The sequence below is a fragment of the Cydia splendana genome, chromosome 10, assembly GCF_910591565.1.
Source record: "Cydia splendana chromosome 10, ilCydSple1.2, whole genome shotgun sequence".
Classification (NCBI taxonomy): Eukaryota; Metazoa; Arthropoda; class Insecta; order Lepidoptera; family Tortricidae; genus Cydia; species Cydia splendana.
The window spans coordinates 15432334-15667090 of record NC_085969.1 but is presented as its reverse complement, the minus strand read 5'-3'; the positions used below and the strand labels follow the sequence as shown (position 1 = coordinate 15667090).

The following is a 234757-nucleotide window of genomic DNA, read 5'->3' as shown; positions in this document are numbered from 1 at the left end:
TGAGATTAAAGGGGCCCACTGATTAACAGTCCGCCGGACGGTATCTGCCTGTCAGTTGTTCGGAATTGTCAAAATTTTGTTCTAACTACCAGGCCAATACCGTCCGGCGGACTGTTAATCAGTGGGCCCCTTAAAACTTATTACGAGGAAAGGGAACGGCCGCTTCTCCATACTCCAAACAGACTATTTCCTCATTTCCCTCTCTGGGTATTAAAAATATGTAAGTATTAACAATATTAACATTATGGAAATTATTTTTACATAATTTGATGTATATTAACCATCTATGCCCCAACGTTTGATTCTTTTTAGGTTTTTTGATTACCTATTGTAAAAATTAAGAGAGGAAAACAGTTTTCATACACATTTTTAAATGCTCCTAACTCTTATAATAATTAAAAATTAAAAAAAAACTAAACGTGGGGACATAGCTGTGTGGTTGATATATATATATATATATAATTATATATATATATATATATATATATATATATATATATATATATATATATAAGTTTTAGAAATTGTATCAAAATATTTTCAATAATGTTAATATCCAGAGAGGAATGAGGACTACGTTTGTAAGAAAAGGCGTCTTAAGGACATATTGTTTAGGTATGGTTGTTTATTTATTTGAAAGAATATATTGCATTTCGTTTGAACGCTAGCAGACACCCCTGTCTTCACTTATTCGTGTAATTCCATGACAACAATTATTGCTGAGGATAGGCCTTCACTTGCATTTTTCACAAAAACGCTTGCAAACAAACGACCTCTGTTTTTAAATAAAACAAAGATAATAAAGATAATATATTGTCTTGCATGGTAGGTTTTAATGAAAATTGTACTCTAACATTAGTATTTAAGTCCTGTTACTAACACTTGTATGGGTCTTGCCTGAAATAAATGATTATTTAATTTAATTTTAATTTAAATAGATTTTTTATATAGTGGATGCAGTTTTTATAATAATTTTAGTATAAATAAATAAGCTACTTAGTACTTGTTGTTTGTTGAGTTTGATGTAGTGTGACTACTTGTAAAAAACACAAATTTTAATATTTTCATAAGAGAGTAATTTAATTTGTTGTTAGAGAATTACCTTGAGTAAAATAACAATCATAGTTCAACAAAATATTATTTTCTGTACATTACCTAACAGTTTTTTTTATGTACCGATTTTGTTTTCTCATCCTGTATACCTATATTCCTTCTTGTATGCGCCGATAAAATTTAATATACCTACATGTACTCAAGAGCAATTAAAACAGGCTATATTAAGAAACTTTCCACACAAAATGATCCATTTTCATTGGGGCAGAGTGCACAATGATAATGAAGCTCATTCTTTATGCCCATTCCGATCACGTACGTCCCAAAATTCACACTTTTAATATAAAATTTAAAGCAGTTTTACGACAACTACGGCCCAGTATAATTCGTTTCATCGAAATTCAATTTAACTCTCCTTCTCTGGATAAGGCAACTCTGCAGGACTATAAATTTGACAAATTCAATAAAAGAAACTCAATTGTAATATAAAAGATGCGAATTGGATTGGATTCACCTGACCCAGCGTTAATATTCGCAGTGGAATAAGGACATATGACTATACAGTGTGTATTTTTAATACAAATTAAAACGAAGCGTAAGTTAGGTACAATGCTAAGAAACCTTTTTAAATGTTTTTAGGGGGTACACTACATAATTCCGAAATATTTTATGCCGAATTTTAGAAAATCGAATTTTATTATTCCGTTTTTTAAATGCTCGACCCATCAAAATTCCGACTGTCGTAATTACGAACGATGAAAATCACGAAAGTGTATATTTCCGAATAGCAGAAAAGACGATTATTTTTAATTCCGAACCACATAATTCCGAATATAAAAATTCCGATAGTGATAAACACCGAATTTAACATTTACGATTTTTGAAATCACGAATTCCGAAATGCTATTATTCCGAAAATTTGAATTCCGATTCCACGTGACTCCTATTTTAAATATCCCCATTTTTTAAATTCCAAATTTATCGATTCGTGCTCCGCATCTGCTCCGGCGCTACGGGCAAAGCAGCCCCTTCGCCCTTGCGTATCAAAGCGCTGGCACAATAAATGCTCGCCTCCGCAGCTTCGGCTTGCTGGTCGCCTTCGGCGACCAACAGTTTGTTTTCGTGAGGTCGCAGTTCTAACCTAACCTTACCCCCACTTTTCTGGCAACAGTTCGTTATCTTGGGGGTCACAGTTCTAACCTAATTTAACCCACCTTTCAGGCAACAGTTTGTTTTCGTGAGGTCGCAGTTCTAACTTTTTTTTATTTATCGCAGTTCATACCTAACCTAAGCCACTTTTCTGTCAACAGTTTTGTTGTTGGGTTCCGCATCTGCTCCGGCGCTACGGGCATAGCAGCCTTTTCACCCTTGCGTAGCAAAGCGCAGGCACTAAGGCGGGCGAGGGCTGCTTCCCCTCCGCGCCTCCGGCTTTTTACATACACTCTAGGGGTTAGACAGACAAGACCACGTGGATAGTGGGGTGCTCCGATTCGGATTTTGGTTAGTTAGACTTAAAAAAGTTAATTTAAGTCTTATTTTGAAAATCACGAATTTCATTATTCCGAGTTTACAAAAGATCGAATTTCTGAATACCGAATTACTTTATTTCCGATCGGTCAATGATTTTTCGGAATAGACAAATTCGGAAAGAATATTTTCGGATTTTTTCTAAATCGGAACTTTAAGCTTTCGTTCATATGAAAATCGGATTTTAAGTATTCGGAAATAACACAGTCGTGATTTTCTTCTTTCGTGGTTTTCAAAGTCGTAATTTCGATATTTCTGACATATAAAAAATCGGGATTATGAAATCGAGGTTATGAAAGTCGGAAAAACATATTTCGGGATATTTAGGTGTTCCCGTTTTTAGGGTTCCGTAACTCAAAAGGAAAAAACGGAACGTAGAGGTATCGAGTTGAAATTAAATTAAAACCATAAGTCTACCGTCACTTGAAGCTGTGAAAAAAATAACTTATAAGTTAACGTAAAAAAGATATGGCCGTTAATGCCGCAAAAAAATAAAAAGCTCGCTTAAAACTTATTATAGAAAATGTCTTTTTATCTATGTATGGAGTGAGCACGCTAATTAAGCTTACTTATTTATATCTCTATGATAAAAACAAAGTAAAGGCTTGCGCAAACCGGCGGAGCGCAACTCAGATCTCTTTAAAATTATCAATGTATTTTCTTCCCTATTTCAATTACCCTTCCCTATTGAGACCGACCTCGGAGTATTACGGAGGATTGTTACTCCGCGGCATCGAGGAGCACGTTGGAGGATACCGCGGCGGTAGGCGCCGGCATGCCGCGGCATCCCCCGGTATGCGCCGAGGCCTCCCGAGTGCGCCGGGGTAGCGCCGGGACGACGGGGGAGACCACGTGCATACCGTTATAATATGGAATCGAATCAAAAATACACGCTGTATGTGTATATTCTAGTTAAAGAGTAGCTATATATTTACTTAACGTTAAAATAATTGTACTCAATTAACTTAATGAAAAAACCAGCAGCATGGAATGTGCAAAATAAACGGAAATTGCAAAGTTTTTAGCTAAAATGTAAAATAAGTTTGAAACAGGTCACAGCAGTAGATGTGTAGGTACTTACTAATTATGTTTCACCTACCAAACCTCACATAGTAGTTAAAAAAAAAATGTGTAGTTTTTTACATAATATTAGGTACCTATATAATGTTAGGTTATCATTATCAAAATATTTCAATAGCCATCGATTTTGAGTTGTCACGTCTTAAAATATCGTCTTAATTAATTGATCCCGTAGGTAGATTGTAACAACATGTTACATGAAAATACCGTCATAATCATTTAATTACCATACCTCCGGGGATTATCCGGGGTTTTGCATGCGAGAATATTTTACACTAGCAAGAATAGATAAAAACTGCAAAAACAGAAACTATATTTACATTCCTAAGCACATTTGGAGCTTACTACATATTTTAAATTCTGTTTTACAAAGTTATAAAAACACGAGATAATTCCCGCACCCAAAACCCGGGTATGATCATTACCCTGCCTGTCGTCGTAGTAAAGTAAAAAGGAGACAGGAGCGAACCTGATAAATATTGATGTGAGCTATAACATCGGGCGGACGTTGTTATTAGAAACGGGTGGCCGGCAGGATTAGATCTACCTTCTAGTTGAGAATGATTCACTCTGGCATGGTACGTTGTGCACAGCGCTGATTGTGTAGCGGCACAGAATAAATAATAGTACTAGGTATAGAAGACTCACTCTCTAACAAAACGCGTCTGTTACGATCAGGACAGATATGGCCGCTAGGTTGCCACAGCGCCACGCGCGGCTTATGGCTAGCCACCAAAATTTGTGTGGAACGGACGTACTTTTAGCTACCTGTAGCAAAGCGACGAAATCGCGGAGTGAGCCACGCCTGGTAGCGGTTAGAGTTCTCCAATTTCAACCAAAGGTCTTGAGTTTAATATTTGCCACATGGTTTTCAAAAAAGAAAACGTGTTGAAATTAGTGAATTCTTCTAAATAAGGCTCAGTTTTCTCTCTGCTGCGAATGTGAGATTGCTTTGTTGTAGAATTTTAACCTGAGTCAATTATCTTTCTTACATCGCCAAAAGGTACCTAGGGTGTTTTAAAATCCAATAAACAAAACATAAGGATCAGTTACGTACAACAAAGGGGAAAATGATTCGAGTCACAAAAATTAATATAATAAATAGTTACACGAATATCTCGATAGGTACAACGATTCAGCTTTAGCACAAGAAGAAATAGGTAGTCTTAGAAGATGCCAATGCTATTGAAGCCGAGTTAAAGTTTCTGCTATTTCCAAAACTCACAAGCAACAAACCGTGACTATCTCTCAATAGTTCGATGCACAATATAGTTGATAGATTGCTTCAGTTCTGGCTCGGCAAGGTGGCTTTGAAAGCTGAAATAGTTTTGCTTGATTTTGTGTTAATATTATTAGATTGCTAAGGGAAACTGTCAATAGTATTATTGATAAAACAAAGCTATTTAAACCGGCTTGCATTGGTGAAAGTTGTTGAGTGTCTAAACTAGTGGATAGAAATAAATATACAAAAAACATAAAATCAATCCTCATTTATACGATGGGTACATTGTACAAAAATAAACAACATATAATACGAGATTTTTTTTTAATATTCGATATATTATTCATTATTTAACTACGCGCTCGGCTAAAATGCTTTAGAAAAAACGTAATGAATTCGTAAATACTTTACTACTTCCACTATATGGCTATTCGAATTAACACAAACGAAAATAACATCAGCTATCATTTCGTGTTCCTCTGTCTAAAGCACGCGATACTCGAATCAACCGTAAAAACTGAACTGTCCCAATTAAGTTCTAATGGCTATTCTTAATGCCAACATCACAATCATAATTAAATCGATCTATTACCTCAAACAGTCCTTTGTGAACTTAAATTAAACGTTTTCGAGAGGTTATGAATACCATAATCGTTCCGGGGAAAAAGTAAATTAGCATCAAAAAGGTCGCATCACACGGGCCATTTCGTTCTCGTTGTAGCTAACACTGTTTATGCGTGCAATAAAAACGCCCGGCACGTTTACGCTTTGTATTAATATGTATGAATTTGAGCGTTTTTAAGGTTTCGAACGGTATCGAATATTTATTGGATGGGCCAAGTTATTGGCAAAGGTTACATATATTGATCCTCTGGAGCTAAATTCGAATATTAAAAACCTCAACCATCCAACTTATTATCGATGGTTTTTTCCAAGATCCGTGATTACCACCAAACAACTAGAAATATCATCATATCAATTACACATGCCCATAAGCAATTATCTGCCCGATTTGAACTTTAAGATACGTCAAATATTGCGGCTGGATACGATATGGATTAGATATGTCAGTGCCGAAAGTGATGTTTGTGTTTGAAGAAACGTCACTTTTGACACTGACATATTATCTAATCCATATCGTATCTAGCCGTAATATTTGACGTAGGTGTCTTTTAAAGTTCGAATCGGGCCGTATGTCAAAAAAGTTTTTCCTATTCACATTACAATATTAAATTCTCCATTTATATTATCACAATGTTCATTAACTCTCACATTTTCGAGGCACCTGGATGTTAGCTATGCATCAAGTACCTACATATAAGTACACCTAAATAACTCAACTGTTTTAGCAAGTAATTCTGTGCTATTACTCAAATTAATACATTCCAGTTAGTCGCCATTATTACGGTCATAGCTATAAGCGTAGTCCCTACAGCCACCTTAGTTCCCCAGAATTCAACACATTGTATCACTATTCAGTCAAAAGTCATACACTCAACGTCTATAGACTTCTTTTATCATGCAGTGCATTCAATATTCAATCGAAACCCCCCTAAGCTAAGTGAATGGATCTTACAACAGAGAGCCACATAATTTAGGTCAAGGGTACGGTTTCGAGATTTCGTGAACTTCCTCATTTAGATACGGTTAATGAAAAAACATGAGCCTGCTAGAGAATCAAACTGATATTAGAATTGAACTGGCAACAAATAATCGCATGAAACCGATGACTTTCAGTAACCACAGTCTGTTTAAAATATGTATAAGCCAAAAGAATCCGTTTATGACAAGGAAAAACCCGCAACTATACACTTCTATCCTAGATCAGACCCGCCGTTACGAATCTAGGTTCAAAAATAATCTAGTTACAGTGTCAGGATCTACAATGAAATTACACAGCACAAGTCCACACGCCATGCCATGACAATTAAAATTTATAATAAATTGAGTGACACCTTAAAAGGAGAAAAGAACAATACAGTATTTTTTAAACAATTAAGAAAGAACTTAGTAGACAAATGTTACTATCATATAGAGGAGTATTTCAGGGACAAAGATGTTTAGTGCGCATAAGATTTGTATTTATTGTTATTTATTATTTATTGTAATTAGGATAATTTAGTTTTTAAGTTCTAGATAATAAGTTTTCTGCTATGCCCCACCCGGGTTTAATAATATGACGTGTATATTTTGTATACTTATGTTATTTAGCATGAATAAATGAAATGAAATGAAATGGAATAAAACAAGGACTACCAACAAAAGTTGACAGAATATGAAGCCCTCAATCGTTCGGCCTAGCGCGCCTCCATCCATACCTGACCTCGCAATCACATTAGTGCTAGTACTGGTCATAAATCCGACGCAATTACTTTCCGAATTACTTGGGCCTTATACTTATGCATGAGACGCACGAAGGGCCGATATCGTTCGTTGTTTATGGCCGTGATTACTCTCAGAAAAGTAATTAGGCCTTTATGGCCTTCAATAAGTTACCAATTCAGTTTTTTTATTATTGTGATTTGTAGAATTTGTTTTTAACTGTTGATATGGAACTCAGGTTTTGTTTGAATATATTCCCATTTTAGGGTATCCATAAAAAATATTAAACGCAAAACAACAAAAGCGTTAATTATTGATTATTATTACAAATTTAATGTCCATAGTCAAAGTCTCATTAAAACGCTGAAGCACTGGTGGTGGAAGCGCTGGTGGCCTAGAGGAAGCGCTGGTGGCCTAGAGGAAGCGCTGGTGGCCTAGCGGTCAGAGCGTGCGACTTGCAATCTGGAGGTCGCGGGTTCAAACCCCGGCTCGTACCAATGAGTTTTTCGGAACTTATGTACGAAATATCATTTCATATTTACCAGTCGCTTTTCGGTGAAGGAAAACATCGTGAGGAAACCGAACTAATCCCAAATAAGGCCTAGTTTACCCTCTGGGTTGGAAGGTCAGATGGCAGTCGCTTTCGTAAAAACTAGTGCCTACGTCAAATCATGGGATTAGTTGTCAAGCGGACCCCAGGCTCCCATGAGCCGTGGCAAAAATGCCGGGATAACGCGAGGAAGAAGAAGAAGAGTCAAAGTCTCATTAAACTCAGTTCATTTTCTGTAAAATCAATGAAAGTAAACAAAATGCACGCAAATGTCATAAATCATTATACTGAAAGCTTTAAAATTTTTGAAACTAGAATTCCTATAATTTCAACAAAATAAGAGTCCACGATTCTTACTAATAAAATTGCAACAAGAGACGTGGTACCTTAACTTCATTGACGAAGATTGTCTTATAAGATCCTCGAAAATGATCTAACAGCATTATTATTGAAAATAATATAGATCTCGGTACAGTGTTTCAATTCTGCATGGCTATTATCTATAAAAGAATGCAATTGCATATGCAAATGGAGGAACAAGAAAAAACCAACGTGCAAATATGTAGCGATTGTTTTATTTTACAATGGCTCTTTGATGATACGTGCAAGCACTACAAAAAACCAATAGGTAAGTAAAATGAATCATAACACGTTTTTACTAATGGGCAGTGAAAATGCACTTTGGAGCTTTTTTTCTTTTCCTGTCTAAATTAACAGGAAAGCTATTTAGATTTCTGCCTCTTTATTATTCAAACTAGCTATCTAGCTAGCTAGCTAGCTATTATGCGTCTGTCTTTGTGTTGTACGTTGTACGTTTATTCATATAAGTGACATTTTGTTTTTACTTGGGTTTTTTGTAGTTTTTAGATAAGTACAAAGTTTTATTGCTAATAATTACACAAGTTAACCTTTAATAAACTGTCAAAGAGTTACAACTTTTAATGAATACCGAAAAATATTGCAAATTTGCAGTTTAAGCTTTCGTAATTACACTTATTACTCATAATTTACATTTTTTAATATCCAATAGCTTAATCGGGGGTATAATAAACAGAGCCCGGAAAACCGCAATTACAATTTTACTTTTAACATAAAAAGTAATTCTTCCTCGATAAAGCAATTCAGGCAATTCAGCCCAACAATACGATAAAAGCCAAGTTATTTTATTCTAATTGCGATACCTGTTGGAATGGCTTATAGCCTCTCAATCGAAGATATTTCCACAGAATTGCCCTCGGGCCGTAATTAGGAAAACGACCATTACATAATCCCCAGGTAATATTACAGGCATAGTCATTAGCTAAGTAGGGAGATCGAATACTATGCGACTGGTAATGACGAGGAATAAAGAGTACCTTAGTATCAGATAAAATGAAAGGTTAATGCAGTTTGTTCTGTCACTTTCGTCCTGCTCGTAGCTCTGGAGTTAATAAAGTTTAAAGACAATTTCTGTACGTGTACGAGTATGTTTGTATAAGTAAAATACAATAGATGTATTATGCCAACAATAAAACAATCAACACCTGAAGACATCGAAACAACTGAAGACAAGAATTACTGAAACAATTGAAAACAATCGTTTCAGTAATTCTTGTCTTCAGTTGAATCGGTAGCGGGCAAGTAGAAGAAATCGATTACCACATGATAGAAACATTAGGTACCTACATACTCGTATATGGAATTCAGCAGTTCCATATCCATGCGCTAACAGCGCTAAGGCACTTCAGCTAAAATCTCAGTAGATTTCCAAGCGGTCGGAAAGGATGTCGTTATTCAGGACTCCAGCCATGCTTAGAAGCGGCATTCGAACGTTGCGGAATTTCAATTTGATCTCAGCTTGACTCGTACTTAGGTACCTATATACAGTCCGAGTCACTTGAATAGCCTCACCTGTAAATTAAATATAAATCCTGTTCTTTATTTATTACAGCCTGTTAAATTTTATCTATAAAGTTTATTAGATTAGTACTATAATATAAATTAAAGAATTTAAGTAATAATAATAAAAAATATTAATTACTAACTTAAGTGAACAAAAGGGTTAGTCACTTGAATAGCCTCAATAAATAAAACACATATAAATATGATTATAATTAATTTTTAATATGTTGTATATTTTCCATTACTCTTAATTACTTCAAAAATACGTTCAGGAATTGAATCATATAACGAGTGAATGTAATTTAGGTCCAAATTATTCCAAATTGTATTAATTTCTTGTACTAGATCTGTGCTACTATTGAACTGGCGTCCACTGGCGTATACCTGGCGAGATAAATAGCCCCAAATATTCTCCATAATATTAAGGTCTGGAGAGTTAGATGGCCAATCTAAAACTTTAATTTTATTTTTTTGTAACCAAGCTTTTGTCTCATGTGACGCATGTATAGGGGCATTGTCTTGTTGAAAAATCCAATTTTGTTTTTTAAAAATTACACGAATCTCTTTTTTCTTATCTTCTAGTAAATTGATATACAATTTAGAAGTTTGTTTTCCTTTAAGAATAGCAATTTTAATAGGGCCATGATAAGAAACCGCACCCCACACCATTACTGAACCACCCCCTGAATGACGACGTGACAACACTAGTTTTTCTTTTCTTAAATCGTGAAAATAGTATAAATATCCATCTGGACCTTCTAAATAAAATTTTTTTTCGTCACTGAAAACAACATTATGCCACTCATTTGTCCAGGACATATGCGTTTTAGCAAACGATAATCGGGCTTTTTGATGCTGATCACGCAGAAGAGGTTTCCTCTTGATTTTTGTTCTTTTAAGGTGTGATGATGACTTTATAATACGCCGTACCGTAGACAGTGATGCGCGGGTGTTTACTTCATTTGCTATTTGTCGCGCTGTCTTGGAAGAATTTGATGCTGCACGTAAAATAAGTCGACGTTCACGTGACGAAGTTGCCAGTTTTGTTCGACCTTTATAGTTATTTCCATAATTTTCTTTATTTTTCATATAATTATTGATTACTTTAGGGCTACGACCAATTTTTTTTGCAATTTGGCGGTTAGATAATTCTTGATCCAAATAAAATTTCACTTTTTCAATTTCAATACCAGTTAATTTTCGACGATAGGATATGAATAAAATAACACTTCAGAAATGATATATAAGTAATATACTCCGCTTATAAGAAGGATTGATAACGATAAACTGAAATAACCGTACGCGATTAATGTTCAAATGACACTGAGGCTAATCATGTGGAGCTAGGGTTGCCAGATGGTCGGGATTTGGCGGGATTCTCCCGATTTTTAACATGTGTTCCCGATTCCCGATAAAGTGAAAATTGTCCCGAAAAAGAGCTTCACGTTATAAAACAATAATTTCAAGTTCAAAGGCGAAAAAATGGTAAAATCGGTAAAAAGTAACGTAAAATACATGTGGCAAGGGCAAGCTAAGATATAAATTAGTTATATATATTTTGTTGATTATTGATACCTAATAAGTATAAGTATGATAATAATATAGGTAGATAATGACAAGATATTTTTTTTTGTTTGTTCAAGATCTCAAGGAATTTAATAGTATTTTTATATTAAAAACGTCTATGGGCAGTGCAGCTGACGTAGTGGCAATAACGTAAAATATCGTTGTTTTTAATACAATTACTTTAATTTGAATGTTTTTTTTTTCCCGACTTAAGTCCCAAAATCCCGAAAAAATTATATTTTTTCCCGATAACAGCGTCTTTCGATCTGGCAACCCTATGTGGAGCGGACGAACTGACGCATGTACACTGCGCGCGGTGTTTATGTACAGGTTCGTGCAAGTTGTGTCTTGTTTCTTAAGGCACTGCACGTGAGGTGAAAATTAGACAAATTATAATATAATAATCATGTATGTTAATATAAAAAAAAAAAATTTAGGGGTGAGGCTATTCAAGTGACTCGGACTGTATTATTATTGGAGCCAGCAAGATATTTTGAGACTCATTATAAATGTTGCGTACCTACCCGACATTCATATATTTCAATAGATCGCCAAGTATTCGTTACTAAGGTTACGTATTGATGTAACGTACATTAATCCTTCTTTGGCATACCCCGTGGCCCGCACCACATCTCCATCCGAGAGCGCGAACCGTCGTGCCATCCGCACCTCCGCGAAGCCAGTGTGTTACCATGCTGATTTCATATACTTACCTACAAATAAAGATTCTATAGTCAAAGTAAAAAACTGCAGCACCGGACGCCGCTCCGATGTGCCGAGCAGTACAATAACCGACAGGCGATCAGCAAGCGTGCACGCTCGTGAGGCTCGGAGCTTGTTTCCGTGGCCGAGGCAGTAGACTCGCATGTTGTATGCACGATGACTAGAATGCCACACCCGCGCCCGATAAACTTACTCCTCGCTCCTTAGGGAGCCTAGTTTTAGCCACAAAACCTACTCGTAGACTGGAGTGTGTAACTGTGTAAGCATGGAGCACCGTGCACCGTAGCGCAGTGGGTGTGCTTTATTGTAGGGAGTTTTATTAACTTAGCGAATTTGTCTTGGGGTTCTTCAAAGTGTGGCTGTTATTTTCATAATTATTTTATGGATTGTCAGGTTATAACATTGCAAGGTTACAAACATTTAAAGTTACAGGGAAAAATAAACAGGTAGACAGATTGACTTGGCGAAACTATAACATTTCCGTTTTTACTATTTTAGCTTCGGAACCCTAAAAATGTTACATTTATTCGAAACAAACTACCTATTTTTAAAAGGGCACAGGTCTACACTAACGCAAAATTAGATTTTATTTATGCTACTATGCCTGCGAGCGTGATCACAAACCAATTCATCCTTATAGCAATTATTATCTTTTCTACAGGTAGGTACCGTAAATTGACCCAACTATTTTCCAGTAAGTATACAACTTTACTATGGTCTACAAATGCAACGCATATAATGATATTGTTTCAATTATGTGTGCTCAAAAAATAGACACAGCCGTTGGCAGAATATGTGGCACTGGCAGACTTATGTAACATGCATTCTCACTAAGACGAAAATAACAACTTAAACAAGGATATGCAACTTAAAGCTACACAAATATTAGTGACTAAAAACAATCCGTTCTCGGGCGCCCTAAGGCGCAGATATCAGTTAACGAATTAAACTATTCCCTGAACAAACGTAGACAAAGTAAACACGCCTACCAGTTTCATTTAATTAGCGTTACCTGGCAACTGATTCAGCTTGAAATTCCTTTATGTGGCAGCAGGGGGACCTTTGACTGTGACATTACGAGCGACTCATTACGTATTAGGTACATTTGGGAACCGTGTACAGGAATTTATGGAGAAACACAAACGTTTCAGCTATGTTTAACTAAGTATAAATAGTTGTAGGCTACGACAATACAGTAAATCCTCATATACATATCATTATTTTAAAATTTAAAAACGCATGTGACATTATAACTAAATGTAGACGTGCACGTGCACATGTAATATAGAGATCCTTATAAGGAATGGCACATGCAAGTCTACGCACACGCAGCCGGTGTGCCCTAGCCTTCAAATTTCAAAAATATTTTATTACTTAGTCACAATTTATTTGTAATCTCGAATCAGCCTGCTGGAGTTTCAAAAATTCATTGGTTACCTTACCATCAGGCGGGCCGTGCGTTTGTAACTTTCATACAAAAAACATACATTGATATAACTATTACCTATTATGACAGTGCATCACACGCACGCAATAAAAGCTCTTTTATAAACATATACAGTGTGGAAAGATAAGTCGGGCCCTGAAGGAAAACTACCTTAAATCCTTAAACTGGCTCATTTTACTTAAAGGAGACATTCCTTTATTTTTAAAAAGAAACAAAACTGCATTCATGTATTTTCTAAAACTCGCTTGCCTCGCCCGTGACTCGAACCGACTAAAAATTCAAAAAAATAAAAACTCCCAATTTTATTCTACTAGTCGATACAGTTAATGTTAATAACATTTCTCCAGGAAACATTAGGTCTTACACTCGTCTGTCGTACAAAATATCCATAAAATCTAATATTTAGTACTCAAGATTTTTTTAGACAAGCCAAATTTAAGAAAAAAAAAATACTTGGAATGCAGTTTTGTTTCTTTTTAAAAATAAAGGAATGTCTCCTTTAAGTAAAATGAGCCAGCTTAGGATTTAAGGTAGTTTCCCTCCAGGGCCCGACTTATCTTTCCACACTGTATAGGTGATACACTCGTGTAAGTACCTGTCCATGACAGAATAATTATATTTGTAGCAGTGGTCTAAGAGCTAGTCATGAAAAAAGGTGTACAATATATTGACCAAAGAAACCACTGTTATTACTTTGCCGTAGGTACAATATTTTTTACTAGATCCGGGTACCTGGCAATTGTACATGAGTGGTAGTCAGAGAGTTGTGGACGTTGTGGTTGTCAGAGTGGTAAGATAATATAAAATAATATTTTATAGCGAAGGATTCTCTTGCTGCTTAATAAAAAGAGATATGTATCTTTATGCAGAACATTCAGGCTGTAACAAATATCTATCACCTTAATTTTCAAGGCAAACTGTAGAGATTTATTTCTTTCTCTTCATAGCTCAGATGACCTAGGATAAAATAAAGCGGTTTTGACTAAACATACGAGTATACTCGTACATAAGGAATTTGAGGGTCTGTTTTACCAACTTTCACCAATGAACAACAACTGCTTTGCGCGATCGAGTTATAAAATATAGAAAATTAACTAAACATTTCGATGCTCTAATAATGGTATGCGTATCTTTTTACGGAGCTGGCTCTCCGTCTACAACGTAAAATTTAAACGATTGATCAATTTCCCGATAACAGAAAGCGATATGTTACATGTCGAGTGATAAAATCAGTCAATTTTTATAATCGAAATCTGATGGGAGTTTCCTGTTGCAATGCGTGTGCCTGAATTTATGGAGTTATTTTTCATTTAAAACAAACATGACTGTATGTTATATTTGCCGAATGAGTTACGATTTCATTTCGGCACAGCAAACAGGCTGATATCTGTCGACGATAAAAAAAATTCAGTCGTAGTAGTTTATAAATAAACTCTAGGGTTATTTTTTGATTTCCGCCCTTGTAAACTTACAAATTAAATTAAAGTTAAATTATTTTACAATCTCTGTCAATTTTATCACTGGATTAAAATACATTATGATTGTTTTTTAGTATCTTTACGACATAAAGACTACTTACTGTTGGACTAAGTGGATACATAAAATTGTCCTATAATATTTATTTCTTATTTCTTTTTCTTATGATGACGTATTTTTACACTCTAACTGAAAAACTTGGGCAAAATATTTGCAGTCTAATTTGCGAAATAATTCAAAACTAACAAGAAAATGGCGTTATTGTGGCGTATGCAAATGCGGGCAATCTTATACCGAGCCGTCGCAGAAGTGCACTGTGGGGCCGCCGCGCTTTTACAACGGAGAATTTAAAATATTATGTAAGGTATTAGCTAGGTAGGGCAAACCTTGGTTAATCAGTGACCTGAAGTTATTCGGTGATGCGTAGTTTGAAATTGTGTAGGTATTAGTGGATTTACTTTTATTAAATACCTACCCCCTTATTCATAAACGTTTACTAAATTTGACAAGCCGATAATAATCGTTTGTCCCTTTCCGACGTATTGGTATGATGGAAAGGGACAAACGATTATTATCGGCTTGTCAACTTTAGTAAACGTTTATGAATAAGGGGGCTAATATATAAATACTTATTTACTAGATTCAATTTATAATACATAATGGAACTTTCATCATAACATATAGAGAAAAGGGTTCCAAGTTTCTTAGAGTAGCTAAGGTTTATTTATTTATTTGGTTTGCACTATACATATGCTAAGGTTCCATTCGGATAGCAACTGCAGCAGTGTTTCTGTTGCACCGTTGCTTTTGCTGATTTGCTTGATAAAATGAGCGTGAAGCAAGGAATCGAGAGAACTCAAATCTTAAAATATTTTCATCAACAAATCAAGCATTAGCATTAAAAAAAATACAGTTGACGGAACTCTTTTGGCGATTTATCCTCTCCTTTATGCTTGTAGCAAGTTAGATTTTTTTAGTATACCTACTTATAAGCATACTTATAGCGATTTTTTGTTTTATCTAAAAACCAAGCATTTGCATGTAAATAGTGCTATTTGGTGAAATGGAACTGCTCATGAAGACCGGAATGAAACTTCTCTACGACATAAGATGTTTCAAAGTCTTGACGCTAATTATAATTGTTATGAATTGTTGTTGTTGTTGTATGAGATGCACTACGGTTGTAAATAATGAAATGGCATTTCAAACACTTCCGTGAACTCCATTTTTTCTCTATTAAAGATTATTTACATTTAAGTTTCTAGTTAATATTTTAATAAATTATTTTGGCATGATTGCTTAAATATGAATAATTTCGCCTGTTTATTGCGGCAATGTTAGTATTCAATAAATAAACAATAATCTTTCATACGTGAAATAAATTCAAGTTTAAATTGATGTCCGTAAGCATTACTGCAGTTAACACACCACTGTGCAGGCGACAATCTCTGAGATTGCATTCGGATGTCTCGAGTTATACTCGTGCAAAATATTGCACTAGAATAGTTATTTGAATGCAAAAAGCAAGTGGAGCTTTGTCTTTGCGCCATATTTCTATCCCATAATATGCAATGTGCATCTTTGAAATGCATTAGGTTTTCTTTATTTTGACTGCATAATATTTAGTGTAGACTAACAACTCAAGAGCTGTCAATAACTACTTTCCAAGTGCCATTAAAATGTGTCACTTTGAAAGTTCATTCATTCTTTTAATAATTTTAAAAGAATGAATGAACTTTCAAAGTGACACATTCAGCCCAGTGGGTGGCTATTTCGCCAGTATCAAGGCCGTAGTAGTAAGGTAATATGATTGATATTGTACGGTTAGTACAAGACAGTGTACGGTGATTTAGCTCTTGTAAAGCGATAGCCGAATTTACAAGGAACACGTGGACAACCGGCCGTTGACTCCAAAATGATGGTTAAACGTGCTTCAAGATTAATTCTCCATTCACTGCACACTACACTACCACATTAGTTTACTGTATAATAGGCTATCGATATTACACTTTAAAAAATATTAATGAGCAAAAAACAAAGCAATTGATCACGACGCGTGACCATCAAGATGGCGCTCAAACCGGAAGCCCACTTTGAAAGTGTTGTTTTGAAACAGAATATAATGAAGATAGCCGCGTATACACAGCCTGCTATTAAAAACCTTGAAATTTGAAATAGGTATTTATGTATTCTTCTTTGTACCTAAATCTCCACTAAGGAATATAACAAATGACTATTCGATTATTTTTTTATATAATAACTGTTTTATTTCGTTCGCAGAGAAAAGTTCCAACTTCTCTAATATTCCTTAAGGCCAATATCTAAAAGGAAAAATTCTTTATACTCACCCTTTTCTACTTTCAGACAATTTCAAGAACATTTGTAATACATTCAGCTGCGCAGAAAAGTAACAAAGGGTACTCCACTCACTTTTGCAATCGCCACCGTAAGGTATACCCAATTCAGGTTCAGCAGTCATCGAGCCGTTGAACCCTTCCATTTCACTCCCCCTGGCTCCGTAATGTGTTTAGGGTTCCGTAGTTTTTCTATAACAGGACGTTCATGAATAGATCTAGAAAATCTGACCAAAACTAGAGGTTGACAATACTCTTACATTGAATTGACCAAACGTTGGTAATATGAAATCCTTAAAGTAAATTGGATGCGGTTTATTCAATTTGAAAGCGGGATTCCCAGCGGTGGTTCTAAATGTTCTAATACATGCTTTATCAAAATTGGTTAATTTATTTGGTTTTTTTCTGTAATTTAACAACGATGAAACGTTCACAGTTAAGTACGTATCTTGTACTTTATTGAAAAAAACAAACAATGAAATAAACAAACAATAAAACTTAAAAACCGACAGAAAAATTTGGCCCAGATCGCCGTCAACGGCCAAAGTGGCGATACTAATACGCTGGGCGAAATATGTGACCGTCTCGCTCTTGACCGCTTTAATCTCTCACTCTGGATTAAATTTGTTCGTCTAAAAAGTTTCAATATTGGGTATTCAGACGAACTGTTCGGTTTTGCTCTGACGTTTGACATGTAGCAATTATAGCGCTCGATTAGACAAGGCCACAAAGGTCATGATTTTTATAGATATCTGAATTAATTGTCACGTTTAAAGTATTTTACTTTAATTTTGTAATGTAGGTATTATAAACCCAATTTCGGCCATTTTGATGACTTGACTACTTATTGACAAACAACTAGATACTAAGAAACCCCCATGAGCCGTGGCAAAAATGCCGGGATAACGCGAGGAAGAAGAAGAACTAGATACTAAGAAAAGATTATCTACCAGCAGATTTATGGTCCAGAATTCAAGGTAGCATGTAGTATATATGTTTTAACAGTTATCCTGGTTCTATATTAGAAAAATTGGTATTACTAGTAATAAAGCTATACTTGAACGAATTGTCGAGCGTCGACCTTTCAGTAAATGGACGTCTTTCGAGGTCGACCGCCAATTCTCAGTCCCAGGTGTTAGCGCTGCAAAAATAAATTAATTTAGCCACGTCTGCAAGCCGCGGAGAGCTTCTTAAATTCGTTAAGACGTTTATAAGATCGAGAGGTTATTGATTTATCGGGACTTGAGACAAACGAATGGTATATTTGAGTGGTTTTAGAGGCCAAAAGAATGAGGATGCCACTGGAAAATGCTAAGAGGAATCTAGAGTTCATATTATACCAATTGAAAAGGTATTAATTAAAAAATAGAAAATTGAATTACTTAAGTATTAAGGTGGCCACTGACGAGCCTTCCAACAGTCCAAATAGCGTGGCTGCAATCCAAAATCGGACCGTGAATGTCAAAAACGTACAATATTTAATATTAGGATGCCGTCCATTTGGATGAATCCATTGTATCGGCATCCATTTGGGAGGCTCGTCAGTGGCCTGCTTTAGACAAATTATAAAAATGTTACCTATTCTATGAATAATAGGGGGTAAATAACTGGTTACTTACTTTGTATGAATTTTATACGAGGTTACAATTTTTCATTGCATTAAAGGTAGGTACGTGTATTTAATTAGAACACCTGTGAAAAGTTAATTAATGGATTCGATTCGGATTTTGAGTTGAATAATTAATGAAAGAAACAACTTTCTTAGTTCCGGTAATTATTTATTCTTACTGGAGATTATAAACACGAGATTGGAGAGAAAATAAGATAACGTTTAAGTTTTGTTTAAGCGTAACGTAGGCAAGTTAAAAACGTAGGTACAATAGCTACCTGTTTTTGACCTTAACTGATCAAAAACAGAAATAATTATTTAAAGCTCACAGTAAAATAAACACAAATAGTTAAATCATTAGAATATATGTATGTATTATAAGCCTTTTCATAAAACGTAGCAAATATTTGTTAAATTTTATCCCTTTCTAACAAAGACAAATGTCAAAATAACGGATAAGTATAAAGGATTATCAGGGCTTGTTAGATTTGACAAGCTTTTATGAATACCTAACTCCAATGATATTCAATAAGTTGATTACCTACGTGTATTAAAACTATAATCCATTACTATTGTAGTTAGAGTCGGACCAAAAATGTCTGCAGCGGATTTGATAGCCCACGCAGTGCAAGAGTTATTTATACGTCATAATTTCATAGAAGTTTGACGTTTATCATAACAGTTGCACTGCGTGGACTATCAAATCCGCTGCAGACTACTCTTGGTCTGACTCTAGCTCATAGCGGTTACTATGTAACCTATGAAAATACTTCTTTTTGGCCTTTATTTTTTTTTTTGCAGTCAGTTGACGTTTGTCAGAAACTAGCGATCCTCAAAACCACACACCGGTAAACCAAACCGTAACAAATTATTTACCAAAACCTTCCTCAAGAATCACTTTATTGACATGTGAAAACCGCATGAAAATCCGTTCAGTTTATCGCGAACATACACACAAACAGATAGATACGGCGCGGCGGGGGACTTTGTTTTACTTGTAAAATTATTAAACGAGCATACTACACATAATTTATTATGAAATGTCTATCTATCACTATCACGCAGGTACCGGCTTAATGTATACACCGCCATTACCATAGAGACTGAGAGACGTACCCTTTAGGCTGCCAAGTCAGCTCCTTTGTTGTCCCATTAACGTGTTCTACTCAAATTACCAACACTTAGAGCGCCGTACATACACCGAATGCAAATTTGAAGACATTTGCTCGCCACTTAGAGTGGTTGTACAGATCTTGTAGGAAATATATACCTATTCCTAAATTTTAAGTCGATATGATTTTACATTGTATACTTATATAAATTCGTGTAGATTGACATAGCATAATTTATACTGTAATTTATTATTATTAAATAAATGAAAAAAAAATACACAATGTCGTAGTAATTGTTTGTAGTGCAAATTGTATGCCATCGACAGTTAAAATAATGATAATTATTGTATCATATTTTTTCTCGTGTGTTCATTATATGCACGAATGTGAGCGAATATTAGCTACAAAGCAACTGTTATAAGTACAAAAGAAGCAGGAAAGAAGACTCAAACTATCCCTGAAGTAATACGGTAAATTATACTGAGATCGCCAACCCGCCTGCCAAGCGTAGCGATTATGGCATTTACCCCCCAGTATGATAAGCATAACCAAACCGCGGCCCCGAGTTTCCGGCGACTCCGTGCTCTGGCTATGGTAGCGGTCAGGGCACTGCCGGAGTCAGGGGTGCTAAGAGTCTCCGGCAAAGCTTCTGGGGGAGGCCTAAGTCCAACAGTGGACGTCTTTCGGCTGAGATGATGATGATGACATATATTAGTATAGGTATATATTAGTATATATAGTACCCATTTTTAGTATAGATTTATTAAAGTAGGTACCTAACCTACACTACAATTAAACAACTACAAGTGGCCAAAATCATCTTATCCATAAAATGAAATTCTGCTAGTTTTCGTTGAAATGAACAGGGAGCATTTTCTAAGAGAATCCAACGAAACATTTATAAAATTCTACTCAAGCGAATTCCATCCAATGCAGTTCATGCTCTCTAGGGAACCCTTAAGTCGCGGTCCTTTCACTCAGACCGTACAAGAAGCAACTGAAAACAAAATGCTACAGCTCGAGACTAAAAGGGTACAAATTTATGGGTAATAAGGGGGATTATACGACCTTTCTCGTCTGGTGAAGTTTATGCCCTAAGGCTATAGTGAACTTAGAGGATATAACCAACGGAGACGCCATGTCTAAAATTTTCGGTATACAAAATAGTCTGCCGTTTTTTGCGGGGGAGGGGCACATCAGATGTATAGGTACGTCATGTCAGATAAACGTCAGTCCATACATATGGTTGACATGTGGTTGACCATTGGCCGCCTATTTTTGAACGAGGGGAACGCCTGTTAATGGCGGCTCCATTGTTAATTACTCCGAGATAGTGAACGATTGAAAAATTCGATGACTCGAGCGGTTTCTTGTTGGATTGCGATAAGTTATATTTACGAGACGTGTTCGAATCCTGTCTGAGACACGTTTTTTTTTTTTTTTTTTTTAATTTTTACTTAGGTATAATTGTAGGGGCTTGAATAGAAGATTAGAGCTTATAAAATAATAAAGAATGCTGACAAACTTATTAGCTTTCCATAAATTGTTTATTATAAGGTGTGTACCTATAGTAATGGAGGTGCTGTAACAGAAATATCCACTTGTATATATTAATTCATGAAAATAAATTACAAATAGGACTCCACATAAGATTTTTAAAGGTGTACGAAGTACGAACGAGCACTGATAAGGCTAAATAGCCAAGATATCTCAGAGCTGGGATAAGGCCTGAAGCGAGAACCTTATTTAAACTAAACTAACTTAGCATTAACGTAACTATTTAGAACGTTATTTCTAGGCTGTTTTGCATTTCGCACCTGTATTTTAGATTCTTAGTTCAAAAGGAAGCTATGGCAAAAATTGTATGTAATACCTAAGTAAAACAGAAACCGGGCACCGAAGGTGAATATATGATTTCCTTAATAGTATTCCTACATTGTTACAGTAATGTATCATTTCAAGTGTAATTTGCAGAACAAAATTGGGTTCTTTTTAATAAATTAGTTAAAAGGAAATTCAAAGCAATACCCTGGGAATAATATAAGCCCTTTAAATATTGTTCAGTTGTAATATCACTTCTTTATGATAGGGAAATACAAAAATAAAATCAAAACTCACCAACATCTACATCCATTCCATTTATCAAAAAAGCAAACTTGGCACCGCAACTCAAGCGTTTGCTATCTCTTTATCCCATATTATTCAATCTATTAGTTAGAAATACAATCTTCTCACCTTAGATACACAGATAAAATTCCAATCAAACATAAAACCGTCGCATGAGCTTGTGAATAATATCTCCGCGTTCCCTTTTCAAACCATCAATATCAAACGCTTGACGGCTCGATTCGGGAAATGAATTAGAGATTAACTAGGTACCTTTACCCGTGGGACGTCACATATCTTTACTATATCGTATCTAGTTAATCTCTAATTCATTTGCCGAATCGCGCCGTGAAATTCGCAATCAATTCGCAATATCGGATTACATACAGCGATTTGAATTTAAATTTCGAACATCGCAAACGCGGGTGACTTTCGCAAGGCTTTTTAATTTTGGACCGTTCATTAGAAATTCAACTTTAGTAGTACAAAAATACGACTGACTTTTGAATTATTTTATAAGTTAAGATGGGATTCAGTAGAAGTTTTCTCGGAATGCGAATGGATTAAAAATCAACGGGGATAGTTTCGGGTAATTAATCTTGCGAGTTGTCCGAGCGGTGTCCGCTGTCAGGCGAGTCCGGGACTGTCCTGGCTGTGCCGTAAATCTTGGACGCTCGGGTCCTGTCCGGTATCGCACGAGTGCAAACAGTGAGCTTTTTTTAAAAGACTTTTATAAATTCTTGTTTTCTGATGTCCTTTACAAATGGCTGTCTCTGAAAGACAACCTTTTAAGCTAAACATACAAATGACCTATTTACATGCCTATTATATTATTTTATAATAAACAAGTGTTTTATAGTTATTAATTTATTACGATAGACTTTTGGGAAAACTGACAGCCGTATTCGAACAATGAGATACGTCAAATACTAGATATTGAAACGATTTCTTCAAACAAAAACGTCACTTTTGACACTTGTTTGACATAGACATATCCGATCCATATCGTTTCAATATCTAGTATTTGACGTATCTCATTGTTCGAATACGGCTGTGAGAGCAATTTCGTGATATGAGTTGAAACAGAATTTATATGTAAGTTTAACAACAAAACTGCAAAATGGATTTAAACTTTGCCATTAAACAACATTATCACAGATTACGGCAAAGCATAAACAATTTTATTATGTAACATTTTGAATATACATAATTATTGTGTGTATTGAATTCCACGCGGATTCCAGTGTATTATCCATTACCTACTCAATGTATTTTCCGATTTTATTTATTGCAATGCAGGTTTAAATTAATTTTGGTTGTAACATAAATCCTTTTTTCGATACTTTTGATCTTTTAAGTCAGTTTTCATTCGGTAGACATTAATAAATATAATGTTTTTAACTTTCTAGTACAGAAAAGGCTAATGGCATTACTCATGCATTCGAAAACGCCTATCAAAACTGCAGTGTCAGGGGTGCAAAACTGCTGACTTCGGCCTAACTCGGCTCCGCTCGGCTCAGCATTGCTTCGAGCAATTATTAGGGTTGACACAACTTGACGTCCCTTTGCACAGATAAGATAATGGCTTGAATTTTGACAACCCTAAATAGCCGAAAGGGATAGTGCCATACATTAGAAAGGGACAGCATGATTCGACCCTGAACCGCTGTCAAACATCGGTTTTGTAGGAAGTTTCCTTTCTGTACGGTAGTACTTTTATTTATTCTGTGGCAGTGTCTCCACGCTCGACCAAAAGGAATTCCTTCCGCACTACAGTGTCCAAGATTTACAGCGAACGCGGACTGTCCCGCTGATTCATTGCGCAGTTGCCACGTTTCTTTATGCCATTTTGCATAATTAAGTTTAAATACTCTTTTTAGGTCATCGTGCGAATGCTAGTTTTACGTGATATAAGTGAAATAAAATTGTTTTCGTGATTTAAAAATAAGACCGATATCCCTTCCTCACAGCAGAGCGGGAGAACGGCATACGACCAGACATGTTCAAAATGGTGTCTGCCACACGAAGGGCTACTAGAGTCTGTACGGAAAGAGAAGAGCCGTGGAATTGGAGCCCAATACACAGACTCTATCAATAATTTGCTTTATTTTATTTTAATTTTTTCTAGCTTTTTAGTTAGCAGTAGTTGCTCTTACATAGTACCTAGTTATTATTTGTGTCGCTTAACTTCAAACTCGGGTAAATCCATTCGACCCTCTCAGCAAATATCTACCCTATTACCTTTTGTTAATACCAAAATCGCATAATCTGACAGATGGATTTACCCGAGTTTGAAGTTAAGCGACTCATTTACTATAAACTATTTTCTCTAGTTCACCATTATTTCTGCTGTCATAACAAACAACTTGACAGTGTCACCTTCGGTTGACGTCACGGAATCGCCTGTCGATGCGGATAAGCAAACGAAAATATGGACAGCGGAAACTCGTTGGTTCATATTACTTCAAAGGATTGCTAGCTTGTAAGAATTTTTGAGGTCTTTAATTATTTCATTTGTAATTTTACTTCTTATAACAATTAAAGTGTTAAATTAAAAGACCCATACGCTCTGACCCTCATTTGTGATCCATTGACTTATCTTCATAAAAATCAGGATACACTATTGGTGGGTAGGTACGTCCCATGACACAGTTAGTAAAAAGTACACAGAGCATCCGCTCAGTGTACCTTTTACATGCCAATAAATTGTTGAAAGGGACTCTACGCGTTGGTTTCGGCTATACACACACGTTCCAAACATTATTAGTTCCAGTCTTCCAGTCGTCTGAAACATCATGTTTGGTTTGAGTACAGAAAATACTTGTTATTAACAAAAAAATATTATGACATTTCTGTTCAATGACGCTCAATCGTTTTCATAAACGGAACTATCCTGTTAAATTAATATTTGATATTATGAGGATGTTTTCCTACCTTTGTTTGTATTTGTCCGTGACGCATTTTGTTCCAGTGAAGGAAGTTGGTGACTCACCCTTATAAGCTCAGTTTTATTAGGGCCCATTGTGGTGAGACTGAGGGCACATTTATTATAAATTTCATCGAAGACATGGGTAACTATTAAATGATGACATTTTAATGACATAAAACTTAAATCCACGCTATATAATGCACAAATAACAATGGGCAGTTAAATATATAACTATTATGAATGAATGAATGAATGAATGAATGAATGTTTATTTGCTTCAAACAAGCGTATATATAGGCGTAGGTTATAGTTTCTTCCCGTGATTTCGTATGCGTGGAATGATGATGATGATGAATGATGATTGATAAAAACTATCGTCCTTTCTCAGGCTTTAAACTAATATCTCCATATACATGTTTACCACGTTTGTAGAAAGGTGTTGGTACCACGTTGGTAGCTTACCCGAACATTTTTATAAACTAATTTCGGGTAGTTTAGTGGTGTTTTATTAATATCTCCGTTGACATTTATTGGGACGTCAGTCTTTCCGTGACCACAGATGGTGCAACTCAGCTGAAACGTCGGAATTAAAGGTAAAAACAATGAAATTATATCGCGGTAGACCCGTTTGTGTTATTAAATATGTGTACAAAACGCGAGTGTTTAAAGTGTTATATTAAAAAATGGTGTTGTAGATTTTGGAGTTTGAAAACAGTAACCACCTTTAGCCTTATCAACAATGTCGTGCTTTGCATTAGGTACAAAGTTTAATTAAGCGGTAAACTGTTACTATGATAAACGCATTTGTCCCCAACGTTGACTTATGGTCCAAGTTCTAACCAGGGGCTAACTCAGTAATATATACTAATTACTTTTTAAAGCAAAAAAAAATTTGTGGTTGCTTACTTATGGAATGATGGCTTGACAACTTTACTTTTTTAGTGTTCCGTAACAAACTTACGAGCGGAACTTACGGAGCGGTGGTGGCCGAGTGGATATGACGTCCGACTTTCAATCCGGAGGTCGCGGGTTCAAATCCTGGCTCGTACCAATGAGTTTTTCGGAACTTATGTACGAAATATCATTTGATGTTTACCACTAGCTTTTCGGTGAAGGAAAACATCGTGAGGAAACCTGCATACATCTGCGAAGAAATTCAAAGGTGTATGTGAAGTCCCCAATCCGCATTGGGCTAGCGTGGGGACTATAGCCCAAGCCCTCTCGCGCATGAGAGGAGGCCTGTGCTCAGCAGTGGGACGTATATAGGCTGAAATGATGATGATGATGATGAACAAACTTACTCCAAGCAAAGAATGTGTGATCACTTCCTCGTCTGTACATTTGTCACAGACGTTTGTTTGTAGCCATTAATTAGTAGCAAATTGTTTGACGACCAATATTTTCAAACGTGATCATACAGCATCACTGCCCTCCTAAGCTAAAAAGCGGTATTTGCATATACGGCCTTTGAAAATACGGCCTTTTCGCTTAGGAAGGCAGATCAGCAACAGCTACTAACGAATGTCACGACACATCAGTGAGCGACGGATAAAGGGGTGATGGGTGATTATTCCTGAGAATCCGGGTAAGTATTTCATTTATTTATTGCATTCCATCCTATAACCATGGCTTTTTTGTTTATTTTTATAAATTCATACCATTGAAAGATCATCACCATCATTTGCTTGCCCTTTTCCCATTAACTTGGGGTCGGCGCAGCATCATTGTATTCCATAACTCTCAGTCTGTCGTTCGTCATCTCATCATTTACATGCTTTCTTTTGATAATCATCTCTCACACAGTCCATAAATATTCCGTCAATAGATAAATACGAAAAAGTATCTTCTTCATGATCTTCTTTTTATCTTAAGTAGTTTATCACTAATTTCGAATGCGTATGCGTAAAGTCATCTTGCGGTGAAAAGCAGACAAATTTGAACGTACGCACATTAGAATGATAATTGAATCATGTTATTTAGTTATCTTGCATTTCTCTCGTACATGTCCGTACATAATTAGCGCGGGCGAGACGCACGATAACTAACTAATATGATTGAAATATCATTCTAATGTCAGTGCACGTTTGAATTGGCCTGAAGGTTAAACGCTCCTCCCTTGGACAGCTTTTCTCGGCCGCTTCAGTTATAAATCCACCTCCACCTTGGGGTATAATTTACCCGGCACTTCGCTCAGCCAGGTTTGTGGCTGCAATAACTAAGTAACTAATTTTGGGACTTGGATCATGTTTCAATGTAGTCATAATCTTACATGTATATCTCTGCTTAAGTACGCCCTTAATGTTTGTTTGTAAGCAATTTACCTACTTGAGAGAGATTGTGAAATCACAATTTACATTGTTATTGTTACCTACTTAGTTATCAGCTTTACGTTTGGTACGAATTAACAATGTTTTACTAATAGACGTTAAAAGTGATTAATGAGATAGAATTACATACCATATCAAAAATTGTACCTACCTTACATGTAATTCTCACCTCATTAAGATTGACGTCATTGTCAGTGCCAGGATATTTTGAGTACCTATTTAGGCAGGTACACTATATAATAGAATAGTAGATACTATTGCTGTAGGTGCTGAAGGTTGGAACTAAACTTCATAAACTATCTAGTAAAAATTTTGAACCTGTTGGGACACCTAATACGGCACGATACTTACATTAAGACTATAATTGAAGGGAGAATAGAAAAAAGGAGAAACAGAGGAAGACCGGGACGCGCCTTTCTGGGCCCTATTTCACCAACGTGACAGGTCCGACAATTGTCGACATCACTGTCACTGACGTCACAGGCCTCCATAGGCTACGGTAACCGCTTACCATCAGACGGGCGGTGTGGTTGTTTGCCACCAACATGTTAATTAAAAAAAAACTTCACTATATTGCCAGTTAATAAGTATTTATTTTACGAAGCTAATGACAATTGTCACAAGAAATACGACAATTGTCACGAAATTCCGACACAGAACTCATTTGCTGTCAAGAATTACTGAAAGTTCTTTGAAATCTTGTGACAATTGTCATCATTGTCATCATAAACATCGCAAGAGAAATACCTGTTTTTTGCCAATATAATTCAATTCAATTCAATTCAATATCTTTAATGTCAAAAAACACATGTCAAAATATACAATAGGTACACAATAAAATTAAAAATACATAATCCACACAAATTAAAAAGGAATATATACAAATGTCAGAGTACATAATATATACAATGTCAAAAATAGTGGTATATACAAATGTCAATAAAACTACCAAAAAATAAAAAAATAAAAAATACAAATGTCAAAAAATATTACTAGACTCATTTTACATTAAATTTACAATAAAAATCTTTTACCGTGAAAAAAGCCTGGTCAATCAAAAAATCTTTCAACTTTTTAACAAATAGCTCATAAGAAGCCGCCTCTTTTATTTCACGGCTCAGGCTGAAATAAAAGAGCTTTGTAATAAAGCTTTTTTAAATAATACAATGATGGTGACAAACAGGAATACGGCCCGCCCGATGGTAAGTGATAACCGTAGCCCATGGATGCCTGTGACGTCAGCAACTATGAGACTTGTCGAATTGTCGCACCTGTCACGTTGGTGAAATAGGGGCCTGGAGCAACCTAGAGAATGTCAACGTAGTGACGTATCGGAAGCTCAAATTGGCAGGAACAAAATGACGATTATTCTACTGACAAGAGCCAGGCTCTTAAAATTAATGACGATGTCAAATAAGTAGTGTAATCCAAAACAAAAAATAATTTATTGACCCAAAAAAGAAAAACATAATAATAACAGCATAGGTACCTTCAGATCCACAGCGCAGGCTTCGTCATCATACAGATAGCTCATCCACCTCAGGTTTCGTAGTGTAATTTATAACTTTGCCAACAAGTTTGGTTTAACTGCAGGAAACCTAACATTTAGTAAAGACAGCCAGGGCCCCCCTAAATTCTTAGTGCCACACAAAGTACCTTGGGGCCCTAGGTCTCTAAGGCCGGGCCTGAAGACAGCTATGCAAATAACTTGTACAGATACTAGAAAATTAGATCATATTTGTTACATTTTTACTATACACTCAAGCCAAAGGTCAAGCGATGCATTACGAGTACAATGAGGCCGTTTGTGGAGTGACGAAGCTTTGTGAAACATTTCAGCTTCCGCGCGACAAGTTATTGAGTGCACCAGCCTGACAATGGGAGGCTTTCTCGCCCTTCAATCGGAGCGATGTGGGCTCGTGCGGCGCTGAAAATTGCCGGCTTACTGACATAGAAGCAAGCGGGTGAGATGAGAAAAACGTTTACTTGTTGATTACGTTCGGCGCGATTCGGAAAATGAATTAGAGATTCATTAGACATGAAATAGTAAAGATGTATGACGTTCCACAGCAAAAGGTACCAAATCCTGTGAAAATCTTTTTATGGACGCCATACTGTAATCACTACATATCACTCTGATATTAGATTGCACAGAAAAGTAACTGCCTCTGGAGAGTTAGAAATGATTTTTTTCTGGCAATAGTGAGGAAGATCGTATCGTTAATGCATCTGCTTTTATAGCCATTAAAACAATGTCTCGATAGATATACCTATAATAAGACACGCAAAGGCCAATGATCATAATAATAATTACAAAACAAGGTATACAAAAGTTTGTTATTAGCACCACTCTGCCGTCTTCGATTAGTTGGCAACTTGGCAGCCATATTTTGAGGCATGTCTTATTTTTTCTTATTCAAAATCGCCATTTCTTCACCACCCTGGCGTTTGCACCGTGCATAGTGGGCCCGGTGCCATTCAGCCGCGGGTGCCGCGAAAGTGCCATAATGCATATCTTGAGTGCCACGCTTTATGACGGTAAACTTCACTAGTTAAGATATTGCTCTGGTGAACAAGACATTTAAAGGCTTTGTAAAGTGTATTGTGTTTTTTTACTATTATAGTAGGTACGTAGAGAGATTTGATCACCTAAAAATATGAGAAACGCCCCTGGCCTGTGTAGACGTATCATACACAAATTGACGGTTTTTGATGTAGATTCTCAGGGTGCAGTCGTTGTTACTTATGATGCAAACGCAATTTAGACAAGGATATATAAAACTGTTCTAAGATATTACATTTATGAATTAGACTCATCATTACTATTTGCAGTCATGCAAACGCTACCTACCAGTTTTATACATATAGTCTTACCCTATACCCTTACATATGCCCTAAAATGCATTTTTATACATTTCTAATAACAGTAAATTGATAACAACCAAATATCTAAGACTTTACAGATGTTTACTCACACAATAGCGTCGCCAGCTATAAACAGCAATTGTTATTAGCAAGCAATGTGAGGCTTTATGCATAAACAATATCTAATACGCCAGGCTCTGGACCATTCCACGAGCGCATGAGACCCAATGTGCAAGATAGAACTTACAGCTTGTGGTGGAACAAGTTATAAGTGTAAGCGTTTGGCTATGAATCGAGTTCCTAATGGGGGCAGAAGTACCTATCGACCAAGATAATCACAGGACAAAATGTTATTCTTTTTTTTTCGAAATACACTCTACATAGACATGTGAATTGGACGATTTTCAAATGACGAGTATGTATACGCATCCATTGCATATATAAGACACCTAGACGTTCGACTGCTCGTCACTGTCCCAGTACATAATTGTCTTTAAACTTATGTCATTAGCAATAGAGGTAGCAGCAGGGCATCAATATCAACTGTTATATATTAGCATGTCGAGCACTAGGAGGTTTACCTTATAAAACCAAAACCACCTTCTTTGCAGACATTACTATATTGAATGCTAAAATCCTTTTTATAATAAATAGATACCTATCAGTAACGTAACGTGGTCAGATAAGATAAAATCTATACGACGCTTATACAAATATGTCGTATGCACTTCCAACACGCATAAAAACTATATATTATTATATTTGTGACATTAGGAAACAAATTTGTACTTGTTGGTACCTATTATTGTGCAAGGCAATGGGTAAAAATCAATTAAGATTTCGAATGCCATCTAAGATTGTTATGCGTAATATTAATTAAGGGTAACCGTCTACCTTAAATGGTTGACTTATCTCAACAACGTTAGGTACCATTGACTGGGGTTACTTTCAAATGCAGGGGCGACTTTAAAATTCTAGTTTTTCAGCCATAATATACTTAGGTATATTTATGCGAGATTTTTTACAGTAGGTGAATATTAATATATAGTAATCTAACTAGTTGCAGGAACATTTTCAGTAAATAATGAATAATGGTAATTCTATGGCCGTTTTAAATCTATCAAAGTAACCCCAGATTTTCCAAAGTCAGTGGTCTACGGTACTTAGGTACCAATAAACCTCTTTCGGTAGAAATTTAAGTTCCATGAAATATTTAGGTACCTATTTAGCTTGTAACTTGCACCACGCGCCATGTAAAACAATCGTAAATATTGAATGAGCTGCTTACTTTGGGATAGATGCAGCTGAGTCCAATAAGTTTGCACGGAACTGCAGCGTAGACTTGACCAGCGAGCCGTTATTACTCAGGTTAGTAGCTCAAGTATGCCATGAACTGCATTAAAGAACATTCACATCGTTAAGTACGGTTCTACATAAACGCTCATTAATACAGTACTTTATGCAACTGATACATAATGAGGTTTTAAAACGTGAGTGTGGTTTTATGAAAAGAGTTTCATAAAAAGATCGCACTTCAAGACTTAATTATTTACTTAATAATACTTTTTTATACAACGGTGGCATAAGTTGTATGTGTCGTATGCCTCCTTAACAAATCTAGCCACTTAATTAAAACCAAAATATTACTTTGCTAATCCGCGAAAAGATAACATGCTAGTCAATCAGTGCTAACCCGTTATACTTACTTGCGTATTTTTACATGCAATTAATATTCCCACCCTCCCACCGCAAAAATAAATACGCAAATAAATATAACAAACCACCACCAAAAGAATAAACCTCGACACGTGTTTCGCCTCTCTACGAGGCATCCTCAGGAGTTGTTGACGGTCTGACGCCCGGCAACGGAATGACCTGTCTAGAATGGTCGGCCATATTTATACCTTGACCACTATTGCCTTGGCCTTGAAGGAAATTAATGGGCATTAATTAATTATGGCTTGGCCTTTATTGCAATCGTTGTAAAGTGTATGTGGGGCAAACGGGCCGTAGTTTCACTACTAGGTATAAAGAGCATACTGCGTCATATAGACATAACCATCCAGATAAGTCCAATTTTGCAAAGCACTTATTAGATACAGGTCACACTTTATCTGAGAATCATTCTTTTGATATTTTACATGTTTGCGAAAAGGGATTGCGTTTGGGTGTTCTGGAACAACTGGAAATAATTAGGTACAACAATAGGGGCATGATTCTTAACGAACAATTGAATGTTGCGTCATCGCCGTTATTACGAATTTTTCCATCTCACTCACATTTGCACGGTAGGGGGAGTGGTCAAGGTATAAATATGGCCGACCATTCTAGACAGGTCATTCCGTTGCCGGGCGTCAGACCGTCAACAACTCCTGAGGTTGCCTCGTAGAGAGGCGAAACACGTGTCGAGGTTTATTCTTTTGGTTGTGGTTTGTTATATTTATTTGCGTATTTATTTTTGCGGTGGGAGGGTGGGAATATTAGTTGCATGTAAAAATACGCAAGTAAGTATAACGGGTTAGCACTGATTGACTAGCACGTTATCTTTTCGCGGATTAGCAAAGTAATATTTTGGTTTTAATTAGTATGGATTTCCGCAAAGTAACGCCTGATTCTATTCACTAAATCTAGCCACACCATGCCATCCAGCGAACCATGCGCTTATTTTGTATAAGAACGTTTTATATGTATAAGAAAGTGACAGCCCTATAACAAGCTGCATACAAACGACTTATTTTCTCTCAACAATGCATTAACTTTCCAGCTTCACAACACTCAAGATTGCTGCACAATTGGAGCTGACAGCACAACAGCTATAAACTTGCACAATGGAACGCAAGGTGGATTAATTAACGAATTTTAATATTTCAATTTCAATTAAGTAGGTACTTAATCCTATACCTTTCGCGTCGAATGATGGTCCATAGGTATGACAGTTCCTTCAAGACCCTTTTGTTTGGGTTTAATAAAAATAATAATTAAATATATTTAATATGTGTTTTATCGTATTGTTATTAATTAAATGTAACATTTTCAAATAACTGAAGGTGCCCTCAAAAAAATAACATTTTACATGACAGCTCCACATAAAAATTAAATGTCACAAGGACCATCATTCGACGCAGGATTTCTAATAATACAGTACAGACTTGTTTATGATGTTGGTCCAATTAATAATCCAAGTTTTTGACCTCGAGCGCCGAACGCAACTTAGTCAAAAATCGAATAAACCGCAATTTTTTTTAGATTTGGGCGGTTATAACCCTAAAGTACTAATTTTTGATAGTAACTTCCTAGGGCGTTTTTAAAGTAGACTAAATTTGCTACAATAAGACACTATAATTGTCTCTGTACATCTAATATTTTCCGAGATAAAGCCTTTCAAAATGTATACTTTTTCGAACTTGTCTTCGTAGGCTAAGTAAGTGCAGTCACTTTTGTCTCAGGCGATGCCGGTTGGCACAATTGTTTCTAAGGTCAATCAAAGCTGATTTGGCCCGGTAGCCACAAGATCGTACCACTCCCCCCCCCCCCCCCACAAACAGGGTTAGTTATTCGTTCTCAAATAAATGTCATGAGAAATGGGGCGACGAACGTCACTCATTTCATGAAGAACATTGACAGTTACAGCGGCTGCGTCTATAGAGTCTGTGCGGAAATAGAAGAGTCGTGGAATGTATGGGGCGCAATACATTCCACGACTCTTCTCTTTCCGAACAAACTCTAGGCCACAGCAGTAATGCCGCTACAGTTCCCGCCATCCGAATATTCCGAATGCAATCTTTACCTGTAGTCTGTATCTTTAGGTATTTAAAAAAGATTAAACAAAAAAGCCAGTTGAGGGTAGATGAAAACATTAGGTACATGATCAAATAATGTAGGTTAAAGTCAGGTCGTTCAGTGACATATCCAGGTATTTGGTTGGTTAATCAATAATAAATGTTATAACTACCCGAGAATATACAGATTATTTGTTTACTTTTATTTAAGTACCTAAAGATACAGAGTATAGGTACACTGCATCTGTTTTATTTACAAACGGATAGACTTGATAAATCTGTCGCTTCGCTCGCCACAAAAGGTCGCAATGTGAGAGTGTAAATCGCCGTAGTTTCTGGTAAATTTAAAAATGTGTTGCACCCATATTTTTCCACTCCAACCACTGTAAAGTTCAGCATACCGCCTTTAAAATGTCGAGCGCTTTGATACTGTGACGTAATAAACTTCAAAAGTTATGTCACCGTTAAACGTTTGGTTTTTAATTTTTATATGGCAAGATTGTAAATAAAATGATAATATTATGTGTTAAGATAGTGTTCGATATTTTCACCAGTTTATTGTAAGAAAACTTCTACATTTTCCCAAACAAGATTGTTAGTTACTTATTACTAGCTGTGCCCGCGGCTCCGCCCGCGTGGTATTCGGTTACTCAGTAGGTCACGTTTCCACAAATACTGAAATTAAATTGATATTATATTGAAAAAGATTTTAAGACCTTAAGAGCCAACGGGAGTGGTCATTTCTCCATACAAACATACTCCTCGTTTTCCTCCGTGGTTTTTGAAGCTAGAGCAATGAGTTTTTCAACACAGATTAATATTGTCAATATCTGTGTCGGACCGTTTTGCTTTTTTTGATATTTTTGTTTTTGAAGGCGCTAGAGCTCTTCAAAAATGGCCAAAATGGCCTAATTGACTATGCCGCAATGAGAGGCGTGGCATTCAAAACTGAAATCAATTAGCCAAAAAAGCAAAACGGTACGACACAGATAATTTCATAATCATTTAGATTTCCAAATTTGGTTACGATTGGTTAAGTTTTGGAGGAGGAAACAGAGGAGTACGAAACCTCGATTTTTGAGATTTTTACGCAGGATTTTTCGCCTTGTCCTTATCGCACTACTTTTAGGTGCCGCATCCGTTAGCGAGACGGGCATATTTACCTAAAATATTTAAAACTCAGCTCCTGTTTCGTCTTAACCAAAACATTGTTGTACCTAATTGACATAATAAGTGCCACAAATAGATATTATTCATATTAATGCTATTATCCTAAGTCAATCACAAACTAAAGGTACACCTACACTACTCATAAACAAAGATTTGTGTCTTTTCAAACGAATATTGAGATATCAACTATATAATTGGCTACATGTGACTTGTATCTATAAAATAATCACAAATACCGATAGATATATCGCAACGCCGCAAATCAGGGGGGCTTATTGGAAGGTGGTTTCCCTCGTGTTTGTCCTACACTTTAGGCACATGGATCCAATCATGGCCGAGGGTTTTAAAAGAGTGTCAATGACCCGAGGTAGCATCGAGTAAATCGGTTTATGGATTGTTTACATCTGTCTTAAGACTCTTAAGAAGGGAGTAGAAAACAATTTGGTAGAGGTAATAAATGTAATAATACGTTATATTATACATATTTCAGACATGTATTATATTCGATTTGATTTTGTATGGTAGGCGTCTGTTTACGGCGCATTTATTTGGCCGTTTTCTGCGCTTTTACCACCTAACCTAGCCTACCTAACCTAGTTCTTATAAAATCAAGAATATCAAAAAAAGCAAAACCTACTGACACAGATATTGGTAATTTCGAACTCACATAAAATATTATTCGTCTAGAGCTAAAGTTGTCGCCAAAAATGTCGAGAATGTTTGTATGGAAAAATGACCACAATGTATCCTCTTAATAAACTTGGCGGGCACAATAGTTTATGAATAAAGGCAGAAAATTAGTCCACTGCTAAAGCACCATCGCCAGTATTTTTTTTATTATTTGATTTTGCGAGAATTATACTTAGGTCTATATTTATTTTAACTTACTCTGTAGTATTAGTGTTCATTAAAATGTATCTTGAACAAAAAAGTTACTTAGAATTAAAACGATTGCCCTGAAATGTGTATAGGTATGGCATGTGTGGCTTATTTTGTTGCTATGGCAGGAGACATGTAGTAAAGTTTGTTAGAATAACCCACCATTTTCAGTAAAAAAAGCACAAAGGTATATTTTTGGTGAATTTATATGCCATAGAACCATGGATTACCCAGGAGAACGTAACTATAGGAGGTAACGGTAAGTTTATCATCTAGTCTTTTTTAACAAAATCCATTTTTTAAGCAATGCCTATATAAATGTAGCTCAAAGTATTGGCGTAATTATGAGTACGACTCGCTTACGTAACGTGAGCTATAATGCCGAATTTCTTTGTCAACTTACGTATTATAGTAAAAGTAGGTAATAAGGTTTTATGAGAACACAAGCGGCTTTAATATGATACTAATAATACACGATAAGAAGACAAGCCAAAAGAGTAGGTACCAGGTTTAGATATTCAAAAAAATGAGTGAAAATGTCGATTACGTAACGGAGGAATGCTCCTATATCGAGCGACAAGAAAAACTGAATTCCCAGGTAAACCATTTTACCTTAACCCAGAGTCCAGAGCTCAAACATACCGAGCCGTTTGTTACTCGGTTCTCGAATATATTGGAAAAGTTAACGAGTTGCGCCCTGCACTTGTATTGTTGAGCAAAACTCGAATCGCTAAAGTTAAATTGGAGATCACTATCCTGGATTTGAATCTACGACCCCTTTGTCTGTTCTCTTGTAAGTTGTGCCAGGTAAGTTCGTTTGGACAGTTTTATGGGGATAGTCTTGATAAACATCAAACGATTTCCCTGGAAAATGCACTGATACCTTTTCAATGTAACATGAAAGACATCTAAAATTAATGGGCTTTATGTATGATTTTACAGGCCAATTATCACAATCACGAAAATATAATTATTGAAATTTCTTGAGAAAAAACGGAGACATTTTCAGCTTTTATTCAGCCACTTAACCTTTAGGTACTAACCTAACCTAAGTAACAGGAGACAGTCTATTGAATAGAGAAACTACGAAACTGGAGGTCTTCGGTTTGAACCCCGGTAAGGCATTTTGTTTCTAATAAAATTATTTGTTCGTAAGTTATCACCTGAAAACCGTGTGAAAAACTAAACTTATTGATTTTACTGTTGATTGGGCTGGATTTGATTGATTCGTGTAAGATAATTTATTTAAAGTAATAAAAATATATCAAAAATGGTTTTAATTCACTATAATACCTATATACTATTATTTGTAGTTATTTGCTCATTAAAGTAAAAATATAATACTTCAATTTTTGTTTCGTTGTTAGTAAATAGCGGCAATATCGGTATGGAATCAAATCAGCTTTCTACCTGTAGAAAACAAAAGTCAATCCATTTGGGATCTCGAGACAATGTGGACAGGGTCCCTTGTGCTCGAGTCACTCATCTCTGTCACAGTAAAACGGGCGAAATCAGTACTGAGGTTTTATATATTTATTAAATATACTTTATCGGTATACCAAATTTTTTATATTTCCGATGATATTAAAAATGAATTAAAATTTATGATATACATATAGGTGAGCTTTTAGGTACCTAATAAAGGCATTAGACGGAGAATTAGATACAGTCAACGCCTTGCTCACTAGCAAAGAAATGTCCTTTGTCCTTTATTCATAGGGCACGATGACTGATATGTAAATACCTCGATGTGTTGATATAACATTTAGTGTAAGTGTATCTTCTATACATCCCGTCCAAGCGTATGCGATTTTTAATAAATTATTTAATAGAAGGAGATGGGTGGCATTTTAGTGAGCAACCTTTTGAACCTTTGTCACAATGATGGTGTCACTTGTGCTAGTCGTATAATATTGTTGCTAACGTTTTTATCAGTTACACAGTTACCAAAATAAACACTGTAGGTAGGTTTGTTATTCATTGCAAACTGAAAGTAAAGTTTTAAATTACAGTTGCAGTCAGAGAGCGCATCTAAAAGTTCGACTGAACATTTTTCCTAATGCTTACTCCATTTTAACTCCAGCGTGGAATCCCTGCGCTGTGGCCACAAGGAGCCGGCAAACATTCCTCCCGTTCCATTAACTAATTGTTAATTATCTTTCCCCTGTCTCCCCTCGAGGAACGATGACATCTTGATGGAGATGCCAAATTAATATTTTTTCCAAAGGAAGGGGAAGCTGGGGATGTACGGTTTTGCTCATTTTAAGTGCTCGTGATTAAGTTTTAATGACATTTTCGGTAATACTTTTCCTGTCTGTTAACAGCATCTGTTGCATCAACGTTGTTTATTTAATAATTATTTTAAACTTTACGAAAATGGCATAGGAAGGTACTTAAATTTTTATATACTTACCTAAATAATAAAAATAAAAGTTTCACGAATTACAAAATAAATATAAACGGCTTTTCCATTTGACATACTCTATAAAATATTTTGTCTAATTCTTCGCTTGATAATAATTAACTTGAGATATACTCATATTCCTAATTGTACAATGTACCTATGTACATTATTACAATGTATGTTTTTTATTTTGTATTAAGTAGCTGTGAAGATTTTAACGTGAAGTTTGAATTTTGTTCTCCTTACTGCAATTTATTTAAAATTGATATTTTTACTTCGAAATGATAAACCCATTGATAAGCCAGACGCCAAACATTATTTATTCGTCGCTAGACTCGCAAGCTTTGAACCCGGAAACAGACAAGATATAGAGCTACAGTAGGCCAAGTTTTAGTAAGATCACTCCGAAAAAGCTGACATATCATATTTGTTTGGAAAATGAAAGTAAAATTAACATCGAGGCAACGCTTTATTCACTTTTAATTTTAATAAAAAAAATAAAAAAAGAGACTGACCAGCTGAATGTATACCTTTCTTGAATTATTATAACTGAAGCACAGATTAATAAATAGTTACTACGTAACAGATACCTCATTCCCAAACAAAAGCAAAAATACCTACGCTATAATAGCCTACAGAACCTTAATAATAATACCTGCTGCTCAGGACAAGAAGAAATGTACCATAATTACGCGCACAAAGAGTCGAGACTGTGTTGCCCGCCGTTCGAGTCACGTGCCAACGCGTCATCGTAAGAATGCGCTAGGGTTGTAGCTACCTTACCTATGATGATTATTGTAATAAAACGAATGTTGCGAATCAAATATGTTTTAGTTTTAATATAATGATTTATAATTTTTTCACTTCTCGGAATTCTCTGTTATTAAAATTTTATAAGTAGTTGAAAATATCCTAAATAATAATAAAATAAATAATTTTAATAAATATTCAGGAGCAAAGCAACGGACAATTAACGGTTTTTAAAAGTTGTAATACGGTGCTACCAGGCCGATTAATTATTACGTCGTCAAAATTATTTAAAAATACTTTTTCTAGCCCTTCAATATAATTATTAAACTTTCAGGTGGGACCTTTAGCCCGCCATAAAAAGATGAATTTTTATTATAGGCTTTTTCCTTTGTTTTTTTGACTTTTTCACCCATCTACTTCACAATAATTACGTGGTTTCGGCATTTCGAAGCATAAGCGCGGGAAACGCGCGGTGCAATGCGGTGCGGCCGCTGAGGCGGGCGTTCGGCGGCCCTCTGTCGGTTGTATCGTCGACGATACGCCGAGCGGTAGGCATATAGCGCGTGGCCTTGAGCGTGTGACGGAGGCCTGACTGAAGCGCCAAAGGCAACACAGCCGTTTAATTATTCGTGTTAATCCATTGTGTTAGGAAGGGTCTAGATAGAACCAGCGGTCTCACACACACGCTTACAGCGGGCTTACAGTCCTAAATACTCGTAGGTATATTAATTTTGCATGACATTATAACTCACCTGTAACTTTTCATGTAGGTACACTATAGCACACACTTCACACTTTACATTCACACTACACAAACACTATATCCCGGATCACACAGTAACACACCCCAAAACAACGTGTATATTACCTGCCTGCAAGACTGCAAAGGCGTCGGTATTAGCATTCAGTGTTTTAAAATACTTATGGCGCTGAAGGTAAATATACCTTTTCACATGTGTACTTTGCATTTAGTCAATTCATATTCAAGAAAATTAAAGTGTAGCGAAACTGTTCTTCTGTAAGTATGCGTTCTCTACTCTACTACATTGGGGCGGCCCCATACATTACTGCGCTATATAGTTCGGAACTTCACAGATGGAGGTATGTGCGAAACTCTGGCCAGAATAACGATACGTGTCAGACATCGCTCGGAGCACATACTATGAGTGCCAGACAATACTGGACTTTATGTCTTAAAGTACGGATTTTAACCTCATGAACGGGGGTCAAAAGACTTAGGGGATTCTTCTATAAAGAACAAAATGTTGATACCTGTATGCTAAGACCTGAAACTTCAAAATATATTCATACAAACAAAATAATAACAGGTCGAGAACCCGATACTGTTTCATTGTTTACGTACCCGATTTTTAATAAAAAAAATAACAGGATTGTATTGGCAATGCTACTCTTCGGGCATGGAAAACATGATGCACCGATTCGTGCTCCTACGTACTTGGCCAAATTTTTACTTATACATTTTGCTACACATGATCTACAAAGATCTGATCTACTGGCGCTGGTGGCCTAGCGGTAAGAGCGTGCGACTTGCAATCCGGAGGTCGCGGGTTCAAACCCCGGCTCGTACCAATGAGTTTTTCGGAACTTATGTACGAAATATCATTTGATATATACTAGTCGCTTTTCGGTGAAGGAAAACATCGTGAGGAAACCGGACTAATCCCAATAAGGCCTAGTTTCTAGTGATGTACCGACTATTGATTTGGCCGACTAGCCGACTAGCCGACTAATCGGCGCTCGAATGGCCGATTAGTCGGCTAGTCGGCCAGATCATTGGTTTCGTATAAGTTCAGGTGAAAAACAATAGATTTGCTCCTATGATTGCGCAATATTCATCATAATTTAACACCCCAAAACAACGTGTATATTACCTGCCTGCAAGACTGCAAAGGCGTCGGTATTAGCATTCAGTGTTTTAAAATACTTATGGCGCTGAAGGTAAATATACCTTTTCACATGTGTACTTTGCACTTAGTCAATTCATATTCAAGAAAATTAAAGTGTAGCGAAACTGTTCTTCTGTAAGTATGCGTTCTCTACTCTACTACATTGGGGCGGCCCCATACATTACTGCGCTATATAGTTCGGAACTTCACAGATGGAGGTATGTGCGAAACTCTGGCCAGAATAACGATACGTGTCAGACATCGCTCGGAGCACATACTATGAGTGCCAGACAATACTGGACTTTATGTCTTAAAGTACGGATTTTAACCTCATGAACGGGGGTCAAAAAGACTTAGGGGATTCTTCTATAAAGAACAAAATGTTGATACCTGTATGCTAAGACCTGAAACTTCAAAATATATTCATACAAAACAAAATAATAACAGGTCGAGAACCCGATACTGTTTCATTGTTTACGTACCCGATTTTTAATAAAAAAAATAACAGGATTGTATTGGCAATGCTACTCTTCGGGCATGGAACACATGATGCACCGATTCGTGCTCCTACGTACTTGGCCAAATTTTTACTTATACATTTTGCTACACATGATCTACAAAGATCTGATCTACTGGCGCTGGTGGCCTAGCGGTAAGAGCGTGCGACTTGCAATCCGGAGGTCGCGGGTTCAAACCCCGGCTCGTACCAATGACTTTTTCGGAACTTATGTACGAAATATCATTTGATATATACTAGTCGCTTTTCGGTGAAGGAAAACATCGTGAGGAAACCGGACTAATCCCAATAAGGCCTAGTTTGTAGTTTCCCCTCTGGGTTGGAAGGTCAGATGGCAGTCGCTTTCGTAAAAACTAGTGACTACGTCAAATCATGGGATTAATTGTCAAGCGGACCCCAGGCTCCTATGTGAGCCGTGGCAAAATGCCGGGATAACGCGAGGAAGAAGAAGATCTACAAAGAAGGCAGATTTTTTTAATAACCAATAATGTTATGGAAGTGATCAGCAGCTAACTTATATAATTCGATATTTGCCGCAACATTTGTATCTCACGAGGACTGCGAATTTCGATCGTATTTATTCGTAGGTGCAGCACGTATTGGAGCGAAGGAAACTCACGGTGCTCACAGGCAAATGATAACAAATTTCATTACCTCATTTTGAAATCAAATGTAAGATAGAATTGGCTCTCCCTATTTTCCCCTACTCCCAAAAAAATACTGTCATATTCCAATAGCAAATTGTTTTGGCATAAACATGATAATAACTATCAAATCTTCGACGTATCAACGTGTGCGGTATTAAAATTTATACAATGATCTAGCAATATCCATAAACGGGGCCGTCGTACTATATTATCGAGTATAAGTAATAAATAAATAAATATTATAGAACAATTTTACACAGATCGACCTAGTCCCACAGTCAACTCAATAAGGCTTGTGTTGTGGGTACTAGACGACAATATAAATATGTAATATATACATATATATAAATACTTATATACATAGAAAACATCAATAACTAAGGAAAAATATTTGTTATGAACACACAAATAAATGCCCTTACCAGGATTCGAGCCCGGGACCTCATGCTTCGCAGGCAGGATCACTACTTACCGACTAGGCTAGTAGGCCGTTCAATATCGAATATTTCCCAGAATTTCCTTTGAACGGCTAAAACATTCTTCATGCCTCTTTCTTGATACGAGCAGGTAGAAAGTTTCATTCAGCTAAAAGCATTAGGACGTTAAACTACAGCGGGTCGTCGACCTCACTTAGACTTTTGGGCCCTTGGAGACTAATATAAATAGAAGGTTTCACAGTAGACTGAGTCCGGTTTATATTTTTGTTGATCTCAAGGAAAGTTTTCCCTTTGAACAACTACAAAAAGTACCAGTAAAATGAAACCCTGAGTCCTCAATAAATAATAAATAGTAAAAGACTCCTTAAGATTCGATTTATGATGTCAATTTGATATCGTACAATACGTTATACCTACCTCACTGGCACCTTTCAAATAAAGTTTAAAGTATGGATGGAAATCATTTTTCGAACGGTGTAGGTGTTAGTTTATTTAAATTGTATTGCGCAAATTACAACAATTTTACAAATTTCGATCGTAATGCCAAGTGAAATTCACAACCAGTCAACCATAAGGCTTAGACAATAAACATAGATGCGTATAAAGCAGAACTGAACATTACAACTACGCGCGTGAAGATAAAATTTGAATTTGCCTACCTTTAAAATGACGATAGGCTCTGTACAACTCACCGGAGCAATACTATAGACATTGCTCCGTAATCACCCCGTAATAGTTGCATATTATACATGACAGCAGTTGCCATGAAAAACAGAATGCCAAATTATTGTCCAGAAGAAATAAAGTTAACGAAACCTTAAGGAGATTTAATTTCATTTCGTAAGGCATAAGATGGCTGCAAAATCAAATTGTTTTTTTCTTACGAACAAAGCATGTTCATACTTAAAAACTTTATCAAATTTAGGTCAATTATTTGCACAGACTTAATACACCTACCTATTATCATACTCATCGAAGTCGTGACACATTCGAAGGTCGAACGACATTGCCCGTTAATAATATAAGGCGTATAATGCTACAAACATAAGGCGATTACGCCTTTATGCATAAAAAGTTATAACAACCGTCCGTCTGTAACCGCAACTGCAAAACTAATTAGCAATCAGCAAGTTCCCTGACCCTGCGATTTAGGACGGGACTTTTAAATTACTCGCCAAATGACTTTCGCGCTCTCCAAATCACCCAAACATTATTCTAAAGTTTTGAGTACTGAGTGGGCCTTTTGGGACCAAATGGCAGGAGATGACCAACATTTTTTGGCAGGAATCTTGTAATAGCAGCAATATGCCATTTGACTCTTGATATTAGCGTTGCATTATGCATAGATAACAGTAAAAACTAAGTTACATTTTAAAATAATATTGTAAATATTGTATAGAAATATACATATATTGCTCATTGTGGATATGAAGTGCAACCACTTCAACATAATATCATATAATGTGTCGCTCTCACACTAACATACCTCTTAAAATGTGACAGCTAAGATGACAGATGATAAAAGCGTGACCATTTTAGGCCCGTATGTTATGATCACTAGGTATTCACTTATAACATAATTTATTACTCGATAACTACACATAATCGAAAGGCGCTCTTATAATGGTTACAAGCATTTGAACGTAGCCTACATTTGGTACTTATAATTATTTGAAAAACCACCCCTGCGAGTCGTGAAGCTATTTTGACTTTATATTCAAACGACTTCAGTCACGAAAACAATTCCCATGCCGATCCAAATCTATAAACTGTTTACACAGAATATCTGACAGGGGCCGATAAATATTCCTGTTAACTGTCACTAGGTATATTATACGCGTATTACCATTGACGGTTGAAGTAGGTGGCAAAATAGCGTCATTGCCGTCATTGCCAGGTATTTTGGAACTAAAAGTTACTTATTTAAGACATTAATTTTTACATCTATTAGAAGTAAGTATCTATTAGAACAAATTAAATTTGGGCACTGGAGGCCTTGGTCACTTTTTATTAGTACATGACATTTATTTCAGTTTACATTTTACAACTGTTAACCCTTTAACCGCCAGAGTCTGATATATAAGACATTACATATCCAGCTCATTTTGCCACAGTCTGATAAATAAGACAAAGATTTGATTTGGTTTTTACAGCACATTTATAACTCCCGTAACTATGCCAACCTTACTCTGCGTGGTACAATTACTGTCAGTGGCGACACGAGCACGCTCGATCAAAAATTGCTGGCGGTTAAAAGGTTAATAAGTTTGTCAGATGGGCCATCATGAACTTTTAGGCGTAGAATTAATAGCGTTTCTTACAAAATACATAGCTACTCTCCAACCAGGTCTGGATGGAATTCACATCACCGGAAGGATTTGACAGTGACCGTTAGCGTTAGTGATAATGTGACATTCGGATGGCAATGTCAATTACCTAGATAAAATTAATGATGCTCGCCGCCGAATTACTGTCACGATTCGAACGTTCAATCCGTCTTTCACTTTATCTAGGCAATTGAAAGTGACAGCGTCCGCATCAAGACTGCAACAGTAACATCGCAACCTTAAAGGTGACAGTCCATTTCCAACCGCAGCTGCACTACTGTCAATTTTACTATGGAAATTGACAGTAACAGCGACGCGTTCAGTACCAGAAGTGCAGCTGCGGTCAGAAATGGAATGTTACCCTTAAGGTGACATTCGGATGGCAGCTGCAGCTACACTACTGTTGAGACAGTAAGTACTGCCACGGTCATGACGAAGGCACTGTCATTATTAATTCTATTAAAAAAATTTAACTTTCGTATCCGAATTACGGTCACCATACGAATGTAACCTGGCCGATTTTTGCGTGAGGCTCTAATATACATTATTCACTGCAATCCTGTATGGTGAATATATCTTTGAAGCCGACTGTACTATAACATTTTGTTTTGGTTTTAGTATATTGGAATATTGAAAATACACTAAAACATCGGCAGACTTGGAACTAACCAAATATCAATAACTAATAAAACCAACTTTGCATTCGTGACTCCTTACAGTTTCATGTCGACTACCCGATGGCACGATACGCTTTGCTGCCACATTATCATTGTCGTCGAAGTAAAAGTAGCCATCAGATATATCCAAATGGACTAGATGCTCATAAATATCTTAACACAACTTTATTGTTAAAGTATTAATTAATATTAAAGCAGACATAGGTGAATATGCGCTCTAAAGGGGCCCACTGATTAACAGTCCGCCGGACGGTATCGGCCTGTCAGTTAGAACAAAATTTTGACAGTTCCGAACAACTGACAGGCCGATACCGTCCAGCGGACTGTTAATCAGTGGGCCCCTTTAGAGCGCATGTTCACCTATGTCTGCTGAGCATTCCGTATATTAGGTAAGTGGTAAGTTACATAACGTGACCATATGTGGGGGAAACCTTAGTAAACTCAATCTTATTTTTCAAAACCTATCGAATTATGTTTATTTTACTTGAATTTTTGTGATAGGGACATAGTTTTCACTAGATAGACCCACTGGTTTTAAAATTCACAGCCAAAATTAACTTAACTCTACTTACTCTATCTAACACAAATGTCAAAGTGGCAGATAATAATAGGGCCAAACGATTATCAACGGCTTGTTAGAGTTGTCAGATGACAGACCAAAATTAATAAATGTCACCAACGCCAATGAACCTTTTGAACTGCGGCAAGTTTAAAGTTCATTAAACACTTATAATAATTACATAGTGTGACTAATCGCATTATGTACCTAAATGTTAAGTGGCGTACTTAACATACATAATGCGATTTGTTAACCCTTAAATTGGTAAAAAATGTGGATAGTCGTGAGTTCAAGCCCCCTCGGAGCTCAATAGTATAGAATAGAATGATTCTGTTTCAGTATAAAATGCAAATAGACTGTTAAAAGTAATGTGCCCCCGGTATTCCGTTGCCAATAATATGTATAATAACGAACTAAAAATAACCAAAATTCTTCGAATATAAATACAAGAAACTTGGTGATTCATTCCTAATCGTAAGAACGTTAAAATATTACATTACGATTCCTACTGAATTAAATAATCGCCTAACAGAATAGAGTGACCACGGCCTCCGTAATCCGCGGGACGGTGCCCACTAATGGTGGATTACCGCGGACAGTCCGCAATCAAACGGGGATGAGCGGACAACTTGGCAGTTCCCCCTTCTAATGTAGTGAAGGAAAATAATTGCGTTAAATAAAAATCTGTTTTATATTTCTATCCGGGATATGAGTAACATATATTATGTATATGGGTAAGAAGGTATTATAACGTCGGCTTAAGTCGCAAACCTCGTAACTCCATTTCAAGGAAATTAGTAATTGCTACCTTGGACAACAACACTTAAAGTCGTAAACCTCGTAACTCCCTCGGAGGAGTTCCGAGGTTTGCGACTTAAGCCGACGATATATAGCGCAGGTATTAGCACAATAATATTGAAGTGAAATTTTAAACTTTAGATACCTACCGTAAAAGTAAAACTACCCAACTAAATATGGTCCATAAGTTCAATATGTGATTAGGTATCAAAACCAATGTTATACAGGTTGGAAAAAATTTACGGGCCCTGGAAAGTGCCTTATAACCTTAAGTTAGCTCATTTTACTTAAAGGAAACATTAATTTATTTTTAAAAAGAAACAAAACTGCTTTCAAAACTTTTTTTAAATTCGCTTGTCACGCCCGGGATTCAAACCGACTAAAAATTCCCAAAAATAAACACTCGCTGTTTTATTCTACTAGTCGATACAGTTAATGTTAATGATGACAATTCTCCAGAGAAACATTAGGTCTCACTTATACACTCGTCTGTCGTACAAAATATCCATAAAACTAATATTTAGTACTCGAGAATATTTTTAGACAAGCGAAATAAAAAAAAAGTTTAAGCTCAGTTTTGTTTCTTTTTAAAAATAAAATAATGTTTCTCTTAAGTAAAATGAGCGAACTTAAGATTTTAAGGCACTTTCCCTCCAGGGCCCATTCAATTTTTCCATCCTGTATGTATATGGTTTTGCAAAAGTTTTTTCTTGCATTCATGACATTTTAGCTCAGAACTACGTCATTCAAATAGGAGATAGGTATACCGAAACGAAGATATTCGAGTTTGTTTTGAAACACAGTAGTGAAATTTTGAACTACAGTTGGGTGGTACGGTAGGTATTTAATTTATGACTACGAAATATTTATGGATAGTGCTTCGTATAATTTGTTAACTTATACATAAGATTGTAGATTACATTGGATAAGAATCTACTAAGTTAAACCTGTAAATCACTACAAAAACGCTACTCAAGTGGCTTAAATACGTTCCTAAATCTTTCAGAGCTGAATGAAGGTGTTTTTCTTTGCAGCCAGACTTATCCTCGGAAAATAAATGGATATTAAATGTAGTGCAGTTATATATGTTTGTGCATTTAGCTTCGGTAGCTTTCGGTGTACCTAATGCAGTTTGTGTCCTATTGTCTAAGAGAAAGATGGCTTGAATAATTAAACATCGTTCAACTTATTGTAAAATAAGATGTATAGAAATTACATTTGTAGCATTGGGTAGCATAAATAAAATTTTCTTATAAATTTAAGAAACATAAAAAGCGCAAAAAGTAAAGTACCTACCTAACAATAAGTGCGCACAAAGCATTTCGTTTTCGCATGTGTTGGTCAGTTTTTCACAACCGAAGAAGCAGTTTGTGGTGTTAATAATGCTCTCTCTCTCTCTCTCTCACTCTCTCCCCCTCCCTCCGTCTCTCTCTCTCTACTGCCAAGGAATCCTTTACATTATCATCGTTTGGTTATGGTTTAGTTTAGTTTTATATTACCTCTTTACGGCGCTTAATACTTTATCGTTCTGGACGCATTCGTTTCTGAACGAATGACTTGCACTCCGCCGTTGCGGACGGGTGAAGAAAGAATTTCAACCAATCGTGATGCAGCATTATTTTGTTTATTAAATTTGGGGGAAAACCACTAACAATAACTGATCGCGGTCATCGCGATCGCGGTATTATAAATGTGTTAATATTATGTTTATTCCTCTACTCTCCTGCAAAAACGGCTGAACTCATGTATAAATATACCTATACCTACATCCATACCTATGTAAAGTAGGTAGGTAAAATATACCTGTACCAGGATAGCCTGGTACAGGTAGAGACGCCCCGAATAGTGAATTTGGCCGAATACCGAATACCGAATGTTCGGCCCCTCGCTCGGCCGAATACCGAATATTCGGCGACGCAATATTCGGCATGATATTCGAATATTTTGAGTCACAATTAGTATATGAAAACTGTTCGCTAACTAAGCACAACGTTTGCGAAGATATATTTTTATGTTGAACAGAATTAATTAATGTAGTTAGAGTCAATCAAATCAGATCCATGTTAAAAATAAAATATTTTGTAAGCAACAAATGCTCAAAAACGTGTCTTCGTAATGAACTACTTTCCAAGACTTCATTTTAAATATTAAATATACCTAGTTTTTGGTTATTTTTTGTGATTTTTTTCTTTTTAGGCAGGTGCATTAGATATTCGGTATTCGGCCGAATAGTAGGCAACATTCGGCCGAATACCGAATATTCGGCAAAGTGGCCGAATAGGCCGAATACCGAATAGTTGCCGAATATTTGTTGCATCTCTACTTAGGACCTATTTTCCTGGAATTTCTCTATTAAGCCGTTACGAGTATGAAGCAGAGAGAATATATTTCTCACAATAATTTTCAACTTTTTTCAAAGTCAAATAGTTTAGTTTAGTTAATAGTTTTTAGGTAATTTCTGACACGCTTATGCTCATTAAAGGGTTAAGGATGTGCAAGCAATTTAATTCCACTAATAGGCGGACGAAGTCGCAGGCAGAGGCATAGTTTCATCCCGTATGCGACAACAAATTAAATTTTAAAGTACAGTGGAATAACGATGCAATCCAGTAATTAGGTGCAAATTCTAGATTTAAATATGCTAATTAGGAACTAACGATATATGCAGATACGTTAATTTTCAATCGGAAACCGATCAGGCACTATTATCCCCTGATTTAGAACTAAAGCGGCGCTAATCACATCAGTTATTCACAAAACGTACGTGTTAGGTACGTCTACTACTTTCCTCTATGAACCATTATATATTTAATCTTCGAGCTTGGAGTTTCAAACTTTCAACCACACACAACATAATGTTGTAGGTATATTATTTAATAGTATTATGTTGTGTATATACACAACGCAATAAATAAATGTATATTATGTTACCAAACCCGTTTTTAATAAAAACTCGTTTTCCCTAGTTAAAACTAGTTTTCCGGTGCGCCTACGCCTTGTTGAAAACGCATTTGATCACTAATTAAAACTAGTTTTCGCAAAGTGCATCAGTAAAAACTAGTTTTAAATAAGCAATATTATATCATTTATTCAATAAACGTCAATACATAAATATAAATAAATAAATCAATCATAACTTAAGACTAGCTTAAGCGTAGCTACTCCTATTGTCTATTGTTAAGTAAAACCGCTCGTGCCACGTGCCACAACCACCTGCATAAAAAATACGTATTTCGGTTACTGAGTGCCGGCGAGTCGAACGCTACAGAACCAGTCTAAAATGTGTCATCGAGATGCGTAACAAAGGCGCGTTATCGGAGAGCGCACCTACACTGGTTTTTTGAGCGTTGGACTAGCCCGCGCTCAGGTGCCAAATAAAATAATTAAGACCCTTTTTTGCAGGTAAGTAGCAAGTGCGGTTTTACTTAACAATAGACAATAGGATTAGCCGTCGGGCTCTATTAGAAACCTACAAACTATACCACGTTGAATGGCGATGGACAACCTTAAACCAAGTCCAAATCAAGTTTTAAATAGGAACTAGTTTTCGGTATCATTTACACACGTTTGTTGTATGGGAGCCCCACTTACATATTTATTTTATTCTGTTTAGTATTTGTTGTTATAACGGCAACAGAAATACCTACATCATCTGTGAAAAAAACAGACAGACAGACAGACGGACAGACGGACGGACAGCGAAGTCTTAGTAATAGGGTCCCGTTGGGTGCATTACATTTGTTATAATTACTTTTCATGTATTATAGTTTGATATATCGTTATTTAGAATAACGTAATAAATGGCATACTACCGTAATACCTAATTAACGGTATACATAATGTTATTGTTGGTATAATGGTCATAAGGTATATTTACTCTTCGTTTAATATACATTGCCATAATTATTACATACTCTAAAGCATATTATTTGTTATAACAAGAGACATTACATAATTATTTAGGTGGCATAATAGTTGCATGACATAAATGGGTTAGGTTAGGTTGGAACTGCGACTCCGCATAAACGAATAACTACCTAACAAAAGGAGGGTTAGGTTAGGTTAGAACTTTGACCCTCCGTAGAATAAAATACTCTAGGAAAAAAAGTGGTTTAGGTTAGGTTTGAACTGCGGCCCCGCAGAACGAAAACCGTGTAAAAATTGGTTAGGTTAGGTTAGAACTGCGACCTCCCTAGAATGAAATACCTAGCAAAAGCAGTAGGTCTGCGTACTAGTTATAAAAAATGTTATACAATATATGTATTTATACTTGATAAAATTGTATGAAGTATTACGTTATACAAAAAAAATATAACAAATGTCATTATAAAATATGTCTATATACTATTTGGAAATTATATTACATTAGGCATTATATCAATGACAGTTTAGATGAAATCACAATATAATAAAGGAAACGTATAATAAAAATTACATTATAACATACAATAATATATCAAGTGGCGTTATAACAAATGTATGATAGTTTTTTTATAATTATATTAAGCATTACACACCCGGTCCCGTTTTTACCCTTTGGGTACGGAACCCTAAAAATGAGTACCTAAATTAACACGTGACATTTGATTTCCGTTTGCAACGGCGGCGTTGTCGTTACGTACTGCTGTAGCGTTGCTGGTGCCGCGTTGCAGCAGCTGCAGAAAAAGGGGTTGGATATGGACCCATTGAAATTGCGTTTGTGTTTCCTTTTCGTTTTATTTTTATACATTTTCTATAATCCTATATAACTCGATTCGATTAATTTTCTCTAATACTAGTCTGCTTCTACTAGTTTTATTTACCAGTTTTTTCAGTAGAACTTCTGGAAACAGACCAATTAACGAGGAGAAAAACGACTTTATGATACACAATGACTTAATCAGAGCGCATTACGATACGGAAGACAAAAGACGTAATGTATGGTACAAAGTACAAGAGCTTTGCAGTTTTAAGAGCTCTTAAAAGAATAATAACTAGAAATGTATAACGACTTTCCGTCTAATCAAATGTTTCACGTTACTGTACCTACTTAAAGTCTACTAAAAATCGATTAACTTTTATAAGCTATAAAATTGTTTTATTCCTTAATTAAAATAAATTATTTCTCGACGCGTACTAGAGAGAACCGCATACGTACGGGTCATAAGGTTTACCTTAAGCCCCTGCTACACGGCAGCCGACAAGCCCCCAAACCGCGTGGCCTTGGTCTGTCCCGGACCGTGTAGACAGTTGTTACCAACAAAATTTCGTTTGACCTCCGGACGCCCTTGGCATGCGAGCGCGCGCCAGCGACCGCGGTCTGAGCGGTCGGTCCGGAACCGTGTAGCCGCCCGACGCCGACCGCACTAGGCCATTTCGCTTGGAGGACGCGCCGTGTGCGCTCGTGTGGTTAATAGACATGCCATGGGTACTCAGTAGCATTTCTAATAATTTATCAAATACTTTCCTCTTCATTCTCAGAAAGTTATATATGTCCCCGTAGCGTAGTCCAGCGAATTCATTAAGTTGAAATGACTCAACAAATGCCGTTTTTTGAGCCAGCTTTTCATTCATATACCCTTTTCTTTTTTTACAAACTTTTTAGTAACTTGCAATATACCTAATCGTAAGTATGTAAATATGTTTGTACGGGTCAAATCTTACAAGTTAAATTAGACCCACTTTCTAGTTTCCGATGGAGCTGAAAATTTGCATACATATATAAGTCGGGTGACAATGCATTATTATGGTACCATAGAGCTGATCTGATGATGGAGACAGGAGGTGGCCATAGGAACCCTGTGATAGAACAACGCGACCTAATTGTGTTTGGGGTTTTTAGAATTGTCTCGACGAGTATTAGTTGCCTCTGGAAAGAAAAGTACAGTCAGCGATAAAAGCTTGTACCAAAAATTGTTTTATTGCCATAAACTTATTTTTTTGTCATTGCACTAGTATGAGTAGGTAGGTTATGAAATTTGGCGCCGCGACCAATAAGTTTTGCTGCCCCAGAAGTGAAGGAAGAAAAACAAAATGCAATCCGCCAGGGGTGGCATACGCCGCCCTTAGGGCCATACGCCACTGAGTAGGTACTAATGCCACGCCAACTTTCTGAAAGGTTAGGGGCCATTTTGTGCGCTTGCAATACGTGTTGTCCGTCCGCGAGTTCTGAACACACTGTGGTTTGCCACCGTCTAGCCAGACAACTCAAACGGACCCACACACCAAGGACAGACCAAGGTCAGACGGTTAGTAGGCTTGTCGGCTGCCGTGTAGCAGGGGCTTTAGGTGTTTGAAACTTGTCCGCTTTCTCTCATCATTCAGACCCTCTGCAAGGCTCTCGGAGGCCCTAATAAAAAGCGACAGGCTAAAATGATTTATGGGATGGATAGATAAAGGCAACGCAAGTTACCCAGTTCCAACAGAGATAAGACAATAATTATAGATCTGTTACTCTGTCGCCTGGGGCGCTCTGGGCGGAGATTTTTTCCGACGGTAAAATCCTCCATAACGTGATCCAGTAAAAGATCATGTTTTACGAGGTTTAAAAGTCCTTGTTGTGTCGGTATAGGCGGTAAAATTTCTAGTTGTTAGTAACTTTTGGAAATTACTCAAACGGTAAATTTCCTCTTCTTTGCATACGATCAACAACTTGAGATCTTATAGGTTAAATTGTCTTTTTTATTAAACGTTTTATTAGGAATTTATAAAAGTGGCATTTGTTGTTAAGTTATTATTTTATTAATTATTTTACAGGTTCTTTCAAGTGGCAAAACAACAAAACATAACAATTGACAACTGACAAGAAGTGCCTTAAGTATGATATTTGCATAGATAAGAGGATTTTTCATAGGAATTTTGTAAGTAGTTATTTCTTTAAACAGATTCCTCTTAAACTGAAGCGTTACTCCCTTTTACCTACGCTAGGTATATATAGTTTATTTTACTCCAATTTAATGGGTTATTCGAGGCCACCCCGTATAATTGAGACAACGAGTTTATTTTGGAAACATTTTCGAATTTCAACCGACAAAATATCTTCTTCGTCCATTTCGATTGCATTAATAATTTCGAGGACATATTATTGAGTGTCGCCCTGTGGAATTAAGTGGGAGTAATTTATGCATCGGCACGCCCCGTGGGTCCTATTACGAGTCCATCGCCATTCGTATTTTATAGGTGAACCAGGATCTATTGAGGGTGCGCCATGTTACGGAAATTTGATGGTACTAATTTCTAGCAATGGCAACAATTTTAATAATAGACAACATCTACCCTCTATGATAGTTGTCAATATTGACAATGTAAACATTGCTTTGTCTAGTTTCGTGTGAATTATTATTAGACTGCAATAATCATGCCGAAAGTTTTAGATTTTACAGAGAAAAAGTTGTAAATAGTGTATATAGTTATTTATTGGAAAAATAACGTGCGGGAGAGAAATTTCTTCCATTAGAAAACATAACGAAATTACCACCTGAATTGACGGGTAAGTTTCAAACTTATGGACAAATGTCACTATAGTCAGGTCGTCACGATTTGGTTGATGTCTTGTAATAATTTGATTTGTGTATTAGGTGTATCGCATGCATCGGTATCACGGATTGCTAGCGAAGGGCGTAAGGGCGGAATTAAACGACCAAACCTAAAAAAAAGAAAACAAAAAAAGAAAATAGATTTGGATGATTTTGATTTATGTGTCATACGTCGTAAAATTCACGAATTTTATAGCGTAAAAACCGAAGAAATATCCAAACATCAAACTTCGCACTTATTAAAGTTGTCGGAATAAAACAAAAATCATCTGCCAATTTCCATTGTCCCCACTATACAAATTGTTGCTATATAAAATTCAAAACGAGCGCCCTCTTGACAATACTCCCAAAGTTCTGGTTTACCTATACTTTTGCAATGATAATTGAATACGGGCGGGGATGAGGCGTGTGAAAGGGCAGTGAGCTGTGAGAGTTACAAGCTTTGGCAAGAGTCACGTTTGACATTGCAGAGTTGTCAGGTGATAATAGGCTAGATGACAAACTTTTTTTTAATTTGACAAACACTTTGGTATCAGTCGATCCGGTTTCTTTTGAGGATCAAATATCTATATAGGACCGATTGCATTGGTTTTTGTTTTAATGAGACAAAGCCTATCAATTGCCGGTTAGATATGCTGTTGCTAATACGAGGTGTATTTCCCCATTTTATCAGCTTCAAATTTGCGCACAATCTCTCAAACGTAAGATGCGTTGTCGTTGGGAGACCTCAGTGACAACCTCATTTTGACATCACTTGCAGCGTATCTTGCTCGTGCCAATTAAGAATGAGCGAGACGTACTGCAAGTGGTGCCTATATGAGATAGAATATTCCTGCGATTGTCTGCGTGATCTGTTGTCAGGCGCAAGATGCTGATTCTCTAAGGCGGGGATACTTCCTCCTCCTTCCTTTCCTCACGAATCAAAATATATCCCAAACATATAGAAAATACAGCGCAAATTTGCTAGGTTTATATACAGACTTAAATATGGATACTACCCCTATATGTATGTATCCGTCACTATTTGTTTCGGAGAAGGAAGTTGCTGCTCATAGTACACTACTATCAGCTCCTAAATTATAGAGATGACAATCCGAGTGTGTTGGGGCAGATAGGACTGCACGTGGGGCGCTAGGTCGGGTAACCTCCACGAGGGTCTGGGCCATTCCAATTTCTGTTAATCCTTGCGGATTTGCAGTCAAGGGAATGGTTTATGGCTGGTGCGCCCTGGGGGCAACGGTAAGTGATCTCCTGCGTGGGATTGCTTACCGGTGCTGCCAATAACCCGACACCCGGGGTTTAGCCCGGGGGGAGGGTGTTCTTGGAGTGTCTCTGTGATCTCCTAGGCTATACCGGACAGGGCTACCCATACCGGGTAGGCGAAGAGTGAGGGACACTATCAAGAGCAGGACGGGTTTCCCCGCTTTCAGTGTAGAAACCGGGTGGACAGGCTCCGGCCACCGTCCCAAACTCGTTATCCCAAATGATAAGGTGTTGTTGTCATGTCTAGCAGCCTTTGATGGGACCGAGGGCCTTGCCTTGGTCGGCCGGGTCAAGAGGAGATAACCTCAATAAAAAACCACAATCCCTCGCATGGCGGTTCACCGTGCGGGGGTGCTCTCTTTAGAGCGGCTGGGGTGTGCATCAGCCATTAGTGGCCAACCTGTGACACCGCCCGACCTCACAGAGTATATAGGGCCACAGCTTGGGTACGGGGATCTCTGCCCCTGTGGAAATTTAGTCTCCCCTACTCGTGGGAATTGAATGGATAATCTAAATAAAAACAACACAAAAACAACAAATCTTGTAGATATGGTGGGTGCTTCTGGCGCCGAAAATGAGAGGGACGGCGTCGTTTCAGAACTTAACACGACGCCAGCACAGCTACGGCTGCGGGGCTGCCGAGTGTCGCTACGTCCAGACGAAGCGATGGACTTAAATGCAAATAGCAGAGATCGGAGCCCATACGAAAAAGGAGAGGGATCAGGGACCAAATCAAATATGGCTGACAGACAGAGGGAAATCAGAACTGAACGGTCAGAGAGGATGCGCCGACTGTCTGATGCGACGGACTCCGACGACCTTCCAGAAGTTATCTTTATAGATAAGGCTGGCGAGAAATCGGGGGAAAAACAGCTGGCCCAAAAACGGTACCATACTGGATCGGATGAGGATACGTGGCTGGGGACCTTGTCAAAAGTCAATACAGCACGTAGAGGCGGGAAAAACGGAAAGGGCAAGACTCGCGGAGCGTGCACGGGTATTTCCAAGGCCAAGCCCCTTGGGGCATACGTGGGAATCGCCAAGACCAAAACTTTGTTGAAAAGAAGGCTCGAAATGGATACTACTGAAAAAGATACCGGAAATGCGTCCCAATCTCGCGGGCCAGCCTCCTGCTGGATGAAGGACCAAACATCCGAACAGGTCATATCTGATGAGGAGCTGGAAATGGAGTACAGCCTGGTGCCGGAAGGCCCTCAGTCTCCGGCTGCTGACGGAGACGAGGCGGATGTGGCCCGCAAGGCAGCCAAGAGGGTGCTGGCAGAAATCAGCAAATGTATGAATTTAAAAGGAACAATCCGCGGCCGCATTAACAAGGCGTGCCGCGAGATAGTAACGGCCATGGATAACATGGACTCAAGAGAGGAAAATGAAGAGGTCCATGTCCTTCGGGCGAATAACAAAAGACTGAAGGAAGAGCTAGCTCATGCCACGACTGAGATGAAAGCGCTTAGAAAGGCCTTCTCCGAACGGAATAAGAAGGATACTCCAGCAGACAGTGCAAGGCCTAACCAGATTCTGGGGTCGGTAACGGATGCCTTGTCTGGGTTTAGGGAGGAGCTAGAGGCGAGTCTATTCAAGTCGATTGGGGATATGGTTAATGCCCGCTTAGACGACATAAAGAGCCGCCTCCCTCCGGCGCCGATCGTCCGCCCGCCACTGGCAGCGGACCGAAGAAAGGCATCTGAGGCTGCCGATGCGACGGTTTCTCCAACAGCCCCCGTGGTTGATTTGCCGGATGATCCCTGGACCCCGTTGCCTGCCCCTGCCCCTGTTCCTGCCGCAAGGCCCAGGAAAACGGCAGATAAATCTGTAGCATCGTCGGGGTCAACGCTAATGCCCCCTGCCAGAGCTGCACCAGGGACCAAATTTCCGCGGAAGAAACAAGCGGCTACCAAGCAGGTAGTACCCCGGGTGGCACCTCCCCTTCCTGCGGAAAGGTCGACAAAACCCACCCCCGCTCCCCGAGCGAAGAGGGTCCCTCAGACGGTGCCGCCCCCATCACCGACGACTGCTGCTCCGACGTGGACGGAAGTAGTAGGCCGTAAGGCAAAGAGGAAAGCTAAAAAACCAACAGCTGCAGCAGGCCAACCGGCTGTTAAACCAAAGCCGAAGCCACGTAAACTGGTGGCTCCATCAACGGCGGGCATAGTAGTGGCTCTCAAACCAGAATCTGAGGCTACATATGCGGGAATCCTAACCAAGGTGACGACCTCGTTTGGTCTAGCCGAGGTGGGGATAGACCACGTCAAAGTTAGAAAAACGGCCGATGGGGCGCGTATCATCGAGGTTTCTGGTACCGACAATGGCAGGGCGGCCGATATCCTGCGCGAGAAATTGGAGGGCCTTATTGGCGACGACGCGAGGGTGTACCGGCCAACTAAAATGGCTGGCTTGTGGATATCAGGACTCATGGAATCTGCAACCACGGAGGCAGTAGCCGAGGCAATAACAGCGAAGGGTGGTTGTAGACTTGACGAAGTGAAGGTCGGTGCAATCCGTACCGGATTGAATGGGGCAGGATCGACCCTCATTAAATGCCCGGTGACAGCCGCCAAAAAGATAGTAGAGGGAGGGCGTTTGCTTGTGGGGTGGTCGAGTGCACAAGTACAGATCCTAGATCCAGCACCGTTCCGCTGTTATAAGTGCATGGGGACGGGACACACTCGCGCTACTTGCCCCTCACAAATAGACAGAGGCAACACGTGCTTCCGGTGCAGCAAGCCGGGACATAAGGCGTCCGGCTGTACCGAGGCGCCATTCTGCGCGGTATGTCATCAGGCCAAAAAACCAGCCGGACACTACAAGGGAGGCCAAGCGTGCTGCCCCCCACCGACCAAGGGTAGACAAGACCCCATCCGGCCCCAGGGGCCCGATCAGAGATCCGCCCATGGGGCTGACGAGGGACAAGACATGGATGTGTAATGTTGCCACGCCCTTACGAACTCCTACAGACCAACTTGAACAACTGCGCCCGTGCCCAAGACCTGCTTATGCAGGTAATAGCAGAGTGGGGCATTGGCGCGGCTGTGGCAGCGGAACCATATTGTGTTCCTCCTCAGCCCAACTGGGTAGGAGCAACAGATCGGAAAGTGGCCATAATGGTACCGGCTATCGGGGACTATCCTCCCCTGATCGCCGTTCATAAAGGTCCAGGAATTGCGGCAGCCAAATGGGGAAATATTATAATAATCGACACTTATTTTTCCCCCAATAGGCCACTATGGCAATTCGAGGGTTACTTAGACGATCTGGGGGGGCTGATAAGGAGGTTAGCGCCAACCCCGGTACTCGTAATGGGAGATCTCAATGCTAAAAGCGCAGCCTGGGGTTCCCCTGTTACAGACGTGAGGGGCGAAACCCTTAGGGATTGGGTGCTAGCGATGGGGCTTGTGGTTTCAAACCAAGGTCACGCTTACACATGTGTGCGACACCAGGGAGGGTCCATTGTGGACGTCACTCTTGCAACCCCTGTTATCGCCAATCGAATTGAGGACTGGCGTGTACTAGAGAATGTGGAGACCCTCTCCGATCACGTCTACATCAGGATGAGGATTTCTCCATCTCCAGCGGCTCCACCACAGGGTCTACCGCATATAGCGGGTAGGCGTCGTCCCAATGGCCGCTTCCCTAGGTGGTCCTTGGCTAGCCTAGATAAAGAGATGATTGAGGAGGCTGCATTGATACAGGCTTGGTGCGCTCCCCCACGAGTAGACCTCGGGGTTGAAGAACGGGCAACCTGCTTCCGTACCTCGCTCACCACGGTGTGCGATGCTGGCATGTCGAGGGCAAAGAAACCAACTGGCAAAAAACAGGTCTACTGGTGGTCGGAGGAAATTGCGGCCCTCAGAGTAACCGCCAATGCTGCACGCCGTAAATTCATAAGGTGTAGGCGCCGACAACACACAGCGGCAGAGGAAGAGATACTCCGGGAGGCCCTAGTAGCTGCAAAAGGGGCATTGAGAACGGCCATAGCCAAACGGAAGGATGAGGCCCGAGAGGAATTCCTGAGAACCTTAGACAGGGACCCATGGGGGCGACCCTATAAAATTGTGAGGAACAAAATGAAACATGCTCCACCCATGGATTCCTTAGAGCCGGAACTACTAAGAAGAGTTGTTGAGGGCCTCTTCCCGGTGGCACCGGACTTTACGCCTCCCGTCATGGCTCTCCCAGTGGAACAACCGGAGGGCCTCCCGGATGTCCCTTTAATCTCGGACGTGGAAATCATGGGAGCAGTCTTCAGAATGAGAGCCGGCAAAAAGGCTCCTGGGCCGGATGGTGTGTCAGGGAGAGTCCTCTCCCTGGCATTGAAACACCTCGGAGTCAGACTTCGCGGGCTATTCGATGACTGCCTCAAAGAGGGAATTTTCCCTCGTTGCTGGAAGGAGGGTAGGCTGTGCCTGCTGCGAAAGGAGGGTCGTCCAGCTGACTCTCCTTCAGGATACCGCCCCATCGTCCTGCTAGATGAAACTGGGAAGATGCTGGAGCGCATCATAGCAAGGCGTATCACTAAGCATCTGGAGGACACGGGCCCAAACATTAGTGACCATCAATTTGGGTTCCGCGAGGGGCGGTCTACAATAGACGCAGTAGGCACGTTGAAGAAATTCAGCGATCTGGCAGCAGAGAAAAAGGAGGGAGCCATAGCAGTGTCTCTAGACATTGCCAATGCATTTGGCTCTCTCCCCTACGGAGTTATAAAAGAGGCGCTCCGGTACCACGGCGTCCCTCTCTATCTGAGGACGATCATAGAGCACTACCTTACTGATAGGGTTGTGCTCTATGAATCGGGAGGCGGACGCCTTGAAAGACGGATGGAATGTGGTGTTCCACAGGGGTCGGTTCTGGGGCCCCTGCTCTGGAACATCGGATTTGACTGGGCAATACGAGGAGAGCAGCTTCCCCGCATGGTCACCATTTGTTATGCCGATGACACAATGGTGGCCGTGAGGGGAAAACAGTTCCAGGAAACCTTGAGGAGAGCCGCTGTCGCAACCGAACTCACGGTGGGACGCATCAACCTCCTAGGGCTTGCCGTGTCCCTCAATAAGACCGACGCCGTGGTCTTCAAAAGAAGAGGCTGGAGACTGGGACCCAACGATGTGATCCCAGTAGGGGGTGAGGCGGTCCCCCTGAGGGCCCACATCAAATACTTGGGCCTAGTCTTGGACAGCAAGTGGGAGTTCGAGGAACATTTTACCAACCTGGTTCCTCGGCTCGTTGGTGCCGCCTCGGCGCTCAGCAGACTATTGCCCAATGTAGGAGGCCCCCAAGCTCCATTCCGACGCCTATATGCGAACGTCGTTCGCAGCATGGCACTATACGGGGCACCTATATGGGCCGGGAGGCTTAACAGCAAAACGAGGGCCCTCCTCCGAAGGCCGCAGAGAGTGATTGCGCAACGCATCATAAGAGGGTACAATACCATAGGGCACGCAGCCGCTTGCGCCCTCGCCGGCACCATACCGTGGGAGCTTGACGCCCGACTCCTGGCCGAGAGGTACAGCCAGCGGACGGAGTTACGCATCGCCGATGAGCGTCTGGCTCCCAGGGAGTTGGAGGCTCGGCTTGATGCTGAAAAGAAGAGAGCGAGGGATCGTTGGAAAAGCCAGCTGGAGGACGAGCCCTATGGTACGTATACCATAGCGGCGCTCCTCACATCTTTTGACAGCTGGCTAGACCGAAAAAGTGGTACCCTTACGTACAGACAAGTGCAGGTAATGACTGGACACGGCTGCTTCGGTCATTACCTGTACACAATAAGGAGGGAACCTTCGCCGGTTTGTCACCACTGCGGGTACGAAGACGACACTGCCTACCACACGATGGTGGGATGCCCAACCTGGGCTCCTGAGAGATGGGAGCTGGAAATGGCCCTAAACGTGGATGATCTCTCGCTGCACAATATAGTAGCAAAAATCCTAGTCAGCGAGAGATCCTGGGCGGCGTTCCACAACTTTTGCGAAAAAGTTATGCGAAAAAAAGAAGAAGCGGAGCGGGCGCGCGAGGCCAGAGCCGATGCGCATCCGCTACGGCAAAGACGGAGGGGAGTCAGGCGGCGGTAATTCGTCAATGCCTTGATTCCCCAGTAGAGCTGCGGGCTGGGGACCCGCAAATAAGGCTCTACGCGCTCGAGGAGGGGTTGTAGCGTTACACAATCCCTCCTCCTCTAATCTGAGGGTGCCCCCGGTGAACGGCCGGGGCGGCCGGGGGAGCATCGTGGTAGAATATTAGTGACCTCACGGTGCTCCCCTATAACGGCAGAGAGGGTAACGCCGCAGGGGTTTTAGTGGGTATTCTCCTCCCCTCCCTCTGATTAGCAGAGTCCCACATACCAACCCACGATGGGCCCCTCCAGCCCGGGGTGGATGCGTAAACGCATTTCCCCTGCGACAAAAAAAAAAACAAAAAAAAAACAAAAAAAAAAAAAAAGATAGGACTGCACGTCCCCATTCTAAAGCGCGGAGGTGGGGCTGCGGTGGAGCCGCGGCGACGCCCGCATCCGTTCGCGCGGAGCGTTGCGCGCACTCGACGGGGTGATAATGCTCCCACGCGCAGAGCACTTCTGCTGCTGAACAAACTGTACACGCAGGTTGCTGATGTAGATATTCCACGATAGTGTGGGTGTTTTCGTGAGACGTGTTAAACTGTATCTTGGCAATTGCAGAGCAATATAGATAGGCAATTAATTTAAACTTGATTTGATTTATATATTATTATGGTGACCTGGTATTATAATTTATATTTCACTTATAAAATAAAATAAATAATGTTTAGAAAATAAGGTTATATCTATAATTTGACACTCGTGAATTATGTCATTTAATAATATGGCTGTATATATTTTAGAAATAAGATTTGAATTATAGTTTGACATGAATGTATTAATATAATGTAGGTACTTAATTTAATTTTATGAAGTGATATTGTATCTAGTATGTAAGTGCTTTGGTTTAGAACTGTGAACTTGCATATATGGAAATAAATAAAATAAATAAATTGGCACCTGGAGCGCAATGAATATCTTGGAGTGCAATGAGTTTTAGTACAACAAATTTCTGCCTTCGCCCATTTAAACTGAACAAAAACTGTAACAGATTTAAAAACCGCCCCATGTCGGAATTCTCAACCGATTCTAGTGAAATTTTGTGAGCAAGTTCGATATTATTTCTTGACATACCTATCAGTTATTGTTTTTTTAATGTTGGATTTAGATTCGCAAGATCCATATTACACAAGTATTTCTCTCGTTGTCTCTCTAGTCAGCGCTGCGAGTGACCGCTAACGACGGCCGCCATTAGGGCGCGGAAGCGTTTTACCGGAATTAAAGTGCATTGCGGTGTATTGTTGCAGGATGAAAGGTCCCAGCGCAACTTTGCCGCACATTTGCATATAGGGATTATAAGGGCCCAAAAATATACATACATTGATAGATATGCCGTTACACATCAAAAGTTATTTATTTTACACGAGGGCAAAGCGTAGCGAGTCAGGATCAGAATCAGAAATTTATTGGTAAAAGCAATGGTATTTTACATGTCAGGTATAAAAATATATTATAACTAGGTATGTCACGTTATAAGAGTATGAATAATTTTAACACACAGTTAATTAGTGGCAAAAAGTCGAATCTTGAGCGTGACAATAGTTATTTTCAATGAATTGCAACATTGATAAAGGGGTTTGCATCACTATATTGCTATCACCAAAGACATATGTAACTTCGTATAAGACGAATAAAGTCTAAGGAAAAAACGTGCCTCGGAATTCAAGTGAAAGTCATTCTCGAATAGATGGCGCACACACCTTTAGCCTATCCTCGGCTAGATGGCGTGACGACACCGTTTCATATTTAACAATTTTAACACATAGATATCAGTGAATGAACATGGATCAAAATGATATAAAAATAATAAAATCATTTATCCATATATATACATTTTTTGATAACTTTATACGTTTTCATTTTGAGTTTTAGTCGTGTGTCGATAGATGGCAGTAAATTTACAGTGACTACAAAATTTACAATGACAGGACCCCTCTATACTATCTATTCTTTTTGCTATCACCTAGGCAGCAACCGACACGCTTGGTTGTACATACTACTTTTTAAGGTAGGTACCTACTTACTATTATTATTTCAACCTATGCCCATGGACTATGTATTCTCGTATGTGATATTTTTTTATTTTATTTTCCTAAAACAGCCTTCGGCAGTAAATTAATAATGGATAGGTTTCAGTTTTATAAGGCTGTGCCAACCTGATTTTTAAGATACTTCACACACAAAAATGTGGCCGTCGATTGTTCCGTATAAAAACATGAAAATTGTGGTAATAAAACTTAATTTCCATACGTTATTGAGATATGATTGTAATATTACGTCATCCCGACCGTATAAACATCGCTCAATATTCCGTTACAAAATCGAATTAAACGAAACGAGAAAATAGACTGATCCCGCCACAACATGGATATTAAAAGCTGCTGCTATTGCTAACGCTTAGCGAGCGAAGGTGACGCTGCAATACTGACAAATAGACAAGAAACGTCAAAAATTGTTGAAAGATCGCCTGTCGCGAACCACGTTCGACGTGTTGCCTCTCTGTCGCGCTTGTAAATTCATACGTACCTAAGTATAACAGGGCGGCAACACGTCGAACGTGGTTCGCCGTACCCCCCAGATGCTACGAAAAGTCACGTGACTATTTCCCACAAACAAGACATCCTCCAGACTGAGCATAGTATCTCTACCCCCTCTGCCACAATATACGGTAGTTTTACTCCATTTTCGAGTCGAAAGTGTCTTTGTGTGACGTCCGTGTCTTTGAACGGACCAATCACGGCACGGGACCTCGCTCACCTCGTCCCCCGCACCCCAGTATTTTTGGCAGCATCGATTTCATGAAATAATTGTTCTAAACTCCATCTAGAGGATTCCTAGTCTATGCTATTTCCATATATTGCTTAAGTTTATTTTTGTATTTGTAAGTTTCGATTGGCGTTTTCTATTGACAACGATTGTCGTCTTGGCGCAACATTCTGAAGCGCAACGCTCGGAAAGCGGTAGGAATGAACATCCCTGACGGCGCTCCGTAAACTCGTTTCGGCGTAATGGCCTGAAAATGAGACGCGATATTGCGATGTGTGGGGTGGAATAAAACTGTCCATAGTTGATGTGATGACGTGACATGAAGTGTTTTGTCTCTAGGGCTTGGACTTAGGTAGGTAGTTTGTTAGTCGCGTTGGCAGCTAAGCAGTAAAGATCCAGTGAATCCACAAGTGCGCACACATGTGGAACGTAATAAGACATAATTGCTTCCTAACCAGAGGTCGGGGGTTAAAACCCTGGGGTCATATAAATCAGGTGTTTAGGACTTTCGTACCCAGGAATTTGTTATTTCGTAGTTTACTAGTTGTTTTCCGTTGAAGGAATGAGGAAAACTATAGGTACATACATCTAAGATAAAACTTAAATGTTTATTTTATTCTTTAATCCTCATTGTATTAGCGTGGATACTATAGCTCAAACACTCCTGTGTATCTAAAGCATCGAAAACTTATTAGTTACTAAATATTGCTTGTTTAGGGTTCCGTACCCAAAAGGTAAAACGGGACCCTATTACTAAGACTTCGCTGTCCGTCCGTCCGTCCGTCCGTCCGTCCGTCCGTCCGTCCGTCTGTCGGCTGTATCTCACGAACCGTGATAGCTAGACAGTTGAAAGGATCATGCCGAATTTGGCCTACGATTCGATAAGCATGCTATATATACGATAAATGTAATCATATTTCTTACAATCTCATACATATATTAGATTCCAACGGACACTTCTTAGTAACGAAAATAAGTAAAAGAGTAATTAAACCAAATCAACACATCCCGCGCCATTACATAGAATCAATGACATTTTATAAATGGACGTCTACAGCTGTTGATGCTAATAATGCTCACTTATAATGTTCTTCAAAGAAAATCATTCATACCACTAACGACATACTTACTGTTTTAAGCACTAAGTATCTAAATTGCAAAAAGAACTGCGATACATTAAAAACTTTATTTTCCAATGACTTTAATTCTAACATGCCCAAATGACTTAGGTCAAAAATGAATAGCAAACGAATATGGAACGAATAGAGTCTCTATGGATAGTGTTTTCATATTAATTATTACAAATTTATTTAATGGTATTGTATGAAATCTAGAAGAGCACTAATTTACAATTAACTTTCACCGACTTTCACCATTGAACCCGTTTTTTTTCTTCTTTAAAATTGATTACTAGCTTATTTTATAAAACCTTAAATTATTATAACAATCCTGTGATTGTTACACTATACTCCCTTCTCCCTCTGGAACTGAAGTAAATATGTTTACTTAAGTGATTGGTTTTGCATTTAATGCTATAACAATTTTCACTATAAAACAGCTCTAGCATACTCTATTCCGGTTCGCATGTTATGTCTTATTAATTTATGGGAGTATTGGAAGTAGTATTAAATGTAGGATGTGTTATTTAAAAAAAATCTATTAACCTAATACCAACTCATTCGATTTTTGTTCCTTGACAGCCTTTAAACGCCCAATATCATGGATATGTTTACACTATTTACGGCACCTTATTTCCTTGTAATAAGGCATAATAATATTTAACATATCCGTACGATTATACCCATTACGGCAGAAATCCTAACCTCAAAATCGTAAATGAATTCCGCTTTTATAATGTTCTGTGAAGTGTCCGTGAATTTCTAATAACTATCGGGACTTCCATTTCATGTTTAGAGCCTGATAATATACCACCCATGTTTAGCGAGTGTGGGGCCAAACTTGTATGGGAGCGGAACATCATCCTTTTCACAGACGATGTATTTCTGTTGCCGCTATAACAACAAATACTAAAAACAGAATAAAATAAAGATTTAAATGGGGCTCCCATACAACAAACGTGATTTTTGATCAAAGTTAAGCAACGTCGGGCGTGGTCAGTACTTGGATGGGTGACCGTTTTTTTTTGCATTTTTTTCCGTTTTTTTTTTTCATTATGGTACGGAACCCTTCGTGCGCGAGTCCGACTCGCACTTGCCCGGTTTTTTTTTAAGTGAAAACAATAAAATGGTTATCCATTACTCGGCCGGTCTCAGGGTCGATAAACTTCGTAACTTTTTCCCGCAAAAATATACAGTGTTAATAATTACAAAACGAAAACTACTCTCTTAAATCAGTAACTTTATCTCCCAGCACAGAACATAATTAAAAGCAATGTTTCCCGTTTTTAAATCGCCCGTGGGAACCGCAAATGAGCATCTACTCAAAACTTTGGACATGACTCATCCCAGCGCCGACTGTTTGCTGCCGAATCTGGCGATGAAAATTATACGAATGCGGTAAATTAAACTACGAGTGTATATAAAAAAGCTATACTTAAGGCGCAAAATAATTATTATCTTTGGTTACCGCGATTATATCTCGTATAATGAATTTAAAATATATATTGAACGTTTCTTGACACCGTTGACCGTTTGGTAACAAGAAGTACGGGGATCATTAATTTAATTTCGACGGCCTTGTAAATAGAAAAGATAATCGTAAGACGAACCAGAATGGAGCCAGTTCTAAAATAAATTACCTATATATTAAACGTTTCGATCATATCAGGGTATGAGTAGGTATAGTATAACTCAAGTAGGTATGTGTTAGATTTATCTGAACCGTATTAATAAGCAAACGCCTCAAAGATGATGAATATTTAGTTCATACGTGAACTTACCAATTGAGCGATCTATTTAAGGAGAAGAAGAAATACATTTATTTAACATCTTAATTGAGTATAAAAAATAACACATACAACACAAATTACACAAACTAGACGCTAAACAGGATCCCCACTCAGCATGATGCCACGGCAAGCCATGACGCTGATTTTCAGTGGGTATTTGTGGATGAAACTGCCTCAAACAGATTTCATGGTGTACAGTAACCGATACCGTATCCAACTAGAATTCTATTCCTGGGCCGCTACTAATTGAGGCATGTCCGGCCATTTTGTTGCCGAACTAAAGTTCCCAGAGCCTTGTTAAGGTCTAACGAATTCGGAAATCGCGTCCGAATGCTAACGAGCTACAATTTGGGAATCGACCCCCTGATGCGGACTTAGCGTCAGTTTTCCGGAGGTTGATTAGATACTGGGAAAATAGATAAAGGGCCGATGACACTCGAATATGGCGCACGAGCACGAGCTTCTAGCAGCGGTCGGCAATCTTTTTTTGCGTATTTTTAGTAGCGTAGTTAACGATGAGTAAGTTGACGCGGGCCGCACTTTGTTAATATTTTTGACTTTATCAGACATTGTCGTTTCTCAATATTACATAGCCAGAGAGGCTCGCAGGCCGCAAGTGACAGTTTCACGAGCCGCATGCGGCCCGCGGGCCGCAGGTTTCCGACCGCCGCGAAAGTTGTTTTTATTTTTACTTGATTACGGAAAAGTTAAAAATAAAGTGTTATGTTTCATTGTCAAAATCTGAGGACTGACTAACGCGAAACACGAAAATCAATACTTCTTTATCCGTCTCCCTATCGCGCGAATATGTATATGCATGCAAGAGCGATAGAAAGGAAAGTATTTAGATTTTGACTAAGGCAACAAGACCCATATTATTAAAAATACCTTAGACCAAGAAAAAACTGCGACGATTTTGATAACATACGCAATGCAAGTGTTTTTTAAACGTCATAATTTCATATGAGTTTGACGTTTAAAATAACACTTGCACTGCGTAAAGTAATAAAATCGTTGCAGACTTATTTTGGTGAAACTCTAATTAAATTTGGTACTCATAAAAACGCATATGACATATGTAAATAAAAAACCAAGCACTATTTTTAGGCGATGGTGTGATTCCGTTCCGTTGCCCTGGAACCTTCAAAATACGCCTGCTACTAGTCAAATGCGGGCAGATTTGAATGTACCTACTTAGGTTCCTTTCAGATTCAGATCATTTTGGCCACCTGGTCTGCTCAGCCACATCTGCTACCAACTGTACCTATAAGTGATTGCCTTCTTATTTTATGTATTTTGGAACTTCAAATTGAGCTGGTAAAACAACGGGGAATAAAATGATATTTGGTTTGACATATTTAAACCCTTTTAACTAGGTACGCGTGAGGTGAACTAGGTATATGACATGCCACGAGGAAAAGCGCTACAAAATGTTTTATTCGCTACAACAGCGAGAAATATCTGCTCCGATCTATAACGAAATGGTTTAACTTTAACATATATTTTAGTAGTTTAGTTTTTGATACCCCGATAATTGTGTATACAAAGCTACTCTGCACAGATTTGATGAGTAAGCTATTGATATGGTGTGCCCTTACAGGGTCCATGTGAGATATTGTATAACTAAAACTATAAATAAATATATAGTTTTTCAGTCATCTTATAAAGTTATAATCTATACATATAATAAAGCTGAAGACGGTCGAAATGTACATGGAAGATATTTAAAAAAAAGTTGGCTGGGGATACTTAGAATCAATAACAGAACACGTTCCAAAAGTTTTTAGAATTTTTGTCTGTTTGTCTGTTTATCTGTTTGTCTGTTTATTTGAACGCGCATCACGTGAAAACGGCTGAACGGATTTTGATGAAAACTTTACTAATCTGTCGAGAAAATCCCCGGCCAGGTTATAGGCTATAAAAATTCAACCCCTAAAAGGGGGGGTAGCCACAACACTCGATTGACTTAAGTTTGCCCCTGAATCTTATGGCGCTACTTAGGACGGAGGGGCAAACTTTTTTCAAATATGTGCTACCACTATTGAGTACCCTGGTAAACTAACAGATGGCGCTGAGTTTAATACGTTGTGACGTGAATAAGCCACCGAGGAAAGTTTTGCCAAATTAACTCCAAGTTTAGAAGACACGGATATCAACAAAAATAATTGAATAATTATGTTGATTTAATAAATTAATAATATATCGAAAAATGTTCGCGCTCGCTTCGCTCGCGTTCTCAATTACTTTCTAAGATATGGCGACTGCAGCAGCATTACTCTGTTGCAACATTACTGCTGTAGCACTGTCAAATTTCGTGATAAAATGATGTGACTGATTTCCATACTAAAAGTAAAAATGTACAACTGTCCATCAAATTGCGTTTTTATAACGAAAATTTTTTTAATAACTTTCTAAGATATGGCGACTGCAGCAACATTACTCTGTTGCAACGTTGCTGCTGCAGCACTGTCAATTTTCGTGATAAAATGATGTGACTGATTTCCATACTAAAAGTAAAAATGTACAACTGTCTATCAAATTGCCTATTTAAGTATTTATATCGAAACTTTTTCGCGCTCGCTTCGCTCGCGTTTTCAATTACTTTCTAGGATATGGCGACTGCAGCAGCATTACTCTGTTGCAACGTTGCTGCTGCAGCACTGTCAATTTTCATGATAAAATGATGTGACTGATTTTCATACTAAAAGTAAAAATGTACAACGGTCTATCAAATCAAGTTTTTATATCGAAAGATTTTCGCGCTCGCTTCGCTCGCGTTTTCAATCACTTTCTAACATATTGCGACTGCAGCAACATTACTCTGTTGCAATGTTGCTGCTGCAGTACTGTCAATTTCCGTGATAAAATGATGTGACTGATTTCCATACTAAAAGTAAAAATGTACAACTCTGTCTATCAAATTGCGTTTATATATCGAAAAATTTTCGCGCTCGCTTTGCTCGCGTTTTCAATCCCTTTCTAAGATATGGCGACTGCAGCAGAATTACTCTGTTGCAACGTTACTGCCGCAGCACTGTCAATTTTCGTGATAAAATGATGTGACTGATTTCCAAACTAAAAGTAAAAATGTACAACTGCCTATCAAATTGCGTTTTTATATCAAAAATTTTCGCGCTCGCTTCGTTCGCGTTTTCAATAACTTTCTAAGGTATGGCGACTGCAGCAACATTACTCTGTTGCAATGTTGCTGCTGCAGCACTGTCAATTTTCGTGATAAAATGATGTGACTGATTTCCATACTAAAAGTAAAAATGTACAACTCTCTATCAAATTGCCTATTTAAGTATTTATATCGAAAAAATTTCGCGCTCGCTTCGCTCGCGTTTTCAATCACTTTCTAAGATATAGCGACTGCAGCAGCATTACTCTGTTGCAACGTTACGGCCGTAGCACTGTCTATTTTCGTGATAAAATGATGTCACTGATTTCCATACTAAAAGTGAAAATGTACAACGGTCTATCAAATTGCGTTTTTATATCGAAAAATTTTCGCGCTCGCTTCGCTCGCGTTTTCAATCACTTTCTAACATATGGCGACTGCAGCAACATTACTCTGTTGCAACGTTGCTGCTGCAGCACTGTCAATTTTCGTGATAAAATGATGTGACTGATTTCCATACTAAAAGTAAAAATGTACAACTGCCTATCAAATTACGTTTTTATATCAAACATTTTCGCGCTCGCTTCGTTCGCGTTTTCAATAACTTTCTAAGGTATGGCGACTGCAGCAACATTACTCTGTTGCAATGTTGCTGCTGCAGCACTGACAATTTTCGTGATAAAATGATGTGACTGATTTCCATACTAAAAGTAAAAATGTACAACTGCCTATCAAATTACGTTTTTATATCAAAAATTTTCGCGCTCGCTTCGTTCGCGTTTTCAATAACTTTCTAAGGTATGGCGACTGCAGCAACATTACTCTGTTGCAATGTTGCTGCTGCAGCACTGTCAATTTTCGTGATAAAATGATGTGACTGATTTCCATACTAAAGGTAAAAATGTACAACTGCCTATCAAATTACGTTTTTATATCAAAAATTGTCGCGCTCGCTTCGTTCGCGTTTTCAATAACTTTCTAAGGTATGGCGACTGCAGCAACATTACTCTGTTGCAATGTTGCTGCTGCAGCACTGTCAATTTTCGTGATAAAATGATGTGACTGATTTCCATACTAAAAGTAAAAATTTACAACTCTGTCTATCAAATTGCGTTTATATATCGAAAAATTTTCGCGCTCGCTTTGCTCGTGTTTTCAATCACTTTCTAAGCTATGGCGACTGCAGCAGTATTACTCTGTTGCAACGTTAATGCTGCAGCGCTGACAATTTTCGTGATAAAATGATGTGACTGATTTCCATACTAAAAGTAAAAATGTACAACTGTCTATAAAATTGCGTTTTTATATCGAAAAATTTTCGAGCTCACTTCGCTCGCGTTTTTCAACATTCTAAGATATGATAAAGGTGACATTCGGGTGGCGACTGCAGCAGCATTAGGTACTCTGTTGCAACGTTTTACTGCTGCGGCACTGTCAATTGTCGTGATAAAATGATGTGATTAATTTCTATTCTCAGCTGTAATGCGGCAATAAACGTCACTCAATTTACCAAAAAAATTCAATGTAATCTTGATGACCCTTGGGAGAGGGGGCACCATGGTCTAGACATCCTTAGGGCATTAAAATATCTTAATCCGGCACTGGTCGTTTGCGGAGTCAAACGGTTTGCGACTCGCATTTTATAAGCATTTTATAACCATGCATTCCCGAAACAAAACGAATCATTCCCGAAAGTCTCGCAACGCATTGAGGTTACAAGGGGCACGTGGTCTTCCTCAGGAGTCTGAAGAAGATCAGGGTGAGTGGCGGTCTAGCCAGGCAGGCCGCTTCGCTTTCGCTCGCGCGCGTATACCTTACGGCTTACTGTATCGTCCGATATAACTACACCTACTACTCTGTCGTTTAAATCACGTGTAAAATTTGAATAAGGGCGAAAAAACTATTGACTTTGGAGTGTAGTTTTATTTAGTGGTACCTAATTGTAAAATATTTTATCTGGACTACTAACAGTCTTCTAGCATATCCATCTGTCAACTTTACTTCAAGTTTCGCCTCCAGGGGAGAGGGAGAGAAATTAGGATTAGAAATTAGCCGCTTACTGACACAGACCGAATTCCGCGCGGGCGGAGCCGCGGGCACAGCTAGTGACTAATATATGAAACGTTTTATTTTCATTCATCAAATCCAGTGGAATAAAAAAAATATGCAAAACAAGCGTTTTGTTTCGATGGGTGCACATAATAGCTTACGTTACTTAACTGCAACGGGCGTTTTTCGACGAACAATTTGAACTTAACTATGCGTGGTTAACTTCCGCTTAAAAAAAAAAAAAAAAAAAAAAAGTATGCCATTATTTTCAAGTGCTTTAATAAAGGATAAATTAGTAACTATAGAGAACGAAGCCCAAGCCAAAAAGCCAAATAGGTACTTATATAAAATTCATCCCGAAAAAAAAACATAGAAGTTAATTCACTAAAATATACATTATTAAACAAAAGGTTAAAAACAAGTAAGTAAATAAAATATTAAGTGCAATTTCTTTTGGGCTAGATAAGACAGATTTATTGAAATTATTAAAAGGAATTGGATTTTTTTGGATATCATTCTGAATTCCATATCAGTCAGAGCAAGATAACATCATAATCGGGATCCTGGTTGTGCGAAAAAAAAAGGTTATAAATTATCCATAGCGAATTAATAAAATGAAATTGAGAAAATTCTTAATGATTTGTAAAACTGGACTTTCAACGCAGACAAAAAAGAGATAATATATGCGCTGCATTATACGAAATTACTCATAATTTACAAACCTATGTTACCTAATTATACACACACCTAAGTTCATAAAATGGCGTGGTAAGTAACAAACCTACATGTCATCTTAAGTGTAATCTTTAAGTTATAAATAATTAGTAAGTAAATATAAATCTACAAAAATAAATAAATTCAAAAACACCTCTCTTCCTGCACTGTATAGAAAAAAAATATTTTAATCAAACAGTAAATTTTAATTATCACCAGCCAATTGCACCGTTATAAAATTATCACCATTTCAGCCACCACAGGGTGCCACGCCAAAACCGGTATCCATGCATAACGACGTTGGGTTAATTTAACGGTAATCTGTTGCCTAATGCGATTTTGAGGTTATGACACGCCTGCGGCCACGGCGGCGCCGCCATATTGAATTACTTTATACGTCATCATGCGCAGTGCAAATTGCCACTGAAATTTGAAAATTAGCGAGAGTGGGTGGTAGGATTTTTTAAATTTACTTTTATTCCCGTTGGGTGTACAAGGAAATTCACTTACAAATATATGTAGGCTTGATAACGAAATTAAGTACACTCTTATTAACTATAGGAGAAATAACTCCTACCTATCTAAACTTATTTTGGAAAATTTATTCGCTGATATAATTACTTATGTCTAGTTACAACCCTTATAAAAAGACTTTTGAACGACGTTTTGTTGTCAAGAGAAGGTCTCTTTCTCTTAGAATAGTAAAAAATGAGACACTTAGGCCTGATTTAGACGGCGCGCGAACTCGCATGCGATTTTAGTTACATTGCGGACTGTTGGTTATGTCCAATTCAACCGACCGATCAAAACCCGCAATGTAATAAAACTCACATGCGAGTTCTCGCATCGTCTAAATGAGCCATTATTCTTGATAAAAGAAACAATTAAAAAAATTAAATAAAAATATTATTTACACAGGTATATATTAAAACTAAATTTTAAAAGCTATAATTAAAAAACTATTAATTCGGGACCTCTAGTTTTATAGGCAGATTGGTTATCAACTAGACTAGGAGACTGTTAAACTTATAACTTACTGATAAGGTTCTGCCCGGGATTTCTTCTGCGTAAAAGATGGTATTCCTGATAAAATCTATTCTTTGTCCTATACTCAAATTTCATCTCATTCGATTCAGTGGTCTATTCGTGAAGAGGTGACAGAGTAACTTTTGTATTTCAATAACATTAGCACTATTTATTCTTTAGTTAGGTAACTTTGTTTACCTGTGTCTATGGATGAATGTCTTATAAAAAAGTAATATAAAAAAAGTTGTTCGACACAAAGTTTTAATTTACCTGCCACTTTTGGGATAAAGCGGGTAAAGGTGAATCCATCGTTTAATACAATGTCAGCAGCACGCGGCCGATATTAACCGGACAGTTTTGAATATCCGCCACATCTGGTGCTGACGGGCCCTGCGTAGGCCAAAGGGGAAGAAAATAATTTATGCTATAAGCTCGATCATAATCATAACGAAAATTCCACTGATTTGACCATAGAAATACGGGTAGGTATTCCTAGCAAAATCTAAGCTGTCGCCTAGTAAATGACAGCTGCGTATTTACTTTTGAAGAGTTGAAAGAATTTTGCCAATATTTTGGTTCTTATTCTTATTGCATTATTTTAATAATTTAAAATAAAATTGTGGTATTATAATAATTTAAAATAAAATTGGGGTAGGTAGTTTATGATGTGACTGATAATATTATACACAATAGAGGTCAAATTAGATTCCTTTGCTTTTCAGAGATGTTCAAAATTGGAATGCCATTAAGAAATTAAATTCGGTGTTATTATCGTGCAATTAACATTTTCACAGATAAGAAATTTGTTCTAAGAAACCAGTAAATATCTTTTGCGGTTTTTGAACGCGTCATAGAGGGTTTATATATGTGTGTAGATAAACAGATTTATTTTACTCGAATGATCATGTTACCAGAGGCTAGTAAATAGAGAAGACGCCGCCATTGGCTTTAGCATGCGGGGCACGCGATGTTCTATAGAGATTGGGTTGGGTTGGGTTGGTGGGTAGAGATTTGGGTTGGGTTGGGTTGGATTGGGTGATTGGGTCTGGGTCTTGTAACACAGGGTTTCCTAGATCAGGACACAGGGACGTGATTTACCGTATGTCTATTTTTATACAATAAACTTTTTTCATTTTCATTTTTTTTCATTGTAGGTCTTTTATTTTTACTAAACTCTGCTGTAACTAATAAATCAATGCCCAACTAAAAGATTTAAGAACATTTTACGTTGCTTTAATTAAAAGATTTATTACAACACTATTAAATAAATATAAAACATTACTAATAAACTAATAAACTTAAAATAATTGCTTTAATCAATAAAATGAAACAAAGAAAAGCGTGGAAAAGAATTTCATAGTAAAGAACAAAAAAGCATTAAGCCTTTGAAGTTGTAACACTATTTTAGTCAGCTAGTCAGTAACGAAATTGGATTGAGTTTTCTTTTAGCTACTTATTGATACCTATTTTTAGGCTACGTATGACAGAAGGGACTTAACGAAAGTTGACCGAGGTAAGTCTACAACGATTTTGATAGAAGTTGTTTTTTTAAGTTTAAACTAACACTTGTACTGCGTTTGCTATATAAAAAGTTGCAGACTTATCTCGGTCTGACTCTACCAATGTTCATCCATCAGTCTGAGGTCGTACTCTGTCGGGAGTTATATCGATTCAATAATAACTCGAAAAGAAAAGAACACCGAAGTTAATTTGTTCTGAATACACTTGACATGGACAGGTCATTAGGGTAGGATTCTAGTAAATCCAGGATTGCTGAGATTTTTTGTACAAGATTGAGGACGGCAAGAAAATCATTTCTCTCAAAACAAACTGCTTACGTGATCTGCTCTTTCAACCAAACCAATTCTCTTCTATAAGATGTGTTCATTATTATTTTAAATGTTTACAATTTTGTAAGCTGGTTTTGAATCTTGGTATTTCAAAAATTGTACATGCCTAAAAACAATACATAACTTCTTCTTTTTCGACATAGTTTTGTTTTCCTCTTCAGCTACGGAGCTCGGTGCCATGCTATAAGACTTAAGCAGGGCAAGCCTTGAGGTAGGATTAATGATGAATATGTCAAAGACCAAGCTCATGACTAACAGCCGAAAAATGACAGTGGTAGTGGATGGAGAAGAAATGTCATATGTCCAAGAATACATTTACCTGGGCCAAATAGTCTCTTTCCAGGCACGACAGGACAAGGGGGTCGCAAGACGAACCGGAAGTGCCTGGAAGAGCTATTGGTCCATGAAGGAGCAAATGAAGGGAGATTTCCCTATATCTTTAAAACGAAGGCTCTTGGACATGTGCATTCTTCCCATCCTGACCTACGGAGCTCAGACTTGGTCTTTGACAAAAGCTCATAAATCCAACCTTAAGGTTTGTCAGCGCGCCATGGAGCGTAGTATTCTCGGCGTGAAGTTGACCGATCGCATCAAAAACACTGTACTACGCTCTAAAACTCAAATATCCGACGTAGCTGAAACAGCCGCCAAGCTGAAGTGGGACTGGGCGGGACACGTTTGCCGTATCGGATGACTTGTGGGCTAAAACAACAACCAATTGGGTCCCACAGCCAACCCGGGGTCGCGGCAAACCTCGACGGCGTTGGCGAGATGGCCTTGACGCCTTTGATAGGAACTGGTGGGAGACGGGTCAAAACCGGGATACGTGGAAAGGGAGGAGGGAGGCCTTTGCCCAGCAGTGGGACACTCTAGGCTCATATAAATAATAAATAAATAAACTTCTTCTTCATTTACTTAGTTAAAGGTACTGATATTGTATAGTGATAGCCGAGAATTTCCGTATTAAACCAGTACCGGAAAATCTTAATTGCCGTATGGTTTTCAAGCAAAAAAATAAATTGAAGAATAGCTTCAATTTATTTTTTCCTAGGTAACCAGTATCGGCTTTCACGTAAAGTAACACCAAAAACCATGATGAAAAATATGAACAAGTATAATAAAAAAGATATCAATTTACCGGAATAAAGGAGCGCGACCGGAAACTAAACGATGGCGAGAAAGGCGGTGACAGACCGTGGCGTGTCAGCAGATTCCGTCAGTAATCCAATATGGCGGCGGGCGCTGGACACGCAAGCGCTAGGTGCAAGCGACGAGATTAAGGCACATCAGCATCACACAAGAGCTGACTTTTTTCGAAAAATCTGAGCCACTTAATTAATTCAGACATTCGGTTCGATTCGGGAAATGAATTAGAGATTAACTAGATGCGATATAGTAAAGATATGTGACGTTCCACGGCAAAAGGTACCTTATGGCGGCTGGCGCCGCGATTCGGGAAATGAATTAGAGATTCACTAGATATGAAATAGTAAAGATATGTGACGTTCCACGGCAAAAGGTACCTTATAGCGGCTGGCGCTTATGTCGCATAGCGCCGCAATAATATTGGAGTGGCGTTAATTATAGCCAATCGCCATAAGTTACCTTTACCCGTGGGACGTCACATATCTTTACTATATCGTATCTAGTTAATCTCTAATTCATTTCCCGAATCGCGCCGATTGTCTATGGCATAAGTATAGTATAATCTCTATGCTGACTGAATATCTACCTGAATTTATTCAATGACATAGAGATTAGCCTCCGAATTTCTTAAGTTAATAAGCTTGTGTGTGATGTGCCTGAGGATACGTTGTACGTATTTGGCGGCCTAGCCAAGGTGACAATCGCTTGCGCTTCGCCATCGAATCGCTTAGTGTCTCTCTATCACTTTTCCATATAAGTATGACAGTGACAGTTGCGTTTTGTTCGCTACGGAGCGTTAGCGATTGGCATGTTGTCTAGGGGCCCTGATCCGCACGCCGCTCCGGTGTATGAGTGGGACAGCTATGCACTATATTGCAACATTCGGCTCGCACTGCGGGGCGGCGTGCGAACTCACATCCAATATGAGGCTTCACATTCACTTTTTCTTCTTACCGACAGATAAATTAGTATTTTCGTGTTTCCGAAGGTTAAGGAAACAAGGGCTGTAGCCGTAGCCTAGATGATCGTTTACCTATCGATAAACGCATCGAAAAGGAAAAATATATTGTGATGACAGATGGGAACGAAAAGTCACGTTTTATTTCGCTCATTCCAATAACTTGGGTCATCCCGTAAAAATAAAACCGAGTAATATTTTTCTATTCTGCCAAGCTTTCATTACTCGAATTGTAGTTGAATTATGAATTGGGTCCTTCAAATAATATTTGCCAGCAAAATGCTTTCATAATTAATTGAAGTGGCGCTTTTCTGAAAATGTATAAATGAACGCACATTTCAGGAATATTATTTAGTCAAACGTGAATCAGGCTTTGATGTTAGATAAGTCCATTAATATGAAAATTTCGTTTAAAACGGATCGTTTCCATTGAAATGACAAGGTCTTGGTTTGCTCGTGTTCGCGACCGTCAAATCTCATCACTATGTAATACATATTTAATGTAATATTAAGAGTGACATCACAATTTTATGTAAACACTAACGACCAGCCCCGGCTTCGCACGGGTTGACAAATTATACACCTAAACCTTCCTCAAGAATCACTCTATTGATAGGTGAAAACCGCATGAAAATTCGTCCAGTAGTTTTTGAGTTTGTCGCGAACATACAAACACACAGACAGACGCGGCGGGGGACTTTGTTTTATAAGGTGTAGTGATTATTAAGATTTTATGTGACTTCAAGCATGTGCGAGTTCTTCAGTGTCTTACAAAACGCATTCACTGCTAGCGCGAGCTACGCGCTACGCTTTTAGACGATTACGCGTGTATTCCGCTTTGTAGCAAAAAGCGCCAGAGAACCCGTCGCTGGCAGTTAATGTGTTAAGTACTCAATTACTACTAACAATTAAAAAAAAAAAACAAATTTTGACGTTCCTTAGGTTTTAGGTAAGATGTAATATTGTCATAAATCCAAACTTGCCATTTCTCTCCAACCGGACATCGCATTTAACTGTTAGAACATCACATGTCTCTCATTTTGTGACTGTTTTGTCAGTAGGTAAACGTTTTTTGTTCAGATTTCACACTCATTCAACTAAATATCAAACATGAATAAGTGAAATACATAATTTGCTTGTATAACATTTAAATGCTGAACAAGACCGAAACCATTAAATACCTGTGTGATTTTGACAGTAGTAATGGTAACTGCGTAGCGCATAATCATGAACAGTTGAAAACGCCATATGTAGTGCAAATATACAGTAATGTTGCAGTTACGTTTGAGAGCATTCGGCAAATTGGCTGGCAACGTGTTCACGCATTCGTTAGTGCAGAGGCTGCGTCACACGAGGTCACTGCGTTTTTCTAACGGTTGAGGCTTGTTTTAGCCTTCTTTTGACGTTCAGTACCTTACTGATGTAGCTCGCGCATAGTTTCTTACTTTTGTTAGTTTAAAAGCGCAAGATTCTATCCCGCTCACAATCCGGGTCTGAGTTGAACATCAAATGGTAAATATACTTAAACTTTTTAAGGCAAGACAAAATCAGATTTTATGCATATCATACAGTTATTTCATAATTTAATGCTTACAATTTGTGGTAAGTATGAATTTGGAATATTTTTTGGGTTATTTACCTATTTGTTGCCCACCTCAATACAAATTTATATATAACATACAGAAATAGATATTTTATTTCTATTTGTTATTGACCCATTCCATGACCTGAAACGAAAAACATTTGTTATTGTTTACGCTGCTTAAACGCTCACATTCGTGTTGAAAGGTCATAATGCAATTTTATTGCGTTTATTGGCACAGTGCTGTGAAACCTTTCAAATTCGTTTTGTACAGTAAATATTGATGTAGCTCATTGGGCAGCTGGCTACCATTATCAACATACGGTTGATATTTTTTTCGAATGTAAACCAAATTGTCGAGGTCTACGACCCTTTAAGCTTAAACTCAGAGAAGATTATTTGAGTATTTTGTTACACGACAAATCTCGCTTATTTTTACTAAGATAAACTTAAATGAACAAGTGTGTCGTTTATGTAAAAGTATTGTAAAATTACCCAAAAATTCCCAACTATGGTCTAAAACTAAGTCGGATAGAATACCTTTATTTAGGTGTAATTATTATTTGAATGGCAGCAATGCAAAGTACTATTCTACGCAAAATACTCTCGTAAAATGAAAGAATAAACTTTCTTTTAGTAGCCGAAAAAATTTGGTATTCTAATTAATTTCGTATTGAACCTGTGGACCATATTCAGTTGTAGTACCTATTGTTATATGTATCATATGTATCACTATTCGACAAACTATGCATTCTTGTGGTACACTTTACGGAAAAACTATCGCACTGTTAGGTTTGAAATTTAACATAGTAATTTAAATTCATGTCTAGATGTGTTATCAAACATAAAAATATCATTTTATAAACAAAAAAAAAAGGAATTACTCTTTGTATTACTACTAGCGCCATCTGTTAGAAAAATTATGAATTAAAATTCGTGCTAATGTACTATGTGCTAACAACGATGAATACAAAAGTGGATTAAAATTTTGGATTCTGACCCAATTTAGCAATTAAATTTCTGTGAACAATCAATCTTGCTGTATATTCACTGCGGAGGTCAATTTACTCGTATGTTCTGTGAACTTCTGTGATGCCGATGAACTGATCAGTCATGTTGTGTTAGCAAACTTAAATCGGGTATTTTCAATTCGAGAAACAGTTTTATTTAGTGTTACTATTGCTTGGAACTGCCAAAATTATAAAAAAGATACGCATATTAGGTAATACAAACTTCAGTGACTTAGGGCCGATACAGACAGACTACAACCCGACTGCAACTTGTATGGAAACTGCACGCCGACTGCACGCCAATTGCAACGTCGGCGTGCAGTTCAACAAAATGACCCAGAACCCTGGCAGTACCTAGTGGAACTCAGGTTTGGTGCAACATAGTCACACGCTGTTTTAGTAATTGGACACGTCTTGATGAGCACTTGAGATAGCAGTAGGTACCTAAGATAAAGCTGATGCTGAACCCTGGCTGTACCTAGCGGAACTCAGGTTTGGTGCAACATAGACACATGCTGGGTTGGATATCCGACTCGTCATGATGATCACTTGGTAGAGCAGTACCCAAGATAGCTGATGCTGAACCCTGGCAGTACCTAGTGGTGCTCGCGTTTAATACAACATAGGCACACGGTGTTTTGGTAATCAGACTCGTCTTGATGAGCACTTAGGAGAGTAGTACCCAAGATAGAACTGATGCTGAACCCTGGCTGTACCTAGTGGAATTTAGGTTTGGTGCAACATAGGCACACGTTGTTTTAGTCATTCGACACGTCTTGGTGGGCATTTGGGAGAGCAGTACCCAAGAAAGAGCTGATGCCAAACCCTGGCTGTACCTAGTAGAACTCAGGTTTGGTGCAACATAGATACACGCTGTTTTGGACATCCGACTCGTCAGACTGAGCACTTGGGAGAGCAGTACCCAAGATAGAGCTGATGCTGAACCCTGGCAGTACCTATTGGAACTCGGGTTTTGTGCAACATAGGCAAACGCTGTTTTGGTCATCCGACTCGTTTTTTTGAGCACTTGGGAGATACCCAAGATAGAGCTGTAGCTGAACCCTGGTAGTATTTAGTAGAACTCAGGTTTGTTGCAATATGAGCACACGGTGTTTTGGTCATTTCACTCGTCTTGATGAGCACTTAGGAGAGTATTACCCAAGAAAGAGCTGATGCTGAACCCTGGCAGTACCTAGTGGAGCTAGGGTTTGGTGCAACATAGACACACGCTGTTTTGGACATCCGACGCGTCATGATGATCACTTGGTAGGTAGTACCCAAGATAGCTGATGCTGAACCCTGGCGGAGCGAACCCTAGTGGAGCTCTGGTTTTATACAACATAGGCACACGCTGTTTTGGTCATCCGATTCGTCTTTTTGAGCACTTGGGAGATACTCAAGATAGAGCTGTAGCTGAACCCTGGCAGTATTTAGTGGAATTCACGTTTGTTGCAACATAGGCACACTCTGTTTTGGTCGTCTCTCTCGTCTTGATGAGCACTTAAGAGAGCAAATTATAGGTAGGCAGTAGGTGTCCAGATGGGATAGTTTTACGCTCAATTGTGTGATGTGGACGCATAAATAAATTCAAGGACATTGGCTCGCTGACCCAACATTATGTAGGAAAGCCAGTTGGCTTCCTTACAAAAAGTACTGGGCGACCGTGTAGGATCTATTAAGTGCTTATAAAATTGTACCTATATAACGTGTGGATGATATTGGCAATTTGATTTTGTCGTCTGAACACGTTTTTAATGGACAAAGTAAAAGCTGTAACAGATAGGCGTACCGGACAGCGACCGGGGCACGGTGGGCTGAAAATCGGCCTCCATAGAAATAGAAACCGAAGTCTTAAATTTGAACTTTTTTTATTGGAATAGCTTTTGTTAGGTTTTATTATGTCCCAAAATTAATCTTAGCTAATTTGGTTGGAAAAATAATTAATTATAATTTTTTTTCAAAATCTTTGTATGGCGCGTATCAGAAAAATCGAGTTTTCTCCGAAAATAAAAAGTTAACCGTAATATCCTGACAGATCATTTTAAAACCAATTATTCTTGATTTTTCCACATAATTAGAATTTTCCTACAAAACAAAAAACAAAATAAAATATCTTTATTTCAGAATATTAAAAAAATTCCATACAATATTGTTAGTATCATATCATTACAGCTACATGTTAGTAAGTACATTAAAATTAATCATTAACATTATAGGTACATATCATAGATGTAAGTAAATAAAAGGTCATTGGTACATATAGGTAAATAATTGACACAATGTTTTGACAATTGACAATGAGATCAAGATTTATAAATACATTAAAATTAATTGAAATCATTAATATATAATAAAATAAATAAGTAAAATAAAATTGACTAGAATTGAAAGGATGTCACAATATTGTTATTCAAATAAATAATGATTTCATGACAATCCTACGGGGTGCACTTTTTAAAAAAAAATCGACATATTTTTTTTATTTTTTTTTTATTTTAATACGGTTATACTCGTTATTTTGACAACAACAAATGAATTTGAGTTTGATCGAACCAATAACTTACTCGTAGTGAATTTTTGTTCTAAGCAAATGTATGGAGCGTACGAGTAAAACAATTTTTTTTTTTAATTAAAGGTATACCGTAATATCCTTGTACATAATTTAAGTACCAAATATTAAGGATATTTTGACATAACGCGAACTTTTCTACCGTATGCACTTATTTAATAAAAAATAAAAAACTTATTATTTTCATGCTGAAATAGCTTTTTCTCATTGTTTTAATCAAATAAATAATAAACATACAAGAGTTACAAGTAGAAAATTTCAAATAAAACCATTACATCCTTTACATTATTACCCTTGTATCCTCTTTATTACATTATCTTTGTACTTAATGAAACGGTATTTAACAAAGGACACATTGACAACTGATGAGTCTAAAATTAATGATCATTAATGAGGTCCGGTTACAATCGGTTACAATACTACCTTATATGAATTTGGACGGATCAATACCATGGAATGCCTTCTTCATATAGCATGTCGATTGGACTTTAAAGAATTTTATGCAACTGAAAAGAGGGGCCTTAAACAGAAGATGGAACTACGGAAGAAGATTATTCAAGAACTAAGTCTTTTAGTCGATGTAGTAAAACAAGGTTCTGGAACAACGAATGATGGAAACACAGCACGAAAATTTTTCGAAGATCCCGAAAAACAGCTAATATCACTGGACTGCACAAACAACTGATTCGGATATTTGCTGTAATTCTGCAAGCTGCCACATCAGGTGAAGTAATTGACACTGAAAAGTTTAAAACCTATTGCAGAGCTACAGCGGCCGTCTATATTGAATTTTACAGTTGGTATAAGATGCCCCCAACAGTGCATAAATTGCTGATCCATGGCACAGATATCATTGCACAAAATGATATTGTACCGATTGGTCATCTCTCTGAAGAAGCATCCGAGGCACGCAACAAAGACTTCAGAATGTTCAGAGAGCATCACTCACAAAAAAAAACGAGACAAGATTCGAACAGGGATGTTTATAATATGTTACTTTTGTCATCCGATCCTGTCCTTTCTTCAATGAGGCCAACAATAAGTGGAAAAAAACAGGCTTTCTTCCCTGAAACTTTAGTATTATTCATATGTCTGGAACCTCAAGAAGAAGAAGTGACAGATACCTCAAATGTACTTATTTCTGTTTTTATGTAAACCAATTATTGATAATGTTACTGATATTTATTTAATTAAGTAAATTCGTAGTATCTACTAATGATTGTAACCGGACCTCATTAACGATCATTAATTTTAGACTTATCCGTTGTCAATATGTCAAATTTGTTAAATATTGTTTCATTAAGTACAAAGATAATGTAATAAAGAGGATACAAGGGTAATAATGTAAAGGATATAATGGTTTTATTTTTAATTTTCTACTTGTAACTCTTGTATGTTTATTATTTATTTAATTAAAACAATGAGCAAAAGTTATTTCAGCATGAAAAAATAAGTTTTTTATTTTTTATTAAATAAGTGCATACGGTAGAAAAGTTCGCGTTGTGTCAAAATATCCTTAATAATTGGTACTTAAATCATCTGCAAGGATATTACGGTATACCTTTAATTTTAAAATCCGTTTTACTCGTACGCTCCATACATTTGCTTAGTACAAAAATTCACTACGCGTAAGTTATTGGTTCGATCAAACTCAAATTCATTTTTTGTAGTCAAAATTACGAGTATAACCGTAATAAAATAAAAATAAAAAATAAAAAAACTATATCGATTTAAAAAAAAAAGTGCACCTCGTAGGAAAATTCTAATTACGTGGAAAAATCAAGAATAATTGGTTTTAAAACCATCTGTCAGGATATTACGGTTAACTTTTTATTTTCGGAGATAACTCGATTTTTCTGATACGCGCCATACAAAGATTTGGAAAAAAAAGTATAATTAATTATTTTTCCAACCAAATTAGCTAAGATTAATTTTGGGACATAATAAAACCTAACAAAAGCTATTCCAATAAAAAAAAATTCAAATTTAAGACTTCGGTTTCTGTTTCTATGGAGGCCGATTTTCAGCCCACCGTGCGGGGTCCGGTTAGTATATTTCTTTCTTGCTCTCACTTATAGCTGCGTCCTTAACGAACTTATTACGTACCCACTCGATGGAACATGGAACAAGCCACGGATCAAAGTCGCGGTCCGGTACGTTTAGGTAGAAAACTCCGCGAGCCCTTACAAAGCTCTGCTTTTTGCTAGTATCGTAGTTAGGCGGTTCTATGGCAAAGTAAATTCATACAAATTCTTCACATAACTATACAAATGAAGGGTATTTTGTTTAAGTGAGATTGTTTATAAGTACAATCAGGATTATTACCATTGTTTCAGGGTTGTAACTGTAACTTACACTAGGCCAGATTAAGAAACTTCGCAACGTATATCGGAGGTAGCGCGAAAAGTGTCTTTGTTTCCAAAATTTGCTTGAAAATTAAAAATTTATATTAGTTAAATCTTTAAATTATGATATCATTGTAGGTGTGTATTTATATATACTTATGCCGATTTAAAGTAGACCATCACTACTATCAAGTTGTAATACTTAACCCTTTAAAGGTCATGATTAAAAAATACACGATCCTAGCCTTATCGCTTCCTAAAAACCGGCCAAGTGCGAGTCGGACTCGCACACGAAGGGTTCCGTACCATTATCTATAAAAAACGGTCACCCATCCAAGTACTGACCCCGCCCGAGTCGAGTCGACTCGGGGCGGCCCGACGTTGCTTAACTTCGGTCAAAAATCACGTTTGTTGTATGGGAGCCCCACTTAAATCTTTATTTTATTCTGTTTTTAGTATTTGTTGTTATAGCGGCAACAGAAATACATCATCTGTGAAAATTTTAACTGTCTAGCTATCACGGTTCGTGAGATACAGCCTGGTGACAGACGGACGGACGGACAGCGGAGTCTTAGTAATAGGGTCCCGTTTTACCCTTTGGGTACGGAACCCTAAAAATGATGTAAGTATAAGAAAAAAAATGGTATCACGTTATACATAGTGTGTAATATGAAGAGTTAAATGAGGTTGTTATATGTATAGTTTTCATATATAAAAACTGTTGGAGCACAATTTATCCACTGGGGAGCAAAGTAGGCACATTTTACGGGACCAACAAAAGGTGACTTTGCCCTATACATCGAAACTGCAAATCACGTTCGGTTATTTAAAAGGAAAACAAAAGAACATCTGGTAAGTGGGTCAGAACTGAGCGGAAGGTTGGCTGCCTCTCGAGACTGCCGACGTTAGATTTATTGCTGCCTAAACTTCGGAACAGATGCGGTGTCTGTGCAACGTGTTTCGGTTATGGAGTTAGAAACGTGGTCAGTAAAGGGTAAAGACACACATTGGTACTGGCAGCGGCTAAGTTATCCAGAGTTCCACATACATAGTTTATATCATGTTTATAGTGCGGTCCAAAAATACGTTGACAAATAATTATAAGGATTTTTTTGCCTAAACATTTTTAACAAAATGGCATTAAAATATAAATTACAATCATTTAACTAAAAAAACGAATTATCTTCGAATTATCCTTTTTTATCTTTACATAACAACAAAATACAGCAGTAAAAATTATTTCCAAACGTATTTATGGGCCACCCTGTAGTGTAAATGAATCTTGAATGAAGATACATTTGTCACAAATATATTTAATAAATTATTAGTTATAAGGAAATCGTTTGCGCGCAAGTCGTTAAACTGTATTTCACCCTGTACTTCCCCGTACCTACTCATTTAAGTATTAAAATGTTATAAACTATCTGCATACAAACATTCATATTTTTATAAAATTATGTAAAAGATAAGATGAATTTGATCAGTAATTGTCCAGACATTTTAAAATTGCGCACCCTGAAAAGGTCACCCATCCAAAAGGCTAAGTTTAGGTATGTATGTACTAAACTTTATTTTCCGCTTCCAAAAGAACGATTAAAACTGCCCAAATAAATATAAAACGCAAACCCTAAAACAGTGTTGGCCGAAAGTTAATGCGAATTGAAAATGTTGGCCATTAACCATTATAAATTGAACCTTACCGTAACGGACGATTACGGTTTAAGGTTCAATTTATACTGGTTAATGGCCAACATTTTCAATTCGCATTAACTTTAACGGTACGTAACGTAACGGACGATTACGGTTTAAGGTTCAATTTATAATGGTTAATAGCCAACATTTTCAATTCGCATTAACTTTCGGCCAACACTGCCCTAAAAGTATTAATTTATTTGCTATCTCCAGCAGCAGTTGCTTACTTAAATCATTAAGCAAAAAGGCAACAAATTTTGCTGTTTCAGCTGTAACTTTCATAACTTAAATAAGGAGCTAACTTGCATAAGGGGCTGTAGGATAACTTACAATTTACGGTCAAGAGTTAAGTGCTAAGTTACTCGGCCAGCAGAATCGATTACAGAGTTTTTAATTATGTTATGAAGTTTTGGCAGTTATCTATGTATAGTTTGGGCACCAGCCTTATGTTGATAAAGTGGTCTACTATTCGTGGAAATTGTGTTCTTTTTACGCTGTAAAATCTGATAATCGAATTATGTACATTATTGTTGTCTGGAATAAATCGAATTGTTTTTGTATTTCTGTTTTAACAATATTTTAGAAAGTAGAAACAGAAACACTACTTAGTATATACCTACATTATAAATTAATTCATTTCATACCTATACGCAAGAAAAGCTCTGGACGCCTTCTCAATCATCTCAATTTTATTTAAGTATTCCTTATTTGATGCAAGTTTCTTTTTGTTAATAATGTAGTACGTAGATTTTATTTTTCCGACGATAAGTGTACCTAGGTACTTTGTCCAGTTTTGCTCCATTTATAAAGCAAACATTAATCCATCTGATATCCAACTCGTTAAGATATTAAATCCTTCCATCTACCTTTATTGGAAAAACGATAAATTTTTATAGAGCATTGAATTATTAAGTGGTCGGCTGCATGCTCAGGTGACCTATTAAACTGATTTATCACTCTGAAACTTCTGTTTTATTTTAAAATTGGCTTTAAATAACGTGCTCGACAGTGTCCCATTAGTCCAATCTTAAATCATTGCAATATATGGGACAATCAGGGTCATAATGACACTGGTTTTGTATCACGACCATATTTTCAAACAAAACTTACTTTGATAAACTTAGAATAAATTTAAAAGTGGAAAAATTACTGTCTTGGGTGAGACTTAAACTCACGGCCTATGGATCGATACTCCAGCGCTCTGCCATCTGACTACTTACATCTCCTCTACATCTGATACTTTGTTAGTCAAATTTTTTTATTTATTTAGGTGGATTTCAAAGCCAAAATAGAGTCCGTCTAAGCTAATTTTGCAACGACTTGAACACAACAAATTAAGTGTCATATTTTCATAGAAAATTGACATTAATGATTAACATTACCATACCATACCAGATATACCAGAGTTAGCTTGTACCAACTCTACCCGACGCGAAGTGGTAGTGCTGACTGGGAAGGTAATGCCTGTATGATGTGTCTTTGTAGGAATACAATCCGCAAACTTATTTTCTCCATACACCTGTATACAAGTTTATATGCAGGAATACGCGGCAGATAAAACGAGCAAAGTAGTAGACGGGCTAAAACTTACACACAATAAAAGCCAGGTTGCCAAGCTACACTCTACTAGTAGATATGTGCGGCTACCAACCATACCTACACTAGTTTATCCACGGCAACATAAGGTGCCAAATAATTAAACACACAAGAGATTAGACAAGCCTCATACAGCAAGATTTAAAATTTTCACTTTCACAACTACGTATTTTACGCAATGAAGTCATCGAAAATGTACCTTGTTACGATAAAATATGGTTTATATTTAAAAAACATTCAGCATAAATTCTGAGTTTAATAAAATAAAAGCAGTTTTTGTAAATGCCGCGTTTGTAGAGGAAAAGGTAGCCACAATGTGGTGCGTTTTTGCCACATCGTGCTTTTTATTTTTATGGTTGGAATTTATGCCCTTTTCATATTACAGTTAAATGCGAGACCGTAATAAAACTGTATTATGAAACGGCAATGCAAATATGAGGATTTTTTTGAAATGACCTGTATATTATGTGTTATCTTTATGTTTTACACCCTTAGAATCTCAAGTAACCATTCAGCTTTGATGCCACAGCCTGTGGGATGTACGCTTGTTTCCTATCGACGTATTAAGGTGCTTTTTAGGGTTCCGTACCCAAAAGGTAAAACGGGACCCTATTACTAAGACTTCGCTGTCCGTCCGTCCGTCTGTCACCAGGCTGTATCTCATGAACCGTGATAGCTAGACAGTTGAAATTTTCACAGATGATGTATTTCTGTTGCCGCTATAACAACAAATACTAAAAACAGAATAAAATAAAGATTTAAATGGGGCTCCCATACAACAAACGTGATTTTTGACCAAAGTTAAGCAACGTCGGGCGTGGTCAGTACTTGGATGGGTGACCGTTTTTTTTTTTTGCATTTTTTCATTATGGTACGGAACCCTTCGTGCGCGAGTCCGACTCGCACTTGCCCGGTTATTCTACTAGTCGACTGTAATTCTTGAATTAAGATTTCTTATACCAAACTGCAATTGGGTATTTTTAATGTATGGGCTTCCAACTCAACTATACCATTGAATGACCCCGGGGTGACTTTCAAATGCAGGGGCGACTTTAAAATTATAGTTTTTAAGCCATAATATATATGTATGCGAGATTTTTTACAGTAGGAGAATATTAATATATAGTAATCTAACTAGTTACAGGAACATTTTCAGTAAATAATGAATAATGGTAATACTATGGCCGTTTTAAATCGATAGATTTTTAAGGGTTTTTTAAAGTAACCCCAAATTTTCCTAAGTCACCCCGGTCTACAATATTCATTTCGATACAGTTTAGTCAACTATAATGAAATTGACCAATCACAGCTGGCCGCGATCAAGAGGACGAAACAAAACCATTGCTCTACTTAATTATTTTAATTTGTATAGTAGTAACAATTGGTTCATAAGTCAGAAACGCGCATGTGACACCCTTAATATAGCAACATCCATAGACTACGAAAACCACTTAGTGTTGCTTGTTAGTCTCCATAGGCTACAGTGGCCAAAATCGCGAAAACAACTGTCTAAAAATTTAATTTAGCGCGGAGCAAGTACCAGGGCCTCATGAGTTACGAGAAGGTGTCGTTGACCAACGCGGCGGCCGAGGCGCGTACCAGTATGAAGGTATCGCGGCTGCTCGCGAATCTTAGCTGTATACTTTTGGTTTGGTTTGTTTGTATGATTCTACTAGTTTAAAGTATTATTTTTGTTGACTAGTAGAAAAAGTATTGTATACAATAGTGATATAATCAAGCTTTTCAATCTCGTACCTTACATAGGCAACTCAGCAAGCTTCGTTGCCTAAACACGGTACTCGACTGAAAAACTCTCTATTATATCACGATTGTATAAAATACTATTATTGCGGTACCTAACTTCAAAAGCGGAATAATTTTACAAATGACAGTACCTATATATCTGAAAGATAGATTTTTTTTTTATCTACTTAACAAGAAGCACTTTCTACTGTTACAACTGTAGGCAAGATGCCTAATGAACCTTATAAAAAAAACTGTTAGATTCTAGCTATCTTTCGAGTTTACCTCAGATAGACCAATTATATATTCTTCTTTTTCAATAATAATGATGTTTTATGCGACTCTTTTCCTCTAATACGTATTGCAAAGGATTTACTAATATAACACAATTTCAAGGTTAATTGTCCCGTTAATTGTGGTTTAATATGAAACCCCAAGGGCGTAAACTACATAACAAAATTCAAACGCGTCGCATAATGTGACCTCACAAAGGGCAATGTCTGCATTATTAATCGAACATTACCGCACGGGGCAGAGCCTCCATTCCAATTACCACAACCTCATTTTATTATTTAACTCACAACTTACAACGACTAGGAGTTGAATGTTAAATTCGGTGTTTCTCCCTATCGGAATTGTTATATTCGGAATTATGTGGTTCGGAATTTAAAAAATCGTCGGTTTTACTATTCGGAAATATAAAACTTCGTGATTTACATCGTTCGGTAATTACGACAATCGGAATTTTGATGGGTCGAGCATTTAAAAATCGGAATAATATAATTCGATATTTTAAAATTCAGATATAAAATTTTGTTATGGTTTTGCACTGGTTTTGATACGAAATAGACGATCGTCAATGCAGCATGTTTCGCATTTCACGCAACGCACTAAATGCTTTCACTGCATTGTTTGCCCTCCTAAGCCCAATATGCAATAGCGCTATCTTAAAAGAAAAATCATTGCATACTTTAGTTTCTATAGCTTATAGTTCCATTTTCAAAATCATTTGTTTTTGTTTTCAGTGCATTTCGCATGCACCAATCGGCGTAAGTGATCTTCAAGGTCGTATCAAATCCATAACAAGTTGTTAATTCTGAATCGTGCTCCAAGGCGTTAGTTATTTCTGAAAGTTATGGGGCGAAATACTTTGTCGCCTAGTGCAATAAAACTGTACAAAGTTACTGTTAGAGTCAGTCCATGAAAAGTCTGCAGCGGATTTGATAGCCCACGCAATGCACGTGTTATTTTAAACGTCAAACTTCTATGAAATTATGACGTATAAATGACACTTGCACTGCGTGGGCTATCAAATCCGCTGCAGACTTTTCTTGGTTCGACTCTAGTCAGTGAGAACATTGAACTAGTCATGTTGCGCCCGATAAAAAATTTGCAATGCAAAAGCATTATAATTTGTAGGTATATTAAGGTGGTATCGGCCCAGACATTTAAAGAGTATTATTAATTTATTATTGTGCACTGCGACTAGACATTAAGGCAAAGTTTTGCGAGCCTTAAATGTGCTCTCGTGGTTTGCGTGCCGAAAGATCCTCGGTAGATAAACAAATCATTGTCACCTTGTATTCGCATATCAAACCAATATTAACTATTACAAACGCAACTATAAGTAATACATTAGCAGTGAAACCGCTCCTCAAAATAGCTCATTACGTTATAAATCCTACATGTAGGGAGATAATGCGGTGTCGGCCCTACTCAAACAACCACACAGCCAGTAAACTAACGTAGATGTGGCATACGAATTGTGGAAAACAAACTATACCGGGGTTCTTAATCCTCCTAAATGATGGCTATACAAAACCCAGCCAAAAATGCTACCGTTTATCTATCTATCTATTTATAATACCTTTAAACGAGCAGTTCTTGTTTATTTATATACATATTTCGGGGATCTCGGAAACGGCTCTAACGATTTCGATGAAATTCGGGGGCAATAAATGAATCTAGCTAGGTCTTATCTCTAGGAAAACGCGCATTTATGAGTTTTTATATGTATTCCGAGCAAAGCTCGGTCTCCCAGATATTTGATGTATAAATACGTACCCACCCGGTAGTTCAACCTTTAAAGGACAAGAAACATGTGTATGGGCTTTAATTTGACATTTATTACTATTTTTAATTTTGGCTGAACAAACATGGGGGTTAAATCTGATCTTTCATTTGCTCCGTACTGAAAGCAACATCGTGTATATTTGCGAAGAAATTCAAATGTGTATGTGAAGTATGTACTACACGACCCGCACGGAGACAGGCTGCCCGTTAGTAGGCCAGTGACACCTAAATATGATGATGGTGATTTATTCGACCACTGGTGTCTATTTTAATTTGTTTCGTAAATATTGTATATAAAATATAATCCTAACTCACAATGCCGCTATACGGAGCATAATTAACTTTACTTAACTGTGTAGTACTCGTAGCACTTTCGTAGCACAGCTAAACTTTTATCAGGCCACGTCATCTGCGCAGATTATCTTATCCAACTTACAGTCCACTTGGATGTAATCGCATCTCATATCACCACTTGGCCGAGGACAGTTTATAGGGTTAACGATGGAACTTGTAGGTCGAAAGTTCGCAACAATGTCCGGAATGGCGTATGTCACTTGTTATATCTAGGATGTTATGACGTTTTATCAAAACGACAGAGTTCGCAACTACGCTCGAACTTTCCAACTATCTTGGAGGGCCCTCAGTGATCTTCCATTCTGGCTACTTGATGCGTTAGTAATTTTGTTATGAATACATTTGGTTAAGTAGCTTAGTTAAAATTTGGATGGACGCGTCGCGTCTGTGCCTTTGTCCAGATTAGGACTGTGATTACTAATTTAATTGTAGACTAGGAAACATAGGTTAACGAAACATACCTTAAAATTATTCCAGGACGCTAAAATTTACCGTTACCAGTAGGTAGGTAAGTAGGAATAAGGTAGTAACCTTATTTACCTACTCTACTTACAGCTATAAATCCTGGTTAAATAATGTCACAATAAAAAATACCTTAAGATATAACATTTTTGTCGAATGCCCTAAACGACACAAAACAAGATATTATCACAGTTTGTAAATATAAATTTACAACAAGAAACTCTTGCTGAATTAATAGAGGTATCGATATAAAGGAGTGCTCAAGGCAGGTACAAAAAGGGGCTGAAAGTAAAAGGTTTTGATCCTTTCATAAGCTGTGCAGTCACGTCTCGGAAGTGTCAATGTTTGCCGTCCATTACATCTTGATCCTTAACGAGCATTTGACGGATTAGGCCGCCATTTTTGTTTTTGGTTGGACCTCGAAATATTGTCACGTGCCGCCCGGTTGTAGATTTTATTATTTGGATTTGCTTCGGTTTAACTCTTTCTTACATGATACTTTTTAGGGTTCCGTACCCAAGGGGTAAAAAAGGGACCCTACTTCTAAGACGACCGGTTTGGTCTAGTGGATAGTGACCCTGTCTGCTAAGCCGATGGTCCTGGGTTCGAATCCCAGTAAGGGCATTTATTTGTGTGATGAACACTAATATTTGTTCCTGAGTCATGGTTGTTTTCTATGTATATAAGTATGTATTTATCTATACAAGTATGTATATCGTCGCCTAGTACCCATAGTACAAGCTTTGCTTAGTTTGGGGCTAGGTTTGATCTGTGTAAGATGTCCCCAATATTTATTTATTTATTATTATTTATTAAGACTCCATTTTCCGTCTGTCTGTATTCCATGAACCGTGATAGCTAGACAATTGAAATTTTCACAGATTATGTATTTCTGTTGCCGCTATAACAACAAATACTAAAAAGTACGGAACCCTTGGTGGGCGAGTCCGACTACGGTTTTTTGTTGTATTATTGTGACGATGACAATGTTCTTAGTCAAGTAATGTAAAGGTACAAAATCCTGCCACTGCCTAAACTTTAAACTAGTGTCGTGTCTAATAGACGCGACTTATGCTGAGCGGCATCCTATTTGGTGCAATTGTGATTGTGTACAAAATTCATGTATATTTTTTTATGCCATATAATTATTTTTCTATTCCATACTATTCCATTTCTATAAGATATATAAATAAATAAAATAAATAAATATTAGGGGACATCTTACACAGATCAAACCTAGCCCCAAACTAAGCAAAGCTTGTACTATGGGTACTAAGCGACGATATACATACTTGTATAGATAAATACATACTTATATACATAGAAAACAACCATGACTCAGGAACAAATATTAGTGTTCATCACACAAATAAATGCCCTTACTGGGATTCGAACCCAGGACCATCGGCTTAGCAGACAGGGTCACTATCCACTAGACCAGACCGGTCGTCTCGATGGACTTACGTTACATATTGCGTACAAGAACTCTAGACCCAAGATTAGCTTAGCTTCGTATTCGTCTGAAACGATTCGTCCTGTATTAAATTTGTACCTTTAGCTACTATAACAAGACAACTACACAATTTAAATTTTGAAGTAGAATCAAGGTTTTTTGTTGCCACCGACATCAATGAGCAAAAGAGTGAATATTTTGTGATGTCTGTAGTCTGTACTTATAATCGCGCAATCCCTTATTTTGCTTGATTGGATCCACTCGTCAGTCACATTCAGATCTAGCCAATCACGGGGCCTAATTTATTTGACAGTCCGCATGCACGGATTAATTGCAAGACATATCACATAATTGGTCCGCTGCCACACAACGGCATTGTAAACATAATTTGATTGGCAATTAGCTCTTTTGATCGTTGTCGGGGTCGCGCGGATTAACGTGGGATCGATGGGGATGACTTGTATGTTTGTTTGATGTTAATTAAAATTTTATTCTCAATTACGGATTTTATATTATTAGGACTTTCGATTGCTGGGGTGAAATCAGGGTTCTAAATGGTAGGTACCTTGTTTATCTTATATTTTTATTAATAAATATTATTTAAATGATTAGGTATAAACATATCGCTATGTCGTATGTCGTATTTCTACTTATACTGAATAGAACATGCCATTTGCCTTCACTATTATAGCAATAATTTTAGAGGTAATGGCATAATAAGAGCAATATCAGATACCGACTTGCTACAACATTTTGCAAAATTAATTTCACAATCATAATTTTGAGCACAGCGCAATTACAAACTGATTTTGCTTGCTGCGACATTAACGACCGACATCAAAATTACATATAATCGTTCCTGTTATACACAATTATTCTACTCGTAATAACTTTTATATAAAGGTCTGCGTATGTTCAAGCATATCAGTCATCAAATATGAAGTGCGCAATATTGCTTATATTAGTTTTCTTATTTGAAGCAAACGCTTTCACTGTGAACGCCCAAAGCTCATCGGACTACAATTCCCAAAATGATACCAATGAAGGGTCGACTTGCGGAGATAGTCAAACTGTTTTGATTGACATAACTCCAGGCCAAGAGTTTAATCCGGGATTGGTTATAATTCACGCAACAGCATCTCTAGAAGGAAGCAATGAAACGTTTGAGACATTTGATTCGGTGTTCAACGGTGATTGTCCCTCGGGGTACAGAAGGGCACTCGATGAGAGCTGTAAACGTGTTATATTTTGACTGTATAGTTTGGTGGTACGTCGTGACATTTTGAAAAATAATTGTCAGTAAAATAATAAAATTGTGGTAGTAAGTATGTGGTAACGACTGATTACGAAGTGACCATCTCCTGCGACGAAATTTAAAGGTCTCTGTGAAGACCCAATTCGTATTGAGTTTACATGGGAACTTTAGCCAAAACTCTCTTAGTGCTGAGTACAGTCAGCAGCAGGTTGCTAAGCGGGCCATGTGTTCAAAATGATCTTGACGCGACTTTATTGTTAAGAGAATAAGAGCGTGTCAAGGTAATTTTGAACACCTCGCCCGCTTAGCAACTTCTGCTGCTGACTGTACTATATAGGCTAGTAAATAGTGCTGTTGATGTGGCTTTGATTGATATACAGTCGAAATTAGATGAATCGGTGCGACTAAGGCTCAAAAATATCTCTACATGCCCTTTAACGTCTTGATAGTAGAGGCTTTGTTCAGGTATTTGTGCATACCTTGGCCGCTCCGATTTATCTGATGGCAACTGTGAATAAAAAATAGATATTTTCTTCGCAACACCACATGCTTGCACTTGCACTTCGCATCACCAGGATGAGCCTAGTGTTGGTAAAACCTCGAGACTTTTGATTCCTCTACTTTAAGACTAAGTACTCAGTTTTTCAGACTCTTGTTACGGTTACGACCAGACTATGCTCCTCGCGCTGCCGCGATGTTGCCCGCTCCGGCCACACACGATTAATCGCGACGCTCCCTACTTCATATTGCCGTTCCCTTGACTCGCGCCAAAAAACCGACAAAATAGGGAGCGGTCGCCTGGACGAGAAGCATGACGAGCGGCATGACGAGTAAAGAGGCCCACTGATTAACAGTCCGCCGGACGGTATCGGCCTGTCAGTTAGAACAAAATTTTGACAGTTCCGAACAACTGACATGCCGATACTGTCCGGCGGACTGTTAATCAGTGGGCCCCTCGTGGCCACACTACGTCTCTGCCTACTTCCCTCGCTACTTCCCATGCCACTCCTCGAGTATTGGCCGGGGTATTAAAACTAAACATGTTTTTATTTTTCAACTTATTAGAGACCCAAGTGTTTGTAAAGACTTGAATCCTTTTAGAGAATATTAATTTTTTTTTCTCCAAAAAAACTAAATGCAAAGTACTTAGGTAGTTATTTAAAATATCGTGTCGCCATATAAGAAAATACCTTGTAAATAAATATACCCGTAATGTTATGTCGTGTTGTGTATGAACAAAATAAATAGTTCATAACATATATTAGGTTATAACCTATGATATGAGGGTCTATTAAATTTAAACTTCCACCGTTAAACTTCATTATCACTTCGCTAGTTCCGACATGCCCGTCATGGCCGTAGTGTGATGGATTCCCCGTGGATCGTTTGTAAAATGGGGTTAAACCCGTTAAAGGTTAAACCCGTGTCACACACCTGCCTGTGGCCAAGATTAACGAATGTGTAAATTAATATAGCTGCATATAGCCGCAATTAATATTAGGCAGGTATCTAATTTAAGCTAATATTTTAGTCAGTTTTGACGCATGAGGCTTGTACAAGCAGTCTCGCAAAGTTTGCCGAGCCCTGTTTAAAATGTTCAGACATTCCGAGGTTTGCATTATGACTAGGACACCCACGACGCCGTCGTCAAAGGCATAAAAGGCCACTTTATCATTATTATGTAGATAATTCAAACACAATATTTAATTCTGCGCAAACAAAGCGAAAACTACGAGAATTTCCAATTCACTTCCACCAGACCAGATTCTAGAATTATTGGAACACGAAAAACAACAACAAAGGTTAGCTTCGATATTAAAAAAGTTTGAAGAATGTTTCGAATGATGGCCTCATAGCGGGACGGCTGAGTAAGTCGGGATGCAAGTGAATGCGCAAACTTGTGTTCTGTGTTCTGCCGGCTGCACAGTTGTTTAACGGAATGAAAAATCTTTCTCTCGTTGGTTGAATTTCAAGTTTTTGCCAGCAACTACAAATGGAAACAATAGCACGGCATCACTTGACGCTATGCAATGCAGCTCGCCAATCTAAAATAATACCGATCTACGTTTACATAATACATAAAAGACCAAGGGCAACATCGGGCAAGCGTTCTGCATAAAAACGGAAAGCAATTTACAGGGTACAGTGGCCACTTTTATCAAAATAAACAAGGTATAGTTGTAGTGGCAAATCATAGAGTTAACATCACCAGTCCGGCAAGGTTTATTGTTTGTGTGCGCAAAAGTAGAGATTTGCTGATGTGAACTCGGTTTCCCACGATAGAGGTTAAAATGACTCATGCTCATAGATTTCTTCTCCTCTAAAGGTCACATTTTCCCAACCGATTCTCGTCAAATTTTTGAGCAGGTTCAATAAGTATACCTACTAATGGAAATTTTACATCGATTCAGTTTCATGAAAATTCTAGTCAGATAGGAGATGCTTAAAAAGGGGTAAAACCGTACAATGTACATGAAACAACAACATTGCTCCCGTGCCTACACTTTTTCTTGTCTTTACTTTACTTGCTCAATTTTTAATGAAAGCGCTCGCACCTAACGCCCACTTTGCATTAATAACAAATTACCTACTATTTCCAGAAAGTTCGTTTTGTGCAAACTTTTCTCTAATTACCGAGTACTTTATAAAATGTCAACTCAACGTTCTCATTAGCATAAAATACCGTTTTAAAATTCTAACTTTAAATGGCTATAAATTAAGTTGAATCGATGAATCGAGTTAATCGCCTACAACTCGATCCCTGCCGCCTGTCTCGCGGAAACTTTGACAAACTTTGCCCTGCATTGGGCCACATACAAACTCAAAATACAACTCTAATCACCCTTATTTTAAATACGATAAACTCTATATTTCCCTAATTTGAAGATAAAGGTATATTTGACGGACAGTTTCAGATTGCAGTTGATAAACTAAAGCGCCACAGCAAATTATGTTTTATGCGTCGGTAACAAAAGTTATTCCAGCACCTGTTAGAATCAGTTGAGCTGTACTGATGGATTCAAATCATTTGCGTTATTGCTGCTAGTTCGATACAGTTGGAGTTTTATTCGTATTCAATTCTATGCTGGCATTCAGCAGTTCAAAGTTTTGAGTGTATAATTTTGAAGTTTTTATTACCTACGGTCTTCAGTGCTCTCGTTTCGTGGAAATAACACTTCATGTTCTTTCAGGGTTAATTTATCTGGGGGTGTATGGTGTACAGGTAAAATACCTACATATACATTTAATTTTTAAATTAGTGAATCACTCTGATTTGGCTGTGGATTCTATTTTATGTCATTGGCACTCTCACTATTTTTTGTGATATAGGAGGCAACGTCACGCGCAGGCGAATCGCCTAAAGCGGTATGTATGCTGGAAATATTCGCTGTATTGGGTAATGTCTTGGTAGCTCAGATGGCAGAGCACTGGGCTAGCGATCCAGTGTTCGTGGGTTCAAGTCCCACCAAGACAGTGAATTTCCCACTTTTAATTTGTTTTTCTAAATTGAATAGCATCGTTCGCAGCCGTTTCTGCTTGATAGAAAATTAATTTGGTATGTAAGCGATTACCGTCGCCCATAGAACACCCGCAACACCAAAGGGGTTGTAAGGACGACGCCGGCATTTAAGATGGGAATATGTTATATTTAATCAAAATTATAATCTTTACTCCGGCAAAGTAATTCATCATGTCATATTAAGTGCATCCCTTCAACTGAACTCTTTGCCTTAAACCACTCGACACGTTCGGTTCGACACGTCAAAGTATATGACGCCACGCCAGGACGGGTCCCTAAGGGCAATCCACATTGGAACATATTTTACCTTTTCTATAATAACATTCATAAAAGTATGCTCCGGCAAAAAATATAACTTTATTTTTGTGTACCTATGAAATATGGCGACCGGCACAGTATACTCGTATTCGATTCGACGGGCACGGCGGTGGACGAGGTTTCAAAATAGTCCTAATTAGTAATTTTGTTTAGGTATTATAGGCCCACCTACACTACCATTACACTATTCTATACCCACACAACAACAACAACACAACACATAACATGACACACACTACACATAAAATAACATTCACAGTACGTATGGTCCTAGTTTCCCGCACTAGTGCGTAAAATTGCACTTTTCGTGCGTATATCAAAAGTTTAAAGGGCCATATGTACTGTAAAACGTTGTACGATACACGTGCGAATAGGTAATTCGCAACTCGTGTCGATTTAAAACACTCCCTTCGGTCGTATTTTAATTTATTGCCACTCGTTTCAAATTTCCTCTTTTCCGCACTTGTATCGTAAATAACTATTATACCATTTTATACAGTAAGTACACATGGTGCTACTTTACCGCCCTAGAGCGAAAATTTAAAGGGCCATATTACTGTAAAATTTTGTACAATACACGTGCAAAAAGGTAATTCGCAACTCGTGTCGATTTAAAACATTCCCTTCGGTCGTGTTTCAATTTATCGCCACTCGTTGCTAATTTCCTACTTTTCGAACTTGTATCGTAATGTACTAAAACAGTAAGTCCCTTAGAAATAAAATAGACTATAACTCCCGCAACACCTGAGTGGAATAACACGCTTTGTGACCAAGTATGATGAAAACATAATAAATTAGGTACAGTCACCTGCAATAATGTCGTTTCTTTAAGATATTTTCGCGTTCATTTAGGAAGTTAAAATTGATACTACAATTAATTCTCCGTCGCAACAAAAACAAAACACTTTAGAGCAGCATCACTCAAACAGTTGAAGTGGAACCAAGTGGAGACACCTTTAAGTGTAGGGTGACCATCAATCTCGATCACTTCGAGGACGGGTCGAGACATATCCGGGTAACATCACAGAGTGTGGACCACTCTAATGACTTGCCGCGGTCTCGCACGCACTTTAAGTTTGATTTAGGTAATCTTGAGGGTCCTCAAGGGTCTTCACATGTCAAATTAGCCTTAAGAATTTCCTTTAAACATGGTCAACATTATTTGATATATGTACTCGTACATAAACGCGTTTGAATAAGCAAAATCCGTTTTTGTCACACATAATAAGGTTGAAAAACCAAATCTAAATAGTTACCTACTTTTAAAATTAGTTGATATGAAACGTACGTATCATACAAGTAATTTCAACAAATCTAATGTTTATATTTTTACGGGATAGCCACAAGCTTTAGCAATAAATTTTGTAGTAAAAGCATTTAGTATGACCTACATAATATTTTGCTCGAAAAAATTGTCTCAAGACGTGGAATCACCTGTATTTCATCAGCCTATAATATTATGATTACCGATTTAAGGGAAACTGAAACTTTTATAATTTGACATCAGATTTCGTGACACTCAGAACTGCGATGAAACAAAGTAGGTACCACAATTAAAACAATGTCGTTGAGCAAACGATAATGGGAAACCGATACGGAAATAAACATTATTTACTGAAAACTGCTGACGCGCGGTTCAAAGTAAACTTTTCGAGCCGATAATAACAATTATATTACGCACAAATAAAATTCCATTTGAATATTGAATGACAAAAGTTACTTTGTCACCGTACCGTGGAACGATAGATGTGTGTTGGGGATGGGATGGAAGAAGGTAATCCAAACTGCCAAAGACAAAAGTAAGCATACGATTCGAGCCCTTAGCCCTTTGAAAATTTGAAAGGTAACCGAATGAAGAAAAGACGAAATATTGTCAAAAGTAAAATACTAACTTATTGATTGCTCTAAACGTAACCGTACACGTAAAACGTATCGAAGAGTACAATACCTGTACTAGTTTATACAAATTCTTAACGTCCCGTTATTTGATTTTGACAATCGTTCCATAAGAGTAGCTGTTCTAAACTATACAGACGTACAGAATTTTTAAATTCTTTTCCTATAGATATCCAGAAGACCTTACCGATACAATTTAATTTCCGCGCAACTAAAACGCCATTCAGTCCCAGATTCCATCTTATCTTAAACTACTATCAATCAATCAGGGCCGGACGTGGAAGGGTTCAGAAAAACACCCTTATTTAAGGGTGAAATTATTGGGAAAACCGCACCTGACACCACTCGATACTGAATTATTAAAGGTAAGAAAATTATTGTTATAGGCCTAGCAATACGTAACTAAGTGGAAGGAATGATACCAATTTGGGATTTAGGTTTTATTGGGATATATTTTTAGAAGCCACTTGGCCTGCGAAGTAGTTTTATTATCTACTTAGAACAGTTACGTGTGGCTGCCTAAATCTCGATAAACTTGTCATAAAACATTGTTTGAAAACAAAAAAAAAAGTTGAAAAGGAACGGGGGCTTTAAATAATCTGTTATAAAAGGAAAAGGCCCTTCTCGTCCAGTTTGACACAGTAGACAATTATGTATTATGTAAACCTATTACATATTTTGCTTTAAAGGTAAAATTTAAGTACTTAATTTCTTATTACAATAGTTCTCGCATACTCATACGCATGCATTCGGATTCCAAATAATTCAAAATAATATTCGTACGTTGCCCATGTTTATTTCCGTCCACGAACGACGAGATTCCGAAATAGAAAAGTCAACTGCGCCCGCCCAACGCAGCCGCACGCGCCGGTGCGGAAACGTACTGTAATAACGACCGTACATGCCGTTTTTCGAAATAAGCATAGGTAAACAAAAGAACAACGATACGCGTCATAACTGAAACTTTTTCAAAATGGGAACCAGCCGGCACGTGGCGGCCATTTTGTTTTTTATCAGTGCTTGTTGGGCGTGTGATGACGACGATGTGGCGGCGTATAGAGTGACCGTTCGTACACTGTGGAGCGAGGAGACGTTTCCTAAGGACTATCCCGACAACTGGCCTAAGGCGCAATGGTCTCCCGTGTTTGGTAAGCAAACAAAGGGTTATTACGAAAATTAACGACTAAGTACAACATTTAATTTAATTTTATATAATTGTGTTATTCAATTTATTTATTGGGTAAGTTGACATTGTTTGTATGGTAATTTTATGTTGTATTATCTTGTGAGCGTTTTGGGGTCACCTGTAAGCCCGCAAGAGTTGAACACAAATAAAATAAAATAAATAAATAAACACACAGCTTAATATTATGCTACCAAGCATTTCATGATTGACGTACAATCATTTTAATTGACATACTGGTAAGTATTGATATATCCAATAAACTATCAACATCATCATTTGATTAATATTCCGAGCTCTGCTCGGAAAACATATAAAAACTCAAAAATGCGCGTTTTTCCAGAGATAAGACCTAGATCAATTTATCGCCCTCGTAAACCCCCGTATAGCAAATTTCACCGAAATCGTTAGAGCCGTTTCCGAGATCCCCGAAATAGCCTGTACCTTTTATTCTCGACGATCTAGGAGATATTATATACTTGACATGAATGCTTTCACTTCAGTGCAAAAAATAAATAAATTATTCCTCTAACCATGTGTTCATCTTCACAAATCCTATATTGTTGTAAATGAATTATCTAGCCCGGCGTGTATTGGGTCCGAGATTTTACAATTGCTCAACATACCCCGCTCTACCCTACTTTTATATAGCTGACACCGCTTATTGCGAATGTCCCAAATGTCTGCGTTGCTTTTCTGCTGATGCACATATGTAGGTAGTATGTGCGTCATTTATTACCCGTAGCTACTTATAAAAAAAACTTTTGTCACTGAAATGTGCGGAATTTCAGTACCAGCCTTTGCATTTGCCAATGATTGAAATTAACTTTTAAATCCAATAAAAAACAAGTTGATTGAGCCATTTGATCTATCGCAAAATAGATCTTAGATGAGCATTAAAAAACGTGCAATTCATGACAACCAATGTATTTTCGTCTTTTTCCTAAGAGCAAATTTACTCGGAAATAGCGGTAAAACCTTGTCCCAACCAATTACTGTAATAAAAACGTCTTTGTTTCGACAACAATAAATGGCTACTAAAGAAATTCTTCGAAAATAGCTGAAAGATCGCAGTCCGCAGATAAAATCCAATTGGCCCACGCCGTGTGCTGTATTTTCATTCAACGTAATTAATAAAACAATCCAATATGGTGACTGGGTGGTAAAAATACGAAGTTTCCTGTTAAGTACGCTTTACACTGGACACAGCGCAGAACATTTTATTGGCTGTATGCACAACACTGGCATCGAATGAAAAATGAATACATTAATTACTATTTAGATTAAATATAAAGAAGAAGAAACATACATAGGTATAATTTAAGCGTGTGGATCTCCATCGAATGTGAAGTCCGCATTACTGACATCACCGCAAAATTCTCATTTTGTTCATTTATAATGCTCAAACTGACAGTAGGTACGTCAAATGTGAATCATACTTTACAACGAAGGTACAAACTTGTTAAAACACCGAGCAAAAATAAAACTAAACTCGCAACATGTCACCATAAAGTAAAGTTGTTCGTTTGCCGGCATCGCTGCGACGACCGCAAAGGTAACTTTGTAACGTTTGCTTGAAGCAGTTAAGAGACATTTCGTGGCGTTAAGATAAGGCTGTATTTATTTGTTCCTACGTCTACAAAGCGCTATCTGATGACCTGATTACAAACTTAATGCGGAAAAACAGCAAGTCTCTTACTTTTGGGAAGTGTAAATACGTTTAAGTTTACTTCGAAAATAATACTTATACGATATAATGTATTATAAGAATCCATCTAAGTTAACTTTGCGCCGATTTGAATGGATCAAAGTGTGTGGAAGTGTCTAATAAACGTTATATTTTCATAGAAATTTGACTTCGGTTCCCTCGATACCCCGTCACCTGCTGACCACGAACGCTATAAAGGGTTCGAAACGTCAGGATGTATTATAAATCCATTATACGCGATAGGCCCCGTACATGTACTATAGGGGACAGCATAGGAGCCGTCAGATTTTTGGCGCGAGGCGTAAGTGTGTCGTTTATGCTTCCGATGTAGCCCACAAGATGGCAGAACCTACTATGCACAAGGAAACGTACCGACGACAACGGTAGATGGTAGCACTTACTTTGGCAATGTACATGTGCACATATATTTTTCTGATTCAGGCCACAAGATGGCAAACCCTCCAACGCGCACGGTCCCTATATGGTTAATCCGTTTCCATAGTTTTATTCCATAGAAATTTGACATTAATGATGACACTCTTTGTTATTACAAATCCGGTAGAGTTAGCTTCATCCGACTATAGAGTTACACACAGGTCTATTAGGTTTTCTTTAATTAAAAAACTCACATAATTTATTTCGCAAAGATATCACGAAAACGAGATATTGTGTATATAAAATTGTGTACTTTCTACGGATAAACAAAGATAAACGCCACAAGACAAAGGTATTTCATTAATAAACTCCATAAGAAAACCTAAAAAATATAAAACGTATTTTTAAGCCGAAACGATGCCGTCTCCATTATTTTATGAAAGGCGATATTGAATTATCTCCGGATATAAATCTCCAGCGCGGGCATTTGAAAGGCATTTTGTTCTTTTCGTGGCAAAAACGTCTTTTGTCTGTTTTCAATCAAAAAGAGGGATCCAGGGATGGCATGTTACTTTAAGGGCATTAAATTCCTTTTATGAAACATAAAATACTGGGTTCACACAGTTTATATCAGATTAGTCGATCAATGATTACATTTTCCTTATTTACAAAAAAACTACTATTTTATTCTGCGATTAAATAAGTTTGAGATTACTTATTTTGCTGAAAATTACAGAATCACTACACCTTATAAAACAAAGTCCTCCACCGCGTCTGTCTGTATGTGTGTTTGTTTGTATGTTTGCGATAAACTCAAAAACTACTGAACGGATTTTCATGCGGTTTTCACCTATCAGTAGAGTGATTCTTGGAGAAGGTTTAGGTGTAGAAATTGTTAACCCGTGCGAAGCCGGGGCGGGTCGCTAGGAGTAACATAAGTCTAGTTTACCTAAGCCTGTTTAGTTTATTTTATAATATTATTTTTACAACATCAAAAGTACTCGTTATTAAAAAAAGTACAGTATAATATACATAAGACATCTTTAATAGTAAGTATATATTATTTATTTTCATATTGACTTCCCCAAGACGACGAATTCTCAAATAGAACACAATAAAAAGTTAGTGACAGCCCTAACATGTAGACAGAACAAGATCAAATGGATTTGCCATAGGAAATAGTTATATGCTACACTCAAATATAATTTGTTTTGTGCGCCGACGTCATTTTTGTGTAAACACTCAGGGGTGGAGAGACTTGTAAGGATTTGGAAGGAATTTGGTATATTGTAAATAAATTACATTTCATAGGGGACTGCAGGGGTGTATGGAGCTTTTGGGGTTTTAACAAAATTATTAATGGCTTTTTGCTTTTAGAGTTGTCAACTTAACTCTTGGCTCTGTTAAAAAAGAAATGTCAGCTAGGGTTAGACTACGATAAGTCTGCAACGAATACGATAGCACACGCAGTGCAAGTGTTATTTTAAATGACGTTTATGAAATTATGACGTATGAATAACACTTGCACTGCGTGTGCTATCAAAATCGTTGTAGACTTATTTTGGACTCTCTAACTCTAAGTAGCTTTTTCATTCTGTATGCATGGTTTTATTAAAATAATTTTGTTATTGAAAGGCCAAATTAATATGTTTTTTATGATGGTGGTGGAGACATATTTAGAAACGTAATTGATATACATATTATGATATTTCCATTTAATTTTACTTTTTTCACGTTAATACAATATAAAATATAACACAAGCCTGAAAATACCTAACTACCTAGTTTTATTATCAGTTAGCAACTTATTATAAAATTATATTAAGACTGGCACTGGCAAATTACATTGCGACGGCCAAATTAATACTTTATGGAAATGAAAAGACATAGTTTACACAAACACAAGTGAATAAGCCCAAAATTGTTAATCTCGAAAGTTTAATAATATTATCGAGTTATTTTGTAGCAAAATTACAGACTTATTAAATTCCTCCGAGCCTTATTAATATTCTGTGGCATTCGTGTTTGTTAAGACTCGTAATATTAAAATTGAATTTTAATTCATGCATTAATATTAATATAATATATTAATATTATATTATAGGACATTCTTACACAGATTGACTAAGTCCCACAGTAAGCTCAAGAAGGCTTGTGTTGTGGGTACTCAGACAACGATATACATTATAATAGTGTGTGTGTGACACTTGAAACCCTTGATTGAATATAACTTGTAAGTGTACAGCATGCAACACAAAAAAAGAAGGGATTACAAATAACATTATTTTTATTTTATTTATTTTATATTGTCCATAAATCAATTATAAAGACTTAACAAGAAGTAAATGTGGCGCTCCATGCCTAAAGGTGGTCTAAAGGGTCCTTATGCTTCAAGTGCAATAAGGATATTTCCATCTGAAATTTCGATAGAAATTCTGATAAAAAGGTCCTTATTGCAGGTGAACCATAAGGACCCTTCTCTGATGGAAAGCCCCAAATGTAGTTATAAAATATCACTACACTACTTGTAAACATTAGCATGTATTTTTCATAACCTCCAATCTGTTCCTTACTGTACATTATTTATTTATTTAATCTTTATTGCACGGTAAGAAATATAGAGTTCAAATAGGCAAACTTAACGCTACACCACGCTACACGACATTATCTACCAGTCAACCTTAATTTTAGATTGTTTTAATTCAGGTTATACCCACTAAGCCCTAAGCGAACATCGCTCCATAATTAGGATAGAGCGGTCATAAAAGCCAAGTAATGACTTGATTTGCATATCTCCCGGCGCAATGGCCACAAGCTCGGTAAAAGCTAAGGTGAACTGGATAGCGCAGTTTACGAACTTGTCCTGCATTACAATAAATTACAAAAAAAGGATAAAAATTAGGGATGTACCGACTAGTCGGGAAAGCCGACTATCCGGCCTTATTTGTAGTCGGCGATTAGTCGGCGACTAGTCGGCAAAAATGGCCGATTAGTCGGCACTTTATAATTGATAGAAAACAGGGCGGAAAGAAATAAACAGCAAATATTTACCATAAGCTCACAAATTTTACCCAAGTTTTCTATTTAGGGTGCTTACCAAAAACTTTTGTTCGAATTATTGACCGGGTCACTTTCTTATGTCCAATTGTACGGTAGTCGTATGAAATATAGACTTAGGATTTTATTATTTATTTAATTGTTTAGCGTTACTATTTATAATATGATGAATAGCGCGACGAAAGAGGTAAAACTATTGTTTTTTAAGTGCATCTGAACTGAACTTAGACGAAACTAATGATCTGGGCGACTAGCCGACTAGTCGGCCGACTAATCGGCCATCCGAGCGCCGATTAGTCGGCTAGTCGACCAAATCAATAGTCGGTACATCACTAATAAAAATATATTCAAGGGGACATAACATATATTTGGTAATCATGTGCATAACCCTCGTAACTGTCATGACACATATTTAGGTAAATGTGAAAATGAATTAATATCCTAGAACATTACAAAGTTAATACATTTTTTAAAACAAAAGGTCGGTTGGTTTGTTTGTGAATAGCAAAACTTCCGTGAGACACAGACATATTAAATATAGCTGTGCCCGCGGCTCCGCCCGCGTGGAATTCGGTCTGTGTCAGTAAGCGGCTAATTTCTAATCCTAATTTCTCTCCCTCTCCCCTGGAGGCGGAACTTGAAAAAATTTTCGATATAAAAACGCAATTTGATAGACAGTTGTACATTTTTACTTTTAGTATGGAAATTAGTCACATCATTTATCACGAAAATTGACAGTGCTGCAGCAGTAACGTTGCAACAGAGTAATGCTGCTGCAGTCGCTATATATTAGAAAGTTATTAAAAACACGAGCGAAGCAAGCGCGAAAATTTTTCGATATTAAAACGCAATTTGATAGACAGTTGTACATTTTTACTTTTAGTATGGAAATCAGTCACATCATTTTATCCGGAAATTGACAGTGCTGCAGCAGTAACGTTGCAACAGAGTAATGCTGCTGCAGTCGCCATATATTAGAAAGTGTTAAAAAACGCGAGCGAAGCGAGCCCGAAAATTTTTCGATATTAAAACGCAATTTGATAGACAGCTGTACATTTTTACTTTTAGTATGGAAATCAGTCACATCATTTATCACGAAAATTGACAGTGCTGCAGCAGTAACGTTGCAACAGAGTAATGCTGCTGCAGTCGCTATATATTAGAAAGTGATTAAAAACGCGAGCGGAGCGAGCGCGAAAATTTTTCGATATTAAAACGCAATTTGATAGACAGCTGTACATTTTTACTTTTAGTATGGAAATCAGTCACATCATTTTATCTGGACATTGACAGTGCTGCAGCAGTAACGTTGCAACAGAGTAATGCTGCTGCAGTCGCCATATATTAGAAAGTGATTAAAAACACGAGCGAAGCGAGCGCAAAAATATTTCGATATAAAAACGCAATTTGATAGACAGTTGTACATTTTAACTTTTAGTATGGAAATCAGTCACATCATTTTATCACGAAAATTGACAGTGCTGCAGCAATAACGTTGCAACAGAGTAATGCTGCTGCAGTCGCTATATATTAGAAAGTGATTAAAAACGCGAGCGAAGCGAGCGCGAAATTTTTTCAGTATAAATAGGCAATTTGATAGACAGTTGTACATTTTTACTTTTAGTATGGAAATCAGTCACATCATTTTATCACGAAAATTGACAGTGCTGCAGCAGCAACGTTGCAACAGAGTAATGCTGCTGCAGTCGCCATATCTTAGAAAGTTATTGAAACGCGAGCGAAGCGAGCGCGAAAATTTTTCGATATAAAAACGCAATTTGATAGATAGTTGTACATTTTTACTTTTAGTATGGAAATCAGTCACATCATTTTATCACGAAAATTGACAGTGCTGCAGCAGTAACGTTGCAACAGAGTAATGCTGCTGCAGTCGCCATATCTTAGAAAGTTATTGAAAAAGCGAGCGAAGCGAGCGCGAAAATTTTTCGATATAAAAACGCAATTTGATAGACAGTTGTACATTTATTTAATTACACAAACGGGTCTACCGCGATATAATTTCATTGTTTTTACCTTTAATTCCGACGTTTCAGCTGAGTTGCACCAGCTGTGGTCACGGAAAGACTGACGTCCCAACAAATGTCAACGGAGATATTAATAAAACACCACTAAACTACCCGAAATTAGTTTATAAAAATGTTCGGGGTAGACAAAGAAATTGCAGCTACCCGTTAAAGTTTAATGTTTATTGTCCACGGCACGACACGCAACACTCACAGTATCCGTACACTGGTCCGAAGATATATCCGCTGGTTTCAACATTTGAATCACTGGTCCCCAAGTAGACGATAATTTGTACCCGTCCTCACGATTGAAATTTTTAGGGTGTTTTTTAATTTCAATCGCCTCTCTCACGATCCGCGGATAATAGTGTCGCTCGTTGGAGAGGACTTTGGGTTTATGTAGCTCAATCCAGTGATTCGTTCCTGTTGTCAGCAAGTGCTCAGCTATTGCGGATTTGTTTACATGGCGATTTTTAACAGCTGCTATGTGTTCCTTCACCCTCTCTTGAACGCTGCGCTTAGTTTGGCCAATGTACGCACTTCCACAACTGCATTCTATCTTGTAGACACCCGGATTCTGATACGGAATGACATCCTTTGGGCTGCGTAAAAGACTTGCTACTTTAGATAACGGCGTGTATACAGTCTTAATGGAGAATTTCTTCAGTACTGATCCAACTTTGTCCGTTATCCCTTTCACATACGGCAAAAAGGCTGGTTGCCTACTAACCTCCGGATGTCTTTCTTTTTTCCTAGTCGTGCGTGGGATTTTCTGCAAGTACCCATTTTTCTTTAGCACTTCCTGAACATGGGCTAACTCATTATCAATGTGTTCCGCGTCACATAAGTCTCGTGCTCTGTTAACCAGAGATGTGACCACGGATTGTAGATGCCTCGGATGATGGTGGGAAGATGCTTGTAGGTACCTGTCAGTGTGTGTGGGCTTCCTGTACACGGAGTGTGCCAGGGTTCCATCTGGTTTCACTTTTAACTTTACATCCAGAAAGGGTAAGGATCTATCGCACTCCATCTCAAATGTAAACTTTACCTTTGGGTGGATGGAGTTTAAATGGCCGACGAAATGCTCCACTGTGTCGGCGTTGCCCTTTAAAATGCAGAACACGTCATCTACATATCTCTTCCACATTGTAATTACAGACGGTCCGGAACGTAATGCCAACTCTTCAAAGTGTTCCATCCATATGTTGGCAATTACGGGGGCAACTGGACTGCCCATCGCCACTCCATCCACTTGCAGATAAAACTGCCCTTGGTAGAGGAAATAGTTTCCCTCTAGACAGTGCTCCAACAAAGTGACATACTCTTCTGGAAGTTCGTTATCTATAAGCTTCGTTTTGACAATGCCCAGACACTCTTTTAATGGAACATTGGTGAACAACGACTCCACATCGAAGCTCACCATTATCTCATCCGGTTCCAATTTCCTGGTCTTAACAATGTCAACAAAATGACGAGAGTCCTTTACGTAGGACGAAGTCTTCCCCACTAGCTTTTGCAGTACACCCGCAACATGTTTCGCTAAGTGGTATGAGGGCGAACCAATCTGACTAACAATCGGCCGTAAGGGTATGTTCGATTTGTGCACCTTCGGTAGTCCATACAATTTAGGTGGTTGGACAGCTTTTGGTCTGTGAAGATTGGTAAAATCGTCCTCAGTAAACAACTCCTCGTGATCTTTAATGAGCTTCCTCAGACGTGTGGTGACCCTAGCGGTAGGATTGTAGCTGACTGGTTTGTACACAGTCTTATCCGCAAGAAGCGCTTGAATCTTGCTGTCATAGTCTAGCCTATCCATAACCACAGTAGCATTACCCTTGTCGGCTTTTAAAACAAGTAAATCCTCGTTGTCCCGGAGGGTTCTTAACGCCTGACGCTCCGCTGTAGAAATGTTGCTTGAAGGCAGTCTGACCTTCCGTAGCAATACCGAAACATCTTGGCGCACAGTTTCCGCGTCATTAACCGGTAATTTATTACGGAATTTATTACTGTTATTAATCTGTCAAAGGAAACGCTAGATCAACCTACAATAAGTCTATTATCAAAAGGCATGAATTTTGCGCTAACTCCAAAACGGGTTCCGTACGAAAACATCATATGTAGCGTAGAGGAGGCGTTAATCCATGTAAAGTTTACATTTGAGATGGAGTGCGATAGATCCTTACCCTTTCTGGATGTAAAGTTAAGAGTGAAACCAGATGGAACCCTGGCACACTCCGTGTACAGGAAGCCCACACACACTGACAGGTACCTACAAGCATCTTCCCACCATCATCCGAGGCATCTACAATCCGTGGTCACATCTCTGGTTAACAGAGCACGAGACTTATGTGACGCGGAACACATTGATAATGAGTTAGCCCATGTTCAGGAAGTGCTAAAGAAAAATGGGTACTTGCAGAAAATCCCACGCACGACTAGGAAAAAAGAAAGACATCCGGAGGTTAGTAGGCAACCAGCCTTTTTGCCGTATGTGAAAGGGATAACGGACAAAGTTGGATCAGTACTGAAGAAATTCTCCATTAAGACTGTATACACGCCGTTATCTAAAGTAGCAAGTCTTTTACGCAGCCCAAAGGATGTCATTCCGTATCAGAATCCGGGTGTCTACAAGATAGAATGCAGTTGTGGAAGTGCGTACATTGGCCAAACTAAGCGCAGCGTTCAAGAGAGGGTGAAGGAACACATAGCAGCTGTTAAAAATCGCCATGTAAACAAATCCGCAATAGCTGAGCACTTGCTGACAACAGGAACGAATCACTGGATTGAGCTACATAAACCCAAAGTCCTCTCCAACGAGCGACACTATTATCCGCGGATCGTGAGAGAGGCGATTGAAATTAAAAAACACCCTAAAAATTTCAATCGTGAGGACGGGTACAAATTATCGTCTACTTGGGGACCAGTGATTCAAATGTTGAAACCAGCGGATATATCTTCGGACCAGTGTACGGATACTGTGAGTGTTGCGTGTCGTGCCGTGGACAATAAACATTAAACTTTAACGGGTAGCTGCAATTTCTTTGTCTACCCCGAACATTTTTATAAACTAATTTCGGGTAGTTTAGTGGTGTTTTATTAATATCTCCGTTGACATTTGTTGGGACGTCAGTCTTTCCGTGACCACAGCTGGTGCAACTCAGCTGAAACGTCGGAATTAAAGGTAAAAACAATGAAATTATATCGCGGTAGACCCGTTTGTGTAATTAAATATGTGTACAAAACGCGAGAGTTTAAAGAGTTGTACATTTTTACTTTTAGTATGGAAATCAGTCACATCATTTTATCCAGAAATTGACAGTGCTGCAGCAATAACGTTGCAACAGAGTAATGCTGCTGCAGTCGCCATATATCAGAAAGTTATTAAAAACGCGAGCGAAGCGAGCGCGAAAATATTTCGATATAAAAACGCAATTTGATAGACAGTTGTACATTTTTACTTTTAGTATGGAAATCAGTCACATCATTTTATCACGAAAATTGACAGTGTTACAGCAGTAACGTTGCAACAGAGTAATGCTGCTGCAGTCGCTATATATTAGAAAGTGATTAAAAACGCGAGCGAAGCGAGCGCGAAAATTTTTCGATATAAAAACGCAATTTGATAGACAGTTGAAAATTTTTCGATATATTATTAATTTATTAAATCAACATAATTATTCAATTATTTTTGTTGATATCTGTGTCTTCTAAACTTAGAGTTAATTTGGCAAAATCTTTCCTCGGTGGCTTATTTATGTCACAACGTATTAAATTCAGCTCCATCTGTTAGTTTACCAGGGTACTCAATAGTGGTAGCACATATTTGAAAAAAGTTTGCCCCTCCTTCCTAAGTAGCGTCATAAGATTTAGGGGCAAACTTAAGTCAATCGAGTGTTGTGGCTATAAAAATTCAATCCATAAAAGAGGGGGTCTTTTATGGATTGAATTTTTATAGCCTATAACCTGGCCGGGGATTTTCTCGACAGATTAGTAAAGTTTTCATCAAAATCCGTTCAGCCGTTTTCACGTGAGCGTTCAAATAAACAGACAAACAGATAAACAGATAAACAGACAAACAGACAAACAGACAAACAGACAAAAATTCTAAAAACTTTTGGAACGTGTTCTGTTATCGATTCTAAGTATCCCTAGCCAACTTTTTTTCAAATATCTTCCATGTACAGACTTTCGACCGTCTTCAGCTTTATTATATGTATAGATATTAAAAACGGGTCACTCACATATTTTAAGTCCGTCACCGTAAACGCAAGCTCTTGATGACACTCCTCGGTACGGAGTGAAACATGTCGAGCGTTTTTCGACTTAAATACGTAAGTGACCCGTTTTTAATATATTTAATATGTTTGTGAATAGCTTCACAAACCGACTTTGACACCGTTTTCAGGGGCTGATCGTTCAAATTCGATCGGTCCATATTGTCTTGAGTGTACGTGTTTAGTTGTTTATTTGTTGTTTGTTGTTATTTGACGACCGGTCTGGCCTAGTGGGTAGTGACCCTGCCTGTGAAGCCGATGGTCCTGGGTTCGAATCCCGGTAGAAGCATTTATTTGTGTGATAAACACTGATATTTTGTTCATGAGTCAGGGGTGTTTTCTATGTATTTAAGTATTTATAGATATAATGCATGTATCATATACATTAGAAGGCCGTTTTTTCAGGTTTTAGGTTAGGTTTCGTTCATGTCGTCTCGGATATGGGTGAATATGGTATCGATGCACTCAGTGTAATGCCCTGAACACAAATATATGAGATGACAAGTGCGAAAGTGGTGGGGGTAATTGCTATGACGTCAAAAAGTCGGCAGTACAAACTTTTTTAAATTTTCATTTACACATACCATGTGGGGTACCAAATGAAAGGGCTTTGTGAGTAAATCACAAATATATAACATACTGTAACATTTTCAATACTTGGTCTAACAAATTATTAGAAAACGTTCAAAAATTTCACAATCCTCTGTTGACTTTCTCTAAATTGAAAATAGCTGAATGGATTAGTCCAAAATACATACCAAGTGACTGTGAATATCCTCTATATAATGTTAAAAAAATAATTAACCAGATATATTAAAAAATAAGAAAAGTACATCAAGTTGAAAAAAAGTATAATTTTCTGTTACATTAAACTACAACTATTATTAAAACAAACAAAAAAACCCGACTGTTGACATATATTTTTGTAGTGGTCTTTTCACTAGCTTTCAGTTGGTACCCATATTGCTGCAGTAAGAAAAAAAAACGACAATTTTTCATTTACGGGCGTCATTTTCAAAATGTAAATGTAAATACAATATTTGGCACGCCCTACAGCCTAAACGGCTAGTCGGTTTTTGACATGTGAGGTATGGTTGAATTCGTCAGAATTGTGGTAGTGACACAGGCTAAATAAATTTTGAAAATGACGCCCGCAAATGAAAAATGGAGGGGGGAGGCTTTGTTTTTTTTATTACTACAGCAATATGGGTACCAAATGAAAGCTTGTGAAAAGACCACTACAAAAATATATGTCAACAGTCTAGTTTTTTTCTTAGTTTTAATAATAGGTGTAGTTTAATTTAACAGAAAATTATGCCTTTTTCAACTTGATGTACTTTTTTTATTTTTTGATATATCAGGTTATTTATTTTTTCAATTATATAGAGGATATTTACTAGAGCTGAGCGTTTTTTTCCGTAAGTGTTTTTAAAAACACTTTCTTGTGCTGTAACGAAATAACAGTTTGTGGCAGGAACGACAAACTGTTTTTATAAAAACGATGACAAAGAGGCGGCGACATACGATAACATAGTCGCGCATAACGGACGCAACTATCGCAAAGCAAAACGCAGGTCTAAAACTGTTTTATTCGTTTTCCGATGAGCAGGGACAGATATAGGTTATTGGCTAACGAAAGAGCGAGATAGAGATAAAAACGAAACGAAACGGATTGAGCTTTGTTCAGGTAGACGCTAGGCACGCTTTTTACCAGGCCATTATATTCAAAAACTTTAATGTTCGTTAGACAAATAAGCGCTTTATTTTCTAAGCATTAGGGTTTAAATTAAGGAATCTTATGCGTAAATTTAAAGCAAGTAGCGTCAATTGAACAACATTAAAAATGATTCACGACGCTTAACGAACACTCGCTAGCATCATGAATTGTGAGGCCATTTTATGTGTGACCTATCGATTTATCTTTATAAAGTACTGAAGTTAGGGGTCAAGTTATATTAGACATTAGTGAGACGATGCAAATTAGGTTTTTTTGAAATGTGAATTGCGTATTTTACGTTTTATTACTTCAATATGCGATTTCGTTTCGTTTCGTTCGACACACACAGGGAATCCAGTTATTTTAGAAACTGTTTTTGAAAACAGTTACGTGGTTAAAAAAAACTGTTACGTTTCGTTTCACGGAAAACTCGAAACGACCCAGCTCTAATATTTACAGACACTTGGTATGTATTTTGGACTAATCCATTCAGCCATTTTCAATGTATAGCAGTTCGAAGTCAACTGTGGATTGTGAAATTTTTGAACGTTTTCTAATAATTTGTTAGACCAAGTATTGAAAATGTTACAGTATGTTATATATTTGTGATCTACTCACAAAGCCCTTTCATTTGGTACCCGACATGGTATGTTGAAACGAAAACAAAAAAAAGTTTGTACTGCCGACTTTATGTCGTCACAGCAACTACCCCCACCACTTTCGCGCTTGTCATCTCATATATTTGGGTTCAGGGCATTACACTGAATGCATTGATACCATATTCACCCATATCCGAGACGACATGAGCGAAAATCGATTTCTAGAAGACTTTTCTTTCGTTGGCCGGGCCACTACATCGTTGTCTAAGTACCCACAACACAAGCCTTATTGAGCGTACTGTGGGACTTGGTCAATTTGTGTAATACTGTCCTATAATATTTATTTTATTTATTTGTAACTATGTACAGTGGCCATCAGTTACATAGGAGCGGCTAAGGCACTCTCAAATATCTGAACACGCCTCTATTGTCAAGGCGTTGAAATGCGTGTTCAGATATTTTTGAACATCTGGGCTGCTCCGATTATAGTAGTAGTAGTAATCAACTAATCACTTTATTGTACACAACACTAGTTTACAAAAATTAATTACAGTAATGGAAGTACAAAGGCGAAATTATCCCTATAATTATAATAGTTGAACGCATGAGATATCGTTATATCCTTCTCTTAATTTCCTTGTAATTGTCGATGTTCCAGGTCAATCCCACAGCGCTACCTACACGCTGTTCCGCGTTGGCGACACCGCCCGCCCGTCAGTCCGCCAGTTCGCCCAGTTCGGCAAACTGGACGCACTGGTCGAGGAAGGCGACGACGAGCCGCGAGTGTACGACCAGTTCTCGTCGCCGAGGATAGCGGCTGGCGTGGGCGAGACTGAGAATACGGTGTTTGTGGATGCTGAGCACAGTATGGTTAGTAGACCGGCAATTTGTCTGCTGCCTGCCGCGACCTGGGGGTCTAGCCAAGATAACGATCGTACATTGGCAAACGCCGAACAAAAAGTAGTAACATAGAGTCTGGCTAGCCAAAAATTGTTGACAGATATTTCGTTGTTGTATCACCAATTTGATATGATTAAAAAAAAAGCTAAAAGTCAATTTATGTCATTCATTCAAGCAATTTAGTCCGGAATTATTTTTAAAAGGAGGTGTTGCCGCATTGAATTGGCTATTAGAACATTCAATGCGTCACTCGAGATTGGTAGTGACAACTGGCCCGATTCGAACTTTAAGGTACTCAGATATTACGTCTAGATCTCATCTATTCTTCAGACAAAATCGATTACTTTTGACACTGACATATCTAATCCATATCGTATCTAGACGTAATATTTGACGTATCTTAAAGTTCGAATCGGGCCGAACGTTGCAGCAGTAACGATGCAATAGCAACTGTGCTGCAGGTCTCATCCAAATATCCTTTAGGAGAGCCGTTCCTAAGTAAATGGGACAAGAAAATGAAATAATACTGTGCCGTATTTTACAAGATGACAACAGTCGACAAACGCCAATCTAAACATAAAAATCCCGATAAGGGATGATAAATGCAACGTCTTTGGCAATTTCCATACAATATTTTGGCATTTTCTATAAACTGTTATGTTGTGCACTAAGGCTGCCTGTTAAATTGTTTGCGGGGGTTTATTTTAAATAATGTTGATAATGTCTATACTGAGTGAGGTTCGCAAACTATTATTTAAGCTCGTAAATAATTACGACAATGTGCGAAGTCGACGTGTAGCGTTGTATAACGAAAAACTGCAATGTTTACAACTCCTAAACAAATGTAAACAAATTAGGAGGTTGGTGCTAGGTCTTATTCACACTACATTTAATTTTTCGCCTTGTTACAGTGATATATGGTGAGAAAGTGTTAACATATGTGTTTATCGTTGACTGTACTTTACATAGTGGTAGAAATTATGTGAGCTGACTTTGAGTGCACGTCAACGTATATTTAACTTATATCCTTAGGTACCTTACCTGTGCACAGAAAATCAAAAATATTTTCTAGTATCAAAACTATAATTCCTACTACACAAAGTGTGACCAGCCCAAGATTTTTTTAATAGCCCGCCAAACATTTGTGTAATATTTCAGTAGCCAGACTCTAGTATACATTAGTATACATATATATTAGTAACATACGTTTAATTGTAATAGTCTACTTAGTAACGTATGAAACTTTAGGCCTAGTTTTAGTCATTTTTGTAAGACTTATTTGTAAAAGGCTGTTTCTTTTCTAAAAAAAGAAAAAAAAGAATGACATATCACTGCCAAAAAATACTGAAAGAATATCAGAGAGCACTGGGCGATCCAGTGGTCGTGGGGTCAAGTCCTACCTAAGACAGTGAATTTTTCCACTTTTAATTTGTTGCTAAGCAAACAAAAGAGCAAAACTCACTAATAGGGTATTATACTGTATTTAAAATAAATTATTTTACACCATGCATGAAATAAAGCACCAGATAATTATTAGAAAAACACAGATCGGAATTATTTTTGAACACAAGTTCTATTTGATCAATCGGATAGAAGTATAAAAAGTAGGTGAGTTGACCGTGACGTCACGATGTAATGTTTCATATAAATTCCATATTAGCAAATCGTTTTGACAGTTCTAAAAAAGTAACTGATATGACTAGTAGGAAAATACCCTATTACTATCACAAGTTAATAGCCACAGTGAACCATATCATTAATACCTAAATAAGCTTGATTTTTGTTTAATATTTTTTTAGTAATTAGTGAGTTTTGCTTGTCACCTGACGATAGATGCTATGTAAAGTCACGTGACTGTTTTCATACATTATTATAGCTGCGATTAGCGTTTTCTATCCTCGTAAGACCCAGGGCAATTTTGGCGCTTTTGAATTTGGAACTTTCTTTTTATGAGTTCAAAACTCGAAATTAATTTACAAGTACACGGGGACTTACGAGGCTATCAACGATTGTCAACTTGTACAGGCCCTATTAGTGGCCACTTTCCATGAGGCGACCGGATGCTTTTTTGCCACCCACGTGGGTATAAAAACTCAATTTGAAATAATTGGCTAATATTATAATATTAGGCTGATCTTGATACCGGAGCAAGTGAAAGATTGCAAAATTAAACCTCGGGCGTAGCGAAGTGGTTCGAAAAGATAAATTTTGAACGTTCCGAGGGTTTCAAGGCAGGATAAGCAAACTTAGCTACCGAAAACAGATATTTTACCACACTTAGATGAGAAAAATACTAATAGTATAACATTACAAATCAAATCGAAATGAACGCTATTAAATACCTATTTATCATTCAAAATCATCACTTAAAATCAATTCCACCAGCCAACATAAGGAAATAACTCAAAATTACCTATCATCAAATTAATTTGCCACTCTTGTAGATAAAATTAAACTTTCTCATTATTTTTTGAGCTTCTAAGAAATAGTGTAGTGAAAATTAATATGTATTTCATAATTTTTCAAATAATATATGTAAATGTAATGGAAAAGGCAAGAACAACAGCAGAAGACATGTTAGTTTTACACGTATGACGGGCTAGCCTGTATAATTACGTTTGTAATACAACGCCAAATAGATAAGAAGGGTTTCTCAAATGGCTATTAAGTATTATACAGGGTGTCCCATAAGTGACACGTCACAGTGACACTGGAGGTAGACCAGGCCAAGAGGACCCAAACCAACTTAACATGACCCCAGTAAAAGTGGCACGGTTTTCGAGTTATTGCCAAATTAAGGATTTTCATGAATATTGACCGTTTTTAACATTGTTACGTAGTGCCAGTGTGCACTCGGAAAGGTCTCGAAGTTAGTTTTTTTATGTGTACGGCATCATGAATAGTTAATTAAGATAGCAGAAGAATAACAGAATAGGTATTTTATCGATAAACAATGTAAAATGCAAAATGTCCTGGTTTAATCTTGAATTAAATTCACAGCGAAACATTAATTTCGAATTTGACCACCTGTCGTGAAAAAAAATTACTAGCAAAGTAATGAGCAAATAACGTCAAGCTATTGAGCATGTTATGCAGATTCAAAAATGGTATGACACATGTACCTTCCTGCAATAAAATAGGAATTTTTATCATCTTTCGAAAGCCTCATAAAAAATAAGTAGTGACGTGTCACTTATGGGATGTATTATACGTATAGTTAGTAAGCAATTCTGCAGAGTAAAGCCACTCCCGTCTACCTAACTTTAGGTAGGTACCTACGCATATTTATGATAGTCCCAAAATATCCACCTAACTAGATTCCTTTTCACATCTTGTACATTTGTAAAATCATGTATTTTAATTTTAACCCTTTTCCAGGTATAGTACGATTTATCGACCACGTACCTAGAATTTCAACTTTAGCATTCTGATTTAAGATTCAAATTAGATTGCACTTTCAGGAAATTTGACTTGTCTTCAAATGAATCATCAAAGCTGGATTAATTGGAATATATATTTGGATTTTTCGGGAAAACCTTGTAGATGCGGAAAAGGGTTAAGCATGTTATCCTAATTAACATCTTTGTAGCTTTGTACCTACATGGCGCTTAAGTCCTATATCTGTGCACACCAATGTTGATTAGACTTCGGCCTCACTTAGCCTTTCGTTCGAACCCTGACATGGGTGTACGTAGGTACCTACCTACGTAGTTTGACTCGCTTGTAATTTACATAAATAATTATGCCAACAAGTTTGAGGTCTCGTCCACTGGGATATGGAGATAGCGTGGCGTTTATTTACTGGGTCTCTGTGGTATAAAATATTGTGATTTTTATTGGTCCCGTAGGTACTTCCATTACTCATCAGTGGCATAATGTGAAGTAGTATTTAGTGTCGATTATTTTCCTAACTTTGAACTATGTTACTAGTGGATATGTTACCGCAAAAACCCGTTTTTAGTGAAAACGCGTTCTCCCTCGTTATTATAACTAGTTTACTGCATCGCCTTGGTGAAAACGCGTTTTCACTAGTTAAAACTATCACCGTGGGCACTCAGGACCGTCCACTCAGAGCTCAAGGAGCTGGGTTCGGAGAAATACCTGAACTCATTGCACCCCCTAAGCATGTGCGTAACTAATTAAGTATTTATCAAATACGTAGGTTTAACACTTACCTTGAACTCCTGAGACAACTCGACATGGAATAACTTTTTCATATAACTCATATACCATTAATTTATATTTACTCGTATACATATCAAAAGCACGTAACTCCTCAACATTTGGTACATTGAACTTACAAGCTTTTTGGGCCGTATAGTATATCGTAGCCATCAGATATATCGGAACGGCCAAAGTGCTCACAAATATCACACACGCCTTTATTGTCAAGATGTTAGAGTGCGTGTTCAGATATTTTTGACTTTTGAGCACCTCGGCCGCTCCGACATATCTGATGGCGATTGTAAGATTGTTTAGCACATCGTGATATTTTAGAAGTTTCTAGTTAGGTCAGGTTCGTTGAGTAAAACACTTGTCGTTGCGTGCAGCTCCATAGTTAGGATTCCAAACATTTACAATCACTCACTAATGAAATAAACACAACAACGCGGACTTATGATATTATAACAAACTCACTGGAAAAATATTTTCACGGACACTGACACACTAATAATACTCGTCGACTGACACTGACATGACAATGATGAATAAATAAAATAGTTTACTTATAACCCCTAGGTACTTACTATGCGGCCTGTCATATTGATAATTGAAAACGTGACCTTGGTATTTAAAACAATAGATTTAAATTTACACGCTCGATCCGTGTCTAATCATAACGGGGTTAACTTAAGGTTGTTTTTTTATTTTTTTATTTTTTTGATGTTTGATCCTGAGCTCTTTTGTCCTGAGGCAGAGAGAAAACAAATAGAAATTAGACTAAGAAAAGTCTGCAGCGATATTGATAGCCCCCGCAGTGCAAGTGTCATTTTAAACGTCGAATGAAATTATGAAGTATAAATAACACTTGCACTGCGTGGGCTATCAAAATCGCTGCAGACTTTTCTTGGTCTAACTCTACCTCCGAGTATAGAGTAAGTAAGCTCCTCTACCTTCCATAGCCACATGCCTCATCATTGTACCAGATGAAAACTCATCATTTTAATACCCTTGAAACGTAAAATCGGATTTAGGATCCTACTTGAGCGCCGTCTCACGTTCAAAACTACAAATTAAAGCATAGACGAAATGGTTGCAATAAAAGCGTGGAACGTGTATAATGGATACTTTCACACTTTGTTCTGCCAAAGTCAGTGCAGGTCAGGTGAGTCAGGGCAGCTTTGACGGGCAATCATACACATTAAGATTCATGCTACGTTAATTTCAGATTGCATCGTTGAAGGTTACTACTGAGTGACTGATTCCTTCATTTGTTTCAGATATCGCTAATGTCCCGCATTATACCGTCTCCGGATTGGTTCATTGGAGTAGACAGCCTCAACCTTTGTGTCGACTCATCATGGGTAGACCAAATCACTTTAGATGTGAGTACTGATATGTAAATTCATCTTGATTTTTTAATGCATGGTGACTTTTAGATTTTAGATGGAAAGTTTAAAAGTAACTATGGAATATTTGTCCTTTGATACAACCAAATTAGCGAAAAGTGTTAATGTAGATAGTCGTATTGTACCTTACAGCTGTACCCATTGGACGCCGGAGCAGCTCAGGGCCTGACGTTCACCGCTCCTCGCTGGGACAACGACCCTCCCGAGCCTGTCTTCAAGCACAGGCCCCGCTACCCCAACCATCCGGCGTCTGGCTTCTACTACCCGTCACTGAAGGAACTGCCTGCTATTGCTAAAGTAGAATTCACTAAGGTATGGTAATGACAGTTCTATGAAAGCACCGTTTATTTTTAGGTACCTACATTGCTACGCATAACTACAAAAGTTTGAAATTATCAATATAAATATCTACCATGCAAGGAGTTTTAGACAACGGTTGGGTTCTCGATTCAGCTAAGCTTGATGATAAAAAATCAGACAAGGTCCAAGATGGATCAAAATAATTCAAAATAAATACAAACACTGAATAAGAGATGAAACTGTCGAAGTGAATCTAAAACGAGATCCTAAAGCGGCTTACGGCCATTAGTAGTAACAACTAAAACAACTTTACTAAAGTTTCAATAGAGTAATAATAGAAATCTTAAATGAAGATCGACATAACCTGCTATATTTACTTAGCTAATTTGTACTCAATTCGTGTATATTTATTGTAGAATGTGCTAGCAAGTTATAATAGATTTACTCCCGACTTTTCGAATAAGTAGGTAGGTACTTTAGGTAACTTGCGAAATAATGTCTTTATTAGATGTTCTTCAATAGTTTGCCTCTGATTATTTCAGATTAAAGCATATTCTACGATCGACATAAACAACTTAGTCCGAAAGGAACTAATCAATAAGTTACGTAAGAAGAACGATCGTAAAGGGCATCCGAAACTCAGGGCGTTCATTGCAGACTCAGAAGAAATGGCGACAAAGAACCCAGTGGAGGAACTCATGGAATTGGAAGAAGAGCCGTTTGGTACACCGGCACCTGACTTGCCTGAGAATCATGTTGTCGTTGTAACTCAAGCACCAACTACGTAAGTAATTTGGTAGAATATGTATCTTTCGACCAATCTCTTCAGTGTAAGGCATAAGCGGAATACGAGTACACAGAGCATTTTCGCTTTGCTCTTACTCAAATACAGAGTGGTCAAAAAAATAAGTGCATTCCCGTTGCCAGGGAGGTTTGGGAATTATACTGTTTGAGCAAATTTTACTATGAGACCAACCCCGAAATCGCGAAATAAAAATTTGGCTGTTTCATACATTTTTGCTGGTCCATTTTCTATGGCATGGTAAATTTTTTTTTCGCGATTTCGGGGTTGGTACCATAGTAAAAGTTGCTCAGTATAATTCCAAAACCTCCCTGGCAACGAGAATGCACTTATTTTTTGGCAACTGTGTATATTAAGGCAACTACACATTTCAGAACCACGACAACAGAAGCAGAGTTCGGTAGCGACCTTAGGAACATGGACGATGTGGTGCTGGCCGTAGCTCAAGGCCACAGGATGGGCCTGGGCAAACGTTTGCCCCGTCACTTCAGGTCCCGTCTGCACCACGCAGTGAACAAGATACAACGTAAGTATGTTTTGTTGGAAGAACCACAACAAGTCAACAACAGAAGGAGCGATCTCAAACATTATATAGGATAGGATATAGGGTTAAGGGTTATGAGGCCAATATTATGATATGTAAATGATGTCACTTTGTTATCATTCTCCTGTGCGTCACGCACGTGCCAATAGGTGTAAGGACAAGTACGAGCAAAATGCACGCGCGAATGATAACATTAGTAATCATTTAGGGCGAAGCCTGCGTTGCGGATTTCTTATTGCAAACATATAAAAAATTAAATCATTAATTTACTTAAAAAAAAATCATTTAGATATTATTTTGATGTCAAAATGTACATTTGAATTGTCCTCTCGTCGGGACCTGCTCTTGGGCGATATTCTGTCAACTATATAATATACCGATTCCAATGTTTTGTAAATTACTGTATTGTTTCAGCTGACGACTGCCTAGTATCCAGCTGGAGCGAATGGACACCGTGTTCTACAACCTGCGGCTACGGCGACAAGTTCCGGACGAGAACGGTTGTGCGAGCGAGACAGAACGAGGGACGCGACTGTCCTCCTCTAAAGGAGCGCCAGCATTGCGGTCGCGTTAATTCTTGTTCGAAAATGCAATATTTTGGTAGGATTAATGTTTAGAGAATAAATATGTGATTTTGATATAACTTTTACGTGTCTAATTTTAAAAACTTGTTACAATTAAATATGAATTGGAAAATATAGTTGAAAGTAGAGGGTATATTTAATATGGATTTTTATTTAGTTGTAACTTGAAATTTTCCCTTCCCGAAAATGCAATTAAAGGAGACGCTTATATTAAATAAAATCGTATCAATAGTCATAATCTCTGCCCACCCCTCCAGAAAACAGGCTTATAAATAAATAATAAGTATATATGAACAGAATGTCCAATGGTCAAGGGGGGACTAAACGAACACCTAGGAGGGAAGTCGCATCACCCGTAACTAAGTAGGTGGGTACACAGGAAATAATAATTTAATCACATAAGGTAAAGCACGAACAGTCGTAAAGGGATAGAACTTTTATAGGGGCCCGCGCCGATAAAGCGGCGGCGTGCGCGAGATTATGAATTAAATATTAAAATACCTTCTTGAATCATTCAGTAGGTACGAATTCGTCGTTGAATTAGCTCCTTAATTCTTGTCTGTACACTAAAGTGGTCCAATTTTGTGTGGGAAAGCCTATTATACACCGTGTTTTTATTGAATTCCGTTAACTTCAGGGTATAGTTAAGTACGTTTAAGAGAACTAAATGGCAGTTAAATTTCAAAAAAAAAATTTTTTTTGGTTTTTTCTAAAAAAATAAACAATTGAAATCTGTGACATATCAATATCATTTCGAACATCGATCGACCGAGATTGTACTTAACCCTTTATAAAGCCCCAGTTATACAGATATGCTACGTGAAAGTTAAATACACTACCATGTTTGTAATGCACTGGGGAACACATCTACGGCAAAAAAAAACGAAATCATTAAGAAAAACATGTGGTCAATATATGCACTCAGCCTGTTAGTGCACTTGAGTTTTCAGATGATCTGTTTCCAATACACCTATTCATTGACATTGACATAACAAACATAAGGTGCTCTGTACAGACTGGCGTTTAATTGACTACATACGGTAAATCGAACATTATTGTGTATCTTGTAGTGGGTAGGATTAATATTAGAATATCACTGAAAAAATTATAACCTGTGGCCCGTTTCACGACAGAATTTACAAATACCATGCTAAAAGTTCTAATTACAATACTTATCGATATAGCATGGAACCTTTTATAATTTTATTAATCTTAAGTGGCAAATGATACACTTCCCTGACACTACAAACAACGTAGTACAGTTATTGCAATTCACGATGGAGAGTGGATTTATCAAAATTAGACCTTGTCATCATACCAATAAGAGTCTCGCCACTCGCCATCGTGAATTGCAAGAGCTATAATTCAAATTATTAGATACAGCGACGTGTATATTTTTAATAGTATAATGGAAACAATGACGATACCTTGCTTCCTTTGACAGGCATAGTGCATAAATTGACCACATAGTAATAGTAATAGTAATAGTAATAGCCTTTATTTCATGCGTTTTTGTTATTTTTACACTTTCATTGTTGTTACATTTATTAATTAAATTTTATTTGTTTTTCAATTTATTTTGTTCATTTGCATGCCGCGTGTGCGGAAAAGGCCTCCCCCAGTGTCTCCCATTCCTTCCTATTCTGTGCTGTTCTCCACCAATATCTGTCGAAATTTCTTAGCTCTTTGACCACATACTATAGATTAATTAATTACACTAAAATTAAATACTGACCGAAAAAGTATGAATGATGAAAGAAAGCCTGATATATTCGCTATATAATACCATTATAGTTAAATAAAAAAGAGGATGTTCTTCTCCGTAAATGTTTATTAACTAAGTGGTTTCCAAATCGTCTCTGCCTTATAAAGGGTTAAATTTAGTAGCAAATGTATGAACTCATTCTAAACACTAATCAATATGTAAACCGGCCCTAAGGCAAGTGTACACGCTTGTAGAGGCCTTATAGGAAAAAATAAATTATTGATTATCTCCGAAATGGAGTTAATTAAAATATCGGTGTCTTTGAGAAAGTTACTTGATTTAAGGTCAGGAATGCACCCTTGAAATTAACGGAAATCAAAAAAAACACGGTGTATACCTAGAATAGATAGATCTTCCTTCCTTTTTGGCTCTTAGTAGTACCAAAGAGAATTTAGACTAGAGGAATATTGTCAAAGTAAATTATGTAAGCCGTACATTAATCGTTTGTGTCGAAAGATGGCTGGGGATGGAAGAAGTAAATTTAGTCATCATTTAGGTACTTTGACAATAATCCTCTATTTCAAATTGTCTTTGAGATGTCAAAACAGAGCTAAAATCCTTTTGTAGGACGTCAACATTCATCAATGGACTTCCGTCTTCCAAGCGCCTTCAATCAAGAAACAGTTCCGCTTAACATCAGGCTGGCGTAGGTATGCTCATTTTATATCCACCAGTTAAAATACACGACAAATAAAACTCTCACATACAGAAAACCATTGACACAAACGTGCCAATATAATCGTGCCTTTGAAAGCGTGAAAATTACAATAACATCGTGTGAAATACACTTATCGCATTCTTGGCGCTGCTGTGGGCGTGGGCGCGTCATTTCTTGGCCTCTAAAGGGTAAAGAAACGAAAATGATACAGAAACGGTTAAAATACATATTGTGTACAATACGTTATAGATAGGATAGTTTGTTATTAACCTGATGAAGAATCGATGAGTACTTAAAGAAGCAATAAAAGCAGAGCTGAGACATAATAAAATTTTCAGCTCCATAAATTTTCACCTTTTTTTTATTCGCCTCTTGTCCATAACAGAGCATGTGTCGGCGTATTTTTTCGATTATCCTCCTGCTCGCAGTAAAATCTCACTGGCGATGGCATCGATCCGCAGCTCATTTGTATTCGAGATGTGATCTTCTCAAAATCAAGGAGTATGTGATTCGATTTCTATGCTCTCGGATATTTTATATAGAGCTGATACAACTTGATAGATCAAGGCGACTGTACATAATTCTCAAAAACTATACAGTTAGATAGGATATAGAAAAAAAGTCGGGTAGGTGCTAACTGCCAAATTCCAGTATTTGTAGAAAGTCGGCTTAATGCGAAGTAAACGATCCAGTATAATTGCACCCTAAACTACCCCGACTATACAGTTATATACGGTAAACGTAAAACTGGAACCGAAAATTATATTTTCAAGAACATGCAGCTCTAGACAGTTCATCTCTTGTGCACCCGATCGGAAACACCAATGGAGTGTCTCTCATGCTGAACGCGCGCAGATGACGCGTCGCCAACTGCCACGGGTTTATTGTCGAGGTTGAGTGGTGGTGGAAGTAGAGGTCACTGGCAGTAAATTGGTACAGTCGACGCTAAAAAAAGCATGAGACTACTGTTAATATTGAGCTAGCCTCCGTAAGCGACATGGGCCGTGTAGAGATCGTCAAGAATGTCAAGTTTTCACTTTCTTATGGGTATTTTCAAAAACTCTTTATTACTGATGAAGCTCCACAATATTTGAAGAATATACGTTTTAAATTTGATGTCCTATCTTCAACGGCTTAGACTGTGCGTTGTCGGTCAGTTAAAAGTATATTTATGAGCTAGACTGTGTCAAATTTTACGTACCATAACTATCTCACAAAAAATATATAAAAACAATATTTGCTACCCGTAAATAACAAGTCAGTTCCTTTTTAGGGTTCCGTACCCAAAGGGTAAAATCTATTACTAAGACTCCACTGTCCGTCTGTCTGTCACCAGGCTGTATCTCATGAACTGTGATAGCTAGAATACACTTGAAATTTTCACAGATGAGTTGCCGCTCGCTTGAAGAAACACTAAAAACAGAATAAATTACATATTTAAGTGGGGCTCCCATACAACACACGTGATTCTTTTGCCGTTTTTAGGGTAATGATACGGAACCCTTCGTGCGCGAGTCCGACTCGCACTTGGCCAGTTTTTTTTACTAGCACAAAAAGAAAATATTTTGGCGGCAACATAGCATTTTCTATCGCGATACGCAAAACATATTGCGCAACATAGTAGCACCAGAAACCTCGAGAAAATATTCGAGAGCTATTGAACGTATCCAAAACGGTATCACTTCAACCTGTGCCTAATCCGGGGAACGGAAGAGAAATATTTTTCCGATATCGTAAACCGAATGATTTTGGCACAGCAATGCGAGAAAAGTGTTTCGTTTTTGTGGTAACATATTTATTACAGTTTTACCTTTTGGAATTATTTAATTAATTACACGACTCGCATAACTCGTATTACATAATATATTAAAATAAAATTGAATAAGTATGATTATTAATCATATATAATAAAGAAAAAAATATTTTACTTACTGATTTTTATGTTAAACAATAATCCTACATGTGAGAATTTCATTCGGTTACATTTAAAACATTTCTGTGGGCTTCATGATCTTAATTGTATTAACTTAATATTTCTCCCTTTTTACTACTAAATCAGTGCAAACACACTATGGATAAGGTTATTAATATGTTTCTGCAGATATTCGAATATTGAATTTCAATAATACTCCTCGGTAGAATCTCTCAGTTGATGCGTTAAGAAAGGTTATTTTAAACTGGAAGCATGTTTATATACTATCATAATTCATAAACTAAAATTATTTTTCTCTGATGAAATATTATTTTCACCACACCAGCTCGGAAAGGCTTACTTTGCACTTCAAAAACTCATAGCAAAGTTGCATTTTATTCAAATTCTGGGGCAAAGTAAATTTTGTTTAACCCTCGTGCTTTGAAACCCTCGCAACGCTTAAGATTCAATTTTTCGAACCACTCGCTACGCTCGTGGTTCAATTTTGGAATCTTTCGCTTGCTCGGGTTTCAATATTAGCACGAGCGGTTAAACAACAACTTTGCCCCCTTGCAACAAATAACTATTTACAAACTTTTTTTTTTACTTTTATGATTTATGTATAATTATACTTACATAGTTACAAGTCATATTAAACTATGACTAGGTTTTTTGAAACATCAGCAAGCAAGTATATTGTAATAAAACTACCTATAGAGTAGCGAGAAGCTCACGGGCGGAGGTCAAAAAATACGCAAATACGTAATGATTCCTCACAGGTAGCTAAAAAACTCATGTTGCAGTCGGCATGTACATACTTATGAAAAATGTAATTTTTGTGCAAACTAACTCATTAGAGCTAGACCACACTCACCGCACGCAGACCGAACTCTAACACAATTTAAACAACCCTGAAGTCAGCCCCGGTCGATACCAACACGTAGCCACTTTGAATTTTTCCGAAATCTGTTAGCAAATAAACAGGAACGCTTAAACAACTTACAGCGACGGGATCCAATTTTCCAATACATTAGCGGCTACCCGTTGCCAACCGATTCGAGCATGATTGATTTCAGATCCGATCCACGAATCTAGTGATTGATATTTTTGAGAGAACTTGGTCCGAATCTATCTAAGATCATAAACAGTAAACTAGCTTTAGATTGGCTCCATTAGAATTGGGGAAATGTTTGATTCAATGAAGCCATAAAATAGCGGTTGGAATAGGAGTAAGTTACTTCAAATATAAGCGTAACTAATAGTTTCCGAAAGTAACTTTGTTTTTGTTTACTATTACCATAAGAAAGTGATTGTCTCAAAATTAATTACATATTCAAATTATTTTGAGTAACGTTGCATATTTTATTTGGCAGACATATATATGATGATAATATTAAGGAAATCAAACCTTTTGCCTTTAAACCATTGTAACGTGTAATGTAAGTGTATAAACACGGTGTCTGACCCATTTATATGCAACTAATACCTACAAAAACCATGTTTTGAATCTGGGTGTATCATTGAAATACTCATCATTTTGCAAAAATCATAGGAAATTAAACCCATAATTCGCAAAACGGCCATTATAATTTTTGCCAGTCAGCGTTATCGAATCTAAATCCCTAATTTCTACACACAATTGCTCATTCGAATCATGAATCAGGGCTTAAACTAATTACAGCGAGTCATTAAGTTGATTTACCGCGCCATTTAGAGAATAGTTCATTAAAATAATTTTCCAGGCGATGTAACAAGAATCATAAAATGCGTTGCGCGTGTGCTGCTCTTTGTAGTTATAATATAGTGTAGGAATTTTTCTAAAAAAGAAAGTTTACTGTCAAAAGATGGTTTTAATCTTACCCTATAAACGCAGAGAACCCTTAATAAGTCTTGTTTATTACATCGCAGCCAGACAGCTTGACCTGACAGACGATAAAATTGCAATCATCATGTTCGTACAGTAAGGTTACATTTTGCCAGTTCATTCCAATCATGTTGGCATGTGCGTGACATTTTTTGTATACCTATGAAAAATGGCTGTAAAAAGGTATAGGTATTCCTTCGCGCCTATAATGTTGTAATGACAATTTTTTCTTATCTTTTAGGATAGCTTTCTTTTAAAAATTATACAATGTTGGAGCTTCATACACTTAGGATACTACGTAGATACGATATGAACATTTCAATCAAATTTACTACAATATATTTTTGCCATGCCGTAATTTCTATTCCATATAATTCGGCTGAATTCCAAATTCAATTAAATACCTGCTCATTGATCCGTCAATATCCGATTGATAAACGCACCTCATTAAATTTTATGTTCATTTCACACACCATTTAATACGTTACTCTTCTATGATTTGGAAATGCCTAAGTACTACAGCATATCCGTAAAAATATATTTAGTGCATATATAATATAGTGCACGGTAACAGTTTCAATTTAGATGTATAATTTATATTATAAAATCAACAATTTTCGCTCGTTCAGGTTTCGAATCGATGAAGTTACTAGAGAAAGGCCTCAAGCTTGCTATTCATATTTTTGGTAACCGTATTATGATCTAAAAAAACATATGATTTTTCAAAAACTGCTGGATGAACCTACTGCACCGTAAACTGTAAATATCAACCGGCAAGCCTTGTCGCATAAACGCCATTCTATTTTTGCAAATGAAGTTGTTCGAGTAGCATGACGAGTAAGGTACAGCACAATCTCTATCCCTCACGGAAATATTCAATCTCAGGCCCTTTACCAAATAACAATGACTGATTTGAATGTACTGCGATTGAATACAAATCCGTCCAATAATAGACTTGGTGCGGTAACGAAATTTATGCTTAAGTGATGGATCGTCCTTTTGTGTCTGCGATACTTTATTGAGTCGAAATGGAAATGCAGATTTTCCATGTTTTCTTTACTGCTGTTCAAATTCTAATGTAGTTGACATTATTTGTACAGTCAGCAGCAGAAATGTCTAAGCGGAGGAGGTGTTCAATCAAAACAGTATCCGGATGCAACTGTGTTGTTACTTGTTAGAAGAAAATGAGCGTATGTAAATCATTGACGAAAATCATGATGAGAGCACATCTATTAGCTGTAAATACAATGTAGACTATCTATGTATAGAGAATTTTAATCCATGTCAATCCCATTGCTGTAAAGCATTTAATGTAATGCTACAGGTAAAATAAATTCCAGCAAGATGTTTGGGCTGTAAGTTCCAAAGTAATAGACGTACAAATATTGATATCCATATGCACACGGCAAACATTATCCGAATGTGTCACCTTTTAGGTCATGCCGCATAATGCCCATGCGCATGCCGCATATATAAACCATGTCCCCAAGGTATAAAAACATACGTAAGTAAACTATTATCAATACATACAAATTAAACCCATGTACTAGTGACAACCCATAAACTAGTCAGGGTATGTAAAAAAACAATTTTCAAACCCATGATTTGTCCATGCCAGTTCTTGTATTACATCACTCTTACTTCCCTGGAACATGTGTCGATACATGTATCGAAACTACCCCGACATGCGGGCCGGACGCGCCAGGAAGCGCTTTTTTCCGTTCCAGGCTAGTTTTACTGTCCCAACCTTTCCTTTTATATTCAGCCATTCCATTTTACTGCTGGGAGTCGTCTAAGGTCGGATGTTAAAAGTTTTACATCCCATTTTAAGCGTTCGGGTGGATGGATTGACAAATTGACTGAGTTTTTGCAATCGAAGAATCTCAAGTCCTAGTGCTCTAAGGGCATTGGAGCGTACCGGTTATATAGAACGTAACTTTTTCTTGAGTCTCGAATGTTTACCTACACTTTCAGACCCTGCATAATTCGACTACCGTAGGCTCAAAGGGCGTAAGGGACAAAATGGCGAAAATGAGTTATGAATGCAGTTATACTCAGTATTTTTTTCTCTATCGAATCGAATGGTATAGTTAACGTCTCGATAACTTGAAAAAAATGTCCGATAAGCCCTATGAAAAATCAATGCTTGAACACAATTTTCCAACGCATTTTGCCGTATCTGCCAATTCAAATAAATGTTGTGAGACATTTTGGCGTAACTCCCAACTTTCTGTACGATACGCCCTTTTGCATCGGAAATTTTATTAAATCTGTGCTAATTTATTCTTAGTTACGCCTATTTGCAGTAGATTTTTGAGTGCTAAATGTACGTTACGCCCACAACTTTTGGATATTTATACGAGTGTTAGAGAATTCAATGTAAGAGATACGCCAACGTACTATGTACAATTTCGAGTTTATTAAGTGGGATGACCTAGTACTTTCCTTGTAATTTTTTTATTAAGTAGGTACTTGCATTACCTGCTCATGTGCTCATTAATGCTTTATTTATAGGGTTACTAAAATTTCACAATTGAAAATGAACTAGTGGGTACTCTTTTCATCAGTTTTATGAAAATAATAAAACATGACTATATTGAAATGATAATTATGGCGATTGATTAAGGTTAGACAGACTAATAATTTTTAGTTTTGTTTGTGACTGGGCCATTTGCAATTTTGATTAGATGTAATATTGATACTTTTTTGTTTAAACCCTTGTTTAAAGGATTAACCTTATGAAAGTTACTGTCTATAAGGTTTGGATTTAAATCCGTAGAAGTACGTAGGCCTGACCATAATGCCTTTTTTGCTACTTACTCTGAGAATGTTATGTAATAAAATAATCGCATATTCATTAAGTTTTACTGAACAAACATACGAAATGTCAAAACTACTATTGTACCTAATAGTATTATAGTATGTAAAAGTAAAATTTATGATCAAATTAAGATTACAAACAGAAATAACGCATACATACTTTCTATAGTAAAAGTAAATGTTATAAATTGTTTTAATATACATAAATAGATACAGATGCGCAAATAGATGCAGAATCACTGCAGTCCTACCGACCGCAGTGATTCTGTTGAAGTAATATAAACGAATAAAAAAGAAAACATTGGTTTTGTGGCTAAAAAACGACCTTTTCCACGTTTAAGTATCCAAAATAACAAAAATGGGGAAAAAACTTAACACCGAATACATCTCTATAAGTTTTTGAAAAAAAAATGTAAATTATAGTACTTAGAAGTATAGTGTTCCTTAAATGCAAGTTACCAATATTGCAACAAAATTGTTGGATTTACTCCAAATAGTACTACAACAGTTAGAGTTTTTGTACAACACGCCCTTTTTCTAATAAGATAAACCATAAAAAAGAGGCGTAAGGGACGGCTTTCTTAAAAACAGTCGTGTTTTTTGGCGTAACTGACATGCTATTTTCGTAAATAAGCAATATAAGCATTGTATTATAAGTTCAAGCAATCAGTTTAAATGAGCTCAAAAAGTTAAGAATAAACCACATACAGGCATCAGTTTATTCAAACAAACAAAAAAGTTATGATTTTTTTTCTCAAAAAAAAACTGTTTTTTCTCTCCTGAAAAATTGCGTTTTGTCCGTTAAGCCCTTTGAGCCTACGGTAGTCGATATGCATGCATGTATTAGTATTACTACACCATAAAACAAATTTCCCCGCCGCTTCAGTCTGTCTGTATGTTCGCGATAAACTCAAAAACGACTGAACGGATTTTATGCGGTTTTTACTTATCAATACCTAGTGGTTTTTGAGAAAGGTCTAGGTATATAATTTGTTAAGGTCCTATCCGTGCGAAGCTGGGGCAGGTCGCTAGTACATATAGTAAATGCCTGTAAAAAAAAACAATTTTTGCGTGGTTATTTCGTAAGATCATTCAGTATGGGGGCATGACCAATTTTGCATTTTTATCATGGCGTTTGCCATCATTGTGGCTTACAGTTCCCCCACCACACGCTTCGCCTTCGCATAACCAATAAGTCTGCTGAAAATGTATACAGGATGGATTTATTTTTTAAATGGGACACCGAGAGCAGCTACCAGATCTCTTGCTGCTACGCCAAAATGGTCTTAGAAGATTCTTCCGTAACTTTTTGATTAAAAATACCTAATTCGTATTTACAGATTTTGGAAAATATATACAGTACCTACTACTGTATATTTTTCCCAAAATCTGTAGTAAGTAGTTATAAATGCCAATTACCTAAGCGCCAAATTCGTTAATGTTGACAAAAAATGTTTGATGCCAATCGATTCCATTCCTATCCAGGATCAAACGTCAAAATTAGGTACAGATAGCGACAAACGATGTTCAAGGGCTTGTTAGGCCCCATTTACAGGAGAGCTTTTTCAACGCGCGTTAAAAAAGCGCTTGAATCCGTCCACACGCTAAATTCGATTTAACGACCCACGCTTAAAGTCGAAAATCCAACAACGCTTGATAAAAGCGCCACCGCCATCGTGTGAACAAATACACATGTGAACAAATGGATACCATTTGTGTCATTCAAACGCTTTTTTAACGCGCGTTGAAAAAGCTCTCGTGTAAATGGGGCCTTAGAGTTGCCAGGCCTTCGCGTTTATGAATAAGGCCATAACTGGGCCATAACACTTCACTGTGCGCATACTGAAGTGTGGTATGAAAATGGTGAACAAGTCAGGAACAAGTTTACATACATTATGATCACGTACATCCGAGTCAGAAAACATCTGAGATAGCCGTTGCTCATAAATCAATCAGACAAGACCGGCATCGGGGGGGTTATAAAAACATCCCCTGATACTAGGTCGAAAAATTGCGGCCGAGAGGACCTCGGTCCGATTGCTTGGATTTCTTGGCAATGTTTTCTAAGCTCGGATTAAGTAGAATAGGGAATAATAAAATGTCCGTCAGCAAAGTCAGGCTCGTTAAAATCGTTACTATAAATAAGAAATTGTTACCTGTCTGTGCGAAAAAGCATATCGACTATAAAATCCCCACTACTATTATAAATGCGAAAGTAACTCTGTGTGTCTCATCTGTCTATCTGTTCTGTTACCTCTTCACGCTTAAACCGCTGAGCCGATTTAGATGAAATTTAGTATGGAGATACCCTAGAAAAAAGATAGGATAGTTTTTATCAGTCATCATCATCATCCCACGCAAACAAAGACGCGGGCACAAGCTAGTATTCAATATTAACATGACAAAATGATTTTGAGGTAATTGATAGTTGAGGAGCAGGGTGAAGGGGTGGGCAGCAGACAGACGGACAGACGGGCGCGGGGGTAGATTATATTTAAGATTATAAGTAAAGCCAGAAAATTAGAAGGAACCAAAATATGTATAATATGTTGCTCCGCGCGAAAACATGGCCATCGCGCGAGTTTTACTATTTCTGTTTAAAATTGTGCTCTTTCGATCCCTCGGCAATATCACGAACTAGTACTAAAAATGATTTAATTATTATTACTCGTACACTGCTACAGTATGCAGGATAGCGATATACGACTGTAAATAAATGAAAATAAGACATGTTTTCATGATTTTTTTAAATATATAAAGCCAACTTTACTTATCTATCACGACTATGGCAGAAGCACTCGTTTTTAGCTAACATTCGCAACCCTCGGCCCGCAAACTCGCGATAAAGAAACAATTTGTATTCAATAAGGCCTCCGCGGGGAGGGCTGCAGATATTGCTGCGTTGCCAATTTTATGTACAACGTATTGAGAGACGGGAATGAACCCATCCACGTTTACTGGAGCTTAACCTACCTGTTTATAGCTCTATGGATTAAATGACTAAAGAATAATTGAATAGGTTGTACTAACAAACAAATCCACTTTTGTGTTTTATATAACCAATTGGTACCTGTATCTAAGTGAAATATGCGGATTATTGACTATTATTGACTAATAAGCTCTGTAATCTTTTTTTCAGATTAGAAGTTTTATTACCTCAAAAATAGTGGTAGCTTTTTTCTTCCATAATTAAATCTGATTAGGTAACTGGGCGCTGAATTATAGTCTCGTTTGCTTAGATAATGATATGAAGGAACCCCAGCATTTCGGAAGAAAAAGTGAATTACCACTAATTTGAGGTTAGAAAAAATCTAACTTGAATGCGTAACATCGTTTAACCCTTTACCAGGCTGACATTTCAAAACTGAGAATCGAATGTCAGACTTACGCATCGAAAATAGAACACATGTTTGAACTGCCGTATGTGGGAAATATATATCCCTTAGTCTGGTAAAGGGTTAAGACCTTACCCGACTTCTTAATTTTTCAACCCTCTCGATTTCGGAATAAAAAGTAGTCGAGTTTTGTGATAAAAAGTATCCACCATGTGTCAAATTTCATCCAAATGCGTTCAGCTCGTTTTTCGCGTGTTCCTCAAACATCTAGGCATGAATAATATTAGTAGGATAATCCAATGATTCTACAAGCCAATAATACCCATCCCAAAATGCGATCCTCCTTACTCTACATCTGTATTGTGTTTCCTAGCTGCAGAAAATTTATCTAGGGTTTTTTTTTATAAAACAGGATTTTCTTCGACTTAAATAAAGAGAGAGACAAGATTTTATAAGCAATCTCGAACCCGATCCACCTTTTTCAGACCGTCTAGCCTTAGCAAAAGGGATAACAAAGAAACCCGACTTTTCCAAAGGGCTTTGTTGACTGCAAATCGAATGCGATGCCGATTATGAAGGTGCATGAAACGAGTAATCCGACACGGACTACAGCCCGACTACAGATGAGAGCCCTTGTCAGTGCTCCATTGCAAAGAAACTAGCAATTTAGTAGCGGATAAAGCCTCATTTACACGGCGCAATCATTTGCATTGCATTGTAACGAAAATCGCATACTTACCTAAAAGCTACCGTCTGAATGGGGTTTAAGTTTTTTAATCTATTAAAACGTCGACCGTTGTTTAAAGAAGTCATCTAGCTCTGCAGTAAAAAAAATTACAGCACTAAGTATTACTTACTACCCTAACTGCAATTTATGAAACATTAAAAAGACATATAAGTTTGGCGCACCCCGTGCAATCGGCTGCTTCGGTGAATAAAAATGAGTTGTTTGAACTAATGCGACAGGCATTAGGCATTCATCCTGCACTCGCTTACGTGCACTACTGCGCGATTATTCACAAAGCTGAACGAGATATTGCCCAAATGTATTACATGTAGGTATTTTATGCCACGACAAATATAAAAATATGGGTGCATACAACATACTCAAAAATATGTCCCAGTTCTTAAGTTACACGAACCCACCGCCAAAAAACCGCTCCTATACAACCGAAGTTACAGAGTTACACTCTCATTTTAAAACGCCATAAACTTGGTATGAACGTATACCTATAGTGGAGTAGGTAAGTATAAATTTTATGTCATTTTATTATGCATTTCCAATAGAATTCACCCATAGAGACATCTATATGGGTAAATTCTATATGGTTTATGGTTTAAGATATTTAATTCTGTCATAAGATTTTACACAATCACTTACTGTGAAAAACATATTTTTACTTATATCTAGGTAAGAGGGTAGCATGCAGAACTGTAAACGACTACTTACAAGAATGCCATATCATATTGCATACCTGTATGCGAAGTTATAATTTGATATCAGTAGGTATCTGCTTTTTTTATAAATATTTTTTTGAAGTGAAAACTTCTTTAGCGGCGCTGTGCAGTTTTTGTGATGGGGAAAAAATGTTAAACTCGCGACAAGTCACGTGACCGTAAGATTCGTAAGACGGACACGTGACCTGATCGAAAATCTGTTACAATGTCATTTGAGTTTTCACTTCTGCCGGCACTCCCGGAGTGCAACCCGTTGTTTTTTTCCTTATGTAATAAAATATAACAATAGGACCACAACTACTGAGCCAATTTTATAATAATAAATTTTGGAGATACGATTGTTATTGTGACAACTTTGCCCATTTTTCCAGCTTCCACTTTTAGTTTGCTACTTGTGCAAAACATAGTAACTGTCAAAATTTGTGGAGACATATAGGAGCATTCATCAAGCCAACTTTGAACTGAATGTGCACATGTTACTAGTTTTGAACTCGGGAACATGCTTCTTATAATTATAATTTATAATAAATTATTTTTTGGAAAGAAGTAAAGTATTGTATAGATTAAATCAGTTGAGCTATTTTCGCGATATTAAATTGCAATGCGAAGAATAAACTTTGAACTATTTACTTAATTACCCATCCAGTTTATTGTAAAATAATCGTTGCCAATAAACAACATGAACCCAAAAGTCACAGTCGAGTAATATACATTTTCCTTAAGTTTACATATGAACGAACAAACACCTCGATACATATTAAACAACATAAAATTTTTCATATATTTCAAACTACAAATCAAGAAATTTCTTGTGTGCTTTATCTAATAGATCAATTTTTATTACAAAAACAAGTAGGTAGACATGAAATGACGAGTACAGTCTCAACAATCGGTATTGAGATGGGAAGTAGTAGCCATTCCTTTTTCACACTCTGCGGAATCAGTTTGGACACTTTCTGAAGGTTTGTCAACCACCACTAGTATTTTACCGTTGGAAGACATTTTTAACCAACCATATTGATTTTTAACTTCATCCGCTCGATTTAAGTATACGGTGAGTTCTTTCGCTGTCGACTTCTGAACAGGTAAACGACCAAGCCATGTGGTCAACAAATTACCAATAAACAATTCTTCAGTTTCATTCGCGAAAATAACACAGTATTGTCCCGGAGACATTTTATTTAGGCTGACAAAAAGCTCAGCAACAAAGTGGCTCTGATCTTGAATGTTTATTCTTATAGTTGTATCTAATTTTAACCCACATTCAAGATTTATATCCAAATCATTTTGTTTAGGAGTTTGCTTAACAAGGTCTGCCGAGAAAGTTAACAATTTTTCATATAAACTTTCAAATAGTGTACGATTTATGTTAGTTAACAATTTATGTTTTTTACAAATTTTTGTGTCAGGAACGTTGACTAATAACTTCACACTTCCTGAATCCGACTTCTTTACTAATGCTTTATGACAATTTGGATTACAATTACTATCTTCATCAAAATCTATGACGAAGGTTCCTGATATGGTTCTACACAAGTTAGTGGGGCATTCGTTTATGTCACCCAGAAAATAATTAACTATTTCCTTTTGATTTTTTTCAAATTCCTTTTCTAAAATAAATTCATAGTTTCCTGAGGGAGTTGCTCTTAGAAAAGTATTTTCAGAATATTTTCCTTCTTTATTTTGTACTGTTACACGGACCAGTTTTTCTTGTGGTTTTAGCGTCCCAATATTATTTTTTGGAGACACATGTACGTCTTTTATTAACACGTTCATTTCCCCTGCGGAACCTCTTCTTAATACTGCATTCGCGTGTTTATTATTTTGAATAATCATCAACTTATAACTTGAACTAGTTTTGTATAATGATACAGGATATTCTGTAATCGGGCTTGCAATTTCACCATAATCAGACAATCTTCTAACATCCAATATCATGTGTCCAGAATATGTTCTTATGAGATCTGCATTAAAATCTGCAGATATTCCATTTTGACCCAAAACTGTCACCGGTAGAATCGTATTGTTATGATAGAACATTTGTTTAAATTCTGCTTCACATGGCAACATGATTTCTTGTTGAAATTCCCGTTTTTTGTTCATTTTTCTGTCTGTAACTGTACATTTTTAGTAAGGTTCTGGGCGGAATAATACAAATTTGTAGATAAACGTGGGAGTACAAAAGAAGAACACAATATATTGATAATAATTTGTAAATAAGGGTTCATTGAATTACATCTAGATTTTATTAACACGTGCAATATGAAGTAAAAAACAATATCAACATATTTTATTATTTTAAACATACCAATGCGTGTAAACTTGTAAAATATCATAAAATAAAATAGGGCACTGAAAAATGAACCATAAGGCCCCATTTTTAAAATACCAATTTGAATAACTTTAATATGGACTTTTAACGACTTTTAAATTAGCGAGGTTGTTATTATTTTATTAATTGTAGGTACCTATAATTAAAATTTCCTTATTGGTGAATTTTCTGACTTATAGGGAGGTGCAGAGCGTGTAGAAGTTACTTTTACCTCAGGCTTTTACCACATGGTACCACGATACGCTTCTTCGATCATTTCATTACGAAGTTGATGGAGACCTAAAATAACCAAAAATCATACACAACATATAACAAGTAAAATTTAATTGTACTCCCACGTATTTTTTCTCTACAACATATTTAAAAAAATGATTTCGTTACATTTTTTAAGCAAAAAATTTTGTCAAAAATACGCTGCCTTATTATTATTAAGTAAGGTAATTCGCCAATAACTGGCCACTGTTAGTAATTGGCCACCAAATGAATTCTATTCACCTATAAACAGAATTCATTTTAGTATAAGGTTTCAATAACTGGCCAGCCTTCAATAACTAGCCGCCTTATACTAAAATGAATTCTATTTATATGTGAATAGAATTCATTTTTAGTTTACGGCGGCCAGTAACTAAAACCAGCCCGTTACTGGCGAATTATTCTACCTATTTTATTTTAAAAAGTGTGCTTCAATAGAAATGGCAAATAATGTGAACAAATATGACAGATTTTGTTAGCATTTGATATACCTACCGGGTGTGCCCTGTAACATGAGCAAAAAATTAAACTGTAGGCTGTACTCCTCATACTGACCAACATTTGTTCAGCGACTTTCAAAAATAACGGCTACAAATATAATGACCACCAAAAAATACTTTGGTACTTACCCTAAATAAAAAAATCATGCTTACCAAAAAAAATTCTGAACACCAAAAAAATAAGGCCTAAAAATAAAAAAGTAGCACCGTTTTAATTACGACTGCACTTCAAATTGTATTCAAATACCAAATATATTGAATGATCACCAAAAATCATTAATGATCACCAAATCTTGAAGACCAAATTAATGCGATATTTTCACCTAAATAAACCACATGATTACCAAAAAATGTATACATATTACCAAATAAAGTAAACTGATGCCAAAATTACTAGCCCCTCCCGCTCAACCCCCCGTACCCCGCACCGCATACCTACCTAACCTAACCTACTTTTCTAGTAGCATTTCATTATGCTACTAGAAAAGTAGGTTAAACTGCTATCATTTTGAACTGCTATCAGTTAAGTGGGTTAGGTTAGGTTAGCACTGCGACCCTTACAGAAACGAAATGGTACTAGAAAAGTAGGTTAGGTTAGGTTTGAACTGCGACCTTTACAGAAACGAAATGCTAGTATAAAAGTCGGTTAGGTTAGGTTAAAACTGCGACCCATACAGAAACGAAATGCTACTAGAAAAGTGGGTTAGGTTTGAACTGCGACCCTTACAGAAACGAAATGCTGCTAAAAGTGGATTAGATTAGGTTTGAACTGCGACCCTTAAAGAAATGAAATGCTACTAGAAAAGTGGGTTAGGTTAGGTTTGAACTGCGACCCATACAGAAACGAAATGTTTCTAGAAAAGTGGTTTATGTTAGGTTTGAACTGCGACACTTACAGAAACGGAATGCTACTAGAAAAGTCGGTTAGGTTAGGTTGGAACTGCGTCCCTCGCAGAAACTAAATGCTACTAGAAAAGTAGGTTAGGTTTGAACTGCGACCCTTACAGAAACGAAATGCTACTAGAAAAGTGGGTTAGGTTAGGTTTGAACTGCGACCTTTACAGAACCAAACTGCTATCAGAAAAGTGGGTTAGGTTAGGTTTGAACTGCGACCCTTACAGAAAAGAAATGCTACTAGAAAAGTGGGTTAGGTTTGAACTGCGACCCTTACAGAAAAGAAATGCTACTAGATAAGTGGGTTAGCTAAGGTTTGAACTGCAACCCTTACAGAAAAGAAATGCTACTAGAAAAGTGGGTTAGGTTAGGTTTGAACTGAGACCCATACAAAATAGAAATGCTACTAGAAAAGTGGGTTAGGTTAGGTTTAAACTGCGACCTTTACAGAACCAAACTGCTATCAGAAAAGTGGGTTAGGTTAGGTTTGAACTGCGACCCTTACAGAAAAGAAATCCTTCTAGAAAAGTGGGTTAGGTAAGGTTTGAACTGCGACCCTTACAGAAAAGAAATGCTACTAGAAAAGTGGGTTAGGCTAGGTTTGAACTGAGACCCATACAGAATAGAAATGCTACTAGAAAAGTGGGTTAGGTTAAGTTTGAACTGCGACCCTTACAGAAAAGAAATGCTACTAAAAAAGTGGGTTAGATTAGGTTTGAACTGCGACCCATACAGAAACGAAATGCTACTAGAAAACTGGGTTAGGTTAGGTTTGAACTGCGACCCTTGCAGAAAAGAAATGCTACTAGAAAAGTGGGTTAGGTTAGGTTTGAACTGCGACCCTTACCGAAACGAAATGCTACTATAGTGACGGAAGTAGTGTCATAGGGTGCAAATTTTGGTATCGGATGAATTCACTTGGCACAGATGTAATATACGTAAAGCTTAGCTAATACAGCCCGGTAGCCAAACGCCAGCCCCTGGCAGGTAGGCAGGGGGGCAGTCAAACTTACACGCCGGCGCGCTTCAGAATAAAAATCATATCGGCTTCTATATACGTCGAGTGTGGTATCATTTTGTGATAAATTGGGCATGAGGAATTCATTTTTGAGACATTGAATGTATAGTTTAATAGAAAAAAAGGAAAATATTGTGAACATATCAAAACCGGATTGCAATTTTTTTTATTCAACTGTCACTATCTTTGAAAATCCTGAATATTGTGCAAAACAAAAAATAGTGCCTTATAGGACACTTATCCAGCTTTAAAAAAATATATACTTTATTATATATAGTTATTAATTATTATACTTCTTTCTAAAAAAAATCAGGCATGGTACGCGGCGGTGCCTAGGAACTTTTCCAACGTCTAGTGTCACATAACTGTGCAAGTATTAAGTTGATTTTTAATAGAAAATATATAGAAATACATACTTAACTTACTTCTTGACTTATTGCTTACTTGGAGGGAATCGACTTAAGGAGGAAAATTCATTATAGATAGGTAATTATAGAAACACATAAAATACAGTCTTATTATCTTTTTCCAGTTACAGAGGTTTGTTAGTAAATAACTTCAAGTTATAGTTATAGAGGTGGTAAAACAAAACGACATTTTTTGGAGTTGTAGGGCTTAAATTTATTTTTACGAGTAGAGGTAAAAATTTTACTGAATAGTCGTAAAGGGAATCGTTGGTTACTTCGTCTTAATGCGGTTAAATAGTTTGAGTTATGGAGGTTTTGGGCTCTGAAGGGAAGGGAACAGCATTTTATTTCGTGTTAACGAGGGATTTTTCCATTCTTCTGTTTTTTAATTACATTTTCCACCACAGTGGCATAATTCGGTGCATGTTAACTGTTTTTTAGACAGTTGCATCTAACACCGCACTGTGACTTGCACTTGCACCGAATTAGCTCACGACAAGCGGTAGCAGCAATCCGCCGGACTGGGAAGATTTTGAATTGCCATCCATCGCTTGTCCCCATACGAAAGACCCGAACAAAGCGCGGTGGCAAAGCAATGGCTTTTCGGCCTGTACGCACAAGAGACTTACAAACGGGACCCGTAAAATCGAAAAAGTTTTAAAGTAAGTAATTAATAAATAAATATTATAGGACATTTTTACACAAATTGGCTAAGCCTCACGGTAAACTCAAGAAGGCTTTTATTGTAGGTACCTAGAAAACGATATATATAATATATAAATACTTAAATACATAAAAAACAACCATGACTCAGAAACAAATATCTGTGTCATCACACAAATATATAAGCCCTTACCGGGATTCGAAACCATCGGCTTCATAGGCAGGGTCACTACGGTTAGTTATTTACGATACAAGTGCGGAAAAGAGGAAATTCGAAACGATAAATCGATTCGATGGCGATAAAACACGACCGAAGAGAGCGTTTTAAATCGACACGAGTTGCGAATTACCTATTCGCACGTGTATCGTACAACGTTTTACAGTACATATGGCCCTTTAATATTTTGACATACGCACGGAAAGTGCTCTTTTCCGCACTAGTTCGGGAAGGTAGGACCATATATGTACTGTAAAATACATTATATTACATATAAACTCGTAATACCGAAGTTTGACTTACCTGCAATATAAAGTTGACTGAATATCTGAACAATCACACCACACAGCACCGTATCAAACAAATAAAATAACTAGTAGTTATGCAGCAGAGTATTCGTCGTATCGTATCACCCGAGCGTGAGACCGCCCGCTTACACTCAGTCACAGTTCACGTTATCGCGCGCGGAGGTATATTAATTTATTTTACAAAACGTCTCTAATAAATTGTATGAAACTACGTATTTTTAAAATCTGCATTAATTGGGCTTTTCATCTATATTTTTTTTAATACGATGTTGTACATATATTTTAAAGTATTTTCTGTTGAAACAAAAAGTATCAGCTGGTGCTGTGAGATTTTTTCATATATCTTGTAAAATTTATATGAAAAGGTCTATTGTTTGTACTATAAATGAAAGCTACGTCTTTGGTTTATCAGGAAATGACACCAAACTCGGGGTGATACGTATAAAGAAGCCGATATGATTTTTTTTCTGAAGCGCGGCGGCGTGTATCTTTAACTGCCCCCCTGTCTACCTGCCAGGGGGTGGCGTTTGGCTACCGGGCTGTATTAGCTTAGCTTTACGTATATTATGTCTGTGCCAAGTGAATTCTTCCGATACCAAAATTTGCACGTCCCATACATTGGGTGACACTACTTCCGTCAGTACTAGAAAAGTGGGTTGGGTTAGGTTAGAACTGCGACTGTTACAGAAATAAAATGCTACTAGAAAAAGGTGACGAAGTGGATTAATTAATTTAATAGGATAACGATATATTAAATATTTGCACATTTTTAATTAAAATGTGGTTACAATTTTGGTGGTCATTTACTATTTTTGGGTTTACAATGATTATTTTGGAGTCATTTGCTTTAATAAGATAGCAAATTTTTAAATTTGGTTATAATTTTACATTAAAATGGTGTTCTAAATTTGGTGGTCATTTACTATTTTTGGGTTTACAGTGATTATTTTGGTGTCATTTTCGTTAATAGGATAGCAAGACGTAAAAATTTGGGTATCATTTCACATTAAAATGGGGTTTGAAATTTGGTAATCATTTACTATTTTGGGTTAATAATAATTAGTTTGGTGTCATTTCCTTTAATAGGATAGTAAAATGTAATAAAATTGGTAATCATTTCACATTAAAATGGTGTTATAATTTTGGTGATCATTTATTATTTTAGGGTGGTAAAATAGATTTTTTTGGTAATAAATTTTACTAAATCTGGTGATCTGTTAAATAGCAGCCAAAAATAACTTGTGGTATGATTTTTAATACACTTTAAAGTTTATTCTAAGACGCAATGTATTGCAAATTTTGTTATGCGTGACAAGCAACGTCAATCACAATGATATGGCGTGGCGATGGCGTCCATTGAAGATAATATTTATTTTGTATGAAAAATAGGGAGTCTAAATACTTCATAATTTTCAAAAGTTGTTGAACAAAAGTGTCACCGTTTGAGGAGTACAATCTATGTTTTAATTATTTGCTCGTGTTACAGGCCACACCCGGTACATTATGTAAGTAACTTAACAATTTTACGAAGATTGTTTTCACTGAAATATTAATAATTAACATAAAATTAAATTGTAAATAAACATTATTCGCAATTTCTATTGAGCTCCGAGCTCCACTTTACATGTTTTGACTTTAACGAATTTTGCTGTATTGCATGACTGTCAGGCGTATTATGATTTTAATAATAAGAATTAGATATTTGATTAGATATGGATCTGATCTGTCAGTGTCAAACGTCACGTTTTTGGTTGAATAAATGTCACTTTGGACACTGACACATTAGAATGCATGGAGGCCGCAATAATATTGGAGCGGCGTTAATAATAGCGTAAACGCCAACCGCCATAAGGTACCTTTTGCCGTGGAACGTCACATATCTTTACTATTTCATATCTAGTGAATCTCTAATTCATTTCCCGAATAGAGCCGTATTTACTCGGATCTCGATGTTAAGTGTACAAGATGTGGTGGATAACTATTTTCCATCGTATTTTCACGGAAACGTACGAACGTGTCGTGTTATTTCAGTCAGTCATGGTACAAAAAGTACTGAGGTTGACTGAAGTAGCATGACAAATACGAACGTTTCCGAAAAAATACGATGGAAAACAATTATGCACTAGGTACATCTGTATTACTACTTACTTTCGCAACAAGTGCAGGTATTATATGCAGGACTGCAGCAATCACACGACATCTGTAAATTCATCGATATTATTATGTGTAAATATATAGCTAAATAGATAAAGTCCGCAGTTTATAGCTAAATAGATAAAGTTGAACCAAGATAAGTCTGCAACGATTTTGATAGCACACGCAGTGCAAGTGTTATTTTTAACTTCAGTCACTATCAAAATCGTTGCAGACTTATCTTAGTCTAACTATATCGACCTTATCGTATATATATGAGTAATAAAAAATGTCTGATGCAAAGAACCAATTACGTAATAAATAATTTAAAAAAATAAAGAAATAAAACCGTCTTTTTGGTATTTTTTTGCATTTGGTTTGGGTAGTTTTTATGCACTCCAAAACAGAGCAAAAAGTCATTTTTGGAATTTAAAACGGGTTAGTTAGACGGATAAGCGTTAGCGTTGTAGCAAACTGATAGCTCTCTCTGGTAAAAGTGAGTGCAGCCAATCTTAATGCTGCCACATGCTTCACACGTAAGTACGTTACTCTTCTACAGTATTTCGTTGTTTGTGTATGAATTCAAAACTTATCCCGATAAAATATCGCTTATATTGAACAGAATAGGGCACTCTATCTATCCACTAAATTTAATCGAAACGTGATGAAACAAAATTTGATTACAAAATAAACATCGGCTTTAAATATGTATACCTACTTAAAATTCTTACCCAATTAAACTTAACTAACCTGACCCATATCACAGGGAACTTGAATTTGAATAGGGGTTTTCGTCTTGTATCCTTTGGTCCCTATTACTCTGTTGTCGATGCAATCGTTGCCCAGCGTACACTGGGCTGCTCTCATGTTACTACTAAACGTGCACTTTTCGCCGGAGCAAGGTTTGGGTTTGTAAGACTTCGCCACCGTTTTGACTACGTCGGACTTTGGGACGTTGCCACACAAGGGGCCGCACGGAGTATTCGCCCTGTGAGGACAAATTGATAGCTGGCCCTGGGGAAAACAGATTCTGTCATCAAGATGAATGAGAATTTAAAGCCACAAAAGACCACGACTGGTGTGATTTAAGGACACACTCATTTCCATATCAATAATGTACGGTCTGTCATCGTCTGCCTTGTTCGGCTATCTGTCGTAAGCTGATGGTATTTTGTCCTGTGATCGTTATGTCGAATTTTGAATTTAAAAAATGTCCGTAGTGCCAAATATGTAGGTATGTCAGTCAGCCAGTCAGTCAGTCGGTCTATGTCAGGTCGCCACGGAGGTTGGAAGTCACGACAAATGAGTTATACATATATCAATGAACGATATCAACAATCAGTCATTTGTAACAGAAAGCAATGGTTATAGGTACATGAAAAAAGCACAGGTATATAGGTATATGCCTTGTCCATTTCAGCAGTTCATTTAACGAAAATTACAAATACTTACACACAACAACAAGAAATATAAATAGAACCTAAAGTCATATTGAACAGCATTAATTATTATGATTTCAAAGGACCCCGCAGCAAACATAGGGAATAAGTGGTTCCAGTCAAATCGCACGAAATTTTAGTATGATGTAGATTCATGGCTCTCAATTATTTTTTTCTATGGGCACTACTCTCTCAGAAGTATACGTTCAGAAATAATCAATTTACCTAGTTGTTTCATACAAAATAATAATATATGCAGCATCGGTTTTTTTTGTAGCATTTGTGTGAGTCAATCGGTCCTCGCTAGAAATACGGGCGGCCGGTTGCTCTTTGTCGGATAGAATCTATATGTGATCTGTCTAGTAGGTGCATATTAATGATTTGTTGGGGCAGGTCCCCGCAGCGAATACGGGTGGCCTTGTCCTAAGTTTCCAGGTCTTCGTCGGGATTGGCGGTTTCATGGTGTAAGTCAGGTAAGCAATTTTATTAGGTCTTATTAAAGGTTTTTAACCTATTAGTTTTCGTAAATCATAACATCAGCAACTGTCAGTGTGTGTCACAAGGTATTGATTTTAGGAAAAACATCACAGAAATAAAAAAATAAAAACCTAATTATTTCTGAAAGTATACCTACTTATGAGAGGATTGCGCCCTTATAAAAAATAATCAGGAGACTTTAATCTATATCATACGAGTACTAATATTTCGTGAGATTTCACTGAAACCACTTTTTCCATAATATGTTTGCTGTCCTTTAGTTTTTAAATATTTTTTAATAATTTAAGGCATAATAGCATACTTAACCTACATTTTACTACATTATTAAAAAATTACCTACTGCTTTTTTATATATAAAGTTTACTCAAAACATAATTGTATGCTGCGGTCAATCTCTAAATCAATTTTCATCCGACTCCAATCTCAAGGAGGAAGTTCTGTATTCGGCTGTGGCTATTCTTTATAAATAATATCAACTTACAATATCTTCTTTATCTTCTTCAAGTTGCCCACAAGGCTCTGGGTCGGAAGCACGCTTTGGACCTTTTTTCATACATATACAATTCTTAGGTCCTTTCGGGCAATTGCATTCATTAGAACCACCCCACCGGGCACAGGGCTCCTACAATATCAAAGAAAAGCCAATAGATAAGCTGACTAAGGGTGAAATAATGAAAAATATTATAATTCAAGACCTCAACATTTTTTTTAACTCCCAAAATGAAAAATTGGTACCATTCGATATCTTAGATTATTTTGAACAATGAATTCATGAACGTAATACGTCAAAATAGCAAATTTTCATATTTTTCTATACTATTAAGACGGCTGTAGCCACAGTGTGACATCACGCCACGCCGTGGCGGTGTCATATACCTACTAAAGAGCGTGTCGCGCTTCAAGTCGAATGTCTGAATTTGACTCTAATTTCTGACATTCATATTGGTTCAATGCCATCGGTCCCACACCAATATACTCTATGTCCCAGACTATTACAGTCAGCATAAGCTATTAGCTTGGAACCTGCAGGGGTTCCAAGCTAATAGCTTTTGTATGCAAGGATGATAAGCTAATACTTTTGCTGACTGTACAAGGGGCAAGAAGGGAGATATAGGCAAAATTTGTGAAACGTCTATAGAAACCAAATTTACAATTTTAATACCTCCCATGCAAGTGCGAAGAAAAAATAAAGATTTAATAGGGAGCTAAACAAAAATTGTAGTTTTTACATTAAATTTTTACACGATTAAATCAAGGGCAAACGCCTTGAAAATGCCGTTCACAAAACGAGCGACTGAATTTAACTCGAAACTTTCACCCCTTTGTTAACAATCTTCCATCATACCATTTTCATACGGAACTCTAAAAACGTATTAGGGGCTGTCCATAAATTACGTTATCTATTTTTGACGATTTTTGACACCCCCCCCCCCCTCCCACCTAAAATCATCCAAAAATCATGCTTCTAATGACCCCGTTTCCTCCTACTTCATGCTACCATCATCCGATGTCCAGACCCCCCCCCCCCCTAATTTGAATTGACGTAATTTATGAATAGCCCCTTACCTACTTATTATTAATTGAAGAAAATGAGCCTGACTTTACTATACATATAATTCATGTACTTAGTATATTTGAATATGAAATGAGTGATATTTGTACCTTTCTTGCATCAGTTCCTTTATCAGCTTTTTCTGGTTTTTTAATCTTAATCATATTCATACACTTCATCAGCTCTTTGTATGTATCAGGATCCATCTATAAAAATATTTTCAATCGGAGTTATGATGTAAACTAGAATAATAGATAATATAAAATCAAAAGCACTGTACTCACTTCGCAGCGCGTTTTGACAGCACCGCCAATAATAGTCAGATTCAAATTAGTTTTCACTGTTGCTAAAATGAATTCCTGCAATTTTTTCCTAGTTGCGCCATCCAACTTTCCATTAGTGCTATTTTTCAAGCATTGCAAAACTTGACCTGCCACAACTTTACCAGATTTAGTATTAATTTGCCTTTCTAATACTGTCTGCATATTGTCAAACACATTGTTCATAAAATCGGTTTTAACATTCACGCAGATACATGACTTCATAGGTCCATCACATGTGTCACCACTGTATGCACAAGTTTCTATTTCTTCTTTACACCTAGGGCAGTCAGTACAATATTTTCTTAGATTATCTGTATCACTTGATACGTGGCACTTGGTACACTTCAATTTGAATTCTTTAATATCGTATTCACACTTAGCGATTTCCGATTTCAAAGACTGCTCCTTGTTTTTGCATTTTTCACCACATGTGTCGCATGTTATTTGAAGCAAATCTATTTCTTCCGCAAGGGCTTTTGCCTGCAATCATTAAGCAAGAAGTACCGGTCCGGTCGTTTTGGTTTTATCGGTACCTAATCTATTTAAACTTCCCAGACTTTTGTATACATACTAGGGTCAAATGTGCCCACTTATTTAGCTCCAAAATTCGAATGTAGAATTATTTTTTTTTCAATTTATTATACTGTGATAGGTTGTTGATGTATATGCCGATTTAAGGTAGACCATTACTACTATTACATTGTAACACTTAAATGAGGTTTTGATATAGTTCTCATATACTTAAAAAAATGTTGGAGCACAATACCTAGTGGGGAGCAAAGTAGGCACATTTTATGATACCTACCTATTAATAATAAACTTTACATTCTACAGACCTCTGCTCGGAGATCTTCATTTTCGAGTTTCTTTTTCAATAAAACTCTGCAAATCAGAGCTAATTCTTCTCTCGCTTCTTTAACACATTCGTCGCCTTTCTCATTTTTTTCTTTTTTCAGTTGTTCTTCTTTTTTTTTTACAATTTGTAATTTTTTTGACTCCTCTGTCAATTTCTTCATGCAATCCTAAAAACAAACAATAATCTCACACTTATTCGCATTACTTGAAACAGCTAAAATTATTTAACAACATACATCATGACACTTTCTTTTGGCTTCAAGCGTTTCCGATGCGGTCTTTATGTCATTCGTATTACTCGCAAGTTTTTGTTCTAAATCCGCCGTCTCCACTTCGATGGTTTTAAGGTCATTTGTTTTCTTTCTGCATGTATCTCTCATTTCTAGTATAAATTTATCTATTGTTGACATCTGTTCTTCAAGATTTTTTTTATTTTTTTTCCACTTACTTGCACTCGCTTGGACTTCGGTTAGCTGGTGGACATTGGACAATAAATATGTATCAAATCAAATACTATTTTAAAGAACCAAATAACCCAAAAAACAGAGCCTAACTAAACTTGTGGACTTCACTACCACTAGTATCTAAAAAAATTGGCCAAGGGCATGTCGGGCTCAGTGCTCAGTGTAGGGTTCCGTAGTTACCATTCTGTCGAATAGGCTAAACGCGGGCTATTAGTAAGAATAGTAAGTATCATGTACTTACAGTCGACTACAAAGAGATGTAGCCATTTTTTAACCTTACTGCTGCGTTTATTTTATATTTTTTGAATCCATTGTTCAAAAGTTAGAGGGGGGGGGAAACCATTTTTTTCTTTCGGAGCGATTATTTCGGAAAATGTTCATTTTATCAAAAAATGTTTCTTGGAGACCCTTATTTGTTTTGAAAGACCTATCCAAGGATACCCCATACCATTGGGTTAAAGTGAAAAAAAAAGCATTTTTAAAAATTATTTAAATTATCATTTTGTATGGGTGGTACCCTAAAAAATATTTTTATTGTAGTTTTACTTTTACCATTATGTCGTGCATGCATGCATGATTTATGTACCCATGTCAAATAGCAGCTTTCTAGCACTAACTATCACGGAGCAAATGGCCGCGGACGGACATACGGACATGGCAAAACTATAAGGGTTCCTAGTTGACTACGGAACCCTAATAAAAAAAGGCGTTTAATTTTATGTTTTCATATTACATTAATCGATTACCTCTTTTAGTAGATCCTCTTGTCTTTTCTTTGACTGTTCTAACTTTTGCTTGTATTCGTTCTCCATGGTATTCCAAATGGTATCTGCCTCATTCAATAGCTTAATTTCATCCTGTTCTCTTTGTTCTAACCGACCGATTTGCAGCTTCAAGTGTTCTTGAACAGACAAAAGCTCTGTTGCTTTCTCGTAACACTTTTTCTCCGTCGAAGCAGCCTAAATTAGATGATTACGTCATAACTTTAAATAATAAGGACGGGCTGGTTTTAGTCTGCTAGATAAGACTGTAGATGATAGGCACTAGCACGAGGAATGAAAATGCGAAGTTAACTTAACAATGAACTTTAATAGATTTTTGAGATACAGAGTCGAGTGAAATGGATCGCGTCTAGCAGCGGACTGCCGCCGGCGCATGGCAACATAGTGCACATTACTTGCATAAAATATGTCATACAATTTTGTACCTTAAGTATTAGACATTAGCATCTAAATTAACATGACAAAGTTTCCTTAAAATAAAACTTAACTAGTTACATAGGTAAACATAGGTATAAGTACTTATAACTGGGCGCATCGCTAACACTCCCCACCCCAGTGCTGACTCAGCACTCTAAACTTACGGGAATAGGAGCTATGCGAGCCGCGGATCGCCGGTAAGTCCCGGTAGCCGTCCTTACCTCCACTACACGGATGCGGCCGTCTCCGCCAGGAATTACCTGGGTGATCAACCCCTTCGGCCACATATTACGGGGAGAGTTGGGATCCACGACCAGAACGAGATCTCCTACCTTTAACGGCTTCCGCTCCTCCAGCCATTTTGTTCTAGGCACGAGAGTGGGTAAGATTTCTCTTAGCCACCTCTGCCAGAACATGTCAGCGAGCCTCTGCGCCTTCCGCCATAGTTTCCTCAGGTTGAGATCAGAATCATCGAACTCTCCTACTAGAGGGAGTCGCGATGATGATCCTAAAAGGAAATGATTAGGCGTAAGAGACTCACCGTCAGCAGGATCGACAGACACGTGCTCCAATGGACGACCGTTGACCATGTTCTCAACTTCTGCCATAAATGTAGTCAAAACTTCGTCCCTTGGTGCCCGTTCTTTCAAAACGACTTTTAGAGCCGTCTTTACTGAACGTATTAAACGTTCCCACGCCCCACCCCAATGGGGGCTGGCGGGGGGTATAAAAGTCCAGTCCATATTGTTATTAACCCCCTCAGCTTTTAGCACGTCCATATCTAGCGCCTCCATCGACCGGCGCAGCTCTGTGTCAGCGCCCCTCAGATTAGTTCCATTGTCCGAGTACAGATGGCGCGGCCAGCCGCGCCGCGCCGCCATTCGTCGCAACGCCATGATGAGCGAGTCAGTTGTAAGGGAGGCAACCAACTCGATATGAATCGCCCGCACTGTGAGGCATGTGAATAGAACACCATACCTTTTCCCTCTGCGGCGACCCACCGCGACCTCCATTGGCCCAAAAAGATCCAAGCCACAGTGAAAAAAGGGTCGCTGATGGTGTTCTATTCTGGCCCCCGGCAGATCTCCCATGCGAGGTACCTGAGGTCTGCTCTTCATTATCCTGCACAACATGCACCTTGACGTCACGAGTTTAACAGTAGGTCTAAGTTTAATTACCCAATACCTTTGCTTTATTTCGTTAACCACCATCTCCTGACTTCCATGGGCCGCTTTCACATGGTAATGTCGGACGATTAATCGTGCTACCTGATGACGGCCGTCCAGGATTACGGGTCTCTTGACGTCCAGAGGCACATCTGATGCGGCGTCAATGCGCCCGCCCACGCGAAGTAGGTTATGTTCATCTAAAATGGGTGATAATTTTAATAGCTTACTTGCGCGATGTAAAGCCCCGTGCGCCTTAATTCTGGCTAAGTCTTCCCCGAAAGACTCGTTTTGCGCGTGTTTTAATAAAATTATCTCGGCACGCTCCATCATAGCACAGTCGATCTCGGCCGCTTGACCTTTGCACCTGGCGATGAACTTTAGCACTGTGGCCGTGGCGCGGGTGAGACGAAGCCACGAAGAGAAGCGCTGTGGGTCCGGCACTGGAATGCATGCAGGTTCCTCGCGCACCTGGACGACTGCTACGCATTCCCTTGTCTCCTCGTTACCGGTAGGTATAATATTTTTAGGCCATTGACTTTTGTCAGCGTATAAAAAAGAAGGACCTTTGAACCACTCATTTTGTAGGGCTAGATCAAACGAGTCCCGCGTGGCTAAATCGGCAACATTTAGTTTCGTAGAAATGTACCGCCACTCGTCAACGCGGGTAAGGTCGTCAATCTCCCCCAAACGATTTGCTTCAAAGGCCTTATACGTACGATTTTTGTTGCGGATCCAATGTATCACAGTTGAGGAGTCACACCAGTAACGCCTTATAGGCGTCAGTTTGTGCTCCTTTCCAATTGCATTGGCTAATCTCGCCGACAACAATGCAGCTTGCAGCTCAGCCTTCGGTATAGTCAGCTGTTTTACCGGCATAACTCTGCTTTTGCTTGCAATAAATGCAACATAAATAGTACCGTTATCCTCCCAGCGCCAATAGCCCACAGCTGACATCGCCTGAGTAGATGCATCGCTAAAAAAATGCATTTGTAAATTATTATAATATGAGTACTTACTACTCGGTGCGGTCGTAGCATATGTAGATGCCGCTACGCCGTCGTAGCCTTTCGTAGAACTGTGCGTAGGCGCGTGGGTCGCGGGGCGCGAGGTAGGTACCTCTGCCTCGATATCCACACAATCTTGCATTTCGCTCGCACGCGCTGTCGCTGTTTGGCTGTCCCTTACCGCATTGCGCGCAGCTGTGCAGTACCACCTAGGTATACGGATATCTTTAATTACCTTTAAAAGGTCAACCCACTTTCGCCACTTTTGATAAATCTGGTCTGGGATGTAATCCTCCCAATCCACCTGTAAACGCCAAGCCTCTTGAAGCATGATTCGGCCTTGAATCGTGAAGGGTGCTAAGAAACCTAGTACATCAAATATAGACATAATGACTCTTAGCATTACACGCTTTGTAGGCCTGTTCTCACCTTCAAGTACATCGCTCGGTATACGTTTTAATGACAAATCGAAGCCCAATATGTCATCAGCCGGGTTGGTACTGTAACACTTCCCATCTCTCTCCTCAAATAACCCTAACTTACCCCTACTTAGCTAGACCTAGACTTGCCTAAAATACTAAAATTCCAATAAGAAAATCTAAAAAACTAAAAACCTTTAAAATACTGTGAACCGTAATTACCTTTATTAGTTATTATAAAATAATGCAAATGACCTAAATAAATACTAATTAAATAAGTTAATATCTTGAATTGGATCAGTAGATTGGCCAAATGATCGTTTAGTGTTTATGTAGGACCCTTCGTCGTAACCGTTAATAGTAACCGAAATCCTTTTCGCATAATAGGAAAGAGTTATGAATAAAACACCTAAAAATCCTAATAATGTCAGATAATTATTAAACCGTGAATTATGTCAGAGTAATAAGATATATCATTGCAGGTTATAGTAATGTTTGGCTTAATCAGATTAAGTCTATAATAAGATGTAATCAATAAGTCAATAGTAAGTATGTCAAAATCAAATAAGTGTATAGAATGTCATAGTCAAATTGTCTGTAAGGTATGTTAATGTAAGTAAAGTCTGTCAAATGTAAAAAAAAAGATTATTGCAAATTTATAACAAATTGTAAGAATATCTTATTCAAATGAATTCAGTAATAAATTGTAATCATTAAGTCAATTTGATGAATAAATAATAAATTATATATTTTTTTTATATTATCTCCCACCGAGCCCTACCGTGACCAGTTACCATGAAAGTAGAAAGTCCTTTTTGTTTGTACTTTATATTTTCCTTTTATATATTTGCTTGCTAACCTAGCTAGCTAAAGGAAAATAATTATATTAACGTCATGGAAAAATATTTTATATTTTTACTATTATAGTACGTACAAACTTACTTATCTACAGTCACGCCCGGATGGAGTCAGGTCTCTAGGCCAAATTATACCTATTTTATTTTATTTTATAATTAATAGGTATTTCTGAGCACTATGTAATATGTACTTTACCAGCTCAATCTTCATTTTAATCATTAATGGCAGGAATAATATATTCAAAGGGACAATTTAATCCGACAAATTACTGGTAGTAGAGCAGCAGTATTTGATCCACTCTAATTCTCCAGAACTCTGCAATTTTGTAATACATTTTAGTAATCAATGAAGTAATATTAACCAAACTATAATTGTAGTCATTTTGAATCACACTTTCGGACCAAAATAAACCACGGATCTTACATCTGCCTCGATCTAGCCTGGATAAATCACTCATTGATATAATTTCAATAATATATGACCCCGTATTTTTAAGGTCAAGTGTGAAAATCACAGATATTCTGCAGAAAACAGAATGTAATCGTCATACAAACTGCCAAGGGACAGGCAAAACAAATATTTCTTTGTAAGCAAACTGATTCTACAATACTACATTATATTGTGGTTATTTACTTTAATTTTTCCCACAATATATTTCTACCAGTAGCGTTGCAAGGGACCAAATATATAGAGTCTTGTCATAAGTAAGTCAAGTTTGTCAATAAGTCATAAATAAATATATGTAAAAACTCCTAACAAACCCTAACCCCAAACTACATCCTAGCTAACGCTAAACTGAAGTTAATCCATAAACCCATAATAATGAACAACAAATGCAATAAAATAGCCATAAATGTATCGAAAAGGAACCTAGCTACCTACTGTAAATATCTAATGGCTTTGGTATATTAAAACTATAAATCTAGATGAATCCTACAAAACCCTAGACCAAACAAATAAAAATCCTAACCTAACAGCTAAGCTATCCAACTACTCTACCGAAATATTTGCAAACTAGCATCCCGAGGTGCACATTTAATTTACTCGCGTGATTACTCGATGTGCAATGAGTAACCTCTATGCTACAGCTAACTAAGACGAGTGAGGAAGCTCGATTTAGTCTAGACCCTATTCCTCGTGTGCTAGCCATACTTCCACACAGTGGATTGGGACAGCAGAAGTAAGGCCGGAAAGGGGTAATATAAAAGTGAATATATAAATATATAGATACGGGATAATTGGACTAGAATCTGGCTTCTTTAAGAAGTCTAAATGACAACCCAAATCTTCCAGATCCTAGGGGGTGACCCTGTCTTAATAAATGCAGGAACTGTCAGGTCCCCACCTGATATTATCAAAAACACCGCAAGTTAGTAATCTGCGCTATAGTTGTCACCGTTAGGTTATCCGCACAGAGTTACTAACCCCCCAACACTATGTTGGATCGAACTAGTTCTCTCTACCCCATAAGAAAGATACGAAATAACTCACGAAACTAAATTTAAATTAATATATAGAGTATTCCAACCAAGATCATTTCAGTGCTTAATATCACTAAAATAAACCAGGCCAAAACACTACATATATTAAACACAATTAAATCGCAAACTAATTAATTTTCACTGGAAACAACTCAAGACTTTACAATCTTTAAGACTCTATTGATTTATAACTTAAACTTCACTTAGTATGTTCTCACACACTAGCGCTTGTCTGAGCACAAATCAATAAATAATTAAAATTCACTAAAAATTACAAAACCACTATGAACAATACTAACTTTACAATATTAATAAGTCTATTGATTTATAATTTAAACTTTACTAGTACAATATTAAATACTAGCACTTGTCTGAACCACAAATCAATAAACAACACAAAAGGAATTAAACCCACTAAAATTAACACAATTTAAATGTACTTCTCTAAAATTATTCAAGTAAAACCCCACAACAAATTACACTACATTATGCTCCAATCCAAACTCTACCAGCATCATGAGAAACTAGCAAAGTCCAGGTCAGGACACAATATAGGTAACCTAGATAGACCTAGCTAGAGAACCGACGTCCGACGGTTTGCGGAAGGCAACGAAGAGTGATCCCGTAAGGGACTCTATTGATCCCTACCTTAGATCCCGTCATCCCTGCTATTTCCCACTTTCTTGTACGTCATTGGTTTCCCCATAACCAATACTGAATTTCATAATTTCGTACAATCCTCTCACTAATTACACCTTATTTCCTAATTAAAATAAGGTCCAAATTGACCTACTTTTGGGTGTGGTTTAAACTATTTCTTTACGCCTATGGGATTGACATTACTGTTTTTATTCTAACCACCGTTTGTTTTTCTATATGAAACATAATGTAGAGCCCCGCCCTTTGTTATTTCTTTATAATATGGTTCAATTTTGCATAGAATATTTTAACCAAAACAAACATTATTCATTCAATTTTACGATGACGTGCGAAATACAAGTCGACACACTTGAAACATAAGAAACCAAACTGATTTTAACAGAATTTTTATACTATAAAGCTTTATGACATTGAAATAAAGTTCAAATTATTTTATGAGTAAGTATCTTAATATATTGGTTTACTATAAATGACTAGGCTCTCCAAAATTTGTTTCTAGAATTTCAGACGAAATGGCCCACTTGAGATATGAGAAGAAATATAAATACTTAAATTACCGTGGGACACAATATTGGAAATTTAACCGACTTAAAAATAGAACAATACTATGTTCACATATAATGTTAACATGGAAGGAGCCTCTGACATGTTACAGTACCCGGCCCAAATGAGACCAGAGACCCAAGGTACGCTCGCTTTCATGTTGCTGGCCGACTTTGAACCTTACAGCAGCAGTACCTAAGGTCTCCTTTGGCACGCTGTTTAAAACTGCGACGCTGTTGCTCGTCCAGTTTCTTATTTCAAAGCCGCCCGCCCTGTGGATATCACTGACATTCCTTACCATTTCGATCGCTGTCGCCTCGTCGGGCAGGCTGTCGATGTAGTCGTCCATGTAGTGCGAGTTGACGATGGCATCGACGGCGGCGGGAAACGACGATTCAAATCGCTGGGCGTTTTTATTTTTAACAAATTGCGCGACGAATGGAGCACAATTTGCGCCAAAAATGAGTGACGTCATCGCGTACGTCCTTATGTTTTCTGTGGGGTTGTTTCTCCACAGAAACCTCAGTGCGTCCTGGTCGTCTTGCTGGATCTTGACCCTCAAGAACATGTCCCTAATGTCACCTGTTACTGCAATTGGATGTTCCCGAAAGCGCAGCATTATACCTAAAAGTGATGACAATAGGTCAGGTCCTGTGAGCAAATAATCGTTCAGTGAGCTACCACTTACCTGACTTGCAGCATCAAAGACCAGACGAAGTTTTTTCTTATTGGGGTTGTCCACGCCGAAATGAGGTAAGTAATAAGTCTTCGGCGTGACCTCAGTGTTAGTCATTTCCCTAGCGTAATCATTTTCTAACAAATGACTGACCCTTTCACGGTACCTGTCGGCGAATCCTGGATCCTTGCCCATTTTGCGCTCAATACCCTTCATCCTGGTAAGCGCGTTTGGGCGGGAGTCGGGCATGGGGCGGTTTTCGACCTTCCACGGAAGGCCGACGTACCAGCGCCCATCGATGAGCTCAGCGGAGCGCTCCAGCTGCGCGACGGCGCGAGCGTCGTCGGCTTTTTGGCGCGCGTGCGCCGTCACGCCCATGGAATCTAGGAGAAACGAGCGCCTAACATCTTCGTGGATTTCCCTTAAGAGGCACTCATCTGATGTGGTATCGTGATCTGCTCCGCCATCTGCAATAAAAAGGTTAGTATGGACAGCGACAGAGTGCGAGCCCCTGGACAGACGGACAGTCCGCGGCACGCACACTTTCCCATAGACGCTCCAGCCGAGGCGGGTGAGTGTAGCTGATGGCTCATTATCTTTGCCCTCCCTAACTTGAATAGGTAGCACAACATGTAAGTTATCCTGACCTATCAATAATTCAGGTTCTGAATCAGTGGTACAAAATTTGTGTCTTATATCTGCTAGGTGAGAATAATTAACTAATTTTAAAACAGACAATGTTTGTATTGGCACACTTAATTCTTCAACACAACGCAATTTAACATTATAAACCTTATCGTCCATACCTTTAATGGTGACATTCACTTTGGTCGATTTGTACTCAAGCCCGTCATCTTTAAACGCACCGTGAACGCGCAATGTCTGTGAGTTACCACGTAGACCGACGCGTCGCGCGAGATTGGCACTTATTAACGAGACGGTAGATCCATCGTCCAATAGCGCGGTGCTATTTACCATACCGTTAGGTCCCTGAACACGCACTCGTACTACTTTTAACAACACTCTGGTGTCGGTCGCATTTATATGAGTTAATGTTTCCGTCACTGGCTTGAACGCGGGTTCGCGCGGCTCCGGTCCGTTTGTCGCGGTACTATTATTCGGTACACTTGCACTCGGCAGCGGCGCGGGCGCCGCCGTGACGTCACGCGCACTGTTGTTTACCGGATAATGTAGTAGGCGATGGTGTGGAGCTCCGCAGCCGTCCTTGTCGCACGCAGGGGACTTGCAGGTATCGCGTTCATGCTTGGAGATAATGCATTTGTAGCATAACCCGTTTTTCTTCACGTGTTGCCATCGTACTTTGCGTAACGCTTTCTTAAATGGTTTGCATTCCGTTAACTTATGCACAGCTGTTCGGCAAAATAAACATTTTAAATCGCCTTCTTCAGTTTGTAGTAAAACAGTGTGTGTACGGGAAGATGAATGATCGCTTGTCTTGTTTTTAAAGGTATCGCTGCGCGTAGTTGATAAAAAACTTGCAGTTGTAGAAATCTTCAATGCTTCGTCATTAAGAAAATCCGATAGAATGACTAACCTCGATTTCTGCGCATCTTGGAGAAGTTTAAAACTGTAGTCTGACCATTTGGAGATGAGCACAGTGGGCAGCTTGGACAGGATGGTGGAGACGATATTCATGCCATGTAGGTACTCCTCGCGTCCTACTGCTCGCACAGCTTCTACGAAATTTTGAACCTTCACTGCGAACATAACTATATCTTTATGATATTCTAGTTGCAGAGGCTGTAGCTTCTTGATGTCTAGTAGAATACGAGAAATTATGCTGTCAGGGTTTCCAAAACGTAGCTCCAATGTCGACATTACCCGGTCGGGCGACGTGGCGCTTATAAACAATGCAGCGACAGCATCTCGTGCGGCTCCTTTAAGACATTTACGAAGTCGCCATAAATTTTCTTTATCTGTAAATTTACAGACCTCGGTAGACTCCTGGTAGGCCTGTTTGAACTGAAGCCATTCTAACTGGTCACCTGAAAATTCAGGTAGGTCCTTAGGCGTGCTAATGCGGCTGAGCAGGCTAGCGTTAGGCACTTGATTGCTAGCGGTCGATAGGTCTTTAAGTGCGCCGGCTAATAATTGCACTGTTTGGTTGAGCGCGCTGACGGTACCTTCGGGCGCAGGCGGCGCTGCCGGCATGAAGCCATCGGCGGCGGCGCGCGGTGCTAAGCTAGAAGCTGGCCTCGGCTGCGCTTGCTCGATGAATGCAGGGGGTATGACAGGTGCAGGCATCCGTGCTGGAACTGGAATGTGCAGCGTGCCCTTGGTGACTCCATTGTCGGGGGCTGGCTGCTCGTCTGGTAGTTCCGTGTGGTTGCTTTGGTGCTCAACCCACGCATTTATATCGTTGCGAAGAGGTACGTTACCATCGAATTGTGAACTGTATTCCTCTAGGTCCTCTTCGTCACTATTAAGCGCTGCAAGTTGCGCGTCTAAGGTTTTATTAATTAGGTCCATTTGAATCGCAGCCTTTTCCTTCGCGGCGTCCAAAATTAATTGTTTTCGCCTGGCTTCTTTAGAGGCTGATGATCTTCGTGAGCCCTTGCTACTCGGGACGGCACCCACATGTGACGCGGCAGGCTTCGTGTCGGTAATTTGCTTTAATTGCAGCATGGGCTCTGACTTTATGCTGCTTGTCGCGTTTAATTTGTGTTGTAGAAACTTCTTGACCATCGGATCTAAAGGTTTCTCGACTTTATCGGGCGCAGATTCATTGCACGGCGGTATAACCTCACTTTTCCTTTGTTCACGCTCGCGCGCCATGTGTTCCTCGTGCTCCCGACGTGCCTTTGCACTGCGCGTTTCCATTTTTATAGGCGTTCGGTCCATCATATCCGGTTCGAAGGACCACTTTGTAGATGATAGGCACTAGCACGAGGAATGAAAATGCGAAGTTAACTTAACAATGAACTTTAATAGATTTTTGAGATACAGAGTCGAGTGAAATGGATCGCGTCTAGCAGCGGACTGCCGCCGGCGCATGGCAACATAGTGCACATTACTTGCATAAAATATGTCATACAATTTTGTACCTTAAGTATTAGACATTAGCATCTAAATTAACATGACAAAGTTTCCTTAAAATAAAACTTAACTAGTTACATAGGTAAACATAGGTATAAGTACTTATAACTGGGCGCATCGCTAACAAAGACTGTGACTCCGTTTTCCGATAACGCATAGTTACCTACTTATATATAATTTTTCCAATGACATTGAATAATACATAATCTACAAGGGGAAAGCTTCTAGAAAGAAAAAACATCTAGAGTAAAATATTCCGTCCAATTTGTTGACCAGCCAGGCTAGCTTTTTTATTATCTATGTGAAACAGTTCTTTTAAATAAGTACGCTCGTTATTACTTAGATAGGTATCAGTGGCGGCGACTCCATACAACCCGATTCCCACCGGCTTGCCTAACATATCTTGCTAAACTTATTATCCATAACGAAAACACTACGTAGTACTAAAAATTAGTAATAGATTTTTCAACCAATCATAGCGGGCGCGCGAAGTGTAGCTTCTCGAGTCTAAACTTCACTATTCATTGATGAACCACCACCACAGATACGAAAATTCACGCACACACGCATAAACTCCGCTATGGTAATCCGCGTATAAGAGCTCAAAAATAACTCGGTCCTGCGTCGAGTTATTTATTTGAATAGAAACCTTAAATGTAAGGTAATAAGGTTTATATTGGAGTGTGTAGTGTTTTCCACAATTTTTTCTTGCTTCATTTTAAATAAAAACCTTAATTCAAGTCAATAAGGTTTATATTGGAGTGTGTAATTTTCCACAATTTTGTGGAAATTGCTTCATTTGAAAATATAACCCATAATTCAAGGCAATAAGGTTAAAATTGGAGTGTGTAATGTTTTCCACAATTCTTTAATGTTGCCATATATAACATTAATTGAATGTTAATGTGCAAAATGTTATCGTATTTCGCTGCTATTAATATCATATTTTGTGGAAACCTTGAAAATACAGATAACTTTTATTACTGAGCCCAAGAATCTTATGTAGTTTCAAATTGAGTTATTTATTAACGGAGGTTTCTTCAAATAAAGTCCTATTTCTAGATCTAGCTTTTTTAATTGGTGGATGAAAAAAAATATCATGGCAACATTCATACGCCATTCCCGGTGTTTTACAAACACTTGCTATTGGAAAATTATATGTGATTTAGTTACTTTTGTGCATAAATTGATATTTAAAACTTACTTAACCAGTGAAATTTAGTTTTGCTAGTATTTTGCGTGTAAGTAAGTGTTGTGTATTGTTCGCAGTGCAGGTGTATTTAAGGTCAGTTCGTGTTTTTTAAGAATAGGTATTTTTACGTAGCCCATTTTTTGATTGTTGTGTTGTAAATTGTTTGCTAAATGAGTCAACACGTTTACCACGCTATCTTTTGAGATTAATTAGTGATGACAAGTACGGCAAAGGTTATATTATATACTACTAGGGGCTACACTAACTGCAACGGTTCGCGTCCAAGGTCACATCTAGCGCAGAAGAAGTAAGTACCTAATGAGTAATGTTAGGTTAGGTAGGTGTTTTTTTTTGCTACGGGTTACCTAGCAAAAATTCTCACGCGCCGCTACTGATAGGTATTTCAATTTTTGAAGGTTTAAGGTTCAGTGGCATTGAGGCTATTTAGACTTACTAGACTTTCTATCAGCTGTCCAACGTACAGTACAGGGCGGCCCTGGCCGAGTAGCCAAGATGCCGATCGCTTACGCTCCGTAGCGATCGAAACGCAACTGTCACTGTCGCAATAATATGGAAGAGTGATAGAGAGACATAATGGTTTTCGTTGTCGAAGCGATAGCGATTGTAACCTTGGCTACGCCGGCTGCTTACTACTTATCGACTGTCTATGTTTGCCACCGAGAATCATAGACATAGTTAGACATAGATAGTAGTTATTTGTCTCTTTACTTGTTGACAATGATAATTGTTGTCAAGTAGGTGAAATAGAAACCAGATGCCCTAGCTAGCAACGGCAAACAAATAGCATTGGTGTCGTTAACACGGCATAGTAGAAAAGCTTCCAAACCCAACATAAATAAATACATATGTATATTGAATACATAGTTTACCCGCTTCATGTTCTCTAGCGCCTGTGAAAGAGGCGTCACTGGTACAGTGCCACTTGTGGGACAGCAAGTCCCTCGTGGACTCTCCGGCTTAGTTTTTTTATCACAACACGAAGTGCCTGACGCTTTCGATTCGGGATCGACGGTTTTTGCACAGGAACCTTTGCCACATGTTCTGTGTGGAAATAAAGTTTGCACGAATGTAAGTAAATTCATTTGCACAATTTATTATATGGATTGCGTGTTATAGCAAGTTGCAATATCGATGTTTGCCTTTCTTTAATTGTAAATAATTTCATAAATTGTAAACATTTAGTTTTACATATAAAACGCGTCCAAGCTCCTAAGTCTCGTATTTGTAACGGCAAAAGTACTCGTACGTCTCTTGCGTACATTGCCATGGAATTTAACACTAAGTAGGTAAATCATAAAACTTACACTTTTGGGGGATTTGGGTCGTTTTTACCCATTTGGTAGCACGGGATCTGTGACCCATATATGCCACTATTTCCTCCTTCTGTCCTCTGCTGAATTACATTCTAAACCGAAAATTAATTAGTTAGCAGGAGGTAGTAAAAACAAGAAAAATCTTAAAAAGGGGCGTTAACCTAATTTTTAATCGAAAATAAATTACATTCTAATGGATTATTCCTCTGTTATTTCTCTGAAGTGGAAACTGAGCTTTTTCAGGCTAGTCGTCGGGTGAGAATACGTTTGTGCCATACGCCACTTACATGGTTTGCAGAAGAGCGAAAAGAAGCAAAATAAAATATTTATCAGAAAGGTTTACATTTAGGAAATATTGAACGTATATATCATTTAGGCATACGAGGTGCGGTCTAAAAGTTTCCGGCCTGACATAGAAAATAAGAGCATACATTTACAAAACTATTTTTATTATTCGATATATTTCCCTTCTATTTCAAATTTCAACACACTTTTTAAATCTGTAAATTAGATTTTCTATCCCCTTGTAAAAGTATTCTGAAAGTTTGTCCTCAAAATGGGCGTTAACCGCATGGGTCACTTCACCATCTGAAGAAAATCGCCTTCCCCTTAAGTCTGCCTTAAGTTTCCAAAACAAATAGTAGTCACTAGGGGCCAGGTCGTGACTATACGGTGGGTGGCGAATTTCCTCAAAGCCACACTTTGCAACAGCAGCCTTGGTAAGTAAAGCAGTGTGAATGGGCGCATCGTAGTAGAGAAGGCGCACACCTCTGCTAAGTTTTCCCCGAAGTGTGTGCTTGATCACCTCTCGTAACTGTTGTTTAAGGGTAGCGTAGGAGCTGCCAGTCACCGTGGTATTACTTTCTTTTAGGTCCATCAACAGTATCCCTTGACAATCCCAGAACATTGGCAGCCATGGTCTTTTTAGTGGACTGCGTTACCTTCGCCTTCCGAGGCCGCTGTTCACCATGACGACGCCACTCCTTCGATTCTCTTTTATAGAGGGAATCATAGTACAAAACCATTGTTTCGTCCCCAGTAACAATTGACTCTAGAAAACAGTTTCCATGTTTTTTATAGGCATCCAAAACTTCCTGAGAGCACGCTTTTCGTTCACTTCGCTGTAAGCTTGAAAAAAGTTTACACTTTCTGTTGTTCTAATCGCCGTGAAATAAAAACCGCAAACAATAGAAACCCAAAAACTATATCCAAAAGAACAGGATAAATGACAATAAAAATGACATATTTTTCTCTTTTTTTAAAACGGCCAACCCATTCCAGCCAGAAATATTTGGACCGCATTTCGTATATGTTTACTATTTATAGTACTATGCCTTATGGGAAACGGTCGAAGAGATAGTTCAGAGCCGGAAACCGCTACCAACTTTTAGTATGTTGTTGGGCATGGCATTGGGTCTCCAAAACTGCCGGGAGACAGCGGCGCCGGCCATCTACTTCAGCGGAATGACGTCATCAAAATGACTCCCGCTTCGTTGCGAATATTGCATACTGCACCCAAACTATGCATGGCACATACACGTGTGGGGTATTAAATGAAAGCCAATTAAATAAACTATATTTCATTTATACAGTGTGTACCAAAATATGCAACAGTTTAAGAGAAAGTTACAAAAAAATAAAAATGACGTAAAAAAATATTTGATTATTTGGGTTTTACAACCAAACCAAAAGTTGGACGATAAAGCAATGTACTACAACATTAAAGATGACGTCTCAAGCCATACACTGATATCAATAAAATCAAAATTTTACCAAATATGTGGAAATTATGCATCAAAATGTAGATATTTGCCCATACAAATGCATAAAAGTTAAAAAAATCCAAATTGGTCATTTTCAGGATAATCCGCATAAGCATCTAGTATATTATTAGCAATATGACCTGGATTCTAAAACTGCCGGGAGACCATCTCTGTTGTTCCTCAGTTACAAATAATAACGATAATGTTTTTTTTGTAAATTTCTCTTAAACTGTTGCATATTTTGGTACACACTGTATAAATGAAATATAGTTTATTTAATTGGCTTTCATTTAATACCCCACATGTGTATGTGCCATGCATAGTTTGGGTGTATGCAATATTCGCAACGAAGCGGGAGTCATTTTGATGACGTCATTCCGCTGAAGTAGATGGCCGGCGCCGCTGTCTCCCGGCAGTTTTGGAGACCCAATGCCATGCCCAACAACATACTAAAAGTTGGTAGCGGTTTCCGGCTCTGAACTATATTCCCATAAGGCAGTGCACTATTATAGTACCAAACAAATATTGTGAATACAATGGTAACAATGAAATAAAAGCATTTTTATTTTTGCCATATCCGTTTTGATGAGTAAATGTTAAACGTATAATGTATGACATGACACAAAAGCTGTGGATATGTCACACTTTTGTGATAATTTTCTGTTGACAGAGTGTAATTATCCTATAGTAAACTAGACGGGCCCGCAGCTCCGCTCGCGTAATAAATGAAATAAAGAGTTTGTCTTATGTTTAGTTAAATACCGACATTATTATGTATTCTACCCTGCCAGGGTTTATAACAATTATAACTGTGATAGGGATTTCTTATTTGTAGCCGTTATTTGGATAACTGATTTCGCAAATTTCTCAAAAATTATGTGATTTGATAAAAGGCAATATTGTATTTTTTCAACTACGTAGGTTGTATAGTATTTAAAACTTGTTTCAACATAAAATTATTATTTATTTTTATAAGCCTAGTTGCAAAAATGTTCAATAGATTAATTTCCACCTTAAGACGAATATGGACGACCACCGCCCATAAATCGCCTTTTCATACAAACGTAGTGAGTCCCCATTTCCCTTTCTGGATATTAACATTACTTACTACGGCTACGGTGACGCAACGACCCAGAGGGAGTCCTGGCCTCCGACACCAGATCACGCCATATTTCTCGGTCTTGCGATAGCTCTCGCCAGTCGCCATGGCCGATGTTGAGCAGGTCTAGAGCAACTACGTCGTTTCAGCGGTACCTAGGACGTCCACTCGGGCGTCTTCCATTTTGTTGTCCCAAGTACGCTCTCTTCACGGCACGATCCTCTCCCATTCTCTCTAAAGAAGTGTCCGAGCCACATGAAGCTTAGCCGCTTTGGTCTCTCAGTATTTCGCCACTATATCGGAACAGCTCCTTATTTCTATGGCAACAAAGTTATATTACGATATTTGGCTGACTGCTGACTGTACATTTGCTTATTTTCATCAGGTTGCTCAAAAATATCTGAGCATGCACTTTATCTACCTACATTATAACTTACTATCAACTTTGTATTTTTGGCCCATCTCGGCAGCCCGTTCCCCGAACGAATGGCAATGTTTGCCGAAGCCGTGAAAGTCATCTGAATATACCTAACTCAAAAAGAAATTTAAAACAACAAAGTACAAATTATTAATTATATGATAATATGAATTTGATTGATAATCATATATGGCATAAGCAGGCATTTTAAGTCACTCGTATGGGCTATAGACTGAGGTCACAGTATAATAAAGAGTATGCTGAGGTTGAGGTTGTATGACAGCACTTTTTATTTTACTTCGTGTAAAAAAACGCCGAAATAACTGTATACCAACATGACAAACATAATTTAGGTTACTTTAACTTACGAATAATTTGGTCTAGTCTGCAACACAACCGAAACGAAATCAACCGAGAGTTGCCGAGAAATGGTCGATCGTCGTAAAATAAAGATTGTTATGAAAATTTATTTTGCTTATTGTTAATTAAATACGCATCGAAAGCAATAGTTTTTATGCTCGAGTCTATTCCCATATTTAGATAATAGATTGGAACAGTTTTTTCTTATCATACGTGCGTCGTATTTGAGAAACGTGTCAAAAACTTTTTTAGAAATTTGTAAAGCGCCATCTCGCTTCTTCCCTCGTTTTTTATCCCGTTCTGGTTTTTCAATTTTATATATATGATTGCGGATATGGCACAACTTTTTTTAAAAACCGATTAGTGTCAATTATATTATATTTTTTGGTATTATAGGAATCATTAAAAAACGATTTTCTCAAGAATGGATATGGCACAAACGTATTCTCAGCCGACATAGTTTTAAATGTCGTATGAAATTCGCAACTGTTTTAGTATCGGCAGAGTATAAAGAAAGAGTGGTAACTCCATACATCAGTTCCAGACTACGAAATAACTCGCGTTTTGGCAAGAAAACTGATGTATGGAGTTACCACTTCTCTTTACATATAAGAGATCTTTATTTGCATACCATAGTACAGATGTTATATACATGGACCCTAGAAAGGGTGTAGCAAAAATTTATGGTTCACAATTTCACAGTTTTGGTTATTATTACTACTGACTTATACTTAGGTTTCGATATTATAATACTTATACATTTTCTAAATTGCACTTTTAAGTTGTAACAGCCTCTTCTAACGAATACTTGAATCTTATTACCTATAAACAAGGACTACTACATTACGTTTTAAGTACTTATTACTGTTTGTATTAATATAAAATATGTTATAATATAATACAATTATATTTATATTATATGTACAAGTTACTATTTATTTATTTACATAGTATCATCCTCCATAAATTCGGCTATTGAGTAGTAACATTTATCCATCAGCATAGTTTTAAGGCGGTTTATGAAGTTTGAGTCTGTTTTTAAATATGTGGGGATTTTATTATAAACATTTATGGCTCTGTAGTATGGTCCGTTTTTGTATATTTCTAGTTTAGGCTCCGGGAGTTCTATGTAGTGTTGACGTCGAGGGTTTTGACAAAATTGGAATAAATGTAAGTTTTTTCGGACAAATGTAGCTACTTCCAAAATGTACAGAGAGGGGAGGGTCAGTAAGTTAAGATTTTTGAAGTGTGGTCTACAGCTGTGGGGTGGATGTATATTTACTAGGATCCTGATACATTTTTTCTGCATGATGAAAACGTTTTGAATGTCGGTGCTGTGGCCCCACAAAAGAAGCCCGTAGCGTAGCCATGCGACTGCTTGCGAGTGATACGCCGCCAGCGCACACTCTAAGGTAGTGCTACACTTCAATACGCTAAGTGCATACACAAATCGGGCAAGTTTATTTTTAATTTTTTCTACATGTTTTTTCCATGTCAAATGGCTGTCCAGTGTAAGGCCCAATAAGGTGCAGTCGGGTACTTCTTCAATATTTAGGTTGTTTATTACAGTGTTGAGGTTTAGCGGTTGCTTTTGTCTTGGTCTGAATTGGATTAATTTTGATTTATCATTATTTATTATGAGGTTGTGATCGTTGAGCCAATGAGTTATTGAGTTAAAAGTTTGTTGTATGTAGGAACTGCTGCTATTGTTATCTGGGCATTGGAATAAGATCGATATGTCATCGGCAAACATAACAACTTTGTGTTCAGTGGATTTTGGAAGGTCATTTATGTAAATGAGGAATAGGATGCACCCTATGACACTTCCTTGTGGGATTGAGTTCTCGATATATCGTATATTGGATTGGATATTGTGTAATGTTCTGGTTTGGTTTTCAAGGTGTTCTATTTCTACATATTGTTGTCGTGACGTGAGATATGACTTCATCCAATCTAGCGCTTTACCGCGTATGCCTATTGCGTTTAATTTTTGTAACAGTATGGGGTGTGACACTCTGTCATATGCTTTGGACATATCTAACAATAGTCCCACTGCGTAATGCTTATTTCTTAAGTAGTCAACTATTGTTTGCACGTAGTTAAAAGCTGCGAGGGTGGTAGAACGTTTTTTACGGAATGCGAACTGATTATCATTTAACAAATTGTATTTTTCTAAGAAACTGTAGATGCGGTTTGTCATACATTTTTCAAAAACTTTTGAAATAACGGGTAGCAGCGCGATCGGTCTATAGTGAGAGGGATTGTCTGTTTTATCACCTTTCTTTAAGACAGGTTTTATTTTGGCTATTTTTAATTTTTCCGGGAAGCTACATTCACTAAATGATTGGTTGACTAGTTTGGTGATGGGCGAAGTTAGCTCGTTTACACATGCTTTTATTAAGATAGAGGGGATTATTTACTATATATGTATCAGTTCAACAGTATATTATGATTTATGAATATAAAGTTTTTACTTGCAAATCACAGACATGATCCTCTTTCAGAATATTCCAAAACTTGCACATGAGTTTGAAGCCGTAGTCGTCTTTGGCGTCAGGGTCGCCAGTCTCATTGGACTGGTTTGTCTCCGAGCTCAGGTCTGTCACCAGCGCGTCCATGGCTTGGTAGCGGCGCTTGAAACACTCTGGGACTTGGCGCATGATTACCTGTAGGTATATACGACGTTAAGTGCCTGAAGATGTTTATATGTAGGTCTCTTCTTCCTCGCGTTATCCCGGCATTTCGCCACGGCTCATGAGAGCCTGGGGTCCGCTTGACAACTAATCCCATGATTTGACGTAGGCACTAGTTTTTACGAAAGCGACTGCCATCTGACCTTCCAACCCAGAGGGGAAACTAGGCCTTATTGGGATTAGTCCGGTTTCCTCACGATGTTTTCCTTCACCGAAAAGCGACTGGTAAATATCAAATGATATTTCGTACATACGAGGGGTGTTCAAAATATTCTCGGTATGAAAATGAAAACAAACAAGTACGAAAAGTTTGATATTTTTATTTTTCAATATACTCCCTATGTTCATCCACTTAAAAGATCGATCAATTTTTTTTAAATCCCCGATAAAAATTTTTTTTTGTCTTTGGTGTAAAAATGCTCCTCCACTGCCGCCTTCAATGCTTCATCATCAGAAAAAAAATATTCCATGCAGATCCTTTTTAAGATTGGGGAACAAAAAGAAGACGCTGGGGGCTAAGACCGGACTATACGGTGGGTGAGTAATAGTTTCAAACCCACATTCAACAATAGCTGCCTTGGCAATATGAGCAGTATGGACGGGGGCGTTGTCACGCAGAAGCAGAACACCTTTGGTTATCTTTGCTCGCCTCTTTTCTTTGATAGCATCCTTTAATTGACGTTGAATGTTAGCGTAGTACTGTCCTGTGATATTTACACCTTTTTCTTTATAATCGATTAGTAATATTCCTTCAGAATCCCAAAATATCGTGGCCATGACCTTGCCAGCTGAAGGGACGACCTTGAACATCTTGGGATGAGCTGAACCCTTAATGTGCCACTGCATGGACTCTTGTTTACTCTCTGGGTCATAATGATGAACCCAGGTTTAATCTCCAGTAACTATTCTTTGCAGCACCTCATCAGGATTTTCACCGCACAGGTCAATAATATCGGAACTACACGCTACACGCATGTCTTTTTGAAGCCGAGTCAGCATTCGCGGAACCCATCTTGCACTTACTTTTGACATATTAAGATGGTCATGGATAATATCATGTACGATACCAATAGAAAGATTGGTTACTTGAGCTATAGATTTTACCTTCACTCGACCATCTTCCAATATAAGTTTTTCCACTTTATCAATATTTTCTTGTGAAGTAGCTACTACAGGCCGACCAGGTCTAGGGTCATCTTCAATACTAGCCCTTCCACCCTTAAATTCGCTTGACCACTTTTAAATGGTAGATAAAGAAGGAGCAGACTCACGGTAAACACAATCCATTTCCTCTTTTATGGTTTTTTTATTTTTACCCTGTTTTGTCGAGAATCTTATGACGCATTGATGTTCTGATTTAGTTAACATTGTCAATTCGCACATGATGTTCATGTTTGTTCAGCAATTGCAGAAAAACAAAAGAACATCTCGGTTCGAATTATACTTTTTTTTAATGTCAATGAATAAACCTTAGCGGCCAGTAACAAAAGAAATTTTAGAAGAGGTTGTAAGATATCAATACCGAGAATATTTTGAACGCCCCTCGTAAGTTCCGAAAAACTCATTGGTACGAGCCGGGGTTCGAACCCGCGACCTCCAGATTGCAAGTCGCACGCTCTTACCGCTAGGCCACCAGCGCTTCTTATATGTAGGTATAGCCTATTAAAAAATTAAATTATTTATTTATTACATCTATTCTTTTTCAGGACGTATTCTACTGAGACTACTGAGAGGGACAGTGAAAGCTATGCTGTTGTGTCCCTCTTATTAATAGCATAGCAGAAAGTGTAGGTAGGTATAATACGTAAAGGTAGATATAGGTATAATAACACTAATAATTTATTAAATGCTTCGTACTTCTTGTTTTTTGTGGTCGTTCGTTAAAGTCACTAGACCTGGCGGCGTAGCACGGTCGCGTTTTTATCCCTTGTCACCATGCCTGTCACGTTCTAACAAGTATGTAAGTGCGAAAGGGACGCGCATAGTGATAGACGATAAAAATGGAACCGTGCTGCGCCCACTGTAAGAAATTAGAGTTATACTTACATATCACGTTGTCTTAAGGTTTGGAAGGCTGATGATGTACCTACGTACTTCCATATATTTATTATTTCCGAAATATAGTAAGAAGAAGTTTTACGATTAGATACAAATGACTCAATGACTTTAGGTTTAAATACGTCTATGTAAATACGCGTTTAAAACTTACGTGCAACTTAAAAGATGTAGCGAAATCTGAAGTGCAAAAATACTTTGTGATTTTAATTAGTTGTCATGCTCTATAAACACTGGAAATAATTTTTACATTTGTTGTTAAAATACATAATGAATGAAGGTGACACAATTGTCAAGTTATTTTGATAAAGATAAAAGTTTAAAGCAGTTCTTAGTGGCCAGTACGAAGAACAACAACACCAAAACAACACCCAAACAACACTGAGCAAACTAAAAATATATTTTTTTTATAAATTTATACGGTACTAATAGAAATCAGTTCGATTATTTTAACTATATAGAATTACTAGTTCACGTTGTCAGTTTTTTCGTGCTTTGTGTCCTCTTCGCGCCAAACCTGCTGTCAAACGTCAACGCTGTAACAGAAGGGCGTACCGAACCGCGATGATGGTCCGTTCAACACATGTTCAACATATATCCCTCTCGCTCTCACAGCTGCGTTCTTAACGGGCGTACGGTGGTGGACCACCTTCACCTACTCGAACCGCTACACCCGTCTGTTACAGACAGCTTTTAAACAGTCTCGATAAAAAAAGGGCGCAGCATATTCAATTGTTTGCTAGATTAGTGTTTATTTCATCATGTGGTAAATCTTTACTTTATGGACCGGCGATTTTTGGGGCGGGGAGGGGGGGTAGAGGGCTACCCCCCAGTCCAACCCCCATGGCGCGGAACCCCATGGTTATGGAGTTATCCATGGTTAAAATTTGTATGGAATTACTATGAAATAAGGGATTACAGCAAAATTTGAAGGGGGAGGGGGAGCGGGGTGAGGGGGGGCGCGCTTCGCCCGAAGGCCCGCTTCGTCACCCCTGAGGTCGCGAGCTGATGAGACTACTCCGCTACTACGAGACTACCTCGGGGCTACTCCGCGAGCCTTCGACCTCAGCGGTGAAGCTGGTGGATCTGGGTTAGCTCCGGCGCTGCGGAGAGCAGCCCTTCCGCCCTCGCGTGACAACGCACGCTCACTACACTCGGCTCCGCAGCTTCGGCTTACTGGCCTCAGCCGCTCGCCTCGCTCGTTCCCGCGCTCCGTCACGGCGGGCGAGGGCTGCCCTCCCTCCGCGCCTCCGTTTTTGGAATTGCTCTCTAGGGGTAGGACAGACAAGACCACGTGGATAGTGGGGTGCTCTGATTCGGTTTTAAGTGACCTTGACATTTTGGGTAAGTACCTTGAGATTCTGGTGACCAAAGATTTTGGTGACCTTGAGATTCTGGTTACCAAAGATTTTGGTGACCTTGAGATTCTGGTGACCAAAGATTTTGGTGACCTTGAGATTTTGGTGACCATAAATTACGTGACCTTGAGATTTTGGTGACCTTGAGGATGGTGGTGTGGTATCAAAGGTAATATATATTAACACAAAACGGCACCTATCGACATCTGCTATGACATTTCTCCTTTATTTCATAGTAATTTCATACAAATTTTAACCATGGATATCTCCATAACCATGGGGGTTGGACTGACTGGGGGGTAGCCCTTTGCACCCTCTACCCCCCCATACTCAACACACCCTCCAAATCGACGGTCCATAAAGTAAAAATTAGCCCATCTTGTTTTAGGCAAGTAGAAATTTGTGGAAATCAGTGAACTTCAATGTTTGTTTGATCATAAAAATTTAGAAATAGTAGTTTTAAGTTACGTGGAATTCGAACGTGCCTGATTCTGACGTTTGTATTTTGACATTGACGTTATGAACTTTTGATTGACAGATTGATAATATATAACCTCTTATCGCACTATCATCATTATTTATAGTATTTATTTATTTTCTTTTATTTTTATTACACTTACTCTTCATAATGTTTAGTCTACATTGTTAAATAAAATTAGAGATAAGATAACGTTTAGTTTGCCTCAGTGCCTCGGGAACAATGTCAGCGTACGGACCAGTAAGTTTATTTTATTACGTATTAGAATGGAAATGCTACTTTGGAGATAACTGATAAGACTTGGATTTTCTCTGATAATCTTAGAATATCTCAGCTAAATGACGTATGGTTTTGGAAACTGCACCTCTTAATAAGTGGTAGTAGTAAAACACTTTATTGTACAAAAATCAAAAGAAAACAGAAAAAATAACATTCGTCATTAGTACAAAGTAATAAACTTGACGGTTTAATTTAATATGTTCTAGGAGCATCCTCGTAACCTTATCCCAGAGCTATGCAATCAGTTCTATCATTTAGGATGGGTAACGGGAACTGGCGGTGGCATCTCCATAAAAGATGGGTAAGTTAACTTATATGTTATTACTAGATATGAAATTATTAATATAATATTTTCATGATTAAACAGTGAATTAAACAAGAATAATAGGTAACTACTTTGAATCAAACATTGCAAGTTCAAATAACTTAAGGCTTTGGAATGGTATAGTTATTAGGGAGTGGACTGGCATTAATACTAATTGAAATAAAAAAATTATGACAGATAAAAATAGTGATTTAATATTTATGTTCTGTACTATAATACTCAAAACTTCCTTGGCTCAAAATTAAATTATTTAATGTGTATATATTCTTTCTCCTGTTATTGGTGTGAAATAAAGAATACTTGTATCATATTTACCCACAGACTGCTAGGCTAGTAAAAAATATTTATGTCCACAATTTTCATTTATATTTAATCGGTCTCAGGGAAAAGATCTACATAGCACCATCAGGGGTACAGAAGGAACGAATGAAGTCAGATGACCTTTTTGTGCAGACGATTAATGATGAAGATCTGGAACTTCCACCTCCGGAGAAACAGTAAGTGAACCTATAGTATACATATCTAAGTAAGGATGCCAAGCACATAGAATTTCATATATATTTACACGCCATTTCCTATCTCTATCACACGCGCATCCTCACTCCTCACTCAGTATCCTTCAGTTGGTATCCTGCTCACTCAGTGGCATTGACAGCAGACATATAATAATATAATTAAAAATAAACTTTGCAGGAGAACAATGTAACTATGCACTTCAATGTATGACATTATTTGTGCTTAGTGTCCTTATTTTAGTATGAAAATTGTTACTGCAAAAAATATTTGAACCATATAGACTTATCCAATATCCAAAATTAGTGTGAATTTCAAAATTGTGACATAAATCAATTATGAATGCAAGATAGGAACACTTTTTTTATAGCTTGATAAGTGTCAAAGTGCAAAGGCTTTGGATGAAGACTAACATAGGAATATTTCCATTGGCTAGGACTTCTGTCATATTGTCAACTTTTACTTCCAAAGTTTGATTACAGATTTACAGATGCTCTGGATCAAGTATAAGTAAATCTGGTCTCAGACACTGGAGGGCTTGGCCACTTTTTCTTTAATATATAACATCTATTTTAGTCTATAAATAAAAATCTTCAATAAACTACCGCAACCAATAAAAGAAATAGAAAACAATTTTTTTATCAAAAAAGCACTCAGTGTATATCTAATAGACAAGTCTTTGTACACGCTGTAGGAGGTTTTTGAAGATAGAATGTTTAATTAATATGCTTAAAATAGGTAACTTAGCCCTTAAGTACTACTATGATCTGAAATAATTTAATGTGAACTATTATAGTAGGTAATACTTATTTTGTTATTTAATTGTAAGATCGTTGCACCCTTGTAGGGTCCATATTATGTAATTACGTAATATGTTCGCAATAAATGCTTTGTCTTTAAATGAAGCTTGTAAAAAATAACTGAATTCTTTCAGGCTGAAGAAGAGTCAATGCACACCTCTGTTCATGCTGGCGTATAAGGAGCGCGGCGCCGGCGCCGTCATCCACACTCACTCGCCCCACGCCGTTCGCTGCACGCTGCTCTATGACAAGGAGTTCACCATCACCCACCAGGAGATGATCAAGGTATAGTTATTGAGTCATTTCACATATAGGTAGGTAATGTAAAGAAGAACTTTATTTTGTTTTACTGAATATTTCGCCGATACCTAGTAGTAAGACCAAGATAACTCTGCAACGATTTTGATAGCACAAGCAATGCAAGTGTTATTTTAAACAATTTAAACGTCAAACTTCTATGAAATTATGACATATAAATAACACTTGCACCGCGTGTGCTATTAAAATCATCGCAGACTTGTCTTGGTCTAACTCTAGGTACTTTTCTATAATACTTATCGAGCAATTCTAAGGCACCCAAGCTCAATAAGGCTGAATTGGTTTTATCACAGAGTAACACCTTCTTCCTACCTACCTTCAGTGTCCGTCCGATCAGCTCGATAAAACGAAGGTGAAAGGGTCAAAAGGGACTATTACTTAAATTTCAAAATGGATTGAATTTATATATCTGCTGCATATAAGCACGGATTAAGATATGAAAAACACATATTTAAGGTATAATTTCTATATTACAGGGAATAAAAGACGCCAAACTGGGTCGGTTTCTGCGCTACGACGAGAAGCTAATCGTCCCCATTATTGAGAACACGCCTTTCGAGCGAGACTTGGCTGGCAGTCTCGGCGAGGCTCTGAGGCAGTACCCTGGGACCAGTGCTGTGCTGGTTCGGAGACACGGGGTTTATGTGTGGGGGGATACTTGGCAGCAAGCCAAAACTATGTGAGTATCAGTATTGAATCAACATTTCTGTCGCTCGTTGCCTTGGTTCCGTTCTTTGCACGTTTTCTTCTATCTTTCTTCGTGCACGTTTAATCGTATCGTCGTCACAATAATACACATGTACTTACGTAGTCTATTACTCCCATTATACTTAAGAGATGTTACACGTATAGGAACGTCATTCAAGCGGTGAGACGCCTCTTACAAGGACCCACATATGACGAGGTTCTGACAGTATTCTGTAAACAGTGCAGCTTTAGCTCAGAGGCACGCGGACTGTGTTTGGAGGGATACATGTGTGTGTGTGTGTGTGTGTGTGTGTGTTGATTGGCAGTGGCCAAGATTCTGCAAGTAGGTATCCCCTTTTACTCACATACTTCGTTTCATAACCTCCGCTTAGTCCGCTCACACGCTCTTCTAGTTACTCATTAAATGCAACCCTACGCCGAAAACCACGTCAATCTATTCCATTCCCTTTCGAGAGGGATTTGGTGTGCAGTCGACTTAGCGTCACCTCATTCAAATCATAGACATTGACGTAAAAATACATTAGCAGCAACACCGTTCCCTTTACAATAGTTTCCTTATTACAATATTTTCCTGATTTCAGGACAGAATGCTACGACTACCTGTTCGAGATGGCGGTAGAGATGAAGAAACTTGGCCTGGATCCTACGTTCAACCCGGAAGTCCAGAATAAACCTGCTAACTAAGGAAACTATTGATTGGCTGCTAGTATGTGCGAAATGTTCGATGGGTAAAGAACTGTGGACCAATTATCTACAGCATCTAGCTTCATATAAATCCTGACGATTTGACGAATGATCACCGTGTATTTTTTGTAAGATTGTGCGGGTTCGCCAGATCTGGACGGAGTCCTTCTTAGCAACTAAACGGCAAAATAAACCACATTTTTTCGCTAAGGTGATAAAGCAAAATAAAACTATGTGACAATAATATGAATATATACTGATTTATACATAAATTAATTGGTTTATTAGAAAATACAATTCCCCTAATGAGGGCGCCACTGGACGGTCGACGCAGTCAGATCCATACCTGTTAATTAGTTTTAAGTTTAAGTTTACTTTGAACGATTAAAATTTATACTCATATCGCAATACTCCACTAATCGTTTTAAAATAAATCTATTTTTTGTATATATTTTTTTTGCCTTTTATTTCCAAGAAATAATCCGTCTCTTTGGTCTCATTACCTTACTATTTAATACTGCTTATGTATTTTGGGGACCAATATTTAATTCTAAACCTTTTGTGTCGAAGTATAAATGGAGTATAAATGGAGATATTTCTTTAAAAAAAAGTTAAATGTGTGATATTTAAGCTTGGGTAGCACGAATACATGAAATATTCGTTCCTAAGTGGGTACAGTAGTAGAGTCGGAGCAAGATATTGCACAGACTTTAGCAGCAGAGTTACCTTAAACAGATTCTACAGTTTACCTATAGCATAGCCTATACCAACTCTTCTAAAAGTTAATTTCGCCAAGTCTGGTGAATGTGTCGCTAGCACACAAAGACGCGAATCGCTCGCGCACTGCGTGCATTCTGCACGCCTGCAGATCCTTCAAGCCTGCAGACACTGCAGACAATCTGTTTCGCGTCTAATTCGTGCGAGCTTCGCATAAAGTTCGGTCAAAAGGCTAGTTAAAACACAGGCCGATCGTTCCTTTTCAAAAAAATGGAATTGTCAACTGTCAAATAGAATAAAAATCAGTCATGTCTGGCCCAACTAAAAAGCGCAAAATCCTAGTAGATTTTTAAAAAACAATACGATGTAATTGAAATGTCCTGATCATTAAAAAAAATGAGGAGGGTTAAACGAACACAGGGCCGCAGTCCCACTAAGAAGTATGAGATCAATCGAGACATGAATACGTCTCCCCTCGCTCCTGAGGTTGAGGAAGTATTTCCACCCCCTAAGGAAAGAGGCGGCGAAGATGTAAAAGCACCGAATCGGCAGAGCCGGATTGACGAGGTAGAGTATTACAGGGGCCCCGCATCGGCTAGCGGCCCCGTGTGCACTCAAAAGAAATTGAAAAGATCACTAAGTTAACGTAAAAGAAACCGGACAAGTGCTCGTCGAGCTAATCGATTTTAAACTCAAACGCCACGGTATACCTACGGTTTGTAACCGATTGACAGCCGATGGCGAATGTAAACAGCAAGCGCGTGTCCCTCGTAAGCCCCTTTGACTCGTGCCCAAAAAACCGTTCCTCCATGCGAGCCGAGCGCGCCCACCGCTTAACTCGCGTCTCGTGGCTCGCACGCGAATGTATTAAAGTACAGAGAAAAAGTCTGAAAACTATAAATTTCTTTAAAAAAAAGTTACATTTGTACGGAACCCTCGGTGGGCAAGTCTGACTCGCACTTGTCCGGTTTTTGTAATTACCTAATACCTACTTGTGTTCGCTGAGTGCATTACGTAACACTATAACAAACTTCACAATGACGTTATTTAACAACCAAATGTATTTTCGTTTGGGAGGTGTTTTAAAAGCACATGATTACTAGGGATTGCTCCCGGTTTTTGATTGGAAGTCAAATATACTAAATATATTATATAAATAGTTAATTTCCTCATCAATAAATAGAGATGTAAAGGAATAATCATACTACATCTACAAAATGTCAATATCAAGCAGCAGCTTCAAATCCAAAGTGATGATTACTTGAGAAATGGTTATTTATGTGTACTTCCCGGTTCTCGCCCTACAAACTCTGTATATACCGGGAGCAATCCCTTGCTCCCGGTATCATTAGGGAATGATTACATCGCGGTGCCAAGAACTATACGGTCAAAAGTAAATAGGTAGGTACTTAATATGTTGTATGTTCTAACAAAGGTGGAAGTTGCTACTATGAGGCGCGAAAATCCCTTTACAAGAAGCAAATCACATCGGTCCACCTTCTACCGGCCCAGCAATGAAGACTTCGGGCAGCTGACAGACATGGCTTTACCTCCGAAAGATGTGAGTCGAAACGGACGAACAGACGAACGTGACGTACCTCATACCTAGTTCCGTTTTTTGCTATTTTGAGAACTATAAAGATTCTATAAGTTAGTTATACTGGGCATTTTCCGCAAGTCGACAACCATTGTGCCTATTTTGCGTGAAAACGAGGCAACACTCCTTTAGCCACCCCAGTTCCTCCATGAAACCTAGCACTGTCTTCAAGTTGCTATAACTGCCTCCTTCAGTATGCACGGAGTCCCTAGGTATTGGTTCCTGTATACTTCTAACTGTTTACAGTGTAGGAGGATATGTTTTGCTGTTTCCTCTTCTTCCATGCACGCTCTGCACATGGAGCTGTCTGTTTTTCCCATATTATGTAGGAGGTGTTTGTAAAGATTCTATACAAACAGTACTCTACCTAGCTGCCTTATAGAGACCTGATTCCAATAAGTAGGTAGGCCAAAGGCGGCCTTTATTAGGAACTGCTTAGACATACACGTTTGATAATATAGAGGCCGGTCTGTTCACGAAAAGTCTTCTAGAACTCGATTTTCGCTTATGTCGTCTCAGATATGGGTGAATATGGTATCAATGCATTCAGTGCAATGTAATGCCCTGAACATAAATACATATATGAGATGACTAACGCGAAAGTGGTGGGGGTAGTTGCTATGACGTCATAAAGTCGGCAGTACATTTTTTTTCTTACATACTATGTGGGGTATACCAAATGAAAGGGCTTTGTGAGTAGATTACAAATATATAACATACTGTAACATTTTCAATACTTGGTCTAACAAAAACCTTCAAAAATTTCACAATCCACAGTTTGCTTTGAACTGCTGTAAATTGAAAATGTCTTGGGATAGTGCCATTATTACATTAGGTACATTAGCCATCGCAGCCATAAGTAATTGTGTGTTTTTAGTTTTAAGATATTTATTTATAATAATATGTAGGTATACCTATGCTAGTTTTAAGGTATTTATCTATGGGCCAATAGTTGCCTGAAAATAAATATTTTCATTTATTTTCATTTCATTTCATTAGTAGTTTTGTAGTAAGTAGGTATCCTTTCTGTACGGTAGTACTAATTTATTCTGTGCTATAGGTATTTTCATATTTTGTCATGAATTAATTGATATATGTAGGTACTTTAAAAATCGAATGACTGGGAAAACGTTTTGTCAGGTTTTTTCCTTCACAACTCTTAGCCCCTATTCGCACGAGAGCTTTTTCAACGCGCGTTAAAAAGCGCTTGAATCTGTCCGCACTCTAAATTCGATTTAACGACCAAGGCTTAAAGTCGAAAATCCAACAACGCTTGAAAAATAGCGCCACCGCTGTCGTGTGAATACATCATAGAAGGTAGGATCCTATAGAAGTGGTATACGCGTGCCTCCGTGAGGGACAAAACATAGGCAATGCGACACTATGATTGGTCGAATTTATTTGTTGCCCACCATAACCCATACTAATTTAAGGTGGGGAATAAAAAAAATGTGAGACTGTGACAAGGACAAACAATAATAGCGCTTTCGCTGCTACTCCTACTGAAAGATACATAAGACTATCCCGTTCCCTCATTTCCCCCACCCATCATGCCTTATCCAGTTAAAATATTAGATTCATGGAATACATATATGGTTTATCCATTTGTGTCATTCAAACGCTTTTTTAACACGCGTTGAAAAAGCTCCCGTGCGAATGGGGGCTTAGTCCGCCCTTCCTATAATATTAATATGTACTGTAGAAAATTAGCATTACTAAATAATTGACGACATACTATTCATCAGTATTACAAGCTTTTTCAAGAAATCGGCAACGAGTCCACGCCAGACACGACAAAAGCGGGGACGAAGAATGCCTGCGAAGGTTCCATGGTGCAGACCTGTTCGGCGTTCGCGGAGCCGTCAAGCATACTCAAGCTGGACGAGCACGTGACGGCGGACCTGGTTGGTCTACTTTTCGTTTATGAGTACTTTATCCTCATCTGAACGGTTATTATGGTCATAGCTGTCTAAACGTTGATAATGACAGTGCGGCTTTCAATCAAGAGGTCGTGGAGGTGATATAATTTACCAGCCGCTTTGCGGTGAAGGAAAACATCATGAGGAAACCGGACAAATCCCTTTACCTAAGGCCTATATAGTTTCCCCTCTGGGTTGGAAGGTCAGATGGCAGTTGCTTTCGTAAAAACTAGTACGTACCTAAGGGGCTGTCCATAAATTACGTCATCGATTTTTGACGATTTTGGACCCCCCCCCCCTATAATCATCCAAAAATCATGCATCAAATGACCCCATTTCCTCCTACTTCATGCTACCGTCATCCGATGTCCAGACCCCCCCCCCCCCTAATTTGAAATGACGTAATTTATGAATAGCCCCTAAGCCAATTCTTGGGGTTACTTGCCAAGCGAACCGCAGGCTCCCATGTGCATGGCAAAAAGCCGAGATAACGCGCGGAAGATGATCATCATCATACGGCTGCGGCATCTTAAATGAACCCTTTGTTATTAGATGGATGACGTGCAGTGGCAGACCATCGAAAGCGTCAGCGAGGCGGACTTGTTTATGTCGAGAGTGCCGACCGCGGAGGTGCTAAAAGGTGTGTATATCATTGGTGGTCTTAATAAGACAGAACAAGCCGCGTATTCAGTATAAACGTTTTGTTTCGAGACACGGTTTCAGAAACAGAAATCCTCGTGTTTCTGAAACACAGAAAGGCAGTTCCGGTAAGCACCATTGTTTATCGCCAAGTCCATTTGTAGTTATTGTCATTTGTTGTTATTCTCAGACCGTCCACACTATGTGAGCTGAAACATTGTTTCTGTAAAGTTTACAGTGTAAACAACTGCACAGTGTTTCAGAAACAGTGTTTGTAGTGAATACACACCTTCAATTTCTCTTTGCACGTCGACCTGCTGTCTACCTATGTACTTAGGTAATAAGGCTACTTGATAATGGTAACCAATTGCTCCGTTACCAACTAATCTATAACTTGGTGAGAGGGTTTAAATGAGGGTTTATGAGTATTATGACTATTTATTTGCTATAAGTTTGCCTATAAATTATTTATAATCAAACATGGTACAGTCACCAGCGATAATATGTTACACAACGAAGGCCGCAAAAATATCTGACACGTTCTTGTTTGTAGAGCCATAAGAGCGTGTCACATATTTTTGCGGCCTTCGAAGAGGCACATATTATTGCAGGTGACTGTACAGGTACGTTTTAAGTAATTATAAGTATTTGCGGTTTTCAGATAAAAATTGCACTCCGTCGGTTCGTAGTAGTAATATTCGTATATCGGAAACACCTCACGTAAAACGGATCGCTGAGAAGTTCTCGAAGTTCAAAAAGAACTATGTTGAGGTCCGCAAGCTTGAAGAGAGGGTGGTTTGCCTGGAGTACGATATTTACGACTTGAACGCGGCTGACCCCGCGGTGCCGACGCAGAAAATGAGAGCATTTTTCTCCATAAAAATGAAAGATATTGGAGGCGACAACAACAAAGGTATATTTATAAACATATTTGACCAAAAAATAACTGTAGCCCCATTTGGATATTCGAAAATATTATTTTACCTTTAGATGACCTTATCAAGTCAACTTTGGAATCCATTCTCAACATTCAGCTCAGCGACCATTCCTGGACCCAAGCATCTCTACCCATCCGTCATGGTGGGCTAGGGACCTAGGGATCAGAAAAAATTCTAGTGTATCCTTGCCAGCTTTTTTGTCTTCAGTCCACAGCTCCGCAGGTCTCATAGGTAAAATCCTACAGGGTCTTCCCTCAAACTATGAGACTGCGGGCTTGGACGAAGCCAAGAAAGCCTGGTCAAGTGCTTGCCCGAACAAAGATTTTCCAACTCATCCAAATTGCCAAAGGAGCTGGGATGACATCATGTGCCAAATTTCAATGAATTCCCTCCTAAGCCGCAGTACAGGCCGCGAACGGGCCACACTACTGGCTTCGGCGTCGAGGGAGTCCGGTGATTGGCTCCGGGCGTATCCTTCGCCAAACACCGGAACCTTCCTCACGCCGGACACTCCGCATCGCTACCTGTCTTCGTCTTGGAGTCCGCGTCTGTGCTCCACACAGGTGCCCCTGCGGCAGTGAAGTCGACGAATTAGGACACCACGGGCTATCCTGTCAAAAAAGTGCTGGCCGCTTTTCGAGACACGCCGCACTGAATGACATAATCCGCCGGTCTCTTGCATCCATCAACGTGCCAGCTCTACTGGAGCCAACTGGCATAGCTAGAGACGACGGCAAGAGACCGGACGGTATGACCCTGGTTCCTTAGGGTTTGGGAAGGGTGCTAGTGTGGGACGCTACGTGCGTAGTCACTCTGGCCCCTTCCCACCTCACGGGAACCAGTAACCAAGCTGGTGCGGCGGCTAAAGCGGCCGAAAACCTCAAACTCGTGAAGTACAGGGGTCTCGGCCCCGAGTATATTTTTATGCCATTTGGGGTTGAGACCCTTGGCCCGTGGGGTCCTAATGCTCTAACACTTTTTAAAGAGATATCAAAATGATTAACCGACTTCACTGGTGACCGAAGAGCTGGCAGCTTTCTCGCACAACGTATTAGCAAATAATACAGCGGGGAAATGCTGCCAGCGTCCTCGGCACCATGCCAAAGGGGCCCAATTTCTTAGACATATTTTAATTTTATTTAGTATTAGTTTTTAGTTTTAATTTAGTTTTATTTTATAGATAAGTTAGTTTAAAAATAAATTAATAGGAATATTTTACGAATATTCATCTCGGCACATTTAAGTAGGACAAGAAAATTCTGACTTCTGACTGATAGGTACGTGAATTTAATTTTCCTAAAAATCCGCAGTGTGTTCACCTTGCTCAGTTAACGTAAGGGGGTGTTACACAGGCATCTTAATCGTACAGCCTACCTTGTGCTTTTTTGCAGAAAGTGACATAGGAAATGATAAAGAACCAGCAAAAGCTATTAGGCACAATTAGAACCTACTGCAAGGACTCTGAAAGTAACTTAGCCAAGCGTATTAAAATACAAATCAGGTTTTTCCGCGAAACTTCTTGAATCCCATGACCACTTCGCTTGATTATATCGCGATTATCTTTTACAGATAACATACCTTCCATCCCATCTGATGTAAAACGCAACTTCAACTTAGACGACGGAGACCTTCAGAAATTGAGCAAGAAAGAGATAGAAATCATAGACAACGAGATACCTGAAAACAGGTCCTTACTAGAGGACCTTAAGCGAGTGCTGAAACGGAAAAAGGCACTCGAAAACAAAAAGAAACGCGAAACATTGGACCTCATGTGTCTGTACGAGATGGCTAAACGAGAGAGCCCACCTGTCAACTGCGACTATTCCAACACTAATCTCTTATCGAAAGCAGAACTGCAGGAAATAAAAGATTTGATTTTGAAAAAATGCGACTCGAGCGTTTACGGGATTAATAGACGAACGGTGAAATGTAGACATGAAGTGAATAATGCGAAGTGTATGCTGTCGAACAGTTTGATAAACGAGTTGATGCGTGAGGCTGAAGTATGAAAAACAAGTGAAAGTTCATAGTTTTACCATCTAGTTGACTCCATTAAGTAATGTCTCAGTTAACAGTACCATAGACAAAGAAATGGCTTAAGTAGATGGGGCTATTCGGCGCTATACATTTGCTGTAAGTAGGTGGATAACGGACGATTAAGTTAGTGCTAGAAAACCTAATTAGAATTGACATAAAACGTAACATGTTGCGATACAGCGCCATCTACTTCTGTAAGTAATAAAATGATTAGTCAGCAGCACAAGTCGCTAAGCGATTAAAGTATTCAAAAGTATCTGCACACGTTCTTATTTTTAAGAATAAAGTTATAGAGGCATAACTTCAGCGGTCGGTAACCAGCGGCCCGCGGGCCGCATGCGGCCCACGAACCTCACTTGCGGTCCGCGAGCCTCCCTGGCTATTTTGTATGTAATATTGACAAATGACAATGTCTGGTGAAATCATAAATATTAACAAAGTGCGGCCCGCGTCCACTTCGTTAACTGCTATGTGGCCCTTGGCTGCTAAAAGGTTGCCGACCGCTGCTCTAGATCATAATATTGGCCACTTTGGTTATTCAATCCCTACTGAAACTATTAAGTCTCCATAAATAAATAAATCTAAGTTAGTTCGTTGCCAATTGTGACCAGGTTGTGACGAATATTTGTCAGAAGTTTTGTTACATCGTATTAATAAAAATAAATTATAGGTAAATACGAAAAACATTCTCGCATTTTAATTACGATCCGCAGTCAACAAATAACCCAAAAGCCCAATTTACATAAGTTTTTCTAGTTCATAAATACAAGCTTTTATCGCTAACAAGGGCGTAGCCAGCCAGTGAACTAGGGGGTGGCGAGTTGATAGGCCTGGGAGGGCAGAAGTCACAGAGGGGCATGCATTATACCAAATTATACTATGTAAAATTTGAGCTCCCCCCCCTGTACCTGCCTATGCCCATGATCGCTAACCAATAGGTACTTATCGAGGCAATAGGGAATAGGTATTATGCAAAAAGTTCGGTTTCTGCCTCTCTATCACTCTTGCCTATTCGATCGATAGAGAGGCAGATAAAGAAATTTCGATTTTCGCGTTTCGCGGTAGGGAGGCGGTAGGCCACCTGTAAACAAACCGCCTTCATGCATCAATGTCATAGTGAAAAGTTGTCAAAAAACTGTATAAGGCCGAGTATGTATAAGTAGTGTCCGACCGAAACATGTTTTTTGCCGAAACCGAATCTTCGACTTTGGCTCTAGTTTCGGCCGTAACCGAAACCGAACCTTTTCTGACTTGTTAAAATCCTTGCAAAAATGTCATAAAACCGCTTTTACACACATAGGGGCTGTCAACACCCAATGTCCTTGAAATTATTGATGTTACTTAAGCAGTTTTTTAGAAAATTACTAGAGTTAAACCAAGATAATTCTGCAACGATTTTGATAACACACGCAGTGCAAGTGTTATTTTAAACGTCAAAACTTCTATGAAATTATCTTCTTCTTCTTGTGCCATGCCCAGTCTAATGGGCGTCGGCGGTCAGCATGGCATTCAGCTCTCTGGTCTTTGCCAATCTCTTGATTGTGCTTGGATGAAATTATGACGTATAAATAACATTTGCACTAGTTTCACTACGTATGCTATCAAAATCATTGCAGAATTTTCTTGGTCTAACTCTATTCATTCACCAGTTAAGCTAATATGTAGATACAGCTAGGGTCAACCAAAAAACCAACCAAAAACGCGAGCACAGCGAGCGTGAAATTTTTTGTTGACAATATCGGAAGGCCGGGCACCGATCTTCACCTGGGCCTAAAAGTCCGAAGTGCCCCAGTGAGGCGAACTTTCATGCTAAGTCAAAGCCGTGCTTCAGGCTTCATTATAAGTAGTTGAGCGCAGACTCCAGCCAATGTCCATTGTATTAAAAAGCGAGACCACAGGCCGAGCATGGCGCAGCGAGGCCAAAGGCTAAGCTGAAGTAGCGGACATGTGGAACACAAACCAATGGTAAATTGAGGTAAAAAGTGAGGCTAAGGTCGAGCATTTGTATGAAAAACTGTACTGGGACACTTCTAAGGGTTTTTTCTTCGTTTTAATCAATAGTCAGCTGTTCAGCCTCGCAAAATATTAACTATTGAGAAAATCAACTTTGCGGCACTAGTTGAGCGTAGCCTTTAGCCTCGATTAAAAATTGCCATTAGAGGTAGATAGGAAAATGACTGAATAAGTGAGTGAATAAGAGCGAAAAAGACATCTTTCGACTCGGGCCGAGCTGATACTTGGCCAACGCCTGAAGATTGAAATTAAAAACGCAAACGTATTTCCCTGTAGGTACTGAACAACAGAACATGCTGTATGCAGAATTAACTGTAGGGGGCCCTGAACCTTGCACTGCCTGAGGGCCCCGACATGCTTAATCCGGCCCTGATTAAAATCACCATTAAACGGTTCTAACGTCTTAATTTTATTTACTTTTAAATCTGAAATTTAAATCACAATGTGTAAACAGTGTGCGCGTTATAGGTATTGACAGCCTCTTAAGACTGCGTCGACCGTCAGTGGCGCCCTAATTAGTGGTATTGTGTTTTATAATAAACCAATTAATTTCTGTACATAGTGCATAGTAGGACAACAATAATAATACCTACATAATACTGATTCATGTATAGATGAATCAGTATATGTAGGTATTAATATTGTTGTCCTACTTATTCCCCAACTTTTGGTCTTTGTCCGAAGCACCATTTCGTAAGTTTCGGCCCGGCCGAAAGGTTCGGCCGTTTTTTGGCCGAAACCGAAACTACAGCCGAAACATGATGTTTTGGCCGAAACTGGCCGAAACCGAACCTTCGGTCGGACACTATGTATAAGTTACTCTATGGTTTACTAAACAACGTAGTGCTGCACTCTGGCGGCAGAACATTGCAGTAATACTCCCTATACAGTCAGGTGCAAAGAAAAAAGAAAACGTAAGCAAAGGTGCTGAGCTAAAAGAATTTCTGACTGTACCTACTAATATTGCATATTGTATTAACCCAACGTACACATGAGCAAGTGTATGAACTTACGATTGATACTAATCAATGTGTAAATTGGACTTTAGAAACGTTCGGCGACTTTCCTGACAACCCGTGCATGTTGAGATTGAGACACTTGCGCGTGGTACATATATGCTTATTGAGCATGTGCCAGCGCAAGTGACCCTTGTGATCTGCGTACTGGAGCAAGTAAACTAGCGAGCTAATACAAAAAATCGGACAAGTGCGAGTCGGACTCGCCCACCGAGGGTTCCGTACTTTTTAGTATTTGTTGTTATAGCGGCAACAGAAATACATCATCTGTGAAAATTTCAACTGTCTAGCTATCACGGTTCGTGAGATACAGCCTGGTGACAGACGGACGGACGGACAGCGGAGTCTTAGTAATAGGGTCCCGTTTTACCCTTTCAAATACAAATGTTTATTTCTTAGAATATGGTAGTACAATGATGGTCAAATTACAATAAGTGCGTCATATTCTGCCTCTATCGGCTCTATCGGCTTTGGGTACGGAACCCTAAAAACATGCGCATGGTGGCGCCAGTAGCTCACACTCTTCACCATTAGGGAATGCAATCTCGATCTCGCAAATTCGAGATCTCGCGAGATCTCGCACGAATTTTCGAGATTCAATCTCGTTGACAGGAAATCTCGATTTTAGCAATCTCGGTCGAGATCTCGATTCATATTTTCGAGATCTTGAACGAGATTGAAAGATTGATCCATGTGAATTACATTGTTTTGAGTAATCTTTTTGACCTTAGATTCATGTTGTTCATGCGGTGCTATTGTGTGCGGCCAGCTTTAGCTGACGATAAAAGCACTGTTCAGCGCTCTGTGCGGAAAAATCGGACGAACTTATCGTATCCAGTCACAATTATTTATGATTTTTGCTCACTTACCCTACATTTTTTTTGTAAGTTGCTGAGTGCTTGTCAAAAATATCAACTGAGCATGTTACTCTGCTTACATTTTTGTATAATTAAAAATAATTATTACCACTTATTCATAATTAGATGCAAATTAGAGATAAGTATGTACATATTTTTTCATTTTTTACAAAAAGTATTTTTTCTTATTAAATTTTAATTAATTTGTTGTTTTTATCTTTAAAATAAAACATGACGTACTCTGAATAAGTAGTATATACGGAATTCTTAGAATTATTTGCTCAAAATAACACATTTTTAATTACTTTGTCAAATCTCGATCTCGTCGAGATTAATCTCAATCTCGAAAGTGTGACCGCCGAGATCTCGAAATACCCTATCTCGATTCAAATTTTTCGTGCGAGATCTCGAATCGTCAATCTTGGTGCGAGATTGCATTCCCTATTCACCATGCATTATGTTCAAGCACCAAGTACAAACAGCAACACTCCTGACTGTACATCTTTGGACTTTATTACAAAAGGCATAAGGTCCACTGATGTACAGTTAACAGTGTGGGCGATGGTACCTAACTGAGCCACGTAGCCCAAGCTTGTTATAGACGCGTTTACCTAACCTACAGTCAGCAGCAGAAGTTGCTAAGCGGGCCAGGTGTTCAAAATGATCTAAAAGAGAATATCTGCCCGATTCGAACTTTAAGATACATCAATTAATAGATCTAGAAACGATATGGATTAGATATGTCACTGTCAAAAGTGACGTTATTGTTTGAAGAAACGTCACATTTGACACTGACATATCTAATCCATATCGTTTTTAGATCTATTAATTGACGTATCTTAACACATTCAATACCACTAAGTGCTACGGGTTACGCTCGTAGCGCGTAGCCACGGTTTCGTCGTATGTAGCGCGTAGTCGCTACGAACAGTGTACCCGACAGTCGGGTTCTTGGTGTTGAATGTGTTAAAGTTCGAATCGGGTCGTAAGAGCGTGTCAAGGTATACAATTTTGAACACCTCACCCGCTTAGCTACTTCTTCTGCTGACTGTACCTAACCCGCGCCTCCAAATGCGCGGGGTACATGTTACATGCGCCATGTGCAAGAACACAGAAGCAGTTGTAGGTATTGGAACTTATGAACCTTTTCTACGAAACTCAATTGACATCCAAAGAGAATATAACTCTTCTTGCCCGCTTGACATGTACTTATTTTAGACATATAAACATAACCATTGAAAATTCCATATTTCAGGCAAAATGCCTAAACAATTTTGAATTTTGAATATCATGCACGAAATACTTCAATAAAGTGAATTCAGTTAACCAATTTCAGCAGTTCTGAAGCTCCTTGTCCACAAGCACAAGCATGGCTTACATTTGAATCATTGATGAATCCTACAGAACAGGTACCTACCTAAAAATGGTTCTAAAAAATATGGCCTGTGTAAAATGATCCAACTTGGCTTGCAAGATTTACCTCTGCTTTATAGGTACGGTCTTCATAAAAGCTTTGGACACCAAGATTAAAGAACAATGTGGATTTAAAGGCTAACGAAACTGAAGTTCCTAGAACCTTGCAAAACCCTTTGCCAGTATGAAAAACAATCAAGATGAGGAATAATAAAACCTACTTTGGCATAAGTTCTCCCTTACTTAGAGATATAATTCTCATGGGTGTATTTTATGCCTGCATTGTAGAATATAAGAACGATGAGCGGAGATGAGAGGATACTGCGGGTATCAACCAATAGCATTGGTTGTGCCTAATCCAGCAGAGTGGAGAAAAAATGTGGATTACAACTAATTCTATTGGCATTGCTATTGGTTGATTCACGCAAGCCTCCTCTCACCTACGATATCTCGGTAGGTATATATAAGGCAGCCTACATGCCAGAGATTGGAGGTAAATTATACATCCATCTATAAGACAAACAGCATTCAAAAAGTGTAAATAAAGTATTGATATTGGAGATACAACATTATTTTATTCAAAGTCAGACCAACCAAGCTCACTCTGCACAGACTGCAGTGACAAAATGTAACAGTGGCACCAGACACGCACGCACGGTGCATGATGTTATCATAATAAAATCATAAATCATAATATATTAAGTGTGGAACTAAAAAAAATTAAAATTTAAGCCTTTCGTCACATCTGCACTGTACCACATCCCAAATTAAAATTACCAAATTATACTCTGTATCTTTAGTTACTTAAATAAAAGTAAACAAATAACTTGTACATTTTCGGGTAGTTCTACCATTTATTGATTAACCAACCAAATACAAAACCACCTGGATCTGTCACTGAACGACCTGACTTTAACCTACATTATTTGATCATGTAATGTTTTCATCTACCCTCAACTGGCTTAAGAAGCCATTTAAGGGTAGATTTCGTTTACTTATTTTTAAATACCTAAAGATACAGACATTACAGACTATAATTGAAGTGACATGCACTAAGGATTGTAACTTAGCTGATTTCAACTAAAACCATTGTAGATCTTTAGATTAGGACTATGGACCACTTCGAAAAACGTACAGGCATCTTCATCACCACTTGATACTTCGCTAACAGAACTTTCAACTCTACCATTTCTAGTTTTACTTCGATTACTTTTTATTTTATCCTTATGACTACTGTCAATTGTGTCTGAAAACCCGGAAATATTCTGCAGTTCACAACATAACTTGTACTCCATATCAGTACCTTTAGTATGTTTCTTAATCATGTTTAAAACTGTTTGCATGTAGCTGATTTTTGCATCTCGCCTCCTGAGTCTCAACTCGAGGCATTTCACCTTAGCTTGTAGTGATATTTCCTTACTTGTTTTCATATTGGTTTGTACTCCCATGTTACTAGTTTGTTTTCGGATGAGCGAGATTGAAGACTGGACTGAATTGCAACATGTGCATGGCACCACCTGTAATTAGTAGTAATATTTTGAGAAAATGTAATTTTCAATGCATTTTCAACTCTAACCATTTGACCACTAAAGACGGACGGGGCTACGACCCAAAATCACCCTTTGTTCATTGCGACAAGGTTCAAAATGACGCGCCGCACACTATAGGTGTGGCATTCAAATTGTCATTATGAGGTTTTGTTTTTATATCACCGAGCTCCTGGCCATGTTTCATTTGGCCAGCCTAGTGATACAGTCAGCAGCAGAAGTTGCTAAGCGGGCCAGGTGTTCAAAATGATCTTGATGCAACTTTGTTGTTAAGAGAATCAAGTAATCGTGTCAAGTGTAAGTGAGAGTGTCAAGGTAATTTTGAACATGTCACCTGCTTAGCAACTTCTGCTGCTGACTGTACCATAACATTGCATTGTCATCAAAATTGCAAACATAATTTAAATTACAACTCAATTCGGCTGTAATCTAAACAAACTAGCAAACAGTCATAATAAGTTAACCATTTAACGGGCATAAGGGTGTCAGAAATTACGCAAAAATTTAACCAAAGCACTTTGACATTCCCTTTGCCTTGTAAATAAATAAGCATGTTATGGTAATGGTATATATATCTTTTTATTTATTTATTTATAGCCTTATATCAGAAATACATTTTTTTTTAATACTGTATCTTCAGTTTTCCTTAATCTACGATAACCGATTCTGTGTGCCTTTGGGCAAAGGCCTCCCCCTATCTTCTCCACTCTTCCTTATTTTGAACTAATCTGGTCATACAAAAAAAAACAACTGAAATGGTAGTGGGATGGACATACTATATATATCTACTTAGCTATTATTTCTTTTGTCACTAGGATACCTACCATTTGGAAGGTCTGAGGTAGATTGGGATTGTGATCATATTCATCAGAATCTGACTGAGTTGTTTTCTCCGCACCTGCAGTGGTAGACACTCCCTTGCTTCTTGCAAGAGCCCTCTTCAACAAGGACAACTTTTCATTGTCATCATCGTCATCTGTTGAACTGTCCTGAAATTATTTTTAATGTGGTTAAAAACCCACAGATTATTGGTGTTATTGATAAATGTGATACAAGCCTCAATTAGGTTTTAATTGTTTATCATTCTACTTGATGCAGCAGTGAAGGTGTTAAATACTAAATTTGATAGACTTATACTGCAGGCTCTCAGCCTCTTACTACTGAGTAAATATACAAATTGTTTTGATGTAATGTCAAGTAATGTGGAGGAATAAAGTACCCTTTCAACAATATTTATAGACGGTACAGCACCCGGTTTGAGGACACGGCTCCCTCTGCCTTCAACAAAATCCTTCTCCTTGAAATGCAGGCTGCATATCTTGGCATGTACTGATTTCGATTTTATTTTAACGACTCTTTCCCATAACGGCAAATATTTCTTGTTTCTTGTAACACTGGAATGATTATTATTTATGTCGTAATCATATGTTTCAATATTTGTTATGATTAATCAAGAAATAGATCATAGAAAAACAAATAGGTAATTCAGAATAGGTTACCGTCTTACCGATGAAACGTCACACCGGTATTAAAAGGATTGTGTTCTGATTTACATCCAATCACAGCACACTTGCTCATTATGGCTACAATTTAAATAATAACAAACGTAAATGATTTTTAAATTTGTTGCAAACTTTAATAACAAACTTCAATGGTTTATTTTATTTTATAGCATAGCAAACCAAATCTATACCAAATCTGATTGATTCGATTGTCACATTGACATTTTGCGTTTGGATACCCATAATGGTGCGTAATCACCAACTCGAAATTAAACGCAGTGCGTTAACAGACGGACGTACCGGACCGCGTCGTTGGTCCTGTCCGTGACCTGTCTGATCGTATTGAACATAGATATAATATACTTAAAGATTACGTCTAAGCGAGCTGTCACTGTAACCACTTTTCTTTAGTGTACGATTAACAATGTAACTCCACCTTGCTGTAGCCATGTCGATAAAGTCATATCGATAAACTATCGACATTTCTTGCAATTATAATTTTACTTCGAAGGTTTAACGATACCTAAAATGAACAAAAACGCTTTTGTTCTTTATTGTCGTTATCAGATCACAATTTTATCGTCACGCCCCAGCAGGGAACGAAGGGAAAGTACAGATATTTAATTAAAATACATAGATACCTACTAAAATAAGTGTTCCGCAATAATTGAATTATTTTATTATATTCTAATATACTCATTATCCATTAGCATTTCAATTATGTTTATGTTTAACGAAGATATTGAAGCTTCAATTAATAGCTATTTCGTTCCGCTGTAAGCGTTTATCGATATATAACATGATTAAAATACGACTTTTCACATCCCTAAAAGAGCACACATACACGTTTTTACGCACACATACACAGCCTGGATGCACCAAAAAAGGCAACACTTTGATTTGAAGTTCATCTTGTCAACAGTAAGGTTGTCCTTTTTTGACAAATGGCATTTTTAAATGAGCGAGGAGAGAGAAGTGATATCAATCAATCAATCAATCAAAGCATTTATTTTCAGGCTACTAAGGCCCATAGATACATACCTTACAAACTAACATATATATACAATAATAAAAAACTTAAATACTAAAAAATCATTTTCGTGACGCAGTTTTCTGTTGCGGCGTCACTTGCTCTGGTGTAGGATTCGGCAGATTCCCACGGAACCGCCGAAATATCACACCCTTCGGCCAGAAGTCCGTGCTCGCGATGGCTTCCAGCAGCGGCCGCGGCACGCGCACCACAAACGAGCTGAAGTGCACGTAATGTCGCGATCGCAGCTGGAACACTTTCAACTCGTAACGGGTCTTCTTGCGAAGATATTCCACCACATCGTCTGCCGTGGCGGAAACATGCAGGCGCGATACGTATAGCGCCGTATTCGGCGTGGCAGCCCTCAGTCCAGATGCAATATCTGGCTCCGCTGTGCCACACTGGCTCTTGCGAGGCGCCTTGCGCGGCCGCCTCTCCTTCGACGCCTGCGGGAAACCTTTTTCGGCGCGGGGTAGCTTCTCATCTCGAGAAGCAGATTCGGGCACCTTCGGAGGTGCCTTTCTTTGTTTTGCAGCAGCAGCGTAATCGAGACCAGGAGTCACTGATACACCAACTGGAGCAGATGACGGTACGACGAGACGCGGCGTGCGGGGTGCGGGGGGCGGGCCGGCGGCGGGGACTGGCGTCATATCGCTCGTTGCTGACCCAGCATTGCACACAATTGCACGCGCATCACTACACGAGCCCAAGTCAGTGGCCTCGTGTGACCTACATACCGAAACAGTGGCACGGAGTGTCACTACCTCAGTACGAAGTTCACAAATGGTGTTATTGGCCACCTCTAACTTAGACTGCACCTCTGCCAAACTTGTCTTCAGGAATGTTATGTCCTTCAGCAGCCTGGTGACGTCGACGTGGTCGAAGGTAACCGGCGGTAACCGGTCCAGCCGCTTCGCAACGAAGGCAGGCACGTCGTCTGGATCGGTCTCCTTGAACAGTTTAATGATGTCCTGGAGACTACCCTATTTATTTATGTTCTGGAACATATTTTCTTTCATAAAATATAAGTTTCATCCATCAGACGTATTGGTGAAGGTCGACCATATATGTGGGATCTTAGACCATATACAAAATTTCGTGGGCTTGCCCACGGTTTGTATTAAAACGTGGGCCGTGGATGTAGCGTGCGCAGAAGTGGGGCGCCGGCCTTAAGCAAAAAACGGAAAAAGAATCACGTTTGTTGTATGGGACCCACTTAAGTATTTATTATATTCTGTTTTTAGTATTTGTTGTTATAACGGCAACAGAAATACCCGGAATGGTGGTGTGGTCTGGCCTAGTGGGTAGTGACCCTGCCTATGAAGCCGATGGTCCCGGGTTCGAATCCTGGTAAGGGCATTTATTTGTATGATGATACAGATATTTGTTCCTGAGTCATGGTTGTTTTCTACGTATTTAAGTATTTATATATTATATATATCGTTGTCTGAGTAGGTACCCACAACACAAGCCTTCTTGAGCTTACCGTGGGGCTTAGTCAATTTGTGTAAAAATGTCCTATAAATGTCCTATAATATTAAATACATAATTTGTATGAAAATTTCAACTGTCGGACGACAACGGAAGACGGACGGACGATCAAACGGACAGCGGAGTCTTAGTCTTCGCCGTATTCCTTGAAAGGGGTTATTTTATGGGTCATTTGCAATGATTTAAGTCCAGTCAACCAGGGGTCAAAACTCATTGGTTTTCAAGTTATATGATTTTTTAGTTTTTTGTTTACAAAACCCGCCTTTCGACTAAAAAGTGGTAATTGTGAAAAAACTACTCAAATTTGGACGTAAAAAAACATTCACCTAATAGCCAATAAACTACTGATTACGTGAAATAAAAAAAGATTGCCAAAACTTTCCAAAATTTTCAAAAAAAAAGGATTTGAAGTCACAATGTTTTTGTAATTTTCCCCAAACTTTGTAACATTTTAAGGCATTACTTTAAAAAAAATTATGACACTTTGCGTACAAAATACAGAAATGAGTTCCTCAGCTTTCCAAAAAAGTACGAATGTCGACATGTTCTCTTAAACTTTTTAAAATAATAATAATAATAGCAGAGCAGGTAGGTACCGAAGACAAAAAATGCTTACGTAGAAACTAATTACCGTAATGACTTGACATGTATTAGGTACTTACCGAAAATGTAAAATAAGTTTATGGCAAAAATTTCATTTTTGGTACAAGCTTTTATCGCTGACTATACTTTTCTTACGACAGACAACTAATACTCATTATAAATTCTAAAAACCCCTAACACAATTAGGTTGCGTTGTTTCATCACAGAGTTCCTATGGCCACCTCCTGTCTCCATCATCAGATCAGTTCGACAGTACCATATTATTGTATTGTCATCAGGCGGCTTAGCACGGTCGTGTTTTTATCCCTTGTCACCATGCCTGTCACGTTCTAACAAGTATGTAAGTGCGAAAGGGACGCGCATAGTGATAGTCGATAAAAATGGAACCGTGCTGAGCCCGCAGAACTACATACAGCTGTAAATTTTCATGACGCTACGATCCTTGGAAGATGGTTAAATTAGTTACCTTAGATTCCATTACATAGTTAGTTACATACAGGTCGAGAGTTCCTATGGCCACCTCCTGTCTCCATCATCAGATCAGTTCGACAGTACCATATTATTGTATTGTCATCAGAACTACATACAGCTGCCAATTTTCATGACGCTACAATCCTTGGAAGATGGTTAAATTAGTTACCTTAGATTCCATTAAGTACATAGTTAGTTACATACAGGTCGACCTAATAAAAGCCTGTTAATGAGTTTTAGTTTAGGCGTCCGTATAAATAAATCCAGCGAGTAAACCACAACCACAATACTCTTGCGTACAATAGTCTAATTTACGGTGAACGGGAAAAAAATAGAGCGGTAGGTAGGTAGTTTAAAAAAACGTATGCAGAAAAACGCACAGCTTATCTATGGAATAAGTACCCTTCACACTCTCGCGGACTTAATAATAATTTATTATAAATGTTATGATCTTATAAATTTGTAAAATCAATGAAAATTCATTTATAATTTATGAATATATAATTTTTATTTAAAATCATTGAAAAATTATCACCTTACTACCAATCCCAGTTTTGAACTGATAATTGATTAACGAAAATTCCTAGAAACCCTTAGAAAGCAAATCTGGCCTGACCTCCGATTAGGTAGTTACATGTACTAATGTAGGGATCAAATTTTAACGGAAATGGTTTGTAAGCTAAACTATTACAACATATTTTGTGAATTATATACCCTTACGTTATTACCATCTATTGAGTAAATTAGACACTACTTAGTTAGGTCACCTGTGTTACTAACTATCGACATTTCTTGCAATTATAATTTTACTTCGAAGGTTTAACGATACCTAAAATGAACAAAAACGCTTTTGTTCTTTATTGTCGTTATCAGATCACAATTTTATCGTCACGCCCCAGCAGGGAACGAAGGGAAAGTACAGATATTTAATTAAAATACATAGATACCTACTAAAATAAGTGTTCCGCAATAATTGAATTATTTTATTATATTCTAATATACTCATTATCCATTAGCATTTCAATTATGTTTATGTTTAACGAAGATATTGAAGCTTCAATTAATAGCTATTTCGTTCCGCTGTAAGCGTTTATCGATATATAACATGATTAAAATACGACTTTTCACATCCCTAAAAGAGCACACATACACGTTTTTACGCACACATACACAGCCTGGATGCACCAAAAAAGGCAACACTTTGATTTGAAGTTCATCTTGTCAACAGTAAGGTTGTCCTTTTTTGACAAATGGCATTTTTAAATGAGCGAGGAGAGAGAAGTGATACTAGTTGCTGCGCCGTCAAAGTTGGGGCCTTGGTATGGAATGGAAGGTGGTCCGCCGTACGCCCGAAGGACGCAGCTATGAGTGAGAGCGAGAAAGAGATATTCTGACCGGACCAGAAACGCGATCCGGTACACCCGTCTCACACAGGCGGATTTTCGTAAATTTCTGGCCAAAAGTCCAATGTACCAAATCAACGATAATAGTCACGTGACTTTATTTTTTGTATCTGTATCGTTCCTAAGATTTAATGACAACCCTCATAACGAGAAAAGCGCGGGAAACGTGAAACGTGGCGGTTGTGTGTTTTGGTTTCTCGTACATTTAATTCAATTTAAGATCAAGGAATTGGTAATTTGTATATATTTTAGATAGTATTACATGTAAATATTTTTGTTTTCTGTATATATTGTGACATTCACTCATATTAGGTAAGTCTTTTGTAATTCTTTACAATGGGGGAGGATGATCCTCCCGACCCTGGAGGAGAAAACCTCCAGGTTGGTATAAATATTGAAATAGAGTCTAGCATGGATACTGATACATCTGTAAATAATAAAAATGATTTAAAAAGAAAAGTATATAAAAATAAGAGGTGTAAAGATTGTAACAAAAAGAGAAAGCGAAATGCTGGTGGGGAATATGTTTGCGAGTGTGAAATTGTACAGAAGACCCAAGCTCATTCTATAACAAATACTTACTGACACAAATAAAGTAGTTTCTGATATTCAAACAACAAAAGTTGTCAGAAATTTATTTTCAACAGCTGATGTTGCACCGTTTACGATGCATGTTCAATTAAAACAAACTGATCCAAACTCGTCCCTGCACCCGGTGTCTTTTGGTAGGTTCTTAGTAAAAAACGGCTTCAAAAATATTATAAATGGCAGCGTGAAACGTATTGGTAGGACAAGAATTTCCATGGCTTTTGCAAATCATATCGATGCTAATTTGTTTGTAACCAATCCTCAACTTGACAACGAAAATTTAACAGCATACATACCATCATTTACAGTAACGCGCATGGGCCTAGTCCGTGGTATTCCATCACAGTGGTCCGAGGAGGAAATAGTGTCCAACATTTCCGTGCCCACTGGGTGTGGAAAAGTGCTTAAAGTTCGGCGTTTGAATCATAGAGTTACAGTTAATGGTGCCGTTTCGTGGCAACCCTCTGAGACAGTTGTCCTAACTTTTGATGGTCAAGTTTTACCAAAACGGGTATTCTCATGCTACAACTCACTGCCTGTCGAACTGTATATCTTTCCCACAATCCAGTGCTTCAACTGTACTAAATTTGGTCATACGAAAACTAATTGCAGATCTAACCCCAAGTGCTTTAAGTGTGGTCAATTGCATTCCGGTCATACCTGTTCAGTGGAGGAGGACTAGGGCATGCTCCCGGGAATTCCCGGTTCTCATATTCCCGGGAATTTCATAGTGTCAAAAGAACCGGTACTGAAGACCCGGTACCCGTACTTCCCGGTTCTCAATATATGACTATTTATTCCCATTTCAATAGTAGTAATGTTTTAGTACTTTAGCTCGGGACATTATATAACATTTAATAATGGTGCTATGAAACGGGGGACTCCTATAACCCGACAAACTAACCTAGTAAAGTAGACATTCGTGCAGGCAGGCCGTGCCGTCATAGTGCTGAATGCACCGACTACGCTACGGCCGTGTGGCTCGGCCCAGGCGGAGGCAGTGTGCCGGTTAATTTGGTAAAATAGGTTGGAACTAGGGCTCCCGGTATCCGTGTTACACGCCGAAACGAATACCCGTGTTCTTAAGACCGGCGGTGCTAAGAACACGGTTTACACGGAACCGCCGGGATCCGGATACGTATCCAAGAACCGTTCCCAAGAAACGTTTCTCAGATACGTATCTCCGTTTACACGGGTACTTAAGACCGGCCCGAACGGATCCGAAGCAGTTTGAGCTAATCAATGCTCTAGCTCTGGGTATGCAAGGTCTAGTATTGAATGTTGACTTCAGATGAACTCGTTTAGCGTACGAATTTTTTTTTTAATTATTTATAACAGTTTTAACACATGTGTTAATATAACATATTTAACCAACTATACAATACAGGGTCATTTTTGGACCGTATGCCATATTGTGCGAGGTGATTAGGTAGGCCATACTGAACAACTTTTTGTATGGGACCAACTCCGAAATCACAAAATTTTTTTTGGCCGTTTCATACATTTTGGTCGAGTGGATGTCGACGTTTTCTATGGCAAGGCCAAATTTTTTTTGGGATTTCGAGGTTGGTCCCATACAAAAAGTTGTTCAGTATGACCTACCTAATCACCTCGCACAATATGGCTAACGGTCCAAAAATGACTCTGTATATGAATGGAAGTAGGTGTCCCTATTCTATATAGTCTACTATTTTTAATTTTGAACTTTCTCGTCCCTAGTTTAGAACCTTAATTAGGGTTCCGTACCCAAAGGGTAAAACGGGACCCTATTACTAAGACTCCGCTGTCCGTCCGTCCGTCCGTCCGTCCGTCTGTCACCAGGCTGTATCTCGTGATCTGTGATAGCTAGACAGCTGAAATTTTCACAGATGATGTATTTCCGTTGCCGCTATAACAACAAATACTAAAAACAGAATAAAATAAAGACTTAAGTGGGGCTCTGGGACTTAAGTACTTGGATGGGTGACCGTTTTTATAGATAATGGTACGGAACCCTTCGTGTGCGAGTCGGACTCGCACTCGGCCAATTTTTTTTACTATTATTGCTTATAAGTTAATTTCATTGCATATTACATTTCAATCAAAGAAACACAAATTATATATAATGGTGTAAGATATATAGTTTCGCGAAGAATAGGTATGCAGACAAATACTACCTACTACTACTTCGTGGTTATTTGTTATTTTTATCAATTACCTAAGTGTTAACTAATCTACCAACGAAGCAAAAAAGTACAGCGGCATTTGAAACGCAGGATTTCACGCGAGAACCTTAAAAAGCTATGCTACCTTGGTTACCTTGCAATTATATTGCTAAATACATTAAGATAGATCTCAAAATTGGTAATCATTCATGTTGACTGGGGTCACTTTCACACTAGTGCTCAGGTAATAAATGCCGGCCGGTGGTGATCCATTCATTAGAACGTGTTGTTTTCCAATACCCTTTTGTCTGATATCGCCGAAAACAAGTAGCGTCCCAAACCATTATCAGAACTGCCATAGCTAATTATAAGCTTTATGTCGGTGTAATAAGGAGAACCTGTCTACACATATATGAAATTGTAACAAATGCAGCGGCTAAAATTAAAGAAGCAAATGTATCGAAGCAAATGAACACGAAATAAATATGACTTTTAAGATATTGTGTTTAGGTAAGTAGGTATGACTCCAGTTCGCCACTTAGTCGGCCAATTCGTAAAATACAGTCTTTCCAAGTTACTTTAATTTAAAATCGTTTTGTTGTTTTGTTGCTAAAATTGTACATAATATTTATTAGTACAGTCTTAAAGTTCATTTTATATGATTATAAGATAATGAATTTAAGAAAAGTCTTACTTTTCATAAATTCATACTAAATTATATTAAAAGTTGTAAATACATTACTTATTGGCAGATACACATGATTACACTAATAAACTCTTTATAACGTCACTCGATTTAACGACAAACTCCTTAAAATGTCGAAATTGCTTGACTTTGGTTGGTTTACCTTGTTTTCTATAAAGTAATACACTCTATATAGCGTCACGCTCACTCTATTTAACGACAACAATAAGGCATAATACATCATTAAGAAATACTTTCTAAGTTGCCGAAATTGATATAAACTGCAGCTGTGTACGTTTTTGTGTTTGCTGTTTTGTTGTTTTATTATCTAGCACGTGTTTACTTCGACTGACGTACCGGAGATTCTAAGAAAATTTGTCTTTTGTTTTTGTATGATCAACTTGCAGATGTTTACCTCGGGCACTAGACTTTTGACAAGATGTTACACGTTATAAATTAATAGGCGTTGTTATTTGTATGAAATGAATATTCTTCTTGTGCAAAATGTGTCCTAAGTATATTATAAACAGATACATTAGAATATTTAGAATAGTAAGATGACCTTTTTATTTCACTCCATTTAACAACCACTCTCTATACTTAACGTCGAAAAATCCGCAGTCCCTTCAGTGTCGTTATATAGAGTTTACACTGTATTTATTAATTTTTACATGGTTTACTATAATAATACTAAGATGTCTGGCTTACGTAACTTAAAAAATAATTACATTAAAAAATATACATTTCTTATTGACAGAATATATTCGTAAAAACTCATACATATAATATACAGAATACAAATTATTAAAAATATAAGAACTGTTTAAAAATATGCAATTGGTAAGAATATTGTATACTTACCTACCACCACCTAGGTACCAGATCATGCATGGCCAGATTTTAACGTAAAGTCTTTATACTCTTTATTGCTTTTATTTTTTTTAAGTACTTTAAAATTGCTATCAAGTTATATTAATAAACCATTAAGTATTAGTATTTGAAGTCTTATATAAAATACTATTTTGATAAGTAGCATAGGTATACCTATTGTATTTCTAATTTTCTACTCATATTTGCAACATTGCAAGCAAAAACTACCTGGTCAAAAAGGGTTCTGTAAACCGTTTATTGAATTTCGACTCTATGAACCACGGAATAAGGTTAAATATGACGGAAACTCGTCATGAATCTTTTGTCTACTTATTTCTAACTCTTAAGTACGCCGCGCCGGTTCGTTCCTTCGCTACTCGTCAAGGACGTGTCCGGAGCCACGGGTAAATAAGATCCGTTTCTTCGAATACCCGTTTATCCGTGGAGACGGATCTTAATTACACGTTTCTTAATTACACGTGCGGAACGGGCCAAAAAACCGTGTACGTGTTATTCGGAAACGGGTATTCGAAACGTGTAAACGAAACACGGACTCGACCGCGAGCCCTAGTTGGAACGCCAATTAAGTGTTTGTTTACAATAATATAAGTCATTTATTAATTCTTATGCAATTATTTATATAAAAATAAGTCATTCATAAACGCCAACACAAACAATTTCTTAAAAGTAATCAAAAGGTGCCTTGAGAACCGGGAAGAACCGGGAATCCCGGTTCCGGCCATGCCCAGAACCGGGAAATGAAATTCTTGGTACCGGGACCGGTACTGCATGCCCTAAGGAGGACGATGCCGTTTGCTGCCTTTGCAATGGTTTCCATTTCGCCACGAACAGGGCTTGCCCGGAACACAAGAGACAGAAGGATATTAAAGTAACTATGGCTAACAATTGTATTTCTTATGGTGAGGCTGTTAAATTACATCCAGCTGCTTCAAAATCATTTGCCGATGTCCTTCTGACACAATCACCCCAACAGCCACGGTCTCAGCCAAATTTACATCGCAGTGTCAATAATCCAGCCCCGGGTACAACCATGCAGTCACACAGTTATAAAAAGACAACTTTTTTGAAACCACGTACAGTTAAAAAACTTATAACAACAGGATATGATGCAGCAGCTCACAATGCTTTAGTTAAAGAATATATCATTCCATCTCCTCAAAATGGCTGTGCACTACAGCAAGAGCCTCCTAAAGATAATGTTTCAGTAGCTGAGGAAATACAAGCGTTAAGATCATTTATCTCAGCCTAATGTAAGAATACCGTCCCACGTAGTTCTTCAAGCATGGGGGCATGCTTGAAGAACTTGTCTCAACTATTAAAAATAATGGCCAAAATTATACAGTTGAACTGCAGAAGTGTAATAAATAAAAAACAAGATTTAATTCATTTATTAAACAAATTTCAATCATTTGTTTTTGCCCTTTCTGAGACATGGCTCAAGCCTGGGGCTCTTCTTAGAGTCACGGGATATTCATGTCTCAGAGAGGACCGTCCTTCGCGACCTGGCACTCCTGGCGGATGGGGCGGAGTAGCTCTACTTGTCAGGAATTCCATATCATTTTCACCTTTTCATCTTCCATCCCATAGCGATGATTTTTCAATTGTTGCTGCCATTGTAAATAACATCTGTATTATTTCTGTATATATTCCTCATCCCTCATCATCTATTTTTGTTGAGCTTGAACAAATAATTTCTTCTCTTCCTAGGCCCGTTTTAATTTTAGGAGATTTTAACTCACATCACCAGGTTTGGGGTAGTTCATCGTCTAATTATAATGGAGATCGCCTCATTCATATCATAGACCAACACAATCTTTGTGTTTTAAACAATGGTTCTCCAACCCGCCGAACAGCTCCAACAGAGTCAATTAGCGCTATTGATTTATCAATTTGTTCAGTTGATCTTGCGGCTTCTCTCACTTGGCATACTCTGGAATCAACATATGGGAGTGATCACTACCCTATCATTATTACATTTCCATCTTCTATTCCGCCATCTCCGAAACCTAGCCCTAGGCTTAAGTATAATTTAAGTAATGTTGATTGGAAACTTTTCAAAACCCGTGTAGAGGAGAAATTGTTGTGTTTACCGTCCATAGATGATAGTAATGTAGTTAGTCGTTCAGTTGCATTAGCTCAGATAATGACTGAAGCAGCTGATGAAATTTTTCCGGTTAAAAACAGTGCATCAGGTAAAATACCTTCTCCACCTTGCTGGGATGATGATTGCACACAAGCTATCAGAAACCGTAAGGAGGCTGAAAGAAAATATTGTCATTTTATGACAAATGAAAATTTTGAGACATTCATGCAAGTTGCTCGTGAGACAAAAAAATTGTTGCGAAAGAAAAAGTTCGAAGGCTGGAAGCGATTTTGTTTGTCTCTTAGTCCTAGCGTAAAACCATCCATAGTATGGAATAATATTAAAAGATTTAGACATGCTTTCAATGAGTCCTCTAGACAGATCCTTCCTCCTAACCTTGCTACACAGTTTATGGATAGATTAGCACCTGCTTCCGTCCCCGAAGAATATGTATTTCACCCTGCTGCCTTTTCATTTGACTCATGCTATTATAATACTTTAAATGAGCCTTTTAAAATGGAGGAGTTAAAAGCTGTATTAAGTGGTTTAAAAGATACTTCACCTGGGGAAGATGGAGTTCCTTATTCCTTTTTAGCAAATGCCAGTGATGGTATTCTTTCTTATTATCTAAATATAATAAATTCTGTTATCCAGTCTGGTAAAATTCCTGATTCTTGGAGATCTCAAATAGTTATTCCTATTTTAAAGCCGTTCAAACCAGTGTCAGATGTTTCTTCTTATCGTCCAATTGCCCTTTCCTCAGTATTTGTTAAAGTAGCAGAACATTTAGTTAAAAACAGACTAGAATATTTTGTAGAAAAAACCAGTTACTTTCTCATAGTCAATTTGGCTTCCGAAAAGGTAGGTCTACTTATGATAGCTTGGGTATTTTAATTTCAGATATTCGATTGTCATTTTCTAGAAATGAGTCTATAGTAGCTGCTTTTCTTGACATAAGCGCCGCTTATGATAATGTCTTAGTCTCAGTGTTACAAGCAAAACTTCACAAATTAGCTATACCAGTAATGTTAACCAATTTCATAATAAACCTTTTATCAGAAAGGTCCATTAGCCTTCTCATAGATGACAACAATAGGATTTCCCGTTTAGTGTGGAGAGGTCTTGCCCAAGGATCCGTATTAAGTCCTTTGCTATATAATATCTACACATTTGATTTAGAATCATCCTTAAATGACACGGTTAGAGTCTTGCAATATGCTGATGATTTATTATTATATTCGCCAAACCTTTCTATTGAACAAGCCAGTAGATCAGTCACTTCTTCTTTGGGCTTATTGAAGTTATGGTTAGATTCAAATGGTCTGGAACTTTCAGTGCATAAAAGTGTTGTAGTTTTGTTTACTAGAAAAATGTTTCCTCCTCCGATCAATGTGCAATTTAATAACTGCTCCATTTCCATTAAAGATAAAACCAAATTCCTAGGTGTTATTTCAGATAATAAATTAACGGGTCTTCCACATTGTGATTACATAGTTTCTAAATGTGAAAAAAATATTAATATCCTCAGGTGCGTTTCAGGAGTTTGGTGGGGTTCACATCCTTTTTGCATGAAACTCATGTATAATGCCTTGATAAGAAGTATTTTAGATTATGGGATATTTTTGTTAGAGCCAGGATATGTAGCTGGCTTCCAAAAACTAGATCGTATTCAATCCAAAGCACTCAGATTGATTTGTGGGGCCATGAATTCAAGCCCTATCAATGCCATGCAAGATGAGTGTGTTGAGCCTCCACTTCATTTACGACGCCAATATCTTAGTGATAGATTTATTTTCCGTTGTTCCCAATTCTCTAATCACCAACTCTGGATTATCCTGTCTAACCTTGTGCTTCAAATAACTACTTCCAACTATTGGAAACACAAAAGTCCTCCTTGTTTAGTAAAAAGCTTTCAAAAACTTAAATCTATATCAGCTCCCACTGTTAGCTCTTCAACACTTCCCATTTTCCAATATGAATATGATTCTCTGACACTTATTCCTCCAGTTCTCCTCGATATTGGAGTCTCCAAGAATGATGTTGAACAAAATCAACAATTCCTGGGATTCATTGGAACAGATGGCCTGGGTGCTCATCATATGTACACAGATGCTTCTAAGACGTCAGAGAATGGTTGTGTTGGCGTTGGTGTTCTCCACACCCAATCTAATATTTACCAAAAAATAAAGTTGCCACCAGAATCCTTTGTGTACAGTGGTGAGTGCTTTGGAATCCTGAAAGCAATAGAGTTCATCATTATAATGCATCTCAAAAAAACAATTATTTTCTCAGATTCCCTAAGTTCACTACAGGCAATATGTAAATTTCCTTTCAAATCTAAATCTAATAACCCAATTATTTATCAAATCCGTAGCCTATTGTTAAAATGTCACATTAAAGGGTATTCGGTTTCCATTGCCTGGATCCCTGGACACAGAGGGATTAAAGGTAATGAAAGGGTGGATGATTTAGCTCGAGATGCCATTAGTTGTGGGGACATGTTTCCGTTTAAGAATGTGTCTGAAGACCTGTTGGCACTGCCTAAATTATACCTACGAAAGGAATGGAGGAATTTATGGACATCTGGTGCAGGTGCTGCTGTGTTACATTATCGAAGCATTCAAAAATCAATTCCTGCCAAATCTTGGTTTGCTAAAATCTCTCTGCCAAAACCTGCAACTAGTATGTTAATTCGAATGAGATTGGGTCACGTATGTACACCGGAACACCTCAAACTACTAAATCGCGTGGCCAGTTCTGCATGTACTTGTGGAGCTGATCCCGCTGATCTTAACCATATATTCTTTGCATGTAACCTTTATGATCGTTCTATACTATTAAGACAGCTGTCAGATTTTAAAGTTCCGTTTCCCACATCTATTACAACACTCCTGTATATTAATGAATGATTCTTCTCCATATATATTTAAATCATTGTATTCATTTATTTCACGTCATAACATTAAACTCTAACTGCCTATAATAGGGTGTTTCATTTTTCCGAATTTTCGATTTTCATCTGACTTTGCTCGAATTCTTGTTCTAACTGATAAAAAAATATTATACGTTAAAAGAAATTAAAATCGGTCAACGTTTAGAGGTTGCACAACATCAACAAAGATTTTTCAAATAACCAACGACTCTACAGCGGAGGGTAGAAAATGGTTTAAGCGGCTACCATCAAAGCGGAGAGTAGTGTGATACTGAACCTTCTACATATAAATAAATTTTAAAATTAGTAATAAACTTGGATTTTGGTTACTCGATAAATGTTCTAATTAAGATTTTTCAGTTTTTCCACCTGTTTCCAAAGGAAAAGTGCTTTTATCGTGTTTTAGACGCAAAATTCAGTTTTCTCATTCGATTTTAGTATCAGTTCATTATATTTTGTCATTTTAGAACATAGTTCATTTTCATGCAATGTATGGGGTTCACATTCTACCTTTTCAACTTGTGCAACCTCTAAACGTTATTCGATTCTTTTGAAAATTGAAATAGATAGTTTTTAGTGTGGGGAGGCTCCATTGGTGAGCAAAGTCAGGAAAAATATTACAAGTTATTTTTCTCCATACAAAAGTGAATCACCCTAGCCTATAATTTACCTTTTCCTGATCCTTTTCCAAAATTCCGTCTTACTCGTTATAATGTAATCCTTTAATTCCGTTTCCCTGCTTTACTCGTCTGGCTGAATGCGCCAGGAGCGCGATGCCTTAAAAAAAAAAAAAATAACGTTTTCATAACTACCCACATTAACGAAATATCGACTTCTGACCAAAGGTTAATTACTTGTTAAAACTAAGTGTATTTATATAACATATTCTATTGTTTTGAAGTTGTTTGGTGTGATTTATATAATGGATTGTGAAGCTGGAGGTATGTAACTATATATTTAACATGAATGTCCATACTTTTCAGTTTGTTTATACACAGGAAAAAAAAAGTTAATTTACAATCGAATTTTTACCTGTTGGTTACTTATATTAGTGTATAAAGTTCAATATTCAATAGAATCTGACTACTGAATGAATATTATAGTAAAGACAAACATATTAGCTAAACTATTTTGATAGTTTAGGTTGCTAATACGTGCTAATCTGTTTTTTATTAGACAATTATCAGTTAGAAGTAAAAATCACGAAAACAGTTTTTTTTTTTTTTTTTTCATTGTTTTTAGGTTCATCTTCTGAGAATATCATTATAAGTCGTCAACAATTGCTTGAATATTATAGAAAGTGCAATTCGAAAGATAATAATGAAAAACTTAACAATCTTTTTAACCAAGTAGCAAGTTTCTTAGGTGTTGAGGATGGTCTAACAAATGACTCAAAACAATTATTATCTAAGTTCGTATTCGACTACAAACAAAAGTGGGCATCTGTTAGAAGAAACAATGCCTATTTCAATAGAAAATAATGTAACTGGGTTAGTAATGGTATTTGTTTCGTGGTTAAGAAACAAGTTTCAAAGCAAGTAAGCGGAAGACCTTCGAAAGATTTCTGTGAGAGTAGTGATCGGTCCAAACGCAGAAAAACCGAAGACTTACGTAAGGAAAAAACTAGTAGTGAACTTTTGTTTGCTGCTAAAATGAACTTCAAAAGAGATGGTGATCTGAAATCTGCTAAAGAATGTGAAACTATAATTACAAAACAAGAAGCCACTTCTGGACAATCTCACATTCCTTTCACACCAGATGAAGCTTTAGCACTTGTTGTTGGAGCAAAACTTACCAAGTTCCAATACAATTTAATTAGGAAAAGTGCAAGTGATCATTACTGCAACATCTATCCTCCTTACGAAAATGTTACTTCCGCCAAAAAGAGATGTTATCCTAAAAATATATTGGTCAGTGAATCATCTGTAAAAATAGCTGTCCAAGACTTGTTAGATCATACAGCAATGAGACTTGTTCATTCACTGCATGAAGTAATTTCTTCGCTTTCTAAAGACCAACTTGATACCATGTCTTTGATTACGAAATGGGGATGTGATGGTACATCTGGTCAAGCTGAATATAAACAACTATTTCAGGATGAGACGGTTTCAGATTCTAGTATATATTTCATTACTATTGGTCCTATACAGTTAGAAGTAGACAACCTAAGCGAAAGTGGTAAAACAATTATATGGAGAAACCCAACTGCATCTTCCCCGAGAAGTTGCAGACCCTTAATGCTCCTTTTCGCCAAAGAGTCGACCGATTTGATTAAGCAGTGCGTCAAAGACATTGAAACTCAAATAAAATCATTAATAGCAAGGAAAATAGAGCAGAATGGTATTGAAATACAGTTAAAGCATAATTTAATTTTGTGTATGATTGATGGGAAAACCGTTATTGCTATTACTGACACTAAATCAAACCAAAGATGTTACCTATGTCATTTGACATCAAAAGACTTTAATAGTATACGTCTTAGTTTATCAAGGAAAATTGTCAACGAGGATTTTTTAAATTTTGGGATATCCCCACTACATGCCTGGATCGGCCTTTTTGAATGTTTACTTCATGTAAGTTATAGACTAACTATATGTAGGTGGCAAGTTCGAAGTGCAGAGAATAAGAGTAAAGTAGACGTTAGAAAAAAATATATCCAAGAAGAATTTAGAAAAAAAATGGGCCTAATAGTGGACAAACCCAAACCCGGATTTGGTAGTAGCAATGACGGGAATACAGCGAGAAATTTTTTTCATTGTTTCGAAGATTCAGGTGAAATTACTGGCATAAACAAAAATATTATATATCGCTTTCTTATAATCCTTTTGGCACTTACAAGTACGTTTCCAGTTAATCCAAATAAATTTAAAATTTATTGCTGCAAGACAGCTGTTGTCTTTATCAAACATTATCCATGGTACCCCCTACCAACAACTGTACATAAAATCTTATTTCATGGCCATGAAATAATGAAAAATTGTATAGTGCCTTTGGGGTTACTTTCAGAAGAAGCTCAAGAATCGAGAAATAAAGACATAAAAATGTACAGAGAAAGTTATTCGAGAAAATTTAGTCGGATCCAAAATGTAGAGGATGTGTTTAATAACCTTCTTGTATCATCTGATCCTTACATAACAGATATTTCACGAAAACATTACAAGAAGGATTCAAAAATAAATGATTATCCAAAAGAACTAAAGTATTTATTGGACATGTAAGAAAAAAAAACTAATAAAATAAATATAGAAACAGTGAATCGACCTTAAATAGAGCTGTAGTTTAATTTAAATATGTTTTTATTTGATTCCTAAAGCGTTTCTAACTTTTAATTCAATCCATTAGTTTTGGCCAGAAATTTAGGAAAATCCGCCTGTGTGCGTCTGTTACAGCTTTTAATTCACTCGTGATTCATTACCTGAGGGCCTTCTTTATCTGCCTTTCTATCGCTCTTCCGTATTCGTGTGATAGAGTTGCCTCTCTTTCAGATCATATAACGAAATCCCTGGGGTTGGGTAACGATAGGTAGCGAAGAGCTGGCCCACACCAGCCTCACAATCGTCCTCACATCGACGATGACTGACCTTCCCACACGGTGGGGAGCGACCCGCAACAGCCGTCGCAGCCGGAAGGCGGACACGGCCTCTCATACCTCCCTAAGGAGGTATCGAATGAAACCCATCCCATCTAACGAAATCTCTTTTTTCACGGAGGCTATCTGGTTGTGTTATTTCTTTGTGCATCTCTTCATCATTGTTTCTAGAAAAATCTTAATAAGTACCTACCTAGCACGATGCAGAATTTTCATTACACCGAGACTGGTAAATATTCAATTCGGACAACCTCCATATAACACAGCATTCCCCGCGGGCCTCAACATTGTTAGGTGGCGCTTTCTACTATTTTGTCATTTTAGCTTTAAAATCCATCTACAACAATAACAATTCTTACGGCGTGGTATGGGGGTTGTCAGTCTTCTTCATTTATTAAATTCTATAATACACCAAACATCTCTACCTAGCTATTGGTCTTCTAGACTCCATAATCCCGTAGATACTTGTTCCTGCGCGTTAACTACATTCCATAAGCCCCCTCCAGACTATGCGCGTGAATCGCGGGCGAAGCCGCGAACGCGAGTGTGGAGTCGATTTCGCTGTTTGCGAAAATCGACGCCACACTCGCGTTCGCGGCTTCGCGCCACGATTTGCGCACGAGTGTGGAGGGGGCTATAGAATCACATCACGCGCGGTAAATTAGTTCTAAATGCATAAAATATTGTTATAGTTCAAGAATTACTTTATTTTTCACAATTTTCATATTATATTTACTCTCTGACAAACAATAAGACAAGTTTAAAAATAGTGTCATAATCTGCTATTAGATTTTAAACGCATAGGTATATATTTATTATCACGCGGGTGATATCTGATAGTGGTGCAAGGGTCGAACTTTAGGCCTGTTTTGGTGATGGTGCGGATGGTGATGAGGAGTCGCTGGACCGGAGGGAGGCAGCTGATTACTGCCATGCATCGCCTTGGATTGACTATTGTCTCAATAGATTTGCCGTCTACCAGTATCTAAAAAGAAGTTAATTTGAATTTATGATATTTTTACCTACGTTATACAAGATGTTTTTTCAACCCTTAGATATTTTTGCGAGGTGAATATAAAGATCATACTGAGTAATTTACTATGGGACCAACCCTCAAATCACGAAGCTGCCGTTTGGCTGCCTTATCACAGGATTAGGAAGAACACAAATTTATTTAGTTTACCAGTTATAGTTTATTAACTTTGATACCTACACTAGTCACCTGTGAAACTTACTTCGTATCCCATAATTCCCTCGATTACTTTGGGCAACTTCCACTTGAGACTAACTGTATGATGTGACACTCTTCTCGCACACGGTTCTTGGACTCTGAGCTTGTCCAACTTTTCCATATCCTGTCAATAAATTATAGAAGCAATTAAGGATTTAACCCTTTGACCATTATTTTTTTATAGCAATGAATCGAGAACTTTAACGATACGCACAGCACGAATTATTTTTTGTATGACTTTTGAGAAAGAGAAATATATATATTATTTCGGGGTTTCCGAATTATAAGACGGCAATATGTTTGCCGCTATCAGCCAAGGGCAGTAAGTGACAAGACCGTCATGTCAGTTTGCCGGGGGAACTAAGGGTGGCATGAAGTACCTAAAATGATTAAATTAAAAACCAATAGAATGATAAGAAATAATTTAAACCTTTATTTTACTTAAAAAGATTTGTTTATTCTATTTATAATATATTTAATATATACTATTATATGTGGGTATATTATATTATTTTCAAGTAGGTATTATAATCCCAGCAAAACTGTGGATAGGTTGCTAGCATGTAATAATTTGAAGTATTGAATTAAGCTATTGCTCCATATATAAATCAATAACAATAGTAGCCTAACCTACCCTTTCCTTTAATAAACACCAGACACTTAACGGATAGCGGCAAATATATTGCCGTCTTCATTTTTTTTAATTATCAAATAACAGATTTGTTTTCATTAAACTTTATATCGCCAAACTTGTCTCTGAAACTAGAGAATTGTGACTATCGGATAAATCCAGCAAAGAAAATTTTATTTACAAACATTTTTGTTCAAATGTAGGCATAGGCACTAAAGGGTTAAGTCAGTGGTGGGCAAAGTACGAATGGATTTTATCCGGCCCGCCGCCGGTCCTATGAAATAATCAGTATATGGCATTGGCCCACGATTATCACAAAACAAAATAAATTTTGGCTACAATTCTGGCACTCCACTTAAATTTCCTAAACTTTCTGGTCCCCCATGAAGAAAGTTTGCCCACCACTGATTTAAGTAAAAGATCGGAAGATCCTGTGAGAATATCAAAGTCTGTCAAGGAATTTCAATTAAAAATATTGCGAACATGGTGGATTGGGCCACTTTTGAGTTTTTCCAAAAAGACAGCAGTGCTGCCTATTACATATTCTTTCTGATGCTAAAATATCGACGTACTCTCAGCCACGACTTCGCTCAGCTCCGTTCGGAGAGTACAGGGTTCGTAATTGGTTAGTAAACATATCAATGATCCAGAATTTATACGTATACCTTACATAATATTCCAATGGAGCCCATGTCCTGAAAGAACCTTAATGAGCAATATCTGGGGGACCGAGATTTGCTCGGAAAACAAATAAAAACTCAAAAATGCGCGTTTTCCCAGAGATAAGACCTAGGTAAATCGACTTTCGGCCCCGAAAACCCCCATATACCAAATTTCATCGAAACCGTTTTCGAAATCCCCGAAATATACTTACCACGTGTCCTAAAATTCAACGATAAGCTGGCACCAGAAGATGGACCTGCTCATGACTACTCGAGGAAAAAAAATAAAAAAGATATATCTCAATTTTTTATGGAATTACAAAAAAATTAAAATCGACACCCCTAATGGTATTTTTAACGACCATGTCTACAATTTTTCAAATATTTCTGTTTTTTTGTATCGGCAACCTAATTAGCACTGCTATCCACCACAACCCTTAAAAATACCAGAATACACGTAGTTACGATTTTAATTTTTTTTGTAACTCCATAATAAATTGAGATATATATTTTTTTTTTTCCTCGAGTAGTCATGAGCAGGTCCATCTTCTGGTGCCAGCTTATCGTTGAATTTTGGGACACGTTAAATAAATACATAAATACACAAGAATTGCTCGTTTAAAGGTATTAGATAGATAAAATTGATTATTTTTTAAAAGTTAGATCGTTCTCCTTACCTCATGACTTGTTAGGTCCACAATTGACGTTTGTTTTGGTTGGTCCGTTAGAGTATTTCTCGTAATATCATTTATAATATCAGTCATCACTTTGTGCGCCTGTTCCTTTATTTTAATTTTAGATATTTTCGTTATCTTCTGTTTAGTACTATGCTTAGATATATTATCAAGGTCAGGTGCAGTAATATCAATTTTTAATGTATATTCATAATTTTTTACTTTATTTTCTACGCACCAATGATTGCTATCCATTTCGGTACTTTTTTCTGCTGTGTTATATTCAGTATTAGTTTCAACGTTTGCTACTGTACATAAATAATTATTGTTATAGAGCTGTCCATTCAGTGCTTTATTGTTGTGTTCTTGCATTTCAATTTCGTGCTCGTTTAGATTCTTTAAGATTTCTTTTATAGAGCAATGGCAAGGTTTTGCGTCTGCGGTAGCGTCTGTTTTACATCTCCTACAATTTCCTGGATTTTTCACGACACCAACTTTATTACTAATTGTATTTTTTGGACCACATCTAGGAAGCCCGGAGTCATATTTACGTTCGTCTGTTAATTAGAAACGTCATTCATTCATAATAGTGTTTTGTGCAACAGGTACATAATAAGGGTTCTTAAAATTTAAAGGCCGAAGTTACAAAACGAAACGAAGTTGAGTATTTGTGGTATCCTGTACCGTCTTTACCATAAGGGCACACGGGGCCCGTGCCCAGAGCCCTCATCCTCAGGGGGCCCCAAAGGACAGACAGTAACAGTATATTTGATTACCCATAATAAATAGAAGATCATAGTAGAGAAATGTTTAATTCGCTTTCTTTACTTTCCAAAAGGGCCCCAAATTCTTATGTGCCCAGGGGCCCCAGCATAGTTTAAGACGGCCCTGGCGACTGAATAAAAGTGTAGGTAGTTAAATCTAAATTTGGTTAAATTATGAGGTTAAAACTACTAATATGGTCTTAAAATGCATATTTGATATACAAAGTGTCTAGTGGGAAAACGATTTTTGAAGTATACGCTCCAGTTTCACTTGATTTCAAGGAATTAGGTAAGTACCCAATTATTTTAAATTTAAAAGTTATGGTACCTACCTACAGTATAGTAGTATACCCTATAATGGACGTGGAACCGATAATGGGACAATAAACCACAAATCCTCTAAAATAAGTACTTATCTAAAAGTAGTTTATAAACACTGGCTGTATTTAATCATAAATAAGAGTCCTAGAGCTGTTTCAGTTTGATTTTGTATTAAATTCGGTTATTTTTAAAGAAATTGGCGTCCCTCCAAAAGTTGTCGTGTCACTGAAAAAAAAATACCACTAAGAATTCTTAACAACTTCGCTAAAAAAGGTGAGTTAATTTATTAAATTTTAATTAATTAATACTTGATGAAAACTAGAATGTGTTTTGTTAATTGCATTTACCATGAGATAAGGTAATATACAAAACCCTATGTTATGACTCCACAGATGTAAAACAATAGTGGTATTTGGCCCAATCCCATTATAGGAGCTGTAAAACTGCATACCTCCTATGATGGGACAATTTACATAATGGTGCTTGCCATGCCATAATTTCATGTTTAAACAATACAGAAGTAAAATGTAGTTACGAAATATGTCAACGGAGGTATGCTCGGACTTCGGATAAATTAATATAGTTTTTCCAAACTTTTATTTAACTTGCCCTGTTAGTTAGTGTGGGTCAAATCTTGGTAGCTGAATTTGAGCCACTTTCCGATTTCCGATTGAGTTGAAATTTTGTATACGTAAGTAATTAAGTATGCAGATCTGATGTTAATGCAATATTATGATAACATGGACCTGATCTGATGATGGAGACAGGAGGTGGCCATGGGAACTCTGCGATAAACGCTAATTGTGTTTAGGTATATTAGAATCGTCTCAATGGGTCTAATACAATAATAATTGGCTGTGGAAAGAAAAATACATTCAGCGATAAAAGCTTATACCAAAAATTATTTTTTTTGCCTATTTCCTACTAACTTATTCCCTATTTCAATATTTTATACTGATAGAGCAATGTCCATTATAGGGGGCCTATTACTGGATCCACGTCCATTACCGGGGTTCCATTACTGGAGCTTTGGTGTCTATGACTGGAGAAAAAAAACAGTTTTAATTTGTTAAGTATGTGGAACCTCATTGCAGTATCTTGGATACAAGACGCCTGAAACATGAAAGACGGATAGGACATTCATCTTTTAACACGCTAAGCGGTAGACGATTTACATGTATCAGGGAAATATCACAAATACTCTAAATTTCCTCTTAAATGTCCCATGACTGGTGCTGTTACCTTATGTACCTATTAGTAGGTACTTAGGGCGTTTTGAATCTCTTTATATCGTAAAATCTTGCCTGACATCGTTTTCACTGGACTATTTTCGATATATATGTCGTAGTCAGATCGTATAATCCGCCGTATTACATAACGGCTAGCCGTTTTCAAAAACAGGGGCGTTTTGAAATGCGGCGGTTTGACGACTAGCCGGATTGTCATTGCGATACGTTCTTCAATAAGGCGGCTTACGTTTAGCCGCATCGTACTACTATTTAGATTGTAGAGTGACCAGTTCTTTCGGTCGCCTACGTAACCGGAGTTCGACAATGTTTGCAATTTAATTTATTTTTACCATGGTCCCACCGCACTACATGTGTTTCTTTTCCAAAACATTTCCTTCACAACTTAAATACGGGGCTACTACCTATTTCTGGGCGGTTTGCCCTTCGGGCATCTGAAGCTACCTAATGAACCTAATAACCTACTTACCTACCTACGCTTTTTTCCCCAAAGTGTAATGTTTTCACGGACGTCTCACTAAATCAATAGGTAGGTAGGTTAGGTTCGTTAGGTAGCTTCAGATGCCCGAACGGCAAACCGCTCAGAAATAGGAGCCCCGCGAAGCGGGGCTCCGTCTAGTTAAGTTGCGATTGTTGCGAAGGAAATGTTTTATGAAAAGAAACAGTCCGACGAACTCCAGATTTGATGGACACCCCAGCGTTTTTCATAGTTTGTTGTTGTTATGTCTGGCAGCGCCACGAGTGTTAAAAACGGGAACTATAAACTGTCAAAGCGGCGGCTAATGACTCGCTGTTAGTGATGTACCGACTATTGATTTGGCCGACTAGCCGACTAGCCGACTAATCGGCGCTCGATCGGCCGATTAGTCGGCCGACTAGTCGGCTAGTCGGCCAGATCATTAGTTTCGTATAAGTTCAGGTGAAAAACAATAGTTTCATCATAATTTAGCTTGGCTAAAAAGGTGTTCTCTACAGGTTCAAAGACCTATCACAAGAATCCTCGTTCAATTTCTGTCTTTAGTTATTTTATTTTACGATCCTGAGCAGAACGTCAGTACAGCTTACAGCTAGGAGGTATTTCCAAGGCTCTATATCCCGTACGTAGTCGCCAGTTAAGAACCTATCCCCTGTGGTCAGCGTCTTTACGAGCAACGTGCCCTGACTAGTCTCTAAATTTTGCAATAACATTAATAGTTCCTCATGGATCCACCATTAAAAAAAACAAAAACTGAAAAATAATAAAAAAATATAATTATCGAACTTGCACATGAAATTACACGAGAATCAGTTGAGATCGACCTGTAGAGGAAAACATCAGCCCACCAACATACGATAACGATCAAACGGTCAATTATATGAACAAAGGTTTTTGTTTGCACCCTGAATAGGTATTTTAGTAAAATAAACATAAAACATATGGTAAATATTGACTGCTGGTTTCTTTTTTTTCTGCTTTTCTTTGACTAATAAAGTGCCGACTAATCGGCCATTTTTGCCGACTAGTCGCCGACTAATCGCCGACTACAAATGTGGCCGGATAGTCGGCTTTCCCGACTAGTCGGCGACTAGTCGGTACATCCCTACTCGCTGTATTACATTATGGCTAGCCGTGTTGAAGAACGTATGGCGCCGAATACATTCCAGCGGATTCTCATTCAGCCGCATTCAATCCGGCTAATCGTTGAACCGCCACATTTCAAAACGCCCCTGTTTTTGAAAACGGCTAGCCGTAATGTAATACGGCGGATTATACGATCCGACTGCGACATATGTATGATTGAACTCATATTAATTATTATGGACAAAAAATGCAACTTACTTAACGTTAGCTTCCACTCATCTTCAATATATTTTTTTACAAGACTAATAGTTTCCTGGGATCCTGCTAATGATGCTTGTCCTTGATAAGGACATGACGAACACTCACAAAACGAACACTTGCATACTGGAGCGTTTGTCAAATCCACTGGCTGTGGTATCAGTTGATGGTTTTCTACTATAGCGGTATAAAAGTTATTATGTTTCTCGGTTGGTTTTCCAACCATATCACTACCAGATACGTATCTAAGACTGCAAGAGTTGCTTAAGCAACTTTTGTGCAGACTATTCAACATTTTGATTCCCGGGAAACTGAGGCAATGCTGTATGCAGGTAGCACATGAGCAAGGGGAATACTGGCAGCTGTCTGATCGGCCGACGTCTCCAAAAGGAGCTATGGTTGCTGGATTCTCTCCGTCATAAATTATAGATTCAGCATGACAATTTGAATAGTTGCATGGAGATACTTTCTTGCATATGTGATGATTTAATGTTGAATCATCGTGTGATTCATTTTCGCATAGTATGCGATTTTCAATGCTGTTGCTATCGTAGTTTTTGGCAAACTTAGTGCACTTCTCGCAATCACAGGGTTTACAATTGCAGGGATCAACCAAAGTAGGCACTGAACGCCTCGACAAATATTTACATATCGTACACACCCATGCGTTACAAATTGCTGATATCAATTTAAAAATATTATATGTATAAGACTCTGATGATAAATTCATTATTTTTGAGCCTAAGCTATCACCACAGGAGAATTTATTGCAGCTATCTAGTGATCTAACGGTGAATTTCCTTTGACCATTCATTGCGATTTAGGTACCGAATACCTAGGTTGAATCTCTTGTAATGCTTTTCCACAGCATAAAATGCGAGAAGTTTGGATCATGATCCAAGATTAAAGAATATCAAGAACGTCAGACCCCGCTTTCAGATGTAGAAAGCGAGGTCGCACTTTGTTCAGTTTTCGTTTAGTTTTTTATTATAAACATCCTTAGTATGCCTTAACTTAGTGTTATGGGTTTAATTTTGTTGTCTGGGCGGTCCGCATAACTCACTTATATAACTTAGGTGACCAAATTTCTGTAAATGAAAAGGAAATAGGTAATTAAGTATTAGTTAAAGATAAGACATTCGTTTTAAGTAATAGGTAGGTAGTGATTTGTAGAATGTAGGTACCTAGCTATTAAATTAAGAACACGTTCTAAGTACCTTTTTGTCACACGGGATTGTCCAGGTTTACGGGGAACTCCTTATCTTATGAGGAACTCGAGATGAGTTCCTCATAAGATTTATTTATTCTTGCTTTGTCTCCCCTTACATGGGCGCTTTTAAAATAGGGTAGTTTTTAGATGAAATCTGTAGTTTTCACATGTTATTATTTAGTTTCCCAAAGGATGTTCCTGTATTTTTTATGTTTTATTCAAAAATTGTCAGTTTGCTTGTCAGATCGTCAATACCAAAGTCAAAATTGTCATATTATTATGCTTTTTACCAATCGAAATTGTGCAAAGAGTTGGATGATTGGTACAGAGAAGTACAGATGGGAGTAGACGAATTACGCTTACTACCTATAAATATAATACGTAATAGGGAATATTAGGCAAAGCTCTGCGTAGGTGGCACCACTAGCACATACAGTAAAAACCGGCCAAGTGCGAGTAGGACTCGCGTTTCTAGGGTTCCGTACATAAGTCCGACTCACGCTTGACTGCACATTTCTAATAGGTTTTCCTGTCATCTACACTCATCTACAGGTAAAGAACTATAGATGGTCAAGCAAATCTTGTCAGTAGAAAAAGGCGCGAAATTCAAATTTTCTATGGGATGATATCCTTTCGCGACTACATTTTTCAAATTTGCCGCCTTTTTCTACTGACAAGATCTGCTTAACCCAGTATATTTAGTGTATTTTTTTCAAAATTTTAGACACAGTAGTTTCGGAGATAAAGGAGGGGGAATGGTCATTTTTTGGCTATTTTCTTAAATATCTTCGAACCTATGTATTTTAAAATTATTAAAAAAAGCATGTGCATCTTTGGGTCACTAATTTACATATGTGTACTTACTAAATTTCAACTCCAGTAGTTTCCGAGAAAATAGGCTGTGACAGACGGACAGACAGATAGACGCACGAGTGATCCTATAAGGGTTCCGTTTTTTCCTTTTGAGGTACGGAACCCTAACAAACCTCATTGACATCATCAATGACACATCATGCGTCACTCGGTCAATCACATGGCCTACCGTGAAACACGACAATCGAAAGTTCGGTTTCTGCCTCTTTATCACTCTTGCTTATTCTATCGATAGAGAGGCAGAAAAGGAAATTTCGATTTTCGCGTTTTGCGGTAGACCACCTGTAAACAAACCGCCTTGGTGCATCAATGTCATAGTGAAAACCTGTCAAAAAACTGTATGTATGTATAAGCAAAGAGAATAGATAGTATAGAGGGGTCCTGTCTTAGTAAATTTTGTAGTCACAGTAAATTTACTGCCATCTATCGACACACGACTAAAACTCAAAATGAAAACGTATAAAACTATCGAAAGAATTTATATATATGGATAAATAATTTTATTATTTTTATATCATTTTGACCCATGTTCATTCACTGATACCTATGTGTTAAAATTGTTGAATATAAAACGGTGTCGTCAACGCCATCTAGCCGACCATAGGCCAAAGGTGTGTGCGCCATCTATCCGATAATGACTTTTTCTTGATTACCGAGGCACGTTTTTTTCTTACACTTTATTCATCTTATACGGAGTTACATATGTCTTTGGTATAAGTTACTCTATGGTTTACTAAACAAATTAGTGCTGCACTCTGGCGGCAGAACATTGCAGTTACTCCCTATTCTAACAAACCGAGGCGTGCAGAAGACAACAGCCTAAAAAAACAGGCAACCAATTCAAAAACGTGATCACTTTTGGATTACCTACTGTATAGTTGTGTAGAAGTACTTTCTTTATTACGGGAGCCACTAAAAAAAAGCGTGGCCCAGCGTAGGTATACGTGCTGCTGTGGCACGGAATAAGATAATTTACTTATAATCATAAATCATAACTGTAGCCTATAGGTACGTGCATCATAAGATTCATAAGAGATCGGTGGCCAACTGGCCACTGGACTTATAAACGTAGACAAATAATATTTCTGTTTGGCGTGTTTCCAAACAGTTGTTTCCGTCATAAAAAAAAACCCAAGTGCAAATAAACTAAAACTGGAAAAAGAACTACAATTTATGGTAAGTTGTAAAAAATAGTGATGTTGTGATTTTTAAAACATGTGAGGTAGTAGTAAAATAATGTTTTATTTCAGATACTTATACTTTTGTAACGAAGTGTTAACGGAAATCTGCACAAGTTAAATCATGCAAATGTTCATCGGCGATGACATATTTTATTCTGTAAAAAGATCCAGCATCATGTTTTGTTTCAAAATATCACGTATTTTCTTCTCTCTTAGTAATTCTACCTAAAAGTAGAAAAATATTGTAGGTATTAATATGAGTATCAATATTTTGGAGTTACCTAGGCTAGGGGGCTATTCATAAATTACGTCATTTCAAATTAGGGGGGGGGGGTCTGGACATCGGATGACGGTAGCATGAAGTAGGAGGAAATGGGGTCATTTGAAGCATGATTTTTGGATGATTATAGGGGGGGGGGGGGGTCCAAAATCGTCAAAAATCGATGACGTAATTTATGGACAGCCCCTAGGTAGTATTTTTTATTTATGGTTATAAACTCGCACAGTTCGCGAAAAGGTAGTCAGGTGGTAGGTACTTATAGCGCGTGAATTGTACAGTCGACGTCAAAAAAATCCTAATAGGAAAATAAAAATCTCTCCCAAAGGATCGAAAGAGCTCGTGGCTGAATCATAAATCATAATGCTTGAAAAGGTTACAACTTTACAGATATTCACGTTTGTTACTAGAAATACCTACTAGAAATAAGTAGGTAGCGTAAAATTATCGAATTTAATTTAAAAAAAAATGTAGTGTACAACTTTGAATAAAATTACCCACCTAGCTACAATCAGCTCCTACCTTTTTACCACATCTAGGGAGCATTCCACGGGCTGTCCCGTACAAACAAACACATTTCCTTTTATGTATTTAAACTTTTTTTTTGGTGTCTAATTCTGATGATTATTTTTGGCTACAAATATAATGACCACCAAAAAATACTTTGGTACCCTAAATAAAAAAATCATGCTTACCAAAAAATATTACTGAACACCAAAAAAATAAGGCCTAAAAATACAAAAGTACCACCATTTTAATTACGACTGCACTTCAAATTGTATTCAAATACCAAATATATTGAATGATCACCAAAAATCATTAATGATCACCAAATCTTGAAGACCAAATTAATGCGATATTTTCACCTAAATAAACCACTATGATTACCAAAAAATGTATACATATTACCAAATAAAGTAAACTGATGCCAAAATTACTAGCCCCTCCCGCTCAACCCCCCGTAGCCCGCACCGCATACCTACCTAACCTAATCTACTTTTCTAGTAGCATTTCGTTATGCTACTAGAAAAGTAAGTTAAACTGCTATCACTTAAGTGGGTTAGGTTAGGTTAGCACTGCGACCCTTACAGAAACGAAATGGTACTAAAAAAGTAGGTTAGATTAAGTTTCAACTGCTACCCATACAGATACGAAACGCTACTAGAGAAGTGGGTTGGGTTAGGTTTGAACTGCGACCCTTACAGAAAAGAAATGCTACTAGAAAAGTGGGTTAGGTTAGGTTTGAACTGCGACCCTTGCAGAAAAGAAATGCTACTAGAAAAGTGGGTTAGGTTAGGTTTGAACTGTGACCCTTACAGAAACAAAATGCTGCTAGAAAAGTGGGTTAGGTTAGGTTAGAACTGCGACTGTTACAGAAATAAAATGCTACTAGAAAAAGGTGACGAAGTGGATTAATTAATTTAATAGGATAACGATATATTAAATATTTGCACATTTTAAATTAAAATGTGGTTACAATTTTTGTGATCATTTACTATTTTTGCGTTTACAATGATTATTTTGGAGTAATTTGCTTTAGTAGGATAGCAAGATTTAAAAATTTGGTTATCATTCTACATTAAAATGGATTTCTTATTTTGGTGGTCATTTACTATTTTTGGGTTTACAATGATTATTTTGGTGTCAATTTCTTTAATAGGATAGCAAGATGTAAAAATTTGGTTATCATTTCACATTAAAATGGGGTTTGAAATTTGGTAATCATTGACTATTTTTGGGTTAATAATGATTAGTTTGGTGTCATTTCCGTTAAAAGGATAGTAAAATGTAATAAAATTGGTAATCATTTCACATTAAAATGGTGTTATAAATTTGGTGATCATTCATGATTTTAGGGTGGTAAAATAGATTTTTTTGGTATTAAATTTTACTAAATCTGGTGATCAGTTAAATAGCAGCCATTATTTTTCTGTGCATATTTTTGACCATTTGTCGCAGAAAAATAAACTTTTATACCTGTAAATCTTCAGAAATTTTGCGTTCGTACGGGACAACGGTAGACAATTTCATGAAATGCTCCATAGGTACCACTTTTCTTTTCATCTACCTATTGACTGAAAGACGAATTACAAAAGTTTACCTCACTATCCACAGGTTCCTGTTCTGTAATGCCGTGCATTTGTGATTTATCCACAAGAGCGCTCTTAATTACAATATTTCTACTTTCATCACATACTTTTTCTTTATTATCTCGTGATTCATTTATTACTCTTGTTATTATTTTTAACACTTGTTCTTGTTGTTCTAGATGTTTATTATGGTTCTTAAGTGTATCAATGTTAACGTTTTTTGTCGTTTCAACTAATTCATTCTCTTCTTTTAAATTTTTAAACTTAGATTGGTTAACAATTTCAAAATGCTCTGAGTAGTCTGAGTTTGGATCGTTTTCTGTACTCGCGTTTGATGCCCCGTTTTTTTCTTCAATAACCGCTGTTTGTTTTATAATACTGTCACATTTACTACTGCTGAAACCATTTAAAACCATATACAGAGACTTTTTCAGTTTTTTAGAAACGCTTTTAAATTCCAAATTAGCTTTTTCGTACTTATGTAAAATCTTAGTCAAATCAATAGTAAATTGCTTAGCATTCAGAACTGTTTTATGTATACTATTATAATTGACTGTATTCGTTTGCTCAACGTTACACCGTCTTTTTGTAAAAAAATGGTTTAAATGATCAAATAACTCATTACCAGCAACTCGGTTTCCGATATCATTTGGATATTTATGTAGCTTACGTACTAACTTGACACCAATATCATTAAACTCAGATTCAATATTAGAGCAATGATAAATGTTATGCTGAGTCGTATAATTAGATATGACAGATTTTCGAACTTCAGTAGTATTGAAATTTGAACCAATTTCCGTATGACTGTCAAAAATATTTATATCAGGTAAGGAAATAGTGCGTGTGCTGCAACCTTTGTTTTGATATTTTAATACCGACGATGAGGTGGTTGTTCGTGTAGAGCTGAATCCCGACGAAAATGAATATGGACTTGTCTTGTGTACTTTATTCATTGGTAATAAATCTCCAAGTATATTTAAATGAGGATAAAAATCAGCTGAGACATTGCTAAGCGTGGTTTTTTGTTCAAGGGCATTTGTATTGAAAACTGCAGTTAACAGAGTATTATTCTTATCAAACTGAGTCGATTTCCTTTGACTATTGTTCTTTAAATTTTGGTTAATATCCTTGGGAAGAGGTAAGCCAATTATATTTTCTTTTATTCTAGGTTGTTTCGGCCGTAATATTATTTTAGTCGGATCGTATGTTCTCGCATTGTTCACGTAAAATATATTGCCACGTCTGAATTTAACATGTGCGTATTCATTGCGTTCATGTGTTAAAGGGTTTAGCTCTATAGAGGGTTTGTTTGAGCCTCCGTGATTGTTATTCGGATTCATTTTGTTTAAATCGTTTTGAGGTTCAGAGTTTCGTACACATTGTTCAAAATGACACATATCACAAGTAGCATAATCAATTGACTCTGAGGTATGTTGATTTTTCCATGTTGAACATTTACTGAATTCAGGACATGTTAACTTTTGAGATGGTTTATTTCCATACCGCAACGATGAATAACAAGTCAAAGCATTTCCTTGGGATTCACATATGATGCATTGGCATTTACTGCACGCACATTTCGTATTTGAATAAGCTTTATTTGTGGTTATATTAGGACGACCCAAATGTTTATTGATTCCAATAGGTATGTCATAATTGATCGGTTTACTTCTAAAACTACAATTCTGAACACATTCCATACAGTTACAAGGCCTGCAATCACAACTTGTTTCTTTTACGTTGAGAAACTCATTTCCTGAACGTGACTGTACGTTAATAGTATTGAACCTTAGGCTATTCAGTGTGCAGTCTTTACATTTGCAAGGTTCACAATCACAATATTCGTCACGAGGTGTTGTCGTTGGCCCCATAAGACACCTGCAAATCTTGCAAGAACAAGCGTCATATGCTTCTTTTATTCGTTTTAAGATATCGTATTCTTTTAAGGAAGACTTATTACGGCTTTCAAATGCTTCGTCTGTAATAACTTTTTCGTAATCATTGTATGGTAGATTCATGACTTGTGCACTTAGTTGTCCGATAGTGGGGTTAGATGTGTTTTTAGAATTCATATTTTTATCGTTAAATACTTCGGCTTCGCTGCTATTACTTTTAGTAATACTATAATCTATTCTGTTACATTCATACTTGTTCTGGCCGGAAAGACTAGAATAGCTTTTGCTAATGATTTCTGTACTAAATGTATCCATTTTTACACACCGGTTGATGCTGTTAGAAAATAATATAAATTACAAGCAATTTTACCTTGAACTTAAAATGTTAAGAGTTTTAAGCACAGTAAATTAAATAGAGCGGTATCACAAGTATGATCGTTTCCGATCAGCATGTTTAGATTTAGCAGGTTAGGGGTCATCCATTAATTACGTCACACGAATTTAAAAACTTGTTATTTAAATGTACAGCGAATAAAATAATAAAAAAAAAAAATTTCGGTTACTGATGAAGTTAAAGTAACGTCACAAAGTTTGTGTCTCCCCTCTCCCCCATGTCACAATATGTCACATTTTCTTGACCCCCTCCCTCCCCCTAAACGTGTGACGTAATTAATGGATGACCCCTTACGTAGGTCACTCGATAAGTTTTGAGATGCTCGAAATTCGAAAATGGAACGCACCTGAATTATATGTTTTTAAAAAGCAAATTTATAGCTGGTCAAGCAGATCTTGTCAGTAGAAAAAGGCGGCAAATTTGAAAAATGTAGGCGCGAAGGGATATCGTCCCATAGAAAATTTGAATTTCGCGCCTTTTTTTACTGACAAGATTTGCTTGACCAGCTATATTTAAAAATAGAACACAAGTTGCCGATTCGCTCCAATTTAAAAAATGAATATGTTACAGTCGTTTTTCTAAAACGGTTCCCGCGTTTTTTCTTTGAAACGATGGAGCTTAATGGATGGAGAGTACGTTAACCCCGAAACGTTCCTACGCTAGTACTGCCGCTAAGCCGCCTGCTGTGTCCAAGCCTAAGCAGCGGCCGAAGAAAGGGGTGCAGAGCCTTCGTGATCCTGTTCACAAGGACCAATCACAGCCGACTCTAAGGGAGTCGCGATGTGACGAGGACGGTTTCAAGAAGGTGGAGAAGAGAAGAAAATCGGCTCGTCAGAATCAGTGTGGTACCGCACCGACTGGACCGAACCATTTGCTGCATCCTGCAACACCGTCGACGCTGCTGTATGTGTCCCGTCTACATTACCTTACGAAGGTCGATGACATCGTAAAGTATGTGAAAACGAAGACCGGATTCATCCTGAGGGTCGCGAAGTTGGAATCTCGACACAATGCGAATTTTAATTCGTTTGTGGTGAGCGTTCCGACTGACCATCTAGCGACCTTCACCAAGGAGGAGTTTTGGCCGAAGGGTGTCAAGTTTCGGCGGTTCCGCGGCCGGCTCCCTGACACTGCGGGGTTGCGTAATGCATCGCAGCTATAATGTGATATGTAGTGTTTAGACATAGACATAGAACAATTTTATTCAACATCACATGAAATGACAGAGTTATATAACAAATAGTGTAACACATTTTACAGATAAATCTTAAATTTACACTTAAAAACTAAGAAATTGAGTTGCACATCTAAGGGAGAAATATTCATGAGTGTTAAATAGGAGCTTGCCTCAGCATAATGTTGCAGTGTATTAACTACAACGCTGGTTTTCAGGCAGACCCTTGATACATTATCCCTTGCTTCTGTTAGTCGGAAACTAAATGGCTTAAAGTTATGTTAAATATGTATCTATGAGTGTAAGTAAACTACATGTATTAGAATTTGGACAGAATAATTGCTAGTACCTATGGTGTAAGTAGAATTGAATAGAAAATAAAGAATAATAATATGGAAGGAAGTATATGATCTTATAAGATAGATTATGAGTGTAAATATAATTAATAAAGGTAAAACTAAATAAATAAATAAAGACATAGTTTAGTTTTTTAAAGTTTAGTTATAAAATATATTTTTATATAATATGTATGCTAGTTTTAAGGTATTTATGTATGGGCCATTAGTTGCCTGAAATAAAGATTTTCATTTCATTTTCATTTCATTAATCGCGAACATTTGCGTGCTATGATATTTTATGATTTTAAATTTGGTTTATCTGAACAATTGTGTGTGCAACGATTGCAGTCAGCGTTAGGAGATTCTGCTCCTTCACAGGCAACAGTTTTTAGATGGTTCAACGAACTGCAGAAAACGTGTGGACTACTGAAATGTCGGTGCGAGAAGATCCACGAATAACGTACAAGGACATAGAGAATATCTTAGGCTTCAGTTCGGGGAGCGTTAGCATCATTCTACATCAACATTTTTGAGTAAGGAAGCTCTGTTGTCGTTGGATACCACGTTTGCTCTCCGATACTGAGAAACAGGCTCGTGTAGATTGGTGTCGTGAGATGCGTCTACGATTCGACAACGGGACATCGCGGCGTGTATCGGAAATAATTACAGGTGATGAAACATGGATTTACCAATATGACCCGGAAAACAAGCGGCAATCGTCAGTATGGGTCTTCTCAGAGGGAAAGTTACCAACAAAACTACAAAGACCTCGTAACGTCGGCAAAAAAATGGTAGCTAGTTTCTTTTCACGGGGCGGACATTTATCAACATCAATGCTGGAAAATTATAGGTCAGTCAACTCTGATTGGTATACTACAGTAGGTAGCATTGCCGCAAGTTTTCAAAGCAGTGCGAGAGAGGAGACCAAAGACTGGACTTCGGGGAATCTTGCTGCATCACGATAACGCCTCTTCACATACGTCCCTCAGAACAAAGGCGTTTTTTTTTAATCTCAAAATGTATCGAGTGACCTACGTATCGTTAAGTTTTAAAAGACTTGATTTATAATGCCTGAGAAGAAAAAATAAACATGTTAGGTAGGTATTTATCAGTAGGTAATTACATAGTAACTAATTAACTATTCCTTCGGAATAGATGATCTAATGACATCTGATCCCCTGGCACGACTCCAACTTCATATGTTAAGCGCGACCTTATTTAAGTAGTTTCAGTAATTTCTGTAGTAGGGAGGAGGTTAGGTACTACAGAAATTACTGAATAAGCATAGGTAAGTACAGTCAGCAGCAGAAGTTGCTAAGCGGGCGAGGGGTTCAAAATGATCTTGACGCGACTTTATTGTTAAGAGAATAAGAGCATGTCAAGGTAATTTTGAACACCTCGCCCGCTTGGCAACTTCTGCTGCTGACTGTACATAGGGAGGATCGATCCCCAGATCCCCATACCTAAATTTCCGCACGTGTGTAGAACGTAATAGTGATTATATGCTCTTTGCACGTGCGGAAGAGTATTACTTTCTAGCTTTCTGTTATTATACAATTATGCTTTGTAAATAAAGTAACAACAAACCTTACTAGTGTTGGTTCATTTTTTAAGAGAAATTTAAGTATCTCAGTTCAATAACGGTTTTCATGTTCTATTGTGGTTACATTGTTTTAAATGAATATTTGTTTATTGTTTTAAAAATCACTAATTTAGACTGCAGTGCAGCTTCTTGCATACTTCAAAGTTGTCATTTGATTGTCATCATTTGGTCATCAATGTCATCATACCCAAGGAGTGTGGGTATGTGGGAGTGATGTAACCTGTTATTATAATCAGAATACGCCTCTCTAACCATAGATATGATATACTTAAAGATTACGTCTAAGCGAGCTGTCACTGGGACCACTTTAGTGTACGATTAACAATGTGGAACCACCTTGCTGTAGCCATGTCGATAAAGTCATATCGATAAACTATGGACATTTCTTGCAATTTTAATTTTACTTCAAAGGTTTAACGATACCTAAAATGAACAAAAACGCTTTTATTCTTTATTGTGGTTATCAGATCACAATTTTATCGTCACGCCCCAGCAGAGAACTAAGGGAAAGTTCAGATATTTAATTAAAATACATAATTACTTACTAAAATATGTGTTCCGCAATAATTGAATTATTTTAATATATTATAATCTCTTATCTCCTCAACATTTAAAGGACCTTCTTAGCCACACATGTGGTGAGGCGGGTGATGAACTCCTTAAAGAGGTAACGGCTCTGGCCAATTTCATGCTCTCGGGATCGGTAATCCCGGAAATAACAGATGTTCTTTACGGAGCCAACCTGTGTGCTTTGGCAAAAAAAGATGGCGGAATCAGGCCAATAGCAGTTGGATCCACTTACCGTCGCTTAGCTGCGAAATGCTGCTGTGCTGCTGTTTCAAGCAAGTTGACCGGCTACATCCAACCTAAGTATTCAACTGGGTTTTGGTTCAAAGGGCGGCTGTGAAGCGGCTGTGCACGCTCTACGAACTTTCATTGATAGAAGGGAATGTGAGGTTTTAGTAAAAGTCGATGTAAAAAACGCTTTTAACTCAGTCGTCCGTGGTACCGTACTGGCTCAAGTTAAAGAAAAAGTACCAGAGCTTCTTTTTCTGACCCCTTAGGTCCGGCTCTGTTTAGCTTGGCAATCCAACCGATCATCGAAAGTCTAAGCTGTAGCTTTAATGTTTGGTATTTGGATGACGGTACCCTGGGTGGTGATGCCGAAGTGGTACTAAAAGACCTGCAAACTCTTTCCGAGAAATTTT

The 234757-nt window shown here is 37.7% G+C and overlaps 5 protein-coding genes, 3 long non-coding RNA genes and 1 other non-coding gene across 11 annotated transcripts; 5 read left to right on the top strand and 4 right to left on the bottom strand.

The window, feature by feature from the left end:
* The first annotated feature begins 83516 nt into the window (after nt 1-83516).
* Nucleotides 83517-85308, top strand: LOC134794612 (uncharacterized). Its single transcript, XR_010144696.1, has 3 exons — nt 83517-83613; nt 84954-85242; nt 85274-85308. It is a non-coding gene; the product is annotated as an uncharacterized LOC134794612 (long non-coding RNA).
* Nucleotides 85309-99977: 14669 nt separating this feature from the next.
* Trnaa-agc (transfer RNA alanine (anticodon AGC)) lies at nt 99978-100051 on the top strand. The gene has a single exon. It is a non-coding gene; the product is annotated as a tRNA-Ala (tRNA).
* Nucleotides 100052-103124: 3073 nt separating this feature from the next.
* LOC134794392 (spondin-1-like) lies at nt 103125-126057 on the top strand. Its single transcript, XM_063766200.1, has 7 exons — nt 103125-103458; nt 117906-118117; nt 123589-123693; nt 123850-124029; nt 124560-124801; nt 125194-125345; nt 125778-126057. Exons 1-7 carry the CDS (start codon nt 103284-103286, stop codon nt 125978-125980), a joined length of 1269 nt encoding a protein of 422 aa, XP_063622270.1. The 5' UTR covers nt 103125-103283; the 3' UTR covers nt 125981-126057.
* A 15099-nt stretch (nt 126058-141156) lies between these two features.
* LOC134794584 (uncharacterized) lies at nt 141157-173506 on the bottom strand. The gene is made up of 13 exons (XM_063766392.1): nt 173321-173506; nt 167198-167298; nt 166763-166934; nt 154361-154573; nt 153387-153623; nt 153132-153317; nt 152257-152775; nt 152083-152178; nt 150902-151042; nt 149234-149497; nt 148499-148550; nt 142228-142370; nt 141157-141876 (listed from the first exon to the last, which is right to left on the bottom strand). Exons 1-12 carry the CDS (start codon nt 173504-173506, stop codon nt 142312-142314), a joined length of 2226 nt encoding a protein of 741 aa, XP_063622462.1. The 3' UTR covers nt 141157-141876; nt 142228-142311.
* A 4007-nt stretch (nt 173507-177513) lies between these two features.
* Nucleotides 177514-181385, top strand: LOC134794611 (probable methylthioribulose-1-phosphate dehydratase). The gene is made up of 6 exons (XM_063766414.1): nt 177514-177670; nt 177916-178010; nt 178418-178531; nt 179482-179632; nt 180142-180344; nt 180955-181385. Exons 1-6 carry the CDS (start codon nt 177653-177655, stop codon nt 181055-181057), a joined length of 684 nt encoding a protein of 227 aa, XP_063622484.1. The 5' UTR covers nt 177514-177652; the 3' UTR covers nt 181058-181385.
* A 674-nt stretch (nt 181386-182059) lies between these two features.
* LOC134794369 (uncharacterized) lies at nt 182060-189590 on the top strand. Its single transcript, XM_063766170.1, has 6 exons — nt 182060-182341; nt 183210-183335; nt 185117-185275; nt 185843-185930; nt 186591-186842; nt 188437-189590. The coding sequence occupies exons 1-6, from the start codon at nt 182171-182173 to the stop codon at nt 188874-188876; spliced, it is 1236 nt and encodes a 411-aa protein (XP_063622240.1). The 5' UTR covers nt 182060-182170; the 3' UTR covers nt 188877-189590.
* A 5416-nt stretch (nt 189591-195006) lies between these two features.
* LOC134794397 (uncharacterized) lies at nt 195007-197391 on the bottom strand. The gene is made up of 4 exons (XM_063766207.1): nt 197258-197391; nt 196970-197144; nt 196575-196739; nt 195007-195720 (listed from the first exon to the last, which is right to left on the bottom strand). The coding sequence occupies exons 1-4, from the start codon at nt 197326-197328 to the stop codon at nt 195280-195282; spliced, it is 852 nt and encodes a 283-aa protein (XP_063622277.1). The 5' UTR covers nt 197329-197391; the 3' UTR covers nt 195007-195279.
* Nucleotides 197392-216065: 18674 nt separating this feature from the next.
* Nucleotides 216066-224057, bottom strand: LOC134794610 (uncharacterized). 3 transcript variants are annotated; one of them, XR_010144693.1, is made up of 5 exons: nt 223729-224052; nt 222512-223599; nt 218364-218917; nt 216398-216517; nt 216066-216147 (listed from the first exon to the last, which is right to left on the bottom strand). It is a non-coding gene; the product is annotated as an uncharacterized LOC134794610 (long non-coding RNA). The 3 variants fall into 3 exon arrangements; XR_010144694.1 differs by having other exon boundaries at nt 218364-218833; XR_010144695.1 differs by lacking the exon at nt 218364-218917 and having other exon boundaries at nt 223729-224057.
* Nucleotides 224058-225849: 1792 nt separating this feature from the next.
* Nucleotides 225850-233687, bottom strand: LOC134794609 (uncharacterized). Its single transcript, XR_010144692.1, has 3 exons — nt 233534-233687; nt 228154-230374; nt 225850-226000 (listed from the first exon to the last, which is right to left on the bottom strand). It is a non-coding gene; the product is annotated as an uncharacterized LOC134794609 (long non-coding RNA).
* Nucleotides 233688-234757: the final 1070 nt, after the last annotated feature.

Excerpts from the sequence above, each read along its gene's own strand:
- LOC134794584 (XM_063766392.1), bottom strand. The coding sequence starts at position 173,506 with ATGCGCCAAGTCCCAGAGTGTTTCAAGCGCCGCTACCAAGCCATGGAC. Across the intron at positions 154,574-166,762 it reads CGCTAGAGAACATGAAGCGG|GCTGCTTCGACGGAGAAAAA; the intron begins GTAAACTATGTA and ends CATCTAATTTAG. Across the intron at positions 151,043-152,082 it reads AAGGAACTGATGCAAGAAAG|GAGCCCTGTGCCCGGTGGGG; the intron begins GTACAAATATCA and ends TTGATATTGTAG.
- LOC134794611 (XM_063766414.1), top strand. Across the intron at positions 178,532-179,481 it reads CTTCCACCTCCGGAGAAACA|GCTGAAGAAGAGTCAATGCA; the intron begins GTAAGTGAACCT and ends GAATTCTTTCAG. Across the intron at positions 179,633-180,141 it reads CCCACCAGGAGATGATCAAG|GGAATAAAAGACGCCAAACT; the intron begins GTATAGTTATTG and ends TCTATATTACAG.
- LOC134794392 (XM_063766200.1), top strand. The coding sequence starts at position 103,284 with ATGGGAACCAGCCGGCACGTGGCGGCCATTTTGTTTTTTATCAGTGCT. Across the intron at positions 124,802-125,193 it reads GTAACTCAAGCACCAACTAC|AACCACGACAACAGAAGCAG; the intron begins GTAAGTAATTTG and ends TACACATTTCAG. Across the intron at positions 125,346-125,777 it reads CGCAGTGAACAAGATACAAC|CTGACGACTGCCTAGTATCC; the intron begins GTAAGTATGTTT and ends GTATTGTTTCAG.
- LOC134794369 (XM_063766170.1), top strand. The coding sequence starts at position 182,171 with ATGAGGAGGGTTAAACGAACACAGGGCCGCAGTCCCACTAAGAAGTAT. Across the intron at positions 183,336-185,116 it reads TGGCTTTACCTCCGAAAGAT|TATTACAAGCTTTTTCAAGA; the intron begins GTGAGTCGAAAC and ends ACTATTCATCAG. Across the intron at positions 185,276-185,842 it reads AGCACGTGACGGCGGACCTG|ATGGATGACGTGCAGTGGCA; the intron begins GTTGGTCTACTT and ends CTTTGTTATTAG.
- LOC134794397 (XM_063766207.1), bottom strand. The coding sequence starts at position 197,328 with ATGAGCAAGTGTGCTGTGATTGGATGTAAATCAGAACACAATCCTTTT. Across the intron at positions 197,145-197,257 it reads ACCGGTGTGACGTTTCATCG|TGTTACAAGAAACAAGAAAT; the intron begins GTAAGACGGTAA and ends TAATCATTCCAG. Across the intron at positions 195,721-196,574 it reads TACCTCAGACCTTCCAAATG|GTGGTGCCATGCACATGTTG; the intron begins GTAGGTATCCTA and ends TACTAATTACAG.